The sequence below is a fragment of the Pinus tabuliformis genome, chromosome 2_2 (assembly GCF_031772625.1).
Source record: "Pinus tabuliformis cultivar Carrire ecotype Pingquan chromosome 2_2, CPIR1, whole genome shotgun sequence".
Taxonomy (NCBI): domain Eukaryota; kingdom Viridiplantae; phylum Streptophyta; class Pinopsida; order Pinales; family Pinaceae; genus Pinus; species Pinus tabuliformis.
The window spans coordinates 1,046,201,488-1,046,489,845 of record NC_142300.1 but is presented as its reverse complement, the minus strand read 5'-3'; the positions used below and the strand labels follow the sequence as shown (position 1 = coordinate 1,046,489,845).

The 288,358-nt window shown below is 37.6% G+C and overlaps 1 protein-coding gene across 1 annotated transcript; it reads right to left on the bottom strand.

Annotated features, from left to right (window-relative positions):
• Positions 1-168,501: 168,501 nt before the first annotated feature.
• Positions 168,502-171,517, bottom strand: LOC149196950 (uncharacterized). The gene is made up of 2 exons (XM_089403808.1): positions 171,124-171,517; positions 168,502-168,676 (listed from the first exon to the last, which is right to left on the bottom strand). The coding sequence occupies exons 1-2, from the start codon at positions 171,424-171,426 to the stop codon at positions 168,515-168,517; spliced, it is 465 nt and encodes a 154-aa protein (XP_089259934.1). The 5' UTR covers positions 171,427-171,517; the 3' UTR covers positions 168,502-168,514.
• Between the last annotated feature and the right edge of the window lie 116,841 nt (positions 171,518-288,358).

Below are 288,358 nucleotides of genomic sequence, written 5' to 3'. Positions count from 1 at the left end.
AAGCTCTTTATTAGTGTAGAAGGAATAGTATCACCCAACACAGTTCAATCCTATGCCACTCCTCAAGCTTTAGTCCAACCCTCACCACATCAAAATCACACAACTCCAACAGCATAGCATTGCTTAACATAAACGCAATCCTCAAACCAATAGAATTTTCTTAAAAACTTCATATTTTAGCCCCTTGATCACTATGATGAGTGCTCAATTTATAGGAAATTGAGGTGGTTTTTTCATAAATGAGGGTATTGAATGGCCTTCCAAACATGGAGTTAGTTTCCATGGAGCAAGGAATGAAAGGATAGGATGTTAATGGATCCTTAGCCTATTCAATTTCGAGCTCATAGGAGGAGATAAGAGATGGGAACCTTTTAGAATCATCTACAATCATCTACAATCAAGGAATATTACCAAAAACCTATGCAAATTTTTCTCAATCTTGCCCAACACAAGCTAAAGAGGGCCTAAGTGCACTGTAGTGCAAGCCACAGTGGGCCTGCCTGCTCTGTAGCGCACTGTCTCAAGGCTTGGGTTGCGCTGGTGTCCCTAAGAGGCATTTCAGGAAGGCTTCATGCCAAGAAAATTTCATAGAAGTAGGCATTCAATAAGTTGACTTGTTTAGGGCATCTAACAGCTGAATTAGGGTTTTAAGAGCCCTAAAAGTACTGATCTGAATGTTGGGAATGATGTTTATGCACTAGTGAACTCGAATGTCATGAGACAGACAGATGATCGCATCCCAAAGTTCACCAATGGGTGGTACGAATTTCCAATCGAGTTGGACGATCAACATGGATGTCTTGTTACATTGGGCATTGATATTTTTGGCAATGGAGTGCAGCATGACGTTGGGTGCCACACCAAAATCAACCAAACATTGTGAACACTATAGTTAAAGGTTTCAAATGAAAGTAGGAATGGAGGGAAAACAAATTTTACTTCTTCCATCCAGAGTGTGTTTAACACAGTTGAGAGTGATCCAGGAGGTGTGCTTGCTCCCTTGCGAGTAGAGGTTTCGCTTTCTGTAGATGTTCACTCAAGTGCCCGCAGCAGGATGTCTCGGTGACTTTGAATCTTAGCCAACTCGAACAAATTGATGTTGCATGAGTTTTCTTCATGTCTTCCATAATGTTGTAATCTAGAGTGGGCAGAATCACCGAGATGTCTGGGCTCAGACTGGTGTTCATGTTTTCCAGCATAGTGTTCTGTAGTTTGTTGGTAATGGACGTACTTTTGTCTGTCGCTATCTTCCCAGGTTTGCTTTGTGTTTTCTTCTTTTGGAAGGCTGGTGGATCAAACTTCCTCAACAGTTCAAGCCTTTGTTGAATCTCCCCAAGTGTAGGGAAGCCCCTTGACTTCTGAGATTGTAGTGAACATTTTCCTTTCGGGGCTACTTCTCAGTGTTTTTCTTCTCCACTGCTTACAAGCATTGATACATTTTGACCACCTGTCGAGTGCTTGAGGTCTCATAAGGTGCAACATCTTAGTCACCATCTGTGTCTCCCAGCTGTCCCTGTGAACTGGTCATCATGTTTGGCATGTGATCAGATATTGACCCTACAACTTGTTTCCAGTCTGAACAAGACCCTTCTGGGTGCTCATCTTCTTGAAATGAGGAAAATTCGTTGTTCATGCACTGTTCAACCCGGAACAATGAGTTGGAGCTCTTCAGAGTTTTAGTTGGGAAAGGATTGTTGCCTGATGGCATGCTTCCTTGTATTTGTCTAGGCGGTCAGTTGCTCGCAGATGTGTCCATTGTTCGTTGTTTGAGCTTAGACACTTTTGTTGTCAAGTTCTTGAAAAGATGAGTAAGGGTTTCAATATCACTTGCTTCCTTGTCTTTACCCTTGATTGTCGCAACCAGGGGCTTCCTGCTCGTGTCTCTAGAGTCCTTCATTGGTTCATCATCCTTAATGAATCCAATTGCACGCAGGTCTTTCTCAACAATGATTTCTCTTTGCAGTTTTATAACAATGTTGGTTTCGCAGCTCGCTTGACAGACTGCATAATCCTGATTTGTAGTGCATACATGTAGTAATCCACAGTGATGGAGTCATGAGGTTTTGTGTTCGCTGCAAACTTATTCAATATGTGCAAAAAAATCTTATTGAAATCTTTTACCTTTTCTTTCCCCTTCATCTTGAGGTTTCCAAATTATTTAATCAACATGGCTAGGGTCTTGTCATTAGCAAACTTTTCTAGAAACATGTGTTTGAACATACCCTAGTTATGGATGGAATTGACAGGGAGGTTGTGATACCATACTGTTGCGCTACCATCCAAGGTACATGGGAACAATCTACATGCAACATCGTCGCATTGTACCTCGAGTGTTTGCAGCTGTAGGTAGAAGTTGTCCAAGTGATCTTCTGCCTTCACTGTGCTGTCAGGTTCATACTTTGTGAGCATTCTATCCAACTGCTTTGGCATCCTGTGTAAAGCACTCGGGAGAGCCAATGGTCCCTGAGTCATCCATTCCAAGTTTTTGTCAGCTATGTCTTATTATTCTTCGTCCTCCTCCTCTTCTTTAGAATCTGACAGTTCTGACTCTATGTTTGTTGGTTCATCTCCTCCCTGGCCTCCTCTGCTACCTTCCCCTTGTGGGAGTGGTTTTGGGCTTTATTGATGCATATGGAAGTTGTTGTATTCATGGGATCAATTTGACTACTTTTGCAAATTGATAGGTGATGGGATGGATGAGGAAAAGTTGATTATACAAAATTTCATGTTCACATATGGCAAGTGAGGAGTAACCAACTTCAAAGTCGTGCGTAGATGATAGGGAGTGTGAGTTTCTGCCTTGATTAGATGATTGATTTGTTGGGGTGAGAGGACATTCAACCATAAGCAATTGGAAGCCCTCCATCTAGCACCAAAAATGTGGATGGTGTTGGACCCGCCAACATTCAGGGGATCTCCCCAGTATGAAATCCCAACTAGAACTCACACAGTTTGGTGTAGGAGACCCATCTGGTATGATGGCCCGATTTCTATTGTCTTAAAGGTTTTCCTTAGTTATTTCTTTTTAGCACATCAGAGTGGTATGCTTTGTCTTCGAACAACAAGGTTTGCATGCCTGGTGTGTGCTAGTATTACCTGTGTCAAGGTTCTTTCACCGCAGAGAGATAGGGCAGAAGTGAGTCTCAAGTCGAAAGGGAAGAGTCCCAATTCTGTTAGAGACACAAAACACAACAAGACATGCCCAGTTTCCAGAGGATTAGTCCACACAGATGTGACATTCACAAATACACAAGAAGGGATAGCATGTACAACACTCAATGGAGTAGTCTGTGTGAGTGCGACTTTCATTATAACAAGTTTATGGGAAAGGTTTTGTTTGATGTCCGCTGAGGTAGCCCACGCGGGCAGGACATTGTTAACAACGTATATAGCACATTTTCATAAAAATATGTATTAGATCAACTAAAATAGTTAAAATGTTTTAACATAGGTTAAAGCAACATGCATTGCAAGTGTTCCAAGATTAGTCTTACAAACAATTACAATACATGTGTGAAAACCTGTTGGCATGTTATCAGGCTTCTAAAGTAAGCAAAAGTTCCAAGACACATTGGTACACCATACATCACTAACCCTGTAAGAGGGGCGTTGGTGCCACTTCTCTCTCCTCAAATAAAAGACTATAGACTCTCAAGGCCATGTGGGAGGAGCCAAGGTGAAAAGTCCTTTTCATGTACAAATGAGGGGTATTTATAGCCAAGGGTAAAACTAGGCCTTGTGGTCGTTTGAATTCCCTCATGACTATTTGACTTATTTGACTCTTCAACTTTACATGAATCTTCATCTTACATGTGGGACTCTTGGACTTCCACGTTACATTACATTGGTTTGCAACAGTATGGCCCACAATAGTGATGTGGCCGAGATGAATCATGACACAACTTGACACGACAGTGCTTGTATCTTCATGTTGCTAGTGGTGTCCATGTCAAGCTGCAGTATTTTTGAGCGATGGATGTGCTCTTAGTGTATCATAGCTTCACCTCTGCATGGAAAGGTGTGCAGATTCCTCGATAGAATCATAATAGCAACAAAAATACCAAGGAAATCATAGCCATATGACCCACATATAAACTAGTATAATACTCATAGAAATACAAGTAGAAAAAAACCTCATATTGATGATGTAAAATCCAAACCCTGGATGGGACTACCTCGTTCCATCCAACCATAGAATGGTTGAGCCAAATCTCTCTTCAGTCATTCATCCCCATGCCATATTTCAAGCATGAATGTGGGACTCAAACCAAAATAAACAACCAGGGCATCCCGAGGCTAAACCACCTCACCCTCATCAATAGAAACCAACCTTTATCGTAATCCATCCCAGATCACTAGGCCAACATAATGAACATGTACTAACAGGCTTTATCATGATCTCCACCTCATCACTAGGCAAAACAAGCATGGATTCCACTGAGTGCCTTGAGAAGTTGCACTCTGTTTCCAAAATTGAGCATAAGTGTTGTTTTTCAATATCTCATCCCTAATTTTAATCTCCCTGAAGGTATCAAAGAATATCTCCTCCTTTTTTGCAGTGAAATTTGTAGATGAGGAAACTTGAAGAGACTACTGCCTTTCTGAAATTGGAGTGGCAGGAAAAGATTTCCCTCTAGTTGGGAATGAGTCTAGAATATCAATGAGATTGATGATTATTTGCTGCGGTGATTCCTTGCCCATGTCCATGTGCTTTTTGGGATTTTTCCTGTATTTCAGTTTGAATTCCTTCATAGAAGTATCAGTCACCAGTATCAGTCCCTCATCGCTGATCTTCTCTAGGTCTTTTCCTTGTTATTCCTTGTACTTGTTCTTTTCCCTTTTCTGTTTTGTCTTTAGTAGTCTGCTTTTCCTTCTTCTTGGGGTCTATGCACTGGAAGAAGAAATCGCTTGTTCCTCATCCTCTTGTAATGTGTCAGGCATCCACTCAATCTAGTTCATGTATTTTTCAATTTCAGGGCTTTGAGTGTGAATATAGGTTGTTGACTTGTTCTCCACCCTTTTCCTAGAGATGATGTCCCATGGTTCATAGGACCATGTAAAAATATGAGTGAATTTCATTTCCTCCAAACTCTTATCTGCCTCCTCCCTTATTGCTCCGTTGTTACAAATGAAAGGACCAATCTGGGATTTGGTCCTAAATTTTGACTTTTTCTTGGCTGCTAGAAAATGCACTTCATTTGCATTGATCCTTTGTTTGATGTATTCAAGTGCAAATATCCTAATAGAGAGGAACTTTGGCAGCTTATAAGGAGCCAAATAACAACCATATAATCTTAGTTCAGTGTAATTCCGGTACAAGTACCAATCACCTATTCTTGCTTGATCAAACAACTACATGATCCTCTTAATTTCTTCACTGATTCTGGGTTTTCTAGTCCCACAGAGGGGGCTCATTGCTGGGTGAAGAAACATTTCTACAAATGTCTTGTAGCTGAAATCTAGTTGATCTTTCATCTCTAATGTTGTGCAAAAAATAACTGATTGGGGTTCACCTTCTTCATTCATGTTTCTCATTGTAAACTAGAATTTGTCTACCTGAAAGTAAACAAACATATATACCAAAACTGAAGAGTATTGGAAGACTTCCTCTCTGAAGAAATTGACAAGCTGCTCATGGATGCCATATGTTAGAAATTGACTGAAATTGAAAAGGACAGAGGGCTTGGATTCTGTTCATAAAATAGATATAAAACCTATGATAGCTTCATCAAGCCACTAATCTGAATAATAGCCAAGTAAATAAGAAAGAATAGTGAAAATGTGTTTGGTTCTGTCAGGGAAAGCAGAGGTATTTGCTCAATCATGAAGATTTTTAAGGTTTTAGCTGTCTTAGAAAAATCTTGTTTCTGATACATTTCAGTGAGAATCTCACGGGGAAAGGGATTAGTTCCTTCAATAACAAGAGCCTGCATCATTTGCATGATAGACTTGACATCAATGGTAAACAATATATGTCTTGTTAGGGCCATCACTACACTTTGTTATGGATTGTAGCATGAGTGGCATTTCCTGATCAATTCTAGGCAACTGTGGTTTTACAGACGATATAGACAGGTAAATTAGTGTCCCAGAGGCCTATGTCATCTACTCCATTCACAAATTTATCCTCCCACCAGTTTTATATGTCAAATAAATCAAACTCTAAGAGTGTTTCATGTATCTTAAAATAACTATCTACCAATGGTATGCAATCCAAATGCAATGGTGGATGGACCATTGTGTTAAATACCTCTTGTTATTTCTTCTTGGATGCCATGGTTGCCTTCTGTAAAAACCTTTGAAAACGGAACTGTGTTGAATTTGAAGTAGACCTGCAATAGAAAGGGGATGAGAAGAAATGGGAATTCAGTGAGGGAGAAAGAAAAGGGATGAATTGGAAGTGGGATTCGAGAAGGGGAATGCTCTGTAATTGCAGAAAAATGGAGCTTTCTGTGATTGTAATGTTGTTTCAGTATGTTTACTGCGTTCTCTATGTATGCATGAATGGAATTGAATTGTACCTGTAAACACTGAGATCACATAAGAATTTGTAAATGGATATGAGATGGTCCATTTGTACATTTTTGAGGTGTTTTTCGTTGGCTTGGCTTGACTTGGCACAGGTTCGTTGGCTAATGATCCAGCCAATTGAATGCACAACAGAGGGAATGGAGGTGATAGGCGGATGGGATGGGATGGCATTGTGAGGTGGCGGGAGTGAGAAAGGGTCACAATGGGAGAGTGGTTTAGTTAGAGGCATAAACCATTTTTTTGGGGGCCCTGGGAGTGGTAAGTGGTATGAGAGGCTGGGTGTGTGAAATCCTGAGAGCGTGACACATCAGTGGCTTGAAACCACTGATTTCAAACGCCCCACCCACCCCCCCCCCCCCCCCCCCCCCAAATTAACTTTTGGAGGGTGAGGGGGGGTCGAAAACACATATTGACTGTCAGATCGTATGGAGTGAGCGGAGATTAGGTGAGAGATGGGGGCGGGTAAGGTTGGATGTGATGGGTAAGTGATTGGTGGGGTAGGGAAATATATAGGGGGCAGACTATAGGATTTAGGGGTATAGAATAAGGTTAGGAAAAATAACAAAAACCCCTTCCCCTTTTAATTTCTTTTCCCGACCTTAGGAAAAAAAATTGAAATGTGTCACCACACTTTAAAAGAATTTTTCAGGTCTTTTTACCTTTGCAATTTTCTCAACCTACCTACCCTTTATTCTTCTAATCTAATATTTTTCTTTTTTGCATTTGCATGGTGCATTTGGACTTGTAGACCCTTTCATTTTTTCTTTCATTTCTAACCTACTCTATCACTTATTTCTCCCATTGGTCCAGATTAAATAGTTGAACCAATTTTATTTCTACCTAGCTATTGATTTGCCAAGATTAAACTGTTTGGAAGATCTTTATTTTCTACCCTATCAATAGAAATTGAAATTTGTTCAATCATGCTTAGACTGTATGATTTGAACAACATTTGGGTTTTTTTTTTCTTCTTATTTTTTCTCTTTTGTTCTTTTTTCTCTTTTTTATATATACCCTCTTTTCATTTTTTTTAATGAAATCAATTGAATATTGCAATCTATGAAAAATTTGAAATCTGCAAACTATGAAATATTCAATCACCTTGAGATCATATAAATTGTAGGACCATAACACATGGGAAGTTTCAAATGCATTGGTTGGGACCCTATGTAGTCAAGGAAATTATAGACGGTGGCACAGTTCATCTCGCAAAGCTAAATGGGGAATTATTTCTGAGTAAAGTTAATGTAAGTTGCTTGAAGTTCTACAAAGGGGATCTCGCTACTACGCAATGACTACATGATGGTGGGATAGTCTTAATACTCCAGGCAGCTACAAGGAAGTATGGCACTATAAACTCCACTACCCAAGAAGTGGAAAAAGGAAGTAAGAGGGTTGCGCGATGGAAGCAAGAATCATGCCAAGAGGATCTGCACCAAGAGGGTTGCACCATGGAGGTTGGGTTCTTGCAACAAGGTCGCAAAATAGCCATTGGATGCACTATATATGATTGGATGGAGAAATTTTTGTTAGAAGAAGCTGGTAGACTACATTTATGGCATAAATCTTTAGAAATGTACCACCAAAGATGAATTTATGATCGAAATTTGGAGGGAATGGTCGGATTTGAATTTGAAATTTCCTATAAATATGGCATGCTACCCTACATTAAAACACTTTTCTATTTGAAAATTGCTTGTGAAATTTCGTGCCTTAAATCTATGAACCGGTCCGATTGGGAAGATATTTTCTTAAATCTAGTGCTAGTTAATGTGTTGGAAGAATTATGCGAGGCTTTCTTGGAGAGAATGATGACCACTAACCCTGCAGAAGCTACCAATTCTAAATTCGTTGTCTCTGAAGTCGCACAAGCAATGGAAGCAACACCCTTTGTACCTATGGTGCCAAATTCTCCTAGGCCTAAGCCATATTATGTTGAGAAGAAACAAAAGAAAATGCTGCAATTTATGGTGTGCCAATCACCGAGGAAAAACCCCCAACAGATCCGCTAAAAGGGGAAAATGGATAAGTTCAAGAAACTGCATGAACCCCTGGATATTGATGAAGAAGAGCTTCGCAGAGGAATTGAGGAGATGGAAGCTGAAGAGGGCGAGCCTATGACATGGCTCCGGAAGTATATCCCATTATGACAAGGCAAAGCGAAGGTTCCAAAAGATCCAGAAACCAGAATGTTTATGGTTTCTACACCACTACTATCGAAGAAGGTAGTATATGAAGGCATGCTCTTAAGGCACATTCCTATGCTTAAAATAGAAGATTAGGATCTAGTAGATCATGAGAAAGTCCCCTAGCTAGCACCGAGTAAGTATTTGGTGAAGATATATTATGAGGAGACAGCAGTAACACACCTAGAGCCAATGAAATGGGTCACAGGAGTTGAAAAAGAAGGATTGTTGAATATGTTGTACGTGTCGCATTTTAGAAGGACAACCATCAACAAGGTCTATGTGCAAAAATTGCTCATGTTGGTTCATGATGGGTGTCTCTAGTTGGGAGAACCCATCCCCATTATGGATATGCTAATCCACCGCATCACAATGTTTCCATAATAAGAGGTGGATCCAACCGAGGAGTTTGGAGGAAAGACTAAGGAAAATTAAATCGCAAACAAAATGAAGAGCGAGTTCAGCTTAGTAAAAATTCGCATGGATATTCCATTTTCTCTATCACTGACAAGGCGGTGCAGCAATATTGCCTTGTAAGGTCATGAGGAAGTGTCACGTGGACAAAGTTTCGATGCTAATAATTTCGCTTGCGGCCCAATGTGCTAAGGGAGTGTAGTATAATTGAGTGTAATACCTTTGTAAAGAATTTCTTCTCAATTCTCGCGAATTGCAAGATGATAGAAAAGGCATTCCATTATGCCTGGATACTATTGTTGATTTCCCTAGTCATGTGGAGGCTGCGAAAAGATAGTAAAACTCCTCCATAGGATGCTGACTTACCAGAAGCTGTGAAGTTTGCTTCGTTATGGGCGACAAAGGACCCTGTAAGGGCCATGGAGACAAAGATGTTCTGGGTATTAGTCGAGATGGATCTTCACATGGTAATTAGCCAAGGGCCAAGGCTGTCACTGACCCTCTTTGAGAAGTTGGAATCTTATGCACAATTTAAGGCAGATTTTCACAATGTGTCTATCCTTGCAAGGAAGGATCTGAAGAAGATGTGTTACAAGTCATTGTACCTGGTGACTGAGGCATATGCACAAGAGATTGTGGGGAAATGGCTAGGAGAGTGGTTGAAGCCATCAAATCTCGGCGTGGGTATGAGAAAGGCCAGAGAAAGTTCCTCCGCACAGGCCACAGCAAAGCAGAAGTAGAAGGAGGCTAAGCAAACCGTAGCTCAAGAGAAAGATGCACGATAGAAGAAGGAAGTTTTTGCTAAGGCAACTCTTGAGAAAGATCGGGTGGCTAAGGAGACCACTATCAATGTTGAGGAGTCTTCTTCTCTGCAGTATGAGGAAAAAGGGGACACTGATGTTGAAGGAGGCAGGGGCAAGGAGCTATGCACTCCATTTAAACTGGAGAAGAAAACCAAGGAGACAACTTCCAGGCCTAGAAAGAAGTAGAAATCTAACAAGAACTCACACATTGATGCAATAGTCCTCACTAAGGGAACTTGGATGAAATTAGAGACAAGGACCATGACACCACAATGAAATTGTGGACGCAGTTCGAACAACAGTACTTGCAGGCACTAGGAAATGTGAAGAAGGATCTACATGACCTGTAGATTCAGACAGGATGACTACAAGCGAGCATTGTTTAGGCGAACAGGATTCAAACGAGCTTGCAACAAGCAAGCACGACTGTGTTGGGTACTGATCAGACTCTGGACCTCAAAGTCATTCCACTTCCAAAAGGATCCCTATGTGCGTAGTTAGAGGAAGGAAGCACTCAGTTGGCATAGATCAAGGATGTGGGTGTTAACCTCGTGACATTGCCTATCAAGACCCTCCATAAATTACATCAACGAGTATTTGATGAGCTCAGGGTAAGGAGCAACGTGGGATGCTATTAATCAGCGAAGTGAAGACCAACAAGGAACAAATATTTGTAGAAAAGGCATAGGCACTGAAAGAAAAGGAAGATTTGGCCATGCGTAATCAAACCTTGTAGGTAGCCATTACATAGGCATGTAATGCGCTACCAAAACTCAACATTCCCAAAGATGTAGCCTCAATAGCCAAGATTTGGATGTTGGCTGCATTAGTCTGGGAATTAAAGGAGGAAATCAGCGGAGTCCAATTTGAGTTACAGATATAGATCTCCAAATTATAGTTAAAGTTGTATCTAACCACTCTGCTAGAAGTCCAGGAGTAGTGCAGAGCAACCATCAAAGAGGGAATGGCCACTTTAGATGTAGAATTCAAGGACTGCATAGATCTCTTTGAGCAGGAAATGGAACTATGGATGTCTCTGCAGGAGGACCCAACTCTACAAAAAATTGGTACATATATCAGGGAGAAGCAACAAAAATTTGATGAACTCAGGGCGACTGCACACACTTTGGCGCCAGTCCATCACTTCACTCAATTGAAGAAAGGAAAATAGTTGCAAAAACAGATTGAGGGGTTGCAAAGAAAATAGGTCATCTTGGAGGCCAAGAAACAGCCATGGATAGAGGAAGATAACCAACTCACTCTCTCTGTTCAGGAAAAATTGAAGACCATCCAGTAGGCACAAAGGATGATGGACCTCGTGGTGGAAGGCCCTACTACAGAGAAGATGGCCGAAGAAGTACAATAGGTCAAGGTGTAGGGTACTACTGATTTGTAGGTACTAAAGGTGGAGTTCGACAAATTCCAGGTGAAGATTTCTACACCAGTCAAGTGACTCAAGGGAGAATCACCCAATTTGTGTTGGGGGCCTATTGGGATAGGGTCCCTGGGGTTATTTTGGTCAAGTTTTGGTAAATTTTGCAATAGATTTCTGTAACGAATGTAAATTCTCCGTGAAATGTGGAAGCAGAGTGCGAAGCTAGTATGAGAAATAGGGGATTTATTCCCTTAGGTGGATAAGTTATAGAGTGGTTTTGAAACTCACACATGGTCCGCAAACCATAGCATTGTAAATAAAATGTTATATATAGATGAGTCATAGTGAGTCTAAAAAAGGAAACTTTTTAGGAAGAATCATTATGAGGGCAAGGTGCTAAGGAAGGAAAGGTATGATTCCTATACTTAGGTGAAAGGGGAAGGCTCCTACAGCTAAGTGCGTGGAGACCTTGGTAAGTTCACAGGCTGAGTGCACAGGGCCCCTGTCGCTGAGTGCGTGGGGAAAATAAGTTTGTACTGAATTGAATATACTTAATAAAGCTAGTTTTGAGCCAATTCTGATGCATCTATGCCTTATTTATTACTTCTACAAGTTTATGTATCTTCGCTCTGTATTATGATTTACATGAATTAATGCTTATTTGTCGCGTGAAACTAGTATATATGTAGTATTTATTCATGTTAAGTATAATTAGGAACCTTCGTGAAGATCTGGAAGGTGTATAAATGGTTCTATAGTTATTACGCGTTCGAAAGGGTTAAAGGTGCATGAAGTTTGATCTGAGCCATAAGGACTGCAAGAACCCATAAAATAGGCCTCTGAACCAAAAAAACCTGGTTCTATCATCCCCAAATATTGCTTTGGTTGAGACTACAACCTGCACTACACAGGCTATTGCCGAAAGGGCCAGCAGTTAGGGGACTTTTGGTTGGTGTAGCTAAATTTGAACCTGGGTCATGGCCCATCAAGCCAACACTGACTATGTGTGATAACACCCCAACATTGTTTCCAGGAGGCAGTTGCTGAACATGAGCTCTACAAAGGCAAATAGTTTGTTCTTTCCATTGATGGGAGTGACATTGTGCCTCATCTATCTCTTGGATAACACCCAGATTTGATTACTTTTGCCCTTGTATGGAAGCCACAAGTGTGACCAGTATCTAGAAAATTATTCTTCTAGCTTGCTAGACCAGTCACTACTAAGTAGTAAGCCATACACTTCTGGTATGTCCACAATAACAATGTGTATGCACTGGTGAACTCGAATGTCATGAGACTGCCAGATGATCACATTCCAAAGTTCACCAATGGCTGGTACAGATGTCCAATTGAGTTGGACGATCTGCGTGGATGTCTTGCTCCATTGCGCATTGATATTTTTGGCAATGGAGAGCGGCATGATGTTGGGTGCCATGCTAAAATCAACCAAACAGTTTCGATGATTACAGTTAAAGATTTCAAATGAAAGTAGGAATGGAGGGAAAACAGAGTTTGCTTCTTCCATCTAGAGTGTGTTTAGCATAGTTGAGAGTGATCTGGGAGGTGTGCTTACTCCCTTGCTGTTAGAGGTTGTGCTTTCTGTAGATGTTTGCCCCAGTGCCCGCAGTAGGATGTCTCGGTGACTCTAAATCTTAGCCAACTCGAACAAATTTATTTCTACGCGAGTTTTCTTCATGTCTTCCACAATGTCGTAATCCATAGCAGGCAGACTCACTGAGATGTCCGGGGTGAGACTGGTGTTCGTGTTTTCCGGCAGAGTGTTATGTAGTTTGCTGGTCATGGATGTACTTTTGTCTACCACTGTCTTCCCGAGTTTGTTTTGTGTTTTCTACTTTTTGATGGTTTGTGGATCAAACTTCCTCATCAGTTCAATCATTTTTTCCATCTCCCCAAGTGTAGGGGGGCCACTTGAATTTTGAGATTGTAGCGACCATTTTCCTTTTGGGGCTACTTCTCGGTGGTTGTCTTCTACATTGCTTGCGAGCACTGATACAGGTTGACCACTTGCTGAATTCTTGAGGTCTCATAAGGTGCAACATCTTAGTCACCATCTGTGTCTCCCAGTTGTCCCTATGCACTGGTCATCATTTTTGGCATGTGATCACATATTGAGCCTGAAACTCATTTCCAGTCCGAACAGGACCCTTCTGGGTGCTCATCTTCATGAAATGAGCGATTTTTTTTTTTTGCGCACTGTTCGACCTGGAACACTGAGTTCGAGCTCTTTGTAGTTTTAGCTAGGAAGGGATTGCTGCCTGATGACATGCTTTCTTGTATTTGTCTAGGCAGTTGGTTACTCGTAGATGTGTCAACTGTTCATTGTTTGAGCTTAAACACTTTTTTTGTCAAGTTCTTAAAAATATGAGTAAGGGTTTCAATATCACTTGCTTCCTTGTCTTTACCCTTGCTCACCACACCCTGGGGCTTCCTGCTTGCATCTCTGGAGTCTGTTGTTGAATCATCATTCTTGATGAATCCAGTCGCGCGCATGTCTTTCTCAACAGCGATTACCTCTTCGCAGTTTTCTAACAATGTTGGTGTTATATGGAATTTCCATCTATGGATAAACACATTTTCGCTAGGTGGGTGACTACACCTAGGACAACAGAAAGAAAGTAGTTTAACCTTTTCTTATAGAAGATAGATGAGATGGAGGAACTTACTTGTAGCCTTTTGCTTCCTAAATCTCGTTTTAATCGCTCTCGTCGTTCCCACTTGAACTAAACCCGCTAAAAAGGTACTTGCATCAAGAGAAACAAAAACAAGAAATGATCAAAGCATACATGATCTATCTATTATAAAACAATGGAATTGAAGACATTGAAACATATAATCATCACAGATATGAACAATCATATGAGAAACAGAATAGGCTTTTTATTAGTGCAGAAGGAAGAGTATCACCCAATATAGTTTGATCCTGTGCCACTCCTCCAGCTTTAGTCCAACACTCACCACATCAAAATAACATAATTCAAGCAGCATAACATTGCTTAACATAAACTCAATCCTCAAACCAGCAAAATTTCCTTACTAACTTCAGATTCTAGCCCCTTGATCACTATGATGAGTGCTCAATTTATAGGAAATGGAGGTGGTTTTGACATAAATGAGGGTATTGAATGACCTTCCAAAATTGGAGTTAGTTACCATGGAGAAAGGGATGAGAGGATAGGAGGTTAATGGATCCTTAGCCTATGCAATTTCTAGCTCATAGGAGGAGATAAGAGATGGGAACCTTCTAGAATCATCTAGAATCAAGGAATGTTTCCAGAACCCTATGCAAATTTCGCTCAATCTCGCCCAGCGCAGGCTAAAGAGGGCTTAAGTGCACTACAGTGTAGGCCACAGTGGGCTTGCCTGCTCTTCAGCACACTATCTCAAGGCTTGGGCTGTGCTGGTGTTCCTAGGAGGCATTTCATGAAGGCTTCAGGCTAGGAAACTTTCATAGAAGGAGGAATTCAATAAGTTGTCTCTAGCATGTAACACCTGAATTAGGGTTTGCTACACCCTAAAAGTACTGATCTGAATGTCGGGAGTGATCTGCCCAAATAGACCTGTAACAATTCCCCACTAAAGCATGAAGTTGAAAATGATAATATCGAGTGATATGCTTTACGATGAGACAGAGAGGAACTGAAGCCAACGATGACCTGCATCGATTACAATACATTACATCATGATATTTTGAATTTTTTTATGAATTGCTGAGGGAAGGCATACCCATGCTCAACATATAAACCTTTCATTACATGTACATAAATATTCATCTACAGATATACACCCGTGATGGGAAGGCCATCAGGGTAAAACCATCGTACAGATGATTTAGTACTTTCCTGAAATCGCAGCCCGGATGGATGAAACTAGATCTGGGGTCTTCTATCTCATTCAATCATTCACTCAAGTATGAGACTAATCATGTGAATATATGATCTGAAGTTGAACATGGGAAGACACCATCTTATTACCAGCCAATGATGTAATCCATTAATAGACGCAAGAGAGATCACCAATAATGATAATGATTCTCAAGGTATTGCAGTACATTCTAAATGGTGTGAATAAATTTTTTGATGTCAAACACCATACAAAGTCTTTTGGTCGAAGGCAAGTGATATCAACCTGTCACCCGAAGTGAGAAACTTGTCATTGATGTATGTAAGCCTCAAGGTACTGGAAGGGTGTTTCTAAGTCATCTTCTTGGATAATGTGTTGATGTCGACAAGAACTGACTCATCGCAGGAGGGCCTTGATGTATCCCACATCAATGACATGAAAAGATTGTAATGATTTTGGAGACGGAATGTTATTGACGACACAAGGTTTAGGAATGGCAGTCATGAAAATGAAGGTTTATGAGTATTGTGAAGGATGAAGTTTTACTGTGTGACTTCTCTTGAACATGTTGGCGACACTGAATGAATTGGCAGCATTGACCCAAAACCAAAGTGATGGATGGTGTGATATACCATAGGTATGATAATTCTTAAGCAAATAACCCAACCCAAATAGCCACAAAGATGAAGTGAAAGTGTCATGTTCAAGAGCGACTTGCTACTGTAAAGTGATTTATCCCATTTTCCATTTTCCCTAGTCATTGCTGACTAGTACCTCTTTATTTTTTAACAAGCTTGAGGAGGATAACATATGCTTGTAGTATAATTCCACCCTTTGGGTGAATCCATCGCTATGTGATGTTTTAACAAGCCTACCAAAGGTGAAACTCGCTCTTGTCGTGAGGGACAAGTTTGTCGCTATTTGATGTTTTAACAAGTTTAATGATAATGAGGACTCGGTCCTTTTCATGTTTAGAGAGTTTCAAAAGGGACAAAAAGAAAACTCCACAAGTTCTTTTTCATAAATTTGTCGCTCAAGTCTGAAAAAGTGTAAAATAATACAAGAGAGAACCTATTGACCATGTTCGAACAACGTATTCCTTTTTCATAAGTAATCTATCTCAGTCTAGAAAAGGGTTAAACTTATACTGAGTAGATGTCGTTTCCAATCTGTTAACGAGCTGAAAAGGACAAGTGCTTGGCAATATTTTCATATTTCGAGAGTCTAGAAAGAGCTTAAATAGGACTCCACTTAGAGGAACGAGTGGTGTCTAAGATAGAAACTAGTTCTGGAGATGTTGGAACTTCTCAAAACATGTTGACTTATGTGAAGAGGCTAGCTAATGAGACCACTCATTGCAATTGTTCCTCAAAAAGGGTAAAACAACAAAGTGAAAGCATATGATCGACCAAGCAGATAGTGACAATGGAAGGAAAAAAACCAAGGCTAATCTGACAGAAGAGGCTAATAGAATGGAAATCACGAGGGTTAAAATGGAGATGGGTTCATTTTTACACAAGCTTGAACCATAGGGAACTATGCTTGGATTCAGTTTCATGTTTACACAAGCTTGAAATGAAAAACTATGCTTGGATTCAGTTTCATGTTTACACAAGCTTGAAATGAAAAACTATGCTTGGATTCAGTTTCATTTTTACACAAGATTGAAATGAAAAACTATGCTTGAGATTGGTTTACATGCCCCCAGCATGATGAATCAATTCTAGGTGCATGCCCCCCAAGCTTCATTGCATTCACCTAAGTAGACTACTCATGGCTATCAGGTGGATGGAATGAAGGTTCATATATGAGATCAAGTGAAAGACTTGACTGGGATTTTACGAGATCTAATCAAAGACTCAAATTGGAGCTTTTCTCCAAGGGACCTTGTTTCATTTTTTAATGAGCTTGGTAGAAGACAAGGAACTCTGCTCAGACTCCTTGTTTCATTTTTTATGAGCTTGACACAAGACAAGGAACTATGCTCATATTCCTTGTTTCATTTTTTAACGAGGTTGACACAAGACCAAGAACTATCCTTGTACCCTTTGTTTCATTTTTTAACGAGGTTGACACAAGACAAGGAACTATCCTCGTACCCTTTGTTCCATTTTTTAATGAGGTTGACACAAGACAAGGAAATATCCTTGTAACTTTTGTTTCATTTTTTAACGAGGTTGATACAAGACAAGGAACTATCCTCGTATTCCTTGTTCACGACCCATAAGAGGTCATGACTTTCAAGAGGTTCTCAATGCTCTGGAAGGGATCCATAGTAAGGAATCCATTAGAGAGATCTGGTTCCAATGCCCCCATTACATAATGCACAACATCAAGGAATTGATCGTCAGTTGATGTAGGCATGGAACGGTTTTCCACATAATTGACCCGTGGCGAGGAAGATACATTGGGACAAAAGGACCATTTAGGGAATATGGTTGACTGGAAGCCATAGTTGGACCAAGAAATGAAATTTGGTCAACGGTGACAATTCTACCTTCATGCGAGAAACACATCACTAGAAAGAGTGTTGAAACAATAGCTTCCATGTCATAAACATAGTCACTCCCAAGAAGTAAATTGTAATCTAAAGGGCCTGGGACTACCATCACATTGAGATAAACAACTTTTCCTCCCAAAGTAATAGGGAACTGAGGAAGGATCCCTAATGGTTGACTAGTTCCTCTGTTAAAAGCCAACAGATTCTAGGTAATAGGCACAAGTAATGGCGAACCAAGCGTTTTCCAAGAAGTGGAAGAAAGGATACTCAGAGATGCACCTTCATCTATAATAGTGCCAGATACAATCATATTATAAAACTGTACTATGATTTGGAAAGGAACATAAGAAGGAAGAAGTCATCTTTCCAGTCGATTCCAATCAAAGGAACTGACCAGACTACTTGGAGGAGGTACCATAAGGACGAGAGGATTACCCCCTTGAGTTTCAAGAATGGGAGTATTTTCCTCCTGTCTTCATGGAACATGAGGGTCGCCTCCAATCTCATTGGAATATGAAGAAATGAAAAGAACCTGAGTGGTATCATACTCACTCTCTAAGGGAAAGTTACAATTAACTGAAGGTGAAATCGGGTCAACTGTTTCCTAGACCTGTGATTGTCTAAGTATAGACTCATCGGATTCACGTTCAGAGAGAGTGGGTTTGATTGACGGTTGATTAGGGTCAGTCAATTCATCAACTAGTGAAGGATTAAGGGAGAGTCTCCTGTAACTAGATGGAAGTTGTAGTAGAGAAGCAGGATGGTTATCCAACACTTTTTTTCCTTCATCGACATAGGGACAAAGGTGAATTTGGTTATTCCCTTCACATAACTTACAGGGAAACTTATATTTATCCTTCTTTCCATGAACGTTACTACCATTAGTTGATGGTGTGTCACCAGCATGATCTCTAGAAGTTTATGACACAAGATAATGTGAATGAGAAGACCATTCTTCTAAGATCTGAGTAATACCAGAATAATTTCAAAGAAGATGGTCTCTCGTACAAGGTTTGCAAGGATATTGAAGTTTGTGAGGCTTAACGGATGGTTTCTCATCAGAAGTTGCATTTGAAGCAATGGTTGTTTGGTTGTCCCCTTGTTGAATTTTATTCTTCTTCTTCTTCTTCTTCTTCTTCTTCTTCTTCCCTTTCTTGTTCTTCTTAACCACTTGGTTACTAGTGCCAATACTTTCACCAAGCGAAGAGGAAGAAGGGGAGGAAGAAACAACTAACCAAGAAGGCAAAGGCTCAAGTTTAGGATCAACTGGAGGTTAATTCTGTCCAGTTGTAGGAATATTCAGTTGCGGGGCCAAGGAGGTTGAGAACAACCATACTGACAATCCAATGGTAAGTCCCAGAAGGGACAATGTACCCATATAAGGAGCACCAATATTTTTGAAAGGAAGAAAAGGACTAGGATTCCCATCAAAAGGAATTCCTTGACCGGTGGACCCCGGAGTTGTTGCCATATGTTTCAACCTAACATTAACTAAGGAGTGACGTGGAGGATGTTATCCGAGATAAATTAATTTATTTTAATCAAAATAACATAACATAACAAAAGAAGGATACTATATGCAAAAGGATTACCAAGTAACTATGAACTGCAATATACTACCTCAGTAAACCAAGGACTTAACATACATGCAAGAAATCTCCCTGAATATTGTGTTTAGTGTATCACAATGTACAAGGTGGCCGAATCGGTTACCTAAGGATGGATAGCTACCTAATGTAGTCCTCCCATATATACCCGAAATTACGTGGAGGCATCTGTGTTAGCGTTGTCTAATGCGAAACTGCACAGTGAGAGAATTCCTTTATAATTTTCGTACTATAACACTGCCCTATATACCCGAAGGTACGTGGATAAGCTACAATATACTTACATACATGGAATGAGGTATCACACTCAGAATGTATCGCAGACAATTAGCGACAACTGCTATGTTTTCGAACGTCCGAACATGTCTCTAGCCTAGACATCTAGATGTTTTACGTTAAATGACAATGCTCCATTAGGTTAATTGAGATAACTTTTAAGTTGATCTTCTTAAGAATTTTCCTTTCAAGGTTCACCATGTGACGTATGTTTGTAATTCCTAGAATGCAACTAACATTAGAAACATTCTTGCATTCAATTAACAATGAAAATCGTAGCTAGTAAGGAATAGAGAAATCATATCTTTGACAAAGAGTAAAGAGCACACCTAATGCAATTTCCCTAGATATTCCTATCAAGCATTCACAAACTGCAATATGCACAATGCAAGTTTTTCTTTTTTGTCCCTTTAATGTTTAGATGAACAAAAAGGAACTAGATGCACAAACAATCAATTAATACTTTTCATAAGAAATGAAGACTTTACGACAGTTTATTTTTCAAAGAAATGAAGACTTTACGACACTTCCTTTTCAGAAAAGACTAATCGATATAAAATAACTTTGACAATGAATTGATAATGATAAATAAATCACTTAAGAAACACTAAACAATCAAGGTCAAAGTAGGGCTAGAAGAGGAAATTCAAATTGATTTCAAAACCATAACAATCATTGATCTTTCAGCAAACAACTTCAGAAGCAAATTTGGAAAAATCCAAGTCAAAAGTGGGTATTTTAGCCTAAGAGGAATCAGCATAGGCTAGAGAGGGAGACCGTGCACTGTAATTCACTGTCTCTAAGGTAGGGGCTGCTCTGCAGTGCACTGTGTCAAGACCAACAATGCGTTGGTGCCAGAGAGTCAATTCAAGAGACATTCAAGCACAAGTTTTTACTAAAAACACTTCAGAAAGACTGAAATAAGATCAATAAAGTCAAGAAAAGTCTACTAGGGTGTAATACGATGAGGGTAAGCCACCAAAATTGATAGTCATTCCCCAGTATGGTCGCCAATTTGTTATATCGAATTTGCATCTATGGATAAACATGTTTTCCCTACGTGTGCGACTACACCTAGAACAACAGAAAAAAAGTGGTTTAACCTTTTCTTATAGAAGATAGATGAGATGGAGGAACTTACGTGTACCCTTTCACTTCCTAAATCTCTTTTGAATCCCTCTCATTGCTCCCACTTGAACTAAACCCGCTCAAAAGGTACCTACATCAAGAGGAACAAAAACAAGAAATGATCAAAGCATACATGATCTATCTACTATAAAACAATGGAATCGAAGACATTGAAAAACATAATCATCATAGATATCAAGAATCATATGAGAAAAGGAATAAGCTCTTTATTAGTGTAGAAGGAAGAGTATCACCCAATACAGTTCAATCCTGTGCCACTCCTCCAGCTTTAGTCCAACCCTCACCACATCAAAATCACACAACTCCAGCAGCATAACATTGCTTAACATAAACTCAATCCTCAAACCAATAGAATTTACTTACAAACTTCATATTTTAGCCCCTTGATCACTATGATGAGTGCTCAATTTATAGGAAATGGAGGTAGTTTTTTCATAAATGAGGTTATTGAATGGCCTTCCAAACTTGGAGTTAGTTTCCATGGAGCAAGGAATGAAAGGATAGGAGGTTAATGGATTCTTAGCCTATTCAATTTCTAGCTCATAGGAGGAGATAAGAGATGGGAACCTTTTAGAATAATCTAGAATCATCTAGAATCAAGGAATATTACCAGAGACCTATGCAAATTTTGCTCAATCTTGCCAAGCACAGGCTAAAGAGGGCTTAAGTGCACTGTAGTGCAGGCCACAGTGGGCCTGCCTACTCTGTAGCGCACTGTCTCAAGGCTTGGGTTGTGCTGGTGTCCCTAGGAGGCATTTCTGGAAGGCTTCAGGCCAGGAAAATTTCATAGAAGGAGGCATTCAATAAGTTGACTTGTTTAGGGCATCTAACAATTGAATTAGGGTTTTATGAACCCTAAAAGTATTGACCTAAATGTTGGGAATGATGTTTATGCACTAGTGAACTCAAATGTCATGAGACAGTCAGATGATCGCATCCCAAAGTTCACCAGTGGGTGGTATGGATTTCCAATCGAGTTGGACAATCTGCATGTATGCCTTGCTCCATTGCGCATTGATATTTTTGGCAATGGAGTGCAGCATGACGTTGGGTGCCACGTCAAAATCAACCAAACAATTGTGAACACTAAAGTTAAAGGTTTCAAATGAAAGTAGGAATGGGAAAACAGAGTTTACTTCTTCCATCCAGAGTGTGTTTAACACAGTTGAGAGTGATTCAGGAGGTGTGCTTGCTTCCTTGCTAGTAGAGGTTTCGCATTCCATAGATGTTCACTCCAGTGCCCACAACAGGATGTCACGGTGACTTTGAATCTTAGACAACTTGAACAAATTGATGTTTGCGTGAGTTTTCTTCATGTCTTCCATAATGTTGTAATCTAGAGGGAGCAGTATCACTGAGATGTCCAGGGTGAGACTGGTGTTCGTGTTTTCCGGCATAATGTTCTGTAGTTTGCTAGTAATGGACGTACGTTTGTCTATCGTTGTCTTCCTAGTTTGTTTTGTGTTTTCTTCTTTTGGAAGGTTGGTGGATCAAACTTCCTCAGTAGTTTGAGCCTTTGTTGAATCTCCCCAAGTGTAGGGAAGCCCCTTGACTTCTGAGATTGTAGCGAACATTTTCCTTTTGGGGCTACTTCTCGGTGTTTTTCTTCTCCACTGCTTGCGAGCACTGATACATTTTGACCACATGTTGAGTGCTTGAGGTCTCATAAGGTGCAACATCTTAGTCACCATCCGTGTGTCCCAACTGTCCCTATGAACTAGTCATCATGTTTGGCATGTGATCAGATATTGACCCTGCAACTTGTTTCCACTCCGAACAAGACCCTTCTGGGTGCTCATCTTCATGAAAGGAGGAAAATTCGTTGTTCGTGCACTGTTCGACCTGGAACACTAAGTTGGAGCTCCTTGGAGTTTTAGTTGGGAAAGGATTGCTGCCTGATGACATGCTTCCTTGTATTTGTCTAGGTGGTCGGCTGCTCATACATGTGTTAATTGTTCGTTGTTTGAGCTCAGACACTTTTGTTGTCAAGTTCTTGAAAAGGCGAGTAAGGGTTTCAATATCGCTTTCTTCCTTGTCTTTACCCTTGATTGTCGCAACCTGGGGCTTCCTGCTCATGTCTTTGGAGTCCTTCATTGGTTCATCATCCTTGATGAATCCAATTGCGCGTAGGTCTTTCTCAACAACGATTACCTCTTCGCAGTTTTCTAACAATGTTGGTTTCGCAGCTCGCTTGACGAACTGCATAATCCTGATTTACAGTGCATACGTGTAGTAATCCACAGTGATGGAGTCATGAGGCTTTGTGTTCGCTACAAACTTATTCAATATGTGCAGAAAAATCTGATTGAAATCTTTTACCTTTTCTTTCCCCTCCATCTTGAGGCTTCCCAATTATTTAAGCAACATGGCTAGGGTCTTGTCATTAGCAAACCTTTCTAGAAATATGCATTTGAACATACCCTAGTTATGGATGGAATTGACAAGGAGGTTGTGATACCATACTATTGTGCGACCATCCAAGGTACATGGGAAGACTCTACATGCAAAATCATCGCACCGTACCTCGAGTGTCTGTAGCTGTAGGTAGAAGTTGTCCAAGTGATCTTCTGCCTTCACTATGTTGTCAGGTTCATACTTTGTGAGCATTCTCTCCAACCACTTTGGCATCTTGTGCAAAGCACCTACGAGAGCCAATGTTCCCTGAGTCATCCATTCCATGTTTTGGTCAGCTATGTCCTCTTCTTCTTCGTCCTCCTCCTCTTCCTTAGAATCTGACAGTTCTGACTCTAAGTCTGTTGGTTCATCTCCTCCCTAGCCTCCTCCACTGCCTTCCCCTTTGCCTCCTGTACTGGAGTCTTAGCCCAAGGTCACAAGGGTGTCTCATTCTTCCTGTTGCAATACTGGAGGTTCCTCTCTGTTCTCAATAGCTTCTGTAAGACCTTCAAGTGTGGCAAGCATTGCTTCTTCCACTGATGATACAACAACCCTTGTGGGAGTGGTTTTGGGCTTTATTGATGCATATGGAAGATGTTGTATTCATGGGATTAGCCTGATTGATTTTGCAAACTGATAGGTGATGGGATGGACAAAGAAAGTTGATTATACAAAATTTCATGTTCACGTATGGCAGGTGAGGAGTAACCAACTTTAGATTCATGCGTAGATGAGAGGGAGTGCGAGTTACTGCTTTAATCAAATGATTGATTTGTTGGGGTGAGAGGACATTCAACCATAAGCAACTGGAAGCCCTCCAGAAATGTGGACAGTGTTGGACCTGCCAACATTCAGGGGATCTCCAGGGTATGAAATCGCAACTAGAACTCACACCATTTGGTGTAGGAGACACATCTGGTATGGTGGCCTATTTCCATTGTCTTAAAGGTTTTCCTTGGTTCTTTCTTATCAGCACATGAGAGTGGTATGCTTTTTCTTCGAACAATGAGTTTTGCATGCCTGGTGTGTGCTAGTATTACCTGTGTCAAGGTTCTTTCACCGCAGAGAGATAGGGTAGAAGTGAGTCTCAAGTTGAAAGGGAAGAGTCCCAACTCTGTTAGAGACACACAACACAACAAGACATGTGTAGTTTCCAAAGGTGTAGTCCACATAGATGTGACATTCACAAACACACAAGAAGGGATAGCATGTACAACACTCAATTGAGTAGTCTGTGTGAGTGAGACGGTCGTTATAACAAGTTTATGGGAAAGGTTTTGTCTGATGTCCTGTGAGGTAGCCCATGCGGGCAGGACAATGTTAACAACGTATATAACACATTTTCATAAAAATATGTATTAGAGCAACTGAAATAGTTAAAATGTTTTAACATAGGTTAAAGCAACATGCATTGCAAGTGTTCCAAGATTAGTCTTACAAACAATTACAATACATGTGTGAAAACGTGTTGGCATGTTATTAGGCTTCTAAAGTAAGAAAAAGTTCCAAGACACATCGGTACACCATACATCACTAACCCTGTAAGAGGGGCGTTGGTGCCACTTCTCTCTCCTCAAATAAAAGACTATAGACTCTCAAGGCCATGTGGGAGGAGCCAAGGTGAAAAGTCCTTTTCATGTACAAATGAGGGGTATTTATAGTCAAGGGTAAAACTAGCCCTTGTGGCCATTTGAATTCCCTCGTGACTATTTGACTTATTTGACACTTCAGCTTTACATGAATATTCATATTACATGTTGGACTCTTGGACTTCCACGTTACATTACATTGGTTTACAATAGTATGGCCCATAGTAGTGATGTGGCCGAGATGAATCATGACACAACTTGACACGACAGTGCTTGTATCTTCGTGTTGCTAGTGGTGTCCATGTCAAGCTACAGTGTTTTTGAGCGATGGATGTGCTCTTAGTGTATCATAGCTTCACCTATGCATGGAAAGGTGTGCGGATTCCTCGATGGTCTTGATGTTAGCTTGATGTCGCATGTGCACATCTCTCCTTCGCTTGTACTTTTGCATGCTACGTATGTTTGTCCATTCATGAACAAATCTCCTTGCATGCATTCTTCGTTCGTTCGTTCATAAACAAATCTCCTTGCATGCACTCGCATTGTTCATCCCGTTCTTCGTCACGTCATGTCTTATCCATGTTCATATATCTATAGTCACTCATGACGAGATGACATTAAATGCATAAATCACCTAGTCTACCATGATGCATTGTCGTTCACTTTTGGATGAAGGTGACTGGGACAGAGGACAAGGCTATGAAACTATGAAAGATAGATTTCAAGCTGGGATGTGGGCTCCGGACATTGTTGGTGAAACTTGTGCAGAAGTAACTGGGAGACTGAGATGGACAATCTAGATCAATGGTGATTGTACCCAAGATCTAGCTTGACCGGAGGTAATATCTGTGCAATTTCTTGAGGGACTCAGTGCAGGAAGTAGAGGGGGGTTGGCAGCAAAAACTACTCAATTCCTCCAGGCAGCTGGTGGTAGGTTGTAGAAGGCTTGCCGAGAAAAAATGTGCATTTTTTTTAGAGAGCTGGCAATGGGCTACGGGAATATTGGTGACAAAAACTGTGCAATTTCTGGGAGGTTGGCCTACTAAACATCTTTGCGTAGTTTTTGAGTTGAGTGGGCTGTTGGGGAATCGAGGGACTGCTCGTGAAATCTGTGTAGTTTTCCAGGTGAGCAGCAGACGAGCTGACTGCGTGACTGGCTGGAAGAACTGTGCAATTTCTTGAGGGAGACACTGACAGACTCCGGGTGTCTGTCCGGCATGTCTGTGTAGTTTCTTCAGTTAGCGAAGTGGGTATACTTGGCGAATTTTACATAATTTTTTAGGGTAGTGAGTCCCGGGGTCATTGCATGATCAAACTCTCTGGTTGATGAACTCGATTCTTGATTGATGTGCTTGTGCGTAGCACAGATTGAAATGGCTTGTTAGGACCTTTCTGCATTGTTCTAGGTGAAACTCAGTCGAGTCGATTCTAGGGTGGAGGTCCAGCTATTGGAGGGTGATCTAGTCGTCGGAACTTAAGCAAAATGACTAAGTGTGTGAGTGAGTGAACTTGTGCATCGTGACCTTGTGAACACACACTCAACACAACTCAGCGACAAGATGCCCTAAACCATCAAGACAACATATACTCAGTGTGACTGACTGACGGTGTGAACGACAACTGCGACACTTGTGGTAGATCGTTGAATGCCTATGATGATGATTGCACGACAATTCATGCAACTTCGTGTGTGATTGTGACGTATGTTTACATAGTGAATACAATTTGTGCACACGAAGCAATACCTTGTGTGTGGGCAGAACATGGCTACAATCATAACATTGTGACCAACATGCAAAAGAGATGTTTGTTGAACGGTCAAGTGAGAAGGGTGCAAAGACTCACTATGAGCTCACGTGATGAGCCTAAGTTCTTGCACACATGAAGGAAAAAACCAAGGAAGGCTCTGAAATTGGATGCAAGCCAAAATTTTGGAGGGTGTTGCAGCCGCTACAACAAGGTCATAGATACATTATTCATTCATTTACAAGTAAAAACATGATGAGAGCCATAGATAGCCACTGTCATAAAATATATACATAACCATCATAATAGCAACAAAAATACCAAGGAAATCATAGCCATATGACCCACATATAAACCAGTATAATACTCCTAGAAATACAAGTAGAAAAAACCTCATATTGATGATGTAAAATCCAAACCCGGGATGGGACTACCTCATTCCATCCAACCATAGAATGGTTGAGCCAAATCTCTCTTCAGTCATTCACCCCCATGCCATATTTCAAGCATGAATGTGGGACTCAAAATAAAATAAACAACCAGGGCATCCCGAGGCTAAGCCACCTCACCCTCATCAATAGAAACCAACCTTTACCGTAATCCATCCCAAATCACTAGGCCAACACAATGAACATGTAATAACAGGCTTTATCGTGATCTCCACCTCATCACTAGGCCAAACAAGCATGGATTCCACTGGATATCTCCACCTACACTGTGAGGAATTTTCTTGTCTTCTAGTCTCTCACGCTTTAACATAATCCACAGTGGATCACTAGGCCCTAAACCGAGACCCACTCTGGAGGCTTTATCGCATATCCCAACCTGAGATTACTAGGCCCAAGAAAGAGAAATCCACCTCTTGGCTTTACCATATATCCTGTCATTCACTAGCAACGATTCCTAGGCCCATCGAGGAAACACAATCTTGCCTTTACCGAAACCCATAGTCTGGCTGATGGGTTACTAGGATAGTGGCCTTACCGTGATCCATAGTTAGGATGAGGGACCACTAGGCCATGTTTTCTATCATTCAGAGATCCACCTCACTTAGCTTCGAAGCCATCTAGTAATCCAGATCAACCAAAACATGAGAACCCCATCACACCATCATGGAAAATTTTAGGGGCTAATATTTTCCCAGTGGGCTAATTTTCCATGATTTTTCCACAAAAAAGATTCGCAAATTTCCAATTTTTATAAAAGACGATTTGACCAAATTTTAGAATATAAAATTATTTTACCTTAAAAATCACCAACATTATATAGAGACTATATATAAAATCATTATAAATGTGAATAATTGTACAAATATGTCAATAAACATTGTATAGTTTGCATATTAGGGATTAGTGAGATTCGCCATGTAGGAATTTACAGGGTAAGTTCCTCAGAAAGAACACCAAAAGGACACCGCTCACAACCAGATCTCAAATCAATACACCAGTATTTTTGACGTGGTTAAAACCCTCAAAGTGCAAGGAGGGAAACAGTCCATGGCCTATCCCAACGTGGGTACTACAGGCAATTTATTAATCAAAGAATGAAAATTTACATAAGCTTCTCTCATGCACGGATTACCCGAACAATGACCCTCCATGCGCTTTAAATAGAACTCATGGACCAATCGGGTGTCAAGCCACGGATCAAGTGTCGGTAATACCGAGGTGAGAGTGAACCGTCGGATCACTACATATCGTGACCGTCGGATTGTAAGTTACAAAATGTACAACGGTAAAGAAACACACTTTACCTAACTCTAACCTAACTCTATACTAGACCAAGTTGAACTTAACTATATCCTATGTGTCGGAATATCCTAACATCCCCCCTTAAGAACAACTTGGGATAGGATTGAAGGATTTACAAATATGACACAATAGGAGAAGGAAGGAGGCACTAGAGCCTATCCCCCCTTAGTGACAACTTCCTGAACTCCAAGCATATATCGAAGTTTAGTGAACTTCGCCTCTGTGAGAGCCTTTGTGAAGATGTCTGCAACCTGATCATCTGTTGGACAATATTGCACTTCAAGAACATGGTCATGAATGAGCTTTATGATGAAGTGCATGTGTAGTTCAATGTGTTTGCTGCGCTGATGCTGGACTGGATCTTTGCATAGCTGAATGGCACTTTGATTATCACACCAAAGTGTGGTTGGATGCTGCTGCTCAAAGCCAAACTCTGATAGGATCTGACGAAGCCACAAGGCTTCCTTACTAGCTTCCACGGCACCACGATACTCTGCTTCTGCTGACGAAAGAGAAATGGCAGCCTGTTTCTTACAAGCCCATGTAATAGGTCCTGAACCAAGAGTGAAGACATAACCGGCAGTAGACTTCCGATCATCAGGGTCACCAGCCCAATCAGAATCAGTGAAACCAACTAACAGAGGAGCTGCTTTGGCACTGTAATGAATCCCAAACTGTACTGTACCTCGAACATAACGAAGTATTCTTTTAGCTGCTTTCCAATGACTTTCACGGGGGTTTTGCATAAAACGAGCAACAAGGCCAACAGCAAAGGAAAGATCAGGACGAGTATGGGTTAAATACAAGAGTTTTCCGACAAGTTGACGGTATAAGGTAGCATCAACTTCAGGAGAAGTACAAGAGACTGAAAGTTTGACTCCAGACTGAAAGGGAGAAGGGGCTGGCTTACAGTCTTCCATGTGAAAATGACGAAGAATATCACAAGCATACTTGGACTGGGAAAGGAAAATACCCTCCTGGGATTGCAAGACTTGAAGACCGAGAAAATAGTGTAAGTGTCCTAAGTCTGTCATTTCAAATTTCTTTTTAAGGCTGGACTTCACATGGTTTATAAGGTTGGGATCACTACCAGTAAGAATAAGATCATCAACATAAAGAACAAGGATGATAAGAGAGTTGCCCACTTTCTTGGTGTAGACAGTATTGTCAGAATGACACCTAGAAAAGCCAGATTCTAAAAGAAAGCTATCCATTTTGGCATACCAAGCCCGAGGAGCTTGCTTGAGGCCATAAAGGGATTTCTTAAGTCGACAAACAAGGCTGGAGTCTGTTTGTATGAAGCCAATGGGTTGTTCCATATAGATTTCTTCCTGCAAGTCCCCATGCAAGAAGGCAGATTTAACATCCATCTGATGGACTTCCCATTTTAAAGAGGCAGCAAGGGAAAGAACAAGGCGGATAGAGTTCATTTTGGCAACAGGGGAGAAGGTTTCAGTGTAGTCAATGCCTTCAACCTGTGAAAAGCCCTTAGCAACGAGACGAGCTTTATGTTTATCAACTTTCCCATCTGGTCCATACTTGGTTCTGTAAACCCATTTACATCTAACAAGTTTGCGTCCCTTTGGTAGAGGAACAAGATCCCATGTATCATTTGTCATCAATGAATGATATTCTTCATTCATAGCTGCTTCCCAATGTGGATGGCCTGAAGCTTCTGCAAAAGTGTCAGGATCATGATTTACTGGAGCTTGAGCCAGTAAAGAAGAGGCTCTTTCAAACTGAGAACGTGTACGTCGCTGATCTGTAGGATCACCGGCAAGATCACCTGCTGCATCCCGAGTAGCACGGACCCATCTTGGAAGTTGAGGATCCTGAGAAGGTGGGGGAGGATTATCATCCTCGCTTTCATCATCTGAAGAAGAAATGTTTTCAAAAGTAGAAGAGATAGGAAGAGGTGGCACATCCGCCGGACTAGGCTCGCAGGCCGATTTATTTTCATCAAACTTTACATCTCTTCTAATGATAACATTTTTGGACTTAAATGGAATAAGTCTATAACCTTTTACATCTTCAGAATATCCAACAAAAGTACATTTCTCACTCTTAGGTTCTAAAGCTTTATGCTTTTCATCTGGAATATGGGCCCATGCTTCACTTCCAAACACACGAAAGTGACTTACATCTGGTTTAATGGAACTCCAAGCTTCTTCTGGAGTGATATTCTCTAGAACCTTAGTAGGAGTGCGATTGATTATATAATTTGCACAATTAATTGCTTCGGCCCAAAAACTAAGACTGAGTCCTTTAGATTGCAGCATACAATTAGCCATTTCCTTTAAGGTGCGATTTTTCCTTTCAGCTACACCATTTTGTTGTGGAGTGTATGGAACAGTATGTTGCATTTGAATTCCATTTTCGGTGCAAAAGTTGATGAATGTGTTTTTAACATATTCTCCACCATTATCAGTTCTTAGCTTAAGAATTTGATGTCCAGATTGTTTTTCAACAAAGGCTTTGAAGGCCAAAAAGGTGTTAAATACTTCGCTCTTGAGTTTTAAGAAGTATACCCAAGTGCGTCTGGAGAAATCATCAATGAAAGTTAAGAAGTACTTGCAGCCAGAGAATGAAGCAACAGGAAGAGGACCACATAAATCACTGTGCACAAGCTGTAAAGGGGCTGAGGCGTGCCAAGAGGCACGTTTGTCAAAACTGTCCCGATGATGTTTTCCGAGTACACATCCGGAACAAACACCATCTCTGCAAGATACCATAGGAAGACCTGTCACCATATTTTCTTTACATAGATGCTGAAGGGAGCGATAGTTTAAGTGACCAAATCGCTCATGCCAAAGTTTGCTCACTTCATCATTATGAGCAACAAATACTGAGGGAAGATTTGATGACCCAAAGTTGTGAAACTTATACAACCTTTTGGAATCATCAGCAAGACCAGTAGCTAGAATCTGTTTAGGATCTTTTAGATCCTTGATTACAACATCATGAGGTGAAAATTCAACAATTTTACCTTCACCTGAATGAGTTATCTGATAGACAGATAGAAGGTTGCAGGATAAGGTTGGAACACATAATACATCATTAAACTGACCATTGTCTAGATGAACAGTTCCAGTCCCTACAACATTAAGAGATCTATCATCACCAACATATATATTTTTGGTGTTACAATCATTTAAAGAAGAAAACATGGCTTGGTTTTTGGCCATGTGACAAGAGGCTCCAGAATCAATGAGCCACTCATGAGAATGAGAAGAAGAAGAAGATACATTTAATGCATAACCAGACTGAGATGATTGAAAATGACATGCAGAAAGTGCCATTCCGGAAGTTGAAGTTGAAGTAGGCTCCACATGGATGTTATGTTTCTTCATTGCGGCTTCCAAGGCTTCCATCTTTTTAAAGCATTTAGATTCTAAGTGGCCATCTCGATTACAAAAGTTACAATGTCTATCAGTCTTCTTCCATTTGTTTTTATTGGTCTTATCATTTTGCTGAAATGATCTTTCATTTTGAGGCTGAGATGGTTTAGGACCATTCTTTTGAGGATATGACTTCTTAGGATTCTTTGAATTTGGTTGCTGCTGGGCGGCTAACGCTTTCGTGGAAGAGTTTCCAAGATTAAGAAGACCAAGGTGTAAGAGTTTTTCTTGTTCTCTTATTAAGGAATCACAAAAGGAGTCAAAGGAAGGGGCCTTGTAGTCTTTTCCTTGACAAATGAAAGCTTCCCTTGTAGAATGGAAAGTGGAAACAAATACAGAGTAGGCTGGTCCCAACTTAGTAAGGATGGAATAAATAAGGTTACCATCTTCTTTCTTAACTTTAACACCTTCCAAGAGATATCTAAGGGTCTTGAATTTGGACAAGAAATCTTCAATGCAAGAAAAATTATTAGGATCCAAAGTAAGCAGCTCATTTTCAAGTTGATGGGCTCTAATTTCATTTTTAATCCCAAAAACTTTAGCGAGTTTTTCTAATGCTTCATGAGGAGTCTCAAGTTCTGCAATGTGGAATCTAAGATCAGGAGAAATAGACATCCCTATCAAACCACGTGCTTGATCTTGTCTATTTTCCCATTTTGCAGCCTTGTCTTCATCTTTTGGTTTCTTCTCTTGGTCTGTGGCTATTCTGAAGAGACCTTTACTTCTAAGTAAATCTTCCATGTAGGCTACCCATTGGAAGTAGTTAGTGCTGTCAAGAATGACTTGGCATGGACTTTCCATTTAAAAAAAAAACTGAAGCTGAAGATGCTGAAAGTAAGTGTTCCAATGGATAGATCTCGAAAAAATAGGCGGTTTTAAAAAAAACGGCTCTGAAAAAGGCTTCCGGATGAAGAAGTTATGGCTTTTTGAAAAACAATTGTTGACGTTGCCGGCAAAGTGCGCGAATGTGCGGGAATGAAAAAAAATCCGCCCCCACAAAATGGAGACTTGAACCCAAGACCTCTACTCTCTTAAAATAGCTTTGAACCAATTGATCTATACCAAAAATTTGAGAGAGAGAGAGAGAGAGAGAGAGAGAGAGAGAGGGGGGGGGGGGGGGGGGCCTTGGTTTGCGTGCTTGCCTTGAGAAAGCTCTTTTTCCCTACAAAACACAAAACACAAAACCCAACACGAATATGCAAAGAAAAACGAACCTTGCGGCTCGAAGTTAGCTTTAGCCAAAAAACTAGAATTTTTTTTAAAAAAATCTCAAAGTTAGCTTTAGCCGAAAAACTAAATATTTTTCTCAATGTTTCTGATTTTCCGAGATCACACTAAGGTGCAGGGAAAAGAGCATACGCATGAGAAAAATCCTTCCTTTCTGTTTCTAATTTTCCCAGATCGCACAGAGTCGCAGGGCAAAGAGCATACGCAGAAATGAAAGGTATAGATCCGGTTAAAAAAAGGCTAAATAAACTGAGACCGAAATAAGCAGAGAGAAAATAACAGTAAACTGCAAAAAAAAACACTGTATACCTCCCGATCTGAAAAATGACGCAGCTAGGGCTACCGGAAACCTTTTCGCGTGAAACGAAATGGGTTCCTCACTGGAACAGATGCTCCGAATGCAACAGAGCAGTCCTCTCGGCCCGAAAGCAGTCAGAAACAGCAGATCTAGTAAACGACAACCGCATACAGTTCTACCGGCTTCAGATTTGGATCACCAACGGACGCGGCCCTCAAATAGCTCTAATACCATGTAGGAATTTACAGGGTAAGTTCCTCAGAAAGAACACCAAAAGGACACCGCTCACAACCAGATCTCAAATCAATACACCAGTATTTTTGACATGGTTAAAACCCTCAAAGTGCAAGGAGGGAAATAGTCCACGGCCTGTCCCAACGTGGGTACTACAGGCAATTTATTAATCAAAGAATGAAAATTTACATAAGCTTCTCTCATGCACGGATTACCCGAACAATGACCCTCCATGCGCTTTAAATAGAACTCATAGACCAATCGGGTGTCAAGCCACGGATCAAGTGTCGGTAATACCGAGGTGAGAGTGAACTGTCAGATCACTACATATCGTGACCGTCGGATTGTAAGTTACAAAATGTACAACGGTAAAGAAACACACTTTACCTAACTCTAACCTAACTCTATACTAGACCAAGTTGAACTTAACTATATCCTATGTGTCGGAATATCCTAACACGCCAATGTTTTTAAACTTCAAGAAAATTTTCCATCCTTAAAATTTTCCTTGTGTGACACCATGTCTATCTGGAAATGGCAAGGTTGGGCTGAAAATATTGTCACACCATGCAAAACCCATGCAATAACAACAAAAGAACCACATGTAATACCATGCATGCCAAATATAGCATGTAAAATACACATGCAAATCGATACCTGCAAAGTATATTGTTGTAGTTGGTTTATCCTTCTCTTCCTTTCTTGCTCCTTCCTTCATCTTTCCTTCTTTTCCTTTCTTGTTCCAATGCCAAATTGCTCCAAGAAAATCTAAGTTCCCAAGAGTGAGAGAGAGAGATAGAGAATAATGAGACAACTCCAAAATTGAACTAACAAAAGGTTACAAATTGATCCTCAGAAGCCTTTTTATCAATTAGGCCTCTATTTTCTTCATTTTCAAGTATTTTCCTTCATTTTCCTCCTCACATGGAACTTGTGACCTTTCACCTTCCTTTTCTCCTAATTTCCATGATTTTCATAAATAAATGTGCCAAAAATGTCATTTTTCCTTTTCAAGTCCTTAGCCATTACCTTTTCCAATTTCCTTAATCATAATAAACCAATGAACACCCGCACCAGGATGTTTTGTCCAACATTCAACTTGGACTAAGTGTCCCATCAACCGTGGTTATTATTTTTTCCTTTATTAGTTTTTATTACATGGAATTATCACCAAGGCTATTTGTTACAGATCCATTTGGGTACATCAACCCCAACTTACAGATCAGTACTATTAGGGCCCATCAAACCCTAATTCAGTTGTTACATGCCCTAAAGAAGTCAACCATCAGAATGCCTAGATTCCCAAGAAGTTTCATGACCAAAATCATCCAGAAACTGCCTCTAAGAAGATCAGCACAGGTAGGCCTTCATTAGGGTGTGCTGCAATGCAAACCATACACTGATAGGGTGCTATGCAGCACACTTGGTCCCTCTTTGGCCTGCGCTGGGTGAATTTGAGCGAATTTCCATGAGGGTTTGAAAGATTCCTTATCCATTGGATGCCTCTAGAAGTTTATCAAGGCTATCTACTCCTTTGAGCTTGTATTTGGATGAGGAAAGGAGTTAAGGAACATCAATCCCTTATCCCTTCCTCCATGGAACTAAATTCTAAGTTTGGGAGGGAAATCATTATCACCATTTATGGCATAACTTCATTCATTCACCTATAAAAGGACCACTCATCTAAGTGATCAAGGGTTGGCTTGGCTGGAAATTATTGAATTATAGAGAGATGCTGTTAGTATGAGACTTGAGTTGATTTCAAGTATTGTAATGATGTCAAAATGTATTGCTTTTTATGAGGAGAGGATGGGATTGAACTGGAAGAGTGATGCTGAATTGAGAAAATTTGGTTGTAACTCTTCCTTTTACTAATAAAGTGTTCAAAGCTTTTTGCATATTCTTGTGTTATTCATTTATGCTTTCATATGTGTATCATGTACTTGATTCCATGCTATGTTTAATCAGTAGAACATTATCATATACTTTGATTGGTTTTTGTCTTCTGTCTGTGTGCAGGGACACTTCAAGAGGATTAAGTACAGAGAGGAGCGACAAAATTGATCAAGGGAGATAAGGAGTAAGCGAAAGCTATAGGTAGGCTTCTTTACATCTTATTTGATCTATTGGTCATAGAAAAAGTAGAGAAGTCTTTGCACTGTTGTTCTAGACTTAGCTACTAGTCTAGGGGTTTAAGCATTTATCCGTAGACACTAAAACTTCCCAAAAAAAATTGGCGACTCCACTGGGGAAGATCACCTTTCCTAGTAGCTTATCCACCTCCTTAGACACCTTGACATACTTTACTTGTTGTAATTCAGCCTTTTGCATTGAATTTTGGTCAAAATTTGAGGTTAGATGACTCTTGAGTGGCCTCACAGGAATCAGCGCAGGCTAGCCTTAGAGACAGTGCTCTGCAGCGCAGTTAGGCCTTCTTTGACCTGTGTTGATTAACTTTGAAATATTTCAATCAGCGCAGTTGGGCCCTCTTTGACCTGCATTGATCAATCTTTAAATCATTGAAACCAGCGCAGGCGTTAGTGAGAGATTATGCTCTACAGCACAGTTAGCCCCTCTTTGATCTGCGCTGCTCAACCTTAGGTAAAATTCCCACCTTTGGATTGAGATTTTGCCAAACTTCTTCTGATTTCTTGTTTACTGAATGTCAATGATGTCATGTCTCAGAAAATAGGTTTTCTTCTCCTTAGCCAACCTTACTTTGATTGGATTGATTAATGTTTCTTTAATGTTTTCTTTTTCATTATCAGTCTATAGTCAAAGTTAGTTTTTGGTCAATTTATCTTTGTCGAAAGAAAGTGTCGTAAAGTCGTCTTTTCCTTCAAAAATTGTTGTTGTAAATTCTTCATTCATAAAAGATTGATTGACTGATGTGTGCATATGATTAATCTTTGTTCGAAAGAAAGTGTTGTAAAGTCGTCTTTTCCTTCGAAAACTAAATTGTCGTAAAGTCTTCATTCATAAAAGATCGATTGATTTATATGTGCATATGCTTTGTCTTTTCGTTGAAAGTGTCGTAGTTCCTTATTTCTTTGAAATCAGAAGTGTCATAAATCATTCCTTTCCTTGAAAAGAAATTGTTGCAAAATCGTCATTTTTATGAAAAGAGATTTTTTATCGATTTTGCATATTTCCTTTTTGTTCATCATAACATTAAGGGATTTGAAAAGAAAAACTTGCATCGTTCATATTGTAGTTTTTGAATGCTTGAAGGGAATAGCTAGGGAAATTGCATTAGTTGTGCTCTTTGCTCTTTGGCAAAGACCTGATTGCTCTATCCCAACTAGCTAAGGATTTTCTTCGTTAAATTGAATGGAAAGAATGCCTATCATATTAGATGCATTCTTTGAATTGCAAACATACATCACGTGGTGAACCTTGAAAGGAAAATTCTAAAGAATGTCGACTTAAAATTTATCTGAATTTACCTAATGGAGCATTGACACCTAATGAAAAACATTTAGAGGTCTAGGCTAGTGATGTGTTTCGGCGTCGTAAAACAAAGCAGTTGTCGCTAACTTGTCTGCAATACATCCCAAGTGTGATACCTCATTCCACATACTTGAGTATATCGTACCTCATCCACGTATCTTCGAGTATATAGGGTAGTGTTACAGTACGTAAAGTATATGGGAATGCTCTCACTGTGCGGTTTTTCATTAGACAACACTTATACGGACTGGACCTCCACGTACCTTTGGGTATATATGGGAGGACAACTCTAGGTTGCTATCCATCCTTAGGTAACCACGTCGAACACCTTGTACACTATGATACACCACACACAACATTATGGGATATTACCTACTCGTACTTCTTGGTTTGCCAGGGGGTGTTCTGTAGTTCACAGTTGCTTGGTAAACATTTTTGCCTAGATAATCCCTCTTTTGTTTTGTTATGTTACTTTGATTAAAATAAAATTAATTGACCGCGGATAACATCCTCCTCGCTCGCTCCTTAGTTGATCTTAGGTTGAAACATATGGCGACAAATCTGGAGTCCACCCATCAAGGAATTCCTTTTGATGGGAATCCTAGTCCTTTTCCTCCTTTTGGAAATATTGGTACTCCTTATATGGCTACATTATCCCTTCCGGGATTTACCATTGGCTTGCCAGTATGGTTGTTTTCAACCTCCTTGGTTCAAAATGTCATGATTTCTTCACAATCGAGTACACCTCCAGTTGCAAAAAGTCACCCTCCACTTGATCCTAAGGTTGACCCTTTGCCTTCTTCCTTGGTTGTTTCTTCCTCCCTTTCTTCCTCTTTTCCTAGTGAAAGTATTGGAACTAGTAACCAGGTGGCTAAGAAGAAGAAGAAAGGGAAGAAGAAGAAGAAGAAGCAAATTCAAAAAATGGGCAACCAAGCAAACATTGCTTTGAATACAATATCTGATGAGAAATTGTCCATCAAGCCTCACAAAGTTTGATATCGATGCAAACTTTGTACGGGAGACCATCTTCTTCAAAATTGTCCTAATATTCCTCATATCCTAGAAGAATGGTCTTCCCATTCACATCATCCTGTATCATCAACTTCTGGAGATCATGCCGGTGACACACCACCAATTAGTGATAGTAAAGTTCATAGAAAGAAGGATAATTTTAAGTTTCCCTGTAGGTTATGTGAAGGGAATCACCCCATTCACCTTTTTCCCTATCTGGATGAAGCCAAAAAAGTGTTGGATAATCGTCCTGCTTCACTGCAGCGATTTCCATCTGGTTACAAGAGACTATCCCTTAATCCTTCACTAGTTGATGAATTGACTGACTCAAATCAATCGTCGGTCAAACCCACTCTCTCTGAAAGTGAATCTTATGAGTCTATACCTGACCCAAATCAACAGGTCGAGGTAAAAGTTGACCCGATTTCACCTTCAGTAAATCATACCCTTCCCGAAGAGAGTGAACATGATACCACTCAGGTTATTTTTGTTTCTTCAAATTCTAATGAGCTTGGGGGCAGTCCTCTTGTTCCATCAAGATAGGAGGACAATCCTCCTGCTCTCATACCTCAAGGGGTTAATCCTCACGTTTCTACGGTACCCCCTCCAAGTAGTCCAGTGACTTCCTTTGATTGGAATCGACTGGCAGGATTTCGTCTTCCTTCTTATGTGCCTTTCCATATCATAGTACAAGTTTGTAATATGATCATATCTAGCACTATTATAGATGAAGGTGCATCAGTGAGTATCCTTTCCTCAACTGCTTAGCAAGCGCTCGGTTCTCCACCGCTTGTGCCTATTACCTAGAATATGTTGGCTTTTAATAGAGGAACCACTCAACCATTAGGGATCCTTCCTCAGTTGCCTATTAATTTGGCAGGAAAAATAATTTATCTAAACGTGATGGTAGTCCCAAGCCCTTTAGATTACAATTTACTTCTAGGCCATGACTATGTTTATAACATGGGAGCTATTGTTTCAACACTCTTTCAAGTGATTTGTTTCCCACATGAAGGCAGAGTTGTCACCATTGACCAGCTTTCATTTCTCGGTCCAAATATGGCTCCTAGTCAACCATCTTCCCTAAATGGTCCTTTTGTACCAATGGTATCATCCCTGCCACGGGTTAATTATGTGGCAACTTGTTCCATACCTACATCAACTGATGATCAATTCAATGATGTCGTACATTATGTACTGGGGGCATTGGAACCAAATCTCTCCTTCATGACCACTTATGAGTTGTGATCGAAAGAAGTGGAGGATAGTTCTTTCACTATGTCAACCTTGTTAAAAAAAGAAATAGGTCCACGAGGATAGTTCATTGTCTTGTGTCAACCTCATTAAAAAAAAACCAAGTAATTAAGGACAGTTCCTAGTCTTGTGACAACCTCATTAAAAAATGAAACAGGGAATTTGAGCATAGTTCCTTGTCTTGTGTCAAGCTCATTAAAAAATGAAACAAGGTCCCCTGGAGCAAAGTTCCAAGTCAAGTCTTTGATTAGATCTTGTAAAATCCCAGTCGATTCTTTCACTTGATCTCATAAATGAACCTCCATTCTATCCACTTGATAGTGACTAGTCTACTTAGGTGAATGTAATGAAGCTTGGGGGGCATGCACCTAGTGGTAAAGTTAAGTTTCCCTATAGGTTATGTGAAGGGAATCACCCCATTCACCTTTGTCCCTATCTAGACGAAGCCAAAAAGGTATTGGATCACCGTCCTAGTGACTTCCATCTGGTTATAGGAGACTCTCCCTTTCATAATGCTGGGAGCATGTAAACTAAACTCAAGCATAGTTTTTCATTTCAAGCTTGTGTAAACATGAAACTGAATTCAAACATAGTTTTTCGTTTCAAGCTTGTGTAAACATGAAACGGAATCCAAGCATAGTTCCCTATGGTTCAAGCTTGTGTAAAAATGAACCCATTTCCATTTTAACCCTTGTTATTTCCATTCTATAAGCCTTTTCATCAAATGAGCATTGGTTGTTTCATTCCATCACCACCATCTCTTTGGCCAATCATACATTTTCACTTGGTTGTTTTACCCTTTTTGAGGAACAGTTGCAATGAGTGGTCTTATTAGCCAACCTCATCACATAAATCAACATGTTTTGAGAAGTTCCAACATCACCAGAACTAGTTGCTACCCTAGACACCACTCGTTCCTCAAAATGGAGTCCACTTTAAGCTCTTTTCAGACTCTCTAAATATGAAAATATTTCCGAGTGCTTTTCCTTTCCAGCTCGTTAAAGGATTGGAAACGATATCTCTCTTGTATTATTTTACACTTTTTTGAACTTGAGATATTAACTTACGAAAAAAGAGCTTTTGGAGTTTCCTTTTCGTCCCTTTTCAAACTCCCTAAACATGAAAAGGACCGAGTTATCTTTGTCGTTAAACTCATTAAAAACATCAAATAGCGACAAACTTGTCCATCTAGACAAGACCGAGTTTCACCTTCGATAGACTCGTTAAAGCATCAAAGAGTGATGGATTTGCCAAAAGGGTGAAATTATACAACAAACGTATGTAATCCTCCTCAAGCTTGATAAAAAATAAAGAAGTACTGGTCAGAAATGACTGGGGAAAATGGAAAAATCCGAGAAAACTTTATGGTAGCAAGTCGCTCTTGAACATGACACTTTCACCTCATCACCGTGACTATGTGGGTTGGGTCATTCAGCTTGCTAGTTATCACATTTTTGGTCTATCATACCATCCATTACTTTTTTTTGGGTCAATGCTACCAATTCATATTAGTGTCACCGAAATGTTCAAGAGAAGTCATTCAGTTCAAACTTCATCCTTTGCAATACCATAAACCTTCATTTTCCTAACCGCCATTCCTGAACCTTGTGTCCTCAGTCGATTTTTCATCTCCAAAATCATTTACCTCATTTCTAGTCATTGATGTGGGATACATCAAGGCCCTCCTACAATGATTCGCTTCTTGTCGACATCAGCACATCATCCAAGAAGTTGACTTAGAAACACCCCTTCAGTACCTTGAGGCTTGCATACATCAATGGCAGGTTTCTCACTTCCGGTGATAGGTTGACATCACTGGCCTTCGATCAAAAGACTTTGTATGGTGTTCAACATCAAATAACTTATTCACACCATGCGAAATTTACTGTAGTACCTTGAGGGTCATCATCATTATCGGTGATTCCTCTTGCGTCTGTTAATGGCTTACATCATTGGCTGGTAATCAGACGATGTCTTCCCATGTTCGACTTCAGAACATCTATTCACATGGTTAGACTTGTACTTGAGCGAAATATTGAATGAGATTGAAGACCTCGAATCTAGTTTGATCCATCTGGGCTGCGATATTTTCAGTAGTAATAAATCAAATGTACAATGGCCTTACATTCATGGTCAACAATTCATGGGTCTATATCTGTAGACAACTATATTTGTACATGTAATGAAAGTTTATAAGCTGGGAATGGGTATGCCTTCCCTCAGCGAGTTCATGAGAAAATCAAATTATCATGATATATGTATTGTAATTGATGCAGGTCACCTTCCGCTTTGAAACCTCCTCTCCACATGATAAAGCATTTCACTCGACATACATATTTACAACTTCATGCTTTAGGGGGCAACTGTTACAGATCCATTTGGGCACATCAACCCCAACTTATAGATCAGTATTATTAGGGCCCATCAAACCCTAATTCAATTATTATATGCCTTAAAGAAGTTAACCATTAGAATGCCTAGCTTCCTAAGAAGTTTCATGACCAAAATCATCTAGAAACTGCCTCTAAGAAGATCAGCTTAGGTAGGCCTTCATTAGGGTGCGCTGCAATACAAACCATACACTGATAGGGTGCTATGCAGCACACTTGGTCCCTCTTTGGCTTGCGTTGGGCGAATTTGAGCGATTTTCCATGAGGATTTGAAAGATTCCTTATCCATTGGATGCCTCTAGAAATTTCTCAAGGCTATCTACTCCTTTTATCTCGTATTTGGATGAGGAAGAGAGTGAAGGAACATCAATCCCTTATCCCTTCCTCCATCGAACTAAATTCTAAGTTTGGGAGGGCATTCATTATCACCATTTATGGCATAACTTCCTTCATTCACCTATAAAAAGACCACTCATATAAGTGATTAGGGGCTCTCTTGGCTGTAAATTATTGAATTATAGGGAGATGATGTTAGTATGGGACTTGAGTTGATTTCAAGTATTGTAATGATTTCAAAATGTCTTGCTTGTTATGAGGAGAGGATGGGATTGAACTAGAATAGTGATGCTGAATCAAGCAAATTCGGTTGTAACTCTTCCTTTTATTAATAAAGTTTTCAAAGCTTTTTCCATATGCATGTGTTATTAATTTATGCTTTCATATGTGAATCATCTACTTGATTCCATGCTATGTTTAATCAATAGATCATTATAATATGCTTTGATCAGTTTTTGTCTTCTGTCTGTGTGCAGGTACTCTTCAAGCAGATTAAGTACAAAGAGGAGTGACAAAATTGATCAAGGGAGATAAGGAGTAAGTGAAAGGTATAGGTAGACTTATTTACCTCTTATTTAATCTGTTGATCATAGAAAAAATAGAGAATGCTTTGCACTGTTGTTCTAGACTTAGCTACTAGTCTAGGGGCTTAAGCATTTATCTGTAGACACTAAAGCTTCCCAAAACTCTATTAAACACATATTCTATCTGCAAGGGAGTGACACCCAGAGCTCTATACCATAATGTAAAATGCAACCATACACACACAAAACTATTTTCTATATCAATCTTAAACATAATACATTGTATTTGAAAATTTTCAAACGTCACCCTACACTATATAGAAGGTTAAATGTTCCTTAGGATTTGACCTGGATTATAACACATTCCAATTCTACACAAGTCAATTTTATTATAACCAAGTGAATTACTAATCGAATCTAAAGTAATGGTTAGTATTTTTCTAGTAACACTTAGTTCTTTAAATTTATGAAGAATATTTGGATCTATAATTTTGTGGGAATATTTTTATTTTATTTTGGTATAATATCTCCTCTCACTATGTTTTGATATCTTCTTCACCTTATTATCATCCATGAAGGTGGAGTTATGAGAGTAGGGATAAGAGAGATATTATGCAAAACATAGGGGTGGTGAATATACTATGCAAAAAATAATATGTTTAAGGGTGATGAATATATTATGAAAAAAGTAAGATGTGTAGGGGTGATGAAGGTGGGATTCAATAACATATAATGAAAAACATATAATTTTTTGAAAAATATCACTCCTCACCATAACCCTCATATTACAAGCTCTGAGAGGGATCAATTTTTTTCACTGTAAGAGAGGTTTGCATATCAAGAGATTTCATTCCTCACAATGCTTGGTAGATACAGAGTTAAGATGGATCTAGGCCAATTTAATTCCCCCCTTTAAATAAGTTACATTCCACATGAATATCATGGGTAAATATTGGTGGGCTCCAGTATTGTAGCAATAATTCTGCAACTCTTGGGACTCCCTTCTTTACTTTTATCAACCCGGTAGTTCGTAACAAACTTGGAAGCGATGGTGCTGTATGCACAAGTACTAGCTCTTACTGCAGGCTGTCACTTGATCAGTTGGCACAAGTTCACTAGGAGATTAAGCCAACTTCTATGAGTTCTTAGACGAATATTTTAACTCTGGAGGATGAAAGCTAACTCAAAAGAGGCTAGTCTACTTGCAAAAAGAAGATGAAAGCTGAAAGGAAATGCAAACCCTAGCAAACCCTAGTTTTACCGACTAACACTACTTGTGCAAGAAAAGAGATGAAAGCTGCTGAAATGGATGCGATTGAATCTTGAAAAGGTAAGATGCATGTGGTTAAGCTACTTCTGAAGGAAAATATGGAAAAATAATCTTTTTGTATCTTTGCTTAATTTTATGCAGAATTATTATGCATGTGTTTTAACTATTTTTGATTGTTCAAAGGTTTATTGGTGAAAGGAAATGGAGTGAGCATTTGCAAGTGGTTGGGAAGGTGAGAAGAGGACCTAAGGTGTCCCAAGCACCCTTCTAGAGAGTTCCACAGTGATCAGATCTCGAAAAATTGCTCGCGTGAACTTCTACAGGAAGTCTATAGGGGATCTACAGGAAGTTCTACAGGCACCGGCCGAAAGTGGTTTTTAGAGGGTTGATGGTTGAAAAACGGTGGGAAAGTGGAAATGAAGGATGGATAAGGATATTAAGGGGTCTAGAATCTGGTAGATGAAGCTTAGGAGTGAAGAAGATGGTTGGATTGGTTCAAAGGATAAGAAAGCGATTTTGCACAGAAACGTAGAAATTAGGGCTGTTTGGGAAAATGTTGTGAATAAGTGGAGAAAACCTTGAGAAATGGACTGGAGCAGGTTGGGGGATGAGAGGATGATAAGCTGGGATGGTATTTGAGTGAGTTTCACACCTGCTTCTACAAACTTATTCAAGGAGAATTAGAAAAACAAAGTTTTACCTACTTTAACCTAATTCTGCCCTAAAAAATAGAAAAGTGTTGAACAGAATGTTATGGACAGGAAATGATGCAAGAAAGCTATGAAAACTAAACAAGGAAAAATCCAAGCATGTAAATACAACTGATATCGACTTCTCCAACTCGAATTCACACACTAGCAATTGCATTGGAAAGAAAAAACAGTGCTTTGGTGGCAGCAAGAGTGCTTTGGTCTCAATTCATGGTCCCAAGGAGGGAGAAAGAAGCTCAAAGCCTACTTGGTAGCCTTTTTGTGGATCTTTTCTATTATTGCAACAAACTAGCTAATCAACCTAAAGCAAGAACAACTATTCTAATCATCAAAAACAACCTAAGCAGCAAAGCAAGATTTAATCTAAACAACAGAAATTATTTCATGAATGCAAGAAAAATACACATATAAATACAAGAAGGAGGTACTGGGCACTTGGGTTGGGCCCAACCCCAAGAGCTAAAGCCCCCTTAGAAAGATCAGTTCTGGTTCAAGGCTGAATTCATCTTCATTGATCAAAAATTGCTATTCATGTCACAAAATTGTTTACAGAAAGAGCTCGAAAATGAGCTGAATGCAAAGCTGCACTAAAGTGAAAAAATAGATTGTTCAATAGCTAAAATCTAACTAAAATATAACTAAACTACTGAGCACCTAAGCCCTCCTATTTATACAACTGGGGACTCCCAACAGTCCTCCTAAAATTAAGGAACTCGACTTCCTAGAACTGAAGATAACAGCAGTCCTACTTGACTTGCTCGGTTGCCCGTTGGAATTTCTGATGGAGAATTCAAGGTAAGGGTTCATAAATGAAGGGGACACCCTCCTACAAATCCTCTCCCTTGTTATTCCACAGATTTGGCTGCCAAATGCTCATTAAACCTTTGATTTTGTCTCAAAATTGACCAAAAATCTACATAAAGCACACATTAAACTTTTTGGCATAATGGCTAACCCAATTCACTCTATTAGCATAAATATAAAGTTTCTATCATTCTTCCATTCTACCACACATAGTTTTGGTAAATTTCTGTTGTCCTGCCGCAGATAGCTCTGTTGTTCTGCCGCAGAAGATTTGTCGTTCTAGGGGTTACAAAAGCTGCAAACCTTCCATCGAGGGTTGCAAAAGCTCCATTTAACCGGCAATCTGGACATACATCTTTCAGCGGTGATACATATATCAGGGTTTTTAAATTAGCTCCATTTAACCTGCGGTCTGGTGATACGATCTGCGGATCTGGGTTTGTTGGGATTTAAATTAGGTTTGATCCACTGAATTGACGAGGATTCACACAGTCCGATTTCATGGAGGCGGATCTGATCAGATGAATTGACTGGCATTATATTGATGAATTTGCTCTGAAATCATCTCAGCGGAAATCCGATTGGATCTATTTATAGCAGCAGACATTGAATCTCCAAGCGTGCGACCTCCTGTGGAGGGTTACAAAAGCTGCAGACCTTCCGTTGAGGGTTGCAAAAGCTGCGGGGATTCTTCCTCCTGAGATTAATTCCATCGCCAAGCTCCATTTACCCTACAGCCTGGCGATACAATCTGGATATCGATCTGGTGATATGATCTGCGGCCTCTAATTATTTATATCTCTGCAATCTGGACATTGACCTACAAGTTATATGGTAATATTTTGGTGATACGATCTGCGGCCTCTCTGCGATCTAGACATACATCTTTCAGCGGCGATACGATCTTTCAAATTGCATGTAATTTCAAGCGGCAATACGATCTTTCAAATTGCATGTAATTTCAAGCGGCTAGATCTAGATCTAGATCTAATCTTCTGCCTTATTCTCTGCGGCTGGGTTCTAGATCTAATTTTCTGCGGCTAGATCTGGATCTAATCTTCTACCTTATTTCTTTGCGATTGGGTTCTACAGGAAAATATGGCTCCCAGCTTCACGAAAATAGTTGCTGGCTCAGTTCCGTCCGCTAATAGAGGGCAAGCTCCTGCCCATATCATCACTGAAGCGCCAGCTCCCATTGTCCAGGTGATCCAGGCCTCACTCGATGAGGCTTTGAAGTTTTCCAAAAGTGCCCTAATCTGTCGGTTCAATGGTTTTTGGCCGCGACTGACAGCTCTCCACAATTGGATCTCTGAGGTATGGAAGCCTGTCATTTCTGATGAAAATAATATCTACCCTTATGCTAGGGGTTTCTTTATAGTAGATTTTGAAAATCTTGAAAGCAGACAATGTATGATAGATTTCAGCCCTTGGTTTTGGGAAAACTCAGGCCTATTCATGAAGCCATGGAACCCATCATTCGACCCCTCAATAGTAGTCATAACCTCAGCACCAGTTTGGGTGAGATTTCCAAGCCTACCCTTGCTTCTCTGGAATCTATCCTCACTAAAAGCCATTGGAAATGCAATTGGGAAATTTTATTGCAAGTGCCCAGAAACAGAAGAATATGCCAGAACCACCTATGCATGCATCTGTGTGGAAATGGACTTCAGCGTCGAATTCCCAGCTGAAATAAACCTAACAAGCAAAGACTATGTGTGGAATGAGAAACTCGATTATGAAAGTGTCCTCTTCACATGCCAATCTTGATTTGAGACAGACCATCTAGCCAAAAATTGCTCAAAAGCCTCCCATAAAAATTCTGCTAGAAAAAACCACCATAGATCTACATGGTGGGAAGGAGCACAAAAAGAACACTACACTGTCATCAAAGAAGAATACTTTAGAGAAAACTCTGAATCACAAGAAATCAAGCAAGAAAGAAACAACTCTCAAGGCAAGCATGGAGAAATCCCCGTCCCCTCAAGCATCAATAGTTATGAGGATTCAAATATCACACAAAATAAATCTTCATTTAACAGCAAAGCAGTTCTCCTAGACCAAACTTCTTCTCCGACTGTCTTCAAAAGGAAGAACACAATAGATTGCGAAGCTAAGACACCAATGTCGCAAGAATAAGAAGAGATGAAGGAGATGCAATATAAAGGAAGTTGGAAGACCGTAGAGAAAAAAAAAGAAAGCTACAACATCCATCTCGCCAAGAAAGACCAGGAGCCAGACAATTAAAAACTAAGAAAATTATAGGTCCGATAGACCAATTTGGTCTCAGTGGACTTTAACCACTATCATCATCATCATCGTCATCATCATAATCAAAAAAATGCAATAAACTAATGGGAATGGTGGATTAAGTCGAATTAAGAGGTAAAATGAGCCCATATAATTACTCATTTATGGGGCTCATCATCACCCCCCTACTAAAGGTGTTGCTCATCCTCTAAGAAATTAATCTATCTCTTCATCTTTGATGGCCCTGGTGGCCTCCCTATCACCCCAAGCTTCTGATGTGGTCTACTCATGTGTGCCATAAAATTCTGCCTTCTCTGCTTTAGTCTTTTTCTTCTCTGTTTCAATTTCTTCTTTCTCATCTTCTATTTTGATTTCCTCCTCTATTTCAAAATCATCTTTCTCTATTTTGGTCTTTTCCTCTTTTTCTGTTTCCTCCTCATCTTCCCCTGCCATGATGTTCAGAGTCTTCTGGAATATCTCAGGTGAAGAGGGAGACAACAATTTTCAAAAACCAGGAAACAGAGAAACAACTGAGGTTTTTTCTGGAACCAGAGAGAGTTTTTTGGGTTTCTTCTTTTCAAAAATAGATTTTAATTTCCCTGCCCTTCAAACTCTGTTCTCAACCTTCCTTTACTTCTCGGGCTGTTGGAGGAAATCAATATTTATTTATTTATTATTATTATTTTTTTAACAACACAGAGAGCAAGACAATGTTTTTTCTCACAAAATAAACAGACTTCCCAATGCAAATTCACTTTTTTCAGGCTTGATTTTCTATGGTTGCATCCCCTTTTTTTTTACAGCAGAATGTGAGGAAGAAAGAGGAATATTTTGAATGCAGAGAAGAAAACATAGAGACTGTGCAGAACTCAAAAAAACACAGGCAGACTTTTGAATTTCTCTTTCCTTGCTTTTTCAACCCAATACTGTACTTTTTAATCCACCACCTTATATAAACATATCATATGCAGAGCGATTTCTCTAGCCTACCTCTTTTCAAGCTCGAATTTGACAAAAATCTCGAATTTTCCTTCTGCAGAGCTGCTCTCTGGCCTTCCTATAGAACTATTACAACTTCCTGTAGAATGCTGATAGCATAAAAATGATAGAGAACGATGGTTTCGAGGCTATGGAGTTGGTATAGAGCTTGTTGTAGTTGCAAGGATGATGATAAAATGGAAACAAAGGTGGTGAATGAGTTTGAGGCAGAGTACTTATGTTTTCTGTGAAATATTTCCGCTAATGGTGAGCTGGCAAAAATGTGCGTTGGCATTATTTGGACTGTTGGTCCCTACTGCAGTGCCATCATGAGACTTTACACTTTCTGCCTGTAATCACTTCCCATTATCTGTGCTGGAGTTCAAAACATCTGCCACTACTTGTTTTTTAGATATCCCGTGAGTTGACCAGACCTGTGTGCTATATGACTTCCAGCTGAGCGCTGTACAACTGGACGAGGTGTTGTCTAAACTAGACGAGAGTGGCCAGTTAGCTGGCCACCGATCTCATTTAATCACAACCATCTCACTGTCCATGTGTTATAGACATATTTGGGCACTGCAACCCCAATCTCATATGTCCATAATCCAAGGGCTTCTAAGCCCCTAAAAGTGTTGTTTCATACCCTAAAGGAACAAGGTCAGCTGATTACATCATCTCCCAGAAGTTCTCCCTCAAAACTACTCAGAACTGGTCAAAACTGGACCATACAAACTGTTCAGTGCTAAGGATGCAATGCATCTCACCTGCTACATGCAAAAAGTACGATGCATACTGAAAAACCCCTTTATAGGGTGCAATGAGCGAGAGCAGACAATTGGCAAAGGCAGTTGGCTAAGTGGAAACCCAGAGAATCTTCTAGAAACTGCCCATTTGACACTTTCCTCTCTGAATTCGCCCGAGAATGAGTAAGAGATCATGAAATCTCCAAGTGGAACCAAGAACTATCAGATAAATGACACTAATCAAAATCCCAGAAGATGATTCACCCACCTGAAAATATCTATATATGCATCCCTCATCCTAGAGATCCAGAGGCTGGAATTTTGTATTTTGTAAGGAAGTGCTATTGGTTTCTCTTTGAAACATCATAGTGTTGGGTGATCTAGCTTTTCATGAGGTGAAGAGGGCTTTCATGCTAGGAGGATGGCACTGGGTCAGACCAATGGGTTTTAATCCTCTTTTCCACTACTTCTATCAATAAAGCTATTTGAGTTTTCCTCCATATTCTTGTATATTTCTGAATCTTGTATTGATATATGCATTTGTATGGTTAATATACATCTAATCCTATATTTTTTAGGGTTATAGATCTCTATGCTTTGATGGTATTATTTTGCTTTGACTCTACAGGTGTTCTTTGAAGCAAGACAAGTAAGGAAGGAGTGGCGAAGCTCTGTCAAAGGAGGGAGGAAACAAGCAAGGAGCCAAGTGAAAGACTGAGGTTGGTACTCTCTACTTCTCTCTCATCTATCTCTCATAAAGGAAAACATAAGTAACTTTAGTTTGTTTGTTTCTAAGATAGCTACCCATCTTAGTGGGACTAGCAGATCTGAGTGGACACTAGTTTTCCTGATAAAAAAATTGTGACTCCGCTGGGGAGTGAATAGTTTGTTTGCTTGTTTCTATTTGTTTTCTTTATAAACTACAGACGGAGCCTAAAGTTAAGACAACTAGCTTTCGAACTGCTTTTTCTATGCAACTGCAAAGTAGATCAATGCTGCTTTAGTCAATCTCTGGATTAGTTTATGAACTGAACATATGACTTGCAAACATCCTAAGTGCTCTGGTGGTAGATCAAATAACCTCATTAGATCAGCCCCTATACTTTGCGTTTATTGTCTATCATTAGCTCAGCCTAAATCCCTTAACTAAGCTGCAAACTATGAGAAAAAAACAAGCTCAGTCTCATCCCTAGACCATCACATTGTCTCTCATTGGCAGTCTGGATGCATCGAACCTCCCGTGTGTTGCAGGTGAGATGCATCCCTGTTTCCCTATGTTACAGGTGCGATGATTGAGTGAGACTGTTTCTTCCTCCAAATTTTGGTTTTCTCTTCATTGCCTTTAGCTTTATTCAGTAGTTTTGTTGTCTATGATCAGTATATCACTATTGAAACTCTCTTCCTTTGCATTGTTAAGCCTCCATTGATTAAGAATTGTGAATTTTTTTATGTATTTTTCATCATTTACAGTTCTCCTTTGCAAATAGTAGCTTGATCGAACTGTCGTCTTTTGATTTGAAAGTGTCGCAAGTGTCATTTTTAGTCAAAGAAAGGAGTATCGTAAAGTATTCCTCTTTTAGATAGTCGATTACACTTTTGCCATTGTATTTGATTTGAATCATCAATTCTTTGAATTTTTGAAAACAGTTTTAAAGTCGAAATTGAAAGTGTCTTCATAGTTTTCCTTTTGTTTTTGAAAAGAAATTGCTAAAGTGTTGCTTTGAGGAAAGATAGTTCAGATCTGTACTTAGTTTTCTTTTTGTCCTTCTCACATTAAGGAAACTGAAAAAACAAATACATGCATGTGAATTTGCATTTAGACCGCATGCGGAAATTGATTTAGGATAGTGCATCTTAGTGTGTGCTCTCTGCTCTATGTTGAAAGAATTTTACTTCTCTTTCCTTAGTAGCTAGGATTTTCATTGCAAAAAGAAAGTAAACGAATGTTTATCATCTTAGATTGCATATTTAGGAATTGTATATCTACATCACACAATGATCCTTAAAGGAAAACTTCTTAAGAAAGATCAACTGTAAAATAAACCTTAATGAACCTAAAAACGCTTTGGAACCTAACGCACAACATCTAGAAGTATAGTCTAGAGACGTATTCCAGCGTCATAAAGCCTGGTAACTATCGTTTTCATCATAGAGTGGGTGATTTCTCCTTTTTGATACGGCAAGTGCTAGTACGGGCTTGTGCTCCCACGTATCGTCGAGTATATATTGGGAGACCACAATAGGCTATATCCTTTATCCTTAGGAAGTCGTGTCTGCTGCCCTATCGATCGCAATGCACTGAACACAACATTCGAGAAGATTGACTACTGTACCTTAAAAAGTATTTTGCAGTTTTGCAATTGGTTTGGTAATCCCTGTCTAGATTTCCAGAGTAGTCACTTTTGTTCCTTTTCAGACTCCTTAAAAGAAAAGGTCCATCTGAGCACTTGTCACTTTAGGCTCATCAAAAATTGAAGGTGACTAGAGTCATCTTTAGCTTTTTTCTCGACTCTTAAAAATTGAAAAAGCAAGTTGTGTCAAAGCGTCATAAAATTTATTTTAATCGGAATAACATCATTGTTCCCTCGTTGGTCTTAGGCTGAGAAAATGGAGTCCACCAATCAAGGATTTCTCCTTGGGGGGAATCCTAGTCCCTTGTCCTCTTGGGGAGATGTTGGTGCACCTCATATGACTACATTGTCCCTTCCAGGACTTATAATTGGCCTGCCAGTATGGATTTTCTCGACCTATGTCGTTCAAAACACTGTGATTCCTGAGCAATCAAATTAGCAACCAAATGATACTATAGTTACCCCCCAACCTTATACTTCGTTTTTTTCTCCCTCTCCTTCTTCCGCTTCGCTTGGTGAAGCTAGTAAAACTAAAAACTAGGTAACTGAGAAGAAGAAGAAAGGGAAGGAGAAGAAGACGAAGAAGCCAACGGAAAAAGGGGGCAACCATGCAGCGTCTGGTGAAAATCCACACACTACACCATCCAAACCTAAATCTCCATGTGTCATTTGCAAAGGAGACCACTAACATCGATATTGTCCTTGCATCCCACGGATCTTAAGGGACTGGTCTCCCCGCTTGCACAATCCGGTGTCCTCAACCTCTGACAATCATGTTGAAAGTACACCGTCCACTAGTGAAAACAAAGTCAATGGACAAAAAGGAAGATATAAATTTCCTTGTAGACTGTGTGAATATGATCATGCCCTCCACCGTTGTCTCTTCTTGGATGAAGCTAAAAGAGTCTTGGATAACCGTCCTGCTTCACCGCTACGGCTTCCTCCTGGATACAAGAAACTCTTGCCGAGTCCATCACTAGTTGAAAATTCGACTGACACACCTTTGTTGTCGGTCGAAGCATCTATCATTGAAGATAAACCCTTTGATTCCACACAGGACCAAAGTCAATAGGTCAAGATGATAGTCGGCCCAGTCTTGTCTTCAGAAGGTCTACCTTCAGATGATACAGTCACCAAAGAGAATGAGAACGACACCGTTCAAATTCTTTTTGTTAACACAGAATCCGATGAACCTGGGGGAAATCTACCTGTTCCTTTACCACAGGAAGGAAGTTCGTTAGAGATTCATCTGGCCGTCTATCCGGTCTCTCCTCAAAGCAATCTAGTCGTTTCCTTCGATTGGAATCTACTAGGGAGACCCCACCTACCATCTAATGTACCAATCTGAATCATAGTACAAGCTTATAGAATGATCATGGTTGGTACTATCATAGATGAAGGGGCTTCCGTGAGTATCCTTTCCTCCACTTCTTGGAAAGCGCTTGGTTCGCCATCGATTCTGCTTGAGATTTGAAATCTGTTAGGGTTCAACAAAGGAACCAGTCGACCCTTAGGGATCCTTCCAAATTTGGCTATAACTTTGAGAAGGAAAACCATTTATCTGAACGTGATGGTAGTCCAAGGGCCATTAGATTACAATCTACTCCTTGGGCGTGACTAAATTTATAGCATGGGAGCTATTGTTTCCTCACTCTTTTGAGTGATGTGTTTCCCGCATGAAGGTAGAGTGGTCCAGCTCGTAGACCAGCTTTCATTCCCCTATTCAGACACAACTACTAGTCAAGTGCCATCCCTAACTGGTCTTTTTGCACAAGGAATGTCTCATAAATCTCCAGTCCATCCACCTGATGAGCGCGAGTGATTCGGTGAATGTGACTAAACCCAAGGGGCATGCGCCCTGGTCTGCTCCAGCAGGAAAACCCCAGATATAAGGTAGGTTTCCGCGTAGGGTATATGACGAGTCTGACACACCCGTCCATTTAGGAAAATGGGATTAGGCTAGAATAGGATTCCCTTGTCAAAGGTTATGTGATTGGAAGTGGATTCAGCCCTTTCACCTTTGTCTATTTCGATGGGCAGAGCCAATGAAGTGTTTTGTCGAAAAATGAAGACAAAACAATCTTGCAAATGCAAGAACTTCCATATGGTAACCTGGAAACTCTACTTTATACCTGGGGGCATGCAAACCTTTTACATGCAAGTGAAAAACAACCTTTTATTTTCGTAGTTTGTAGGCTTGTTTTCTTAGTTTGTAGGCTCTCAACCCTTTAACCTCATAGGTAGGTCATTCCTAGCTTGCATAAAAAAGGCTTAGGAGAAAAGTTGCGAATGGGGCAAGCTCCCTAAAAAATGAACCTACTGATGAGAGATATCCTTATTATATGACTGGCACGAGCAATGTTTCCACAAAGTTCAAGTTCATTAAAAAATAAACCTAGCTATGAGTATATGTTCCCCCAGAGTTTAAGCTCATTAAAAAATGAACCCACTTTTTGAAAATAACCTTTGTGATCGCATTAATATCAGCTTTTGAGCCTTGGTCGTGTTCTTACCATCACCTCCACTTTTTAGCCAATCATCCGCCTCCACTTGATTGTTTACCCTTTTGAGGAACAACTGCGAAGAGTGATTTTGTTAGCCACTTTCTTTACACTGCCGTGATTGAAAAGTTCCAAACCTTACCTGGAACCAGCTGCTACCCGAAAATATCATTCATTCCTCAAATACGAGTCTCTTTTAAGCTCTTTTTAGACTTGTAAAATATAAAAAGATTTCCAAGCAATTGGCCTCTCCAGCTCGTTAAAGTCATTAGAAGTGCCATCCCTCCTCTAGATTTTAATCTTTTTGGACCTAAGCGATCATTACACAAAAAGATCGAGCACTTGTCTTTTTCGGCTCGTTAAAGTGATCAGAAAAGTCATCCCTTTCGTATCATTTTATACTTTTTCGGACTTAAGGGATTATACTACGAAAAAGGATTACTGGAGTTTCCTTTCCATCTCTTTTCAGACTCTCTAAAATTGAAAAGGACTGAGTTATCTTGGTTGTTAAACTCGTTAAAAAAATAGCGACAAACTTGTCCATTACAGACGAGAGTTAGTTTCACTATCGCTAGGCTCGCTAAAACATAACGACAGGTTTGCCCGAAGGGAAAATTATAGAACAAGCATATGTTATCCTCCTCAAGATTGACAAAAATAAATAGGTACTGGTCAGAAATGACTGGGGAAAATTTGGGAAGAAAAATTGAAGAACCTCATTATAGGTCGCTCTTGAACATGACACTTCCACTCCATCACCATGATTGAGTCGGGTTGGGTTATTCTATTCACCACATCACCATTGGTCTTCCATACCATCCATTGCTGGGGTTTACGCTACCAATCCATTTTAGTGTCGCTGATATGTTTAAGAGAAGTCACTCAGAGAATTCACCAACCCATCCAACACCTCATCTGTTGCAATACCTTCATGCCTCATTATTTCATGACCCCCACCCTGAACCTTGTATCATCAGATCGTTTTCACCTCAACAAAATCATTTTCTCTGTTTCATGTCGTAGATGTGGGATTCATTAAGGCCCTCCTACGATGGGTCACTTCTTGTCGACATCATCCCATTATCCAAGAAGTTGACTTAGGAACAACCCTTTCAGTACTTTGAAGCTTGCATGCCTCAATGGCAAGTTTCTCACTTCCGGCGACATGTTTACATCAATGGCCTTCGATTGGAAGATTTTGCATGGTGTTCGACATCGACTCATGTATTCGCACCACGTGAATTGTACTGCAGTACCTTAAGGGTCATTATCATTATCAGTGATTCCTCTCGCGCCTGTTAACAACTTACATCATTGGTTGGTAATCAGGCGATGTATTTCCATGTTCGACATCAGAACATCTTTTCATATGGATCGACTTGTACATGAGGCGAAGATTGGACGAGTTTGAAGACCCCGGATCTAGTTTTCATCCATCCGGGCTGTGATATATTCAGGAAAATAAAGACATCAAATGTACATCATAGTTGCACAGATAATCATCCAAGCCAAAGGATGATGGCTCTACCAGAATCATCAGTTTGTCACACAGACAGTTGTCTGTCATATGTACATGAAAATGAATTTATAAAGCTGAGCATGGGAATGCCCGCCTCACATAGATCATGAAAATATTATGAAGATAATGTATTTTATTGTATCTTATTACAGGTCACCTTCCACTTCGAAAAACCTCGGATCCTCATGATAAAGAATTTCACCCGACATCAAAATATTTATGACCTCATGCTTTAGGGGGCAACTGTTATAGACATATTTGGGCACTACAACCCCAATCTCATATGACAATAAACCAAGGGCTTCTAAGCCCCTAAAAGTGTCGTTTCATACCCTAAAGGAACAAGGTCAACTGATTACATCATCTCCCAGAAGTTCTCCCTGAAAAACTACTCAGAACTGGTAAAACCTGGACCATACAAACTGCTCAGTGCTAAGTGTGCGATGCATCTCACCTGCTACATGCAAAAAGTGCGATGCATATTGAAAATCCCTTCTGTAGGGTGCGATGAGTGAGAGCAAACAAATGGTAGAGGCAGTTAGCTAGGTGGAAACCCAGAAAATCTTCTAGAAACTGCCCATTTGACACTTGCCTCTCTGAATTCGCCCAGGGATGAGTAAGAGATCATGAAATCTCCAAGTGGAACCAAGAACTATCATAGAAATGACACTAATAAAAATCCAAGAAGCTGACTCACCCACCTACAAATATCTATATATGGATCCCTCATCCTAGAGATCCAAAGGCTGGAATTTTGTATTTTGTAACGAAGTGTTGTTGGTTTCTCTTTGAAACATCATAGTGTTGGGTGATCTAGCTTTTCATGAGGTAAAGAGGGCTTTCATGCTGGGAGGATGGCGCTGGGTTAGACCAATGGGTTGTAATCCTCTCTTCCAATACTCTATCAATAAAAATATTTGAGTTTTCCTCCATATTCTTGTATATTTCTGAATCATGTATTGATATATGCATTTGTATGGTTAATATACATCTGATCCTATATTGTTTATGGTTATAGATCTCTATGCTTTGATGGTATTATTCTTCTTTGACTCTACAGGTGTTCTTTGAAGCGGGACAAGTAAGGAAGGAGTGGCGAAGCTCTATCAAAGGAGGGAGGAAACAAGCAAGGAGCCAAGCGAAAGACTGAGGTTGGTACTCTCTGCTTCTCTCTCATCTATCTCTCATAAAGGAAAACACAAGTAACTTTAGTTTGTTTGTTTCTAAGATAGCTACCCATCTTAGTGGGACTAGCAGCTCTGAGTGGACACTAGCTTTCCCGATAACAAAATAGCAACCCCACTGGGAAGAAAATAGTTTGTTTTCTTGTTTCTATTTGTTTGCTTTATAAACTATAGGCGGAGCATAAAGTTAAGCCAGCTAGCCTTCGAACTGCTTTTTCTATGCAACTGCAAAGTAGACCAATGCTGCTTCAATCAATCTGTAGGTTATTTTATGAACTGAACATCTGACTTGCAAACATCCTAAGTGCCCTGGTGGTAGCTCAAATAACCTCATTAGATCAGCCCCTATACTTTGTGTTTACTGCCTATCATTAGCTCAGCCTTAATCCCTAAACTAAGCTACAAACTGTGAGAAAAAACCAAGCTCAGTCTCATCCCTGGACCATCGCACTATCTCTCATTGGCAATCTGTATGCATCGCACCTCCCGTGTGCTACAGGTGAGATGCATCCCTGTTTCCCTATGTTACAGGTGCAATGATTGAGTGAGACTATTTCTGCCTCCATATTTTGGTTTTCTCTTCATTGTCTTCAGCTTTATTCAGTAGTTTTGTTGTCTATGATCAGTATATTACTGTTAAAACTCTCTTCCTTTGCATTTTTCAGCCTCCATTGGAACAGGTTTTTAAATGGATGCACAGATATGGAGAAAATGAAAAAATGGCTGAAGGTGATGGAGGTTGATTTTTTTGAAACCGTGCACTAGAATTGGCTGAAATTGCTTGGGCATGTTGCCATCATCCCTATACAACTCCCCATGAAATAGTTTTTTAAATGGATGCACGGTTTTCAAGTTAGGGAAAAAACAAATTTCTGCTCTATGTATTTTTGTATCAGAGCATTCTGCAGTTTTTGCACAGTAAGAAAAAATGAGCTTGGGCTGTAATGCAGACTTGGAATTGATGGGAGAGAGGTTTGAAGATTGCAGGGGGATTTATAAACCCTTTATGAAGCTTCCCTATTCCCCAAACTGCTTTTGAAGTCCATTTCTAGCTCTCTGTAATTTCTACAGGAGCCTCCTATAGAAAACACAGTTTTCAGAAAAGAAGCATAGTGAGGTGGAAAGAATGTCAAGAATGATGGAGAAGGGTGAGGGAAGGTAGGATAGGTGTTGTTACTGATTTCAAAGATTTCTTGGCACACGCTGCTTCTTCCTGAAGTTCTCTTGTGGACCTACAATATAACTAGAAATTCATTTTTCTTTTTTCTTTTTCTATTTTCTTTTTTTTTTTGAAAACAACTAGGGCGCCTCAAGGAGGTTTTCACCCTAATTGCCTGCCTTGGGCGCCTCGAAGGGAGGTTTTCACCCAGGGATCTTATTCCCTTTTTGTTTTCTCTTCTTTCTAACCCATTGACCGCCTCATGGAGGTTTTCAACCAATGCGCCAATTTGAGGCGCCTCCGAGGAGGTTTTCACCTTAGATTTTTATTTTTTCCCTCTTATTTTTCATATTTTCCTTTTTCTTTTTTATTTTTTCTACCCTACCCTACTTGAAAAACAAAATCATTTTCAAGTATAAGAATACTTCCAATGGAGCCATGTGCACATCGAGATGAGAGACAAGATGATGTGGAGTCTTGAAATGCATGCTTTGACAAGTACCCGGATTTCAAAGACCAAATGATTTGACTTTGAATGGATCAAGCATAGTTGAGGAAGAGAGTACTGCTGCAACTTAGTGACTCTCTGGAACCATATCTCAATATAGTTGTGGTGTCCTTGGTCCTTTTGTTGATCTGGATCATTCTTCATGTCTTCTTCTATCATGACCTTCACGTCTTCCTCTTTTTTCTGATTTTTCTCTTGAATACATGGAGGATTTGATGGTAACCATGAGGGAGCTCTCTCGATCTCTGATTCTCTTGTCTTTTCTTCATCAAGTGCAGCCCATGGTCCTTTGATCTCCTCTTTTGAATCTTCTTTTTCTGGATGTGGTCCTTCAATGCTATCAATATAATCTCTTTTTTGTAATACTCTTCCTGAGCTATGGTGAATATCATTGAGCTCAAGAGGAGTTGTTTGGAAGTGTTGTACTTCAGCTTTGAAATTGGGTTGAGCTACTCCAATGTGTGGGTTTGGAAATGGTGGTTCCCGACGATATTCTTGTTGGACCTATCTGATATTCAGGCTCGAGTTCGGTTGAGCAGGTAATTGGGGTTGCCTTGGTGGAGTAGCAGGTAATGGTTACAGTTGAGTAGGTGGTGGAGGCAAAGGAGCGAGAGGAGTGTTGTATTAGGGCCTCCACCCTTGATAAGGTGCATTCCATTGAGGCTGTGGCTGAGCGTAGGGGTGAAATGTATGAGTAGCTAGTTGGGCATAATATGGAGGTGTGAAGGACCAAGGAGGAGGTGTGGACCAGGAAGGATGAGCAGGGAGACCCCAAGAAGGCATGAAAGTGGCTTGATAGGGATTGTAATAGGTCTGAGATGTCCCTTGCATTCCCTGCTAATAAGGTGTGGGTCCATGTGGCCTCCTTTGGTTCATGAAATAGAGTGGTTCAGTGGCTCCTTTGGCCCTTTGATATGCAGCTTTGACTCCAGGTAAGGAAGGGCACTGATTCGTAGAATGGTCTTCTTCACAGACAAAACACACTTCTATGGAGTGTAATGGACATTCGTTCCTAGGATGCTTTCTAGTGCACCTAGGACAAAAGATGGCCAAAGCCCTCTCTTCTTCCTGTTGTATTCTTTTGATATGCATGGCAATAGTCTGTCTCATCTCGCTTTTGAAATCTTCCATCTGATTTGCAAATTCACCTCTAAGGGATGAGTTGGAAGAAAAGGTACTGCTCCCAACATTTTTGTTTTCAGCCATGGGCTCCAGAGGAATGTTTTCTTCTTCTTCTTCCCCTATAGGTTCTTCAAATATGTCTAGCTGTTACCTAAGGGTGTTTCTTGATTGCAGCCACCGAAGAAGAGAGAAGGTTGGCTGTGTGAAGCAGTGGGGGTGTTGTGCAAACATTTTTCTGAATTCTCTCTACTCTTACGAGGCATGAAAGGAAATATTTTTGGTTGATTTTTGTTTTTTTTTTTGCTTGTACCTACAAAACTGAAATTTATTGAACAACAATTTGCAACTAACTAAAATAAACCTTGCTGAAATGAAAATTGTAGAATTGAAATGAAAGCAAGAGATGACTAATCTATTTTGCTGAAATGAAAGAAGGAGATATCTAATCTACTTTTGCTGAAATGAAATTGCAGAATTGAAAGGAAAGCAGGAAATGACTAATTTACGCTTGTTGAAATGAAATTGTAGAATTGAAATGAAAGCAGGAAATGTCTAATCTACGCTTGCTGAAATGAAATTGCAAAATTGAAATGAAAGCAAGAAATGTCTAATCTACGCTTGCTGAAATGAAATGAAAGCAGGAAATGTCTAATCTACTTTTGCAGAAATGAAATTACAGAATGGAAATGAAACAACTACTCTACTCTTGTTGAAATAAACTACTTAGCCGAATGTTGCAGTAGAAAATAGAAGAAAAGCAGTATTCACAAATACTCTGATGCCTCCCCAGCAACGGCGTCAAAAAGATGGTGGGCTCCAGTATTGCAGCAATGATGTTGCAACTCTTCGGACTCCCTTCTTTAATTTTATCAACCCGATCATTGATCCAGGTGGATGTTGGTGGCCACCCACCTATCCCATTTGGACCCCCACAACTATCTCTTTCAGTCTTTTCAGATTCCTAAATTGTAGCACAGTTTACTATTTTTAGCAGTTTTTCAGCTCCTGAACTTCTGGAGCCGTTTTGAGGCCCTAAACGACGTTTTTTGGGAAATATGGGGGTAACATGTGTCCATGGACCGATGTTGCCCTACCCAAAGTTGTAGTGCTCAGATAGATCTTTCTAATGAGCTATTGTACGTGTCAAACGGAGATCGTATGCCAAAGTTACGACCCCGGAAAATTGATTTACCAATTTACCCAAACGGGACCCACAATTTGGTGTTTCATCTTCTAGGGTTAGATTTTGGGATGTGAAGGGTTTTCCATTGTTTCTCAACAATAAATAGGCCTTCGAGCCTCATTGTAACATAGTTCAGAGGCATGTAGCCACCACATCTCTTCTCAGAGATGAGCTACCATCGCTCTAGCTGGTTTATTTCCATTTCTGTTTGTAAGCATATTTCAGTATTTTACAATAATGAAATGAAGTATTATTTCCACTGCATATCTGTCTTTATGGTTATCTCTATATTTTATTGCGTTCCTATTTAAATTCGGATCAGTGGTATCAGAGCGGTCTGCTTTTTCTCTGTTTTTCTTTGCATGTCCCCAACGAGGTCGGGATATAAGGAGTTAGGGCTTGAACTGGTCGAACCTTTGCAAGACTAGCCTCGAAAATCCCGACAGCCTCTCATGGCGGATGAGAAGAAAGATGAGGGGGCAGGAGATCCTATCAAAATCTTGCTCAAAGAATCCCTTGAGCGACAACGGAACGTGATGATGGACAACTTTGCCTAGATCCTTCAACGGCTACCCAGAGGCGACGCATCAGCTTCCAACAGCTACTCTCGAAATGCCACACCATTTAAGGTACAAATTAGTTTTGAAATCCCCATCTTCGAGGGTCAAATAGACGAAGATGCCGTAGATAAATGGTTAAATCTGCTAGATGGGCATTTTTCTGTACATGAATTTTCAAGTCGGGAAAAGATTGTTTTCGCTCTTCTCAAAGCAGCCCCCCACGTCAAGGACTGGTGGAAAACCTACTGCGAGCAGAAGGATGAAAGTATAGGCTCACTATTTTCAGCCGCACCCACTTGGAATGACTTCCGAGATGCCATCAAGGAGTAGTACTACCCTGTGAAAAGCTATGAGGACAAATACATCAAATGGACCACACTGCGGCAGGGATGGGACCAAGATGTGCTAGAGTTCACAAACATTTTTCATACCCTTCGCACACAGTTGGGTATCAAAGATTCTAAGCTGCATCTGGTACTCAAATACCGTGGTTGCCTACACAAACACATCCAAGAAGAGATGGAGTTCCTGAACATCTCCTCGCTCGGCACGACGTACCGATATGCTGTCAAAATTGAGCAAAAGTTCAAACAAAAGAAGCGAGACTTTGGATCTGCGAATCCGAAGCCCAAAGGACAAAGCCAAGGTGGGGTGATCCAAGACAACCCATTGAAGCCGCAAGAAAAGAACAACACCACAAAGCCGAAGAAGGACACAGGAAAGTGGTGTGAGTTCCACAAGAATCCCACTCATAACACAAGTGAGTGTCGGACCAAGCAGTCACTGGTGGCCGAGTTGAAGGCTTCCGAATTAGATGCATGTTCCGACCCTGAGCCAGAACCCGACAAGGGGAATGGTAAAGGGAAGCAGATCATCGATGCGGATCCCAGTGCCACTGTTGCCACTGCCAAGATCCAGAAAAATGAGCCCGAAAATACAGAGGAAGGGGAGCGTCTTTTCCACTCACAGATGTGGGTGAAGGTTTAACCGCTGCACTTCATTGTTGATAGTGGGAGCCAGAAGAACCTCATTTCAGTAGAGGTTGTGAAGCGGTTGGGCCTACCGATAACACCACACCCGCAGCCATACAGTATCGGGTGGCTTCATGAAGGACGAGATCTCAAAGTTCACCAGCAGTGTCGCCTTCCCTATAGCATCAAGCCCTTCACAGATGAGGTATTGTGTGGTGTTACACCTCTGGATGTTTGTGATGTACTATTAGGCTAGCCATACTTGTGGAGGCGACATGCTGTGTATGAGTCAAGGCCTCGTGCTGTCATTATTTCTTTGGATAATTCATTATACAGGATACCGGAGGTAGCCCCACCTACTGCCACCTCCTTGATCACTGCCAAGAAAGGCAACAAGCTCATCTCACAGACTAGGAAATTTATTTTCTGTCTGGTTCGCTCCCAAAGTAAGGGGAAGATCGTTGCTACATCCATGACCCCCACCAAGGGTTCCTCTATGTAGCAGTAACAACAGAGGGATACAGTCATGATAGAACACAGGAACAACTTCTCCTCACCCACAGGGGTACCACACAAGTTTTAGGTGGGCGACAAAGTTTGGTTACATCTGCAAAGAGAACGCCTTACCACAACCCATCAGAAACTTAGACCACTCCGACATGGTCCTTACACTAGTATCAAGGCTACGGGCAACAATGCTTTGAAGCACAACATTCCTCCATTCCTTCACTTGTACCGAGTGTTCAATGTGGACCATCGTCGACCATGCTTCCCACCATTTATGGACACATCAAAGATTGCAGAACAGCTCACCAGAGACCCAGCTCAGCAGAAGCTTCCTCATCTCAAGGAGGAACGCAATGCAATGGGGACCATTGCTTCCTAACGGGGGAGGAATGATCCAGGTGGATGTTGGTGGCCACCCACCTATCCCATTTGGACCCCCATAGCTGTCTCTTTTACTATTTTCAGTTTCCTAAATTGTAGCACAGTTTACTATTTTTAGCAGTTTTTTAGGTCCTGAACTTCCGGAGCCGTTTTGAGGTCCTAAATGACGTTTTTTGGGAAATCTTGGGGCAACATGGGTCCATGGAATGATGTTTCCCTACCCAAAGTTGTAGTGCTCCGATAGATATTTCTAACGAGATATTGTACGCGTCAAACGAAGATCATATGCCAAAGTTACGACCCCGGGAAATTGATGTACCAATTTACCCAAACGGGGCCCACAATTTGGTGTTTCATCTTCTAGGGTTAGGTTTCAGGATGTGAAGGGTTTTCCATTGTTTCTCAACAATAAATAGGCCTTCGAGCCTCATTGTAACACAGTTCAGAGGCATGTAGCCGCCACATCTCTTCTCAGAGATAAGCTACCATCGCCCTAGCTAGTTTATTTCCATTTCTGTTTGTAAGCATATTTCAGTATTTTACAGCAATGAAATGAAGTATTATTTCTGCTGCATATCTGTCTTTATGGTTATCTCTGTATTTTATTGTGTTCCTGTTTAAATTTGGATCAGTAGTTCATAACAAACTTGGAAGCGACGGTGCTGTATGCACAAGTACTAGCTCTTACTGCAGGCTGTCACTTGATCAGCTGGCACAAGTTTGCTAGGAGCTTAAGCCAGCTTCTATGAGTTCTTAGAAGAAGCTTTTAACTGTGATGGATGAAAGCTAACTCAAAAGAGGCTAGTCTACCTGCCGAAAGAAGATGAAAGATGAAAGGAAATGCAAACCCTAGCAAACCCTAGTTTTACCGACTAACCCTACTTGTGCAAGAAAAGAGATGAAAGCTGCTAAAATGGATGCCATTGACTCTTGGAAAGGTAAGATGCATGTGTTTAAGCTACTTCTGAAGGAAAATATGGAAAATTATCTTTTTGTATCTTTGATTAATTTTATGCAGAATTATTATGCATGTGTTTTAACTATGTTTGACTATGCAGAGGTTTATTGGTGAAAGGAAATGGAGTGGGAATTTGCAGGAGGTTGGGAAGATGAGAAGAGGACCTAAGGAGCCCCTAGCACCCTTCTGGAGAATTCTGCAACGATCAAATCTCGAAAAAATGCTCACATGAACTTCTACAGGAACTCTGTAGGGGATCTACAGGAAGTTCTACAAGCACAGGTCGAAAGTGGTTTTTAGAGGGTTAATGATGGAAAAACGGTGGGAAAGTGGAAATGAAGGATGGATAAGGATATTAAGGGGTCTAGAATTTGGTAGATGAAGCTCAGGAGTGAAGAAGATGGTTGGATTGGTTCAAAGGATAAGAAAGCGATTTTTCACAAAAAGATAGAAATTAGGGCTGTTTGGGAAAATGTGGCGAATGAGTGGAGAAAACCTTGAGAAATGGACTAGACTAGGTTAGGGGATGAGAGGATGATAAGTTGGGATGGTATTTGAGTGAGTTTCACACCTGCTTCTACAAACTGATTCAAGGAGAATTAGAAAAACAGAGTTTTACCTACTTTAACCTAATTCTGCCCTAAAAAATAGAAAAATGCTTAACAGAATGTTATGGACAGGAAATGATGCAAGAAAGCTATGAAAACTGAGCAAGGAAAAATCCAAGCATGTAAATACAACTGATATCAACTTCTCCAACTCGAATTCACACACTAGAAATTGCATTGGAAAGCAAAAACAGTGTTTTGGTGGCAGCAAGAGTGCTTTGGTCTCAATTCATCGTCCCAAGGAGGGAGAAAGAAGCTCAAAACCTACTTAGTAGCCTTTTTGTGGATCTTTTCTATTATTGTAGCAAACTAACTAATCAACCTGAAGCAAGAACAACTATTCTAATCATCAAAAACAACCTAAGCAACAAAGCAAGATTTAATCTAAACAACAAAAATTATTTCATGAATGCAAGAAAAATACACATATAAATACAAGAAGGAGGTACTAGGAACTTGGGTTGGGCCCAACCCCAAGAGCTACAACCCCTTTAGAAAGATCAGTTCTAGTTCAAGGCTGAATTCATCTTCATTGATCAAAAAAGACTAGTCATGTCACAACACTGTTTACAGAAAGAGCTCGAAAATGAGCTGAATGCAGAGCTGCACTACAGTGTGAAAATAGACTATTCAATAGCTAAAATCTAACTAAAATATGACTAACTATTGAGCACCTAAGCCCTCCTATTTATACAACTTGGGACTCCCAACAGTCCTCTTAAAATTAAGGAACTTGACTTCCTAGAACTGAAGATAACAGCAGTCCTACTTGACTTGCTCGGCTGCCCCTTGGAATTTCTGATGGAGAATTTGAGGTAAGGGTTCATAAATGAAGGGGACACCCTCCTACAAATCCTCTCCCTTGTTCTTCCACGAATTTGGCTGCCAAATGCTCATTAAACCTTTGATTTTGTCTCAAAATTGACCAAAAATCTACGTAAAGCATACATTAGACATTTTGGCATAATGACTAACCCAATTCACTCTATTAGCATAAATATAATAAAAAACATGCAATAAACTAATGAGAATGGTGGATTAAGTCGAATTAAGAGGTAAAATGATCCTATATAATTACCCATTTCTCGGGCTCATCAAATATCACAGGCTATTTACATTACATTACTCCTTTTTTTAATGTTTAAAATTTTACTTTTATGTAATTTGACTTAGTCAAAATGTTAAACATTAGATTACAGCATCTCTACCATACTGGGCTAGAGAGAATCTCTCAACACATTGATTATGTTTTATCTTTACCCTCACTCTCTCTTATATGGGAGTGAAGGTCAAAGTGAGATAAAATATTAAGATTAAAAAAAAACAACTATGTAAATATGTATACAATAAGTTTTAAGTAAATAAATAAATTTGTTAATATATATCTTACTTATGGATTTATGAAACACTGAAAGGAAAGATGAGGGGAAATATTGGATAAAACATTAAAAAAATAAAAATAAAAAATACCTATATAAATATTTATATGATATTACTTAAAAATGGTGAGAATGAAGGTAGAGAGAAATATTGTATGAATTTATTAAATATTAAAAGGAATTGAAGTGTATTTTGTTTTTGTGGTGATCTATTTCATAATGGGTTTTCAAAAGAAAATCATTAAATATAAAATTTATGTGGATAAATGAGATTTGATAAAGAGGGTATATTCTTCATGGTATTCACACATAATGGATCGTATTAAACTCTAACCCTAATCTTGGTAGTTCATAAATTTTCCCTCTATTATTTTATTTCAATTATTTCAACAATAATGCATATTCCTTCATACCCATTGTTATAAACTTAATTTAAATCAAAGAAATCAGAATAAACAAATAAGATTAAAAAAGTAAGATTAGAATGAAGAGGAACCATTGTTGTAAAAAGGTAAGATTAAAAAAATTCATTTAAATTTAAGTATTGTGTTTACCTAGGTCAATTAGTTATTTAACTTATATATTGAGTTAGTTAGTTGATTTTAAATAGTCAATTCATCACATAGAATGAAATGATTAAAAAATTACACTAAGGAATTTAACCCATTTGAACACTTAATAGATCTAGGTTTTGTCGGCAGGCCAACCACCTCCTGTCTCATTTTCCACCAGATAATATGGGACACTCTTGATTTTTTCTTTTTCTTGTTTGATTTGATCTGGTTTGGATACATAACATACAATTTATTATACTTGTCTGAAGGGTTATATGATATAGCTTTGACTACTTCTCAAAGTTCTACATTTTTATGTTCTTAGTGATCAATAAATTCACTTTCACTAGACTTTCACAAAGAGAAAATAACCATGGTTTTGGTCTCATAAAAAAAATAGTTATGAAAGTCCTATGACTTTATTTTGCATTTTAATATTTTAAAAATAAGGCCACTACAATATTTGCATTCTATAGCAACCTCAACCTATATTAGGGATTTTATATTTTAAAGTCTTTTTAAATGTTAATCCCTTGATATCAAATGCATGAACTTATATTTATGATTAGTCTTTGGTACCTTGGTTACACAATGTATTCATGATTATAAAATTTCTTATGAAATGTTGAATTCCTGGCGCCTAATGCGTATATCAACCTTGGTTTATATGTTTTTAACATTATGTTGTAAATCATTAAACAGGGTTTAATATCAAATGGAAAAATATGCTCATGACTAAGCCCTGGAGATATTTCTTGCCGAAGTTTCTCGATTTTCTACCTCAATGATTTCGAGATTATGGTAACTTTGATTTATCATTTATGGTAATCTGTGTCAAGGAATGAACATCCTGATTCATTCCACCTATGTTAATCAAATGATTATATGCGCCCACGCTTTTCATCAGCATATTATTTTATACTATGTCTTTCATTATCCACTTTTGAATTCATTGTTAGGGTTTTGGGATTGAATTGACCTTTGGCCATGTCATTATATTCTCCTTATTCCTCTTTGTCAATGTCACAAGTTAGGGTTTCAAGGATTTTTCCCAACTACATGAATATTTTTTGGGTTTTTCTTACTAGCCTTACTATAAAGCTTTTGAGAGTATAGCAATGGCTTGAGTTATCAGAATCAAGGCCATTGGTATTGAAATGCTTCAAGTATATGAAGAATGTGTTGATATTTTTTGTAATGTTGTATGCTTCAAGTTTCTGCAACTCTTTCAAGGGTATATTCAATGTGTGGTTGAAGCTTGTGCTTCTTCATTCAATGGAAATAAGTTCAAAGTGGGAAACATACAAATTGTCGTAGATGTTTATTTTATAGTGGAAGCAACTGACCTCCCTATTAACATTGAAAAGTGTTCAAAGGACCGTAGAGTTTGTGTAATTCCCTGGAGATGGTTGTTGGTAAAGAATGATTATGTTTATAACATAAAAGGTATGCCCATTACCTATCTCAAACCAAAGTGGAAAAATATGGTTTTATTTTCTCCATTATATAACATGTGAGGGATGTTATAGTTTGGTCTTCCTTTATCACATAAGGTTGTTGATGGTGTTTTTAGGTTATAAGTTAAATTTTCCTTTCTTTCTGTATAAGAGTCTAGCCAAAATTTCCTTTAGTTACCAAAGAAGTGAAAAAATTATAAGGATTCTCTCATTCATCATATTTTTATAGCTATCCTAGTTAAACATCAACTGGCTAAGATTGGAAACAATTGGGAGTCATTTCTATCTTGAAACCATTTCGATAACACGCTGTCTTCTGAGGACATTGACTGTCAAATATTTGCAGAACCTACATTTGTTCCTGAAAACCATCTGCACTCTTCTTTGCATGATTACGTGCACTTTGTTAACCAAGAGTATTGTCAAGAGAATATTCCTTATGTCTTAGAAGAAGATAGGGCCTTGAAGCCTAGAACAGTTTGTATTTGTCGAAGTAGAAAAGTTACCCAAAATATTCTTGTTGGTCACGACATGGTAAAACAAAAAAGCAGAGGCAACAGTAGATCAAATTATTTTGAAATTAAGCTCAAGTATGAGCTTTCTTCCTTGGAATTTGCATGTCAACATACAAAGAGTCAGCAAAAATGAAATTTTGACTTTCATATTAAAGACAAACCAATAATGGGAAAGATTTATAGGCTACGATAGAACAAACAAAGGGTTTCTCCTAATGAGAATTATGTTGGTCTTGAAACCAATATAAATCCCAAGTCTAAAAAGACAAGGCTAGAATCTCCAATGAATTGCAACATCCTCGATAATGTGAATGACACACTAGAAGTGGATAATGATGTTGATAAAATTTCTTGTCTTGTTAGATCTCTACTGGCACCAACAATGTTAATTCACTCTACCACAACTAAAATTCCAACTTGGTCAGTTCATCAGGGAAAATGAGCAACTTAGAGCCTCCTATAGACTTAAGGAAACACTCACGGAACAAATTTATACTAGTTCATTCAATAAGTCACAGGTCTCTGATACTCATATCATAGTCAAATCTTCTAAGGTTAAAGTCATAATATCTCTAGATCATGATGATGCTAAATAAAGGTCATATTGTTAATATCTCCCAGTTTTTGGAAAAGATAAGGTATCCTCTTATTTTGGTTTTCATTTTCTAAAATTGTAAGGGTGTTACATAATCTAAAATTCTATAATGACCCTCTTTGCATTGTTTATATTGTTAAAACTCAAATTGTTAGGATATTCCGACACATAGGAAATAGTTAAGTTCAACTTGGTCTAGTATAGAGTTAGGTATAGAGTTAGGTAAAGTGTGTTTCTTTACTGTTGTACATTTTGTAACTTACAATCCGACGGTCACGATATGTAGTGATCCGACGGTTCACTCTCTCCTCGGTATTACCGACACTTGATCCATGGCTTGACACCCGATTGGTCCATGAGTTCTATTTAAAGCGCATGGAGGGTCATTGTTCGGGTAATCCGTCTATGAGAGAAAGCCTATGTAAATTTTCATTCTTTGATTAATAAATTGCCTGAAGTGGCCACGTTCGCTCAGGCCGTGGACTGTTTCCCTCTTTGAGGGTTTTAACCACGTCAAAAATACTGGTGTATTGATTTGAGATCTGGTTGTGAGCGGTGTCCTTTTGGTGTTCTTTCTGAGGAACTTACCCTGTAAATTCCTACATGGTATCAAAGCTATTTGAGGGCCGCGTCCGTTGGTGATCCAAATCTAAAGCCGGTAGAACTGCATGCGGCTGTCGTTTCCTAGATCTACTGTTTCTGACTGCTTTCGGGCCGAGAGGACTGCTCTGTTGTGTTCGGAGCATCTGTTCCAGTGAGGAACCCCTTTCATTTCACGCGAAAAGGTTTCTGGTAGCCCTATCTGCGTCATTTTTAAGATCTGGAGGTATACAGTGTTTATCTGCAGTTTACTGTTATTTTCTCTCTAGTTATTTCGGTTTTCGTTTATTTAGCTTTTTTTTATTACCGGATCTATACCTTTCATTTCTGCGTATGCTCTTTGCCCTGTGACTCTGTGCGATCTGGGCAAATCAGAAACAGAAAGGAAGTTCTTTTTTCTCATGCGTATGCTTTTTTCCCTGCACCTTAGTGTGATCTTAGAAAATCAGAAACATTGAGAAAAATATTTAGTTTCCGGCTAAAGCTAACTTTGAGCCGTAAGGTTCGTTTTTCTTTGCATATTCGTGTTGGGTTTTGTGTTTTTGTTTTGTAGGAAAAAAGAGCTTTCTCAAGGCAAGCACGCAACCCAAGGCCCCCCCCCCCTCTCTCTCTCTCTCTCTCAATTTTTTTGTATAGCTCAATTGGTTCAAAGCTATTTTAAGAGAGTAGAGGTCTTGGGTTCAAATCTCCATTTTGTGGGGGCGTTTTTTTTTCATTCCCGCACATTCGCACACTTTGCCGGCAACTTCAACAATTGTTTTTCAAAAAGCCATAACTTCTTCATCCGGAAGCCTTTTTCAGAGCCGTTTTTTTTAAAACAGCCTAATTTTTCGAGATCTATCCATTGGAACACTTACTTTCAGCATCTTCAGCTTCAGTTTTTTTTAAAAAAAATGGAAAGTCCATGCCAAGTCATTCTTGACAGCACTAACTACTTCCAATGGATAGCCTACATGGAAGATTTACTTAGAAGTAAAGGTCTCTACCGAATAGCCACAGGCCAAGAAAAGAAACCGAAAGATGAAGACAAGGCTGCTAAATGGGAAAATAGACAAGATCAAGCACGTGGTTTGATAGGGATGTCTATTTCTCCAGATCTTAGATTCCATATTGCAGAACTTGAAACTCCTCATGAAGCATTGGAACAAATCACTAAAGTTTTTGGGATTAAAAATGAAATTAGAGCCCATCAACTTGAAAATGAGTTGCTTACATTGGATCCTAATAATTTTTCTTGCATTGAAGATTTCTTGTCCAAATTCAAGACCCTTAGATATCTCTTGGAAGGTGTTAAGGTTAAGAAAGAAGATAGTAACCTTATTTATTCCATCCTTACTAAGTGGACCAGCCTACTCTGTATTTGTTTCCACCTTCCATTCTACAAGGGAAGCTTTCATTTGTCAAGGAAAAGACTACAAGGCCCCTTCCTTTGACTCTTTTTGTGATTCTTTAATAAGAGAACAAGAAAAACTCTTACACCTTGGTCTTCTTAATCTTGGAAACTCTTCCAAGAAAGCGTTAGCCGCCCAGCAGCAACCAAATTCAAAGAATACTAAGAAGTCATATCCTAAAAAGAATGGTCCTAAACCAAAAAAGGGTCCTAAGCAAACTCAGCCTCAAAATGAAAGATCATTTCAGCAAAATGATAGGACCAATAAAAACAAATGGAAGAAGACTGATAGACATTGTAACTTTTGTAATCGAGATGGCCACTTAGAATATAAATTCTTTAAGAAGATGGAAGCCTTGGAAGCCGCAATGAAGAAACATAACATCCATGTGGAGCATTCTTCAACTTCAACTTCAACTTCATCTTCAGGAATGGCACTTTCTTCATGTCGTTGTCAATCATCTCAGTCTGGTTATGCATTAAATGTATCTTCTTCTTCTCATCATAATGAGTGGCTCATTAATTCTGGAGCCTCTTATCACATGGCCAAAAACAAAGCCATGTTTTCTTCTTTAAATGATTGTAACACCAAAAATATATATGTTGGTGATGATAGATCTCTTAATGTTGTAGGGACTGGAACTGTTCATCTAGACAATGGTCAGTTTAATGATGTATTATGTGTTCCAACCTTATCCTGCAACCTTCTATCTATATATCAGATAACGCATTTAGGTGAAGGTAAAATTGTTGAATTTTCACCTCATGATGTTGTAATCAAGGATCTAAGAGATCCTAAACAGATTCTAGCTACTGGTATTGCTGATGATTCCACAAGGTTGTATAAGTTTCACAACTTTGGGTCATCAAATCTTCCCTCCGTATTTGTTGCTCATAATGATGAAGTGAGCAAACTTTGGCATGAGCGATTTGGTCACTTAAACTATCGCTCCCTTCAGCATCTATGTAAAGAAAATATGGTGACAGGTCTTCCTATGGTATCTTGCAGAGATGGTGTTTGTTCCGGATGTGTACTCGGAAAACATCATCCGGACAGTTTTGAAAAACGTGCCTCTTGGCACACCTCAGCCCCTTTACAGCTTGTGCACAGTGATTTATGTGGTCCACTTCCTGTTGCTTCATTCTCTGGCTGCAAGTATTTCTTAACTTTCATTGATGATTTCTCCAGATGCACTTGGGTATACTTATTAAAACTCAAGAGCGAAGTATTTAACACATTTTTGGCCTTCAAAGCCTTTGTTGAAAAACAATCTGGACATCAAATTCTTAAGCTAAGAACTGATAATGGTGGAGAATATTTTAAAAGCACATTCACCAAATTTTGCACCGAAAATGGAATTCAAATGCAACATACTATTCCATACACTCCACAACAAAATGGTGTAGCTGAAAGGAAAAATCGCACCTTAAAGGAAATGGATAATTGTATGCTGCAATCTAAAGGACTTAGTCTTAGTTTTTGGGCCGAAGCAATTAATTGTGCAAATTATATAATCAATCGCACTCCTACTAAGGTTCTAAAGAGTATCACTCCAGAAGAAGCTTGGAGTTCCATTAAACCAGATGTAAGTCACTTTCGTGTTTTTGGAAGTGAAGCATGGGCCCATATTCCAGATGAAAAGCATAAAGCTTTAGAACCTAAGAGTGAGAAATGTACTTTTGTTGGATATCCTGAAGATGTAAAAGGTTATAGACTTATTCCATTTAAGTCCAAAAATGTTATCATTAGAAGAGATGTAAAATTTGATGAAAATAAATAGGCCTGCGAGCCTAGTCCGGTGGATGTGCCACCTCTTCCTATCTCTTCTACTTTTGAAAACATTTCTTCTTCAGATGATGAAAGTGAGGATGACAATCCTCCCCCACCTTCTCAGGATCCTCAACTTCCAAGATGGGTCCGTGCTACTCGGGATGCAGCAGGTGATCTTGCCGGTGATCCTACAGATCAACGACGTACACGTTCTCAGTTTGAAAGAGCCTCTTCTTTACTGGCTCAAGCTCCAGTAAATCATGATCCTGACACTTTTGCAGAAGCTTCAGGCCATCCACATTGGGAAGCAGCTATGAATGAAGAATATCATTCATTGTTGGCAAATGATACATGGGATCTTGTTCCTCTACCAAAGGGACGCAAACTTGTTAGATGTAAATGGGTTTACAGAACCAAGTATGGACCAAATGGGAAAGTAGATAAACATAAAGCTCATCTTGTTGCTAAGGGCTTTTCACAGGTTGAAGGCATTGACTACACTGAAACCTTCTACCTGTTACCAAAATGAACTCTATCCGCCTTGTTCTTTCCCTTGCTACCTCTTTAAAATGGGAAGTCCATCAGATGGATGTTAAATCTGCCTTCTTGCATGGGGACTTGCATGAAGAAATCTATATGGAACAACCCATTGGCTTCATCCAAATAGACTCCAGCCTTGTATGTCGACTTAAGAAATCCCTTTATGGTCTCAAGCAAGCTCCTCGGGCTTGGTATGCCAAAATGGATAGCTTTCTTTTAGAATCTGGCTTTTCTAGGTGTTATTCTGACAATACTGTCTACACCAAGAAAGTGGGCAACTCTCTTATCATCCTTGTTCTTTATGTTGATGATCTTATTCTTACTGGTAGTGATCCCAACCTTATAAACCATGTGAAGTCTAGCCTTAAAAAGAAATTTGAAATGATAGACTTAGGACACTTACACTATTTTCTCGGTCTTCAAGTCTTGCAATCGAAGGAGGGTATTTCCCTTTCCCAGTCCAAGTATGCTTGTGATATTCTTCGTCATTTTCACATGGAAGACTGTAAGCCAGCCCCTTCTCCCTTTCAGTCTGGAGTCAAACTTTCAGTCTCTTGTACTTCTCCTGAAGTTGATGCTACCTTATACCGTCAACTTGTAGGAAAACTCTTGTATTTAACCCATACTCGTCCTGACCTTTCCTTTGTTGTTGGCCTTGTTGCTCGTTTTATGCAAAACCCCCGTGAAAGTAATTGGAAAGCAGCTAAAAGAATACTTCGTTATGTTCGAGGTACAGTACAGCTTGGGATTCATTACAGTGCCAAAGCAGCTCCTCTATTAGTTGGTTTCACTGATTCTGATTGGGCTGGTGACCCTGATGATCGGAAGTCTACTGTCGGTTATGTCTTCACTCTTGGTTCAGGACCTATTACATGGGCTTGTAAGAAACAGGCTGCCATTTCTCTTTCGTCAGCAGAAGCAGAGTATCGTGGTGCCGTGGAAGCTAGTAAGGAAGCCTTGTGGCTTCGTCAGATCCTATCAGAGTTTGGCTTTGAGCAGCAGCATCCAACCACACTTTGGTGTGATAATCAAAGTGCCATTCAGCTATGCAAAGATCCAGTCCAGCATCAGCGCAGCAAACACATTGAACTACACATGCACTTCATCAAAAAGCTCATTCATGACCATGTTCTTGAAGAGCAATATTGTTCAACAGATGATCAGGTTGCAGACATCTTCACAAAGGCTCTCACAGAGGCGAAGTTCACTAAACTTCGATATATGCTTGGAGTTCAGGAAGTTGTCACTAAGGGGGGATAGGCTCTAGTGCCTCCTTCCTTCTCCTATTGTGTCATATTTGTAAATCCTTCAATCCTATCCCAAGTTGTTCTTAAGGGGGGATGTTAGGATATTCCGACACATAGGAAATAGTTAAGTTCAACTTGGTCTAGTATAGAGTTAGGTATAGAGTTAGGTAAAGTGTGTTTCTTTACCGTTGTACATTTTGTAACTTAAAATCTGACGGTCACGATATGTAGTGATCCGACGGTTCACTCTCTCCTCGGTATTACCGACACTTGATCCGTGGCTTGACACCTGATTGGTCCATGAGTTCTATTTAAAGCGCATGGAGGGTCATTGTTCGGGTAATCCGTCTATGAGAGAAAGCCTATGTAAATTTTCATTCTTTGATTAATAAATTGCCTGAAGTGGCCACATTGGCTCAGGCCGTGGACTGTTTCCCTCTTTGAGGGTTTTAACCACGTCAAAAATACTGGTGTATTGATTTGAGATCTGGTTGTGAGCGGTGTCCTTTTGGTGTTCTTTCTGAGGAACTTACCCTGTAAATTCCTACACAAATTTCTTTAATTTTTCATAGGTAATTGCATTGCATAGATTTCCGCTCTCGTCTTTCATGGAGTGAGTACCTATGAATCACCTCCAACTCCTAAGGATGTTAGTGAAGGATTTTGTGTTAGTTATTCTAATGATTCTCTATTATTTCTTGAGATGGCCAATCGGCCTAAACAAATAGTTATGATTATATTTGTAAAAAAAATTTGGTTTTATATTCTTGATTTGTTATAAACACATTAGATAGGACAATAGTTATATAAACGCCTCATTTTGTGACTGTGGGGGAGATATCTAGTACGAGAGAGGAGTTTTTTTTGGAAAAAAATAATGTTGTTAAATTGTGACTATGGGATGAAAATTAATGCAAGTACATAGATTTTGTTTTATTCAACTTGTTTTGTAACCAACCCTCCCAACTTAGGAGGATGAAAGCCATCCTAGGTTGTCAATCCCTCAGTTGGAACCTTGTTTCACTAGGGAAACTCCCCAACCACACCCGTAATACTGCATCCATGTGGTTATGAGTCTCTAGCCACACTCATAATCTTTCTTGCATGTAGTTATGACCTAAATTTCCTAGTTCAATGCTAGCAGTTGGGAGATCTTAGCCACTTTTCCAGGTTGGTCACTAGACTACTACCGAGAACTGTCAGTAACTTTCTAGAATCATGATTAAGGTAATAAAATTTCCAAACATTTAAACTTGAAGAAAGAACTTGACCTAGACTGCCTAGCACACATTGGCTATTTGTCAAACATATGTTAAACATATGAGTTACAGGACATGAATGCATGTTTGATCTTAAATCTCTGAAATTGATCTGAGAATCACCAAGAAGGTCTAATTCCCTCTCAAGTAGCTACAAAAACACTTGTTAGCCCATGAATTCATCAACCATTCAAATACTTAACAAATTATGAACGAGAGCATTAACTAGAGCACATTATAACACCATTCTTATAACCATAATATAACCATAATATTAACCATGAAAAATCAACCATCAAATAAACACAATAACAATTAGAAGAGTTCATGGATCACAATAGGAAAATCTCTTATTAACTTATTCAAAAGCCAACCAAGTTAGGGATATCCACTTATCACCCAACCATAAATTGGGCTAAACCAAATATTTCTTTCATCCAATCAGCCTCGAGCCATATTCCAATGAACGTGGGATCCCATGGGATAAACCAAGACATAACCAACTAGGGAATCTATAGGTTAAACCACCGCCACCCTCAAGCTACTTTGATCTCACCTAAACCATCCCCGAGATCACAAAAACAAATAAATCTTGGATGCCTCAAAATTGATTCACCATACCTTGAGGAATTTACCTGTCTCCACCCACACGTTGAGGGTTTCTTGGACAAAACCATATCCAACCCCAACCCTTTGGAATTTTCCTAAGACCACCTCACCCAGTTCCCTTCCAGCGATGCAAAGCTCAACCAAGAATCAATCCCATCACACCATGGCTATCCATAAAATGGCAAGGCAAGTTTGAAACCACTATCAAACCAGGAAAAACCCATGTCAATGTTAGCAAATGAACGAAATAAACAAATTCATATACCATGCATTCACACCTGAGATAGGAAATCACACATCCAACTTGTTACCTGAAAAATTCTCTTTCTGGTGTTGTTGATTCTACCTTCTCCTTGTTCTTCCTTGCTTTCCTTTTCTTTCCTTTGATTTCATTTCCTCAAATCTAAGTGAATGAAAAAAATGGTCCAAGAATAATCTAAGTGTGCAAGAGTGTATGAGGGAGAGAATGAAAGGAGAGAGTTAAACTAAACTGACAAAATCTTTTAACTGATCCTCTGATGCCTTTTTATTATTGATGTCTCCATATTTACATTTACCTTCATTTTCCTTATAATTTCCTTAGCATGTAAATCTATGTCTCTTCGCCTTCCTTTTCTCCTATTATCCTTTATTTCTTATAATTAAATTCCAATTATTGCATATTTTCCTTTGTCAATGCCCTTGCCAATTTCCATAGCCATAACTAAACAAATATTTATGCCCACTATAGTATTTTGCCAACATTCATATTAGAATATGTGTCCCATGACCTTGGTCTTATTTTTCCTTTATTATCGTTTATTACATGAAACTTTAACCTGGGGCTATTACAAACCACTCCCCCTTAGGGTAACATCGTCCTCAGTGTTCTATGACACATATTCAACCAACATACCCCTCAAAACAAAACATACTGCCTATGGAGCTTTATAAAATAGCTCGATGCAATATTAACAATGGCATCCTGCTAAAAACAAAACAAAAACACCTCTTATTGGAGCTTTATAACAAAACACATTGTGATATTTACAACTCTCTCTCTCTCTCTCTCTCTCTCTCTCTCTCTCTTTGTATGTGTGTGTGTGTGTGTGTGTGTATATACATATATATATATATATATATATATATATATATATATATATATATATATATATATATATATATATAGATATTCTTCAACCAACAAATAATGAAGGATACAAAGCTCGCATGTGATCAACCATCTCACATGTAGCTTGATCGGGCCTAAAGTGCTTCCACCTCACTTTAACTTGCTCTATTGATCGGTTCCAGAGCATGAGTTGTTTCTGTCGCAATATGCACTGAGGTTCTTGCTAGAATTCTCCCTCAAGTTCCACCTACAATACAAACCAATAAATCACCTTATCAACATCTTGCACATATCTCTTAAGCAATGAAATATGGAAAACATCATGGAATTTGACAGTTGGAAATAATGCAAGTTGGTAGGCCAATGGTTTAATCCTCTCAAGGATCTCAAAAGGACCACAATACTAAGGTTCCATCTTCGTACATGATACAAACCTCAAGGATCTCCTCTTGGGCTTGATTGGCAGGTACACATGCTCCCCAACCTGAAACTCCTTGAATGCTCTGTGTTGATCTACATAACTCTTCTAACTATCATATGCTATCTTAAAATTTATTTTAATAACCTCCATCTCTTTCTCCATCTCAACCAACATATCTTTTCCAATCAACAACATATTCACTAGATCACTCCACCTGATAGAGTATTATAACTCCGCCTGTAAAGAGCCTTACATGGATTCATCCTCAAGGATTCCTAATACCAATTATTATCAACAAATTCTACCAGTGGAAGAAACTCCTCCCACTTCCTTTGTTCATGCAGTACATACATCCTCAACATTTCCTCAAGAATACGCATCCAAGGTGTTGTTGGTGTTAGACATCTCCACATACATTAGAGATCTACACCAGAAATGTCATAAATGAGAAATGAGCGAAAAAATAAAATAATTCTCCCAAAAATTTATGGTTTAACCTACTAGATTTGTCAGAGTTCTTTAATATTTAGTTTATCATATCTTAGATCACACAAGGTTTTAATAGATTCGTCTATTTTGGTGTCATGTTGTGGGGATTCACATCCTTCATTGTAGTTGAAGCCATTATCCCATAAAATGGTGAAATTCTAGTTACATGGAATTTTCTTGACAATATTGTTATATCACTTTGTTTTTTCCTATGAAAAACATGTAATCAAGGAATATGTATTTTTATTTTTGACCCAAATATTACTTATAACCATGAGGTGCCATCCGAACTCCTTATGTCTCAAATTTTCCATAACATTTTCTTGATATTTTCTTTGCTAGTTTATGAATCTGAAATGAGTAAATTGGTGCATTTAAGGTATGCTTGAAAACAATATATGACATATTTCCTCCCACAAATAAAGTACATTTGGCCATGTTGGTATCTATGGAGCATTTGATATTTGACCATCTTGAGCACTTAGAATCCAATTTGAAAGGTTTATTTTTCCCATGAGCTTCCAACCCAAAGAAAAATTGAGATCGATAACTTCCTCACTCAATAGTTATGGCACAAAAAAATAAAAGTATCATTGAAGGAAGCAAGGAGATGGCTTGGGCTTGCAAATCTCAAGCTGCAACATCTCCTAGGATTGGATGCAGACACCCTCTACTACTCACTTGTATTACAAATAGTTACTTTTTATTAAGGATATTATAATGTTATTGAGGGCTTAAAATATGAAAATTCCCATGAGTGCATGAAATATAATGGAAAACATGGCACACTTTCCAAAACACATGTCCACATGCTAACTTGATTGAGATTGGTGTCCCAATGTCTTCACACACAACACAGTGAGAAGGAGAGGTAACACATTTTTTATTTGTCTTGGGAAAATAAAAGTTACCCAACTAGAAGGCAGGGAATTGATAGACACTATTTCCATGTAGATACCTCTTACTTGTTTCACTCAAATGCAGGCCATACCTATATATTGTTAGTCAACCTTTACATTTATGCATACAATACAAACAATCTTAGTATCATATAATAATTATAGGTACCATATTGAAATGTCATATTTTAATATACCAAATATAGTTGGGTGTATGGGAAATCATGTTTCTTGAATTCCTTCCAAATTTCCTCTAATTTGATGAAAGTCATAGCATTGCACGACTACGTCGTGGAATTTGATGGACCAATAAAACACGCAAATTTGATGCTAGAAAACCATGTGGCCATGCAATAGTTCATTAGCGAAGGTATATGTTTTTCCAATTGCTAGCATTCATCCCACATTGATAGAAAGAAAATTACCATTAGAAATTCATTATTTACACTACCTCTCATCTGAATAAGTTATTAGTTATGGTGTGGACATATATTATTGGTGCTTGTTATTAAAGATATATATTAAAGTTTTTCAATGGAAATTTTCCTTTATGAATCTTTATAAAGAAGGGAGATGCAAAAAAGAATTTCCTTTTGAAATCCTTACAAAGAAGCAAGCACAAGAGAAAAATTGTTTAAATTTTTTTAAAAGTTATATTGATAATGTTTTTAAAGGGGCTATGTTCATCAGCATAAGCATTTATTTAAAAGGAGGTTTTCTATATTTTTTAAGAATTTTTTTGGCTTTAAACCTACTCATTATTATTCTAAGAAAAATCTCAATTTTGTTTTACTGGTTGTCTTAGACCACCATGAAATTGAATAAGGGGGTTTAAGGAGACATGTTTCCTATGCGATTGTATGATTTTGTATGTATGATATATCATCTCTAGTTTTTGTACGAGCTACAATTTTTCACATTGTTTTAAGAGTAAAAAGGTGTTTAAGAAAAAAAGGAGGAATTTCAAGTAAAACCTTCTTGAAAGTGAATTGAGGGGTCAACTATGTCATCAATTCAAGAGATTAAAGCATTGTAAAAATTACACTCTAGGGTGCATGATATGTAGTACCCAACACTCTAAGTGCCATCAATGAATCAAGTGTGATCAAGAGAACAAGTGCAACTGAGTAAGTAAAAGTGAGTAAGCGAGTTGTCAAGAAAAAATGGGTAAGCAAGGAAAGCATCTTCTAAATGCCTCTAAGGAAATATATTTTGAAAGCGAAATAGATATGAAGACCCAATTGCTTGATGCACTTCAAACTAAATTAAGAGAAAAGAAGGATCTCATTGATGATATAATTAAAGTAACATCTACATATAATGTTGATGCAATTTTTGATACAAGAGATCTAATACAAAAAGGCTAATGCATATTGTGGTACACATGAATTCATCCAGACAAATGATGAAATTTGTGGCACAAAGGAACTAATAATGAAAAGTGAAGAAACATGTGATACAAAGGACCTTATTCAAAAGTTTGATGCAAGTTTAATAGGGGTGGGTTGGGTTCAAAACCATTCATACCCCAAATATGGTTTGGACCTATTTTTAAACAATCGAATTTTGTTTACATTTTAAAATTTGCTTTGAAATTGGGGCTGCCCATTGGCGGGATGGCCTACCTAGACTGGGCGGGTTCGAACTCCTCCAACCTCCATCCACATGTCTTCATTATATTTATTGATGATTTGGGCCGGTCGGCTAGCGGGTGGCCCACCCACCATATTATGTTTAAACGTATGTTGTTTTGGGGTAGCGGGGGTGGCAGCCCACCACCCCATTTTTTATGTTTATTTTTTTATTTTTTTGTTATATAAAACATATTATACAAAAATTTTCCGCCAAGTTTTGAGTGTCACCAAAAAAATTAAAAAGGTGAAAAATTCTCCCATTCTGGTGGTCGAATTGCGTGCATAAATACTCTTCCAAATTGTTTCCTCATTAGTAGCTCCCACTAGGCCTAGTTTGAACCGAACTTTGACCGTGAATATATTGAGCATATGAACTCGGTATAGAGTCTTATTCACACCATTGGAATCAATATGATGAGCACTACGATCTGGTCCTAGTTCCACTTCAATCCAATGACTTTCATTTTTTATCTATTTATGGATTTCGAGCATTTCTAGAGCCACCTGGATCATTACTCCCCACTAATAAGCTTTTGGGCCACCAAAATCTTTATCAGTCAATTCACATGTGAGGGAATTTCTCCCTCACTTTTTCCTTCTCAATCCATTGGGACTTACTTGGATGCAATCCCTTGAAACTAATACGAAGGTACTCCACGTCTCCCTGTTGTGAAATCCTAGTCTTCTTGTCAAGAATTATATCCTTCGGTATCTTATCCAAGTATTCAGGTGTAAATTTGTCCACTGTAGGAAATTTTCCAACCTCTTCAGTGTCCATGATCAAATGAGGCTCATAAAGCTTCAAGTTTTCAACGTTCACCATTGAGTATATCTGCATGTATGCTAGCAAATTGGAGCGAAAAGCATTGTCTCCAATATTTTCTAATATGGTGAATGGGCCATATTAGATTGGTCTCAAATTCTTTCCTTCGATTTTTATTCTGTATTTGCTAATGTGGAGCCACACTTTGTCTCCAACCTATAATTGGTGATCGACTCAGTGCTTTTCGTGTCAAACTTTGTATTGAGCTTGAATTTTCTCTAACTGCTCCTGCATTGCATGGTGACTCATCTAAATCCATTGAATGAGCTTTCGTTCTTTATCCCTGTCATCTTGCCCACTGGAACCTTCATATCTCCCAAAGACAATGTCTAAGGGATACTTTGGAAAATATCCAAAGCATGTCTCAAATGGTGAGATATGAGTGGATGAATGAAATTCACAATTATATGCATGTGGTACATAGGGAAGCTTCTTGTCGTGCAACTTGGGATGCTTGCCACAATATCCTCAGAGTAAATTTATCACTGTGCAGTTGAAAACCTCTGTTTGTTCGTTGGTTTGTGGATGAAATTTCATTCTCCTCTTTAGCTTGGTGTCCATCATTCTCCACAAACTCATCCAAAACACTCCAATAAAGTGAGAGTCTCAATTAGACACAATGGATGTGGGTAGCCCAAAGTGGAGACATACAAATTGGAAAAAGAGATGAGAAATCTTCTCTGTAGTGACCTTCTTTTTATAAGGCATTAAGACATACACTTTTCTAAATCGATCCACAACGACATATAAACAGTCATGACCTCTCCTAGACAAACATAAACCACCAACAAAATCCATTATCACACTTTCCCATGGATGACTCAAAATAGGGAGTGGTGTGTAGAGCCCCAATTTTCTATTAGTGGGCTTGCTAACTAAATGCAACACACATCCCTTTACATATTGAGTCACAATATTTTTCATGTGAGGCCAATAACACAACCTCTACAAATGACCAATTTTTTCCCTACACCAAAGTGACCTAACACAAGAGATGTATGTGCCTCTCTGGTTACATGTATTCTCTCATTGGTGGGGATACAAATTTTGCCAAGGTGGTACAACAATTTACTTTGCAAATGGTACTTATTCACCTACAATCCATGATTCATATTTGCATAAATCTCCTTAAAATCATTGTCATCAACATACTGTTCAACATAACTTTCAAACTATAAAGAAGCATTTTGCAAAACTATAGATGAAAAAATAGGATTGCGAGAAAGCATATCTGCCACTTTGTTGTTGGTGCCCCTCTTGTATTTTATTACCAAGTGAAACTACTGGAGGAATCCCATCCATCTAAAATGATGTGCTTGTTAAAGCTTGGTTTACGACTGGAGGTACTACAAGGGCTGGTGATCTGTGTGAATGATGGTTTCCTTGAAAATCAAATAGTGCTTCCACTTCTTCACGCTTTGAACTATAGTATACAACTCCTTGTCATATGTGGGATAGTTCACAACAAATTGCGAGAATGTGGCTCAATGGTAACATATAGGTTTCCTCTACTTCATCAACATTTTTCCCATGGCATATCCACTGGCATCTGTCTTGATCTTAAAAGGCTCTTGGAGGATAGGTAAGGCCAAAACTAGTGCAGTATTGATCTTCTCTTTCAGTGTATCAAAGGATTTATGCTGCTTTCCTCCCCACTGAAAGGTTTTCTTCACACTTGTCAATTCATGTAAGGGGGATGCAAGGATGGAGGAGTTGGCAATGAACCTTCTACATTGTAATGCACCCAAAAAGCTACAAAACTCTATAACATTGGTGGGTTTAGGCCACATTAAAGTCACATTAATTTTAGAAGGATCTATCTTTAATTGTCCACCTTCGGTAATGTGACCCAAGTAAACCAAAGGGGTCTTACCAAATTCACACTTAGACATTTTTACATAGAATTTTTCTTTTTCAAAAACATTAAGCACCTTTTTAACATGAATCACATGATCTTCCCATGTCCTACTGAAAAACAATGTCATCAAGATACATATATACAAAATCATTAAGAAAAGGTCTAAAAATATCATTCATCATTGTCATGAATTTTTTCAGGGCATTGCATAGTCCGAATGATATCACCATCCATTCAAACAACACCTATTCTGTCTTGAATGTAGTCTTCCATACATCTTGTTCTGCAATTCTGACTTGATGATAGCCACTGCGCAAGTCTAGTTTTATGAAATAGACAACATTATTCAATTGATATAATAACTCATCAATGCAAGGGAGAGGATATTGATTCTTCACCATTATTTTGTTGATTTCTTTGTATTCCACACACATCCTCCATGTTCCATCCTTATTTTGCACCAACACAATGGGTGAGCCACATGGAGAAGAACTTGGCCGTATGACACTTTGGTTCAGCATTTCCTGCACTTGCGTCTTTATCTCCTCCATCTCAATGGCTCACAACATGTACATACCAATGTTGTGTAAAGGAGAATCTTGCTGCAAGTGAATCTCATATTGGATATCACGCTTTTGAGGAAACCCACTTTCTTCCTGAAAAATCCCATTATAGTTAGAAACAATTTCATACAATTAATTTTTATGAGAGGGATCACAACCTTGTAAAGATTCATATGTCTATGTATATTTTGCTCTCGCTACCATGAACATGCACCCTTTTATGGAATTAATCAATCTCTTCATCTGATATGCACTTACAAGAGTGACATTGATTTTGGCTCGATGAGCTCAAATAATTTATTCCACCTCATCTTTCGTGAGATGATACTTGTTTTAATGGGGAAATAAAATTGCTTTCCTATCATACAAATATGGACTCCTCAATACAATACCACAAATATCCAAGGGTACAACATCAAGATCAACCTCATCTACTAGTTTGTATGTAATAAAAAATATAGCTCTACACTACTTGGTTACATGTAATTTGGATTTATCACACACCCAACTAAGAGGATAGGGTTTTAGATGAGGCTTCGTTTCTAACCAAGGATTCTGAAATCAAATTTGTTTGTGAACCCGGATCAAACAAGGTTTCCACTTTAGTATGTTTCATTACAACTCTAATGTGGAATAATTTAGTCCTCTTTCATTCATTAACAAGAGACTCATTTGAAGAACTTGTACTTGTATGAAATTCAGAATTTTCATTAGCATGAAGATAAAATGTACCTTGTATGCCCATTGTTGTGATTTGTGTCTTGTCACCAGAATTGGTTCCAAGGTCTTAATAAATGGTTTCCACCGTCTTTTTCTTGTTCTTCACACAAAATCTCTTTTGTTTCAACTTTGGATGCAACTTCCAACAATGTTCATCATCATGCCTTCCTTCTTGCAATGTGCGTAAGATGGCTTTACTCCTTCCTTCTTCTTGGTTGTAGCTTCCTTCTTGTCCTTTCCCTTTCTTTTTCCTTTGAACTTGCCATTATGAGGTTTGAAAGATGATTTATTCGGTTTCTCTTCTTTGTCATTCTTGCCCCTGCTTTCAAGGTGAATGGCCTTCACACTGGCTACATCAATAGTAGTAGGCTCAAATAACAACAAAGAATGTCTGATGTGACTATGTAAAGCACCAATATACTTTGTTACAATTTTCATTTAATCAAGTGAAATACCTAAATTCAAAGCTTGTTTTCTAAAGTCTTTTGTGAAACTTTGTACATTTTTACCTTTTCCTTGTATCAAATATTGTCATTCCATTAAAGACTTTTATTGATAATCTAAAGGATAAAACTGATCTTTTAATGTAGAAACAAAATTGGACCAAGAAGAAAGGAGATTACCCAAGTTTTTGCTGCATGTCTGCAACTTTCTCTCCCACTAGACGAGAGAAATGCAACTCAGCCGAAGAGATGCTAATTGGATATTGACCTCATCCTCCTTGATCTTTTGAATCCATAAATAAACCTTGAACTGTCTAATCCAATTGTTTAACTTCTCTGCATTACATTCTCCATTATATGTGGGAAAATCAAATTTTACATCTAGTTAAAAAATGGCTTCTTAGATGTATTCCTATGATTCCTGTCAGAGTGATGAGAAGAAGAAGAAGAAGAGTTTTCAGTAGAGGATGGAGAGGGTGGTTTAGAAGGCTCTCCTCTTCCACCTTCATGATTTACCGATGCGTGACCATATGGTTCTTTCTTCTTAGGCTTGATTGTCTTCTCATATTCTATAAACAACTTGTCATCTTTCTCTACCATAGTGAAGAATATCTTGCAATAATTTCACTCTTCCTCCATTCGAGCTTTCTCATTCACCATGCCATGTCTTCATGCTACACACCCCACTTCGGGATCAAAGGATTTGAGTTTTCCTTCTCCTCTTTGGAGCTTGTTTATGGTTAGCATTCACTCATGCAACTTGCACCAAGGAGAAATGCACATTCCTGCCCAGCACCGGCCTCCAGGACTATTTTGCGCATTTCTAGAGGACAGTGGCTACTTGGCCCAAGAAATTGCTCAAATATGTCCCTGGGCCAGCAGTCCTTCCCAACTGGAATTGTGTATTGTGCAATCCCAGCAGCCAGCTGCCTGACTCAATTGCACATTTCGTAGATCCAACAGCTAGTCATGCCTCCCAAATAGCCTAGACTGCCTTTTGCATAGTTCTGGAAGCCAGTCACCCAGCCTCCTAGTAAAATTTGTGCAATATTTCTCATAAGTTTCTAAGGTATGTGTTGTGTCCTTTCCTAGATTTTCTTTCTTTCCACTGACACATTTCTTTCCATGCATGCTACTTATTTCCAGATATTTCAGGTGTTCATCTATCTCAATGGCTTCCAAGAGAACATGATCATAGGACACTGATGGAGTTGCAGCTGGAGCAACAATTGAGCAGGTGTCCTCTAGTCTCTCGATCTATGAAGATACAAAGTTGTATCTAGACAAGGACATCAAACTGAAGTGGCAAGAGGTTAATGAAACATTCGCAGGAATTTTTGGGGAAGACCTTGAAGATTAGATTGATTGATACAATGCAAGATATTCGATATCAAACAAATCCAATACTTGCTTCCAAACTTGAAGGACATGACATAAAAGAGTGATTTATTTTAGAGAAAGTTAGCAAGTGTGTAGTAATACTCAAGTACTAGGAGCATGTAACCTTTAAGTTGTGGATCAAGACTCAAATCCACAACATTAGATAAGGAAATATGACCAGCCAAAACCTATATAATATATCCCACTCTTCTATTTGGTACCACTAACCATATTCATCTCTACCCCATACTCGATTATAGTGTTCTATGGAGGCTCACCCTCATAACCTAGCTCATTGGTCATACAAGGTATGAAAAATTAGATTCTCTTATATTTCAGTGACGAACTTGAGTGAACACTATATATAGGAAATATAATTTTTCTTCTTCACATGCATGAAAAATGAGGATTTCTATGCCATCACTCATCAGTAATATTAGCAATTGCAAGCTGATAGCATCAACAATCTCCATTAAAATGTCCTTTGGTACTTGAACCTTATTTAATTAAATATTGTATCAATCAAATAATAACAAGTGCATCATTGAGCTATTTCTCAAAAAAAATTGTACTAAGGGCAGAAACCCAACCCAATCCTGTGTTATTATTTTCCAAGGAAGTGACCCAATCAATGGATCTTCCACTCCACATACCTATTTTGTATCATGCTTATTATAGAGCAACATTTATGGACATGAGTTTCAGTAATGTCTGGGATGGGGCATAGGCAGTGCCTTCGTAAGATAGCCAGAGGAAAAAACAGGGTAAGTATTAGCCAAAGTTTTAATTATCCAAACTAGTAGCAAATTTATTAGGGGCAGGTTGGGTTAAAAACCAGTCACAACCCAAATATGGTATAGACCTGTTTTTAAACAATGGAATTTTGTTTACGTTTTGAAATTTTCTTCGAAATTGGGGCTTCCCATTGGTGGGCTGGCCTACCTGGGGTGGGCACGTTTGAACTCCTCCGACCTTCATCCATGTGTCTTCATTGTATTGATTGATGGGTTGGGAGGGTCGACTGGTGGGTGGCCCACCCACCATATTATGTTTAAACGTATGTCATTGGGGGCTAGCAGGGGTGGTAGCCCACCACCCCATTTTTTATGTATATTTTTTTATTTTTATTTTATATAAAACATATTATACAAAAAAAAATTGCCAAGTTTTGAGTGTCATCAACAAAATTAACAAGGTGACAAATTTTCCCATTCTGGTGGTCGAATTGTGTGCGTCGATACTTTTCCAAATTTTTGCCTCGTTAGTAGCTACCACCGGGCCTAATTTGACCTGAACTTTGACCGTGAATATATTGAGCATATGAACTCAGTTTTGAGTCTCATTCACGCCATTGGAATCAAGTCGATGAGCACTGCAATTAGGTCCTAGTTCCACTTCAATCCAATGACTTTCATTTTTTATATATTTATGGATTCTAAGCATTTCTAGAGCCACCTGGATCATTACTCCCCACTAATGAGCTTTTGGGCCACCAAAATCTTTATTAGTCAATTCACAAGTGGGGGAGTTTCTCCCTCACTTTTTCTTTTCAATCCATTGGGACTTACTTGGATGCAATCCCTTGAAACTAATATGAAGGTACTCCACGTCTGCCCGTCGTGAAGTCCTAGTCCTCCTGTCAAGAATTATATCCTCCGGTATCTTATCCAAGTATTCAGGTGTAAAGTTGTCCACTGTAGGAAATTTTCCAACCTCTTCAGTGAAAGCTTCAAGTTTTCAACATTCACCATTGAGTACATCTACATGCATGCTGACAAATTGGGGTGAAAAGCATTGTCTCCAATATTTTATAATATGGTTAATGGGCCATATTTCATTGGTCTCAAATTCTTTCATTCTGTATTTACTAATGTGGAGCCACACTTTGTCTCCAACCTGTAATTGGTGATCAACTCAATGCTTTTTGTGTCGAGCTTTGTATTGAGCTTGAATTTTCTCTAACTGCTCCTGCATTGTGTGGTGAATCATCCGAATCCATTGAATGAGATTTCGTTCTTTATCCCTGTCATCTTGCCCACTGGAACCTTCATCTCTCCCAAAGACAATGTCTAAGGGATACTTTGGAAAATATCCAAAGCATGTCTCAAACGATGAGCTATGAGTGGATGAATGCAATTCACGATTGTATGTATGTGGTACATAGGGAAGCTACTTGTCATGCAACTTGGGATGCTTGCCACAATATCCTCAGAGTAAATGTATCACTGTGTGGTTGACAAACTTTGTTTGTTCGTCGGTCTATGGATGAAATTCCATTCTCCTATTTAGCTTGGTGTCCATCATTCTCCACAAACTCATCATAAACACTCCAATAAAGTGAGAATCTCAATCAGACACAATGGATGTGGGTAGCCCAAAGTGGACACATAAAAATTGGAAAAAGAGATGATAAATCTTCTATGTAGTGACCTTCTTTTTATAAGGAATTAAGACATACACTTTTCTAAATCGATACACAATGACATATAAATAGTCATGACCTCTCCTAGATAAATGTAAACCACCAACAAAATCCATTATCACACTTTCCCATGGATGACTCAAAACAAAGAGTGGTGTGTAGAGCCCCAATTTTCTATTAGTGGGCTTGCTAACTGAACTCAACACACATCCCTTTACATATTGAGTCAAAATATTTTTCATGTGACGCCAATAACACAACCTCTACAAATGACACAAATGTTTCCCTACAACAAAGTGACCTAACACAAGAGATATATGTGCCTCTCTCATTACATGTATTCTCTCATTAGTGGGGACACAAAGTTTGCCAAGGTGGTACAACAATTTACCTTGCAAATGGTAATTATTCACCTGCAATCCATCAGTCATATTTACATAAATCTCCTTAAAATAATTGTCATCAACATACTATTAAACATAAATTTCAAACTATAAAGAAGCATTTTGCAAAACTATAGATGAAAAAATAGGATTGTGAAAAAGCATATCTGCCACTTTGTTGTTGGTGCCCCTCTTGTATTTTATTACCAAATGAAACTACTGGAGGAATCCCATCCATCTAAACTGGCGTGCTTGTTAAAGCTTGGTTTGCGACTGGAGGTACTACAAGGGTTGGTGATCTGTGTGAATGATGGTTTCCTTGCAAATCAAATAGTTCTTCCACTTCTTCACGCTTTGAACTAAAGTATACAACTCCTTGTCATATGTGGGATAGTTCACAACAACTTGAGAGAATGTGGCTCAATGGTAACATATAGGTTTCCTCTGATGCATCAACATTTTTCCCATGGCATATCCACTGGCATCTGTCTCGATCTTAAAAGGCTCTTCGAGGATAGGTAAGGCCAAAACTAGTGTGGTATTGATCTTCTCTTTCAGTGTATCAAAGGCTTTATGTTGACTTCCTCCCCACTGAAAGGTTTTCTTCACACTTGCCTATGCATGTAAGGGGGATGCAAGGATGGAGAAGTTGGCAATGAACCTTCTCCAGTATTGTACTACACCCAAAAAGCTACAAAACTTTATAACATTGGTGGGTTTAGGCCACATTATAGTCACATTAATTTTAGAAGGATCTATCTTTAATTGTCCACCTCTGGTAATGTAACCGAAGTAAACCAAAGGCATCTTACCAAATTCACACTTAGACATTTTGACATATAATTTTTCTTTTTGAAAAACATTAAGCACCTTTTTAACATGAATCACATGATCTTCCCATGTCCCACTGAAAAACAATGTCATCAAGATACACACATACAAAATCATTAAGAAAAGGTTTGAAAATATCATTCATCATCGTCATGAACATGGTCATTGAATTGCATAGTCTGAATGACATCACCATCCATTCAAACAACCCCTATTTTGTCTTGAATGTAGTCTTCCATACATCTTGTTCTGCAATTCTGACTTGATGATAGCCAGCACAAGTCTAGTTTTGTGAAATAGACAACATTATTCAATTGATATAATAAATCATCAATGCAAGGGAGAGGGTACTGGTTCTTCACCATTATTTTGTTGATTTCTTTGTATTCCACACACATCCTCCATGTGCCATCCTTATTTTGCACCAACACGATGGGTGAGCCACATGGAGAAGAACTTGGCCTTATGACACTTTGGTTCAGAATTTCCTTCACTTGCATCTTTATCTCCTCCATCTCAATTGCTCACAACATGTACATATCAATGTTGGGTAAAGGAGAATCTTGCTGCAAGTGAATCTCATGTTGGATATTACGGTTTGGAGGAAACCCACATGGTTCCTGAAAAATCCGATTATAGTTAGAAACAATTTCATACAATTATTTTTTATGCGAGGGATCACAACCTTGGAAAGATTCATATGTCTGTGCATCTTTTTCTCTTACTACCAGGAGCATGCACCCTTTATAGAATTGATCAATCTCTTCATCTGATCTGCACTTACAAGACTGCCATTGATTTTGGCACGATGAGCTCAAATAATTTATTCCACCTCATCTTTCGTGAGATGATACTTGTTTTAATGGCGAAAGAAAACAACTTTCCTATCATACAAATATGGACTCCTCAATACAATACCACAAATATCCAAGGGTACAATATCAAGATCAACCTCATCTACTAGTTTGGATGTAATAAAAAACATAGCTCTACACTATTTGGTTACATGTAATTTGGATTTATCACACACCCAACTAAGAGGATAGGGTTTTAGATGAGGCTTTGTCTCTAGCCATAACTTCTTAACCAAGGATTCTGAAATCAATTTTTTTTTTGAGCCCAGATCAAACAAGGTTTCCACTTTAGTATGTTTCATTAAAACTCTAATGTGGAATAATTCAATCCTCTTTTGTTCGTTAACAAGAGACTCATTTGAAGAACTTATACTTGCATGGAATTCAGAATTTTCATTAGCATGAAGAGAAAGAGTACCTTGTATGCCCATTGTTGTGATTTGTGTCTCATCACCAGAATCGGATCCAAGGTCTTAATGAATGGATTATACCATCTTTTGCTTGTTCTTCACACCAAATCTCTTTCGTTCAACTCTGGATGCAACTTCCAACAATGTTCATCATCATGGCCTTCCTTCTTGCAAACTATGTAAGATGGCTTTGCTCCTTCCTCCTTCTTGGTTGTAGCTTCCTTCATGTCCTTTCCCTATCCTTTTCCTTTGAACTTTCCATTATGAGGTTTGAAAGATGATTTCTTCAGTTTCTCCTCTTTGTCATTCTTGCCCCTGATTTCAAGGTGAATAGCCTTCTCACTCGCGACATCAATAGTAGTAGGCTCAAATAACAACAAAGAATGTCTGATGTGACTATGTAAAGCACCAATATACTTTGTTACAATTTTCATTAAATCAAGTGAAATACCTAAATTCAAAGCTTGTTTTCTAAAGTCTTCTGTAAACCTTTGTGCATTTTGACCCTTTCCTTGTCTCAAATATTATCATTCCATTAAAGCCTTTTGTCGATAACCCAAAGGATAAAGCTAATCTTTTAATGTAGAAACAAAATTGGACCAAGAAGAAAGGAGATTACCCAAGTTTTTGTTGCATGTCTGCAACTTGCTCTCCCACCAGACGAGAGAAATGCAACTCCGCCGAAGAGATGATAATTGGATATTGACCCCATCCTCCTTGATCTTCTAAATCCAGAAATAAACCTTGATCTGTCTAATCCAATTGTTTAATTTCTCTGCATTACATTCTCCATTATATGTGGGCAAATCAAATTTTACATCTAGCTTAAAAAATGGCTTCTTAGATGTATTCCTATGATTCCTGTTAGAGTGATGAGAAGAAGAAGAAGAAGAGTTTTCACTAGAGGATGGAGAGGGTGGTTCAGAAGGCTCTCCTCTTCCACCTTCATGATTTACCGACGCATGATCATCTGGTTCTTTCTTCTTAGGCTTGATTTTCGTATCATATTCTATAAACAACTTGTTAACTTTCTCTACCATGGTGAAGAATATCTTGCAATAATTTCACTCTTCCTCTATTCGAGCTTCCTCATCTGCCATGCCATGTCTTCGTGCTGCAACCCCACTTCAAGATCAAAGGATTTGATTTTTCCTTCTCCTCTTTGGAGCTTGTTTATGGTTAGCATTCACTCATGCAACGTGCATCAAGGAGACCTACTCTGATACCAAACTTAATCCATATCTTTTACTTCATGGATGCATACAGAATTGCATATTAAAGAGAATGTAACCAACTAAGTTAAACACATGAAAAGAATGTAACCAGTGTGGGCTACGTCTCTGGGCCTTGCTCAACGTGGAGAGCCCTCTTTCATTAAATGGTATTAAAAATAAATTACAATCAAATTTACATAAATGACCCTTATACCTCCATTTTCCGGCATGGTCTGAAAATACAAAGCTCAGCTATAGAACTGAACTTCACCACTAAATTCAAGGCATGAAATTGTGTCAAACGACTATAAACTTGACCATGTACTAAGCAAGTGACCTTTAGAACTCTAAGGAATATTTTGATTCCCTTGAGATTCCTTGCAAAAGGATTCTGCCAAGATTACCTAGGAATATTTCTCAAAATTTATGCCCACCTGGGCACAGTTCTGGCCTGAGGCACTACTGGTTTCACCTACAATTTGTCCTCCATACTCTGCCTACTCAATTCTGCCTCCTCGGCCTCGGTCAAATGGGGAATGAGATTTATGTAATAAAGTGTGGGCAAAGTTTACAAAAATGTCGTTTGGTTGGTTGGTGGTGGTAATGAGTTTATTGGGTCGGTCTGGGTTCAAAACCAACATGCCCTAAATATGCTTTAGACCTATTTTTAAACAATGAATTTTTTTTTTACGGTTTCAGTGTTTGCTTCAAAATTGAGGTCGCCCATTGGCGGACCAGCCCACTTGGGTCAGGCGGGTTCGAACCCTGACGACCTCCATTCACGCATATTCATTGTATTAATTGGTGGGTTGGGCGGGTCCACTGGTTAGTGGCCTGCCCACTATATTATCTCTAAATGTATGTTGTTGGGGGGTGGCGGCTTGCCACCACATTTGAGATATATATATATATATATATATATATATTGTTATATAAGCCACACTATACAAAAAAATTCAATTGAGTTTTGAGGGCCACTGGAAAAATGAAAGAGGTGACAAATTCACCCATTCTGGCAGCCAGATTCTGAGCACTGATCCTTTTCCAAATTGTTGACTCGTTAGAAGCTGCCACTGGGCCTAGTTTGACCAAAACATTGACCATGAATATCTTGAGCATATGAACTCGAATGTGAGTGGCATTCACATTGTTGGAATTAGGACAAAAAGCACTATGATATGGTCCTAGTTCCACTTCAATCCAGTGACTTTTATTTTTGAGCTATTTCTAGATTCTAAGCATTTCTAGAGCCACTTAGATCACCTAAAGGTGGGAATCGGGATGATAAAACAAACACTCCTACACCTTCAAGGGGGGAGTAAATTTATGAATTCAACTGGATTAATGTACACTCAAAAACCACCACCTTATTTAAAGAAGATTGGTTAGTGGTAATCCAGAAACTACCATAGAATTCAAAGAAAATAGGTAAGTGGTAAATCTTAAAACACTAGTTTCCATGGAATATGGCTCGTGGTCAACCAAAGAAACCACCACCTAAATAGTCTAAAGCCCATATTGGATCCTTCCAAGAATCAACTATTGAAAGTCAAATCAATCAACATTCAGTCAGCAATCCAGCATTCTAGCATAAAAATTGGTGTCTTCAACAATCATTTGAACATAAATGTTGATACCTAGTATCTTATCACTTCCAGGCATTCAAATATTGGTATTTTTTTCAAGATTATCTTCATTGAAATTCGGTTCATTAGTTTCACATTAAAGATGAAAAAAATTATCGGTACATGTTTTGTTCAATTATTCAAACATGTGATTAGACAAGGTGGGGGGGGAGCAAGATTGTTAGACTGTGAGGCCCTATAAACCACAAAAGAATACAATTGTGATGACTTGTAATTCTTATCTTGATGAGTTTTTGTGATGATCCATCAGTGAGTTGTCAGTGTTATCTAGATCTAGATCTAGAAGATCTAGAAGGTCCATTTATGTATTATAAATTCACACTCTAAGATCAATACTATATATCATAAGGGCTTGAGGCCTTTTCCACTAGTTTTCTTGTTTTGTCTCATTCATGTTAATTTTTAACTACAAAAATGGTCATGAAGTATTACCATCCTCTTTTTCATGTATTTCCACTTCATGTAATCGGATCTTATACATAGGAATAATAATGTATGCTTGTGATTGCAAATTATACCTAATCTCTTTTCCCTCTACTTTGATATAACTTCTAGTTTTTTTAAAGAAATATTTATCCTTATAGAATATTTAATTATATTCGATCTCTATATGTTATGTAAAATTTCACAGTCAAGCTTAGACTACTCAAAGTTAGTAAACATGGCCATAAAAATGTGACTCCATTTTTCTAAATAAACTTATAACTTTTTTGTCCATGGAAAAAAAAATATTAAATATCAAATAGTTTTTCAATTTGATATTAAATCATTAAAATAAATAACTTAAATTAGTTCTCTTAAGCATTTTTAATTATGTCTTAACTATTATAAATGATTTAAAAAATTATAAATATTCATCCATATAAATATATCTATTTTTAAAGAGCCATCATAGTCTTATTTAGAGAAATTTTACATTAATTTATTTCTATTATATTATATAAACTAAAACTAAAACGAATAAAAAAAAAATCTTAAACTTTTTTAAATATCACTACATACTTATATTTTATTAATAATTTAGAAAATAACAAATATTTCACCCTATAATCCATAATTCTCATTAAAATATACCACAAACAAATATGAATCTAACATACTTCAACTAATTGAATTTTTGAAGGATTCCAAATAAGTAAACTATAAAGTAACTTGCATCGACAAAAATAGTACAAGGCATTAGGGTTTGAATATTCTACCCTTTTTAGACTAAATTTAATACTTATAAAATGTTACTTCTACTCAAAAAGTTTTAGTTTTTTTAAATAAATTATAAAAAAAGTTTTAGATTTTTTTAATAAATTATATAAAATGGGATAGAATATAAAAATAAATTCAAAATTTAAATAAATTAAAATATAAAATACTATTATGAAATTAGGTAAAAGAAATTTAAGACCATGAACAAAGCCACGTGATCATTAGTTTTTAGAGAATTTACATCTAGCCCTCTTCATAATTCAAGGGGTGTCTGGAAAATAAACCATTATTCTAGATAATATCAGTCGAAAAGTTATATTTTGTAAAAAAATTGTAAAAAGCGAAAAGTATATGAAAAAAAAGTATATGAAAATAAGTGAATGTAACATATAAAATTGATAGAAATCAGCGATTCTTGTTAGATTATTAGGATTAGTTAATAAAAATATATTTTTTTAAATATTAGTAATTTCTTTCCAATTATATTAAATATGTGAAAATCAAGTTAAAATTGTTTTTTAACTTTAAATTTAAATAAAAATTGAAGTGTGACAAAAAAATTAAAGAATAAAATAAAACGGAGATTTTTTTTTCAGAGAGAAAACGTTGTATGATTTATATTAAGGAGATATAAATATCAGAGATATAAATATCAGAGATACATATGTGCTCAGAATCACATCCAAAAAGCAGCAACATTTTTGAAAGGAAAATGACCGATTCGTCCAAGATGGATCAGAATAAAGAGCAGACCAAAAAGATGCGAAAAATAACAGTTGTATGGAGGCTCATTGATCAGAGCACCTAGATTTTACATATTGGAGCGAAAAGCTAGAGTTGAGCTTAAAGAGAGCCCGCCTAGTCCAGAGAAGGCATGGACGTCGATATTGTAGTCAAGATAGAATTGAGAGGCAGAGAGCAGCCTTGGAAGATACATCCATTCCGCCATTTCCATAGATGCCAGCATGTGAGAATGAGAAGAGCATGCCAGGAGGGACATTGGGCGCTCCACCATACAAAAGCATCCTGTACAGAAGCAAAGGATCGGTGAGGAAAACCGTAAGTAAGAGAGAGTTCATACCAGATTGTTGTGGAGGCGGAACAGTCGAAGAACATATGATAATTTGATTCTGCCGCAGCTGAGCAAAACTGACAGACGCTAGGTCCCTGCCATCCTTTTTTTTGGAGGACCTCCCAGGTGAGGTTCTTATTAGAAAAGAGAAGCCATGAGAAAAGAATGGATTTGAGAGGGCAGTGGGCTTTCCAGAGCTTGGCAGGGAAGGTAGGGGAGGGGAGCGGAGCAAGGGGAGATAGAGCAGAGTAGAGGCTATTGACGAAGATGGGGCGAATAGCATTCCCAATAGACCAAGTCAATGCATCCTTCGTCCCGATTTGAGAGAAAGCACTGAGAGTGAAACGATTGGTGAAAGAGAGCCAAAGGGGTCGAAGGCGGGGAGGTAAGGCCAGTTGAAGGTCGGATTTCCAGATGGGCTCCTGAGAGGACCCTCCAAGAATAAGCTTGTCCCAGGTTATAAGACCCCGTGCATGGAAAAAGGAAAGCAGAGACGGGGGGATCATGGATTCTAGGTTGAGGAGGGTGCGGTCAATACCAACGAAGACATTTGAACCAGAAAAGATAGTCCATTTTAGATGCATCATAAAAAAAGGTTGTAATTTTCTGAAGCAAAGCCATATGGGGGAGCCCGATCGGATGCCGAGAGAGGACCTTCTGTACCAGAAAGCGATGTTTTTGCCTTTGAGATATTTCTGATTGATGAGAACACTCCATGGACTGGTTCCAAAGATGGCTCTGTGCAGAGATTTGCAAATGAGCGCATTTCCGAAATATTTCATATTAAGAAGGCCCCATCCGCCTGCCTTTTTTGGCCTAGAGATAGAGTCCATGGAAGCAAGGTGAAATTTTGTTTGGAATGATCGGCCGCCCCACAAAAAGTTTGCAGCAATAGATTTCATTTTCTTAGTGACGGAGGCCGGAAGAAGAAAGAGATGTCCCCAATATACCGCGAGCTGGGAGAGTACTGCCTGCACCAAAATGAATCTGCCTGCAAGTGAAAGAAGACGCATTTCCCAACCTGCGATTTTGTTGTAGAAGCGATCTAACAGCCATTGCCAATCATGGCTGCGGTATCCTCTTGCTTTCAAACGAAACCCCAAATATGTAAACCCATCCTTTATCAATGCGAGATTAATACCAAAGCGATCAGCAATCCACTGAGCCAAAGCAGGGTTTGAAGCGTTATGATATAGCACTGATTTTCCCTTGTTGATATTGAGACCCGTGGCAGAATGAAACTTTTGGAGGATCACAAAGAGAGAGACCCATGTAGACTTGCATAACATTGCAAAAATTAGAATATCGTCCACGAAAAGATTGTGTGAAAGAGAGATGTTCCGACACATCTTTACCGGTCTGCATCTTCCATCACCAACAACAAGATTAATGTGGGTGCTTAGTGTATTCATTACCAGAATAAAGAGGATAGGGGAGAGGGGGCAGCCCTGGCGGAGCCCCCTCTCGGCACGAAAGAAAGAAGACGGAATGCCATTGATGATAACAGAGAAGGATACACTTTCGACACACGCCATAATCCAGCTTATAGCCCGGGGCCTTAATCCAATTTTTGCAAGAAGGATTCTGAGGAAGCTCCAATCTACACAGTCGAATGCCTTTTTAAGATCGATCTTGAGAGCAGCAGCATCAATGTTTTTAGAGGAGATAGAGAAGAGGCATTCCTGGGCCATGGCTACTGCATCCAGGATGAGCCTATCCTTTAGGAAAGCATGTTGATCTTTTGTAATAAAGGAGCGAAGGACTTTCTTCAATCTCTCAGCAATTATTTTAGAAATGATCTTGTAGAGAGAATTGCATAAAGCGATCGGCCTGTAATCCCCCAAGGATAAAGACTTATCTTTTTTGGGGATGAGCGCAATGAAGGTGGCCGATAAGGCACTGTTTATGTTCCCAGAGACACGGGAGGAATCCGCCATGTCCAGCAAACCATTTTTGAAGAGATCATAAAAATGAGAGAAGAATTCAACCGGCCATCCATCTGGCCCAGGACTTTTGTCCTTCTTGAAACTCTTAATTGTATCTGAAAGCTCCCCCTCCGAAATGGGCCTGAAGAAATCATCGTTTGCAGCGTCATCAAACATCACTGGAAGCCGATCCACAGCCCATAACATGTCATTGAGATCACTGTTTTGCCTTTTATATTGCTCTTTGAAAAACCTTGTAGCTTCGGCAGAAATGTCCTGTTGGGAGGAAAGGAGGGCTCCATCACCATTTTCGATTTGCCAGATAGAGTTCTTTGTTCTGCGGGCATTTGCATAATTGTGGAAGAATCGTGTGTTGCGGTCCCCCTCCCTGAGCCAAGTGGCGCGGCTTTTTAACTGCCATGTTGCTTCCTCTTTTTGCAGAAGATCATTTTTTTTCCTTTCCAAAGATCTGAGAAGGGATTTTTTGTCCAGCGACAAGCCACAGTAGGGAATTGAGGAGGAGAGCCGACAAATTTCTTGATCAATATCGAAAAGATCCTGCTTATCCTTCCTCTTTTGATTAATCTGCCACGACTTTGCATGATCCTTCAACCGATGAATTTTGTCTCTAAAAGTATATAGGAAGGCCCCCTCGGATTGGAGAATGTCTGACCAGCTCGATCTTATGAAGTCGTTGAAAGCTTGATCTTGTAGGTGGATTCTATTGAACTTGAAAGAGTAGCCCATCGTACAAGCCGGAAGCGCCCATGACAGAAAGATGGGCATGTGGTCGGAGGAGAGGGCGACTCCGGTTTTTGCTGTCGGCATGCCCCACATTTCGATGATACTGGATTTTAAGAGAAATCGGTCGATTCTCTTTGCTATATAGGCAGAGCCCATTCTGCCATTGTTCCACGTTGGGGCCATTCTGTCTGGAATGATGTCGACCATATCCCTCCTTAGAAGTTCCCTTCTCATTTTGTGGGCCAGGCCGTCCACAGCATTGCCTTGACCCCAACATTCTTCTGGACTAAGAGTCATATTAAGATCACCTGCAATTAACAAAGATTTTATGTCTAGAATGTCAGAGTTAAACAAAGAATTCCAGAAAGGGATTCTGTTCCTATAGGGAGCATAGATGTTCAAGAGATTTAGAATCTGAGATCTGCCTCTTATCGATGCAGAAATGAGAATTCCGGCACAACACTTGAATGCCTTTGCTTTGACCTTTTGCGGATCCCACATGGCCACCAGACCTCCAGACAGGCCATCAGCATTAGTAGCGACAATGTGCCATGAAGGAAACATTCTTCTGAAATAAAGCAGAGAGACCGAGCTGGAGTGCATTGTCTCCTGGATGAATATGATGAGGGGGCGAGCTGAAACAAGAGAATCCTTGAGTGCCAGGAATTTAGGGGCGGCACCCAGGCCCCTGATGTTGTATGAGACCAGGAAGGTCATTTTGAAGATTGTCCAGCCATGCTTGCTCTAAGGGGCTGAGGATCAGCTGATTCCAGAATAGGAACGTCGACCAGAGGAAGATTTAAGACACCCAGATCGGAGGCAATCGTCCTGCCACGGAAATGTCGGCTCCCGCCTCTTTGTTTTTTCCTAACAGTGATGTTTTTGGCAGAGTTGGGGCTGATGGATGGGAAGGACGGCCGGTGGATGGTCAGCGGCTCAAGAATCGGTGGGTGGCACTGAAGGAGGCGATCGATGTCACTATCATAGTTGTTGATCGGAGAGTCTGAAGGAGAGTTGCAGGGGGTCGGAGTCGGCTGTGGCTCTTTTTCTTTTTGCACAGAGGGCGATTGGATTGGAGAGGGCGTGGAAGATGAAATGAGGATGGGGTGCGAGCCCACAACAAAGTCCGCCCTGTTCATCACCGGAGGGGAGGGGACGGCAGGCTCCTCAATCTGAAGAGGGACAGGCGGGCTAGTGAATTCTGCAACATCCTTAAGCCCTGTTGAAAAGGGGGGGCTCTTGAAGTCCGCAAAATTTGGGGACTGAGGCCTGTTCTGAGAAGCCTCCTGCGTGCTTAGAAGCTCTGAAGATTTAAAAGAGAAATGAGTTCCTGATAGACTGACATCCTCAGATTGAGATTCGGAGCCCGGGTGCCTCGGCTTTTGAGAAGGGAAAGTGAAAGGCTTGCGGCGGCGGAATTTGCAGTCTCTGATGAGGTGTCCCGTTCGATGGCAAGAGGAGCACCGGAACGGGATTCCCCAAAAATCAAGCCGCTGATTTATCTTTGAACCGTCCCAAGAGATTTCAATCTGGTCAGGGTAGCCTCCCTTGTAAGGCTTTTCAATAAGAATCCACGCGATTCTTTTGTCCCTCTCTCCCCTGACCCAGGGATCCACGTATATAAACTTCCCGATTGCATTTCCTATTAAGGCCATGATCTCCGGCGTCCAGAGCTCCAGCGGGAGATTGGGGAGCTTTACCCAAATCATACTGTGGGAGGGAGTGTTTTTGAGAGGATCAAAACCGAGAAACCACCTTGACAGAGACAAGAAACTTCTACCAGAGACCCAGGGTCTGCTGAGAACCAGGTCTAGATCAGACTCCTTTTGGAAGTGGAACGAGAACCAGTCCTTCATAAGGCGGGAGATGATAGGGGTGTACCCAATAATTGGGGACCAAGATTTTGTGATCCACTTCCTCATAAGCTCCTCATTCATTTCCGGGAAGTACCATTTTCCCACCAAGGCATTTTTCTGTAGACTGTGGATGCGCTCAGAGAGGGATGAACCAGAAACCGACACCGCCTTTGGGGGAGGAGCCGTTTTCACCGGGGCTTTATGCTGGTGACGAATGCGACCCTGACCTTGGACATCCTTTGTATGAAGTGGGCCCTTCAAATGATGATGGGAGGCAAGATTCCCGAGGAGAGGAGGGTCCCGGAGCCCAGCTGGAAGCATATCTGACAGCGAGGCATGCCAACTGGGATTCCGGCTGGCAGAGGCTCGTGCTGATTCAGATTCAATGGCGGCAGCAAACAAAGCTTTCGTGGCAGGGGAGTCACTGTCTTCTGCCATCCCAGACAGTGGAGAAATCCCGAAAAGGAGATCCCCCGTACCACACGATCCAAAAGAGGATCCCAAGAAGAGAAGCCCGCGGAGAATGTAACCTGGATAAAAAGACTTCTGCAGGGAAAAGCTGTAGGGAGGACAGGATTAGATCATTCTCCAGCGAAGCTGACAGGCATGAAGGACGTTCACTTGTGATGAAACATGCCAAAGAGGAGAATGAAGACTCTAGAAGTGTACTGCAGTTGATCCGATGACGATGGCCAGCCTCCAAAAGACCATAAACAAGAATATTGGAAGGAGGGGCATTAATTAGGCTGGATGAAAAGTCTGATGATCAACAGAGACTCATTAAGAGTCACCGGAAAAAGGATTTGAAATCAAAAAAGCGGGGAGGTTACCGGAGGACCTGAGAGCGACGGTGGGATTCGAAGGGTGGTCGGAGAGGAGAACGATGCTATTGCATTTCAGACCATTTGTTACAGTCGAAGCAGCAACAGAAGACCTGTAAAACGCACCACCACTTCCCGACACGAAAACGGATATCTTGACAAGGACTATATATGTAAAAGGAAGATTTTAACCTGATTAGGAAAGCTTTTAACATCCCTATATCAAAAAACGGACAGGGGATCTTCTGATTTAAGAAAGCCGTAAGAGACAGACCCTTTGACTCTCCAAGAACAGCAAAAAACACTGATTACTTGAGAGACCGTTATTCTTTCGAAACAGTCAGGAATAAAAAAGAGTGGCTATAACGAATACTATATTCCGTTGACTGTATCCGATAGAATCGAATTAATTTTTTTTTCCTTATAGCAGTAAAAAGCAAGATAGATACTGAAAACCGGAAATTCCAGAACGTAAATAAAGCTTTAAACTATCTTATTCAATCCTGAAAGACATGCGAGGGGATAAAAAACCCACTGACCTATGGAAAGGAGCCGCGCAGAACGCCAACGATGGAGAGCCGGGAGCCAGACGAGACCGGTGCCAGAAAGACAGAAGGAGAGAGGCCGCCAGCCCTGCGGGCTGGAGGAGGAAAATCGTAAAGACAGTTGAGTGGAGGCTTATATAACAGAGCGGGAGGAGAAGCTAAGCAGCGTGTGTCCAGAGACATGCAGGTCGGAAGAGATAGAGAGAGCCACGTTCCAAAAACTCGAGCGTTCCAGTGCAACGTGGGGGTGTAACGTTCTCCCGTTCATGCGACTGATGGCGATGTAGGATTCCGGCTGATGGCGAAATAGTATTCCACCAGCTTGGACAGCTCCGGTTGGCTGGAGGATTGGTCGCCGGCCTTGGAGGATTCAGTGGATGGCGCCGGTTGGCGGGCAGGCATCTGGTAACAGTGGATTATAGGTCGCAGACAGTCATGGCATCCCTGATTGGCCTCTCCGTCTTGACGCGCGCTCCGTCAAGAAACCTACTATTATCTATTTTAAAATAATAAAACGAAGATATGATAAGAATGTGATAGGTTTTAATTTCTAAAAACAATTTTATCTCTTTTGATTCAATTAAAGTAACAATAAAATTTCATGACCTCCATTATTCAAAGAGTAAGATATTTTCTAAAATTCGTGAGCGAAAAGAATTTGTTATTTTTGGAACAAGATTGAAATTTACAAATTTTAATTAAATCATAATTTCAAATCTTTATTATAGTATTTATCTTTTCTATTCTTTTAACATTGTTATTACAATATTCATCTTTTCTATCCTTTTAACATTATTATTTAGTAATATTTATGTTAAATTTTAAAACAAATAAAAAAAAATTTAAAACAAATTAAATAATGCTTTAATCTTTTATAAAATAGTCAAAATGAAAATTAACCATAATCATTAGTTTTTCCATTAAAAATATGAAAAATCACACAATTAATCACAAAATTTAAACCAATAATTTTAATTCAAAAAAATTACAATTTAAACATTACCAATCACATTTTGGGTAGTTGAAAACTTTTACTATTTTAAATTTGTAAAGATATTTTAATGAAAAATCGCTCAATTCGCTTGTAAGACTTTAGATTGATAGTGAATAGGTGCACTGTTAAAACACTCTTTACAATAAGTCACTAGTTCAAATTCCTATAGGCCCTTACCTACCAAAAAAAATACACTCAATTAATTACAAAATTTAAACCAATAAAATAAAAAAAAAGTTCAAACAAGGACTGCATTCATGTGCATCTGATTTCGAAATATTTCAGAAATATATCAATGCAATTCATGTGCATCTGATTTCGAAATATTTCAGAAATATATCAATGCAATTGTGAAAAATTAAGGAATATTTCGTAAGACATGAAATGGTCAAACAAATTGACTTCAGTCATGTGCAGATGATTTCTAAATATTCCAAAAATAAATCCATGCAATTTTCCCCATAAATAGCCGAAAAAAATCCCAAAAAAATCACACAAGATTTAAACTAATGACCCTGTATTAAATAAAAACTAAATGTGAATAGTAAACCCTCTATTAAATAAAAACTAAATGTGAATACTAAACCCCAGATACCAGTGGATTTGACCTGGTCGACCGGTTCATCTTCTCCCAGAGAGTCACTACACAGAGCTTTACGCGCTGACGCTCCATTCCACTTCTGCCAGGAAGTCACTAGACACAGCTTCACGGGCTGGCACTGAAGGAAAGAGATTAGTGAAATATTATCTTAAAAAATAAGAGTTGTTTTAGTGCGAGTTTTTGGATTTTTTGATGCTTGAAAATTTTGAGATTAAATTTTGATTTGTGTTATTTAAATTGGTTTTTTGATTATATATAGAGATTTAGCACACTGAAATTTCAATTATGCAGAGATTATCTATCAATTTGTGATTTTAATAAATTCTTACTAAATTTAAAAAAAAATAAACCAAAAAACTTACCAAAAAATCTTCTAACCTCATTAAAAACAAACTATAAAAAATAATGAATTCAACCTCCAACCTCCTGCATCGATTCGACCCAATACATTAGAGAGGCTGCAAATCCAATAATGGCGAGCCAATATATGAGAGAGGCTGCAAATCCGGCTGCCAAAAGACGATCTGATTCATCATTTGCCAATGACTTTTATCATAACCTAATTCAATATGAAAATGTATCTTTTAAGTCATTACTAAGATAGGTACATAATATAAAACTATATTTCCCATATGTAAAATGACTTTTACCACAACTTGATTCAACATACTTTTGTATATTAAATTCAAAAAGCTATTGAGGTAGGGTTTTATTTAGTCCCAAAGGGAAAATTGTAGCGCAATAGGTATGAGCGTCATTAACAATATAGTTCAGTATCTAGTTTTATAAGAAGATATGGAAATAATTATTGAAAAGAAAATTACTAGTCAAATAATTTTTTTGGAGATTTAATGTTTGTTATTAGTCAAATGACCAATGTTAAGAAGGTGATATTTTTAATTTTTTTTTTGAATCATATGATCTTTACTTTTACTTTTCATTTTGAATAATTGGATTTCTTTCACAGGTAGAGACATTGGAATTTGATTTCAGATGTTTTGGCCAAAAAATGTTCCAGCTTGGGTATGGCAGATTCGAAATGGACAATAGACTTAGCAATTTACCAATCCCTTAGCTACTTTTGGTTTTCTATGATGCTTTACCAATCCCTTAGTTATATTTGGTTTTCTAAGATGCAGTCAAGTCAAATTGCAGGTGGACCTTATCATTTTCCCTACTCCTTAACCATGAGTGGAAACCCTAGGAGCAATCATTCCTCAATTAATTCGATCATCATAGAAATTTCTTTTCGAATTGAGATGTGGTTGGCCTCCCCTAGCCTTTCCAGTTCCTTGGATCATCTCCAAAAGTGGAAGGGCCTCAGGGTATAACATCCTTTCCATTTTCAGCCACGGATCCTCAAGCCTCCTTCCTGGTGTATTAATGTGATTTACAAGTGGCATGTAATGTTAATGTCTCCAGTTTTAGGTGTCTTTCCTATTTAATTGGCTTCTAGTGGAATATGTTGTGGATATCCTTGGTTGTAGAGTCCAGTTTCTTAAGCAGAGGAATATAATTAATTCAGTGGTCATGTGATATCCCTAAGACATCGATTCACTATCTTATTGAGGCCTTGGTGATGGATTTGGACATTTTGTTACAGTGTGGCTCATGGCAAGGCCTAAGTTTTGTCTATATATTGAATCTCTTGGCCTCCTAGCTTATTCAAGTGCCTTCACTCCATGCTGGTCTAGAAGCAAGGAGAAATATTGATAGAGTGTTAATTCATTGGGTATTGGGTCTTTGTTTATTTTAGCATGTAATTCATCTTCCTAGAAGAATTTTAACACCAGCATGGTACTCGATATTCTTATGGACATTGCTTAAGCAATCTTGGTATCTATTCTGAAATTGGAGGATATGGTTGAAAGGAAGAGTTGTTCTTTCCAACTCTTTCTAGAAGCAAAATTGTTAAGTCATCATGCAGATATGGAGAAATCACAGGAAGGTTTGTGTGAGAATATTCATTCTCTTTGTGATCGGGTGTCTATGCTGAAGGTCTCTAAGAGTGGAAACATGCAACAAGATTTGGGAGGAGTTGGTACTAGTGCCATTGCGGAAAGGAAAAAAATCATCGCTCGAGGGGGTTTGATGCTACTAGTAATGATTGTTGCCAATGTTTGAGGTTTGATTTGTTGGGTGGAGTCTAATATAGTTTGGTCCCCTCATTTCCTATGTTATCCTGTAACTTTTGTTATATACTTGGGTCCTTTCGTAGAGTTTAGAGTGGATATATATTTAGTATAAGAAGGATTTGTAATCTTAGAGCTGGCAAGCATTTTGAGTGGATTGATGATCTCAAATTTTTTGTATAAAACTTGTGTAACAGTTGTGGCCCCAAATCCATATTTTATTCGTATAAAACCCCTTACCCATTCATTTAAAAAAAAAAAAAAAAAAGCTATTATATATATATATATATATATATATATATATATATATATATATATATATATATATATATATATATATATATATATATATATATATATAAAGTTTGGCAAAGGTGAGGCTACATCATGCTCATGTCCAAGAATAATACCTGAATAGGGGAGAATTGAACTAGTGACTTACTTAACATCTAGGAGTGCCTTAATAGCATAAGAAAGATGTATAATTCTTATGTTTTTAAATAAATTCAATATACAACTTAGATAAACTATTTGAATTTATATACACACTCAGCATAGTACTCACCATAGTAAAATATTTTAATGTCTAAAGATAAAAAATAATTGAAAATAAAATAAGTCAGTTAGTTCTTAATAAAATGAGAATATGTAATTCCTTCAACTCTTAATATAAATATGGCATATGATATTTAAAATATATTTTTCACAAGAAAGAAAAAATCAATATGTCCAATTAAGCAATATTGTATTTAAAAATATACTAATAAATAATGTATTCTATAAATAAAATATTTCAATATCAACTATGTATATATTATATAAATCAATTGAAAAAAAAAGATTTTTATTGTTAGAACTTATTCTTATTATTCTACATTTTGACTCCTTTGCATATATATTTTTCTATAAATTTTATTTGAAGCATAATATAGATGTATTGGAATAGCAAGTTTAAGGTGACTAGTCTACATAAGCCAAGTGTCTAAGATGATAACCCATTTATCCATTAAGAAATGAAATATTTGTGTCTACTAACCATAGATATATCAAGATAACCAATATAGATCTATATTAACTAAAGATGTACCAAGTTTAGAGAGGGATCAAATCATCAAATAACTTGACGTGTAATTTTTTTTTTTAAGTTTTACACTCTAACAAAATTTTACAACTCAATAGATCTTATCTCTCTACAAACATACTAAATCTATAGTTAAGACGCCTTAATAGATTCTACCCCTCTTAAGATTTTCTAAATCTATAGTAAGATTGATCTATACCAATATTTAAATATCATATTTATAATATATCAATGTATATATATATATATATATATATATATATATATATATATATATATATATATATATATATATATATATATATAATTATGTATTATATTTTATTTTATTAATAAAAGAATATTCTAATATGATTAAAATTATTTAATTTAAATAGCAAATAAAGTATAAAACATTATAAATTTAATAATAATAATTAAATTTCTCCGATGGAGGTGATGGACATAGTGCATGAGGCATCTCATTGCCCATGATGACCAATAGTTGGCACCCCGGTCAAGGGTTGTCCCCCTGCCCTCTCACTTCACTTGGTGTACGGAGAAGAGTAATGGCATGTGTATAGAATTTAGTAGCGCCTCGACCAATGTGGGAGTCATCATTCTAAGATTGAGGGTGGTCGAAGAGGACTTCATTAATGTTTCGTTTCAGCTTCATCCTCTTGCTTGGTTCTTTGCTCGTCAGAAAAGGAAGTGATACTGCTTTCGTTGGGCAGGGTGGCACCCTCGGAAAGGCAGTTCACCCCTAGGCTATTGGCTTTGTAAATTGGTAACTTTAATGCTGCAAGGGTGTTTTTTGAGTGGTTTCCGAATGCGGTTCCTGGTGGAATTGACCTTCTGGAGCTTCTAGCCGATTTATGTATTGGTGTTCCACATTTACGGATCTTTCGTTGGTTGGAGTGGACCGCATAGGAACCATTTTTCCTGGGAGGGGTGGCATTTTTGTAGATGGATTTCATCTTTTGGCTTCTCAACCTGTAATTGGGTTGTTTGGATTCTCCACGTGAGTTTTTTTGTGTCTTACGTGGTGAAGGGAGCAAGAATCTTAGAAGTAGAAGTGATCTATTTTTGTGGGTGTGGTTGGGCGGAAGGTCCTCAAAGTGTGGTGGGAACTTATGGGATTCTTCTAGCCCTCTTGCATTCAAATTATTCAAATTTTAATACCTCTTTGTGTTTGAGTCCGGGGTGGTGCAACTGGTGGGGTGGCGAATCTCCTGAGCCTATGCAGTGTTGTGTGGTTTTGGTTGGTGCGAATCTGCAACCCTGTCTGGGAGGCTCCTGGTTTCTACACTAGGTGCGGCGGGCCTAGTGGGTGCGGGATGGGCGTGCCTAGAGGATCTTCTGCATTGTAGGTGAACTTGTTGGTCTAGCGTTGATGTGTCCAGCCCTGAGAAGAGGGTGGTTCTCTCTCCCTCCAAAGCCCTGCTCGACAGGATGCGAGGGCCAACCTTCTCAATTGCAGAACAAAGAGCAGGGGATGGAGGTGTCTATGGCTCGTCACGGTCGCAAGTTGGCGTGAAGCTCCTAGAGGATGATGGCTGGTGTACGGAGTGGTCGAGGGTGTGGCAGCATGGCGAAAGGTGCGGGGGTCGATCATCGAAAACACCGTCGAGGGGCAGGGCTTGGTGATGTAGTGGCTCGGGACAACGAGGGGGTGCAGAATCTTTGATTCCCGGTTCATGGGTCATTCAACATTGTTGCCTACAAAATTGTAGAGACTTGATTCAATCCCTGTTGCAGCGATTGGAAATTTCTGAAAGAATCCGATGGGAGGAACATGCGGAATTGGGATCTACCTTGGATAAATTGCACTACTTTTAGTGCCACATCTGGGAGCCTATTATGGTGGTTTTGCAAGGACAACTGCAGACAGCCTAGCCTCCATCACGTCAGATGACTAGCATAACTACAAGTGTTTTCTACATTTTACTTGTCTTCTGGTACCTTTGGCCTTCTCGGTTTTGGACGGTGTCCTTAGTTTCTCTTTTGTACTTATGTCATATATTTTATGCGATCATCAACAAATCTGGTTGAAATAAGATCACCTATTTTTTATTACTATTCACGATATACATAAATAAATAAAATTCTAACCTATAAAAAAAAAAAAAAAAAATCTTCATTATATTATTCTTTTCATTTTAACTACATAAATTAATTATGCATTATAATTCCAAAGTATTATATTTTTTTAAAGCAAAAGGAAAATTGAAAAGTTTCATTATACGTTTGTTTATAAACTTTCACACTAACTTTTAACATTGTTTACATGGTTGATTTTTTTTATTTGTCATTTTGATTATTAAAATTTTTAAACTTTATCACCTTATATAATGAAATCCTAAAAATTCTAATTGTACTAGATATATGTATGGCCTATTATTAAGTAAATCTAAACATTAAACATGGCGTGGGTTTTTTTGTTGTTCCCTTTTGAAATGGCTACTTCAATGGTTAGTTTTTTATTTTTCTCTCATTCTATTAATGAGATGAGAATTGACTTTGGCCTGGGTTTTTTTGTTGTTCCCTTTTGAAATGGCTACTTCAATGGTTAGTTTTTTACTTTTCTCTCATTCTATTAATGAGATGAGAATTGACTTTGGCCTGCAATAAAACGAAAAACTCTAACTTTAGTGGTATTTCTTAAATTTGATTTTCTTATGACACACTTATTAATCAAGAAATCATTTAATATATTTTTTTATATGTAACCATACCTTCGACCACTCTTTCAAAAAGCCCCATAACTTCACACTTTAATGATTTCCATAAAATTCTCACAAAAATTTAACCTCATCTTCAACTGAAAAACTCTCACTTTTGACATTCAAAAATAATAATAAAAAAACACTTCCTCTCACTCCTTCAAATTCTTAAGAAAATAAAATAATAACAATCTTCTTATTCATCTAATAAAGGAAAAGCTTGAGTGTCTAAATAAAGATGGGGATCAAAGGATAATCGAATTGATGTAGATAAAAAAAGAGTGGTTATTATTGTGATTTTTTGGATTTTTAGGTGTTGGAATCTGTTAAAAATTTTGAGATGAAATTTTGATTTTTATCATTTATACTGGTTGATTCAACAGACATTTGGATTACGAATATTTTACCATCAAATTTGTGTGATTTCAATAAATTCGTATCAAATTTTAGAAATATTAAATGAATAAAACCCACCAAAAAAATTTCCAAATATTCACATTAAAAACAACTCAGATAAAAAATATATTTTAATAATATATACACAGAATCTTTTTTGTTGCAATACCAGACAGAATAGCCATTGCTTTCGGTAACATAATCTTTTAAAATGCCTTGATTGACCAGCGGAAAAACTTGTGGGTTTGGTTTTGAACATCCCCATTCCCACCAGCAGTCATCGATAGGCGAGTTAATTATCTCCCCGCTAGTCCGTTGATGCTGCGACAATATAAGATTCTGCATCTGCTGAATGAAACATCAAAAGTAAAACAGCGAACCGATGTGACTGTGGTGGGCCAAAAAGGCAGACCAGTGCGACTGGCGTGGGCAATCCCGTCCATGAACCAGAACGCATTCCCAGTAAATTCATTAGAAAACTTCGTGTATTCATTTTCCCTGACAGGTTTGTTTTGGAACCTATCAGATTTGTTTGGGAACCTATCCTATGATGTAGTTGTGTATGCGATTTTTTTTTGGAAGTTTTTATCATGGGTTTTTTAATCAAATTTTTTTAAAATTTGGTAGAAATTTATTGAAATCACAAGTTTGATGGGTAATCTGTGTATGGAAGACACCATAAAATTTAAAAAAACTCCATATATAATACATAAAAAGTTGAAAATAAATAATTTGTTATAGTGCATTAAATGGGTGGAACTGTATATACCCACAATTTAATTTTGGTTTTAGTAAAATTGAAAATTGGACATATATAATCATAGTTCATTTAGTGTCTTATAACATACTGTATATTTGTTACCTATAAAAAGCAAGTTTTTCTGTAAATATTTATTTACTCCATTTTGTCAGAATTCATGCATGTTTTATTTTTATTTTTTATATCATTAAACCATAGTCTAATTAAACATTTTCTCAAAAAAAAATCAAACATCTCATGCAACTAAAAATAATTTAAATAAAATTTAATTAAAAAAATTGAAAATCAAATTATAATTATTAAATTTCAAAATCTTAGATAATGCTAAATCTATTTCCATTAAAAACTCATTCAAACAATCATACTATCAGACTTTTATATATTTATATTTACATATATACACGCTATCGCACTTTATATATATATAGATAAATTAAAAAAAATAAAAACCAAATTATAATTATTAAATTTCAAGATCTTAAATAATGCTAAATCTATTTCCATTAAAAACCCATTCAAACAATCATACTATCAGACTTTTATATATATACATATATATATACACTATCGCACTTTTATATATATATGAAAATGCAGTATATACTTCGAGTCTTGAAGGTGTAATAATAAGAAATTAATATATACGTATAATACCGTCGGATATATTACTACATTATGAAATTAATATATATTTAAAGATATATACTCTCGGATATATTACTACAATTATGTCACTGTTATAGATTTTTTTATTATACATCTAGCTGGTATACAATTTGTAATATAACTAATTGTATACAATTTACGAGGGTTAACGAATACGATAAGCGTGTAGTGTTTTCAAACACTCATGCTATCACACTTTTTAATATATATATAAATCTGGTATATATACTTCGAGTCTTAAAGGTGTAATAATAAGAAATTAATATATATGTATAGACATATACCGTCGGATATATTACTACATTTTGAAATTAATATATATTTAAAAATACATACTCCCGGATATATTACTACAATTATGTCGCTATTATAGATTTTTTTATTATACATCTAGGTGGTATACAATTTGTAATATAACTAATTGTATACCATTTACGAGGCTTACCGAATATGATAAGTGTGTAGTGTTTTATATATAATTATAAAAGTTAAAAAAATATAATATAATATTTTTAGTGTGAAAAATATTTTTATATTTTATATAAGAAATATGTTAGTATAAATTTTTGAGGTGTTATTCATTTTTAATTGTAAAAGTTTTAACCATTGATGGTATTAATCACTATATAGAAGAGCTTTATTATATAATAATAGAGAAGATGTAGTGTCAGTTAAACATAATTATAATGAATAGGCTAATACAAATCCCTACATGAGCTTACAACTCTATGTAGCTAGCTAATTTGAAAAACGAATATGGGAAAAGACAAACTCTAAGACCCTTAGCAAAAGTAATAATTAAACATAAAAAAATCATAGGAAAAAAAACTCTCTAAAATAATAATAAAAAAAAAAAAAAAAAAAAAAATTCTTAAACATGAGCTTACAACTTTATGTAGCTAGCTAATTTGAAAAATGAATATGGGAAAAGACAAACTCTAAGACCTTTAGCAAAAGTAATAATTAAACATAAAAAATCATAGGAAAAAAAACTCTCTAAAATAAAAAAAAAATAAGAAATCTTAAAGAAAAAGGATGTCAGTGCTCATATAAACATGTAGTCCAAATTATATATCCCAAAATGATCCACTAAATGCTAAGAAGAGAGGCCAATTCCAATTAAAAAATACAAAAGGCTAATGTACTAAAACTGTGAAGTTGAGAGTCATAAAACTCAATGAGCTACTATGAAGATGGGAGCCATAAAACTCAATGAGGTCAGTTGATCTCTAAAGTAGAAATTGTTACAAAGCTACAAGGGTGGTAATCTGGTAACCACTATCAATTTCCCCATAAATGCTTTAGTAAAAATAGATGGTAAAGAATTAGGACATTAAATGCAAATAGAAGCAACCCCATCAACCAACAGAAAAGCAATGAGGATTTAAGTATGTCAAACTCAGCTCAAAAAAGGTACAAGAACACTCATGAAGATGTCTTAATAGCATCATCATCACACTAATCAAAGACAATCAACAACAATAAGACATTGGCAACTCATGTAACTTATCTCCTGAAACACAACTAAGGGAGAAACAAGAATCAACAACTAACAAAAAAATTATAATGATTGCACAACCAATAAGACATAATAGTATAATGTCTACAAACATCTATTCAAATAGTTCCACCATCATTCATCAATCCAACCACAATCAATCTTATGGTTGGCATGGGTGCACAGTTCATTGTGCAATGGTGCCTACAATGTGATGAAGAATGTTGACGACTAAGTGCTTTCTTCTGATCCTTATGAAAATGTTAATATTGTGTTGTTTAAATATGGTTGCAGTAACATTGTCATATGCAATGACATTAGTCAATGTTTATAAGAATCAGTAGATGATTTTAATCACAATTACAAAATTACATAAAATATATCTATTATATAAAAATAAAATGAATATTAATTAAAGATAATTATGAAAAGTGTACAAATCTATACATAAACTTACAATTCACTCTAATTAATTCAAACTATAAAAAAACTAACTCAAACATCAAACATTAATAACAAGACTCTAAAAAAGACTCACTCAAACTTCAAACATTAATAACAAGACTCTCATCGACCAAAAATAAACTCAATTAATAATACAACAAAAATATATTGAATTTCAAAATTCCAAAATACTTTTAAATAACATAATCTAATATTGTACTTATTACATTACTTTATATTAGTAAGAATATATCATAAAGAATATACCGTTGGATAAAAATATCCGGTGATGTTTACTATATCTAAAATTTCGAGAATATATATCGCTGAATACGTGTTAGTTGTTTCACTATTACAAAGTGAACATAGTTTACCTCTTTTGGAAACTTACACGGCAAAGCTCCTGCATTCCACACTGTTGCCTACTATTTGCTTATTATCTTTCGACTGCAATCGCAATATGGCTTCCACTCCTTTCCAGGCAAATTTGAAATCTATGCACTATAAAATTTATGCCCTATAAATAATAAAATGAAATGAGCGAATCTATGCAATATAAAATCTACGCCCTCTAAATAATAAAATGAAATGAGCGAACAGTTGGACTGCAATCAGAACGTGACATTCATTCCCTGCCAGCCAAATTTAAAATTTGTACAATGTAAACAATAAAGTGAAATGAACGAACACTTGGACTGCAATCAGAACGCGACAGTCATTCCCTGCCAGCCAAATTTAAAATCGGTACAATATAAACAATAAACAATAAAAATGAAATTTGTCTGCTTAAAGCCCAGCTACGCCACCTTCTGTAATTTGACTTCTGAGCTCTGTATTGACACAGCTCACGCTTTTCCTTTGTTTTTTGCTTCGAGCCCAGTTCCGCCACCTTCTGTAACTAGCCTTTAGTGTTTGAGCTCTGCTTCGCCACCCTTTCTGTAAACGACTCAAAACTTCTGTAATATCCCTGTTAACTTTTTTATAGCCTTTGCGCCGCTGGCTGGATGGCTGTTGTATGTTTCATTTGGTGCGCACGTTTGGGGTGTTTCGGCTCTGGCTCCAGGTTAGTGAAAGTTTGTCCAGAGCAAAGCTCTGTGTTTTATATTTATATTTTTATACATTTCTGCCTGTAATGGTTTAAGAATTCAAGGATGTATGATTCTCTGTTCTAGCCTTATGTAGTTCTATTGCTGTTAAGCTTTGGATTATGGCTCGAGTGTTAGTGGTGCAGTATTAGTGGTTATAGTCCATATTTCTCGGGGGTTAGATGTAGAAAGCTCAGGATGATTAAATCAATTTTTCTCAGAGTCAGGAATTTAATTGTCATATACAAACCTTGCACTGATGTAAGGTTTAAGATAGGCTATTGGTGGTGTATCGTTAAGGTCTACTGCTGCTGTCTGCTCTGTGATGAGCCTTCATCATAGCTCTTAGGGTCTTTCCTCAGAGGTCCTGGAATCGAATTCCGGCATCTCAGGTCGTGCCGCTACCTGGATTTTCCTTTTCCGATAGCCGATCAGAATAACGTCATTCCTTGGCTGTTCAAATTGGTCAAGGCATTATGGTAGAAGTTAAGTCAGCATAAAATCCCTGTACGTATCCTTACAACTAAATCCTGGAATATATCCGTTTAGGGATTATGGGTGGCATGGACGTTGCCTTCTGAACACCGCAGCAAAAGGTTCTGTCATGATTTGTACTTGATATCTCTCTTCCTGTGTCCTCTTTCTATCCTCATCTGCTTTGGACATTTATTTCCCTTTGGGTGAGTCAGATTGGGTGGTAGGTTCCAATAGATATTCGGTCCTTTTCTGAGAATTGGATCTTTCTGGATTGTCCTCACTTTTCGAGGATTCCTTTTTGGCGGTGCATGGAGGGGGTCTATGACTCCATCGCCTCGGAAGACCTTGTCAATGCTGCCATGGACGCTGGACATGCCTGGTCTGCTGCCACTCTGGCAACTTTAGATGACTGGGTGATCAAACCTGCCAAAACCTCCCCTCCTCCCCAGGCGATAAGAATCGAGATTGGTCAGCTCGATGAAAGAATAGACAGCCTGCAGAACAAGGCACTCATAGGGAAATGGCATTTCCCAGAAATGTCTGACATCGACATGAGGAAATGGCTGGCCAGCTTCTGGAAACCAATCATTGGCTATGTTCCAGTAATTTCAAGCCTAATGAGGGAGTGGTATTGTTTCCATTTCTTAAATGCTGCAGACGTTGAAGCCATCCAGAGTCGGCCATGGGTTTTCAAAAGGAGTTTTCTTGCACTGTATAGATGGTACATCGGCTTTAACCCTTTGAAAAACACTCCAGTGAATAATCTTATTTGGGTAAAATGCCCAAACCTTCCTTTGGAACTCTGGTCGAATGAAACCTTGGAGGTGATTGGAAATGCTATAGTTCGTTTTGTCTACGTCGATCCTTGGTGCCTAGGCGAAAAGGACAAACGAATTGCCTGGATTCTTATTCAAAAACCGTTTAGAGGCGGCTATCCAGACCATATTGAGATTAGCTGGAAGAATCAGATCATTAATCAAACGCTGGATTTTTGGGGTATACCTTTCAGGTGTGCTGCTTGCAGGAAAATGGGCCATTTAGCTAAAAACTGTCCTAGTGCCAAATTATATGCATACAGACGGTTCAGGAAAAAGTCATTTTTCAATGGTAGTCCATCCTCTCCCGTCTCCCCGTCTTTTCCGCGCCACAGTCCAAGAAGTCCCGAGCCACAACGTGATCATCGTGATCAATCGGTTGGCCCTTCTATGCGCCCTCAATCCGCCCCTGGTCGTCCATCATCTGCCAATAGCCCTATTAAAACAGGGCTCCATAGTTCACCCTTTACAGAGCCAAGAGATGATTGCCTTGTTCCATCGTCGACTCCCATGCTACAGAAGGATTTCATCCCAGACTCTCATCTTGGGCTTTCGAAAGGGGTAGATTTTTCTGTGGGTTCTATTCCCATTCCTATTTCATCCTCGTCGCCGAATCCTGAACGTGCTGGTCCGCACATAAGCAAAGGGAAAAATCAATGTGTTGGGCCTACTCCTTTAAATTCCCCGACATCGTCTCCTGTTAATCTTCTTGACAGTGATCTGGATCATTTGCTTAATAGGGAATCTCTCGAACTGGAGCCTCTCACGATTCATAAGCCTGGTCCAAGTGTAATGCCTGTTATAAGCCCAGATTCGGCAAGAAACATCACGATCCGGAAGAAATGTAGAGGTGGTAGTAGACACTTTAGAGGGAGAACTATAGTTTCGAATGAAGGTATTAGAAATTTGTCTTTGGTTGAGGTGCCTATTCTTGATGTCTCTGAATCACAGCCCCTTAGAGCGAGTATGGTTGTCGAATCATCCAAATGATTCCCATTATATCCTTGAATATTCGGGGTCTTGGCGTTGATCCTAAATACATAACGCTAAAAAATTTCTTTTTCCATTCCAGGGCTGCAATTATCCTCATACAGGAAACAATGCACAAGAAGGAGGATACTTTTACTTATTTCAGGAAAATGCTTCCCACTTGGTTCATGGTTGCTACAGAGGCTAATGGTTTATCTGGGGGTATGGCTACTTTGTGGGATCCTTCTCGGGTAAAAGCAAAGGCGTATAAATGCTGCGCAGGGATTATAATCGCGGCTTCCATCAGAGGATGTGATTTTCCCATTAATATTCTCAATCTATATGCGCCATATAAATCCCGCATTTCATTTTGGAATAGGTTCTTTGCTTCAAACCTGTTTGATATTGACAATCTCCTTATAGCTGGCGATTTGAATGCGGCTCTGAAATCGAATGAGGTATGGGGACAGGGGAAGTTTAATAATGTTATTGCTGATCTCATTAATTCTGAGATGCTCAATAGGAATATGGTGGATATTGATCCTGCTATCATGAAACCGTCCTCGTCAAATGGCAGAGTGGGCAAGGCCTATATAGCAAAAAGACTTGATCAGTTTCTTCTTCATATTAGCCTCATCGATAAAATGGGTATGCCAAGGCTATCTATGGAAAATGTTATGGTTTTGGATCACAGTCCTATCCTTCTAACCTAGCCTCCAAATCTTTTTAGAAAGGGATATTCATTTAAGTTTGATAGAGGTCTCCTTCAAGATTCAGCGTTCAATGAATATATTCAAAATGCATGGAAATCGATAAAGGACAGGGATAAACAATTTATTTTCTCTACCTTCAGAGAAAAATTGGCTGAGATAAGGCGATTGGTGAAAAAATGGCAGATACAAAAACTACAGAAGGATAAAATGGACCTACAGAGGATTCAACAAGAGTTGGATTTGGTGTTGGCATCAATGGATTATTCCACATGCTCTATTGAGATGAAGTGTCGTATTAGGATTCTGGAGAAGGAGAAACTCAGTCTGCTGCAACAGGAGGAAGCTAGATGCAGGCTCAAAAGCAGAGCTTTGTGGATACAGGAAGGTGATAAAAACACCAAGTTTTTCCATAAATATTCAAATGCAAGGAGAGCTAGGAATTTCATATGGAAAATAAAGGACGACAAGGGTGGGTTTGCTGTCTCCCAAGAGGACAATACAAAGCAGGCTATCTGTTTCTTCAAGAAACAATATTGTAGAAGTGAAGACATTGTTTTCAGCGACATTAGATGGAGCATTGACTTGATGCCAGAAATGTTTGACCAAGAAAAGAATGAAGCTCTGTTTAGACCAGTTTCTGAAAATGAACTTCTTGAAGTTATGAAATCCTTTAAGAGGGACAAATCCCCTGGTCCTGACGGATGGACAATAGATTTTCTGATCCATTTCTTCGACCTCTTCAAAATGGATCTGCTCAGCATGGTGGAAGCATCCAGACTATCGGGCAATATCCACAGCCATACCACTTCCACTCTCATTGCTCTTATTCCTAAGAAGGGAGAGCCCGAATCTTTTCTGGACTTCAGGCCGATTTCCCTATGCAACATAACATTCAAGATCATTACAAAGATTATAGCAGAAAGAATTAAAGGGACTTTGGCATCCTGTCTCTCTCCTAATCAACATGCTTTTTTAAAAGGTCGTAATATTCTAGATGCCGTCGCCAGTACACAAGAGTGCTTACATTCTATTTCTGTGCATAAAACTGATGCTGCTATCATGAAAATCGACCTTCATAAAGCATATGATGTACTGGACTGGGCATATATGCAAAGTCTCCTGGCAAAAATCGGTCTGAATCCTGGCCCTATTCGATGGATTATGGCTTGTATCAAAAATGTTAACTATGTTGTTTTAGTAAATAGCATTCCCTCTCCATTCTTTCGGGCAGAAAGGGGCCTTCGACTGGGCTGTCCACTGTCGCCTCTCCTATTCATATTGGCCATTAATGCATTGAGCTTGCACATCAACTGTGCAGTGGAGGAAAAAGCTTATGCTCCGGTCAAGATCTGCAAACAAATATATATCTCTCATAATATGTTTGTAGACGATGTATTGTTATTTGCTATGCTATCTAAAGCATCCTGGATGTGTGTTAAGACTATTCTTGACCGCTTTCAGAGGGCCTCTGGGCTTGCTATCAACAAGGCCAAATTGATCCTCTATCATAATCAAACAGACGAGATCACGACATCATGGATATCCCAGCTCTTTGGAATCGACTCTAGACCTTTGTCTGAAGGTATCAAGTATCTGGGTTTTCACCTAAAAGCAAAGGCTTATTTAAAAGATGATTGGAGATGGCTTGTTGAAAGATTTTTTAGTAAGATATCGCTATGGGAATACAGATCTTTATCTTTGGGTGGCAGAGTCGTCCTTACTCAAACAGTCTTGATGCAGATGTCGGTCTACTGGGCACACCTTTATCTGCTCCCAGCCAGTATTATCCAGGCTATGAATAGGATTTCCGCCAATTTTATTTGGGGGGCAAAGGCTGAAAGAGGTAAAATCCATCTATCAAAATTGAATCACTTAACTATGCCAAAAAAATTTGGGGTCTGGGGTCTGATGGATGTAAGGATATTTGGAAAAGCTCTCGTCTGCAAATCCTTATGGAGAGGCATCTTTGATTCAAATCCCTGGAGTGCTATTATTCGCCAAAAGTATCAAAAAGGAAGAAGCTTGGAGTTCTGGTTCAGGTTTGGCTCCATTGGAATCAAACAGGGGTCTGCTATCTGGCTAAGTTTCAGGAGAATTGAGAAATACTTCCTTAACAATCTTAAATGGAGGATTTTCTCTGGAAGGAAAATCTTCATCGGCTTCGACTCTTTTGCTGGTTTCAGGGGTAATCTACAGGTTCCAGCTCCTCTTCTTTTTTTCCTTCACAGATCGGGGATTTTTACTTGGAACAGGGTTATTGAGGAGTGGAGGGGGCTCTCTCCTACGCTCAAGACTGCAGCTGATATTGGCCTCCCTCAGGCCTTGTCTCTTCTTTGGGATAACTTTAAGATCGCACTTGTTCAAGGAGGCATGAAACGGGCTGAGACTGATGATCATGTGGTGTGGTCTTTATCTCACTCTCATTCTAGAGCGACTGTAAATGATATCTACTCTGATCTCATATCCAAAAAAATTATGCCTGCTAGACAGATTTTTCCGGTGTTCTGGTGGAAACTTGGCTGCCCCCTCAAAGTGATTATCTTCTCTTGGTTAGTCTTTTACAATAAGAATTTAACTTGGGAAAACTTGAGGAAGCGGTCTTGGCACGGTCCCAGCAGATGCGTGTTATGCAAAGTGGAGGAGGAAACAAACTATCATTTGTTCTTCAAATGCACGGTCTCCCAACAAATCTGGTATGAATTAGCTTCTTATTTTTCTTTTCCTCACCTCAATTTCATTTCTGTTAATGCAGCTTTTGCCTGGTGGGGAAGACAAGAAGCTTCCAAGCGCCCAATCCTTCCCATCACAATATGGTGTCTTTGGAAGTGGAGGAATTCAAAAATCTTTGAAGATTCAAACAGTTCCTTCAAATATGTTCTGTTTACTTTCTCAGCACTCTATCTTTCCATCCGAAGATAGGTCGAAGGCTGCAGTATGACTGGCGCTCAAGTTTCTTTTCTGTGCCATGGATAGATCTCTGCCTGCTTTTGGGGGCTTGCATCCGGATGCTATGGGATCCCCTTTTTGTACTTGTGGTTTCTTTTTGTCTTTTGCCATATCTGTAGCACATTATGGCAATGTTGGTGCTAATGGTTTTCATCTTTTGATCCTATGTGGTGCTCCATGTTTTTATTTTGTATGCCTCTCAGCTATTTGTCTTCTTATATCTGTTCTCAGATGTGGTCTCTTTTCATGAGATCCATTCCTCTTTCTGTTCTCACAGAACATGTTGTATATATTGCCTCAATATAATATATTGCTTTTCTTTCTAAAAAAAAAAAAAAAAAAAAAAAAAACCAATAAAATGAAATTAACGAATAGTCGGACTGCAATCAGAACGTGGCATTCATTCCCTACTGGCCAAAATTAAAATATGTACAATATAAACAATATAATGAACTGTTGGAGCCCAATCACAAATATGTACATGGAAGATTTCTATTATATAATAATGAAAGAGGCTTAGTGTCAGTTAAATATAACTATAATGAGTAGGCTAATATAAATCTTTATATGAGCTTACCACTTTCTGTACACGGGAAAAGACCAACTCTAAGATTTTTTTGAGCAAAAGTAGTAATTAAACATAAAAAACAAATCATATGGAAAAAAAAAAATCTAAAAGCGAGAAAAAAAAAAAAAAAACCTCTAAAAGCAAAAAGATGTGCTCATATAAGCATGGAGTTCAAATTATATATCTCAAAATGATCCACTAAATGCTAAGAAGATAGGTCAATTCGAATTAAAAAATACAAAAGGCTAAAGTGCCAAAACTGTGAAGATGAGAGCCATAAAACTCAATGAGGTGGATTGATCTCTAAAATAGAAAATGTTACAGAGCTACAAGAGTGGTAACCACTATCAATTTCCCCATAAATGCTTTAGAGAAAATAGATGTTGGTAAAGAACTAGGACATAAGCTTCAAACAGAAGCAATGCCATCAAAAAATAAAAAAGCAATGATGATTTAAGTATGTCAAACTCAACTCAAAAAACAACAATCGGGAAAATGTCTTAATAGCATCATCATCACACTAATCAAAGACAATCAACAACAACAAAAAAACAACTCATGTAACTTCTCCCTTGAAACACAACTAAGCGAGCAAGAATCAAGACTCCTCTGCTGATATAGAAAAACAAGGAAAATTTCGACTTCCATACCTCTGGCATAAATGGAAGGACTCTTTCAGCATATCACATCCATTCAAGGATATTAGTTTCAAATTCTGCAACTTGTGGTGGAGGATTACAAGTTATTGGTGATGTTGCTGCTATGAATAAATCAATGTCTGGGACCGCATCTCCTTCGCTTGGGTGGTGTCGGGTCCTTGCTAAGTGGTGTTCGGGTTACCACTTATGACTAGTTTTTTTTTCTCATTCTCCTTTTTCTGGCTATTTTCGTGTGACATTTACTTTTCTCGAGGGTGGTTAACATTCTCTTTGATCCATGTCTGGGGTGGATTGATGGTCTTGGAGTTTTTGTGGCCTCCCATTACCTATTATGGTGGCGTATCTTTCCTTTTTTTCTTCCCTATATTTAATCCTTTCCTGTCTCAGTACACATTGTGACCTAGCATCCACTAGCCATGGGATTTCTTATTCTCCTGTTTCCCTATTACGAGTATGCACTTCCCTCTAACATCCTCGGGTGTTCCTTCCCTCGCACGGGGATGGTAATATTCTTTCCTCAGCATTTGCAGTTTTAGACTTTTTCTATTATGGGACTTTGTGGTACACATCATCTGGGGCGATCCTTTTCTCTTCCCCAGATTGTGGTAGGTTGGGTTGGTTTTTGACGTGGTGACACATTCTAGTTTGACATGCTCCGGGAGCGGATGGAAGATTAGTTGGCATCATTGGATGTGGGCATTTCTATTGAAGAGACCTTTCTACAAGCTATGTTGGAGATGGAGCAGTCCTAGGCTCCCAATATTGGCCATTCATGAGCTGAGTTGGACGATGCATGTGTGGTTGATGTTGATCCTATGCATGCACCCTCGCGATCTTTGCATGTGTATGCAAATTATTTGTTGTCACAAGATGGGGGCTTCAGTAATAGAATTATGTGTCGAAGGAGGAGACATAAGTATTCGCAGTGTCGTTGAACCCAAAATTCACTGCCTTATTCACTATGATATCCCTAAGACATCAATTCATTGTCTTATAGAGGCCTTGGTGATGGATTTGGAAATTTTGTTACAGTGTGGCTCATGGCAAGGCCTAAGTTTTGTCTATATTTTGAATCTCTTGGCCTCCTAGCTTATTCAAGTGCCTTCACTCCACGCTGGTCTAGAAGCAGGGAGAAATATTAATAGAGTGTTAATTCATTATGTATTGGGTCTTTGTTTAGTTTGGCATGTAATTCATCTTCCTAGAAGAATTTTAACACCAGCATGGTACTTGATAGTCTTATGGACATTTCTTAAGCACTCTTGGTATCTATTCTGAAATTGGAGGATATGGTTGAAAGGAAGAGGTGTTCTTTCCAACTCTTTCTAGAAGAAAAATTGTTAAGTCATCATGCAGATATGAAGAAATCACAGGAAGGTTTGTGTGAGAAGGTTCATTCTCTTTGTGATCAGGTGTCTATGCTGAAGGTCTCCAAGAGTGGAAACATGCAACAAGATTTGGGAGGAGTTGGTACTAGTGCCATTGTGGAAAGAAAAAAAAATCATCGCTCGAGGGGGTTTGATGCTACTAGTAATGATTGTTGCCAATGTTTGAGGTTTGAGTTGTTGGGTGGAGTCTGATGTAGTTTGGTCCCCTCATTTCCTATTTTATCCTGTAACTTTTTTTATATACTTGGGTCCTTTCGTAGAGTTTAGAGTGGATATATATTTAGTATAAGAAGGATTTGTAGTGTTGGAGCTGGCAAGCATTTTGAGTGGATTGATGATCTCAAAATTTTTGTATAAAACGTGTGTAACAGTTGTGGCCCCAAATCCATCTTTTATTCATATAAAACCCCTTACCCATTCATTTAAAAAAAAAAAATCAAAAGCTATTATATATATATATATATATATATATATATATATATATATATATATATATATATATATATATATATATATATATAAAGTTTGGCAAAGGTGAGGCTACATCGTGCTCATGTCCAAGAATAATACCTGAATAGGGGAGAATTGAACTAGTGACTTACTTAACATCTAGGAGTGCCTTACTAGCATAAGAAAGATGTATGATTCTTATGTTTTTTAAATAAATTCAATATACAACTTAGATAAACTATTTGAATTTATATACACACTCACCATAGTAAAATATTTTAATGTCTAAAGATAAAATATAATGGAAAATAAAATAAGTCAGTTAGTTCTTAATAAAATGAGAATATGTAATTCATTCAACTCTTAATATAAAGATGGCATATGATATTTAAAATATATTTTTCACAAGAAAGAAAAAAACAATATATCGAATTAAGAAATATTGTATTTAAAAATATACTAATAAATAATGTATTCTATAAGTAAAATATTTCAATATCAACTATGTATATATTATATAAAACAATTGAAAAAAAAAAGATTTTTATTGTTAGAACTTATTCCTATTATTCTACATTTTGACTCTTTTGCATATATATTTTTCTATAAGTTTTATTTTAAACATGATATAGATGTATTGGAATAGCAAGTCTAAGGTGACTAGTCTACATAAGCCAAGTGTCTAGGATGATAACCCATTTATCCATTAAGAAATGAAATATTGGTGTCTACTAAACCATAGATATATCAAGATAACCAGTATAGATATATATTAACTAAAGATGTAGCAAGTTTAGAGAGCGATCAAATCATCAAATCACTTAGATGTGCAAATATTTTTTAAGTTTTACACTCTAACAAAATTTTACAGCTCAATAGATCTTATCTCTCTACAAACATACTAAATCTATAGTTAAGACCCCTCAATAGATTCTACCTCTCTACAAATTTTCTAAATCTATAGTTAAGATTGATCTATACCAATATTTAAATATTATATTTATAATATATCAATGTATTAATTTTCTATTTTAAATTTTATATATATACCAAATATTAAAAAAAAGTTATGTATTATATTTTATTTTATTAATAAAAAAAATTCTAATATGATTAAAATTATTTAATTTAAATAGCAAATAAAGTATAAAACTTTATAAATTTAATAATAATAATTAAATTTCTCCGATGGAGGTGATGGACATAGTGCATGAGGCATCTCGTTGCCCATGATGACCAATAGTTGGCACCCCGGTCAAGGGTCGTCCCCCTGCCCTCTCACTTCACTTGGTGTACGAGGAAGAGTAATGTTATGCGTATGGAATTTAGTAGCGCCTCGACCAATGTGGGAGTTATCGTTCTAAGATTGAGGGTGGTTGAAGAGGACTTCATTAATGTTTCATTTCGACTTCATCCTCTTGCCTAGTTCTTTGCTCGTTGGAGAAGGAAATGATACTGCTTTCGTTGGGTAGGGTGGCACCCCTGGAAAAGCAGTTTGCCCCTAGGCCGTTGGCTTTGTAAATTGGTAACTTTCATGCTACAAGGGTGTTTTTTGACTGTTTTTTGAATGTGATTCCCAGTGGAATTGACCTTCTGGAGCTTCTAGCCGATTTATGTATTGGTGTTCTTCATTTACAAATCTTTCTGTGGTTGGAGTGGACCACATAGGCACCATTTTTCCTGGGAGGGGTGGCATTTCTATAGATGGATTTCATCTTTTGGCTTCTTAGCCTATAATTGGGTTGTTTGGATTCTCCACATGAGGTTTTTTGTGTCTTTCGTGGGGAAGGGAGCAAGAATCTTAGCAGTAGAAGTGATCTATTTTTGTGGTTATGGTTGGGGGGAAGGTCCTCAGAGTGTGGTGGGAACTTATGTGCTTCTTCTAGCCCTCTTGCGTTCAAATTATTCAAATTTCAATACCTCCCTGTGTTCGAGTCCAGGGTGGTGCAACTGGTGGGGTGGCGAATCTCCTGAGCCTATGTGGTGTTGTGTGGTTTTGGTTGGTGTGAATTTGCAACCCTGTCTAGGAGGCTCCTGGTTTCTACACTAGGTGCGACGGGCCTAGTGGGTGTGCGACGGGCATGCCTGGAGGATCTTCTGCATTGTAGGTGAACTTGTTGGTCCAACATTGATGTGTCGAGCCCCCAGAAGAGGGCGGTCCTCTCTCCCTCCAAAGCCCTGCTCGACGGGACGTGGGGACCAACCTTCTCAATTGCAGAACACAGAGCAAGGGATGGAGGTGTCAATGCCTCATCAAGGTCATAAGTTGGTGTGAAGCTCCTAGAGGATGGTGGCTAGTGTATGGAGTGGTTGAGGGTGGGGCAGCATGGCGAAAGGCCGCTGGGGTCAATCATCGTGAACACCATCGAGGGGCAGGGCTTGGTGATGTAGTGGCTGGGGACAACGAGGGGGTGAAGAATCTTTGATTCCTGGTTCAAGGGTCATTCAACATTGTTGCCTACAAAATTGTAGAGACTTGATTCAATCCTTGTTGGAGTGATTGGAAATTTCTGAAAGGATCCGATGGAAGGAACATGCGGAACTGGGATCTACCTTGGATAAATTGCACTACTTTTAGTGCCACATCAGAGAGCCTATTGGGGTGGTTTGGCGAGGACAACTGCAGAAAACCTAGCCTCCATCACATCATATGACTAGCATAACTACAAGTGTTTTCTACATTTTACTTGTCTTCTGGTGCCTTTGGCCTTCTCGGTTTTGGACAGTGTCCTTAGTTTCTCTTTTGTACTTTTGTCATATATTTTATGTGGTCATCAACAAATCTGGTTAAGATGAGACCACCTATTTTTTGCTACTATTCACGATATACATAAATAAATAAAATTCTGACTTACAAAAAGATTTAAATTCTTCATCATATTATTCTTTTCATTTAAATTCTTCATCATATTATTCTTTTCATTTTAACTACATAAATTAATTATGCATTATAATTCCAAAGTATTATATTTAAAAAAAAAAAAAGAAAATTGAAACGTTTTTCATTATACGTTTGTTTATAAACTTTCATACTAACTTTTAACATGGTTGATTTTTTTGATATGTCATTTTGATTATTAAAAATTTTAAACTTTATCACCTTATATAATGAAATCCTAAAAAATCTAATTGTACTAGATATATGTATGGCTTATTATTAAGTAAATCTAAACATTAAACATGGCGTGGGTTTTTTTGGTGTCCCTTTTGAAATGGCTACTTCCATGGTTAGTTTTTTATTTTTCTCTCCTTCTATTAATGAGAATTGACTTTGGCCATGCAATAAAACGAAAAACTCTAACTTCAGTGGTATTTCTTAAATTTGATTTTCTTATGACACACTTATTTGTATATGAATCAAGAAATTATTTAATATATTTTTTTATATATAACCATACTTTCAACCACTCCTTCAAAAAGCCCCATAACTTCACACTTTAGTGATTTCGGTAAAATTCTCACAAAAATTTAACCTTATCTTCAACTGAAAAACCCTCACTTTTGACATTCAAAAATAATAATAGGAAAACACTTCCTCTCACTTCTTCAAATTCTTAAGAAAATAAAATAATAATAATTCATCAGGGGAACTGCAATCTACCTATTCATCTAATAAAGGAAAAGCTTGAGTGTCTAAATAAAGATTGGGATCAAAGGATAACCGAATTGATGTAGATAAAAAAAGAGTTGTTATTAGTGTGATCTTTTGGAATCTGTTAAAAATTTTGAGGTAAAATTTTGATTTTTGTCATTTATATTAGTTGATTCAACAGATATTTGGATTGTGAATATTTTACCATCAAACTTGTGATTTCAATAAATTCGTGTCAGATTTTAGAAATATTAAATCAATAAAACTCACCAAAAAAAATTCCAAATATTCACACTAAAAACAACTCAGATAAAACATATATTTTAATAATATATATAGACAGAATCTTTTTCGTTGCAATACCAGACAGAATAGCCATTGCTTTCGGTAACCATCATCCATACTGAATTGCTTTTTAGGAAGAAGTGTTTGTTTGCCTCAAATAAACATAATCTTTTAAAATGCCTTGATTGACCAGAGGAAAAACTTGTGGGTTTGGTTTTGAACATCCCCATTCCCACCAGCAGTCATCGATAGGCGAGTTAATTATCTCCCCGCTAGTCCGTTGATGCTGCGACAATATAAGATTCTGTGCATCTGCTGAATGAAACATCAAAAGTAAAACAGCGAACCGATGTAACTGTGGTGGGCCAAAAAGGCAGACCAGTGCGACTGGCGTGGGCAATCCCGTCCATGAACCAGAACGCATTCCCAGTAAATTCATTAGAAAACTTCGTGTATTCATTTTCGCTGACAGGTTTGTTTTGGAACCTATCAGGTTTGTTCTGGAACCTATCATATGATGTAGTTGTAGTGCGATTTTTTTGAAGTTTTTATTATGGGTTTTTTTATCAAATTTCTTTAAAATCTAGTAGGAATTTATTGAAATCACAAGTTTGATGGGTAATCCTGTGCAATGAAAATCACTAGAAAGTCCAAAAAATCGCACTAAAGACAACTCCATATATAATACATAAAAAAAGTTGAAAATAAGTAGCTTGTTACTATAGTGCATTAAATATGAGTAGAGCTGTATATGCGCACATTTTAATTTTGGTTTTAGTAAAATTGAAAATTGGATATATATAACCATAGTTCATTTACTGCTTTATAACATACTGTATTTTTGTTACCTATAAAAAACAAGTTCTTCTGTAAATATTTATTTACTCCATTTTGTCAGAATTCATACATGTTTTTTTTTTTTAAAACCATATTCTAATTAAACATTTTCTGAAAAAAAAAATCAACAACTAAAAATAAGTAAATTCTAATTTAAATAAAATTTAATAAAAAAAATTAAAAACCAAATTATAATTATTAAATTTCTAACATCTTAGATAATGCTAAATCTATTTCCCCAATCAAAAACCTATTCAAACAATCATACTATCAGACTTTTATATATATATATACTATCGCACTTTTATATATATATGAAAATATATACTTCGAGTCTTAAAGGTGTAATAATAAGAAATTAATATATACGTATAGATATATATCGTCGGATATATTACTACATTATGAAATTAAATATATTTAAAGATATATACTCTCGGATATATTACTACAATTATGTCACTGTTATAGATTTTTCTATTATACATCTAGCTGGTATACAATTTGCAATATAACTAATTGTATACAATTTACGAGGGTTAATGAATACGATAAGTGTGTAGTGTTTTCAAACACTCATGCTATCATACTTTTTAATATATATATATACTTCGAGTCTTAAAGGTGTAATAATAAGAAATTAATATATATGTATAGATATATACCGTCGGATATATTACTACATTATGAATTAATATATATTTAAAGATATATACTCCCGGATATATTACTACAGTTATGTCGCTATTATAGATTTTTTTATTATACATCTAGGTGGTATACAATTTGTAATATAACTAATTGCATACAATTTACGAGGCTTACCGAATGGTTAGTGTGTAGTGTTTTATATATAGTTATAAAAGTTAAAAGAATATAATATAATATTTTTAGTGGTTTATGGTATTAATCACTATATAGAAGAGTTTTATTATATAATAATGGAAGAGATTTAGTGTCGGTTAAACATAATTATAATGAGTAGGCTAATACAAATTCTTATATGAGATTACAACTCTCTGTAGCTGGCTAATTTGAAAAATGAATATGGGAAAAGACAAACTCTAGGACCCATTGAGAAAAAGTAATAATTAAACATAAAAAAAGCATAGGAAAAAAACTCTCTAAAAACAAAAAAATAAGAAAATCTTTGAAAGAAAAAAGATGGCAGTGCTCATATAAGCATGGAGTCCAAACTATATATCCCAAAATGATCCACTAAATGATAAGAAGAGAGGTCAATTCCAATTAAAAAATACAAAAGGCTAACATGCCAAAACTGTGAAGATGAGAGCCATAAAACTCAATGAGGTCAGTGGATCTCTAAAGTAGAAAATGTTACAAAGCTACAAGGGTGGTAACCTAGAAACCACTATCAATTTCCTCATAAATGCTTTAGTAAAAATAGACGTTGGTAAAGAATTAGAACATCAAATTCAAATAGAAGAAACTCTATCAACCAACAAAAAAGCAATGAGGATTTAAGTATGTCAAACTCAGCTCAAAAAAGGTACAAGAATACTCATGAAGATGTCTTAATAGCATCATCATCGCACTAATCAAAGACAATCAACAACAATAAGACATTGGCAACTCATGTAACTTATCCCTTCAAACACAACTAAGGGAGAAACAAGAATCAAAAACTAACAAAGAAAAAAAACTATAATGATTGCAGAACCAATAAGACACAATGATATAATGTCTGCAAACATCTATTCAAATAATTCCACCATCATTCATCAATCCAGCCACAATCGATCATATGGTTGGCATGGGTGCACAATTCATTGTGCAATGGTGACTACAATGTGATGAAGAATGTTGATGACTCGGTACTTTCCTCTGATCCTAATATTGCATAGTTTAAATATGGTTGCAGTAACATTGTCATATGCAATGACATTAGTCAATGCTTATAAGAATCAATAAATATCTTAATCACAATTGCAAAATTACATAAAATATTTCTATTATATAAAAATAGAATAAATATTAATTAAAGATAATTATAAAAGGTGACCAAATACAAATCTATACCTAACCTTAAAATTCAAATTACAAGCTTTACCTAACCTTAAAATTCACTATAATTAATTCAAGCTGTAGAAAAAACTAACTCAAACATTAATAACAAAAATCTAAATAAATACATGCTTTAGAAAAAAACCAACTCAAACTTCAAACATTAATAACAAGACTCTAAATAAATACATACACTTTTGAAAAAACACCACTGCTTTTTCCATGGACTACAAATAAACTCAATTAATAATACAACAAAATTATATCGAATTTCAAAATTCAAAAAAACTTTTAAATAACATAATCCAATATTGTACTTATTACATTACTTTATATAAGAATATATCATAAAGAATATAACGTTAGATATAAATATCCAGGGATATTTACTATATATATAATTTCGACAATATATATGGCTGAATACGTGTTAGTTGTTTCACTGTTACAAAGTGAACATTGTTTACCTCTTTTGGAAACTTACACGGCAAAGCTCCTGCATTCCACACTGTTGCCTACTATTTGCCTATTATCTTTCGGCTGCAATCGCAATATGGCTTCCACTCCTTTCCGGGCAAAGTTGAAATCTATGCACTATAAAATTTATGCCCTATAAATAATAAAGTGAAATGAGCGAATCTTTACACTATAAAATCTACGCCCTATAAATAATAAAATGAAATGAGCGAACAGTTGGACTGCAATCAGAACGTGACATTCATTCCCTGCCAGCCAAATTTAAAATTTGTACAATGTAAAAAATAAAGTCAAATGAACGAACAGTTGGACTGCAATCAGAACGCGACATTCGTTCCCTGCCAGCCAAATTTAAAATGGGTACAATATAACCAATAAACAATAAAATGAAATGAACGAATAGTCGGACTGCAATCAGAACGTGATATTCATTCCCTACCAGCCAAAATTAAAATATGTACAATATAAACAATATAATGAACGGTTGGAACGCAATCACAAATATGTACATAGAAGACTACTATTATATAATAATCATAAGAATTTTTATATGAACTTATTATTCTCCGTACACGGTAAAAGACTGATTTTAAGATTTTTTTAAGTAAAAGTAGAAATTAAACATTAAAAAATAAACCAAAAAAATTTTAAAGGAAAAAAAAAAAGAAAATCTTTAAAAGTGAAAAGATGTCAGTGCTCATATAAGCATGGAGTGGAAACTATATATCCCCAAATGATCCCCTAAATGCTAAGCAGAGAGCTCAATTTCAATTAAAAAATACAAAAGGCTAAAGTACCAAAATTGTGAAAATGAGAGCCCTAAAACTCAATGGGGTGGATTGATTTCTAAAATAGAAAATGTTACAGAGCTACAAGAGTGGTAAACACTATCAATTTCCCCATAAATTCTTTAGAGAAAATGAATGTTGGTAAATAACTAGGACATAAGCTTCAAACATAAGCAACGCCATCAAACAATAAAAAAGCAATGATGATTTAAGTATGTCAAACTCAGCTCAAAAATGGTACAACAACACTAATGAAGATGTCTTAATAACATCATCATCACACTAATAAAAAACAATCAACAAAAACAAAACAATGACAACTCATGTTATTTCTCCCCTGAAACACAACTAAAGGAACAACAAAAATCAACAACTAGCAACAAAAAAAACTATTTATGATTGCACAACTAATAAGACACAACGGTATAATGTCTACAAATATCGATTCAAATAATTTCACAATCATTCATCAATCCAACCACAATCTATCCTTGGCATGGATGCACAGTTCATTGTTTCACATTTGCAACGGTGCCTACGCTGTGATGAAGAATGTTGATGACTTGGTGCTTTCCTTCGATCCTTCTGACGATGTTAATATTCGGTAGTTTAAATATGGGTGCAGTAACATTGTCAATGCAATAACATCAGTGAATTTGTTTATCACAATCAATGAGAATATGTTTATTTAAATATTAATTATTCATGATATTAATCAAAATTGCAAAATTACATAAAATATTTCTAAGAAGAAGTATTAATTAAAAATAATTATGAAAAGTAAGCAAATACAAATTTATATATAAACTTATAATTCACTATAATTAATTCAAATTTAGAAAAAAACCAACTCAAACATCAAACATTAATAACAAAACAAAACTCTAAATCAGTACATGCACTCTAAAGTACATACACTTAGATTTAAAAGACATCGCTACTTTTTCCACCCACCAAAAGTAAACTCAATTAACAATACAACAAAAATACACTCAATTTCAAAATTCAAAAATATATACATCACAATATATACTTTTAAACACCATAGCATAATCTAATGTTGTAGATATTACATTACTAAGAAGATATCCTAAAGAATATACCGTTAGATATAAATCAGTGTTATGAAAATCGCGATAAATTGAAATTATCGCTATTTTTTCGATATGCCGATTTTATCGCGATTATTATATGAAATTATTGTCGGAATTTTTTTTAGCCGATTTTTATGAAATTATCACGATAAATTCGAATTTATCGCAATAACAATCGAAATTATTATGGGGTCTCTAGGAGCAAGGTTTTATAATGCTTTTTTGGTTTTTTAAGGGATGCTAAATGTTTGAATGCAATTTTTTTTTGGAAGAAATAAATAATTTTTGAGTGAGGCAGCTTAATGATCAAGTCTAAGCCCTAGTATTGATATGCTATTCATGATGATGTTAAATTCTTAAACTATCTTTATTTTCATCTTTTTACTTAAATTTTTAACATTACCATGAAATGACTCAGGATGTTTGAGAGTGGTTCCGTCCTCATTGGATTTCATATGGAGAAAGTAGAATTTTAGATTTCATTCAAAATATAGTAGACTTATCAGTATTTCAGGATTTCAGGATTGAGAGATTGTAATGTTTCCAGGTGACACCACCTGCCCAGGCTACCCACCAGTAGAGGACGTGGTCTACCTCCTATATCTCCTACTTCTAGTTCTTCAGCTTCTAGAGCATAGCAGACTCAACTGCCAACTCCACCAGCACCAGCATCTACATCTAGAGGGAAAGGGAAAGCTGTGGCATTTTCTCGCAAGGGGATAGAGGAAATCAATAGGACTAGACTTTAGTTATTTTCTTCATATTATTGTATATGAAATTATGACATGATGACATATATTATTATATTTTTTGTTGATATTTTGAGGCTGAGTTGGGACTCAGGATTCCGGACTTACTATTCAAGACATGATTAAATGTTATGTGTGATTTTAGCACTAACATCTTATATATTAGTTCTTTTATCATGGTTATGTGTCAATGTATTTATTTTATGTTGTAGATGGCTTAGATATTAAAAAAATTGAAATTTAAAAAAAAAATGAATATTTTTGTACCAAACGATTTTTTCCCAATTATTTCTGATTATTTCCCAATAATTACAATTTTTTCAATTTTTTCCTCGCGTCAATATTATCCCGATAACGATTAATGCAACATTGATATAAATATCCATGGATATTTACTATATCTAAAATTTCGACAATATATTTGGCTGAATACGTGTTAGTTGTTTCACTATTACAAAGTGAACGTTGTTTACCTCTTTTGGAAACTTACACAGCAAAGCTCCTGCATTCCACACTATTATCTACGATTTGCTTATTATCTTTGGACTGCAATCACAATATGGCTTCCACTCCTTTCCAGTCAAATTTGAAATCTATGCCCTATAAATCATAAAATGAAATGAGCGAACAGTTTCATTACATTCATCCTCTGCCAGCCAAATTTAAAATCTGTACAATGCAAACAATAAAATGAAATGAACGCATAGTTGGACTGCAATTAGAATGTGACATTCATTCCCTGGAAGCCAAATTTAAAATCTGTAAAATATAAACAATAAAATGAAACGAACGAACAGTTGGACTACAATCAGAACGTGACATTCATTCCTCGCCGACCAAATTTAAAATTTGTACAATATAAACAATAGAATGAACTGTTGGAGCGCAATCACAAATATGTGTAATATAAAAAATAAAATGAAATGAACAAGGAATATGGAAGGAAGAATCATCCCATGCGTGAGATGCCTTTCTAATTAAATTAAATTACAAATGTAGTAAATAAACAGTAAACGAAATTGACCAAAATTGAAGGGAAAAAAATGTTGGAAAAGAAGATTTGTTTCTCAATGTTATGAATGGTTGAAGATAATGGAGAATATCCCAAAATAAGTAGAGTTGGTTCACGTAACCTCAGGATAGAAATTAGTTTATATTTCTTAGGATGTTGTTCTAACTTCCCTAAAACCATGTTTTTTATTTAATGTGTAATGTGCATGACCAATGTAGGGCATTCCGCAGAGCCACACTCTCTTGGTTCAGACTCTCTTTCGTAGAGCTAACTAGTGGGTTTTATTTCTTTTAATATAAACATTGCCATTTTTATCATGGTATCAGAGCGTGAGGGCTGAAGAACTAATACACTGTTTGGTGGGTGCAACTAAACTAAAATCGTTGCAGGTTCTGAGTGGATAGGCGCGACAATAGCGCTATTACACTCCTCGCGATTTTTATTTTTCGACTGTCACAGGTTTTCAGTGTACATCTATTACAGTCTTAGATATTAGGTGTATATCTGCGACAGTCTTGGATATTAGGCATACATCTGCGACGACGTCTCGGATATTAGGTGTACATCTGCGATAGTCTCAGAAAATTGATGTACATCTGCGACGATCGTGTAAACAACAAAAAGGCTCTGAGAGAAGGTTGCATCTTGGAGAAGGCTACAGAAGTTTAAAACAGAAGGTTGTCTAGAGGCTGTGAAGGAAGCACGGTGATCTGCGAGTGTGCTGCGAGATCAAACAACATTGAAGATCAATGATCTGTCTCTGTCACAGATCTGGGGTAAATCTAACATCTTTGTTTTACTTGTCGAATTTTTTTCTTCTAAATCGCCAAGATGAATAACAATATGTTTGAAGTATGCTTCAATGAGAATAACAAGCTCGATGGTTCCAATTATTCAAATTGGAAATTCAAGATGCAAACTCTGCTAGACGTGCAGAGTGCTTGGACGATTACGAATGGGGATGAGCCGAGGCTCGTGGCTAGATCAGCATCGATCCCAGATTGGGAGAAGTGAGAAGGTAAAGCAAGGACGTTGTTGAAGATGTTAGTGAAAGACTGCATCATACCACACATCAGAGAGTGTAAGACAACTAACGAGATCTGGGGAATTCTGAAGGAGATGTATGAGATCAGGAATTCAAATCATCTTTTGTTTCATAAGAGTAAGATCATATCCCTGAAGATGGAGGAGAATGAAACAATTACTTCATTCGTAGCAAGGATCAAAACCCTAAAAAAGAAATTGGAAGACATTGGTCATACAGTTGATGATACAGATCTTGTAGCCATTACAATGAATGGTGTCACTGATGATTACCAAATTTTCATCATTGGGATAAATGTCAGAGAGAAAATCCCAAAATTTGAAGTGCTAATAGGTATATTGATGCAAGAAGAAGAAAGAAGATCGACTCCGAAGCCCTAGAGTGCTGATTTTGCATTGATGGCGAAGAAAAACTTCTTCAAAAGGAAAGGAAGTCCACAACAGCAAAACAAAGCAAACTCACACAAAATACCGAATCAGACCCAAGGTATGCATCCGAATAGAAAATACTTTGAAACTAAATGCTTTTATTGTGGAAAATTGGGTCATATTACTAGGGAGTGCAGGAAGAAGAAATATCATGAAGAACAGCAGAAGTAGAAAAGACATGCAGGTCATCTCGCAAATGACAATCATGTGCAGAATTTCAGATTGTTCATGGTAGATCATGATGAGAATGTTGATGCAGACATCTGGTATATAGATTCAGAAGCGTCAACACACATGATAGGGAACAAGCATTGGTTCGAACATTTTAAAGAAATCAACGAAGGTGCATAGATTTACACAGGTGATGATAGAAGTCATCAAATAAAAGGGTGTGGGAAAGTTTCTGTCATTCTACCTAATGGTAATATCAAACAAATTCATAATGTTATGTATGTGCCTGATGTAACAAAGAACTTGATTTCTATATCCATGATTACAGATTAAGATCTAAAAGTTGAATTCTTTAAATCTAACTGTTATATTAAAGATCTACTAGATGGCATGAAGACAATTGCTACAGGAATCCGAACAAGAGGATTGTACAAGTTGGATGTAAGACCTGCACCAGTTCGAGCACTGACAACAATGAGCTTGACTACAGAAGAGCTATGGCATTAGAGATTCGGCCACATCAACTACAATGATTCGTTGTTACTACAAAAGAAGGAAATGGTAAGAGTTCTTCCTATGCTAAAGCAAGTATATAATGATTGTGATGCCTGTACATTAGGAAAAATGCATAGAGAATAATTCCTTGTTCGAGTAGAAAAGAAACAGAGGGATATACTTGAATTAGTGCACACAGACCTTTGTGGACCCATGCAGACAAAATCATTAGACTGTGCACTGTATTTTTTATTGTTTAATGATGACTGCACAAAGGTTTTTTGGGTGTATGTCTTAAGTAAGAAGAGTTATACATTCGAATCTTTAAGCATTTTAAAAATATGATTGAAAGACAAACAGGAAAACAAATAAAAATTCTTCGTTCTGATCAAGGGGGAGAATACAGGAAGGGTGAGCTTATCAGGTATTGTAAAGATCATCGAAGTTTGCAGCAATTCATAGTACCCCATACTCCACAGCAGAATGGAGTAACAGAAAGAAAGAACATAACGCTGGTGGAATGTGCTAGATGTATGCTGAAAGGTAAGAATCTTTCGAATGGTTTTTGGGTTGAAGCAATGAACACTGCAGTTTATTTGAAAAATAGGAGTCCTACAAAGAGTCTTGAGTCGAAAACTCCTTATGAAGCATTATATGGATTTAAGCCTGTAGTAAAACACTTAAGAATATTTGGATCTAAAGCATTTTCCCACATTCGAAAGGAAGATAGAAGAAAATTAGATTCAAAAGCCATCAGATGTACCTTAATAGGGTATTGTTCACAGTGTAAAGCTTACAGATTATTTAATCCCTCTACTCACAAGATTTTTGTTAGTAGAGATGTAAAATTCCATGAGAAAGATCATGAAGAATCTGATGAGCACAATGAGAAATGGGACATTCTATACTTGGTGGAAGAAGAAGTAGAGAACAATCAGGGTCAATAGCAGACAAAGGTAGAGGATGAACAACAACATCAAAAACAACAACAACAACAATAACAGCAACAATAGCAATAGCAACAACAACAGCAGCAGCAGCGGTAACAACAGCAGGAAGAAAAAGAAAATGATGGTCAAATAAGGTTTGAATCCACCCCACGACTCAGGAGATCAAGTAGGAAAGCTCAAGTGCCTGCAAGATATAGGGAAAATGCTTTTATAACTAGTATGATGAATGTGGTTGAACCATCTAGTTACAAAGAGGAAAATGAATGTAGTGAATGAAAAATAGCCATGGAACGGGAATATGATTCAATAATCAGAAATAACACTTGGCAATTAGTTGAATTTCCTAGAGGAAAACAAACCATAGGTTGTAAATGGTTATATAAGCCAAAGATTAATGCAGATGGAACCATAGAAAAACTAAAAGCTAGGTTGGTTAAAAAGGGGTACTCACAAAAAGAAGGGATAGACTATGAAGAAACCTTCGCCCATGTAGCTAAACTGAATACTATAAAAATGTTAATTGCTTTAGCCACTAAGAAACATTGGATGATGCACCAACTAGATGTAAAGTCTGCATTTTTTAATGGACAACATAAAAAAGAGGTTTATCTAGAGAAAACGGAAGGGTTTGTCCATAATGTTGAAAATGCAACAAGATGATGAAGTTTAGTGGAAAGGAGTCGTCTTCACTAAGTGGGCCCGCAGGCTATTTTTGGCGCAAAGTCTATTTTTAGACTGTCTATTTTTAGACTATGTCTATTTTTAGACATATGGATCATGGTCTATGAGTTGCAGGATGCTATTTGTGGATGATTGGTCATGTTGGTAAAAATAGATGGACTTCTATTTTTGGACATATGGGTGGAGTCTATTTTTAGACTGCCAGGCTAAAAATAGAACAGTCGAATATTATTAGCTCTTAAAAATATTTGGACTATAAACATTATCTTATCCTCTTGGAGCACTTCAGTTCGAGCTACAGATGTGGCACATGCAACTGCCAGAAGGAAATACGCTTTTCTTATGGGTCAGTTGAGCTATTGCATGATGGACTTCAGTTAGAACTCAAGTGATTGAGTTTGGTGGAGTTGATTGAGGAGTTGATGGAGTTGTGTTCAGTTTGACTTGGTTGAACTAGTTGTATTTAGTCTAACTGCAGAATACACTATTGATGAGTGATGTGAATTAATTATTAATTAACTCATTAATTATTAAATCATAAAGCAACTAAAGAATACATCAATTAACTCAGTCCATGGATAGTTCAGTGGAGACAGGTGTTAGAGGTGGAGACTACTATCAGTTGTGACTATAACTGTGCATGAGATTTTCACAATCAATGATGGAGATTGCCAATGAGGATTGCGCAATACAAGCGAAGGAAAATGAGCTTGGATCATTCCTATTCTTGCTTTGGATTGCGCAGTAGAGGCAAGCAGACAGCGGAGGAGATTTGAACGTGTGACTTTATTCAGATCTGAGCTAGTTTGTGTGTAGCAGGTGGAGATAGTACTGAGTAATTGTGAGGAGTATTGTACTATGTATTGTTACATGTTCTCTATCATTATAATATACAGATAGTTGGGGTATTTCAGTTGTATGCTTTCCCCAGTTACATATTGTGTTAATGTGCACATGCCATTGATGTTTCATTGTTTTTAATTTCGCAAAATTGATGATCAACGTAGAGGAGGTTATGTATTATGCATGCATTCCGCAATAGTGTATAATTCGGATAATCTCTGTGAATAAGTGTTATATTATTCAAAATCTCTACATGGTATCAGAGCAGAGTTGATCATCAGATCTATTATTCAGAAAGTGATTACATTTTATTTCTTCAGGCAGAGTGTGTAATCGGGCCACGTAGCCTCTGGATTCATCCTTCTTTTGGAGGGTGAGATATCTGGTAAAAGCCCATACAGTCAATCTTTGTATGAGAGATACTTTGTTCTCACGAATTTTAGATCAAAAGCGATTGAGTTTTGAGCTGGTGGAATTCGAATTTGCAGCGGTGTTTTCTTGGTGTCAAAGTTGAAATGTCTTTCAACGAATTGCGATTGGAGTATGCTCTTGAAGGCAGCTCGAATTATACTGCATGGAAAGACAGGGTGGAGGCGGTGTTAGATGAAAATGGGCTAAAGGAGTTCATAGAGGCTGAGGTCCCAAAGCCTACTGGTGTTTCTCACGTTGAGGTTTGGCAAAAGAAGACAACAAAGTGTCGAAGGATTCTGTTGGAGGGCGTGAAGGATCACATTGTGTCCAGCCTGCATGGAAAGGCTTCTCCATATTTGATGTGGAAAGAGTTGACAGATTTATTTCGAAGCAAGAGCGACCAGAGGAAGTTGGTGCTCAAGGATAAACTCAGAAACATCAAGTGTGAGAAAGGAGACAGTATGCCCAAGTATCCCACGAAGTTCACTCGATGCCGAGATGAGCTGGGAAGTGTGGGGGTGACTATCGATGATGAGGACTTGGTGAGCTTAGCTCTACTTGGTCTTCCAAAGAGTTGGCATTCCTATTAGGACTGTGTCAATGGTCGGGAGAAATTGCCAGGATGGGAGAGACTTTGGTCAGATCTTGTGCAGGAGGAGATCAGGTGAAATACCAGGGACGAATCTTCATCAAAGGCACCTGATGAAGAAAATTGCACTTTGGCTGCCAAAGCAAAGAAGGGGAAGAACAAGAAAGCTTCTTATTCCAGTGCAAAAGGTAAGAAGTAGGACATGTCCTGGATCTGCAGCGGGAGAGGCCTTAGCCTCGCAGTTTGAGCTGGATTTTTCGCTGATCGCATGCTTGGTATCAAGTGTGATGGGATCAGTATGGTTCTTGGACAATGGTGCATATTTTCACATGACAGGAGATCGAGATTTGTTTTCTAATCTAGATGAGAAAGATCTTAGAGTGCACATCGAGATGGGCGATGATGGTAGATACAGTGCGACCAGTATCGGTACCATTTCCTTTGAGAGGGAGTCTGGTAAACCCTTCGTATTGAAGGAAGTGATGCATGTTCCAGGTTTGAAGAAGAATCTTATCTCTGTGGCGATGTTAGAAGACAAGGGATATGATGTTGTTTTCAGCGAGGGAAAGGCTTACCTGCGCAATAAGACAACTAGAGAAACCCGCAAGATAGGGGTTCGAGTCAGGAACCTTTATCAGTTGCATGTAGATGGCTACGCAACAATGGCATGCAAGGCAGAAGGATTGGTGAGCCGAGATGATGACGAGCTGTGGCACAGGAGATTGGGCCACCTTCACCATGGAGCCTTGAAGATACTACAATAAATTACTACTAGGCTTCCTAAAGGCACTCTTGCGCAGTCAGATCAGTGCAAGGGGTGTACTTTGGGAAAATTTGTGAAAGCCACCTTTCACGAGAAGGATAGTCATGCCACAACGATCCTTGAGAGAATTCACACAAACGTGTGTGGACCTTTCTCAGTAGCTTCGACAGCAAAACACAGGTACTATGTGATCTTTGTTGATGATTTCTCTCGAAAGTGTTGGATCTTCTTCATGCAGAACAAGAGCGAGACATACTCAAAGTTCTGTGAGTTCAAAGCACTGGTTGAGAAGGAATCGAGGAAGAAGGTGAAGGCTCTTAGGAGTGACAATGGTGGTGACTTCATCTCTGGCAAGTTCAAGGACTTCTGCAGCACAAAATGGATTCGAAGAGAGCTCATAGCTCCCCATAACCCACGGTAGAATGGGGTTGCTGAGCGGAAGAACAGAACGATCGTGGGTGCTGCACGGGCGATGTTGCATGATCAGGGCCTACCCCTTCACTTGTGGGCGTAGGCATGCAATACTGCAGTATATGTGCAAAACCGTTGTCCTCACAGGATACTTGGCATGAGTACACCCGAGGAGGCTTATTCTGGTAAGAGGGCTGATATTTCTCATTTGAGGATTTTTGGTTCTAACATTTATGTGCATGTGACAAAGGATGCCAGGAAGAAGCTAGAGTCGACCATAGAGGTTGGGATATTTGTGGGGTACACTGATACGCCCCACAACTATCGTGTGTATTTGCGAGACAGTCGCAAGATTGTTGTGCGACGGGATATCAAATTTCAGGAGGAGAAAGCCATGAAGTGTTCGCTTGAGAGGGAGCCACACTTGCATGTAGATGATGAGCTATTAGTTCCTAAGGATGAGCTTCAGGACATGGATCAGCCACAAGATGAAGTTCATGGAGTGGAAGAGACCACTCATGCAGCGCCAACCATCAGAGGGCGCAAGCGCACTAGAGAAGCTGAGCGACTAGCTCAAAAAGCAGAGAAGGTTGTAGGACCACCTACAAGACAACGCAGACAGAGACAGTCACCTGATCGGTACACTGGATACATAGCTCTTGTGAGCAAATTTGTCGTGACTGAGCCATCCTCTTTCGAGGACACTCTGGAGGATCCCGCATGGGTAGATGCCATGGTGTAAGAGTATGATTCGGTTGTTAGAAACAGTGCATGGGAGATTGTCCCAAGACCGGAGGGAAAATAAGTGGTGGGTTCGAGATCGATCTACAAAGTGAAGCAGGTAGCTGACGGGAGTGTGGGGAAGTACAAGGCAAGATTTGTTGCCTGAGGCTTCTCACAGATAGAGGGGATCGATTATGAGGAGACCTTTGCACCTATCGCAAGGTATTCTTCCATACGGACAATTCTTGCTCTCTCAACGTAGATGGGGTGGCACATTCATCAGATGGATGTGAAGACTACGTTCCTCAATGGAGTCATTGAGGAGGAGGTGTACATAGAGCAGCCCGAAGGTTTCGAGATCTTCAACAGCGAGTCGCATGTGTGTAGGCTCAAGAGAGCGTTGTATGGGTTGAAACAAGCACCACGTGCTTGATACACATGGATAGACAGTTATTTCATCGGACTTGGATTCTCCAAGAGTGAGGCAGATCGTAACCTATACTAGATTGTGGTGGAGGGTAAGTTGCTTATCATTCTACTTTATGTAGATGATTTGATTTTGACAGGTGATGAGGTGTTGATACTTTCATGCAAGGAGGATCTTGCAAAGGAGTTTGAAATGAAGGACTTGGGCCTCCTTCATTATTTCCTGGGATTGAAAATTTGGCAGCGTAGTGATGGACTATTTGCTTCTCAGGGTAAGTATGCTCGGGAGATACTGGAGAAGTTCAACATGCATGGATGCAAGCCTGTTGATACTCCTCTTCCATGAGGTTGGAGGAAGGAGGATGCTACTTCAGCGGAGGTAGTGGATGCCACTGTTTATCAACAGTTGGTGGGGTCGCTTATGTATCTGGTCAATACACGACTCGATATAAGCTATGGTTAAGCCAACCAAGCTCTTCTGGAAGGCAGGCAAGCATGTATTGCATTATCTCATAGGCACATCGGGATATCGATTGTGGTATAGACAGGAGGATGAGGTGAAGCTATGTGGCTTCACAGATGCAGATTGGGTAGGGAGCCCAACGGATAGAAAGAGAACATCTAGAGGGATTTTCAGTATCGGGTCGACAACAATTTCTTGGTACAGCAGGAAGCAAAGATCCGTGGCACTCAGTTCAGCAGAGGCTGAGTATATGGCAGCAAGTTTGGCTGCATGCGAGGCTATATGGATGAGGAAGATCCTGGTCGGGTTGTTCGGGTCACACTTGGAGCCTACAATGATTTATTGTGATAACCAGAGTTGCATTAAACTCTCAGCTAATCCAGTATTTCATGATAGATCCAAGCACATTGACATCAGGTACCATCATATCAGAGATTGTGTGCAACGGAGAATCATGTTACTTTCATACATTCCAACGGAGGATCACGATGCTGATATCTTGATGAAGGCGCTCACCAGGAGCAAATTCGAATACCACCAAGGTAGGATAGGGGTTGCTAATAATCCATATCTTGTTGAGAGGGAATGTTGAAAATGCAACAAGATGATGGAGCTTAGTGGAAAGGATTCGCCTTCACTAAGTGGGCCCACAGGCTATTTTTGCCGCAAAGTCTATTTTTAGAATATGTCTATTTTTAGACATATAGATCATGGTCTATGAGTTGCAGGATGCTATTTATGGATGATTGGTCATGTCGGTAAAAATAGATGGACTTCTATTTTTAGACATATGGGCAGAGTCTATTTTTAGACTGCCAAGCTAAAAATAGAACAGTCGAATATTATTACCTCTTAAAAATATTTGGACTATAAACATTATCTTATCCTCTTGGAGCACTTCAGTTCAAGCTACGGATGTGGCACATGCAACTCCCAAAAGGAAATACGCTTTTCTTATGGGTCAGTTGAGCTATTGCATGATGGACTTCAGTTAGAACTCAAGTGATTGAGTTTGGTGGAGTTGATTGAGTAGTTGATGGAGTTGTGTTCAGTTTGACTTGGTTGAACTAGTTGTATTTAGTCTAACTGCAGAATACACTAGCGATGAGTGATGTGAATTAATTATTAATTAATTCACTAATTATTAACTCATAGAGCAACTAAAGAATACATCAGTTAACTCAGTGCATGGACAGTTCAATAGAGACAGGTGTTAGAGGTGGAGACTACTATCAGTTGTGACTATAGTTGTGCATGAGATTTGCACAATCAATGATGGAGATTGCCAATGAGGATTGCGCAGTACAAGCCAATGAAAACGAGCTTGGATCATTCCTATTCTTGCTTTGGATTGCGCAGTAGAGGCAGGCAGACATCGGAGGAGATTTGAACCTGTGACTTGATTCAGATCTGAGCTAGTTTGTGTGTAGTAGGTGGAGATAGTACTTAGTACTTGTGAGGAGTATTGTACTATGTATTGTTACATGTTTTCTATCATTTATAATATACAGATAGTTGGGGGTTTTCAGCTATATGCTTTCCCCGGTTACATACTGTGTTAATGTGCGCATGCAATTGATGTTTCATTGTTTTTAATTCCGAAAAATTGATGATCAACGTAGAGGAGGTTATGTATTATGCATGCAGTCCGCAATAGTGTATAATCATGATAATATTTGTGAATAAGTGTTATAATAATCAAAATTTCTACAGATAAAAGAAAAGAACATTTAGTCTGTAGATTGAAGAAAGCACTTTATGGACTAAAACAAGATCCCAAGCCTTGGTATGAAAAGATTGATTCATTTTTTCTGCAAGTTGGCTAGAATAGAAGTAAAAATGACCCTAATCTTTACACCATGAAAGATGAAAAAGGGTTCGAGTATTGATTTCGTTGTATGTAGATGATTTAATCATTACAGGTGATGCTACACATCTAATCGATGAAATCAAGCAACAAATATCACAAGTGTTTGAAATGAAACATCTCGGTGAACTCAGATACTATTTAGCTCTTGAGATTTTGAGAGATTCGGGTCAAACATTTATGTCACAAGAAAAGTATGTCAAAGGCCTATTAGAAAATTTTAGGATGGATCAGTGTAAGTCTGCAGCAGTATCATTACAACAGAACATCAAATTGCAATATGAGGATGGCTCAAAAGCGGCGCATGTAGCACTTTATAGATAGCTGGTTGGGAGTCTAATCTACCTAACCACCACCAGACCTTATTTGGCTTATGTAGCCAGTGTGCTAAGTCAATTTATGTCTAAGCCACTTGAAAGCTATTAGAATGCAGCGAAAAGTGTTTTGAGGTATCTACAAGGTACTGTAGATTACGATATTATTTACACTGACTCCTCTGATGTTAGATTGGTAGGATTTGTAAATTCATATTGGGCTGGAAATGTAGATGATCACATATCTATAATAGGTTATGCATTCAGCATTGGATCTGAGGTGATCACATGGAGCAGCAAGAAGCAGAACATAGTCTCCTTGTCCTCAGTGGAAGCAGAGTATCAAGCCATGTGTGTAGCAACGTGCAAGGCAGTTTGGTTGCGAGACTTCTCCAGGATGTTGGGGAAGAACAGATAGATGCAACAACAATCAGATGCGACAATCAGAGTTCAATCAAACTTGCCAATAATCTGGTGTTTCACAAAAACACTAAACATATTGATACACAATTCCACTTTGTCAGGGAAAAAGTGCAATCCAAATAAATCCATTTGGAATATTGTAATACATGTGATAATTTTGCAGACATTTTCACTAAGCCTCTTGGAAAAGTTAAGTTTCAAATGTTTAGTGAGATGTTAGGCATATTTGTCAACCCATTCTCCATTAAGGGGGAGTGTTGAAGATAATGGAGAGTATCCTAGAATAGGTAAAGTTGGTTCATGTAACCTTAGGATAGGAATTAGTTTCTATTTCTTAGGATGTTGTTCTAACTTCCCTAAAACCATGTTTTCTATTTAATGTGTAATGTGCATGAACAATGTAGAGCGTTATGAAGAGCCAGAGTCTCCTAGTTCAGACTCTCTTTCGTAGAACTGACCAGTGGGATTTATTTCTTTTAATACAAACATTTCCATTTTTATCATGAATAAGTTAAATAATATTACATTGAAAATATCACTAATAAATGATTGGAGTTAAGTTCGACTAACTCAAATTGAACTGAGACATTTGGAGGGATGGATTTGACACCTAACAGGTGGTTGGGATTAGATTCTCAACACTCTTTCTTAATTACAGCTACATAAAAAATTCAATTAAGATACCTGCTAGTTTATATCTCAGCCAGGTTTACAATTTAAAAATTGACTTCAACTTTTCTTATTCCCTTATACAATAGCCTCTAAATTGTTTCAACTTTTTTCTCTTTGTTGCATCCTTCACATCTTAGTTTCTTCATTTGTTGGTGCAGGTCTTCCATTCTTCCAAGTTGTCTAAGCATATCCCAAACTTCTTCAAAAAACTTGTGTATGGGGTGCTGCCACATATTATCTTTTGTAATGCTCTTTTCATCATCAATTTACTGCAATATAAAATTATAACAAAATAATATTTCTTTAGGAATTCAATACCTAAAAATTTCATTAATTTATATCAAAACATGATATTGCAAATCATACTTCAAAAAAAAATTAACTCTTTGACATGATTTGGTTTGATATTCCAACATGGTCAAAGGTTTGAATGGTCTTATATAAAATTTACAAAATTTAGATGTTACGTTTTAATGAAAAGCAAACTAAAAAGCGACTTATTATATTTAAAAAGGCCCATGTAATATTTCATTGCATTAACTTTTATGACATTCGGATGGGATTTGTGAGACGTAATCTCTTAAAAAGGGCTTCGTATTATGTAATGTGGGTTTCAATTGTATTTAAAAGGTTCATATGATTTTTACTGGCTTTAATGAAAAGTCTAGGTATGTAATTTTTAAAAGGTATTAGTGTTTATATATATTTTAAAAAGTTAAGAAGGTCGATGTTTGAAATATTTTTAGATTTGGAAGTGAAAAAGTTTGTCTTTTATGGTTGTATAAAAAAAATAAGCTAGTTTGCATAAGACTTTTTCAGAGAGTAGCAATCTAAGTGGAGAGAGAAACAGAAAGAATAGGTGAGCCTACATAAGACTTTTTGACAGAACAATGAAAGTTTGAAGAAACATAAATGAGCATAAGACTTTTTGAGAGAGCAGCACAGATAGTGTTTAAGGCTCTTTGAGAGAGCAGCAAAAGTTTGAAAAAACATGCGAAGAAATAACAAGAAAACGAAGAAGCGACCTACCACTAACCCAGAGAAAGAGATTGAAAAAACAGTTCAGCTCAAAGTCAAAAAAGAAAAAACCAAATTTTCTATGTGAGTGGCATCTGTATTAACGCACCCTACACCTTTGAAGATAGTGTGTTAGAAATTCATAAACTTAAACAGCGATTCTGCATGCGGAAAGAACTGAAAAGAATCACTGAAACTTAATGCCCAGGGATACGAATTACCTCCAGCCATTGGTGAAACTGTTGACGCAATTTCCTTCTGAAACACCACGCTCCAGCTGCACAAGCAAAAGGGAAAGAAGACAAATGATCTGAAGGCACTTCCAAGCTCTGCTATCTCAGCTAGATGGTGTAGAACTGAAGGGGATTGAGATATGAGCTTGGGGACCAAACAGATGAACATATAGCTAAGCTTCCATCAAGCTTCTAAAAGCTATGTGTTAGAAAAACCACAAATCAAGGTAGAGATCAGATCAAAGTGATGGACCACTTTAGTAGCTCCCAATTATAAATTTAGTAATTGCAGTTGATTTTCTTAACTTAAGGAAACTACTGCAGTTGGTTTCCATAAGTTAAGAAACGCTGCAATTCCATAAATCAAGGTAGCTTTTGTGTAAAATCAATGGAGCTTAACATTCTCCCACTTGGTCCATACTTCCAAACTTAATGTCTCAAAAACAATTGACAATCTGTATTAAGTAATAGATACATGAATCATGGCGATAAGTCCTCTTATGACGAGTATTATCTTCCATGTATTACTATGCATTTATTCTTATTATAATTTATGTGGCAACAATATCTTAATGAATAAACCTTATGTTTATTCTTGGTCCTTCTTAAATGAATTTTCTCAAATCAACTTAAGGTGCACATAACTATGAGAAAAAACATCACAATAATTAAGAATTTCATTAACATTGTCCATACAATGAAAACCTACATAATGGAACCAAGTCCCATATTCAATACATGATCCTTGAATTTAAACGGTGGCATGCCCTTAGTCAAAGGATCAACAATCATTAACTCAGTGCTGACGTGCTCAATGACCACTTTCTTTTCTTTAACACGTTCCCTTATAGCTAAATACTTAATGTCGATGTGTTTATTTCGACTCCCACTTTTTTAGCCATAAAACCAGCCGCTGAATTATCACAATATATTCTCAATGGCTTAGAGATAGAATCCATAATTCTAAGCCCAGAAATGAAATTCTTAAGCCATACACCATGTAAAGCAGCCTCAAAACAGGATATACATAAGCATGTAGTCTTTGGTCCCTTGAAGGTACCTCATTACTTTCTTTGCAGCTCTCCAGTGGTCTAAACCTGGATCACTCTGATATCGTCCCAACATTCCCACAACAAATGCAATGTCAGGTCTTGTGCAGAGTTGAGCATACATTTGGAATTGCTGATCTCTTAGGTCTAGTAGATCTTCTTAATGTTGTACCATCATCTTCCTGAGAAGTATGTGGTTCAACTTGTTGTTCAAAAGTTCTTGGCAACTCTTGAACTCCTTGATCTACTGGAATATCGTCAGCAGCTTGTGGAACTTCAACAATTGGTTGTTCAACCCCAGTTTGTACTTGAGGGGTGCTATGAATAATAACCAATATTTCACTTGAAGTGGAAGGTTGAGATTCTGAATGATCTTTCTCAGAAACTATGTTTCTGGTTTGATCGCTCCCACTGATCAAGTCATTTTCAAGAAACTTTGCATTTCTTGATTCCACAATCCTAGTGCTGTGAGATGGACAATAAAATCTGTAAGTATGTATGATTTCTAATATGTCTGAACTCCTATTGGCACCTTTCTTTGACTTGTTGGTCTGCTTTCCCTTTATGCAGTCCACACAAGTCTCAAGATCAATAAAATCTAGAGTATTAAGTATTCCTTCATTTACCAATCTTTTAATTCTATCTATGGAGATATGACCTAGTCTCCGGTGCCATAATTTAGAGGAAACTTCATTAATAACACATCTTTTAGTGCCAGTGTGAACATGCATTGAATCATATGTGACATTGTTTTGTAAATTAATGCAGTAAAGACCATTAGACAAAATACCATTCCCAACATAATCAGATTTATATAATAGACTGAAAGATTTTTCTGAAAAGTTTAAGGAATATCCAAAAGGTACAAGCCTTGAAACTGAAATCAAGTTTCTAGAAAAACTTGGAACGTAAAAGGTCTTTTCTAACTCCAAAACAAAGCCACTACTTAAAGTTAAATAACATGTTCTTATAGCTTCCACATGCGAGCCCATCTTGTTTCCTGATAAGATGCTTTGCTCACTTCCCACTGGCTTCCTTAGGTTTTGCAAACCTTGCAAGGAATTCGAAATGTGAGTTGTTGATCCAGAATCAATCCACCAGAATCAATCCACCATGTGTTAATATTAACATTAACCATATCAGATTCATAACAAACAAACGAGATTACTTCCTCAAGTTCGGGAATGTCAGAACGAATTTCAGAGAAATTTGCAGGTTGTACTACTGCATCAAAATAAAAAATCACATGCTTATGTTGAGGCTTAATAAACTTTCATGTTTTACCAATGTAAAACATGCTAAAAAAAATTGAATCAAATGACATGAAAATTGCCTGTGGGCTAAATTTTCAATTCAAACAGATTCAATAAAACTTTATGAACTTTCATGTTTTACCAATGTAAAACATGCTAAAAAGAATTGAATCAAATGACATAAAAATTGCCTGTGGGCTAAATTTTTAATTCAAACAGATTCAATAAAACTTTATGAACTTTCATGTTTTATCAATGTAAAACATGCTAAAAAGAATTGAATCAAATGACATGAAAATTGCTTGTGGGCTAAATTTTCAATTCAAATAGATTCAATAAAACTTTATGAACTTTCATGTTTTACCAATGTAAAACATGCTAAAAAGAATTGAATCAAATGACATGAAAATTGCCTGTGGGCTAAATTTTCAATTCAAACAGATTCAATAAAACTTTATGATAAAACTTATTAATTCATAACTCCTGTGGGTAGGTTATGAAATTTTATCCTAATTAATCACATAAATATAATAAAAATTCCTGTGGGATAAAATTTATTATATTCAATGTAATTAATTACAATTTAATGTCTAAATAATCTTTATGTGATCTTGCCAATCAATATATAATTTTATTTAATTAAAGATGTTGTGGCTATTCTCTAATTAATTAAAATCATATGGATCACTAGACATTATTTTGTTGCATAAACAAAACTTAACCCGGAGATTAACTGAAGCAGCGTTTGATCTACTTTGCACTTGCATAGAAAATGCAGTTCGAAGGCTCGCTGGCTTGACTTCAGGCTCCGTCCTTAAGTTCAGCGTAAATTTTACAATGAATATGTAATCAATTATAAAATTTATAGAGTGCCATTATTCGATAATGATGGGATCAAGAGACGCGGCTAACGAATTCAAGAACCATCATATAAACATATATTGAATAGCATGACACGCTAACACACAAATTGTGCAAGTCTTTAAGGCTGCTAACTGCACCACTAGATGTGTCAACCAGAAGCCTTGCTACATAAAGACATCCATTTGAAAATATGTCCAAGTTTACTCTTCCATAAAAATAATTATTAAATAATAAAAATGCTGGATTACCTTAAAAAGTTAAGGGGCACTGGCTCTTACCACATGATCAAAAAAAACTTTGTTCTTCAAAAAGTGATATAATTAAAAAACTTCATATAACACTTTTAAAGATCTCGTGTTTATTTTTATCAAAAGGAAACCTCTTAGGCTATAATCCCAATAAGAGTTGGACGCTTGCTCTTAAAACATGATCAGAACTACTTTGCACATCAAAACGATTTACAATTGAAAAAATCCATTTGAGCTTACCATTAAATAAATAAAGAATGGACTCCATGTCATAGATCTCATGCCGGACCTGGGGCTTCAGGGCAGGAGACCATCATATCATTGGGTTCTAAAAGCCTCCAAACAGTTCCAATTATAAATTATAAAACTGCAAATTTGAAATATTCAAAGACTAAACTATTTCAAATATTCAAATAGTGAAATTGAACAGCAGAGATTATTATGTTTGAAACTAAACCCTTAAGCAAACGCTTTGCCAAATTTGATAGAATTATATCAAAAGATTTATATCTGGTAATTTCTGCCGAATAAAATGATCATAATTAAAATCAGGCAGTGTTAAATTTCAAGAACAGTGCGCCAGATCATTTATGATGTGCCGAATAAACATAAAATAACTCTCAAGCTGCAGATAGTTGCCAAGCCCATTGACAGTTACGAGTTCTATTCCACATTAAATAATCGTAGAAGTAGGTCTCCGGAAAAATCAACCACGGTTTTAGAACTACTGATTTTTAAAGTAATGCAGTTGCACTCAAAATGTGCTATAATGGTCGTTCTGTAGGAACAAGCCATTAGTTAAAGATATATCCTAATCCTAATCGCCATTCCGTACCTAGACTTTTAAAATCCCTCATTAAATTCAAAAACTAACAAGCATTTTCATGATAGGAAGGAAAAGAATTGTAGAATTTACAAAAGCGTATTATTAAAACTCACCTTAAAGTTATAAAATGAAACTGTCCAGCCGAGCCCTAAACCCCGAGGTAACTGCAACGATGTTTAGGGCCTGGCATTCGCCACTGAAAGGTTGTGAGCTTCGAAATGCATAGGAGAGATACCTGTGTCAAACTCTGAGCTAGCAAGCAAAGTTTCTCGAGGCTTCTACAATTCTGTAAAATCCTAGTAAGAGCAGAATCGTTTAAAGGAAAAGCAGAATTAAAATATAGAAATTCTTTCAGACCCCTGTTTGCAGCAGCAATGCTTGCCAACGAATCAGGAGGACAAGCTTCTTGCATACTATTTACAGTAATACGCAACGTAAGCAGATTTGATAACCTCGATAACTCTCTCAGGTCCCCATTTCCGAAGTTCAAAGACAATTCCTGCAGATGGAGACAATGTGTAGCCAGAGACCTAAGGACCAAGGTAATGTCGATGGAATCATCAAAGACGAATGAGACCTTCCTAAGTGTTGGACAATTCTCGCCTATTCTTGACAAACCAGACTGAGTGAATCTGAAAGGGCCATTTAAACTCAATTCTTGGATATTCTTGCAATTTCTCAGTGAATCGAGGGCAATATCAGACAAATTCATGCAATACCCGAGGCTGAGATATTTAAGCATCTTACAAATCCTGGCGATGGCCTCGATGCCAGAATCCAGCAAATTGGGTATACCACACTCCTTCCATCTCTCCTTTCCGGTTTCAAATATGTTAGGCACTTGAATTTCACTCCATGTTGTGACCGTCAGGACTCACATCTCCAATTGACCTCCGTAAGGAGTGTGGTTGACCTGATGGTGAGCTTGTGTCAAGCCCATGTGAGCACATCGTTCCACTGTTTGCAAACCATGGACGCTGAGAGGAGATCTTGCGTCTCCGACAGACGTGTCAGGATGCGGGATAACACTCCGCTGTCTGCCATGGCCACCTCCGCGCTGCTCTCCATTGCTGTAATTGAACCCTCTGCAACTTCTTTCATCATTTTTATTAACTACATACCTCAGTGAAAGAAAAATGTTGCGATACGAGGGAACCGTCATTTTTATTAACAAACATACACCACGAAGCAGAGAAAGGGATTTGTCTGAAATGTGTGAACATTATGTGTCGGTTTGGAAAAGTACAAATACAAAGTATTCGAATCGCACACCAAGGCAGAGGTAAACTCCGCTCTGATACCAAATGTTAGAAATTCATAAACTTAAACAGCGATTTTGCATGCGGAAAGAACTGAAAAGAATCACTTAAACTTAATGCCCAGGGATACGAATTACCTCCAGCTATTGGTGAAACTGTTCACGCAATTTCCTTCTGAAACACCACGCTCCAGCTGCACAAGCAAAAGGGAAAGAAGACAAATGATCTGAAGGCACTTCCAAGCTCTGCTATCTCAGCTAGATGGTGTAGAACTGAAGGGGATTGAGATATGAGCTTGGGGACCAAACAGATGAACATATAGCTAAGCTTCCATCAAGCTTCTAAAAGCTATGTGTTAGAAAAACCACAAATCAAGGTAGAGATCAGATCAAAGTGATGGACCACTTTAGTAGCTCCCAATTATAAATTTAGTAATTGCAGTTGATTTTCTTAACTTAAGGAAACTACTGTAGTTGGTTTCCATAAGTTAAGAAAAGCTGCAATTCCATAAATCAAGGTAGATTTTGTGTAAAATCAATGGAGCTTAACACAGTGTAGTACCAGAGTCGCTTCGGCGTTACTAATGCTCAACAACATTGGAAAAGCACGCGTTAGTTTCATTTACTTGCACCGTTTCTACTCAAACGTGGCCTCGTTCACCACGTAGAACGTTACCCTTCATGTTATAAAAGAAAAAAAAGGAACCAAACACAAACAGAGCACGGAATCTTATTGGAGCATGGGTCACTAGGAACCAACAAAGTTTGATGCTTCCTTGATGGGAAGCAGGGTTGGAATTTCAAATCTTTTTTGGTCGTCAAACAAAAATTTCATGACTTTTTTACATTTTCGCTGCTTTTTATTTTGCATTCTAAATAAATTTATAAATGTCAACTTCCCTAATTAGATAACCACTTTCCAAACTGTTTCATAGAGTGTAAGACGCCAACTAAAAACTGCAACCTATAACAACAAAAAAGTACAACCTTTGCTCAGTTAAGAGAAATACTTCGTTTTCATAGATGTTGAGTGCATTGAATATCCTCCCTGCACACACATTGGAGAAATTAAATAAATGAATACAAAGGAGTTATAAATTTCTATTGCTTTGAAACTCCAATATAAGTCTATTCGAGTTTTAGGGTAAGGAAAGCCTTCTTCCAAAACCGTTGGAACTTAACCGAATGACTACATAATTATCAATTGCCAGATGTTTATTTCAATTTTGAAGTATCATCAATCTAAAGCTTTACAAGTCCAAAATAAAAGCTAATACCTTTGACTTTTTACAAGTCCAAAATAAAAGCTAATACCTTTGACTTTTAACCGGTCAACAGTAGACAGTTATGCCCAAAATTTTCTCTCCAGTCCAACGTGAGAGAACAATAAATCATATCAACCTAAAGCTTTACAAATCTAGAATAAAAGCTAATGCCTTTCTTTAACCAATCAACATGGACAATTATGTCCAAAATTTTCTCTCCAAGTGAAAGAATAATGAATCATTTATGCGAAACTGTGAAAGGATAATCAAAAATATATCTAACAATAATCAAACATGTATCTAATTGCATATTCATGTTATATCCGAAATAATGGCGGAGATTTTCCAAGAGTAGATCGCTTTACAGTTATCCCTAAAACGCTCTCATTGCTTTATGTAAATAGAGAGTGAGAAATAATAATGAGAGAAATCAAAAATTCAGTCGAGGGAAATACACATTAATAGTCTAGGGAATAAAAGGGAAGTCAAACATTCCAAAGAATTGCAGAATAGAAATCTAATAGTTAGGGAAAATACTCATCAAACACACATGGGATTGGTGAATTCTTATAACTTCCCTGTTGAGGAGAAAATTAGAAGTCCCACTTTAGCATTGCAAGCACCGAGAGCCCATAAGCTTTCTTAAGCAGCCCATTCCTACGCAAGGAGGTAAGGATGCATAGAAGGATGGAACTCTGAACTTACTATTTCTGTGCACATTCCAAATCTAATAGAAACCCAATATTTGTTGATGATAACTAAACAAGCTCGTGAATCTTAAAAATTCAAAATGAGAATCTGATAACAAAAAGGGAAAAATAATACTAATGACAGACGTATACCAACCATCTTCCGTTCATAGAAGTTTGGTATCCTAATAAATAGGAGCATAAATACATTGTTAAAATTCTCCCCTGTTAATTTGTACATATAATTGAATGACGTATTATAATATTCATAATATTCTACTGTAAGTTATCTTTACTTGCGCTTAATGTATTAGAGGTTTTGAAGATTTAACTTTAAAATTAAAAGTCATTTTGAAAGATTACTTATTATAACACCAGTCAAATTTCACGGTGAAAAATTTTCAACCACTATCAAATAAGTTATGAAATCCAAACCCAAATACGTCGTGTGAGACGTCAGATTCCAGGGCTGATTGGAAGCACAGTCAAAGGTAAACCAAAATACGTCGTATGAGACGTCAAATTCCAGGCCTGATTGGAAGCACAGTCAAAGGTAATTTTGTTCCATTACGTTGAAAGCACGAGGATATTATTGGGGTTCCTCATTTATTAAAACATCAATCTCGTCTCTTCAAAAAGGGCTTATTAAAAATGGTTTTTATTTTGAAATTTTTTTAAAGACCTACGAGTTATTCATTATATTAAAAGAAAGTCGAGCTCCACTTTCGTCAAGTTTTTAAGAGGTGGTAAGCAAGTAAAGATACTTTTGCATAAATTTAATTTTTTTTGGGGTAAGGGCGGGTAATTTTTTAAAAGAAATAAGGTGAAGTATTTAAGTGAAAGTAAAAAAAATTGTTTGGTAAAATTGAAAATTATTGTTCAAAGAAGGATTGTTTTAAGAGAAGTAAAAGGTGGAAATGATAACGGAGTAAAGAGAGTTGGACTTGTCATGTTCAATCTATGTGTGAAGACCGAGTTGGACTTGTCATGTTCAATCTATGTCTGAAGACCGTGAACAACTGGGAAAAGCCAAGAAGCTTCTCTTGATTTTAGATTCTAAAGCAGCCAAGAAGGCATGGGATATCCTTGAAAAGTGTTTTGGTGTATGGGGGAGTACTGAAGTTGAAGATGAAGTTGGATCAATAGCAACAAATCTATATCAAGATGAAAATTTTGTTCAATCCCACTATGCATAGTTGCAAGTGGATGAAGAGGTATGTCTAGCAACATAGCTTGCTAACAAAAACTTGTGATTCCAACAACAAATCTTGATGATGAAAATATGATGATTCCAGCAATAGAGCTTGTTGATGAAGATTTGGTAAATCTAGCAACAGACCTTGCTAATGGAATTTTGGTGAATCCAATGACAGAGCTTGCTGATGAAATTTTGGTGAATCCAGCAATAGAACTTTCTAATGATAGTAAAGATACCATTAGAGTAGTCAACGCTATGGTGAGTCCAACAAATAATATTGTTGATGTAAAATTCGATGAAGAATTGTTGGGTAATGATGAATGGTTGCAGGTGATGCAATAAAAACATTATATAGGCATGATGATATTCAGCAAGAATATCCTTCTTGAGTCAATGGAAGACAACATGTTTGCAGAAGCATGGGCTAGTAAAGAAGTGGAAGAGACAAAAAAGGAGGCAAAGAAAGAAGCGGAATAGGAGGAAGCTCTCATTACAGAGAAGAAGGAACAAAACCAATGTGGTTATGTTCCTTCTGCTCTGATACCATGACAAAAATTGAAGAGAACAAAATGTTGGAGTAGAGGACTTTCTCTTCTTAGTGTTACGAATCAATTAAATAAGATCACATTGGAAACATTAGTAATAAATGACTAAAGTTAAACTCAACTAACTCAAATTGAACTGGGACACTTGGAGGGACAGATTTGACACCTGATAGGTGGTTGGGTTTAGGTTCTACAACAAAGTTTTTTGAAATAAAATAACAATAACTAGGAACCTGGTGGGAGCAGAGGGAGCAGTGTAGTGGAGGATATGGTGGCTTATCAACATTTATGTCAGTAACTTCTATCGATGGACATGTTTCAAAATATCTGGTGCACTCTCCATACAGCCTCGCGGCATGAATACTGGTGCTTTGTTTCTCTTATGCTCATTTTATTTTTGTATGTGGTTGTTGTTACACATTTCCTTTTGTTGGTCTCGAATACCACGGGTGTCTTGACATCCCTGCACTTTATATCTAGTGGGTATCTCTTCATTCTATTTATTTGCCTCGCTATCTTATATGCATGTTTCTTTGGGGTCTACTAGTAACTTTTCTGTGACTGTTTTGCGCTGTTGTTTTTCATTTGATGGTTTCTGGGAGGTTTCTTCATTTGTCATTATTGTTGGATGTATTTTCCAGTCTACATTCTTTGGTTTTTAGTGGTTTTTCATGTTAACTTGGCAGATATTTTCATAGTTCGGGTGGTGTTCCCTACTGATTGGGTAGGATTGAGACCCAGGTGGTACCATTTGTTGCCAGTATTTAACATATTCAGTGATCATCCTGGGGCTGACATATCTTGACCTCCGCCTATTGGAATGTTTACTTCACATTTCATGTGGGTGTTGCACATATTTATGTTATTCATATGTGCCACTTTCATCCTGACACACATCTGGCTTGAACACTTATTCTCCCTACCTCTACATACTAAATCAAGTCTGGCTCGTCACCCATAGGGACTCCATTTTGGTATTCTTTTCCTTGCACTCCCCACTTCTATATGCAGATGCAAGACTGGAGTGACACTCTCGAAAGTTTACTCGGTGCAGACTCCTCTGTTGATATAGAAAAACAAGGAAAATTTCGACTTCCATACCTCTAGCATAAATGGAAGGACTCTTTCAGCATATCATGTCCATTCAAGGATATTAGTTTCAGATTCTGCAACTTATGGTGGAGGATTACGAGTTATTGGTGATGTTGCTGCTATGAATAAATCAATGTTTGGGACCATGTCTCCTTCGCTTGGGTGGTGTCGGGTCCTTGCTAGGTGGCGTTGGGGTTACCACTTATGACTAGTTTTTTTCCCATTCTCCTTTTTCTGGCTATTTTCTTGTGACATTTACTTTTCTGGGGGGTGGTTGACATTCTCTTTGATCTACGTCTGGGATGGATAAGTGGTCTTGGAATTTTTGTGCGCTCCCATTACCTATTATGGTGGCGTATCTTTCCTTTTCTTCTTCCCTATATTTAATCCTTTCCTCTCTCAGTACACATTATGACCGGGCATCCACTAGCTGTGGGGTTTTTTATTCTCCCATTTCCATATTACGTGTATGCACTTCCCTCTAACATCCTCGGGTGTTTCTTCCCTCGCACGGGGATGGTAATATTCTTTCCTCAGCATTTGCAGTTTTAGACTTTTTCTATTATGGGCCTTTGTGGTATATATCATCTGGGGTGATCTTCTTCTCTTCCCCAGATTGTGGTAGGTCGGGTTGGTTTTTGACGTGGTGACGCATTCTGGTTTGACATGCTCTAGGGGCAGATGGAAGATTAGTTGGCATCATTGGATGCGGACATTTCTACTGAAGAAACCCTTCTACGAGCCACATTGGAGATGGAGCAGTCCTAGGCTCCCAATATTGGCCATTCATGATCCGAGTTGGATGGTACATGTGTGGTTGATGTCGATCCTACACATGCACCCCCATGATCTTTGCATGTGCATGCAAATGATTTGTTGTCGCAAGATGGGGGCTTCAATAATAGACTGATGCGTCGAAGGAGGAGACATAAATATTCACAGTGTCGCTGAACCCAAAATGCTCAGTTTCAGACATGATGTCCTTTGGAATCGAGTTCAAAGCCTCCAAAACAAGGAATTATTTGGTCGATGGTATTTTAGTAGCTGTCAGAATCTGGATATGTAGACTGGAAATATAATTTTCTTCTTCACATGCATGAAAAATGAGGATTTATATGCCATCACTCATCAGTAATATCAACAATTGCAAGATGATAGCATCAACAATGTCCATTAAAATGTCCTTTGGTACTTGAACCTTATTTAATTAAATATTGTATCAATCAAATAATAACAAGTGCATCATTGAGCTATTTCTCAAAAAAAATTGTACTAGGGGCAGAAACCTAACCCAATCATGTGTTCTTATTTTCCAAGGAAGTGACCCAATCAATGGATCTTCCACTCCACATACCTATTTTGTATCATGCTTATTATAGAGCAACATTTATGGACATGAGTTTCAGTAATGTTTGGGATGGGGCATAGGCAGTACTTTCGTAAGGTAGCCAAAGGAAAAAACAGGGTAAGTATTAGCCAAAGTTTTAATTATCCAAACTAGTAGCAAATTTATTAGGGGCAGGTTGGGTTCAAAACCAATCGCAACCCAAATATGGTTTAGACCTGTTTTAAACAATGGAATTTTGTTTATGTTTTGAATTTTTCTTCAAAATTGGGGCTGACCATTGGCGGGCTGGCCTACCTGGGGTGGGCACGTTCGAACTCCTCTGACCTTCATCCATGTGTCTTCATTGTATTGATTGATGGGTTGGGAGGGTCGGCTGGTGGGTGGCCCACCCACCATATTATGTTTAAACGTATGTCGTTGGGGGCTAGCAGGGGTGGTAGCCCACCACCCCATTTTTTATGTATATTTTTTTATTTTTATTTTATATAAAACATATTATACAAAAAATTTCTACCAAGTTTTGAGTGTCATCAACAAAATTAAGAAGGTGACAAATTTTCCCATTCTGGTGGTCGAATTGCATGCGTCGATACTTTTCCAAAATTTTGCCTCATTAGCAGCTACAACTAGGCCTAATTTCACCTGAACTTTGACCATGAATATATTGAGCATATGAACTCAGTTTTGAGTCTCATTCACGCCATTGGAATCAAGTCGATGAGCACTGCGATTGGGTCCTAGTTCCACTCCAATCCAATGACTTTCATTTTTTATCTATTTATGGATTCTGAGCATTTCCAGAGCCACCCGGATCATTACTCCCCACTAATGAGCTTTTGGGCCACCAAAATCTTTATCATTCAATTCACAAGTGGGGAAATTTCTCCCTCACTTTTTCTTTTCAATCCATTGGGACTTACTTGGATGCAATCCCTTGAAACTAATATGAAGGTACTCCACGTCTCCCCGTCGTGAAGTCCTAGTCCTCCTGTCAAGAATTATATCCTCCGGTATCTTATCCAAGTATTCAGGTGCAAAGTTGTCCACTGTAGGAAATTTTCCAACCTCTTCAGTGAAAGCTTCAAGTTTTCAACATTCACCATTGAGTACATCTACATGCATGCTGGAAAATTGTGGTGAAAAGCATTGTCTCCAATATTTTATAATATGGTTAATGGGCCATATTTCATTGGTCTCAACTTCTTTCATTCACCTTTCATTCTGTATTTGCTGATGTGGAGCCACACTTTGTCTCCAACCTGTAATTTGTGATCAACTCAGTGCTTTTTGTGTCGAGCTTTGTATTGAGCTTGAATTTTCTCTAACTGCTCCTGCATTGTGTGGTGAATCATCTGAATCCACTGAATGAGCTTTCGTTCTTTATCCCTATCATCTTGCCCACTGGAACCTTCATCTCTCCCAAAGACAATGTCTAAGGGATACTTTGGAAAATATCCAAAGCATGTCTCAAACGGTGAGCTATGAGTGGATGAATGCAATTCACGATTGTATGCATGTGGTACATAGGGAAGCTTCTTGTCATGCAACTTGGGATGCTTGCCACAATATCCTCAGAGTAAATGTATCACTGTGTGGTTGACAAACTTTGTTTGTTTGTCTGTCTATGGATGAAATTCCATTCTCCTATTTAGCTTGGTGTCCATCATTCTCCACAAACTCATCATAAACACTCCAATAAAGTGAGAATCTCAATCAGACACAATGGATGTGGGTAGCCCAAAGTGGACACATACAAATTGGAAAAAGAGATGAGAAATCTTCTCTGTAGTGACCTTCTTTTTATAAGGCATTAAGACATACACTTTTCTAAATCGATCCAAAACGACATATAAATAGTCATGACCTCTCCTAGACAAACGTAAACCACTAACAAAATCCATTATCACACTTTCCCCTGGATGACTCAAAACAAGGAGTGGTGTGTAGAGCCCCAATTTTCTATTAGTGGGCTTGCTAACTGAACTCAACACACATCCCTTTACATATTAATTCAAAATATTTTTCATGTCAGGCCAATAACACAACCTCTACAAATGACCCAAATTTTTCCCTACAACAAAGTGACCTAACACAAGAGATGTATGTGCCTCTCTGATTACATGTATTCTCTCATTGGTGGGGACACAAAGTTTGCCAAGGTGGTACAACAATTTACCTTGCAAATGGTAATTATTCACCTACAATCCATCAGTCATCTTTACATAAATCTCCTTAAAATAATTGTCATCAACATACTATTCAACATAACTTTCAAACTATAAAGAAGCATTTTGCAAAACTATAGATGAAAAAATAGGATTGTGAAAAAGCATATCTGCCACTTTGTTGTTGGTGCCCCTCTTGTATTTTATTACAAAGTGAAACTACTGGAGGAATCCCATCCATCTAAAATGACATGCTTGTTAAAGATTGGTTTGCGACTGGAGATACTAAAGGGCTAGTGATCTGTGTGAATGATGGTTTCCTTGCAAATCAAATAGTGCTTCCACTTCTTCACGCTTTGAACTAAAGTATACAACTCCTTGTCATATGTGGGATAGTTCACAACAACTTGAGAGAATGTGGCTCAATGGTAACATATAGATTTCCTCTGATGCATCAACATTTGTCCCATGGCATATCCACTGGCATCTGTCTCGATCTTAAAAGGCTCTTGGAGGATAGGTAAGGCCAAAACTGGTGCGGTATTGATCTACTCTTTCAGTGTATCAAAGGCTTTAGGTTGACTTCCTCCCCACTGAAAGGTTTTCTTCACACTTTCCTATGCATGTAAGGGGGATGCAAGGATGTAGAAGTTGGCAATGAACCTTCTCCAGTATTGTACTACACCCAAAAAGCTACAAAAATTTATAACATTGGTGGGTTTAGGCCACATTATAGTCACATTAATTTTAGAAGGATCTATCTTTAATTGTCCACCTCCGGTAATGTGACCCAACTAAACCAAAGTCATCTTACCAAATTCACACTTAGACATTTTGACATATAAATTTTCTTTTTGAAAAACACTAAGCACCTTTTTAACACACTACAACAAAACCAGCGATTTGCGCCAGATTTAGCGCCAGATTTTAGTGCATTTTTTTGTAATTGTGATGAGCAACCTGGCGCTAAATCTGGCTCTATTGTACAATTTTTAAAGCGTCCTTTTTTGCACCTGATTTTGCATCCTTTTTCACGCTAGATTTTGCATCATTTTTTACACCAAACTATGCATCATTTTTTGCGTCAAATTTTGAACCAAGATTTGCATCTTATTTTATAACAGGTTTTGCTTCTAGTTTTGTGTCATTTTTTGCATCTATTTTTCATTCTCTTTTGCTTCCTATTTTGTGTCATTCTTTGCTTCCATTTTTGCACCATCATTTGCATCAAGTTTACACTGTATTTTGAATCCAATTTAACGTCTTTTTATGCATCCATTTTGTGTCAGTTTTTGCATCTAGTCTTACGCCAGGTTTTGTATCTAGTCTTACACTAGTTTTTGCTTCTATTTTTGCACCAGCTTTGGTGCCTATCTTTGCACCATGTGTTGAATTTGATTTAGCACCAAATTTTGCATGCATTTTTGTGCCCATTTTTGCATCTTTTTTTGGACCATTTTTTACATCCACATTTACGTTTGATTTGTCTCTATTTTTCCCATCTCATTTTGCACCATATTTTGCGTCATTTGTTTCATCCAATTTTGCATCATTTTTAACACCATCTCTTGCATCTAATGTTACATCATTTTGAGCATCCAAATTTGCATTTATATTTGCATCTTATGTTGAGTCATGTGTTGTGTCCACCTTTTCATCTTATTTTGTGTCTAATGATACATTCAATTTAGAGCCATTTTTTACGTCTACTTTTGTATTTGTTTTTGCACCAAGTTTTGCATCCAATTTTAAGCTATTTTATGCCCCTTTTTGCACCATTTTTTGTGTCTACTTGTGTCCAATGTTGCACCATTATTTACACCGACTTTTTCATCCAATTTTGCATTTTTTTGGTGTCTAGTTTTACATCGTTTTCACCATCCAAATTTGCATCTTTTTTTGCCTCATTTTGTGTCCACATTTGCATATAATTTTGTGTCTGAGTTCGAGCCTAAATTTGCATGTGATTAGGAATCATTTTTTACATCCAATATGGCATCCTTGGTTTCACCTTTTTTCAGCCCCATTTTGCATCTTGTTTTATGTCTTTCTTACATCTTTTTTTTTTCCTTTTTTGCACCCAAGTTTGCATCCCAAATTTACACCATTATTTGCATCATCATTTGGCATATTAATTTGTAACGTTTTTTGCTTCTTTTTAACGCTCAACTTTGCATCTTATTTTACATCTAGTTGTTGTCTTTTTTGCATCTAATTTGGTGCCCATTTATGTGTCCTTGTTATTGCCCAATTTGATATCCTTTTGTATGCCATGTTTTGTTCCCTTCTTTGTGTCAACTATTGCACAATTTTTCACTTCTAATTTAAAACACTTTTTATGTCAATTGTTTGCATTTTGTATTAATTCCTAGTTTAACATCCAATTTTACTTTCAATTTTGCATCCATGGTTACATCCGCATTTGACTTCTTATATAGAGTATATTTTTCTTTACATATATGACCCCCTTTATAGATTCATAGTGAAATATATGATAGTTTCTAAATATCATTAAAGCAGATATCACAATTCAAAATCATTTGTAAAGAAATTTAAGAGAAATTGACAACATCCATCCAAAAAAATAACAATGTGTCATTAAAAATTTTCAAAACATGTATAAAATAGCAACATAATACTAATAAAATCAGTATTATTTTTAATCAAAACAAGTAAAATTTAAATATGATTAACAAATCAAAATATTTCATGAATATCGTTATATTAACAACATACATAAATCAAACTCATCGTATGATTACAAAATCAAAATGTCTCATTGATATAGGGTAAATTCACAACACCCATCTAAACATAACAATGTCATTCTACACAATAATTTCTTCATAAAAAACAATGCATGTGCATGCCTAGCTACCACCACCAAGATCATCCTCATGATCATCTTGACCATCCTCATTACTCTGATCCACATCATCACCAACACCGCAACTATCATCATCATCTCCTCCTTCACCACCATCATCCTCATCCTCATCCTCATCATCTCCTGATATATGTTAAACATAATTTGGATCATCGTCTTGGCAATCATTACCTATAGCATTCTGACAAAAAAAATCAATATTACATGTTAGTATTAATTACATAACACAACGCATGTTTTTGTTATACAATGTTAACCATAAAATGAGGTAAGATATACTAGCATTTGCACCAGATGTTGCAAAGGAAACGCCGTAAGGCATAAATTGAAAAATACAAATACAACAAAAGAATACTTTGATAAAGAATAAAAATATATTGAATGCTCAAATCAATGCCCCATTAACTGGAAGCATTTAGTAGACATATCTAATACAGAGACAAGCAAAAATATATAATTCTTCAAATTCTAGATGGATGCAATCACTTAGTAATGCCATGTTGAGAACCTTCCTCTACTTGTAATATCCTCTATCAGGGGCAACCTTCACGCCTCTACCTTATATCAACACTGACGAAGTTAGCAATCCCATTGGCCCATCCTATTTATCTGTCAAGTTTGAAGCATAAGGCAAGTGACTGGACACTGGTATTATACAATAAGCTGAAACCTAAACTGAACTTCCCCCATGGGCATGACGGACAAGAGATGGGGATTTTCTTAAATAGAAGAGATAGGGCAATCTTTACATCCCTACCTCATCAACACTGATGAAGTTAGCAATCCCATTGGCCTATCCTATTTACCTGTCAAGTTTGAAACATACGGCAAGAGACTGGACACTGGCCAATCCTATCAGATATCCCTCTATCAAAGCAACATTCTAATGGCCCCTGCTACAATTATACAATATCTAGAGAGCATCATTAGAAACATCCTTTGGAGAGATAAAAATGAAAACAAGTGGCCTCTACTCCATTGGAAATGGGTGGCATTTCTTAAATAAGGTATGAGGGACAGAATGCAAGATCTTTTTAGCAAGGTCCCCTATACGAAAATCTATTGATACTATTGATGGAAACACACTTTGGAATAAATAAATTAGAAGTATCTGGTGTGAGGCAAAAAATAGAAGAGATAATCAAGAAAATATGTATGCCTAAAGGTTGTATAATCTACAACGATGTGCTTCAAAGTAAAATTTTATCTAAGGTAGACACAGAAGTTTCAATTCATACAAAATTAACTATCAAATTGTTTTGTTTAGACTCTTAGAGCTAACTTTAAGTTTTAACAGCAGAAGATCAGACAGACCAGTAGTTTAGGAACTCTGCACTCCTCACCATTTTTGTATACTTATGGAGAAATTATAGATTTGTCAGATGGATGAAGATGTTTCTGAAAGCATCATTTTGCAAACATGCAAATTCTCCTCTGCGTAAACAAATAAAAGCTGAAAAAAGAGAAGAAACCAAAAAAGGGGTAGAAGTATAGGCCAACCCAATGTGAAATTTCAATATAACCTTCTCTAACCTTGTCTGATTTCTAAACAACACATTTAACTAGTCATTGATGTCATGTTTCCTCTTTGATGCTTTACATCAAATTAACTTCATCTAACCCCAGCAAGGTAGATGTGCCCACCACACCACTTCATGAGAATGTGTACACAGTTGTACGTCCCTTCATTATCTCAGATGATGCTTTTACTCTCCACCAAACTCCTCGCATGAGAAAAGCAATCTTTGCAAGGTCTCAGTTCAGATTTGGGAAGCTTTGCAAAGGCACATTGTGTTGTTTCATGATGGTAAAAGTTATTCATGAATGGCAATTTCTATCTGATTATGCTGAATCCAGGGCATCCTCTGTTATTCCTTGCTGCTTTATGGTTTTTCTGGTTTTGTTTATGGTGGTGTGAGGCTTTGTCGAGGTGTGGTGTGAGAGAGGGACCAGACCATCTTGGGCTACCCTCCTCTTGGGATCAGCTCCTACTCAGGTCTCTTTATTTTCTTCCTCTCGTCAAGTCCTTACTCCTCAGTTGGCCAGGGCACGCACTTCTGAGGTGGATTCTATCTGCAGCAGGGCCTCCTCAGGGCATACATAACCCCGAAAGCTCATCAATTGCCGTGTGAGTTGGAACTAGCATTTGAGGGTGGGAAAATGGCAATGGAAATTTGAGAGGTATCACTGCTTCACTGCTGAAAGGTCATCTATCAAGAGTAGATGTACCAGTCCCATTACAACTAGACAGCTGCAGGGAAGGGTACTCCTTTCCAAAAATGACACTAAAAACAAAATTATGATGATGATGAACATGATGCAGTTGGAATTTAAAGCCATGGACAAGCATTTGACAAGGATAAAAGTAGTCTTACTGCATGGCAAAGGCCCAACTCATCTAGACAGTCCAGGTGATCAAGCACCCATAGATGTGGAGGTTTCCACCTCCTAGTCTCCTCATGAAAATTTATGTTTTCTATCTTTACTATTATAGTAGGATTATGTGTTATATTTTGTGGCTGTTAAGCCAAGGCACTGTAGGTTTTTTTAGAACTCAGTATATTTTTTTAAAATGTATATTTTTGGACAACAGACCTCCTGTATTGCCAATGGTCCGGTTTCCCTAGTGGCAGACCAGAGGCATACAGAAGGTTGGATCATATGTGATCATCAACAGTTAATAAAAGGCCTTTAAATTACCTCCCCACCCCCTCCCAAAAATAAAAAATAAAAATCATCTATAAAGTTTAGAAACTCAATTATTGAGAAGATTTTTCGGCATAAATCACATCATAAATCATTTGTCGACGCGTTCCAAACCAACAAGTGTGGTTCATCGTCAGGACAAGTTGAAGATCCAGACCATGGCAGATTATTTTCCAACTAGCAAAATTAAATCACAACTAGGTTATTATCCAGCTAAGATTAATCAGAAATCAATTTTTTAAAAGTATGTTCTTATCAAGCCCAAATTTAATCAAACTTCAAAAGTATGTTCTTATCAAGCCCAAATTTAATCAAACTTCAATTATACCCTGAAGATGAGCTCTGCAGTGTGGTCAAAAAATTGAGGAATAATCTACTCCAACACAGCTCTCCTCTTGAATAAAATAATGTCCAGCTACCTGAGCTTTAAAGTATTTCTAACCTTTTGTATGGAAGATTTATAGAATTCATTTCCATTTTAGTTATAGAAAATCCCAATAAAGATAGTGATTGATTTCATGTTTGTACATATGTAATGAACACTTAGCACAATAGTATAGCTCAGTTTTCCCAACCCTTTCTACAGAAGGCATAATACCCAGGGAGGTTACAGGATCTATTCCCAAGTAGTTTTGTCCAGTTACCAGCTGGTATTTCAACTAGAAGTCAATTCCATTCCTCACCCAGAAAAAAAAATACAGGGAAAGGAGGGAGAAAGGGGGATTCCATCACTCTGACAATGTACCAACTTCCTCACTTGGAACAGTTAATATGTGGGCAAGTTAAGGGAACATCTTTCTCTGGGAAAATTAATATAAACAATTACTGATGCAGTTACCTCCTTATAATGGCATAAACAAAAATTTTGTTGAATTAATGTTTGTAAGGAATTATCTTTGTAAGGTTCCAATTTTGATGTACGGGCAGAATAAATTATAAACCTATCCATCAACCAAATGAGTCTTGCAAAAAGAAAGAGATAAAGAGAAACTATTCACAAAACTTACCTTTAGCATTTGATGGCCTCCACTATCACTGGTGCTGAAAAGTTGCAACATCGGTGTTTCTTTTTGTGAAGGAGAGTGAGTAATTTCACTGCCTTTCTCAAAATTTGATAAATCACCCTCCCAGCCCTGTAGTAGTCACAAAGAAACATCTTAATATAATGAGGCATTTTCCAAACAAAACCTTTTTAAAAATGGTGCATTGGATAAGGTAGCCTACGTCAGAACACTGTATAGGTCATAGAGGGAAGACCTGTAGCTGCTCTCGGATGGCAGGCACAACCTTATGCAAACTGTCAAAACAGCATGGCGCACTTCCCGACTTCACATCATTGTATGTCGAATCTATGCTTCGAATAAGACACAGTAGCTCTTTTGAAGATACCAAAACACTTAATACCTACAGATGAAAACAAAATATTACATTAGAATACAACAGACTTTAACAAATTATAAAACCGGTTTTCTGGAAAAGCAAAGAATAGAGGTAACACTGCAAAGGACACGTTCAGAAAAAGATGTTATTTCCATTACATATCTCAGTTCTAATGATACAATGAAATACGCATGGAAATTCAACTGTGAATAACCACAGTCCACCCTTTTGAATCCCATTTGATATACTTGTCAGAAAATACATTAACAAACAAAATTATACATGTACTATGAACTCCAGTATAAACTGACATAAATCTCAGCCAAATACCAAACCTGTTGAAAATTAAAGTGATCATGAATATACAACGAAAATGCACGAATGTAAATTGGATTTCAAGTATTGTTTCTATCTGGATAAAAGAAACAAATTAGAAATAATAACCACCAAATGCTACCGTTATCAAAGAAGTGAACTTGTTAGAAGATCAAGCTAAAACAGTGAAATATTGAAATCCAGGAACATTTTCAATAAGACATTAAAAAACAATCATCAAACTTGGCAGGAAACGCAAGGTTTCAGGCAAGACCACTGCCCACCCAACCATGATCCACCTAAGTAACATTGAGTTGCACTCACTTCTTATGTGACTTGAGAATGGATTACGAATGCCGACTATTGGCATATCAACATTATCCAGACAGTTATAGGGAAAGATTTGAGAAACTTAGGACTTCAATTTTCTTTGAAAGCAATAGACTTACTACACACATTCAGGACTTTTTTTGGTCAAAAAATCATTATGATTTACCAGCATGGATCCATCTTAAGCACGGATTCACATAAGTTGATATTCACATAAGTTATTGATATAGATCTTCAAGTCTTACTACACACATTCAGGACATTTTTTGGTCAGAAAAGCATTATGATTTACCAGCATGGATCCATCTTAAGCACGGATTCACATAAGTTGATATTCACACAAGTTATTAATATAGATCTTCAAGTAATTTATTTATATAAAGTGTTAACTTATTTTTTGAAAAGTATAAGGTTTAAACATCTTACTCGCATAATTTTTTTTACTTCTAATTACTTTACATGAAATTATATTATAGGTCAAATGGATAACTAATTAAACATGTATAGCATATTCTTTTTTTCTTTTTTATTATAGCCAACATTACTTTTCTATTTAGAGAATATTTTATTTTTATTTTAAGAGGGACACATGTCAACTCTAGAGTCCAAGTTGAGCACGGACATACTTACACATCACGTTCACACTGGGCTGTAAAATGAGCCTCCTAGCCCAATTATACTATAAAGACAGCAAACATGATCACTCCCAATTTGTGTTGAGAACCCTTGACAGTGCGTAAGAATATACTAAAAAACATTTTCTTCAAAATTGCATAGTCAAACCAGGTTTGGGTTGGGATCACAAGTTTGTCCATATCCATTCAATATCTATGCCCATTATACAAAGTTAGCGAAGTACCTATCAGATGTAAAATGCAAAACTCAATCCTTCTTTGTAGAACTCGTCCAAAACATGAAGCATATAAATTGCTCGCTGAATTATCAAATAGAAGTAACTTCAGTGCAATGACATCAGGCTGAATTTACCCATTGTTTCTCGAGCAATAGACATGATAATTTATGGAAATGACCCTCCACAAAAGACTGTAAATAGATGGTGTGCTTAGCTATTTGATTGGAAATCTTGTCTACAACTATTTAAACTACAATGAATTTGTCAACATAAAATAATAAGTTGGATAGGTATTTTTCAGACACAAAGCATTTGAGATCCAAAAAATAGACGCTAATCTAAATGTCTCTAATTTAAACCACAGACAATTATTTGTTTGTTGAATTAACAACCAAATTAAGTTTCAATAACACGACGTAATTTTCACATACAAAGCATTTGAGTGCAAAATAAGAAAGATAGTTTAAACGCCTATAAAATAAACCAAGGACATTTTTTGTCTGTTAAACTAATAAACAATTATATCAAATTCAAGCCTACATTTACATGCATGAAGACTGCTCATAACTTAATCTATCAGGAATGGATCATTTGTTGTTAATGTTGAATTTTTCTGTTAATATAGCACTGACAGCAAGGCAAATTCAATATTTAAAAGGCAGCAATCTACATTCGGATCTGGACAACACTTTTTCTCCTTTCCTGCTATGTGATTATTCCCATGCAAGAGGAAGTTCCAACTAATTGATTTTCACACTTCCAAAAGTAAATTCCTCATGTCTGAATTTTCTAGATACAAAACCTAGGTATAATAATCCTAATTGTTGATCCTACCTTGAAATAAGTACCTTTAATCCACCATTGGATCTTGCTTTAAATAAACATGGGGTCTTGCTTGAAGTGTCAAAGTTTATTCATCTATTCCTTGCTATTATCAATAAGACATAATAGAATAAAGGAAAGAGCAATGCACCTTGTGAGTCATCTGAAGAACTGCCTTGGTATTGATGTGCACGAACTTGTGGGCAAATACAAGAAACTGAACAACAAGAGAGCTATAAAAAGGATAATTAGCCAGAACATAGTTTTGCCAATGATCATTATATCCATAACAACTTTCTTTCGTGCTTCTTTTTACTAATGATCCCACAGAATCAGTACCAGTCTTTTGCTTTTGAAGCAAGCTACCTGAAAGTGGAGACAATCGTTGATCCCTATCCCTAAGCATCTTATTCTCTGCCTCCAAATAATGATCCTCTTCGAGAGCGGGCATCATTTCGCCTTCTTCACCAATATTCCAAGGCTGTAAATAATCCAACCATAGATCAATAATGTGTGTAGCCTTCTTCAGACAAGCACCTACTGGCCAATAACTAAAAGCTCGTAATATAAACATGTACAAAGGCCTCTGTAACAGAAGGGACCATGTAGCAGGCACAACCAAACTACTCCGTGGCAAGGAAAATGACCTCAATCTCAAGGTATCCATTTGTGATGCAGCTCTCCATCCAGAATTCAACTCTTCTTGAGGACAACACAAAGTACTGCTTACATAATTGACCAGTATTTTCACAGCCTCTGTGATTTCTACACTGGGGAGACCATACCTATGATATCGATTATTAACAGGTAACAAAATACCAAAAGACTGGCAAACCCGTGAAGGTAAGGGCGAAAAATCGTCATTCACTAACCAAAACTGTACAAAGGTATGAACAACAAACTCGGCGCGAGAAAATATCGATGGATTCTCCTCGAAAAAATGATGTACAGACACACTGGGAGCACAAAAATCAGATATAGGAACAAATTTGTGTAGATACAAATTCAGAAGATGCAAATAAGGGCTAGAATTGAACTTCACAGGCCTTCCATTGTCATGGCTACCGTGCAAACTATGCAGAGAAGACGCCCATTTCTCGAAACGAGACCGGGAAGCCTTCTTAAACCCCAATTTCATTTCATCCGAATCCGAACGATGCATAATATCATTATCTTTGCATACAGCGTAATAAGCAAACCAAAACATAAAATACTCAAATGCATTCAACTGCACCTGAATCCTCCTCCATGGCCGTCCTCCTTCAATCGGTCTTTAAATAAAGCAGGGCAGACTTCAGATAAGATATACAAACCCCTCTCCGACTGAAGCATGTGACGAATCCACGCCGGAAGGCGCTCGGATGGAAACACATAGCGAACCACATTTTCCTCGTCTGCGGCAAAGATTGACGAAAACAAAGCTCCAGACAGTGAGAGAAGATTTACGACCGCATTCGCGGAATGCTCAGAGGTCTGCGCGATCCATCCGCCAATGCCGGACGGCTGTAAGACCTCCTCGAAGCCGAAGATCTTGCGGAGCAGAACGGGGAAGCATGTTATGTAAAAATGCCTGGTCTGATCCCAGCTGTGCCTATCGATGAAGGATTCCACGACCCGGCATGAATTCAAAATATCAGACGATGATGAGGAAGCATTCAATAACAGCGAACTTAATTCTTGGGCTTCGAAAGAGAAATCTGTCGAAGGTGAAGAAGACACAGCCATTGCACCTCAATTTTACAGTCTCTCTACTGATCCGGTCGGAGGCTTAAATCCCGAGATAAACCCCTTGAATCTTCCTGAACCCTCATGCAGAACCACTAAACCCTACACTACATCGGATCGCAGCACTCACTGATCTAGTATTATAGGCATTCGAAGGTGGGGATACTCTTCTCTTTATTTCAAAATATTTGCACCGCCTTAAGTAGCTTTTCAACTTTTGCCATTTCCCTTGAAAGACGTTAGTGTGGGGTGGGGAAATTATGTTGTTTTTGAGGAGTTTTTTGGTTTGTGGGGACAGGGCCACTCTTTATGTGACCATCCGGGCAAGCGAGGCGGTAATCTTAAGTTCTTGCAGGGATATCTTATCTCTTATGGATTAATATGATTATTGATACTCTCTTATGAATTACTTACATTAGTGATAAGGATAGGGGATTAAAAATTTAAATATAATAATAAATTATATAAAAATAAATAAAAATTTGATGGGGTGTTGAGATGTGTGTTAGGTTACTGAGCGGATTTGTTATTCCGTTGTCACCCCAAACATTAAAGAGAGGGATAGTGTCGCCCACATTTAATGATAATGCACTGTTTTAATTTGGAAATCTTTGAAACTTCCTCAATTTCCTACAATTGTTGGGGTCAAATTGATGATATTTGGTGTCAATGTCGTGTTGTCGGGTTATCTATGGGATATTTCCTCTGCGGCTTCTATAGTAGTTCCTTAAGCAACGTGGAAGGTCCAAGTTGTTCTTCCATGTTGGTTTGGCCTTCCATCCTTCACTCCATTTCATGAGCTAGACTATCTACATTTTCCAAGTATTGGCAAGGTTGCATGTGGCCCGCATACCCACTGGTGGGAGTACCTGCACTTAAACTCTTCTAGGTTTATGGGAGCTCAACTCCAACAAGTATACTAGTATTGTCTTTGCTCTTAATTTTTTCCACTGGGTCAGCTACATTTATATTACTTTGGTTTGCTTGGTTTAGGATTCTTTGGGGAAGGTTCAACGTGTTATCTAGGGGTGAGGTAGCCTTGTCCTCCTCCTGCCTACGACAATCTTCCTCACATTGTGTCTTGGTTTTACCATTCCTTTGCAACTCCTTTAGCCTTTGGTTTACCTTCCACCTTTATCCCTAAAATCCTTCATTTTGTACATTGTCCATTGGCCTCACTTTGGTTTTCAATCCCCTAAAATCCTTTTGTCTTTCGAGACTTCACCAATTAGGTTCACTCGCCTCATTATCACCGTGCCTCAACAATGGATGTGGTCGAGACGTGGCTCTGATGGTTAAGGCCCTTTTGGCAAACCCTGTGCTCAGTTGCAAGCCCTAATTGTTGTTTACCTCTTCAATGCAACTACCCCCCCCCCCCGCCTTCCCACGAGAAGTCCAGGATGAAATTGTTAGAAAATCGATAATGGCAGCTTATTGTACTTATTTTCCTTTAACTTGATATTTGCTTGTGAATCTTATTTATCTTCTTTGTGTTCTTTAGTTAGATCTATTCATCAAACAATGTCAAGAACAATAATAACAACAATAGACACATATATTGGCTTTCTTCTTAAAATATGCTTCAAATGATATACAAAGACCCAAACCCTAGACCAATCCTTCTCCTAGTACCAAGTCATCCCTTCCTTAAATCCTTCCTTGATTCTACACCAAAATGTTAGACACTGCAACTTTGACCTGCCAGCTTCAATACTGCTACCCAACCTGCAACTTCGACCCTGCAATTTCGACCTTAAAGCTTCCAAGGAAACCCTAGAGCAGCCTCCTCTTGGGACCTTCCTAATAGCAAGACAACTCCTTATGAGTTCTAGATCAAGTATCCTTCCTTCTAGTTACAAGATGTTGCACTTCATCTTCCTACAACTCAGACCTGTAACTTCACTTCTTCCTGCAGCCCAGAAACCCTAGAATTTCGCACGTGTGAGAGAGATAGAGCCCAAAACAAAATATTTATGTCCTTCTTGTGCTTTCTTGGCCTTCACTCTTCTTTTCCTGCTCTTCCCAGCTATAGATCGAACTCTTTCTTGTAGATTGAACTTGTTGAGTGAGTTTTTCCAAATGAGGTTGAATTGCTTCCTTTTATATCCTTCTCAAGGGGTTGAATTCTCTCCTTTAGGCCGACTTGATTTTCCCAGGGTCGACTTGTACTTTAGGAGCTTCCAGGATTTTCTAAACTCAAAAATAATTATTTTTACAAATATATTTTTGCCCATAAGGGTCTTATAAACATGATGTTGACTCCTTTGACTCGAGACAGTAAATCCTAAGACCTAACAAACCCTATAAGCATGAAGAACATGCTTTACCTAAAACACAATCAATAATGAGCATGAAACCCATGCTTTAATAATAATATATTTTCTTTTCTTTTCTTGTTTGTTACATAGGATACATATTGAAATGAGTACAACAATTATGAAGACCGAAACTAGTTACATTTTCAATAATCCCTCTTAACTAGGGAGGTATTCATAATTGTACACTCAGTACAACATCATATCTCAAATTGAAGAGTTATCACAAAAAGAGTCGGATTGATAAGCCATATTGTAAGCATCATCATCATGACCAGCATTGTCTCTTAGGCCTAACTAGACAATCTCTTCTTTAATCAAGAGCATTATGTTGGGAGGCTTTATGTGTGATACCGCACTACCTCTACAAGGCACATACCCCATCTGGATGTCTATAAGATATGTCCTATTAGGACTATTCTTATCTTGGATCTCGAATCTTGAGTCCTCAAAGAATATCAGTCCTCTTCGACCACTCTTCACTTGGATACTTATCACATCCTCAAACAGTGTTGGTCCCTTTCCTTTCTTGAATGTAATATCATCAAGGAAACCGCAAATTCTTATCCAATTCTCTGCCATTCTCTCTTCATCACTTGAAGAGGATAATGTACAAGTGATGTCCCACATCACTCCCTCTCAACCAAAGACAACATCCCTATTCTCCTTTAATCTTGAGAATAACCCCCTCTAAAAAATAGAGGAGATCTAGACTTCCCTTTTATTTGAGAAGTCATCATCACAAGCCTTACAATTTGCCTTCATAAGAGTATTAGCTACCAGTTCTTCATAGTTTTCTGGCTCCCTCTTTCCTCTACATCATCGAGCTTTCTTTCTTTCAAGATATCATGGAGCCACCTTCTCTCTTCAATCTTGTGACAAGTTTCAGGGTACCTTTCTTGCTTATCACTTTCATATTCAACATGAAGGCATTGCATTGAGCTTTCCCAAACTTGAAGCTTGATCATGGCTTCCTTATAAATGTGATATTCTTTAACCTTCAGGTTATCTTATCATACTTCTACCATCCCTTTCCAAATTAACATTTCTTGAACTTACAGCTTTCCAGTACCAAATATTGAGCTTCCCTCAATATTCTTCATCCATACAATTGCACTTGCCTCAACTGCCATCATATATTCCTGCGACATTCTTCCAGGTAGAAAAATAATATGTTAACCAAATAACCAACAATAATGAAAATTAGACTTGCCTCGTTATGATGACCTTCTCATTCCATCAACATCCTCATGATCCATCTCCATATGAATCTTCCTTCATGCATCAAAGTGCCGAAGGATCGAACTTTATTACCAAGTTACAATTTTTCTTCTAGGGACTAGACTAGATGTTAATCATCGTTATACATATATTTTAGAGAAAGTCTTAAATTATTTACACATCCTTAAGTAAGCCAAATCATATTCCTTTCAAGCATCATATATCCATATACATAAGCATATTTTATGACCAACTTTCTTTCACAAGATTCTATACACAAGAATCTTATCTAGAGTTTTAGATCCAACATGCATTCCTATGCTTTCATCCAATCATTTAGATATTCATATATCTCGCAAAGAGCCTACATCCTGACCATTGCATTCTTTCATCCCTTTACTAGTATTGGTTCCACATTACATGGAATGTCTACTTAACCTTGCCATGATGATTTTTCCAAAGACCTTCAAAAAAAGATGGTCTTTCCTGAATCATGATGATTCAACTAAGCAGGATGATATCTTCTAATATAATGTTAGATAATGCTTGGATGGTCAATATGCAAAATGGTTTATCTATCCATCTATCTAGATGATCTCTACAAAGAAACTTAATCATGTAAATTCTATACATGCTACTATCATATGCTTCTTTCTAAGATGTTAAACAAAACATATTATCCTAAAATAAATATTAAACTTCACAGAGAGCCGGACAGTCAGTGAACCTTCTTTAGTAGTAAAGATCCTTCACTTCTTCCTTCTTTGCCTTCTTCTCAGGTTCTCCCATTGCTTCGGCCACATGAGCTTCATTCCTTTCCTTTATCTTATTGTTATGCTAGTTTGGAAAGTCCCTCCTAGAGTGTCCAAATTCGTTACATCCAAAACATTGCGCTTTGGATATGTCTTTCTTCTTGGCCTTGCCAAACTTTCCCTTCTTCAACTTCTTAACTCGGGCTAGAAAGGCTTGAGATTGCCCATCTGATCCAATATCATCCTTGACCTTGATCCTTGATTCTTCCAATATGCATTGCACCCACAACTTATCAAAGGGAGTTGAATCCTTCTTGGAGTAGATGCTTGTTGCAAAGTTGCTCCATTATGGTGGCAATGCATTTAGTATACAGATGGCTACTTCAGAATCAATGATTGGTTCCCCAAGTCCTTACAGATGGCCTCTTAGTTGAGAGATTGTCATGAGGAAGGATGCCACATCCTAATCCTTTGATTTCCTCATTATGTACAACTTGTTCCTTAACAACATATTTTGACCTGTTGTACTGATGTCATCGACGGCCATATGGTAAACCTCTACTCTAGAGGTTCTATTATTGTAAAATTTCACAACTATGGAAGTTGTGGCAAGGTCTCAAAGGAGGGACTTTCTTTTTGGGGCAAAACTAACCTTTTTTCAAAAGATAGTTTCTATAATTGAATCCATCTTCAATATCCATTTCTTCAACCCCACTCTGTCGGATTTGAATATTGAATCCCCCCTACTTATTTTGGGATGAGATGATCTTTCAAAATCCAACATAAATATATTGGGGACTTACAACAATATACAAACTAAGCAAGGAAGGGTATACACACGTGTTAGAATTTGAATTGAAGTTGACTTGAGCAAAGGTATAACAATGCATATTTAATTAAATATTGGTGATTTTAACAACCACGTCCATTAGATTAAAATAATGATACTTTATGTGTATCTATATGCAAAGACAAAATACTTGAAAGGCACCTTCCCAACAACAAAGGTCATTATAAGAAAAATGGAAAAATAACAAGTTGATGGGTGGTATGATTGAATGAAGAATCAAAGGGCAAGAAAGAAGAGACATCCAAGTTTAGTCCTAATAAAAGATTTTATGGCCCCTTCCAAGGAGTGCGTTATTAAGAGGGACACAAACATGATCATGGAGTCTGTGCTAAAGTCTTATGGGAGAAATAGGAAGCATGTGAATGAGATATTATGGATTTCAAAAGAGAAATCATGTTATTCAATCCAATAGAAGCAAGTGGATTGGTGCTACTTGAGACTCCATAAGCTCTAAATCAATTGGTGAAAGCAAGAAGTCTAAAAGATAAATGCAAAGAAAGGAATATCCATCTATGTACAAATCTACAATAAATAAATTCAAAACTATACAGTGTTTCCATATAGACAATGTTAGGTCCCTATAACACTAGTGATTCCCCCATTACTAGTGTCATTGTGGCCCTTACTGTTATTGTTGTGCCCTTATTGTCCCCATATTGTTATTATTGTGCCCCATAGAAGCCCACTATTGTTATTTTTGTGCCCTTATATTATTATTGTTATGTTGACTTTGATTATATTGTGACCCCTTAGACTCCTATATATAGAAATGAGGCTTTGTCATTTGTATCATCCAATAATTGTTCTTTTGTGTAATGTAAAGGAGGTTGCCCCCTCGAAGAGGCCGATTTCTAAGTTGTTGATCTATATTTTCTATCTTTTTGTGAGTTGGTTTCATAACAGACAACCTAGGTTCGAACCCTAAAAAGTGTAGGGTCTTTGTGAGTGTTTGTGAGGGAATGTGTTTGACATCACATAATTGGATTCCCTTCATCATCAAAGAGACATGTGTCCCAAAAGTCAATTTGGTTTAAGTGGATGTTAATATGATACATTGTATATTTTCTTAGGGTAGTAGCACAATTGGAAAAAAGCATGTTGGCAAGCCCTTGTGTATCCAAGTGATCGAAAGTTCAATCCCCCAGACATATCTCACCAATTGAACTTAAAAAAAATATGATACATTGTATATTGCAAAGCCATTAAGTTAAGTAATGACCTTGGCTAACCCAAATATTTAATTAGAATTTAAGCTCAAACACAACATTAGAAATGAAACCTTCACTCTAGATCTAAGGATATAGGGGTCAACATTGGATATTGGATACAAGACAAGGTGATCAAATGTATCTCTTGGACTAGCATTTTTTACAAAGGAATACAAATTTTAATGCTTATATTAACATGTATGTATAATATAATAATGAAATAGTCACTCTTTAGTTCATGGATAAAAGTGTTGGTGTGGAAGGAAATCTCGAGGGATGTGTCACTATAGTCATAAAAATTGCATTTATTGTGGCAGAACTTATTAATTGGGTGTAGCTTTAAAAATGCATAGGAGTGTTATCCTCCCCACCTAACTGCAATTCCTACAAATGACATATTTAGTGATTAATGAGTATATTGTTGTAATAATTTTGAACCCTGTGTTAAGAAATTGCCCACTTTTTCTAAGAGATCTAGATGGGTAAAGTGAATGGGAAAACTGGGAATCTTACCCATATTAGAGTAGTCATCGGCAACATAGTGAGAGGATTGAAGTTGGGAAACCATGGCTTCACTAGAAGACCAACTCATCCCCAAAACCATGGACCTTGGTCAAGGATTTTTTTCTTATCCTCAAGACATTTGAAGATCACCACAAAAAAACATGGGTCTACATCCACCCAAACCGGCGTTCATCCAATCCTATAATAATCGAACAGAAAAACGCTACTTTTTCAATAGAAAATGGGGAATAAAAGTATCATCCAAGGATAATGACCATCGCATCAAGCGCTCAATCATAAGGGAGGAGCAATAATTTGACAATCGCACGTCCTTGATTTCTGTTGATTTAACTCTGAACACTCACGTAATATTCTCTTGCTTGGCGAATTAAACACCACTGCATGGAATGGACAAGGATTGAACTGAACCCTGGATGAAGCCCACTTCATTCTCATCTAAACACAAAACTGTATATATGTCAAAGCTATTACAATAGATTCTGATTGTCAACACCTTGAGGTTCTGTTTATATGTGGCTACCTTTTATGGTTACTATTGAATGTGTGATTGGCAATAGTAATGGCAACTTAGGGCTGCCAAATTTCCTTCGATTCCCTCACTACATCCTAACGCAAATAGTTGTTCAATGCCTTGGCTGTCTTTCAAAACTGGTAGGCAACGTCTTCTTTGATATTTCTCGATGGTTTTAATTCCACTACAATCACAACTTTCATTTACATAAACTTCGTGTTTTCGCACGAGCGACGATTGTTCCAAGGTGAAATGTCACTTGTATGGTTTCAATGTTGTTGACCCATCATAACTAACTAACGGATATGCCCATTACAATTTTATACCACCCCATTATCAATATCAATTATGCATGGGAACCAATTAAAGCAATTTTTCACATTAATTTTATATGAGCATGAGAACATGTGTTAACAAGCAGCCCATAAAGCCTCATTTTGAATGCCATAGTCACTTAGAAGGAATTCCTCTTGTAGTAGCATCCTCCCTACTAAACTTTGCTAGTGCTAACATTAGAACCACCATTACAACAAGATATCTTTCTAGTGTTGACAACACCATTATAGTAAGATACCTCAAGAGAGATAGAAAATTTAAAAAGTATGATAGTAATACTTATCCAGAAGATGGTATTGAAACTAGTAATTGTTCACGAATCCATAAGATTGTAAGGTCATTCTCATTATCATAATCATTGTCATCATCATCACCATCATCCTTGTCATTGTTATTGCCATCATTACATTATCATCACAATCACCATTCATGCCATCATCATCATCATTATGGACATTGTTTGCAATTGTTCATAATTGTAGATGTTGTAAGAAATATCATCAACCCAAAAAATGTGATCAGTGCAAGAAAAGGGTTGTTTAGGACACATTGATATATGTAAGAGAAATAACAACTCTATTTTTGACAGATGATCGATGATCATCATCACCACCACCATATCATCTTCATTGTCATTTTTATCATCCCCATCATCATCATTAATGTAATTTCTATCGACATTGTTGTAATCATGCATCATCATCATTCATGCCATTATTGTTTTTTATGATGACCTAGATGAAAATGATGATCTTGACACCAAAGATAATGCTTATGATTATGACAATGACAACATCTAAAATTGGGAAGATTCGCCAACGTCATTAGTATCGTCATCATCATAATCATTGCCATCATCATCATTGTCATTGTAACCACTATCGTCTTTATCATCATAATCACAATTCATGTCATCGCCATCATCTTCATTTTCATCATTGTCAATATTATTGACATTGTCATCAATTGTTCATAATTGTCAATGCCATAAGGAATATCATCAATGCAGAAAATATGATGAGTGTTGGAAAAGGGATGCAAAAGCGAACATAGAAATGGGGGCAACAATAGAAGTAAAATTGGATGAAAAGTGGATACAACATAAGTAGATGCACAACAACATGAAAAACCTGACACAAAAGTGGATGCAAAAGTAGATGCAGTTGTCAATGCAAACTTGGATGCAAACATGAAGGAAAAAGTGGAAGCAAACATGGGTCCAATGGTAGGTGTAAAACTTGGCACAAATTGTGGTGAAACAAATGTGGATGCAACAACGGAAACAAAAGTATATGCAAAAATGGATGAAACAAAAGTGGATGCAATAGGGGATGCAAACGTGGAAGCAAATGTGGTTGCAATGGTAGGTGCAAGATATGGTGCAACAAAAGTGGATGTAACAATAGACAAAAAATATGCAAAATAAGATGCAAAAATGGATGTAAAAGTGGAAGCAAACATTGATGCAACAGGCAAAAAAAAATTGGATGCAAAAAATGGATATAATGTAAGTAGATGCAAAAGTAGATACAAAACGAGATGCAAAACCCAATGCATAAACCTGACATAAAAGTGGATGCAAAAATAGATGCAATATTTGATGCAAAAGAGGATGTGAACATGGATGCAAAATTGGAAGCAAACGTGGATACAACAGTGAGTGCAAAACATGGTGCAAATTGTGGCATAACAAAAGTGGATGTAATGATAGATGCAAAAAAAGAATCAAAGTATGATGCAAATGAAGATGTAAAAAGGGATGCAAAAAGTGAAATTTAAAATGGGTGCTATAGTGGATGCAAAATTGTGTGCAAAAGTGGATGCAATAGAAGTCGATGCAAAAGTAGATGCAAAACGAGACACAAAACCCGATGCAAATCCCGATCCAAAATTGGATACAAAAAGGGATGCAAAAATAGATGTAGTAGTTGATGAAAACCTAGACGCAAATGAGGATGCAAACATGGATGCAAAATTATAATCAAAAGTGGGTGCAAAAGGAGGTGCCAAACTAGGTGCTAATTGTGGCACAAAAATATTAGATGCAATAGTGGGTACAATAATAGATGCAAAAGAGGATGTAAATATGGATGCCAAACAAGAGGGAAAAGTGGATGCAACAAAAGTAGATGCAAAAGTTTATGCAAAACTAGACACAAAACACGATGTAAAACTTGGCACAAAAGGGATGCACAAATGGATGAAAAAATGGATGCAAAAAAGGATGCAAAAGTCGATGCAAAAGTTGATGCAAGTGTAGGTGCAAAAAGTGGATGCAAATGAGGATGCAAAAGTATGTCAAACAAAATCAGGTGCCAAACTTGATGCAAAACCTGGAACAAAACCTTGTGTAAAGGATGACACAAAACTTGGCATAAAATTTGGTGCAAAACCTATTGCAATACATGGTGCTAAACTTGGTGTAAGATTTGGTGCAAAACTTGATGCAAATTTTGTGTCAAGTTTTGCACCATATTTGATAAATGGATGCAAATAGCACCAAAAATGGGCTCTAGATGCAAAAAAAAAAGTAAAAAGGGACGCTAATCGCTAGTTTTGTTGTAGTGACATGAATCACATGATCTTCCCATGTCCCACTGAAAAACAATGTCATCAAGATACACCCATACAAAATCATTAAGAAAAGGTTTGAAAATATCATTCATCATCGTCATGAACATGGTCATTGCATTGCATAGTCTGAATGACATCACCATCCATTCAAACAACCCCTATTTTGTCTTGAATGTAGTCTTCCATACATCTTGTTCTGCAATCCTGACTTGATGATAGCCATTGCACAAGTCTAGTTTTGTGAAATAGACAACATTATTCAATTGATATAATAAATCATCAATGCAAGGGAGAGGGTACTGGTTCTTCACCATTATTTTGTTGAGTTTTTGTATTCCACAGACATCCTCCATGTGCCATCCTTATTTTTCACCAACACGATGGGTGAGCCACATGGAGAAGAACTTGGCCTTATGACACTTTGGTTCAGCATTTCCTTCACTTGCATCTTTATCTCCTCCATCTCAATTGCTCACAAAATGTACATATCAATGTTGGGTAAAGGAGAATCTTGCTGCAAGTGAATCTCATGTTGGATATTACGGTTTGGAGGAAACCCACTTGGTTCCTAAAAAAGCCGATTATAGTTAGAAACAATTTCATACAATTATTTTTTATGAGAGGGATCACAACCTTGGAAAGATTCATATGTCTGTGCATCTTTTTCTCTTACTACCATGAGCATGCACCCTTTATGGAATTGATCAATCTCTTCGTCTGATCTGCACTTACAAGACGGCCATTGATTTTGGCACGATAAGCTCAAATAATTTATTCCACCTCATCTTTCATGAGATGATACTTGTTTTAATGGCGAAAAAAAACAACTTTCCTATCATACAAATATGGACTCCTCAATACAATACCACAAATATCCAAGGGTACAACATCAAGATCAACCTCATCTACTAGTTTGGATGTAATAAAAAATATAGCTCTACACTATTTGGTTACATGTAATTTGGATTTATCACACACCCAACTAAGAGGATAGGGTTTTAGATGAGGCTTTGTCTCTAGCCATAACTTCTTAACCAAGGATTCTGAAATCAAATTTTTTTGTGAGCCCGGATCAAACAAGGTTTCCACTTTAGTATGTTTCATTATAACTCTAATGTGGAATAATTCAGTCCTCTTTCGTTCGTTAACAAGAGACTCATTTGAAGAACTTGTACTTGCATGGAATTCATAATTTTCATTAGCATGAAGAGAAAGAGTACCTTGTATGCCCATTGTTGTGATTTGTGTCTCATCACCAAAATCGGATCCAAGGTCTTGATAAATGGCTTATACCATCTTTTGCTTGTTCTTCACACCAAATCTCTTTCATTCAACTCTGGATGCAACTTCCAACAATTTTCATCATCATGGCCTTCCTTCTTGCAAAGTGTGTAAGATGGCTTTGCTCCTTCCTCCATCTTGGTTGTAGCTTCCTTCATGTCCTTTCCCTTTCCTTTTCCTTTGAACTTTCCATTATGAGGTTTGAAATATGATTTCTTCGGTTTCTCCTCTTTGTCATTCTTGCCCCTGATTTCAAGGTGAATAGCCTTCTCACTTGCTACATCAATAGTAGTAGGCTCAAATAACAACAAAGAATGTCTGATGTGACTATGTAAAGCACCAATATACTTTGTTACAATTTTCATTGAATCAAGTGAAATACCTAAATTCAAAGCTTGTTTTCTAAAGTCTTCTGTAAACCTTTGTGCATTCTGACCCTTTCCTTGTCTCAAATATTATCATTCCATTAAAGCCTTTTGTCGATAACCCAAAGGATAAAACTGATCTTTTAATGTAGAAGCAAAATTGGACCAAGAAGAAAGGAGATTACCCAAGTTTTTGTTGCATGTCTACAACTTGCTCTCCCACCAGACAAGAGAAATGCAACTCAGCCGAAGAGATGCTAATTAGATATTGACCTCATCCTCCTTGATCTTCTGAATCTAGAAATAAACCTTGATCTGTCTAATCCAATTGTTTAATTTCTTTGCATTACATTCTCCATTATATGTGGGCAAATCAAATTTTACATCTAGCTTAAAAAATGGCTTCTTAGATGTATTCCTATGATTCCTGTTAGAGTGATGAGAAGAATAAGAAGAAGAGTTTTCACTAGAGGATGGAGAGGGTGGTTCAGAAGGCTCTCCTATTCCACCTTCATGATTTACCGATGCATGATCATCTAGTTCTTTCTTCTTAGGCTTGATTTTCGTATCATATTCTATAAACAACTTGTTAACTTTCTCTACCATGGTGAAGAATATCTTGCAATAATTTCACTCTTCCTCTATTCGAGCTTCCTCGTTTGCCATACCATGTCTTCGTGCTGCAACCCCACTTCAAGATCAAAGGATTTGAGTTTTCATTCTCCTCTTTGGAGCTTGTTTATGGTTAGCATTCACTCATGCAACTTGCATCAAGGAGACCTGCTCTGATACCAAACTTAATCCATATCTTTTACTTCATGGATGCATACAGAATTGCATATTAAAGAGAATGTAACCAACTAAGTTAAACACATGAAAAGAATGTAACCAGTGTGGGTTGCGTCTCTGGGCCTTGGTCAACGTGGAGATCCCTCTTTCATTAAATGGTAATAGAAATAAATTACAATCAAATTTACATAAATGACCCTTATACCTCCATTTTCCGGCATGGTCTGAAAATACAAAGCTCAGCTATAGAAATGAACTTCACCACTAGATTCATGGCATGAAATTGTGTCAAACGACTATAAACTTGCCCCTATTCTGAGCAAGTGACCTCTAGAACTCTAAGGAATATTTCGATTCCCTTGAGATTCCTTGCAAAAGGATTCTGCCAAGATTACCTGGGAATATTTCTCAAAATTTATGCCCACCTGGGCACAGTTCTGGCCTGAGGCGCTACTGGTTTCACCTACAATTTGTCCTCCATATGTTGCCTACTCAATTCTGCCTCCTCGGCCTCGGTCAAATGGGTAATGAGGTTTATGTAATAAAGTGTGGGAAAAGTTTACAAAAATGTCGTTTGGTTGGTTGGTGGTGGTAATGAGTTTATTGGGTCGGTTTGGGTTCAAAACCAATGCGCCCTAAATATGCTTTAGACCTATTTTTAAACAATGAATTTTTTTTTACGGTTTCGGTGTTTGCTTCAAAATTGAGGTCGCCCATTGGCGGACCAGCCCACTTGGGTCAAGTGGGTTCAAAGATGACCTCCATTCACGCATATTCATTGTATTAATTGGTGGGTTTGGTGGGTCCACTGGTTAGTGACCTGTCCACTATATTATGGAAATTACAAAAAATTTCCATTGAGTTTTGAGGGCCACTAGAAAAATGAAAGAGGTGACCAATTCACCCATTATGGCAGCCAGATTCTGAGCACTGATCCTTTTCCAAATTGTTGACTCGTTAGAGGTTGCCACTGGGCCTAGTTTGACCAAAACATTGACCACGAATATCTTGAGCATATGAACTCGAATGTGAGTGGCATTCACGTTGTTGGAATCAGGACAAAAAGCACTATGATATGCTCCTAGTTCCACTTCAATCCAATGACTTTTATTTTTGAGCTATTTCTAGATTCTGAGCATTTCTGGAGCCACTTGGATCACTTAAAGGTGGGAATCGAAATGATAAAACAAATACTCCTACACCTTCAAGGGGGGAGTAAATTTATGAATTCAACTGGATTAATGGACACTCAAAAACCACCACCTTATTTAAAGAAGATTGGTTAGCGGTAATCCAGAAACTACCATAGAATTCAAAGAAAATAGGTAAGTGGTAAATCTTAAAACACTAGTTTCCATGGAATATGGCTAGTGGTCAACCAGAGAAACCACCACCTAAATAGTCTAAAGCCCATATTGGATCCTTCCAAGAATCAACTATTGAAATTCAAATCAATCAACATTCAGTCAGCAATCTAGCATTCTAGCATAGAAATTGGTCTCTTCAACAATCATTTGAACATAAATGTTGATACATAGTAGCTTATCACTTCCAGGCATTCAAATATTGGTATTTTTTTCAAGATTATCTTCACTGAAATTTGGTTCATTAGTTTCACATTAAAGCTGAAAAAAATTATTGGTATATGTTTCGTTCAATTATTCAAACATGTGATTAGACGAGGTGGGGGCGGAGCAAGATTGTTAGACTGTGAGGCCCTATAAAACCACAAAAGAATACAATTGTGATGACTTGTAATTCTTATCTTGATGAGTTTTTGCAATGATCCATCAGTGAGTTGTCAATGTTATCTAGATCTAGATCTAGAAGATCTAGAAGGTCCATTTATGTATTATAAATTCACACTCTAAGATCAATACTATATATCATAAGGGCTTGAGGCCTTCTCCACTAGTTTTCTTGTTTTGTCTCATTCATGTTAATTTTTAACTACAAAAATGGTCATGAAGTATTACCATCCTCTTTTTCATGTATTTCCACTTCATGTAATTGGATCTTATACATAGGAATAATAATGTATGCTTGTGATTGCAAATTATACCTAATCTCTTTTCCCTCTACTTTGATATAACTTCTAGTTTTTTTAAAGAAATATTTATCCTTGTAGAATATTTAATTATATTCGATCTCTATATGTTATGTAAAATTTCATAGTCAAGCTTAGGCTGCTCAAAGTTAGTCAACATGGCCCAAAAAATGTGACTCCATTTTTCTAAATAAACTTATAACTTTTTTGTCCATGAAAAAAATATTAAATATTAAATAGCTTTTCAATTTGATATTAAATCATCAAAATAAATAACTTAAATTAGTTCTCTTAATCATTTTTAATTATGTCTTAATTACTATAGATGATTTAAAAAATTATAAATATTCACCCATATAAATATATATATTTTTAAAGAGCCATCATAGTCTTATTTAGAGACATTTTACATTAATTTATTTCTATTATATTATATAAACGAATAACAAAAAAAAATTCTTAATTTTTTTTAAACATCACTACATACTTATATTTTATTAATAATTTAGAAAATAACAAATATTTCACCCTATAATCCATAATTCTCATTAAAATATACCACAAACAAATATGAATCTAACATACTTCAACTAATTGAATTTTTGAAGGATTCCAAATAAGTAAACTATAAAGTAACTTGCATCGACAAAAATAGTACAAGGCATTGGGGTTTGAATATTCTACCTTTTTTAGAGTAAATTTAATACTTATAAAATGTTACTTCTATTCAAAAAGCTTTAGTTTTTTTAAATAAATTATAGAAAAAGTTTTAGATTTTTTTAATAAATTATATAAAATGGGATAGAATATAAAAATAAATTCAAAATTTAAATAAATTAAAATATAAAATATTATTATGAAATTAGGTAAAATAAATTTAAGACCATGAACAAAGCAACGTGATCATTAGTTTTTAGAGAATTTACATCTAGCCCTCTTCATAATTCAAGGGGTGTCTGGAAAATAAACCATTATTCTAGATAATATCAGTCGAAAAGTTATATTTTGTAAAAAGATTGTAAAAAGTATATGAAAATAAGTGAATGTAACATATAAAATTGATAGAAATCAGTAAATTTTTAGGATTAATAAATAAAAATATAATTTTTTAAATATTAGTAATTTCTTTCCAATTATATTAAATATGTGAAAATCAAGTTAAAATTGTTTTTTAGCTTTAAATTTAAATAAAAATTGAAGTGGACAAAAAAATTAAAGAATAAAATAAAACGAAGATATGATAAGAATGTGATAGGTTTTAATTTCTAAAAACAATTTTATCTCTTTTGATTCACTTAAAGTAACAGATAAAATTTCATGACCTCCATTATTCAAAGGGTAAGATATTTTCTAAAATTTGTGAGTGAAAAGAATTTGTTATTTATTTGTTAGTTTTGGAACAAGATTGAAATTTATAAAATTTTATTAAATCATAATTTCAAATATTTATTATAGTATTTATTTTTTCTATTCTTTTAACATTGTTATTACAATATTCATATTTTCTATCCTTTTAACATTATTATTTAGTAATATTTATGTTAAATTTTTAAAACAAATAATTTTTTTTTTAAAACAAATTAAATAATTTTTTATTTTTTATAAAATAGTCAAAATGAAAATTAACCATAATCATTATCTTTTCCATTAAAAAAATGAGAAATCACACAATTAATTACAAAATTTAAACCAATAACTCTATAATTCAAAGAAATTACAATTTAAACATTACCCATCGTATTTTGGGTAGTTGAAAATTTTTACTATTTTAAATCTGTAAAGATATTTTAATGAAAAATCGCTCAATTCACTTGCAGGGCTTTAGATTGACAGTGAATGGGTGCACTGTTAAAACACTCCTTACAATAGGTCACTAGTTCAAATCCCCGTAGGTCCTTACCTACCAAAAAAAATACACTCAATTAGTTACAAAATTTAAACTAATAACCCTATAATTGGAAAAAGTTCAAACAAATTCACTGCATTCATGTGCATCTGATTTCGAAATATTTCAGAAATATATCAATGCAATTGTGAAAAATTAAGAAATATTTTGTAAGACATGAGATGGTCAAACAAATTGACTTCAGTCATGTACAGATGATTTCTAAATATTCCAAAAATAAATCCATGCAATTCCCCCAATAAATAGCCGAGAAAAATCCAAAAAAATCACACAAGATTTAAACTAATGACCCTGTATTAAATAAAAACTAAATGTGAATAGTAAACCCTCTATTAAATAAAAACTAAATGTGAATACTAAACCCCAGATACCAGTGGATTTGACCTGGTCGACCGGTTCATCTTGTTGGAAGAAACTAAATAATTCCAACTACCCGCCACAAATATTCAACAACGATTTAATACTGGATCTAGAAATTAGCAGCTGTATTTAATAAAGTTCTAGAAGTCGGCGGATAGGTTGACAATGGGGGAAGCTTCTCCAGGAAGCCACCGACTGAACCCATCTCCAGAAACCTCTCCAGCTTGTATATATACCTGTTGAATCTGTGAATGAAACAAGTGTTCAGAAGTTCTTGTGTTCAGTCATTGTGTGTTGTGTTAAAGTGCTGTGTGCACCTCTATTCTATTATGGTATCGGAGCCAGAGTTTTGAGAGTTGAGGGCCGTAAGGCATTGGCCTGAGGAGCATTGGTGTGCTGCCTGCAAAAGTCAGTTTTTGCAAGAGAGCGTAGAGCAGCGTGATGCCTGTGGAGATCTGAGTGAAGTGCGAGACTGTGGGGAGATATGAGTATGGTAGAACCAGTGTGTGCATGCTAAAGCCTGTGCATGTGTGTATGAGCCTGTTCAATGTGAAGAAATAAGCTTATTTGTGTGTGAGTTCTATGTGTAGAATGCATTGATTCAAGAGCCGAAAAAGTGTAGAGACAGAAACACATTTTGAAGGTGAACTTGTTGCTGGAAAGCGCGGAGGTGGGAGCCTTGGACCGTTGGGCAGGCCGAGCCTGGCGAAGTGTGGACGAGTCTGCTACGAATTCTGAGATCGATTGCTGTTGGAAGAGGCGTGGAGGAGCAGAGTAGCTGTGAAGCTATGTATTGCTGCGTGGACGAGAGCTGTGTGAGCCCTGAGCGAGGGCGACTGAGCCGTGAGTGCCAAGAGGAGGCACTAAAAGGAGCGTGTGAGAGCCCACTGTGGGTGTGGCTGCGTGTGGTGGAGCTGTGTGCTCATCGAGTTGGGTGCTGTGGAGTTGTGAGCCGTTGTGAGGCTGCCAAGGGCGTCCCTCGGGTAGCTGTGGAGAGCCCACTGTAAAAGTTGTGGGTAGCGGTGAAAGTTTCTTGCTGTGTTGAGCAAACTGGTGTTTTGCAGAGAAAGATGTATATGATCCTTGACTTCTGCGGTTATGCAAAAAAATGGCAGTGAATGTGTATTCATGATACAAAGCGTCATTTTCCCAGGTATGGTATTTGTGCCTTCAGCCAATTTGTGAATTTGGATTTGACAGTAGCAAGATTGGTGGATGCTGCAAGGCTCACTTAGATTTAATGAGCTGGGAATTATCTTGTTGATCATTTTGATCCATTTTTGTTGGGAAGAAAGGATTAATACGCAGAAAATATTCTTTCTACTGCACGAGTTGTGGTGATCTGGATCCTTTAGGTGAGGTCAGCAGCCCAAGCGAAATTGATTTATCTTGTCGTAAAATTTGTTCAGTAGAATTGCTACTTTTATGGGGTTCTGCTTTGATATAAAGTTCATATTATGTATGCATTATGATTTTCGCTTTGATGTAATGAGCCTGGAAATATAAGAATGGTCTCCTTGATGTCTGAATTTACTGCAAATTATTTTTGAATTTGACTCTATGATTAGAGTGATGGGTAAGCAAAAGAGACTCAAACAATCACGGAGAAAACTGAAATACTTGAAGAAAAAGAATGAAATGGTAGAAGTTGCAGAAAAATTAGAAATGTTTCTAGAATTTAAGCTTAATGAAAATTTGAATCAGAGAGAAGAATTTGAAGATACTGATGCAATACTGAAACGATTAATGCCAGTTCTGCCAATTTTCTCAGGTAAGCATTTTAAGCTTTGGGCAATTAAAATGGAAGGATTTCTTGGTTCAGTAGATTTATGGAAATTTGTCCAAGAAACTTCTATGAATTTGGATGAGAAGTGTAGAAGAGCAATAGCATTGTTTCTCATCATATCAGCTTTAGATGAAAATATTTTGTCCAATATTTTGTATGAATTTGGTGAAATACGTGATGCAAAAATATTTTGGAATATTCTTGAAATGAAATACAGTATGGAAGGTAGTGAGAAAGCTGAAGTTGATGAAGGAGTTGTTGCTAAAGGTGATTGTGTTGAAAGCATCATAGCTGGGATTAAGGGTGAAAGTATGTCTTTAACTGATAATAGCGTAGTATGTGATATTAAGGAAACTCCCTGTGATGAAGTCAAATTTGATGACAATTATGTATCCCATGATGAGTGGTTAAACATGATGCATGAAAAGCATCTTATTGATGAGTTGTTGTTTGGTGAGAAGAATCAAATGCAGGACAACATGTTTGCAGCAAAAGAATTGACGAAAGAGGTTGAAGACATGAATCAACCAACTATGTTAGCAAAGAAAGATGAAGGAAGCAAAGGTCTTTCCAAAGTGCATAATGACAAAAATCAATATGGTTTTGTTTATGAATCTAACATTGTTTTTGAGTGTGCAGATATTGACAATAAGGAAGAAGCATCAAAACTCGAAGAAATTGCAAGAATTAAGGACAAGTATGGGTCCCAAGAACGTAAAGCAATGTTGAAGAATGTTAACCTGCAATCAAGAAAGGAGAAGCTCCATCACTATTTTATGGCAAGAAAAGTGAAGATGAAGTTGCATCAACAAATGAACAAGCATGGACCCTTTCACAAGAAGACAAAAATGAAATGTTAAACGAAATGTTTTGTAAGCCTAGCTGAGACTTAGACCAGCAGGCACGACAATTAAGAGTATAATGTCTTGTTTATTGTATGTAGTTGGAATTAAGGGGGAGTGTTGGAAGAAACTAAATAATTCCAACTACCCGCCACAAATATTCAACAGCTGTATTTAATAAAGTTCTAGAAGTCGGCGGATAGGTTGACAATGGGGGAAGCTTCTCCAGGAAGCCACCGACTGAACCCATCTCCAGAAACCTCTCCAGCTTGTATATATACCTATTGAATATGTGAATGAAACAAGTGTTCAGAAGTTCTTGTGTTCAGTCATTGTGTGTTGTGTTAAAGTGCTGTGTGCACCTCTGTTCTATTACATCTTCTCCCAGAGAGTCACTACACAGAGCTTTACGCGCTGACGCTCCATTCCACTTCTGCCAGGAAGTCACTAGACACAGCTTCACGGGATGGCACTGGAGGAAAGAGATTATATCTTAAAAAATAAAAGTTGTTTTAGTGTGAGTTTTAGGATTTTTTTGGTGTTTAAAAATTTTGAGGTTAAATTTTGATTTGTGTTATTTAAATTGGTTTTTGACTATATATATAAATTTAGCACACTGAAATTTCAATTGTCCAGAGATTATCCATCAAATTAGTGATTTTAATAAATTCTTACCAAATTTTAAAAAAATAAACCAAAAAAAATTACCAAAAAATATTCTAACCTCATTAAAATCAACCTATAAAAAATAATGAATTCAACCTCCAACCTCCTGCATCGATTCGACCCAATACATTAGAGAGGCTGCAAATCCAATAATGGCGAGCCAATAGATTAGAGAGGCTGCAAATCCGGCTGCCAACAGATGATCTAATTCATCATTTGCCAATGACTTTTCTCATAACCTAATTCAATATGAAAATGTATCTTTTAAGTCATTACTAAGATAGGTACATAATATAAAAATATATTTCCCATATGTAAAATGACTTTTATCACAACTTAGATTCAACATACTTTTGTATATTAAATTCAAAAAGATATTGAGGTAGGGTTTTATTTAGTCCCAAAGGGAAAACTGTAGCGCAATAGGTATGAGGGTCATTAACAATATAGTTCAGTATCTAGTTTTATAAGAAGATATGGAAATAATTATTGAAAAGAAAATTACTAGTCAAATAAGTTTTTGGAGATTTAATGTTTGTTATTAGTCAAATGACAAATGTTAAGAAGGTGATATCTTTAAAAAAAAAATTGAATCATATGATCTTTACTTTTACTTTTCATTTTGAACAATTGGATTTCTTTCACGGGTAGAGACATTGGAACTTGATTTCAGATGTTTTGGCTAAAAAAAGTTCCACCTTGGGTATGGCAGATTCGAAATGGACAATAGACTTAGAAATTTACTAATCCCTTAGCTATGTTTGGTTTTCTATGATGCTTTACCAATCCTTTAGTTATATTTGGTTTTCTAAGATGCAGTCAAGTCAAATTGCAGGTGGACCTTATCATTTTCCCTACTCCTTAACCATGATTGGAAACCCTAGGAGCAATCATTCCTCAATTAATTCGATCATCATAGAAATTTCTTTTTGAATTGAGATGTGGTTTGCCTCCCCTAGCCTTTCCAGTTCCTTGGCTCATCTCCAAAAGTGGAAGGGCCTCAGGGTATAACATCCTTTCCATTTTCAACCACGGATCCTCAAGCCTTCTTCCTGGTGTATTAATGTGATTTACAAGTGGCATGTAATGTTAATGTCTCCAGTTTTAGGTGTCTTTTCTATTTAATTGGCTTCTAGTGGAATATGTTGTGGATATCCTTGGTTGTAGAGTCCAGTTTCTTAAGCAGTGGAATATAATTAATTCAGTGGTCATGTGATATCCCTAGGACATCGATTCACTATCTTATTGAGGCCTTGGTGATGGATTTGGACATTTTGTTACAGTGTGGCTCATGGCAAGGCCTAAGTTTTGTCTATATATTGAATCTCTTGGCCTCTTAGCTTATTCAAGTGCCTTCACTCCATGCTGGTCTAGAAGTAAGGAGAAATATTAATAGAGTGTTAATTCATTGGGTATTGGGTTTTTGTTTAGTTTAGCATGTAATTCATCTTCCTAGAAGAATTTTAACACTAGCATGGTACTCGATATTCTTATGGACATTGCTTAAGCAATCTTGGTATCTATTCTGAAATTGGAGGATATGGTTGAAAGGAAGAGTTGTTCTTTCCAACTCTTTCTAGAAGCAAAATTGTTAAGTCATCATGTAGATATGGAGAAATCACAGGAAGGTTTGTGTGAGAAGGTTCATTCTCTTTGTGATCAGGTATCTATGCTGAAGGTCTCAAAGAGTGGAAACATGTAACAAGATTTGGGAGGAGTTGGTACTAGTGCCATTGCGGAAAGGAAAAAAATCATCGCTCGAGGGGGTTTGATGCTACTAGTAATGATTGTTTCCAATGTTTGAGGTTTGAGTTGTTGGGTGGAGTCTAATGTAGTTTGGTCCCCTCATTTCCTATGTTATCCTGTCACTTTTGTTATATACTTGGGTCCTTTCGTAGAGTTTAGAGTGGATATATATTTAGTATAAGAAGGATTTGTAATCTTGGAGCTGGCAAGCATTTTGAGTGGATTGATGATCTCAAAATTTTTGTATAAAACTTGTGTAATAGTTGTGGCCCCAAATCCATATTTTATTCGTATAAAACCCCTTACCCATTCATTTTTAAAAAAAAATCAAAAGCTATATATATATATATATAAAGTTTGGCAAAGGTGAGGCTACATCATGCTCATGTCCAAGAATAATATCTGAATAGGGGAGAATTGAACTAGTGACTTACTTAACATCTAGGAGTGCCTTAATAGCATAAGAAAGATGTATATTTCTTATGTTTTTTAAATAAATTCAATATACAACTTAGATAAACTATTTGAATTTATATACACACTCACCATAGTACTCACCATAGTAAAATATTTTAATGTCTAAAGATAAAAAATAATTGAAAATAAAATAAGTCAGTTAGTTCTTAATAAAATGAGAATATGTAATTCCTTCAACTCTTAATATAAAGATGGCATATGATATTTAAAATATATTTTTCACAATAAAGAAAAAATCAATATGTCGAATTAAGCAATATTGTATTTAAAAATATACTAATAAATAATGTATTCTATAAATAAAATATTTCAATATCTTTAACTATGTATATATTATATAAATCAATTGAAAAAAAAAAGATTTTTATTGTTAGAACTTATTCTTATTATTCTACATTTTGACTCTTTTGCACATATATTTTTCTATAAATTTTATTTGAAACATAATATAGATGTATTGGAATAGCAAGTTTAAGGTGACTAGTCTACATAAGCCAAGTGTCTATGATGATAACCCATTTATCCATTAAGAAATGAAATATTTGTGTCTACTAACCATAGATATATCAAGATAACCAATATAGATCTATATTAACTAAAGATGTAGCAAGTTTAGAGAGGGATCAAATCATCAAATAACTTGACGTGCAATTTTTTTTGAAGTTTTACACTCTAACAAAATTTTACAACTCAATAGATCTTATCTCTCTACAAACATACTAAATCTATAGTTAAGACGCCTGAATAGATTCTACCCCTCTACAGATTTTCTAAATCTATAGTAAGATTGATGTATACCAATATTTAAATATTATATATATATAAATTTATGTATTATATTTTATTTTATTAATAAAAAAATATTCTAATATGATTAAAATTATTTAATTTAAATAGAAAATAAAGTATAAAACATCATAAATTTAATAATAATAATTAAATTTCTTCGATGGAGGTGATGGACATAGTGCATGAGGCATCCCGTTGCCCATGATGACCAATAGTTGGCACCCCGGTCAAGGGTTGTCCCCCTGCCCTCTCACTTCACTTGGTGTACGGAGAAGAGTAATGCCATGCGTATGGAATTTAGCAGCACCTCGACCAATGTGGGAGTCATCGTTCTAAGATTGAGGGTGGTCGAAGAGGACTTCATTAATGTTTTGTTTCAGCTTCATCCTCTTGCTTGGTTCTTTGCTCGTCAGAGAAGGAAGTGATACTGCTTTCGTTGGGCAGGGTGGCACCCCCAGAAAGGCAGTTCGCCCCTAGGCTATTGGCTTTGTAAATTGGTAACTTTAATGCTGCAAGGGTGTTTTTTGAGTGGTTTCCGAATGTGGTTCCCTGTGGAATTCACCTTCTGGAGCTTCTAGCCGATTTATATATTGGTGTTTTGCATTTACGGATCTTTTGGTGGTTGGAGTGGACCGCATAGGAACCATTTTTCTTGGGAGGGGTGGCATTTTTATAGATGGCTTTCATCTTTTGGCTTCTCAGCCTGTAATTGGGTTGTTTGGATTCTCCACGTGAGGTTTTTTGTGTCTTACGTGGTGAAGGGAGCAAGAATCTTGGCAGTAGAAGTGATCTATTTTTGTGGGTGTGGTTGGGCAGAAGGTCCTCAGAGTGTGGTGGGAACTTATGGGATTCTTCTAGCCCTCCTGCATTCAAATTACTCAAATTTTAATACATCTTTGTGTTCGAGTCTGGGATGGCGCAACTGGTGGGGTGGCGAATCTCTTGAGCCTATGCAGTGTTGTGTGGTTTTGGTTGGTGTGAATCTGCAACCCTGTCTGGGAGGCTCCTGGTTTCTACACTAGGTGCGGCGGGCCTAGTGGGTGTGGGATGGGCATGCCAAGAGGATCTTCTGCATTGTAGGTGAACTTGTTGGTCTAGCGTTGATGTGTCCAGCCCCGAGAAGAGGGTGGTCCTCTCTCCCTCCAAAGCCCTGCTCGACAGGATGCGAGGACCAACCTTCTCAATTGCAGAACACAGAGCAGGGGATGGAGGTGTCTATTTCTCGTCACGGTCGCAAGTTGGTGTGAAGCTCCTAGAGGATGGTGGCTGGTGTACGGAGTGGTCGAGGGTGTGGCAGCATGGCGAAAGGTGCGGGGGTCGATCATCGCAAACACCGTCGAGGGGCAGGGCTTGGTGATGTAGTGGCTCGGGACAACGAGGGGGTGCAGAATCTTTGATTCCCGGTTCAAGGGTCATTCAACATTATTGCCTACAAAATTGTAGAGACTTGATTGAATCCCTGTTGCAGCGATTGGAAATTTCTGAAAGAATCCGATGGGAGGAACATGCGGAATTAGGATCTACCTTGGATAAATTGCACTACTTTTAGTGCCACATCTGGAAGCCTATTGTGGTGGTTTGGCAAGGAAAACTGTAGACAACCTAGCCTCCATCACGTTAGATGACTAGCATAACTACAAGTGTTTTCTACATTTTACTTGTCTTCTGGTGCCTTTGGCCTTCTCGGTTTTGGACGATGTCCTTAGTTTCTCTTTTGTACTTTTGTCATATATTGTATGCGGTCATCAACAAATCTGGTCGAGATAAGATCACCTATTTTTTATTACTATTCACGATATACATAAATAAATAAAATTCTAACTTAAAAAAAGAAAATTCTTCATTATATTATTCTTTTCATTTTAACTACATAAATTAATTATGCATTATAATTCCAAGGTATTATATTTTTTTAAAGCAAAAGGAAAATTGAAAAGTTTCATTATACGTTTGTTTATAAACTTTCACACTAACTTTTAACATTGTTTACATTGTTGATTTTTTTTATTTGTCATTTTGATTATTAAAATTTTTAAACTTTATCACCTTATATAATGAAATCCTAAAAATTCTAATTGTTCTAGATATATGTATGGCCTATTATTAAGTAAATCTAAACATTAAACATGACCTGGGTTTTTTTGGTGTTCCCTTTTGAAATGGCTACTTCAATGAGAATTGGCTTTGGCCATGCAATAAAACGAAAAACTCTAACTTTAGTGGTATTTATTAAATTTGATTTTCTTATTTTCTTATGACACACTTATTTGTGTATGAATCAAGAAATCATTTAATATATTTTTTATATGTAACCATACCTTCAAAAAAATCATTTAATATATTTTTTATATGTAACCATACCTTCGACCACTCTTTCAAAACGCCCCATAAACTTCACACTCTAATGATTTCCGTAAAATTCTCACAAAAATTTAACCTCATCCTCAACTGAAAAACTCTCACTTTTGACATTCAAAAATAATAATAATAAAACACTTCCTCTCACTCCTTCAAATTCTTAAGAAAATAAAATAATAATAATTGATCAGGGGAACTGCAATCTTCCTATTCATCTAATAAAAGAAAAGCTTGAGTGTCTCAATAAAGATGGGATCAAAGGATAACGGAATTGATGTAGAGAAAAAAAGAGTTGTTATTAGTGTGATTTTTTGGATTTTGAGGTGTTTTTGTCATTTATATTGGTTGATTTAATAGACATTTGGATTGTGAATATTTTACCATCAAACTTGTGATTTCAATAAATTAGTGCCAGATTTTAAAAATATTAAATCAATAAAACCCACTAAAAAATTCTAAATATTCACACTAAAAACAACTCAAATAAAAAATATATTTTAATAATATATACACACAATCTTTTTCGTTGCAATACCAGACAGAATAGCCATTGCTTTCGGTAACCATCATCCACACTGAATTGCTTTTCAGGAAGAAGTGTTTGTTTGCCTCAATAAACATAATCTTTTAAAATGCCTTAATTGACCAGAGGAAAAACTGTGCGTTTGGTTTTGAACATCCCCATTCCCACCAGCAGTCATCGATAGGCGAGTTAATTATCTCCCCGCTAGTCCTTTGATGCTGCGACAATATAAGATTCTGCATCTGCTGAATGAAACATCAAAAGTAAAACAGCGAACCGATGTGACTGTGGTGGGCCAAAAAGGCAGACCAGTGCGACTGGCGTGGGCAATCCCGTCCATGGACCAGAACGCATTCCCAGTAATTCATTAGAAAACTTCCTGTATTCATTTTCCCTGACAGGTTTGTTTTGGAACCTATCAGATGTGTTTGGAAACCTATCCTATGATGTAGTTGTAGTGCCATTTTTTAGAAGTTTTTATCATGAGTTTTTTTATTAAATTTTTTTAAATTTCAGTAGGAATTTATTAAAATCACAAGTTTGAGGGATAATCCTATACAATGGAAGGCACCATAAAATCCAAAAAAACTTCATATATAATACATAAAAAAGTTGAAAATAAATAACTTGTTATAGTGCATTAAATAAATAAATAAATAAATAACTTGTTATAGTGCATTAAATAAATAAGGCTGTATATGCGCACAATTTAATTTTAGTTTTAGTAAAATTGAAAATTGAACATATAACAGTAGTTCATTTAATCTCTTATAACATACTGTATATTTGTTACCTGTAAAAAGCAAGTTCTTCTGTAAATATTTATTTACTCCATTTTGTCAGAATTCATGCATGTTTTTTTTTCCTGTCATTAACCATTGAAAACAATAATCTAACATCTCATGCAACTAAAAATATTTAAAGTGTTATTTATTTTCAATTGTAAAAGTTTTAATGGTTTATGGTATTACTCACTATATAGAAGAGTTTTATTATATAATAATGGAGAAGATTTAGTGTCAGTTAAACATAATTATAATGAGTAGGCTAATACAAATTCTTACATGAGATTACAACTCTCTGTAGCTGGCTAATTTGGAAAATGAATATGGGAAAAGACAAACTCTAAGACCCATTGAGCAAAAATAATAATTAAACATAAAAAAGTATAGGAAAAAAAACTCTCTAAAAATAAAAAAATAAGAAAATCTTTGAAAGAAAAAAGATGGCAGTGCTCATATAAGCATGGAGTCCAAACTATATATCCCAAAATGATCCACTAAATGCTAAGAAGAGAGGTCAATTCCAATTAAAAAATACAAAAGGCTAACATACCAAAATTGTGAAGATGAGAGCCATAAAACTCAATGAGGTCAGTGGATCTCTAAAGTAGAAAATGTTACAAAGCTACAATTTCCTCATAAATGCTTTAGTAAAAATAGACGTTGGTAAAGAATTAGGACATAAAATTCAAATAGAAACAACTCTATCAACCAACAAAAAAGCAATGAGGATTTATGTCAAACTCAGCTCAAAAAAGGTACAAGAACACTCATGAAGATGTTTTAATAGCATCATCATCGCACTAATCAAAGACAATCAACAACAATAAGACATTGGCAACTCATGTAACTTATCCCTTCAAACACAACTAAGGGAGAAACAAGAATCAAAAACTAACAAAGAAAAACTATAATGATTGCAGAACCAATAAGACACAATAGTATAATCTCTGCAAACATCTATTCAAATAATTCCACCATCATTCATCAATCCAACCACAATCGATCTTATGGTTGGCATGGGTGCACAATTCATTGTGCAATGGTGCTTACAATGTGATGAAGAATGTTGATGACTCGATGATGAAGAATGTTGATGACTAGGTGCTTTCCTCTGATCCTTATGAGAAAGTTAATATTGCATAGTTTAAATATGGTTGCAGTAACATTGTCATATGCAATGACATTAGTCAATGCTTATAAGAATCAATAAATATCTTAATCACAATTGTAAAATTACATAAAATATTTCTATTATATAAAAATAGAATGAATATTAGTTAAAGATAATTATAAAAGGTGAGCAAATACAAATCTATACTTAACCTTAAAATTCACTATAATTAATTCAAGCTTTACCTAACCTTAAAATTCACTATAATTAATTCAAGCTTTAGAAAAAACTAACTCAAACATCAAAAATTGATAACAAGAATCTAAATAAATACATGCTTTAGGAAAAAACCAACTCAAACTTCAAACATTAATAACAAGACTCTAAATAAATACATACACTTTCAAAAAACACACCACTGCTTTTTCCATCGACTAAAAATTTCAATTAATAATAGAACAAAATTATATTGAATTTCAAAATTCAAAAATACTTTTAAATAACATAATCTAATATTGTACTTATTTCATTACTTTATATAAGAATATATCATAAAGAATATAATGTTAGATATAAATATCCAGGGATATTTACTATATATATAATTTCGACAATATATATGGCTGAATACGTGTTAGTTGTTTTACTGTTACAAAGTGAACATTGTTTACCTCTTTTGGAAACTTACACGGCAAAGCTCCTGCATTCCACACTGTTGCCAACTATTTGCTTATGATCTTTCGGCTGCAATCGCAATATGGCTTCCACTCATTTCCCGGCAAAGTTGAAATCTATGCACTATAAAATTTATGCCCTATAAATAATAAAGTGAAATGAGCGAATCTTTACACTATAAAATCTACGCCCTATAAATAATAAAATGAAATGAGCGAACAGTTGGACTGCAATCAGAACGTGACATTCATTCCCTGCCAGCCAAATTTAAAATTTGTACAATGTAAACAATAAAGTCAAATGAACGAACAGTTGGACTGCAATCAGAACGCGACATTCATTTCCCTGCCAGCCAAATTTAAAATGGGTACAATATAAACAATAAACAATAAAAATGAAATGAACGAATAGTCGGACTGCAATCAGAACGTGATATTCATTCGCTGCCAGCCAAAATTAAAATATGTACAATATAAACAATATAATGAACGGTTGGAACGCAATCACAAATATGTACATAGAAGACTACTATTATATAATAATCATAAGAATTTTTATATGAACTTATTATTCTCTGTACACGGTAAAAGACTAATTTTAAGAATTTTTTTAAAGTAAAAGTAGTAATTAAACATAAAAAAATAAACAAAAAAATTCTAAAGGAAAAAAAAATAAGAAAATCTCTAAAAGCGAAAAGATGTCAGTGCTCATATAAGCATGGAGTGGAAATTATATATCCCCAAATGATCCCCTAATTGCTAAGAAGAGAGGTTAATTTCAATTAAAAAATACAAAAGGTTAAAGTACCAAAATTGTGAAAATGAGAGCCATAAAACTCAATGGGGTGGATTGATCTCTAAAATAGAAAATGTTACAGAGCTACAAGAGTGGTAAACACTATCAATTTCCCCATAAATTTTTTAGAGAAAATGGATGTTGGTAAATAACTAGGACATAAGCTTCAAACATAAACAACGCCATCAAACAATAAAAAAGCAATAACGATTTAAGTATGTCAAACTTAGCTCAAAAATGGTAAAACAACACTAATGAAGATGTCTTAATAACGTCATCATCACACTAATTATAGACAATCAACAACAACAAAACAATGGCAACTCATATTATTTCTCCCCTGAAACACAACTAAGGGAGCAACAAAAATCAACGACTAACAACAACAACAAAAAAACTATTTATGATTGCATAACTAATAAGACACAATGATATAATGTCTACAAATATCGATTCAAATAATTTCACAATCATTCGTCAATCCAACCACAATCTATCCTTGGCATGGATGCACAGTTCATTGTTTCACATTTGCAACGGTGCCTAGGGTGTGATGAAGAATGTTGATGACTTGGTGCTTTCCTTCGATCCTTCTGACGATGTTAATATTCGGTAGTTTAAATATGGGTGCAGTAACATTGTCAATGCAATAACATCAGTGAATTTGTTTATCACAATCAATGAGAATAGGTTTGTATTTAAATATTAATTATTCATGATATTAATCACAATTACAAAATTACATAAAATATTTCTAATATATAAAAATAAAAAAAGTATTAATTAAAAATAATTATGAAAAATGAGCAAATACAAATTTATACATAAACTTATAATTCACTATAATTAATTCAAATTCAGGAAAAAACCAACTCAAACATCAAACATTAATAACAAAACTCTAAATCAGTACATGCACTCTAAAGTACATACACTTAGATTAAAAAGACATCACTACTTTTTCCATCCACCAAAAGTAAACTCAATTAACAATACAACAAAAATACACTGAATTTCAAACTTCAAAAATATATACATCACAATATATACTTTTAAAGAGCATAGCATAATCTAATGTTGTAGATATTACATTACTGTATATAAGTAAGAAGATATCCTAAAGAATATACCGTTAGATATAAATCAGTGTTATGAAAATCGCGATAAATTGAAATTATCCCTATTTTTTCGATATGCCGATTTTCTCGGGATTATTATAGGAAATTATTGCCGGAATTTTTTTTGCCGATTTTTATGAAATTATCGCGATAAATTCGAATTTATCGCGATAACAATCAAAATTATTGTGGGGGTCTCCGGGAGCAAGGTTTTATAATGCTTTTTTGGTTTTTTAAGGGATGCTAAATGTTTGAATGCAAATTTTTTTTAAAGAAACAAATAATTTTTGAGTGAGGCAGCTTAATGATGGTCTAAGCCCTAGTATTGATATGCTATTCATGATGATGTTAAATTCTTAAACTATCTTATTTTCATCCTTTTACTTAAATTTTTAACATTACCATGAAATGACTCAGGATGTTTGAGAGTGGTTCCGTCCTCATTGGATTTCATATGGAGAAAGTAGAATTTTAGATTTCATTCAAAATATAGCAAACTTATCAGTTTTTTAGGATTTCAAGATTGAGAGATTGTAATGTTTCCAGGTGACACCACCTACCCAGGCTACCCACCAGTAGAGGACGTGGTCTACCTCCTATATCTCCTACTTCTAGTTCTTCAACTTCTATAGCAGACTCAACTGCCAACTCCACTAGCACCAGCGTCTACATCTAGAGGGAAAGGGAAAGTTGTGGCATTTTCTCGCAAGGGGATAGAGGAAATCAATAGGACTAGACTTTAGTTATTTTCTTCATTTTATTGTATATGAAATTATGACATGATGAGATATATTATTATATTTTTTGTTGATATTTTGAGGCTGAGTTGGGACTCAGGAGTCAGGACTCACTTACTATTCAGGACATGATTAAATGTTATGTGTGATTTTAGCGCTAGAAATGATATTAAACATCTTATATATTAGTTCTTTTATCATAGTTATGTGTCAATGTATTTATTTTATGTTGTAGATGGATTAGATATTAAAAAAATTGAAAAAAAATAAAATTAAAAATGAATATTTTTGTACCAAACCATTTTTTCCCAATTATTTCTGATTATTTCCCAATAATTACGGTTTTTCGATTTTTTCCTCACGTTGATATTATCCCGATAACGATTAATGCAACATTGATATAAATATCCAAAGATATTTACTATATCTGAAATTTCGACAATATATTTGGCTGAATACGTGTTAGTTGTTTCACTATTACAAAGTGAACGTTGTTTACCTCTTTTGGAAACTTACACGGCAAAGCTCCTGCATTCCACATTGTTATCTACGATTTCCTTATTATCTTTGGACTGCAATCGCAATATGGCTTCCACTCCTTTCCAGTCAAATTTGAAATCTATGCCCTATAAATAATAAAATGAAAGGAGCGAACAATTTCATTGCAATCACAATGTGACATTCATTCTCTGCTAGCCAAATTTAAAATCTGTACAATGCAATCAATAAAATGAAATGAACGCATAGTTGGACTGCAATTAGAATGTGACGTTCATTCCCTGGCAGCCAAATTTAAAATCTGTAAAATATAAACAATAAAATGAAACGAACGAACAATTGGACTACAATCAGAACGTGACATTCATTCCTCGCCGACCAAATTTAAAATTTGTACAATATAAACAATAGAATGAACTGTTGGAGCGCAATCACAAATATGTGTAATATAAAAAATAAAATGAAATGAACAAGGAATATGGAAGGAAGAATCATCCCATGCGTGAGATGCCTTTCTAATTAAATTAAATTACAAACGCAGTAAATAAACATTAAACGAAATTGACCAAAATTGAAGGGAAAAAAATGTTGGAAAAGAAGATTTGTTTCTTAATGTTATGAATGGTTGAAGATAATGGAGAATGTCCCAAAATAAGTAGATTTGGTTCACGTAGCCTCAGAATAGAAATTAGTTTATATTTCTTAGGATGTTGTTCTAACTTCCCCAAAACCATGTTTTTTATTTAATGTGTAATGTGCATGACCAATGTAGGGCATTCTGCAGAGCCACACTCTCTTGGTTCAGACTCTCTTTCGTAGCGCTGACTAGTGGGTTTTATTTCTTTTAATATAAACATTGCCATTTTTATCATGGTATCAGAGCGTGAGGGCTGAAGAACCGATACACTGTTTGGTGGGTGCAACTAAACTAAAATCGTTGCAGGTTCTGAGTGGATAGGCGCGACAATAGCGCTATTACACTCCTCGCGATTTTTATTTTTCGATTGTCGCAGGTTTTCAGTGTACATCTATTACAATCTCAGATATTAGGTGTATATCTGCGACAGTCTCGGATATTACACATACATCTGCGACGACGTCTCTGATATTAGGTGTACATCTGCGATAGTCTCAGAAAATTGATGTACATCTGCGACGATCGTGTAAACAACAAAAAGGCTCTGAGAGAAGGTTGCATCTTGGAGAAGGCTACAAAAGTTTAAAACAGAAGGTTGTCTGGAGGCTGTGAAGGAAGCACGGTGATCTGCGAGTGTGTTGCGAGATCAAACAACATTGAAGATCAATGATCTGTCTCTGTCACAGATTTGGGGTAAATCTAATATCTTTGTTTTACTTGTCGAATTTTTTTCTTCTAAATCGCCAAGATGAATAACAATATGTTTGAAGTATGCTTGAATGAGCATAACAAGCTCGATGGTTCCAATTATTCAAATTGGAAATTCAAGATGCAAACTCTGCTAGACGTGGAGAGTGTTTGGACGATTACAAATGGGGATGAGCCGAGGCTCGTGGCTGGATCAGCATCGATCCCAGATTGGGAGAAGTGAGAAGGTAAAGCAAGGACATTGTTGAAGATGTTAGTGAAAGACTGCATCATACCACACATCAGAGAGTGTAAGACAACTAACGAGATCTGGGGAATTCTGAAGGAGATGTATGAGATCAGGGATTCAAATCATCTTTTGTTCCTTAAGAGTAAGATCATATCCCTGAAGATGGAGGAGAATGAAACAATTACTTCATTCGTAGCAAGGATCAAAGCCCTAAAAGACAAATTGGAAGAAATTGGTTATACAGTTGATGATACAGATCTTGTAGCCATTACAATGAATGGTGTCACTGATGATTACCAAATTTTCATCATTGGGATAAATGTCAGAGAGAAAATCCCAAAATTTGAAGTGCTAATAGGTATACTGATGCAAGAAGAAGAAAGAAGATCGACTCTAAAGCCCTAGAGTGCTGATTTTGCATTGATGGCGAAGAAAAACTTCTTCAAAAGGAAAGGAAGTCCACAACAGCAAAACAAAGCAAACTCACACAAAATACCGAATCAGACCCAAGGTATGCATCCGAATAGAAAATACTTTGAAACTAAATGTTTTTATTGTGGAAAATTGGGTCATATTACCAGGGAGTGCAGGAAGAAGAAATATCATGAAGAACAACAGAAGCAGAAAAGACATGCAGGTCATCTCGCAAATGACAATCATGTGCAAAATTTCAGATTGTTCATGGTAGATCATGATGAGAATGTTGATGCAGACATCTGGTATATAGATTCAGAAGCGTCAACACACATGATAGGGAACAAGCATTGGTTCGAATATTTTAAAGAAATCAACGAAGGTGCACATATTTACACAGGTGATGATAGAAGTCATCAAATAAAAGGGTGTGGGAAAGTTTTTGTCATTCTACCTAATGGTAATATCAAACAAATTCATAATGTTATGTATGTGCCTAGTGTAACAAAGAACTTGATTTTTGTATCCATGATTACAGATCAAGATCTAAAAGTTGAATTATTTAAATCTAACTGTTATATTAAAGATCTGCTAGATGGCATGAAGACAATTGCTACAGGAATCCGAACAAGAGGATTGTACAAGTTGGATGTAAGACTTGCACCAGTTCGAGCATTGACAGTAATGAGCCTGACTACAAAAGAGCTATGGCATTAGAGATTCGGCCACATCAACTACAATGATTCGTTGTTACTACAAAAGAAGGAAATGGTAAGAGTTCCTCCTATGCTAAAGCAAGTATATAATGATGTTAAATAGAGAATCCATACAGGTGAGAATGGTTTTAGATGGAGGAGGAATGACCTGTTGTAGAGTTTTGTGAACCCAACGTTTCGGACTACAAAGTGAGTCCATCATCAGAGGAAGCGACAATAGATAATCTTTTAAAATTAATGATGTATCCCAGAGCTATGAACATTAATATATATAAGAGGGTTATCAAGGAATGATGAGAGAAATTAGGTCGGCTTATTTTATTTAAAATTTATTTATTTATTATTCATTTTTATTATTATTTTATATATATATATATATATTTTTGTTATTATTATTATTTTTATTATTTATTTATTTGTTATTATTATTATAATTATTATTAATTTTTTTTTTTTTATTAATTTTTTTATTTGTTATTATTATTAATATTATTATTTAATTATTTTGTTATTATTTATTAACTTTATTTATTTATTTATTTTTATAATAATATCATTTATTATTATTATTATTAGAATATTATTTATTTATTTTAATATTATTATTATTATTATTATTGTTAGTTAATTATTTTTGATAAAAATATTTTTTACTATTTTATTAATGTGTTTAAATTAATTATTGAATTATTAGTTTATTTACTTGTTTAATTTGTTATTATGTATTTATTCATTATTATCATAAAATTATTATTTATTTATTTAATATTATTATTATTATTATTATTATTATTTTTCTTTTAATAATTTAATTATATATTTATTAGATGAATTTGGTATATATAATTACTTTGATTAATTTAATAAATAATAATAATATTTTATTATTTTCATTTTTATTTTTATTTATTTATTTGTATTATTTAATTATTAGTTTATATATTATTATTATTATTATTATTATTATTTAATTTGTGTATTCAAATTATTAATTTCAATTAATTAATTAGACTTATAGGATAGGTGAGATCTTATTATAGTATTATCTATAGTCCTAGAGGTGATTTTTATTGATTTAATGTTAACTATATTAACTAACAATAATAATAATTAACTAACAATAATAATATTATTATTATTATTAAAATAAATAAATAATATTCTAATAATAATAATAAATGATATTATTATAAAAATAAATAAATAAATAAAGTTAATAAATAATAACAAAATAATTAAATAATAATATTAATAATAATAACAAATAAATAAATTAATAAAAAAAAAAAAAAAATTAATAATAATTATAATAATAATAACAAATAAATAAATAATAAAAATAATAATAATAACAAATATATATATATATATATATAAAATAATAATAAAAATGAATAATAAATAAATAAATTTTAAATAAAATAAGCCGACCTAATTTCTCTCATCATTCTTTGATAACCCTCTTATATATATTAATGTTCATAGCTCTGGGATACATCATTAATTTTAAAAGATTATCTATTGTCGCTTCCCCTGATGATGGACTCACTTTGTAGTCCGAAACGTTGGGTTCACAAAACTCTACAACAGGTCATTCCTCCTCCATCTAAAAGTATATAATGATTGTGATGCCTGTACATTAGGAAAAATGCATAGAGAATAATTCCTTGTTCGAGTAGAAAAGAAATAGAGGGATATACTTGAATTAGTGCACACAGACCTTTGTGGACCCATGCAGACAAAATCATTAGACTGTGCACTATATTTTTTATTGTTTATTGATGACTGCACAAAGTTTTTTTGGGTCTATGTCTCAAGTAAGAAGAGTTATACATTCGAATACTTTAAGCAGTTTAAAAATATGATTGAAAGACAAACAGGGAAACAAATAAAAATTCTTCATTTTGATCAAGGGGGAGAATACAGGAAGGATGAGCTTATCAGATATTGTAAAGATCATGGAAGTTTGCAGCAATTCACAGTACCCCATACTCCACAGCAGAATGGAGTAACAGAAAGAAAGAACATAACACTGGTGGAATGTGCTAGATGTATGCTGAAAGGTAAGAATCTTTCGAATGGTTTTTGGGTTGAAGCAGTGAACATTGCAGTTTATTTGAAAAATAGGAGTCCTACAAAGAGTCTTGAGTCGAAAACTCCTTATGAAGCATTATATGGATTTAAGCCTGAAGTAAAACACTTAAGAATATCTGGATCTAAAGCATTTTCCCACATTCCAAAGGAAGATAGAAGAAAATTAGACTCAAAAGCCATCAGATGTACCTTAATAGGGTATTGTTCACAGTGTAAAGCTTACAGATTATTTAATCCCTCTACTCACAAGATTTTTGTTAGTAGAGATGTAGAATTCCATGAGAAAGATCATGAAGAAGCTGATGAGCACAATGAGAAATGGGACATTCTATACTTGGTGGAAGAAGAAGTAGAGAACAATCAGCGTCAATAGCAGACAAAGGTAGAGGATGAACAACAACATCAACAACAAAAACAACAACAATAACAACAACAATAGCAATAGCAACAACAACAGCAGCAGCAACAGCAACAACAAACATGAAGAAAAAGAAAATGATGGTCAAATAAGGTTTGAATCCACCCCACCACTCAGGGGATCAAGTAGGAAAGCTCAAGTGCCTGCAAGATATAGGGAAAATGCTTTTATAACTAGTATGATGAATGTGGTTGAACCATCTAGTTACAAAGAAGAAAATGAATGTAGTGAATGAAAAATAGCCATGGAACGGGAATATGATTCAATAATCAGAAATAACACTTGGCAATTAGTTGAATTTCCTAGAGGAAAATAAACCACAGATTGTAAATGGTTATATAAACCGAAGATTAATGCAGATGGAACCATAGAAAAACTAAAAGCTAGGTTGGTTGAAAAGGGGTACTCACAAAAAGAAGGGATAGACTATGAAGAAACCTTCGCCCATGTAGCTAAACTGAATACTATAAAAATGTTAATTGCTTTAGCCACTAAGAAACATTGGATGATGCACCAACTAGATGTAAAGTCTGCATTTTTTAATGGACAACTTAAAAAAGAGGTTTATCTAGAGAAAACGGAAGGGTTTGTCCATAATGTTGAAAATGCAACAAGATGATGAAGTTTAGTGGAAAGGAGTCGCCTTCACTAAGTGGGCCCACAGGCTATTTTTGGCGCAAAGTCTATTTTTAGACTATGTCTATTTTTAGACATATGGATCATGGTCTATGAGTTGCAGGATACTATTTGTGGATGATTGGTCATGTTGGTAAAAATAGATGGACTTCTATTTTTGGACATATGGGTGGAGTCTATTTTTAGACTGCCAGGCTAAAAATAGAACAGTCGAATATTATTAGCTCTTAAAAATATTTGGACTATAAGCATTATGTTATCCTCTTGGAGCACTTCAATTCGAGCTACAGATGTGGCACATGCAACTGCCAGAAGGAAATACGCTTTTCTTATGGGTCAGTTGAGCTATTGCATGATGGACTTCAGTTATAACTCAAGTGATTGAGTTCGGTGGAGTTGATTGAGGAGTTGATAGAGTTGTGTTCAGTTTGACTTGGTTGAACTAGTTGTATTTAGTCTAACTGCAGAATACACTAGTGATGAGTGATGTGAATTAATTATTAATTAATTCACTAATTATTAACTCATAAAGCAACTAAAGAATACATCAGTTAACTCAGTCCATGGATAGTTCAGTGGAGACAGGTGTTAGAGGTGGAGACTACTATCAGTTGTGACTATAGCTGTGCATGAGATTTTCACAATCAATGATGGAGATTGCCAATGAGGATTGCGCAATACAAGCCAAGGAAAACGAGCTTGGATCATTCCTATTCTTGCTTTGGATTGCACAGTAGAGGCAAGCAGACAGCGGAGGAGATTTGAACGTGTGACTTTATTCAGATCTGAGCTAGTTTGTGTGTAGCAGGTGGAGATAGTACTGAGTACTTGTGAGGAGTATTGTACTATGTATTGTTACACGTTCTCTATCATTATAATATATAGATAGTTGGGGGTTTTCAGCTGTATGCTTTCCCCGGTTACATACTGTGTTAATGTGCACATGCCATTGATGTTTCATTGTTTTTAATTTCGCAAAATTGATGATCAATGTAGAGGAGGTTATGTATTATGCATGCATTCCGCAATAGTGTATAATCAGGATAATCTCTGTGAATAAGTGTTATATTATTCAAAATCTCTACATGGTATCAGAGCAGAGTTGATCATCAGATCTATTATTCAAAAAGTGATTACATTTTATTTCTTCAGGCAGAGTCTGTAATCGGGCTAGGCAGCCTCTGGATTCATCCTTCTTTTGGAGGCTGAGATATCCGGTAAAAGCCCATACAGTCAATCTCTGTATGAGAGATACTTTGTTCTCACGAATTTTAGATCAGAAGCGATTGAGTTTGAGCTGGTGGAATTCGAATTTGCAGCGGTGTTTTCTTGGTGTCAAAGTTGAAATGTCTTGCAATGGATTGTGATTGGAGTATGCTCTTGAAGGCAGCTCGAACTATATTGCATGGAAAGATAGGGTGGAGGCAGTGTTAGATGACAATGGGCTAAAGGAGTTCATAGAGGCTGAGGTCCCAAAGCCTACTGGTCCTGCTCACGTTGAGGTTTGTCAAAAGAAGACAACAAAGTGTCGAAGGATTCTATTGGAGGGCGTGAAGGATCACATTGTGTCCAGCCTGCATGGAAAGGCTTCTCCATATTTGATGTGGAAAGCGTTGACAGATTTATTTCGAAGCAAGAGCGACCAAAGGAAGTTGGTGCTCAAGGATAAACTCAGAAACATCAAGTGTGAGAAAGGAGACAGTATGCCCAAGTATCCCACGAAGTTCACTCGATGTCGGGATGAGCTGGGAAGTGTGGGGGTGACTGTCGATGATGAGGACTTGGTGAGCTTAGCTCTACTTGGTCTTCCAAAGAGTTGGCATTCCTATTAGGACTCTGTCAATGGTCGGGAGAAATTGCCAGGATGGGAGAGACTTTGGTCAGATCTTGTGCAGGAGGAGATCATGCGAAATACCAGCGACGGATCTTCATCAAAGGCACCTGATGAAGAAAATTGCACTTTGGCTGCCAAAGCAAAGAAGGGGAAGAACAAGAAAGCTTCTCATTCTGGTGCAAAAGGCAAGAAGCAGGACATGTCCTGGATCTGCAGCGGGAGAGGCCTTAGCCTCGTAGTTTGAGTTGGATTTTTCATTGATCGCATGCTTGGTATCAAGTGTTATGGGATCGGTATGGTTCTTGGACAATGGTGCATCTTTTCACATGACAGGAGATCGAGATTTGTTTTCTGATCTGGATGAGAAATATCTTAGAGTGCACATCGAGATGGGCGATGATGGTAGATACAGTGCGACCAGTATCGGTACCATTTCCTTTGAGAGGGAGTCTGGTAAACCCTTTGTATTGAAAGAAGTGATGCATGTTCCAGGATTGAAGAAGAATCTTATCTTTGTGGCGATGTTAGAAGACAAGGGATATGATGTTGTTTTCAGCAAGGGAAAGGCTTTCCTGCGCGATAAGATAATTGGAGAAACCCGCAAGATAGGGGTTCGAGTCAGGAACCTTTATCAGTTGCATGTAGATGGCTACGCAACAATGGCATGCAAGGTAGAAGGATTGGTGAGCCGGGATGATGACGAGCTGTGGCACAGGAGATTGGGCCACCTTCACCATGGATCCTTGAAGATACTACAATAGATTACTACTGGGCTTCCTAAAGGCACTCTTGCGCAGTCAGATCAGTGCAAGGGGTGTACTTTGGGAAAATTTGTGAAAGCCACCTTTCACAAGAAGGATAGCCGCGCCACGACGATCCTTGAGAGAATTCACACAGACGTGTGTGGACCTTTCTCAGTAGCTTCGACAGCAAAACACAGGTACTATGTGATCTTTGTTGATGATTTCTCTCGAAAGTGTTGGATCTTCTTCATGCAGAACAAGAGCGAGACATACTCAAAGCTCTGTGAGTTCAAAGCACTGGTCGAGAAGGAATCGAGGAAGAAGGTGAAGGCTCTTAGGAGTGACAATGGTGGTGACTTCATCTCTGGCAAGTTCAAGGACTTCTGTAGCACAAAAGGGATTCGAAGAGAGCTCATAGCTCCCCATAACCCACAGCAGAATGGGGTTGCTGAGCAGAAGAACAGAACGATCATGGGTGTTGCATGGGCGATGTTGCATGATCAGGGCCTACCCCTTCACTTGTGGGCGGAGGCATGTAATACTACAGTATATGTGAAAAACCGTTGTCCTCATAGGATACTTGGCATGAGTACACCCGAGGAGGCTTATTCTGGTAAGAGGCTTGATATTTCTCATTTGAGGATTCTTGGTTCTAACGTTTACGTGCATGTGACAAAGGATGCCAGGAAGAAGCTAGAGCCGACAGTAGAGGTTGGGATATTTGTGGGGTATGCTGATACGCCCCACAACTATCGTGTGTATTTTCCAGACAATCGCAAGACTGTTGTGCGACGGGATATCAAATTTCAGGAGGAGAAAGCCATGAAGTGTTCGTTTGAGAGGGAGCCACACTTGCATGCAGATGATGAGCTATTAGTTCCTAAGGATGAGCTTCAGGACGTGGATCAGCCACAAGATGAAGTTCATGGAGTGGAAGAGACCACTCATGCAGCGCCAACCATCAGAGGGCGAAAGCGCACTACAGAAGTTGAGCGACTGGCTCAAAATGCAGAGAAGGTTGTAGGACCACCTACAAGACAACACAGACAGAGACAGTCACCTAATCGGTACACTGGATACATAGCTCTTGTGAGCAAATTTGTCGTGACTGAGCCATCCTCTTTCGAGGACACTGTGGAGGATCCCGCATGGGTAGATGCCATGGTGTAAGAGTATGATTCGATTGTCAGAAACAGTGCATGGGAGATTGTCCCAAGACCGGAGGGAAAATCAGTGGTGGGTTCGAGATGGATCTACAAAGTGAAGCAGGTAGCTGACAGGAGTGTGGGGAAGTACAAGGCAAGATTTGTTGCCCGAGGCTTCTCACAGATAGAAGGGATCGATTATGAGGAGACCTTTGCACATGTCGCAAGGTATTCTTCCATATGGACAATTCTTGCTCTCTCAGTGCAGATGGGGTGGCACATTCATCAGATGGATGTGAAGACTGCGTTCCTCAATGGAGTCATTGAGGAGGAGGTGTACATAGAGCAACCCGAAGGTTTCGAGATCTTCAACAGCGAGTTGCATGTGTGTAGGCTCAAGAGAGCGTTGTATGGGTTGAAACAAGCACCACGTGCTTTGTACACACGGATAGACAGTTATTTCACGGGACTTGGATTCTCCAAGAGTGAGGTAGATCCTAACCTATACTAGATTGTGGTGGAGGGTAAGTTGCTTATCATTGTACTTTATGTAGATGATTTGATTTTGACAGGTGATGAGATGTTGATACTTTCATGCAAGGAGGATCTTGCAAGGGAGTTTGAAATGAAGGACTTGGGCCTCCTTCATTATTTCCTGGGATTGAAAATTTGGCAGCGTAGTGATGGACTATTTGTTTCTCAGGGTAAGTATGCTCGGGAGATACTAGAGAAGTTCAACATGCATGGCTGCAAGCCTGTTGATACTCCTCTTCCTGGAGGTTGGAGGAAGGAGGATGCTACTTCAACGGAGGTAGTGGATGCCACTGTTTATCAACAGTTGGTGGGGTCACTTATGTATCTGGTCAATACACGACTCGATATAAGCTATGGTTAAGCCAACCAAGCTCTTCTAGAAGGCAGGCAAGCATGTATTGCATTATCTCAGAGGCACATCGGGATATCGATTGTGGTATAGACAGGAGGATGAGGTGAAGCTATGTGGCTTCATGAATGCAGATTGGGTAGGGAGCCCAACGAATAGAAAGAGAACATCTAGAGGGATTTTCAGTATCGGGTCGACAGCAATTTCTTGGTACAGCAGGAAGCAGAGATCCGTGGCACTCAGTTCAGCAGAGGCTGAGTATATGGCAGCAAGTTTGGCTACATGCGAGGCTATATGGATATGGAAGACCCTGGTCGGGTTGTTCGAGTCACACTTGGAGCCTACAATGATCTATTGTGATAACCAGAGTTGCATTAAACTCTCAGCTAATCCAGTATTTCATGATAGATCCAAGCACATTGACATCAGGTACCATCATATCAGAGATTGTGTGCAACGGAGAATCATGTTACTTTCATACATTCCAACGGAGGATCAGGATGCTGATATCTTGACGAAGGTGCTCACCAGGAGCAAATTCGAATACCACCAAGGCAGGATAGGGGTTGCTAATAATCCATATCTTGTTCAGAGGGAGTGTTGAAAATGCAACAAGATGATGGAGCTTAGTGGAAAGGAGTCGCCTTCACTAAGTGGGCCCACAGGCTATTTTTGCCGCAAAGTCTATTTTTAGAATATGTCTATTTTTAGACATATGGATCATGGTCTATGAGTTGCAGGATGCTATTTATGGATGATTGGTCATGTTGGTAAAAATAGATGGACTTCTATTTTTAGACATATGGGCAGAGTCTATTTTTAGACTACCAAGCTAAAAATAGAACAGTCGAATATTATTAGCTCTTAAAAATATTTGGACTATAAACATTATCTTATCCTCTTGGAGCACTTCAGTTCGAGCTACGGATGTGGCACATGCAACTCCCAAAAGAAAATACGCTTTTCTTATGGGTCAGTTGAGCTATTGCATGATGGACTTCAGTTAGAACTCAAGTGATTGAGTTTGGTGGAGTTGATTGAGTAGTTGATGGAGTTGTGTTCAGTTTGACTTGGTTGAACTAGTTGTATTTAGTCTAACTGTAGAATACACTAGTGATGAGCGATGTGAATTAATTATTAATTAATTCACTAATTATTAACTCATAAAGAAACTAAAGAATACATTAGTTAACTCAGTGCATGGACAGTTCAGTAGAGACAGGTGTTAGAGGTGGAGACTACTATCAGTTGTGACTATAGCTGTGCATGAGATTTGCACAATCAATGATGGAGATTGCCAATGAGGATTGTGCAGTACAAGCCAACGAAAGCGAGCTTGGATCATTCCTATTCTTGCTTTGGATTGCGCAGTAGAGGCAGGCAGACAGCGGAGGAGATTTGAACCTGTGACTTGATTTAGATCTGAGCTAGTTTGTGTATAGTAGGTGGAGATAGTACTGAGTACTTGTGAGGAGTATTGTACTATGTATTGTTATATGTTCTCTATTGTTATAATATACAGATAGTTGGGGGTTTTCAGCTATATGCTTTCCCCGGTTACATACTGTGTTAATGTGCGCATGCAATTGATGTTTCATTGATTTTAATTCTAAAAAATTGATGAAAAACGTAGAGGAGGTTATGTATTATGCATGCAGTCTACAATAGTGTATAATCATGATAATCTCTGTGAATAAGTGTTATATTAATCAAAATTTCTACACATAAAAGAAAAGAACATTTAGTCTGTAGATTGAAGAAAGAACTTTATGGACTAAAACAAGATCCCAAGCCTTGGTATGAAAAGATTGATTCATTTTTTCTGCAAGTTGGCTATAATAGAAGTAAAAATGACCCTAATCTTTACACCATGAAAGATGAACAAGGGTGCGAGTATTGATTTCGTTTTATGTAGATGATTTAATCATTACAGGTGATGCTACACATCTAATCGATGAAATCAAGCAAAAAATATCACAGGTGTTTGAAATGAAACATCTCGGTGAACTCAGATACTGTTTAGGTCTTGAGATTTTGAGAGATTCGGGTCAAACATTTATGTCCCAAGAAAAGTATGTCAAAGGCCTGCTAGAAAATTTTAGGATGGATCAGTGTAAGTCTGCAGCAGTGTCATTATAGCAGAACATCAAATTGCAATGTGAGGATGGCTCAAAAGCGGCGGATGTAGCACTTTATAGATAGCTGGTTGGGAGTCTAATCTACCTAACCACCACCAAACCTGATTTGGCTTATGCAGCCAGTGTGCTAAGTCAATCTATGTCTAAGCCACTTGAAAGCCATTGGAATGCAGCGAAAAGCGTTTTGAGGTATCTACAAGGTACTGTAGATTACGATATTATTTACACTGACTCCTTTGATGTTAGATTGGTAGGATTTGCAAATTCATATTGGGCTGGAAATGTAGATGATCACAGATCTATAATAGGTTATGCATTCAGCATTGGATCTGAGGTGATCACATGGAGCAGCAAGAAGTAGAACATAGTCTCCTTGTCCTCAGTGGAAGCAGAGTATCGAGCCATGTGTGTAGCAACGTGTGAGGCAGTTTGGTTGCGAGACTTCTCCAAGATGTTGGGGAAGAACAGATAGACGCAACAACAATCAGATGCGACAATCAAAGTTCAATCAAACTTGCCAATAATCTGGTGTTTCACAAAAACACTAAACATATTGATACACAATTCCACTTTGTCAGGGAAAAAGTGCTATCCAAAGAAATCCATTCGGAATATTGTAATACATGTGATAATGTTGCAGACATTTTCACTAAGCCTCTTGGAAAAGTTACATTTCAAATGTTTAGTGAGATGTTAGGCATATTTGTCAACCAATTCTCCATTAAGGGGGAGTGTTGAAGATAATGGAGAGTATCCTAGAATAGGTAAAGTTGGTTCATGTAACCTCAGGATAGGAATTAGTTTCTATTTCTTAGGATGTTGTTCTAACTTCCCTAAAACCATGTTTTCTATTTAATGTGTAATGTGCATGAACAATGTAGAGCGTTATGAAGAGCCAGAGTCTCCTAGTTCATACTCTCTTTCGTAGAACTGACCAGTGGGCTTTATTTCTTTTAATACAAACATTTCCATTTTTGTCATGAATAAGTTAAATAATATTACATTGAAAATATCACTAATAAATGATTGGAGTTAAATTCGACTAACTCAAATTGAACTGAGACATTTGGAGGGATGGATTTGACACCTAACATGTGGTTGGGATTAGATTCTCAACACTCTTTCTTAATTACAGCTACATAAAAAATTCAATTAAGATACATGTTAGTTTATATCTCAGCCAGGTTTACAATTTAAAAATTGACTTCAACTTTTCTTATTCTCTTATACAATAGCCTCTAAATTTTTCAACTTTTTTCTCTTTGTTGCATCCTTCACGTCTTAGTTTCTTCATTTGTTGGTGCAGGTCTTCCATTCTTCCAAGTTGTCTAAGCATATCCCAAACTTCTTCAAAAAACTTGTGTGTGGGGTGCTGCCACATATTATCTTTTATAATGCTCTTTTCATCATCAATCTACTGCAATATAAAATTATAACAAAATAATATTTCTTTAAGAATTCAATACCTAAAAATTTCATTATTTTATATCAAAACATGATATTGCAAATCATACTTCAAAAAAAATTTAACTCTTTGACACGATTTGGTTTGATATTCCAACATGGTCAAAGGTTTGAATGGTCTTATATAAAATTTACAAAATTTACATGTTACGTTTTAATGAAAAGCAAACTGAAAAACGACTTATTATATTTAAAAAGGCCCATGTAATATTTCATTGCATTAACTTTTATGACATTCGGATGGGATTTGTGAGACGTAATCTCTTAAAAAGGGCTTCGTATTATGTAATGTGGGTTTCAATTGTATTTAAAAGGTTCATATGATTTTAATGGCTTTAATGAAAAGTCTAGGTATGTAATTTTTAAAAGGTATTAGTGTTTATATATATTTTAAAAAGTTAAGAAGGTCAAAGTCATAACAGGGATGTTTGAAATATCTTTAGATTTGGAAGTGAAAAAGCTTGTCTTTCATGGTTGTATAAGAAAAATAAGCTAGTTTGCATAAGACTCTTTTGAGAAAGTAGCAACCTGAGTGGAGAGAGAGAAACAGAAAGAATAGGTGAGCCTACATAAGACTTTTTGACAGAACAATGAAAGTTTGAAGAAACCTACTGAGAAGAAAGAAAGAGAGCATAAGACTTTTTGAGAGAGCAGCAGAGAGAGTTTAAGGCTCTTTGAGAGAGCAGCAAAAGTTTGAAAAAACATGCGAAGAAATAGTCGGGGAACGAAGAAGTCACCTACCACTAACCCAGAGAAAGGGATTGAAAAAACAGTTCAGCTCAAAGTCAAAAAAGAAAAAACCAAATTTTCTATGTGAGTGGCATCTGTATTAACGCACCCTACACCTTTGAAGACAATGTAGTACCAGAGTCGCTTTGGCGTTACTAATGCTCAACAACATTGGAAAATCACGCATTAGTTTCATTTACTTGCACCGTTTCTACTCAAACACGGCCTCGTTCACCACGTAGAACGTTACCCTTCATGTTATAAAAGAAAAAAAAAGGAACCAAACACAAATAGAGCACGGAATCTTATTGGAGCATGGGTCACTAAGAACCAACAAAGTTTGATGGGAAGCAGGGTTGGAATTTCAAATTTTTTTTGGTCGTCAAACAAAAATTTCATGACGTTTTTACATTTTCGATGCCTTTTATTTTGCATTCTAAATAAATTTATAAATGTCAACTTCCCTAATTAGACAACCACTTTCCAAACTGTTTCATAGAGAGTAGGACGCCAACTAAAAACTGCAACCTATAACAAAAAAAAAGTACAACCTCTGCTCAGTTAAGAGAAATACTTCGTTTTCATAGATGTTGAGTGCATTGAATATACTCCCTGCACACACATTGGAGAAATTAAATAAATGGATACAAAGGAGTTATAAATTTCTATTGCTTTGAAACTCCAACATAAGTCTATTCGAGTTTTAGGGTAAGGAAAGCCTTCTTCAAAAACCGTTGGAACTTAACCGAATGACTACATAATTATCAATTGCCAGATGTTTATTTCAATTTTGAAGTATCATCAATCTAAAGCTTTACAAGTCCAAAATAAAAGCTAATACCTTTGACTTTTAACCGGTCAACAGTAGACAGTTATGCCCAAAATTTTCTCTCCAGTCCAATGTGAGAGAACAATAAATCATATCCACCTAAAGCTTTACAAATATAGAATAAAAGCTAATGCCTTTCTTTAACCAATCAACATGGACAATTATGTCCAAAATTTTCTCTCCAAGTGAAAGAATAATGAATCGTTTATGCGGAACTGTGAAATGATAATCAAAAATATATCTAACGATAATCAAACATGTATCTAATTGCATATTCATGTTATATCCGAAATAATGGTGGAGATTTTCCAAGAGTAGATCGCTTTACAGTTACCTTTCACAAAGATAAATTAACACTGCAAGCTTGCAGAAATATGAACTCGTGGAATTTTATTATCAGGATGCAGACTTTACATAAAGATGTTTTCTTTACAGAGATCGACTATCAATGCATTTACCGGACTTTCTACCATCCGCAACGAACAAGTATTACCGGAAGCTACCTGGCAATAGACAGACTCTGCCTCAGAAATTTCACAGACTCACAGATCTATAGACTTTTCCTTATTGGTTCAGCCACTTTAGATTCTCACCAGTGCCGAGCACACTGATGCGCAGGCTTCCAAACCAAACCTACAAGACCTGAGTGAATATTTTTGTGATGCAAGCAGATCAGACACTATGGTCCACAGATGCAGAGCAGGAAAATCCCTTGACTCCAAAAACTCTAAACACAAGATTCAAGACTCAAGACTCTCTCCAAACATGAATGAATCTTACTTCGCAGCTAGCTCTTATTTATAAGCTGGAAGGGAACAAGCATCCATGAATGGACTATGTACAGACTGATGACTCAAAAGAAAAAACGGATAGGTCAGGACTTGTCTGCTGAAGGCAAGATTCGGGCATAGGACAATATCGTCCTATGTTATCTCGTCCCTACTCTTTTTACAGAGAGCCGTAGGCATGTGGGGACCGAATCTTTGTACATACGTTATTTACACAGAGGATATTTTCAAACGAAAACCCTCGAAAAACTGGAATGACTAAAGGACGAGATATGCAAATCTCGGTTTGTACAAAGTGGAGATTCCAGGACGAGGGAATCCACGAAAGCTCGTCCGGCGCCATAGTCGGCCAGAAAGACAACACTTAATCCATTGTGTAATATTCTATCTGTGGATGTGTGTAATGCTGATATCTGAACCTTTCAATCAGCGAATTATTAAAGTACTGCACTCTTATTTCTTTCTCTGATTCCCACATTTGCGAACTGTTCCTATTAGGTGGTTCCATAAAGTTGATGGGTTGGAAAGGATTTGATGAGATATCAACCTGATGGTGGAAATCTTCATAATTGGTACTGGAAGATATCGTCCTTGCCTTGTATTGATTTGTGACAAACCATCTAATGTGACCGCAGCGTCGGATTGCTTGCAAGAAAGAAAAATCATTTATGTCAGCAATGTCTTCGACAGTCTTGTATGCTATACCATTCATGTGGGATCTTGGTTCACTAAAACCAGGAATTTTAAGCATGTGTAGTGTATACGGCTTTATGACCAAGGCTGAGAGTCCATATATTTGCCACCACTCAATGAACCAATCTGGCGTGGGGTCTTCTCGTTCTAAGGCTTCTGCTGTCATACCTTCAAATATGAATGAGGACTGTATAGAATAAAATAGGTTGGCTGAGCAATTTTGGAGGTTCATAGCTGTAAAGAAGGATTCCTTTTGCCTGTCGGGGTCATAATTTTCCCGATGAAGATGGTTATCAAACCTTCGAAGTGTGATGTGGAAACTTGTCATTCGATCATCATCCTCATCATCTCTTTCAAGAGTATAGTGTATGCTATCGATGTGTTCCAGATACTCTAAAGCTTCCACTGATTCTTGATTCATTTCATCTTGCATTGTTTCTGTCCATAGATAAGGAATATCTTCTCGGTGCCTAATCTCTTTGATCGGATACCAATCTACATGATGGATAAGTACTGGAATTTCAAGCATATAACTTACCCAACCATTTGGTGTTTCTATTTCAATAGTGCTTTCTCTTCTCTTGATATAATTGCAATGCAGACTTAGGACTGAATGTTCGGACAGAAATTCTCTACTCAACATGTCTGCAAAATTGTTCTTATCACCCTTAACAAATTCAACATCAAAATTATACTGGCTAAGATGCATAATCCATCTGACCATGGCAGCGTCTTCAAAATCACATTTGTGAATGGAAAATTTTAATGCCTGGAAGTCTGTTTTAACAGTGAATTTGGTGTAGATAACAAAGTCCCTGAATTTTTCTATTCCCAAACAAACTACTCTAAGTTCTTTCTTCAGACTTGACCAATTCAATTGATTTTTGGCCCATAATCTAGATGCATATTGACAGATTTCAATTTCACTTTTGTTGCTGGGGTTCTTCTAGCACAAAACTGCTCCCCATCCTTCATAACTCGCATCTGTCATAATGATTTTCTCCCATTCTTCTCAGATAGGGGAGAGAGGCTGAATATTTCTGACTTTCTCTTTTATTGCTCTGACTGCCTACGTGCAGTCATGATTCCATGGAATTGGATCCTTCTGAAACCTTTTATTTAATATCTTTCTTTCTTGTGCACAATGCTTCAAAAACTTAGAAATATAATTCAAACTTCCCAAAAATATTTGCAACTGTGTTTTATCCTTAATTTCATCAGGGAAGTGATCAACAAAATTCAAACTTCTTTGGATTACAGTATAGGATCCATACTGTATATTGTAACCCAAGAAATCTATCATTGGCCGTAACAACTTCATTTTGGATTCTGATAATACTATTCCCATTTCTTTGATCCTGCGGAGAAATATTTTCAAATGTTTAACATGGTCAGCAATATTATCAGAATGAATCAGTAAATCATCAATATACTTTTTAAGGAATTCCTCCATTCCTTCAAAAGTTTCATCCATTATTCTCTGGAAGGCTGAAGGAGCGTTGATTAGGCCGAATGGCATGATATTCCATTCATAATGCCCTTCAGGTACAGAGAATGTTGTCTTCCATTTGTCTTCCTCTTTGATTCCTACTTGCCAAAAACCAGATTTGAGATCAAATTTGGAGAATATTTTTGATTTTGATATCTGGGCAAGTATGGAGGATGGCTTGGGCAAAGGGTATGCATCATAATCCAAAATACTATTCAGAGGTTTATAATTCACAACTAACCTTGGCTTACCTCTAGCAATCTCAGCATGCTTATTAACATAAAATGCAAAACATGCTATGGGGCTCTTACTTTTCCTGATAAGCCCTTTCTTTAAGAGATCCTTTATTTCTTCTCTGCAAAGCTTCATCTGTTCTTCATTCATTGCCACTGCTTTGGATCTCCTTAATTTTCCGCTGAAATCTTTTTTGAGAGGAAGCTCTACTTCTTGTTTCTTAATATGCCAGAAAGCATTTGGGTCGTCTGAACAACACTCTTTGAATTTAGCAGTGAGATTTGCTATTTCAGAGGCATATTTTCCATTATCCAAATGTTCTTCTGTTTTTAATATTTCTCTTTTTACTTCCATTTTTGCCAGAAGATTTTCCATTCTCTCTAGTCTTTTAATCCTAATTGGAGAAGTAGAATTAATAAATGGAAAAAAGACTTCCTTATTCTCAAGGCTGATAAAATATCCATACCTCTGGATTTTAGTATCAAATTTTGCTCCATGCATGCTAAAATTCTAAAAACATGGGGTCCAAAGGTACATTGCACAATCTAGTCCTCGGACAACGGGACAAACCAAATGAACTCCGATCTTTTCTGTAAGCAGAACATCTATTTCTGCTTCATACTTAGTGGGGATATCACCACTTTCAATAATCACTCTCGGACATGTTGTTGGCCTCCTATGATGCATACCGACTACAGTATCACTTACAATATTTAATCTGGAACCAGTATCCATAAGAACTTTCCATAACTCATACTGGTTTCCAATTTTTACCTTCAATTTGACACAATACATGACATCTCTATTCATGCTATTGCATCCAAAATCTGTTCTTGCCTTTTCCTCTTCTTCTCCTTCTTCCCGGCTGTACTGCTGCTGAACTTGTCCTGAATGATAAGTCCAGTTTTCTGTTTTTCCTGAAACAGGGCCTTGTGATGAAGAGGCAAGAGATGCTTGTGCATTCAATATCCTTAGACTTAGTTCATTGTGTTTTTCAACACACAATCTCTTGTTCTCCTTGATTGTTTTTCTTAATTCTTTAATTGCCTGATGAACTGCACGCAAAGTCTGTGGCAGATCTTCTCCAAAATATTTATTTCTAAACTGTTTGGTTAAGGCCTCTAGTGAGAAAAGAGTAGCAGGAGGTACATACCCTTTATTTGGAGAATTCTTCAGACTAGAAGGTGTTTTCTTCAAATGTTCTGTTAGCAAAGATTTGTACATATCTTTCATCTGTGGATCAGTAGCAGCCATCATCTGTGCAAAAATATTTTTGCTGGTCTCATCATAATCAGTCTTCATCATTCTGACTGCATTACATGTACAAACATCAGGATCATCACAGTCACAATATTTACATTCTGTACAGTGTGGGTCATTACAAAATTCTTCATCAGATGACTCTTTTGAGTCAACAAAGTTAAAATCATTTTCAGACCCAGAATCAGAAGATACAAGCTCATCACAGCTGCTAGGAAGATCAAAAGAATTTATCTTTCCTTTCTTACTTCTATATTGAACTTTCTTCTTAGGTGAATCCTTCTTTTTGTTTGGACAGTTTGGAGCTGTGTGGCCTTTTTTGTTACAATTGTAACAAATTATTTCTCTGTCTTTGGAAAACATTTTTGTATGCTTATAAGGTTTTGCTTTGTGATGTTTTCCTTTTGGTTTTTCTTGGGAAATCTGATAATTCTTTTTGAAATGTCTTTTCTTTCTTCTCTAATGCCCCTCAGAATTGCCAGCTTTACCAAGGTGCCATTGCTTACAGAGCTGCTGGTAACCATGAGGCTTTTTAGGATTAGTAGCTGCTCTAGCAATCTTCATTTGTGAACATAATTCAACAATGATAACTTTTACAGCTTGTCTGATTATACCAAATTTATAATCACCAACCTTCCCTGGTAATTTATTGACAATAGCAGAAGAAACCCATTGGGGAAGGGATGCAACAAAAATTTCCTTCCATTTTGGCTCGAGAATGAGATCTGGAGTCAATGTGTGCAATCTGTGAAGGAATTCATTGAAGTATTCATCAAAGTGCTACATATTATGCAATTTCATGGCCAGCAGAGTAATGGTCGTAATATCATTGGTTATCTGGGGGAAACCAATGAAATTGACAGTAATGGCATAGAGGAGTTTTCCTATCATATTGCTAACAGGCATATGAGTGACAGGGTCTATGTGAGTAGTGCCATCCTCATTTAAGACAACAGCTTGTTCCCAATCAGCAAGGAGACTTGGCTCTTTTAATGTCTCAGCTTTTAGCCAAGAATCTAATGTACCCTCAAATCCTCCAATTATCCTTCTCGTGGCATTAGTAGGACCTATATCATCTGCAAGATAAGTCCTATAGCAAACAAGCATGGAGTGTAAAACAGACATGATTTCAGCTTCAGTGCAATTGTCAATATTCCATGAGTAGGTAGAATTTGCAGACCAATCCTTATGGTATTCTGATTTCATAAGGTCTCTGCGGTCAGGAGAAGGATTCCATGTAGTCTCCCATCTTGATCTGGAAGATGTGGCATTAACCTGATCTTTATCATCGTCAAATTGTTCTTGGTCTGTCACAGAGAAGTTATTGATACAGATTTCAAGATCTTCAATTTGCGGTTCTGCTTATATCTTATGAAGACTCATATCAAACAATGATGCTTCTATGTTATGAATACTTGTATCAAAACTTTCTTCTTCATCTTTGGTGGATGAATCTTCAAACATAAAATTAGAGGATTCAGGCTTGCTTGATTCTTAAGTTTCTTTGGATTGTTTTATGGTAGGATGAGGGCTAAAGAAACTAGGATTTGCAAACAAAGAATATGGATGAGAGGAGGTAGGAGGTGGAAAGGTTATATAACTGGGTGTCCTGATGAGGCTTTCCACAGAAGGAGTAATATAATAAGGAACAGAAGTCTTGGGTTCTGAAAATATAGTTGCAGATTTATAAGCTTCAACCCTAGGCTTCTTTTTCAAAGATTCAATTCCTTGAGATACTTCCCAGACTTGTTTTTTGACAATGTCTAGGGAATTACTGATCTTCACTATTTCTTTTCCATGAGCAGAGGTGGCTTCATGGGTCTTCTTTTCTATCTTCCCTATCTATAAAGACAACCTGTCAAGGCTCTTAGCAAGAGCTTTGTCATTTTCTGCTAGAGTAGTTACACTGTTATTCAAGCAAACTGTGTTATAATCTTGTTTCCTTAGAATACTTTCAAGCATACTCTTCATTTCAGAATTAGCAGTTTCAATACTCTCAAATTTAGAACTGACAAATTTCTCAAGACTAGACAGAGCTAGATTAGTCCAATTGGTAGCAGCAACTGAGTCTCTTGCTGCTAATGAAGGGTCATCAGCATGAGATCGAAGAAGTTTGTACAACTTTCCATCTTGACTCCTTATCACAAAATTTTTCCAAGGGGGAAATTCTGTATCTGTTTCCAAAAGGTTTCCATAAAGAAGTTCCCACTTATGTTTATTTGGTGTTCCAGTTCGTATCATATTTACATGGAGCTGGGAACAAATTTTTCTTAGTAATTTTTCTCCTTCAATTTGAACAGTAATCAGAGATCTAGGAATATTTGGCTTATTCATCATGCTCTGAATTTTTGGCTGAAAAATATGGGCTTTCAAAGGAGGAGGAATCACTACTGGATTTTCTTTCAATTTTTCTGGATCCTTGATTCTTTTTTGCTTGGCCTGATTTCTGAATTGTTTTATCAAGGATTGCTCTATTATATTTGCAGAAGGATAATACCATTCATAGAATGATATCCATTGGTTTTCTGCCTTCATCCATTCTTTCCATTTCTCTACATTTTGTCTGTTGAAGGCAGGGCGATCATCTCTTGGAAGAAGCATTACTTTTTCGAAGTACAAATGTTATTTTTCATGTGTAAACAAGAAATTCCGGTAAATGCATTGACAGTCGATCTCTGTAAAGAAAACATCTTTATGTAAAGTTTGCATCCTGATAATAAAATTCCACGAGTTCATATTTCCGCAAGCTTGCAGTGTTAATTTATCTTTGTGAAAGGTCTAGTGTTAAATGGTATCAGAGCTAGTAGTATTGTTTAAGTGAATCTTTGCTGTGAGATATTGTTTGAGTAGATCGCGAATTCGCTTGAGTCCTGAATAGCGTTTGAGCCCGTTGTTTCCGGTCTTGGCATTGGAGGGTGTTGAAGACGTTGGATGAGAATTCGTACTTCGGTACGCGAGGAAGCCGCAATTTCTCCTTCAGAAGAAAGCCGCAATTCTGCTCTCATCATTTTCTGCAAGTCTTTGAACGGATATTTATCTTTCTTAAATCTCCAATGGATGCATCTAGAAATTCATCTGCTGAATCCTCTGAGTCTATGGGAATATTTGGAACAAAGCATTTTAAATCTATAAAGAATGAAGATGAACTAAGATCTGGTTTAGAAGGTTTATGTCGATCTGAATCTACTTCTGGTAATTCTGCAATAATTGAGCAAGAAGAAAAAGACCCTACTGTAAACTGGAAACTTCCACCAGTCTCTCTTCAGGATGTTTATCGAGGACTTTCTTCTTTTAATTTCTCTGCCCTCAGCCAGATAAAAATAAAAGAAAAATCCATTAAAGCTGACTTAACATTGAATGCAATGTTGACCATCTCTCTCTTAGAGGCCAAACATATCAAAGCAGCCCTCAAAGCTGGTTATCAGTATGCCCATCTGGGGATGGTGAGGATAGGACTGAATGCGTTGCATAGAAAATGTCAAAAAGCCTATGTATTCTTAGCCCTATTTGATAAGCGATGGACTACATTTACACAAGCCATGATAAGGGGCATTGAGACAAGCCTTGCTGAAGGACCTGTACAGTATGATGTTTTTCCAGACTTTTCTGTTGCATTAGATGAACCAAATGTGCTGCGATGCCTAACATTAGGTATTCAGACTACAGGATATGAAAATTTCAAAACAAAATCAAAAAATTTGGCCATTTTCTATATTACTTGTGTCCAATTTATAATACCACAATACCTGCTGTGTTACAAACCCCTGCGCCTCCGCAATTTGTAATTGACCAAGCAGTGTATGATTCCATCAGAAGATTATTTTCACAGCCAGGCCCATCGCAGCCATTCAGCTCAGTCTGTGATCATCCACACTGCTCAAAAACATTTTGCCAATTCTCCTCAGAGCCACCTACACCACATGGTGAGTCATCAGACCGTCACAGGATCAATATGATCAGATTCACTCCTCCGTCTGACTCCTCCGAAGAAAGTTACAAAAAAGTGGTATTCTTTTACCCACAAGAAGAACTACTTGTACATACAGTTTCTAGTTCTTCCACTCATGGTTTGGGTTATGTCGATTCCTCACCTATTCCTAAATACAGAAGAAATCCTATTGATAGGATTCCAAAGCATGTAGAAATTCCTTCTGATTCAGAGATAGTTTCCTTTTTAAAGATTTTTAAAGGTATCAGTCCATATGATCCAGATGATCAATGGAAAAAGATAATGTTCAATTGGGATATGTTTACACATGAAAAAGAACATTTATACTTCGAAAAAGTAATGCTTCTTCCAAGAGATGATCGCCCTGCCTTCAACAGACCGAATGTAGAGAAATGGAAAGAATGGATGAAGGCAGAAAACCAATGGATATCATTCTATGAATGGTATTATCCTTCTGCAAATATAATAGAGCAATCCTTGATAAAACAATTCAGAAATCAGGCCAAGAAAAAAAGAATCAAGGATCCAGAAAAATTTGTAGAAGAAAAATTGAAAGAAAATCTAGTAGTGATTCCTCCTCCTTTGAAAGCCCATATTTTTCAGCCAAAAATTCAGAGCATGATGAATAAGCCAAATATTCCTAGATCTCTGATTACTGTTCAAATTGAAGGAGAAAAATTACTAAGAAAAATTTGTTCCCAGCTCCATGTAAATATGATACGAACTGGAACACCAAATAAACATAAGTGGGAACTTCTTGATGGAAACCTTTTGGAAACAGATACAGAATTTCCCCCTTGGAAAATTTTTGTGATAAGGAGTCAAGATGGAAAGTTGTACAAACTTCTTCCATCTCATGCTGATGACCCTTCATTAGCAGCAAGAGACTCAGTTGCTGCTACCAATTGGACTAATATAGCTCTGTCTAGTCTTGAGAAATTTGTCAGTTCTAAATTTGAGAGTATTGAAACTGCTAATTCTGAAATGAAGAGTATGCTTGAAAGTATTCTAAGGAAACAGGATTATAACACAGTTTGCTTGAATAGCAGTGTAACTACTCTAGCAGAAAATGACAAAGCTCTTGCTAAGAGCCTTGACAGGTTGTCTTTACAGACAGGGCAGATAGAAAAGAAGACCCATGAAGCCACCTCTGCTCATGGAAAAGAAATAGTGAAGATCAGTAATTCCCTAGACATTGTCAAAAAACAAGTCTGGGAAGTATCTCAAGGAATTGAATCTTTGAAAAAGAAGCCTAGGTTTGAAGCTTATAAATCTGCAACTATATTTTCAGAACCCAAGACTTCTGTTCCTTATTCTCTTACTCTTTCTGTGGAAAGCCTCATCAGGACACCCAGTTCTATAACCTTTCCACCTCCTACCTCCTCTCATCCATATTCTTTGTTTGCAAATCCCAGTTTCTTTAGCCCTCATCCTACCATAAAACAATCCAAAGAAACTGAAGAATCAAGAAAGCCTGAATCCTTTAATTTTATGTTTGAAGATTCATCCACCAAAGATGAAGAAGAAAGTTTTGATACAAGTATTCATAAGATAGAAGCATCATTGTTTGATATGAGTCTTCATAAGATAGAAGCAGAACCGCAAATTGAAGATCTTGAAATCTGTATCAATAACTTCTCTGTGACAGACCAAGAACAATCTGATGATGATAAAGATCAGGTTAATGCCACATCTTCCAGATCAAGATGGGAGACTACATGGAATCCTGCTCCTGACCGCAGAGACCTTATGAAATCAGAATACTATAAGGATTGGTCTGCAAATTCTACCTACTCATGGAATATTGACAATTGCACTAAAGGTGAAATCATGTCTGTTTTACACTCCATGCTTGTTTGCTATAGGACTTATCTTGCAGATGATATAGGTCCTACTAATGCCACGAGAAGGATAATTGGAGGATTTGAGGGTACATTAGATTCTTGGCTAAAAGCTGAGACATTAAAAGAGCCAAGTCTCCTTGCTGATTGGGAATAAGCTGTTGTCTTAAATGAGGATGGCACTACTCACATAGACCCTGTCACTCATATGCCTGTTAGCAATATGATAGGAAAACTCCTCTATGCCATTACTGTCAATTTCATTGGTTTCCCCCAGATAACCAATGATATTATGACCATTACTCTGCTGGCCATGAAATTGCATAATATGCAACACTTTGATGAATACTTCAATGAATTCCTTCACAAATTGCACACATTGACTCCAGATCTCATTCTCGAGCCAAAATGGAAGGAAATTTTTGTTGCATCCCTTCCCCAATGGGTTTCTTCTGCTATTGTCAATAAATTACCAGGGAAGGTTGGTGATTATAAATTTGGTATAATCAGACAAGCTGTAAAAGCTATCATTGTTGAATTATGTTCACAAATGAAGATTGCTAGAGCAGCTACTAATCCTAAAAAGCCTCATGGTTACCAGCAGCTCTGTAAGCAATGGCACCTTGGTAAAGCTGGCAATTCTGAGGGGCATAAGAGAAGAAAGAAAAGACATTTCAAAAAGAATTACCAGATTTCCCAAGAAAAACCAAAAGGAAAACATCACAAAGCAAAACCTTATAAGCATACAAAAATGTTTTCCAAAGACAGAGAAATAATTTGTTACAATTGTAACAAAAAAGGCCACACAGCTCCAAACTGTCCAAACAAAAAGAAGGATTCACCTAAGAAGAAAGTTCAGTATAGAAGTAAGAAAGGAAAGATAAATTCTTTTGATCTTCCTAGCAACTATGATGAGCTTGTATCTTCTGATTCTAGGTCTGAAAATGATTTTAACTTTGTTGACTCAGAAGAGTCATCTGATGAAGAATTTTGTAATGACCCACACTGTACAAAATGTAAATATTGTGACTATGATGATCCTGATGTTTGTACATGTAATGCAGTCAGAATGATGAAGACTGATTATGATGAGACCAGCAAAAATATTTTTGCACAGATGATGGTTGCTACTGATCCACAGATGAAAGATATGTACAGATCTTTGCTAACAGAACATTTGAAGAAAACACCTTCTAGTCTGAAGAATTCTCCAAATAAAGGGTATGTACCTCCTGCTACTCTTTTCTCAGTAGAGGCCTTAACCAAACAGTTTAGAAATGAAGATTTTGGAGAAGATCTGCCACAGACTTTGCCTGCAGTTCATCAGGCAATTAAAGAATTGAGAAAAACAATCAAGGAGAATAGGAGATTGTGTGTTGAAAAACACAATGAACTAAGTCTAAGGATATTGAATGCACAAGCATCTCCTGCCTCTTCATCACAAGGCCCTGTTTCAGGAAAAACAAAAAACTGGACTTATCATTCAGGACAAGTTCAGCAGCAGTACAGCTGGGAAGAAGGAGAAGAAGAGGAAAAGGCAAGAACAGATTTTGGATGCAATAGCATGAATAAAGATGTCATGTATTGTGTCAAAATGAAGATAAAAATTGGAAACCAGTATGAGTTCTGGAAAGTTCTTATGGATACTGGTTCCAGATTAAATATTGTAAGTGATACTGTAGTCGGTATGCATCATAGGAGGCCAACAACATGTCCAAGAGTGATTACTGCAAGTGGTGATATCCCCACTAAGTATGAAGCAGAAATAGATGTTCTGCTTACAGAAAAGATCGGAGTTCATCTGGTTTGTCCCGTTATCCTAGGACTAGATTGTGCAATGTACCTTGGGACCCCATTTTTTCATAATTTTAGCATGCATGGAGCAAAATTTGATACTAAAACCCAGAGGTATGGATATTTTATCAGCCTTGAGAATAAGGAAGTATTTTTTCCATTTATTAATTCTAATTCTCCAATTAGGATTAAAAGACTAGAGAGAATGGAAAATCTTCTGGCAAAAATGGAAGTAAAAAGAGAAGTATTAAAAACAGAAGAACATTTGGATAATGGAAAATATGCCTCTGAAATAGCAAATCTCACTGCTAAATTCAAAGAGTGTTGTTCAGACGACCCAAATTCTTTCTGGCATATTAAGAAACAAGAAGTAGAGCTTCCTCTCAAAAAAGATTTCAGCGGAAAATTAAGGAGATCCAAAGCAGTGGCAATGAATGAAGAACAGATGAAGCTTTGCAGAGAAGAAATAAAGGATCTCTTAAAGAAAGGGCTTATCAGTAAAAGTAAGAGCCCCATAGCATGTTTTGCATTTTATGTTAATAAGCATGCTGAGATTGCTAGAGGTAAGCGAAGGTTAGTTGTGAATTATAAACCTCTGAGTAGTATTTTGGATTATGATGCATACCCTTTGCCCAAGCCATCCTCCATACTTGCCCAGATATCAAAATCAAAAATATTCTCCAAATTTGATCTCAAATCTGGTTTTTGGCAAGTAGGAATCAAAGAGGAAGACAAATGGAAGACAACATTCTCCATACCTGAAGGGCATTATGAATGGAATATCATGCCATTCGGCCTAATCAACGCTCCTTCAGCCTTCCAAAGAATAATGGATGAAACTTTTGAAGGAATGGAGGAATTCCTGAAAAAGTATATTGATGATTTATTGATTCATTCTGATAATATTGATGACCATGTTAAACATTTGAAAATCTTTCTCCGCAAGATCAAAGAAATGGGAATAGTATTATCAGAATCCAAAATGAAGTTGTTACGGCCAATGATAGATTTGTTGGGTTACAATATACAGTATGGATCCTATACTGTAATCCAAAGAAGTTTGAATTTTGTTGATCACTTCCCTGATGAAATTAAGGATAAAACACAGTTGCAAAGATTTTTGGGAAGTTTGAATTATATTTCTAAGTTTTTGAAGCATTGTGCACAAGAAAGAAAGATATTAAATAAAAGGCTTCAGAAGGATTCAATTCCATGGAATCATGACTGCACGCAGGCAGTTAGAGCAATAAAAGAGAAAGTCAGAAATATTCAGCCTCTCTCCACTATCAAAGAAGAATGGGAGAAAATCATTATGACAGATGCCAGTTATGAAGGATGGGGAGCAGTTTTGTGCCAGAAGAACCCCAGCAGCAAAAGTGAAATTGAAATCTGTCAATATGCATCTGGATTATGGGCCAAAAATCAATTGAATTGGTCAAGTTTGAAGAAAGAACTTAGAGCAGTTTGTTTGGGAATAGAAAAATTCAGGGACTTTGTTATCTACATCAAATTCACTGTTAAAACAGACTGCCAGGCATTAAAATTTTCCATTCACAAATGTGATTTTGAAGACGCTGCTATGGTCAAATGGATTGTGTAGCTTAGCCAGTATAATTTTGATGTTGAATTTGTTAAGGGTGATAAGAACAATTTTGCAGACATGTTGAGTAGAGAATTTCTGTCCGAACATTCAATCCTAAGTCTGCATTGCAATTATATCAGGAGAAGAGAAAGCACTGTTGAAATAGAAACACCGGATGGTTGGGTAAGTTATATGCTTGAAATTCTAGTACTTATCCATGATGTAGATTGGTATCCGATCAAAGATATTAGGCACCGAGAATATATTCCTTATCTATGGACAGAAACAATGAAAGATGAAATGAATCAAGAATCAGTGGAAGCTTTAGAGTATCTGGAACACATCGAAAGAATACACTATACTCTTGAAAGAGATGATGAGGATGATGATCGAATGACAAGTTGCCACATCACACTTCGAAGGTTTGATAACCATCTTCATCGGGAAAATTATGACCCCGACAGGCAAAAGGAATCCTTCTTTAGAGCTATGAACCTCCAAAATTGCTCAGCCAACCTATTTTATTCTATACAGTCCTCATTCATATTTGAAGGTATGATAGCAGAAGCCTTAGAACAAGAAGACCCCATGTCAGATTGGTTCATTGAGTGGTGGCAAATATATGGACTCTCGGCCTTGGTCATAAAGCCGTATACACTACACATGCTTAAAATCCCTAGTTTTAGTGAACCAAGATCCCACATGAATGGTATAGCATACAAGACTGTCGAAGACATTGCTGACATAAATGATTTTTATTTCTTGCAAGCAATCCGATGCTGCAGTCACATTAGATGGTTTGTCACAAATCAATACAAGGCAAGGACGATATCTTCCAGTACTAATTATGAAGATTTCCACCATCAGATTGATATCTCATCAAATCCTTTCCAACCCATCAACTTTATGGAACCACCTAATAGGAACAGTTCGCAAATGTGGGAATCAGAGAATGAAATAAGAGTGCAGTACTTTAATAATTTGCTGATTGAAAGGTTCAGATATCAGCATTACACACATCCAAATATAGAATATTACACAATGGATTAAGTGTTGTCTTTCTGGCCGACTATGGCGCCGGATGAGCTTTCGTGGATTCCCTCATCCTGGAATCTCCACTTTGTACAAACCAAGATTTGCATATCTCGTCCTTTAGTCATTCCAGTTTTTCGAGGGTTTTCATTTGAAAATATCCTTTGTGTAAATAACGTATGTACAAAGATTCTGTCCCCACATGCCTACGGCTCTCTGTAAAAAGGGTAGGGACGAGATAACATAGGACGATATTGTCCTATGCCCGAATCTTGCCTTCAGCAGACAAGTACCGACCTGTTCGTTTTTTCTTTTGAGTCATCAGTCTGTACATAGTCCATTCATGGATGCTTGTTCCCTTCCAGCTTATAAATAAGAGCTAGCTGCGAAGTAAGATTCATTCGTGTTTGGAGAGAGTCTTGAGTCTTGAATCTTGTGTTTAGAGTTTTTGGAGTCGAGGGATTTTCCTGCTCTGCATCTGCGGACCATAGTGTCTGATATGCTTGCATCACAAAAATATTCACTCAGGTCTTGTAGGTCTGGTTTGGAAGCCTGCGCATTAGTGTGCTCAGCACTGGTGAGAACCTAAAGTGGCTGAACCAATAAGGAAAAGTCTATAGATCTGTGAGTCTGTGAAATTTCTGAGGCAGAGTCTGTCTATTGCCAGGTAGCTTCCGGTAATACTTGTTCCTTGCGGACGGTAGAAAGTCTGGTAAATGCATTGACAATCGATCTCTATAAAGAAAACATCTTTATGTAAAGTCTGCATCCTGATAATAAAATTCCACGAGTTCATATTTCCGCAAGCTTGCAGTGTTAATTTATCTTTGTGAAAGGTCCAGTGTTAAATTGTATCAGAGCTAGTAGTATTGTTTGAGTGAATCTTTGCTGTGAGATATTGTTTGAGTAGATCGCGAATTCGCTTGAGTCCTGAATAGCGTTTGAGCCTGTTGTTGTCGGTCTTGGCGTTGGAGGGTATTGAAGACGTTGGACGAGAATTCATACTTCGGTACGCGAGGAAGCCGCAATTTCTCCTTCAGAAGAAAGCTGCAATTCTGCTCTCATCATTTTCTGCAAGTCTTTGAACGGGTATTTATCTTTCTTAAATCTACAATGGATGCATCTAGAAATTCATCTGCTGAATCCTCTGAGTCTATGGGAATATTTGGAACAAAGCATTTTAAATCTATAAAGACTGAAGATGAACTAAGATCTGGTTTAGAAGGTTTATGTCGATCTGAATCTACTTCTGGTAATTCTGCAATAATTGAGCAAGAAGAAACAGACCCTACTGTAAACTGGAAACTTCCACCAGTCTCTCCTCAGGATGTTTATCGAGGACTTTCTTCTTTTAATTTCCGTGCCCTCAGCCAGATAAAAATAAAAGAAAAATCCATTAAAGCTGACTTAACATTGAATGCAATGTTGACCATCTCTCTCTTAGAGGCCAAACATATCAAAGCAGCCCTCAAAGCTGGTTATTAGTACGCCCATCTGGGGATGGTGAGGATACAACTGAATTCGTTGCATAGAAAAGGTCAAAAAGCCTATGTATTCTCAGCCCTATTTGATAATCGATGGACTACATTTACACAAGCCATGATAGGTGGCATTGAGACAAGCCTTGCTGAAGGACCTGTACAGTATGATGTTTTTCCAGACTTTTTTGTTGCATTAGATGACCCAAATGTGCTGCAATGCCTAACATTAGGTATTCAGACTGCAGGATATGAAAATTTCAAAACAAAATCAAAAAATTTGGCCATTTTTTATATTACTTGTGTCCGATTTTATAATACCACAATACCTGTTGTGTTACATACCCCTGACAAAAATGAAGTCCGAGTCACTCTCATCCAGTATGACTCATCCTATAATCCTGTAGCACCAGTCTATGTTTCCCACAATGATTTGTGTCCTCCTGATGACTGGGTAACTAATTGGGGAAAACCCATAAAGAAACCTGTTGCTGCAGCACAGTCAATCATCACAGAGATTGACGATAAAGTTACCACACGATTTCCCAGAATTAACACAGTCCGGCATGGTGGACCCTCTGTTTCTGTCTCTGCAGTTCCAACCACAATTAGCCAATTACATCCTACTCAAACCCCTGCGCCTCCGCAATTTGTAATTGACCAAGCAGTGTATGATTCCATCAGAAGATTATTTTCACAGCCAGGCCCATCGCAGCCATTCAGCTCAGTCTGTGATCATCCACACTGCTCAAAAACATTTTACCAATTCTCCTCAGAGCCGCCTACACCACATGGTGAGTCATCAGACCGTCACAGGATCAATATGATCAGATTCACTCCTCCGTCTGACTCCTCCGAAGAAAGTTACAAAAAAGTGGTATTCTTTAACCCACAAGAAGAACTCCTTGTACATACAGTTTCTAGTTCTTCCACTCATGGTTTGGGTTATGTTGATTTTCACCTATTTGAATACAGAAGAAATCCTATTGATAGGATTCCAAAGCATGTAGAAATTCCTTCTGATTCAGAGATAGTTTCCTTTTTAAATATTTTTAAAGGTATCAGTCCATATGATCCAGATGATCAATGGAAAAAGAAAATGTTCAATTGGTATATGTTTACACATGAAAAAGAACATTTGTACTTCGAAAAAGTAATGCTTCTTCCAAGAGATGATCGCCCTGCCTTCAACAGACAGAATGTAAATAGAGAGTGAGAAATAATAATGAGAGAAATCTCATTACTTTATGTAAATAGAGAGTGAGAAATAATAATGAGAGAAATCAAAAATTCAGTCGAGGGAAATACACATTAATAGTCTAGGGAATAAAAGGGAAGTCAAACATTCCAAAGAATTGCAGAATAGAAATCTAATAGTTAGGGAAAATACTCATCAAACACACATGGGATTGGTGAATTCTTATAACTTCCCTGTTGAGGAGAAAATTAGAAGTCCCACTTTAGCATTGCAAGCACCGAGAGCCCATAAGCTTTCTTAAGCAGCCCATTCCTACGCAAGGAGGTAAGGATGCATAAAAGGATGGAACTGTGAACTTACTATTTCTGTGCACATTCCAAATCTAATGGAAACCCAATATTTCTTGATGATAACTAAACAAGCTCGTGAATCTTAAAAATTCAAAATGAGAATCTGATAACAAAAAGGGAAAAATAATACTAATGACAGATGTATACCAACCACTTCCGTTCATAGAGGTTTGGTATCCTAATAAATAGGAGCATAAATACATTGTTAAAATTCTCACCTGTTAATTTGTACATATAATTGAATGATGTATTATAATATTCATAATATTCTACTGTAGGTTATCTTTACTTGCGCTTAATGTATTAGAGGTTTTGAAGCTTAATGTATTAGAGGTTTTGAATATTTAACTTTAAAATTAGAAGTCACTTTGAAAGATTACTTATTATAACACCAGTCAAATTTCACGGTGAAAAATTTTCAACCACTATCAAATAGGTTATGAAATCCAAACCCAAATACGTCGTGTGAGACGTTAGATTCCAGGCCTGATTGGAAGCACAGTCAAAGGTAAACCAAAATACGTCATGTGAGACGTCAAATTCCAGGCCTGATTGGAAGCACAGTCAAAGGTAATTTTGTTCCCATTACATTGAAAGCACGAGGATATTATTGGGGTTCCTCATTTATTAAAACATCAATCTCGTCTCTTCAAAAAGGGCTTATTAAAAATGGTTTTTATTTTGAAATTTTTTTAAAGACCTACGAGTTATTCATAATATTAAAAGAAAGTCGAGCTCCACATTCGTCAAGTTTTTAAGAGGTGTTATGTGGTAAGCAAGTAAAGATACTTTGCATAAATTTAATTTTTTTTGGGTAAGGGCATGTAATTTTTTAAAAGAAATAAGGTGAAGTATTTAAGTGAAAGTAAAAAAAATTGTTTGGTAAAATTGAAAAGTTATTGTTCAAAGAAGGATTGTTTTAAGAGAAGTAAAAGGTGGAAGTGATAACGGAGTAAAGAGAGTTGGACTTGTCATGTTTAATCTATGTGTGAAGACCGTGAACAACTGGGAAAAGCCAAGAAGCTTCTCTTGATTTTAGATTCCAAAGCAACCAAGAAGGCATGGGATATCCTTGAAAAGTGTTTTGGTGTATGGGGGAGTACTGAAGTTGAAGATGAAGTTGGATCAATAGCAACAAATCTATATCAAGATGAAAATTTTGTTCAATCCCACTATGCACAGTTGCAAGCGGATGAAGATTTGGTATATCTAGCAACATAGCTTGCTAACGAAAACTTGTGATTCCAACAAAAAATCTTGATGATGAAAATATGATGATTCCAGCAACAAAGCTTGTTGATGAAGATTTGGTAAATCTAGCAACAGACCTTGCTGATGGAATTTTGGTGAATCCAATGACAGAGCTTGCTGATGAAATTTTGGTGAATCCAGCAATAGAACTTTCTGATGATAGTAAAGACACCATTAGAGTAGTCAATGCTATGGTGAGTCCAACAAATAATATTGTTGATGTAAAATTGAATGAAGAATTGTTGGGTAATGATGAATGGTTGCAGGTGATGCAACAAAAACATCATATAGACATGATTATATTCAGCAAGAATATCCTTCTTGAGTCAGTGGAAGACAACATGTTTGTAGAAGCATGGGCTAGTAAAGAAGTGGAAGAGACAAAAAAAGAGGCAAAGAAAGAAGCGGAATAGGAGGAAGCTCCCATTACATAGAAGAAGGAACAGAACCAATGTGGTTATGTTCCTTCTGCTCTGATACCATGACAAAAATTGAAGAGAACAAAATGTTGGAGTAGAGAACTTGCTCTTCTTAGTGTTACGAATCAATTAAATAAGATCACATTGGAAACATTAGTAATAAATGACTAAAGTTAAACTCAACTAACTCAAATTGAACTGGGACACTTGGAGGGACAGATTTGACACCTGATAGGTGGTTGGGTTTAGATTCTACAACAAAGATTTTTGAAATAAAATAACAATAACTAGGAACCTGGTGGGAGCGGAGGGAGAAGTGTAGTGGAGGATATGGTGGCTTATCAACATTTATGTCAGTAACTTCTATCGGTGGACATGTTTCAAAATATCTGGTGCACTCTCCATACAGCCTGGCATTAATATTGGTGCTTTGTTTCTCTTATGCTTGCTTTATTTTTGTATGTGGTTGTTGTTACACATTTCCTTTTGTTGGTCTTGAATACCACGGGTGTCTTGACATCCCTGCACTTTATATCTAGTGGATATCTCTTCGTTCTATTTATTTGCCTCTGCTATCCTTATATGCATGTTTCTTTGGGGTCTACTAGTAACTTTTCTGTGACTGTTTTGCGCTGTTGTTTTTCATTTGATGGTTTCTGGGAGGTTTCTTCATTTGTCATTATTTTTAGATGTATTTTCCAGTCTACATTCTTTGGTTTTTAGTGGTTTTTCATGTTAACTTGGCAGATATTTTCATAGTTTGGGTGGTGTTCCATACTGATTGGGTAGGATTGAGACCCAGGTGGTACCATTTGTTGCCAGTATTTAACATATTCAGTGATCATCCTGGGGCTGACATATCTTGACCTCTGCCTATTGGAATGTTTACTTCACATTTCATGTGGGTGTTGCACATATTTATGTTATTCATATGTGCCATTTTCATCCTGACACACATCTGGCTTGAACACTTATTCTCCCTACCTCTACATACTAAATCAAGTCTGGCTCGTCACCCATAGGGACTCCATTTTGGTATTATTTTCCTTGCACTCCCCACTTCTATATGCAGATGCAAGACTGGAGTGACACTCTCGAAAGTTTACTCGGTGCAGACTCCTCTGCTGATATAGAAAAACAAGGAAAATTTCGACTTCCATACCTCTAGCATAAATGGAAGGACTCTTTCAACATATCATGTCCATTCAAGGATATTAGTTTCAGATTCTGCAACTTATGGTGGAGGATTACGAGTTATTGGTGATGTTGCTGCTATGAATAAATCAATGTTTGGGACCATGTCTCCTTCGCTTGGGTGGTGTCGGGTCCTTGCTAGGTGGCGTTGGGGTTACCACTTATGACTAGTTTTTTTCCCATTCTCCTTTTTCTGGCTATTTTCTTGTGACATTTACTTTTCGGGGGGGTGGTTGACATTCTCTTTGATCTGTGTCTGGGGTGGATCAGTGGTCTTGGAATTTTTGTGCGCTCCCATTACCTATTATGGTGGCATATCTTTCCTTTTCTTCTTCCCTATATTTAATCCTTTCCTCTCTCAGTACACATTATGACCGGGCATCCACTGGCTGTGGGGTTTTTTATTCTCCCGTTTCCATATTACGTGTATGCACTTCCCTCTAACATCCTCGGGTGTTTCTTCCCTCGCACGGGGATGGTAATATTCTTTCCTCAGCATTTGCAGTTTTATACTTTTTCTATTATGGGCCTTTGTGGTATATATCATCTGGGGTGATCTTTTTCTCTTCCCCAGATTGTGGTAGGTCGGGTTGGTTTTTGACGTGGTGACGCATTTTGGTTTGACATGCTCTAGGGGCAGATGGAAGATTAGTTGGCATCATTGGATGCAGACATTTCTACTGAAGAAACCCTTCTACGAGCCACATTGGAGATGGAGCAGTCCTAGGCTCCCAATATTGGCCATTCATAATCCGAGTTGGATTGTACATGTGTGGTTGATGTCGATCCTACGCATGCACCCCCATGATCTTTGCATGTGCATGCAAATGTTTTTTTGTTGCAAGATGGGGGCTTCAATAATAGACTGATGCGTCGAAGGAGGAGACATAAATATTCACAGTGTCGCTGAACCCAAAATGCTCAGTTTCAGACATGATGTCCTTTGGAATCGAGTTCAAAGCCTCCAAAATAGGGAATTATTTGGTAAATGGTATTTTAGTAGCTGTCAGAATCTGGTTATGGAGGGCTAGGTTTTGGCTCAGTGGAAACCATTATTAGGTTATACCTCAAAAGTCAATAATTTAATGAATCCGTGGTACAACTTCAATTTCTTTTATTAGATAGATGTCCATAAAATTTTAAAGACTCCATGGGTGCACGACCAGATTTTTCTACAACTCTTAAAATGGTGTGTGGGCTTCAGCCTGCTCACCAACACTCCTCTTAATAGATACACCTGGGTTAAACTTCCTCGCATTCTATTGAAATTTTGGACTTGGAAGGCTTTGGAGGAGATCGACGATTCAGTGGGTAAGTTTGTTTATATGGATCCTAAGGTGGTGGGGGCTCACAATAAGATGATGGCTTTGATCCTCGTCAAGGTATTATGTGGATGTCTTGCTCAAATAAATTATTTTGGAATGGGGTACCCTACACATTGTTCATTGTATTATTGGGGTGTCTCATTTAGATGCTTGGTGTGCCACCAAACTGGTTACCTCCTTGACTAATGCCCACGATGCCAACTTACTTTTGGTTCTTCTTGGCGGGATTGGCACAATGACGGATAAGACTGTGGTGCTTCTATGCCAGGGTCGGCTTCGGATCCAGGTACATTCATTGTTTTGAATGGCCCATCTCATTGTGTACATAATTATTTATTTGTTCCCTCTCAATCTCCTCGCTGATCTCATGGTGCTAATATCAATCTGGAACCCCATCCTTGCCTTCCTATTATGACTCTCCGGGATCTCTCCATCAACATGACTCGCCTACCCCATGACCCACCTTTGCCTCCTCCTTCGGGTGATAATGTGGATACGCCTGGTCAGCCTCATACCACTATGCGTGAACCTTTTTCTTGTCCCATTGATTCAGAGCCTTCGACTTCTTCCCTCCCGCATGATGTCTCTTCCTCCCCTCCTATTCTAATTTCTTCCCCTCTCACCGCAGTTCTGTGGACAATGATATGGAATTTCTCCTTCTTAACCAAAACATGGATCTCTTTGCTCTTACCACCCACAAAGTAATTAGTGGGGCCTCTTTTCCTATCATCAACCCTTCCTTTGCTAAGAATATCACCACCCGATGTAAGGTTGACAAGGGTGGCCGACATTCTCATCGGAAATCCCAGGGTTTGCACATAAATTTGGATTTTGGGGATCTGTGTGATATTTTGATTCTTGATTCATCTTGTTCTGGGGCCCTCAAAGATCGTATGACCCCTACTACTGGCCCATCATGACCATCCTCTACCTCAATTTTCATAGCTTGGGGTATGCTGCTAAAAGGCTCTCGTTATGCCACCTCCTCTTTTACTTCCCGCCTTTTATTATTCTCATCCAAGAAACCATGGTCCATTCGGCCAAATCTCTGGCATACTTCCGTCTGATTTCTTCACACTAGTATATGGTGGTTGTTGACTCATGTGGTTTATATAGTGGTATAGTTGCTTTATGGGATCCTTCTTGGGTACATTTCAAGGCCTATAGATTCTTTACCGACATTTTTCTCTCTTGACATCTTAGGGGATCTCGCAAGAAGCTTCACACATGGAACATCTATGCTCTTTTTTCCAATAAACACTCTTTTTGGGATTAGGTTAGGAATATCCCCTCATTGAACATTGCAAGGGATTACAACTTGACGTTGTCTAGAGATGAATGTTGGGGGTCCACGAGACCATGGGACCCCTTTTCAGAATAGTTGGCTAGACATTTTAAGCACAAGAATTTGGTTTATGTATGCCCTTGTCCCCCCTAGCCTACTTGGAACAATGGTATAAGTGGGGAGGGCTATATCAGCAAGAGATTGGATCACTTCTTATTACACCAAAGCCTTATGGGAATCTTGGGTAATGTCTGATCAATGGTGATGAAATTGTTCATTTTTTATAATTGTCCCATTCTACTTAAGTGGACGATGGAATGAGTTCAGAAGGGAATTCCTTTCAAAGTCAATCATACCTGTATTGAGGACAAGGAATTCAATATATTGGTTATAGAGGTGTGGAGTGTTTTTCCACGTTTTCTCGGACAAACTGCCATGGACTATATCACTTCTCGTTTGGATTCCCTTAAGAGTTGTATTTAGACTTGGGAATGAATGAAGAAAGCATGTCTTTATGCTAAATTTAGAACATTAACAGAGGAGATTCAAGCCTTTAGTGGTTGTCTCATGCAGGGTCGACCCTCTGAGATGGAACATGAATCCATGAAAGTTATGGAATATAGGCGGAAACAAATCTTGAAATTTCACGAACACACTTGGCAGCTAAAGAGTCAAGTCGCATGGATATAGGTGGGTGATCGAAAAACTAAATTTTCACAGATTTACAAATTAAAGGAGGAAATCTAACGTTATATGTAATATCAAGGGCATGGATCGATCCTCAAATGCTCTAATGTAGATATTCAAAGGGAAGTTGTAAATTGTTTTGGCGCACTCTTTAAGGAGGGTGATGATGTGAATATGGAAGATCTTCTGTGGGATGTGGAGGAGTACCATGTGATGTTCAATCAGGAAGTGAATGAAACTATAAATTGCCCTATTTCTTTGGAGGAAATTCACTCAGTATGCATATCCTTTGCCTAGGAGAAATTCCCTTGTCCCGATGGATGGATTGTTGAACTATTCCTACACTTTTTTTATTTGATGGGAGGGACTCTCCAGGATATGGTTGATGAATCACGAATCAAGAGAAGCATCTCTAGCTCCATCAAGGCTACTTTCATTACCTTGATCCCCAATTTTTCCTCACCTGTTTCATTTTTGGAATTCATGCCTATTTCTTGGTGAAATAGTGTGTACAAGCTCATTTCCAGGGTCATCATTAAGAGGATTAAACAAATTCTTTCGTTCCACATCTCAAATGAACAATTTAGATTCTTATAGGTAAATCCATACATGATGCCATAACCATCATGCAAGAATGTGTTCACTCCATTCATACCAAGAAGAAGGAGGTAGTTGTCATGAAAATTGATTTGCAGAGGGATTAGACCAGAGACTTCTCTGACTCATACTCGTTAAGATTGGTTTGGAATATAGTAATGTCGAGCGTATCATGATGTGTGTGACCAATATTTGGCTTTCCATCCTGATTAAAGGTTACCCCACAATTTTTTTCAGAGCTCATAGAGGACTGTGGAAGAGGTGTTCATTACCCCCCTTACTCTTTTTATTGGTCATGGACGGTTTTAGCAGAACAATCAATGTTGCATAGAGTTTGGACAAATTTCAGGGTCTACGAATGGCTCCATAGGTAAGAATTACACAACTCTTCTTCGTGGATGATATTTTATCATTTGGTGTTATCAAGAGGGAGAAATTGGGGACTTTGTGTCACATTTTCTAGAGGATGGGGGCTTCTTCTGACCTGTTTATAAATGATCCCAAATCCTTCCTATACTTTTCCTATGGTAGTGACTCCAACATCAGATACATTGAAAAACATTTTGGCATGAATATGACCTCTTTACAAGAAGGTTTTATCTACCTAGGATTTAGACTTAAGTCATCTTGCTACAGATTTTATGATTGGGCTTGACTCATTTCAAAGTTTGACAAGAAACTAAAAAGATGGTCGTTTCAATGTCTCTCTCTTGGTGATCGTTTCACTTTGATACAATCAGTTCTCCAGCATATGGTGTCATATTGGTAACATTTATTTTCCCTCCCGTCTCACATCTGTAACTTGATTCAATCTCACTTTGATCATTTCTTATGGTTAGCCACGATATCTACACATAAATTTCATCTGTTAGCCTGGGAGTCCATTACTAGGCTGAAATCTGTTGATGGATGGGGGATTTTGGATACCCAGGTTTTTGGAGTTTCATTAATTTTGAAGTCTTTATGGCATGCACTTTTTGGTGGTGGTATTTGGGGACAAATCATCGCTAATAAATACCTTAGGAAACAACACATTACTTACTGGTTTGTGATGTTGGAGATTGGTATCAAACAAGGATCTTACATCTGGTCTAGCTTTCAGAAGATAAGTCTTAGTTCTTCCAAAGGGTGAAATGAACGTTTGGCAGGGGAAACTTAATGTTAATAATCCAGGATAGGATTTTTCAAGTTAGTGAAAAAAATCTCCTATCACTAGACACCATCAACCTACTTCGTACAACGATCTTTTCTATTTCGACTAGGTAATCAGAGGCTGGAAACATTGTGTGCCAATTTTGATGGAGGCATCACAGGTTGGTCTACAAAGTCATATGGCTATTGTATAGAACCTCTACATTCAAATTCTCAGAGATGTAGGTTTATGTATGAATCATTTAGGTGAAAAAATCACCTAGGGTGGCATTATCCATAAGGGCTTTGTGGTAGTGGCTGATACATATCATTACATATTACAACAGACATTGGGATCTCTAACAAAAAACTGGTTTCTTTCTATCTAGAGACTGAAGATCCCCCTCAAAATTATATGTTTTGTCTTGCTGACCTATAAGAATAATATCCTCACCTAGGACAACTTGTGCAAGAGAGGTTTCTTGGGTCCAAGTATATGTCCACTATGTGGTTCTGATCAAGAATCTATTGAAAAGTTGTTGTTTACTTATAATTTTTCTATGCAGGTTTGGTACTACACCTTCTCCTCTCTCGGTATTGTTGTTACTCACTTTACTTCTATTGAACTTTTCCATAAGTGGGGAGTGTAGAGTGGCCTTTACAAGTATTCGTTCCACCATTTGTCCTCTATGAAATATGCAAAACTTGTCGATGAGGGTCATCAATAGGTGTATCACAAGGGTCATAATGCCATCCTATAACTTTATAATTATCTCTTTCTCGCATTTATTTATAATTTTTTTGATATTATTCATAGTGAGTAGGATAAAAGATGTGTTGCTATGTCATATGGCCTAACATGGTTTAAATGCAAGAATTGGGACAATTTTGAGATAATTTTAATGCATGAGATTGGAGTAGATAGTAGGGAGAGATTCTAAGAGGTATTCTACCCCATTAACCCCTTCAATCAGCCAATATCGCCACTTTGTCTCTCATAAACTCGGAGTCATTGTCAGCCAAGCAAAACGGGGTCATTGGTAGCCAAGCCATTGCAGTTCAAGAAAGATCTAGATCTACATTTCTCGAGTTTTTGGAGACAAACACCTATATTTTCTACGGAGTTGTTAGTAGATACCCTTCTGTATAAATAAACATGCCAAATAACTCATTAGGATTCATATTTTGGTTGTAGCTAAGAATCTATTAAGCTCAAGAACTTGTGACTGTTATTTTGGACTTATTATGTGATGCATTTGACATTTATTCAATGATAATGAGAAGTTTCTTATTGATCCATCATTGAGTTAGTTCATAGGGCTAAGGCTCTTAGGTTTGTTCCCAACCCTAGTAGCTTAGGTACCTCTTGTGTATTGATACTCTTCTTTATCTTAGAATGTTTATTAGTTGTTGCAGTTTAGTAGAATATAATTCATCAAAAATCATGTGATTGTGCCTCTATCTCATCTCTTTCATGGGAGCCTAACTAGAGGAATCCACACTCACAGCCCAAAAACATTATGTGATGATTCCATGTTTATGATTTCTTGGAAAAATATCTACATTATTTATTTTGTTTCCCATATTAGTGGTGTATCTTAGAAGTGAATCCATTGCATAGATTAGATTTTTTAGCATCAGTTAGATAGTTTTCAAATTCAACTCATATTTTCCACCATTGGTTATAATATTTTGCAAACAAAAAGAAGAACAAGTGCATGTGATGTTGCAGGACTATTGGGCCTGCATGCAAGGGACCTTTTTATCACCTCCATCTAGGGCTTCTCCACTCTCTTTTGATGACTCCCAACCATTGTCTTGATCTTTGTTTTTTGGTCATCATGAGAAGCCCTCTTAGCCAAAAGTTGGCTTTACTGAAGTGCTAAGATTGGCTATGGGTGTTGGTCATCCATCCTCCACAACCTTCATCTATCTTTACATCACTTTATCCTGTCATCCTTACCCTGCAAACCCTCTCAAAAAACTTCCTGTAGTATTTCAAGACTTCCTGTAGCAATAGAGGAATCATGTAGAAGCTTCCTATAGCACGCCTATAGTAGCTTGTTTTTCCCTTGTTTTGACCTATAATGCTAGTGTAGCTTAGTTTAGGAGTAGGTTGACCCCCCAGCTTAGACTCCGTGATTAGAGGTACCACCTAGGACATTCCCTCCATTCAGTTTCCTTCACTGCAAAAGAAAATAGCACTAGCTTCTTCATCACAAATTTGGCAATCAGGCCATTACTTAATCTACAAGTGTGAATAGATGAATGATGTGTGAATTATTTAGTTGTGACTTGGTAGAATAATATTTTATTTTCAAGTGACTTTGATAACTAGATGATTGATTGTAATTAGCATAGTTTCCTTTCTACAAGTATCATAACTCTTGTATTTTTTTTATGAATCGATTCAGTAGCATGTACAAGTGGGTAGCTTTTACAAGTTGGATTTGAGGAGCATTTACTTTTTCTACACTAGGGCTAGCTTTTAAATTTCACTTTCAGAAGTTAAGTCCTCTTAATTCAGTAGAATAATGGTCTTGGAACCTAATGATCAAACGATCTAGCTGAGGGTGCCATGAATAGAATTCCATCTACTATGTATACAACATTGTCACCTCGAAGTTTGTACAAACCCTGGGTTGATAAATAGATTTCAGGAGCCTCTAGGAGTTGTAACACTCTTGGTGCAATACCAGGGCTCACCACGGTTTGGTGTCTTTGTCAAGGAGGTTTCTAGGTAGATTTTATTTCTTCTTAAGCATTTAGTTCTGTTTTGCTTTCGGTTTTGAAAAAATTACATAAAATAAAAAATTGTCTTTCATGCCTTGTAGGAGTAGAGGTATGCAAGGAATATTCTTACCAAACAACCCCACACCATCAAACAATGAATATTCACTCTTCTTTGATGACTGTCAACCTCCCTCTCTAACTACAGGGGAGTTAGAAGACTCCTTAGGTGAACAACCTGATATTTTTGAAGAACCCATTTCACCTACCAAGACCATGGCTGAAAACAGGAATAAGGAGGTTTTCCCTATTATAGAAACTAATGGAGAGGCTAGAACAAAGAATATAATCCCTACTGCCCTTCCTCACTTCCATGGCTTAACCTCTGAGGACCCTGATACTTTTATGTTTGAGTTTTTTGTTGTCTGTAGGACCTATGATTATACCTATGATGACCAGAAGTTGAATGTATTCCCATCTACCCTTAAGGATGCAACCTTGTGTTGGTTTATGGGTCTACTTGGGGATAACATCACTATATGGGCTCAAATGCAATAAGCCTTTAACAACAATTACAGGACTATTGTAGGTTCAAAGAAAACAAAGAAGAAATATTTAGAATGACTCTTGGAGTTGATGAACCCTTAAAGGACTATGAGGAAAGGTTACAACTCAGTTGTAGGAGGGTCAGATTCACTCTCAATCTTGAATCACTCAAGTTAGTTATTCTCTGAGGGATCAAGGAGGACATGCTGTAAACCCTCAACATGGTGTCTGGGGGAGACATCTATCAGTTATCCTATCAGGACATCAAAACAATGTTCAAAAACCATTATAGGGCTACTAGGAAGAAGGGTAGTGCTAGTCAAGTTTTGGTCAGCTCCTCTCACTCAACAACATCCATCAAGAATGAAATGGGAAACATGTTGGAGGACTTTAAAATTGAAATTCTACATACCTTTTATTTGCAAATGGATACCATGCACATCAAGAGGAGAGAAGAGGAAGAAGGGAGGGCCTTAGCCATTTTTTTCCCTTAAATAAACTACAAGCCACCTCAAAAGTGAATGTCCATTAAATGTCATAGAGGTTTGCTCAGTCTATGAGGAAAACCTTGCCACAGATAAGTGCCCTTCTTTTCTTGGATTGAAAGTTGTATACCAAGGGGTAGAAGGTGGGGTTGAGAAACTCTTCTTTATCAATCAAAGGAGGCCTTAAGGACCTCATCCATACTAGCAGGGCTCACAAGGTGAATCATATTCTTATTACCATCCTAACTATAATGCACCCTTTCCACCTTGTTAATCTTCCACTCATCCATCACGGCCCACACCTCCTTCTTGTCCTTATGCACCTCAATATCCTCCCCAACTTTTCAATCAACCATTTCAGTCATATACTTCTCCACATCCTCAGTGGATAACTCATCACAAGGGTTGAGGCCTAAACTCAACCAACCTCCTTATTTACTGCCTCCACCTTGATCCCAACCACATCTCACTCATCTTTCTCCACCCAAGCAACCTCAAATTCATGCTCAACCCAATCCAAACCTGAATAACAAGAAGATACAACAATTCAACAGTGGAGAGACATCCTACCCTTCCTATACTATGGAGATTCAAGAAATCAACCTCAGGTCTGGAAGAGTACTCCCAGAGGACCAACCTCCATCTCCACCTAAGGAGCTTGAAGAGGAAAAGGAAGAGAGTAGCCCTAAAGTAAATCCACCTCCTTTTCCTGAGAGATTGATCCATTCTAACCAGCACACCCCATAAGAAATTGAACTTCTAGGAGAATTGAATAATCTCTGTGTTAAAATACCCCTCCTCCAAGATATTAAGGATGTTACCATCTGCAATAAGCTTATGAAAGAGAAATGTTTCAAACACCCTAGAAGGAGAAAAAGGGATACCCCCACCATCATTTTTATTGGACAATTATCTGATTTGATGTTTGGGAGAGTGATTTGTCCAAAATATCTTGAGCCTAGAAGCCCTATAGTTGATGTGCACATCGATGGAATCATTGTCCCTCACACCTTGATTGGTCTTGGGGATACCATCAATGTGATGACTAAAGAAACCATGCTGAAACTAAACCTCCAAGGATCCTTGAGAAAAACCACTATAATGTTGAAACTTGCAAATAGATCTACAATAGCTCCTAAGGGGGTTGTTGAGGATGTAATGGTCTCTATTGACTCATGGGAGTATCTTACTAAATTTTTGGTTCTCCAAACCAAAACAAAATTCAATGGTTATCCTCTCATCTTGGGAATACCATGGCTAGCCACTGTTGATTCTTACAGAAGTTGCACGTCTGTGAATATGACCATTAAGAATGGGGATTTGTCCAAATAGTTTGTATTGTACCCCCTGCTCAGTCATCCATTGAGCATGAATTACCCCTATTGTTAGAAGAGGAGGAGGAGGAAGATGAAGTGTATAATAGAACATCCCAAAAAATCAGTACCCTAGATGTTATTATTGGAAGGGGCAAACTGATGAAGGTGACCTCATTGACCAAATCCTCTAGAACCAACCCCCCAATACCATATCCCTTGTTCAGCTTATGAAGGAATTTGAGGGCAATCCCTGGACTGAGTTATTCCTAGTTGAACAAAGTCCTACACATGTCAAAGTTGTAGAATTGGTTCCCAATCAAGAAGATAAGTTGTGAAAATTGCTGAGAGAACACTTAGATTGCTTTTTCCTAGAGATATAAAGAAATGAAAGGGGTGCATCCTTTGATTTGTACTCATCACATCTACATCAAGGAGGGATGAAAAACTATATGCCAACCTTAGAGGAGAATGAACCAAGCCCTCAAGGACATAGTAAAGGAAGAGTTGCAGAAGATGCTGGATGTAGGATTCATATACCCCATCCCAGATAGTGAGTGGGTGTCCCCTCTAGTGTTGGTCCCAAAGAAGAATGGGAAGTGGAGGATCTGTGTGGATTACAGAGAGTTGAAACAAAGTACAAAGAAATACCATTTCCCTTTACCTTTCATTGATCAATTTTTAGATGGTATTGCAAGGAAGAATCTTTTCTCTTTCCTAGATGGATTCAGTGGTTACAATCAGATCCAGATCATCCCTAAGGATCAAGACAAAGCTACATTCACCTACCCTTGGGGTATCTTTTCTTATAGGGTTCTCCTCTTTGGTTTATATAATTCCCCTACCAGTTTTCAAAGGGAAGTTTTGAGCTTCTTTCCTAATATTGCACTCCCTATGTGTGTGAATTCATGGAGGATCTCTATAGTATGGGGAATGTCCTAAAAAAGTGCATTGAAATGAATGTCTCTCTTAGTCTTATGAAGTGTGAATTCTTAATGAATGCAAGGACTGTACCTAGCCATTCAATATCTCAAGAAGGAATATAAGTGGGCCCAAACAAAATTTCCATCATAAAAAGGGTCCCTAGTCCTCAAAAGCATAGGGAAATGTTGTAGCAGCTACAACCACCCACCAAAATTTTGCCTTACCTTCGTTTTGGAGCCTCCCTACCAACCATCCTTAGCAGCATGTCTTGCAAAGTCAAGTACATAGGATTCATTGGTTTTTCACCAGCTTGCTAGCCTATGCGTGTTATTTTGCTTCACTCCCCTCACAAGTTGCCACTCCAAACTTGGGTCAGTTGCTGGCTGAGTAGCTCCCTTAGAAAATTGTGCAATTCTGGAGGGGAACCGACCTTCCCTCTAGAAATTGCGTAAATTTATTTGGCAGCCTGCTGGGCCCAGAAATTGCACAATACAATAAAACAACCTTCCTCAGGAAAATTATGTAATTTTTCCCAGTAGTGCAACTCAACCCAGAAGTTGCACAATTATGGGCAGCAGTTAGCTGCTCCTCCAGAAAATTGTGCAATCCCTCTGGATAGCCAGCCCAGCTCCTCCCAAAAATTGCACAAAAATCCCTCTCATTCAAGCAGGTTGTTGCTTGTGCCTTCAGGTTGACCAGTTCCAACTAGGACCCAGCAACTTGACATGCATGCATGGGCTTATTTTTCCTGAAATAGAAAACAGCTACATGCAGAAAGAAACTGTAGATTTTAGGGATATATTTTTAGCAGCTGGAGATTAGATCCAAAGATCATTTTAGAAACTTTCCTCCAAGTGTTGCTTTTTCCTAGATTTGTGGCATGCACATCATGAGCCTCAAACTTATTTATTCAACACTTCAGATCTCATTCTTCACATCGATCTTGGAGCTCTGACATCCCACAACACATCCAAGCATCTTCAGCACATTCAACTCAGCTATTTCTGAGTAAGTCTGCTTTACTTGTCTTTTGCAGCATTTTTGTCGCTTTTTGTGTTTTGGCTTGTGTGAGTGTTGTCTTCTTGATTTCTGTGAATGCTTGTTGTCATTTTCATGCATGTTAGCCTGTACAAGAACCATTTTAGTTTTCATTTGCATCTCACTATTGTCGCATGCATGACACTGTTTTGCATGAACAATCACCGATTCGGTGACTCGCTTCACACACATGCATGTTGTTCCATTTTCTAAATCTAACATTCGATGTTTGCATGCATGATTATCCACTCCTTCTTACACTCAGTATCACCATGCATTCACATATGCTTTTAGTTGCCCATTGGTGAGTCTGGGAAACCTTGGCGTGAACTCCGCCTTGCCCGGAAAAAATTATGTAATTATGACAGGGAAGGCCTTGACTTCCTCCCAAAAAGTGCACAAATATGGCCAGACAGTTCCCTCCAATATTTCTTTGTGAAATTATGAGAGGTAGTATCTGTTGGCCCAGAAAAGTGCGCAATGCAATCCCTAGGCCTGCATTAGTTTCGAGCTAAAATTGCACATTGCATAAGCTCAGCACCTAGCAGGCTAGTTTGTATTGCACATTGCACAATTCCAATAGTCAACCAGCCTCCCGACAATCCGAAATACCTTTTGCACAGTTATGGGAGTTAGTCTCCCAACCTCCTAGTGAAAATTGTGCCTTTTGCACAGTCATGGGAGTTAGTCTCCCAACCTCCCAGTGAAAATTGTGCAATCCTTGCCAACAATTCCCATGGTATGTTGCATGTCATTCCTCAAGTTTTCTTTGGTTTTAACTAACATATTTCTTTCCATGCATGTCTCCATGTCTCCAAATATAGAAGGTGTTCATCCATCTCTCAATAGTCCAGGATTAATGGCCTCCAAGAGAGAAGGGTCAAAGGACATTGACGGAATCACAACTAGAGATGTAGTTGAGCAAGTGTCTACGGGTTTGCCGATTTATGAAGAGACCAAGTTGATCATAGACAAAGACATCAATCTAAAATGGTAGGAGTTCAATGATGCATTCTCAAGCACATTTGGGGATGATCTCAAAGACCGAAAAATCTATGTGAACATTCACAAGTCTGGCTTGTACCGGATTACATGAAGGTATCTCGCATTCCCATACACGGACATGATACATTGGCTCATCTTACACACTGATCCCGAGATGATGGTGCTAAGAAGTGTCAGCGGGACAGAGATTTCTACTTTCAGGGCACAGGACTATTAACAGATGTACCACTTGCTGAAGCCAGTGATAACGATGGTGACACCCTTCAGCATACCCAACAGCAATGCCAACTCCAGGGATATATTGAATAACTGGGTGAAGGAGCTAGCCAAATTCAAGATAACACCCAACCAGATTTACAAGACGAAGATACTGTAGAAGGTGTATCAGTACTTGGTCATCTTTGCATGTCACTTGTATGGCCAAGAGAGCACGGAGACCTTCTCGCAAAGTTGGGTGATCGCATGGGACTAACTGGCTAGTGAAGGCAAAGCATGCAACTAGTCTGACATGTTGGCTCACAAGCTGAAGGAACGGATAGCAAGAGCTTGACAGCTGCCCAAAGGTCAGTAACTAGAAATCCACATGTCCTCTTACATCTTGGATGAAATCTGTGCTCGATAGCAGTTCCAGGGATTGAAGTGGGAATGGATACCATCGAAAACCCGTGTGAACACTTATTGTAAACTGTTTTCCAAATGCAGCTTCTGAGGGGTCATCACACAGTTGTCAGACCATTTTGTCACCTCGATGTACAAGATGATATTTGAGCAGGATCCATCTTGCATGTTGAAGGCAGCAATGGAGGCACTACTGATTGACATATCATATTAGTATGCCTCATTGTTTGGCATCTTCATATAGATGTACAACATAGAGAAGCCTTCACATTTTTTGTCGAAGTTTTCCATGGACAAGCTCGTCATGCAAGAAGTGTCATACCACATCTTGGAAGGACTATCAAGTAGGCTGCACCAGAAGAAGAAGGCACCTTGTCCCACTCTTCCGTTGTAGATTAGGTTATACAAGATATAGAATCTCAAGCATGCAAATGTCGAGATAGAAGAGTTCAAGAAATTTACTTTCGGCACCCGAAGCTTCAATCTGTATGACTCGCATTATTTTGTGAAGGATCACTGCATGAGAGTGAAATTATCGTGGATCCACTAGGTGTGTCATTAGGTTGAGGAAGACACATGGAGATATTATGATAGCTTCTCCAGGCCCAATGAATCGATTGGCATCGTTGTCAAATGGTTACCAAAGTAGCAAGAAGCAGTAGCTAGGAGAGCACCAATAGAAAAGGTAAACATACCGGTGCGCGATAAAGGCAAGAGAAATATTGTCGATAGCTCAGAGGCAGAACAATCCTGCAAGATCAGAGCAGACCCACTCGTGAGAAAGCAGCTTTGGTAATAGAGATGAAGAGGCAATAGTGCAACAAGAGGACCATGCAAAGGCAGAGAGAAAAACAGAGGATGTAGGAAATAGTGAAGGAGTTGCATGAGTTGAAGGAGAAACTCCATAAGGAAAAAGAGTTGCGTAGATAGGAGAAGGAAGCATAGGAAGGACAGATACAATAGGTGGTGCAACAGGCACAAATTGAATAAAATACACCCATACAAGTGGTAGAATCATCCGAGCAGCTGGCACAAAGTAGACAGGGTGAGCAGTCACAGGAGCAGGACTTTGGTCAAGAGATTGAATGAGTACTTGAGTAGATGGATACAGAGATGGAACATCCAAAGTTAGAGCAAGACATCAACCTTATGCCTTACCACCAAGAGTTCGACCCACTGGCTTCATCGATCTGGAATCAGAGTAGGTCCCAAGAGACCAAGAAGATATTTAGATCCTTGGAGACCACCCAGAAGAAGAGATGCACAAAATATCATTTGATGAGTCGTAGCATAGAGTTATGCAATCAAGCAGAGTGTATACTCTAGATGACCACACTTCTCCTGCACAGTTTGAAGAATGAGTGATTTTATATGACATGCACAACCATCCAGATGCATTGGCCAATGCTACCAGAGCATATGTCAAAGTCACTAGATCGAGTGTTTGCTTCTTGATAGCAGAGAATGAGAAAATGGCTAAGGACTTACAGATGGCCAAGCAGGGAGGCAAACTGGTTACAACATCCTCCTAAGCAGAGTTGAAGAAGGTGATACTAGATGAAGTATCATCCCTTGAGATTGTCATGCAGGCATTGTATTCTAGATTAGGTACCATGCATAAGGCAGTTTACCATCTCAATAGTTGGAAACAATGTTGTGTTAGGAGAGAACGTATCTTATAAAACTTGCATGTTGTTTCGATTACATGAAAACATGGGAAATGAGATACAAGGGAGCCCCATTAGACTTGCCCAAGATGATGAAGCCCAAAGTGGTTGAGTTGAAGGAATGCATATGGAGTCAGATCTAAAACTATAAAGAACTCCCGCAACTCATCACTAGTTTGCAGGTATCCCATCCATGGGTATTCATAAGCATGCATGTTTTTGTGCATGCACATGTGATCCAATCTATTGGGACACTCACCAAGGCAAAGACAAAGGCACAAGTTCAACTAGAGCTAGACTTGTACTTTGACGAGTTGATGTGCATAGCCAGCAGTGCAGACTTGGCGATCAGTGTAGATACTATGCATCAATATGTCACTGCTCTGGCTGCACTCAAGGTAATGATTTGCATGTTATCAGATGATTTTGACACAGGAGCTAAAGTAGTGTACACAGATGCAAAAAAGGCAAGAGTTCATTTTGAGAAAGATGTCACCATAGAGTACATAGACACCATTGTGGACTACCGACCTTGGCATTAATTTGCCACCATTGAGCATCATGAGGATGTCGAAGAGTTGGTCTTCCCATAGTTGTCCGAGTCATAGTGATATCTTGCATGGAATTCTCAGACCTATTTTGTCTTACATGGGTGCATGTGTAGATTGTATGTAATGTCTTGTCAAGTGGAAGTTCAAGTGTCAATAGTTGAATGTGACAGTCATAGAGTAGTTGAAGAGTCATGAGGGTAGATGAATAGTCACAAAGGGGAATGTCAAGGGTCACCCCACCCTTTCCTATATATAGTACCTCATAACTCAATGTATAGGATTTTCATTAGACAAGCTTCCGATAAGAGTATCTTAGAGAAATATTGGAGAGTATTGTAATGAGACGTGGCTTCTCCACAGTGCAGAGCTAGTACATCTCTTCGGAGGAGCAAGCGACAATGACTGTAATGTTCTGCTATCGAGACTAGTGGTTGGTCATGGTTGTACTATATGATTGGAACTTTCACTTCTTAATATAGAGCCAGCATGTTTCATGCATATGGTGTTATTGTATTTCAGATATCCTGGTTACTCTAATGATATATGTATTGTTTTCTTACGCATGCATGTATGGACTCTTTCTGTATAAGTATGTATGAATCTTACTGAGATTCTTTGTGGGTTTAACCATCACTTTGGATTGTTAGCTTACTTGCTTTCCAATTTGTGATGCATCTTCACTCATATGTTCCCTTCCAAGCCGCGTGCTTTCACAGGTTTCAAGGAGTGCACTCAACCCACTTTCCATGTGTTAGAACCGTTCATGCACCTTCCTTGGCTTACTATGCATGTCACACCCTTGCTACCAACATGGACATCTTACTTGCATCTGCGTGCAACCGTGGTTAAGGCAATAACGTATGACGCATTTTTGGGACTCCTACACCAAACAGTCTAAGGTCTAGTTGAGACTTCTTACCTGAGAGATCCCCTAACATGTTGGCGGGTGCAGCACCTTCAACATTTCTGGCACTAGAAGGAGGACCAGATGACAAGATCTATCCTCTCATCCTGTTTTGAATATTTTCACATCTATCATGGATACTTTCATACTCACCCCTCCACGATGTTTTTCGCATAACGAACCTCTCGACATCACACGGGAGTTTTTTTATCTCTTGTCCGAATTCATGTATGATGGTGAAGGCGAAGTGGCATGGCCTATGTTCTTACAAGACTTCTTTGTCATGCTTTACAAGGCAAATGAATGTTCTGATGAAGAGGCCACTCTGTTGCATTCATACACACTTCATGTATCCCCACTATGGTGGTGTTGGAGTCTTCCTCCCGGTAGCGTGCACTCACTCTAGCAGTTATGTGATCTCATTGAATCTACTTTCCATCATTTTGATCCAAAACCTCTTGACCAAAAACAATTACAACAAGGAAGGCCCTGCATGAATCACCTATGGAATTTTGGGACCACTTTCGTGTGTTGTAGTTTCAAGCTCTGAAAATTCAGATGAAATTCCAATATATCATGTACAGATTTGAGTATTGTCTTACCAAATATGTTAATCCTAAAAGAAATTTTAAGGCCAAGCCCCACTTTGCATAGTTTGGTGATGGAGATATGCAATCACAGATGGACATGGTTGCTATCAAAAGTGACTGTCCATCGTCCCCTCATCAAATAGATCCACCACTACAAAGTGGTGTGGGAGAACAAGTACACATATCCGTTCAAATGTCACATCCTCCCAACATCACTTCTCTCATTTTTCATGCAGATTTGGTTGCAAAGCCCATGGGTTGTCAGAGGTATGTCTTACCTCAAGCTCTTTCTTCGTGTTCTGTTGATCCTCCGGATTGCACTATCTTGTGTTCTTCAATTTTGGATGCTACACTTGTTATGAAAGTGGATCAAGCTATCGATAGAGTTGGTGTTGCATAACCAACCTGTGCTTTCATTCATGAGTATGATTGGGAGCTTGAGCATCAAACATCAGCGAAGGATGACTCCCTTCTGTTCAAGCCTCCTTCGTTATTTCCTGATATCTTTGGTGATTCTTCCATCCTTGATTTTGCAAGTGTATCTCCGTCTATGGATGCAACCATTGTTGATCATTCGCAGAACACACTAGATGTTAGTCCATCATCCAACAATAGAGAGGAAAAATCATTCATTCAAAAACCACTTGATTTTTCATCTACCTTGTCTGAAACATAGAGGGTGAATTTTCCCGCTTCTCATCTACCCCTTTGTTTGATTCATTAGATCACGAGGATGTCGATGAAATCATTTATTATACAATTATAGTTGTTGTGATCTATTCACTCCCATATTTGATCACGATGATGATTCTATCATAGTTGATTTTTCCAAGTCACCTGTCTATGATGATCTATCTGTCGACAAAGTCGAGACCCTGCAGACTGTCGAGGCACTTCAACCCGAGCTGATGATTATGTTAGGTACTCATTATCCTGAGGTTGGTTTCACTTCCGATCAGGAAATTGTTTGATCTGGATTTAAACAAGAATGGAAAAATTTACAAATATAACCATAATATAGAGATGCAGTAGAAATAATACTTCATTTCATTACTGTAAAACACTGAAATATGCTTACAAACAGAAATGTAAATAAACTAGCTAGGGCATTGGTAGCTTATCTTTGAGAAGAGATGTGGCGGCTACATGCCTCTGAACTGTGATACAATGAGGTTCAAATGCCTATTTATTGTTGAGAAACAATGGAAAACCCTAAATATCCAAAAACCTAACCCTAGAAGATGAAATGCCAAACTGTGGGCCCCATTTGGGTAAAGTGGTACATCAACTTCCCGAGGTCGTAACTTTGGTATACGATGTCCGTTTGATGCGCACAATATCTCGTTAGAAATATCTATCCAAGAAATACAACTTTGGGAAGAGAATCATTCGTCCATCAACCCATGTTTCTCCTAGTTTTCCCAAAAAATTGTCGTTTAGGGCCTCAAAACGGCTCCAGAAGTTCAAGACCTGAAAAACTGTTAAAAATAGTAAACTGTGCTACAATTAAGGAAACTGAAAAGCTGAAAGAAACAATGGCGGGGGTCCAAGTGGGCTTGGTGGGTGGCCACCAATATCCACCTAGATCATTCCTCCCCCCTTAGGAAGAAATGGTGCCCATTGCATTGAGTTCCTCCATGAGATGAGGAAACTTCTACTAAACTTGGTCCTTGGTGAGCCACTTTCCCTGGTGAAGGAGTTGGCCTGCTTTGAAAACTCAATACAATTGGATATTCTATTGGGAAGTGTGCTTTATCTATGTGTCCATGATCCGATCAGTTGCATCTTGTTCCATGAAATCTTGATTTAACTCTGTGAGTGTGAGATGTTCTGCAATGTCAGATGTGTCTAGTAATGGTGGAAAGTATGGTTGAAGGCGGTCCACATTGAACAATGGATGCGGGCCAAGGAATGGGGGAATGATGAGCTTGAATTCATTGTCTCCCACAACCTTGGTAATGGTGTAAGGACCATATCGAAGTGGTCTGAGTTTCCGATAGGCTCCGATAAGGCGTTCCTTTTTCAAATGCAACCAGACTTTGTCGCCCACTTGAAACTTGTGTGGCACCTAATGTTGATCATGTCAATGTTTGTACTTGGAATTTGATTCTAAAACCTTTAGCTTGGCCACCAATGGCTACTTGGCCCGACACTCACTTGTGCTATGAGTAGAGCTCTTATGGAACTCACACCACTTTCTCGTGTCCTTTTTCGGCTTCGCGGTGCTGTTCTTTGCTTGTAGCTTTGGCGGGTTGTCTTTGGCCACCCGATCTTGGCTTTTTCCTCTTTCCTACAGTTTGGGGGCACCCTTCCCTTGCTTTGGATTCACAGATCCAAAGTCTCGTTTCTTCTATTTAAACTTTTTCTTGATCTTGACAGCATATCGATATGCCATGCTGAGTGAGGAGATGTTCAGGAATTCTACTTCTTCGTGGAAGTACCTATGCAGGAAGCCACGGTATTTGAGTACCAAATGCTACTCTGAATCCTTGATACCCAACTTTGTGTGAAGGGTATGGAAAATATTGGTAAACTCTGGCACGTCTTGGTCCCTTCCCTATCATAGCGTGGTCCACTTTATGTATTGATCCTCATAGCTTCTGACATGGTAGTACTGCTCCTTGATGGCAGTGTGGAATGAATTCCAAGTGGGTGCAGCTGAAAATAGTGAGACCGTACTTTCATCCTTCTACTTGTAGTAGGCTTCCCACTAGTCCTTGATGTGGGGAGCGACTTTCAGAAGAGTGAAAGCAATCTTTTCCCGACCAGAAAAATCATGAACATAAAAATACCCTTCTAGCATATTTAACCATTTATCTATGGCGTCTACATCTATCTGACCTTCAAATATGGGAATGTCAAAGTTAAATTGTACCTTAAAGGGTGTGGCGCTTCCAGAGTAGCTGCTTGAAGTAGATGTGTCGCCCCTGGGTAGCCACTGAAGGATCATAGAAAAGTTGTCCATCATTGCGTTCTTTTGTCGCTCGAGAGCCTCTTCGAGCAAGATTTTGATAGGATCTCCTGCCCCCTTGCCTTTCTTTTCATCCACCATGGGAGGCCGTCAGGATTTGTGAGGCTGGTCTTGCAAACATTCAACTAATTCAAACCCTAACTCCTTATATCTCGACCTCGTTGGGGACATGCAAAGAAAGACAGAGAAAGAGTAGACCGCTCTGATACCATTGATCCATATTTAAATAGGAAGACAACAAATTATAGATGTAACCATACATATAGAGATTCATTTCATTACTGTAAAATACTGAAATATGCTTACAAACAGAAATGGAAATAAACTATCTAGGGCGTTCGTAGCTTATCTCTAAGAAGAGATATGGTGGCTACATGCCTCTCAACTGTGTTACAATGAGGCTCGAAGGCCTATTTATTGTTGAGAAACAATGGAAAACCCTAAACATCCAAAAACCTAACCCTAGAAGATGAAACACCAAACTATGGGCGTCGTTTGGGTAAATTGGTACATCAACTTCCCGGGGTCGTAACTTTGGCATACGATCTCCATTTGACGAGCAAAATATCTTGTTCAAAAGATCTATTTGAGAAATACAACTTTCGGAAGAGAAACATCAATCCATGGACCCACTTTTCTCCCAGTTTTCCTAAAAAATGTCGTTTAGGGGCTCAAAATGGATCCAAAAGTTCAGGACCCAAAAAACCGCTAAAAATAGTAAATTGTGCTACAATTAAGGAAACTGAAAAGCTAAAAAAAACAATGGCAGGGGTCCAAGTGGACTTGGCAGGTGGCCACCAATATCCACCTAGATCATTCCTCCCCCCTTAGGAAGCAATGGTCCACATTGCATTGAGTTCCTTCATGAGATGAGGAAACTCCTGCTGAACTTGGTCCTTGGTAAGCCACTTGCCTTGGTGAAGGAGTTGGCCTACTTTGATAACTCGATATAGTTGGATATTCTACTGATGAGTGTGCTTTATCTATGTCCATGATCTGATTAGTTGCAGCTTGTTCCATGCAATCTGGATTTAACTCTATGGGTGTGAGCTATTTTGTAATGTCGGATGTGTCTAGTAATGGTGGAAAGTATGGCCGAAGGCGGTCCACATTGAACACTGGGTGCAGGCCAAGGAATGGGGGAATGCTGAACTCAAATGCATTGTCTCCCACAGCCTTGGTAATGGTGTAAGGACCATATCAGAGTGTTCTGAGTTTCCGATAGGCTTCAATAAGTTGTTCCTTTTACAAATGCAACGAGACTTTGTCGCCCACTTGAAACTTGTGTGGCACCCGATGTTGATCATTTCATTGCTTGTACTTGGCATTTGATTCTAAAAAATTTAGCTCAGCCACCACTGACTTCTTGGCTCGACACTCGTGTTGTGAGTGGAGCTCTTATGGAACTCACACCACTTTCCGTGTCCTTTTTCGGATTCACAACATTGTTCTTTTCTTGCAGCTTTGGCGAGTTGTCTTGGGCCGCCACGCCTTGAATTTGTCCTTTGTTCTACGGTTTTGGGGCACCTTTCCCTTGCTTCAGATTCATAGATCCAAAGTCTCGCTTCTTCTGTTTAAACGTTTTCTCGATCTTGATGGCATATCGATATGTCGTGTCGAGAGAGGAGATGTTCAAGAATTCTATTTCTTCTTGGATGTACCTGTGCAAGTAATTACACTGTTTGAGTACCAAATGCTGCTTTGAATCCTTGATACCCAACTTTGTGCGAAGGGCATGGAAAATATTGGTAAACTCTGGCATGTCTTGGTCTCTTCCTTGTCGTAGCATGGTCCACTTTATGTGTTAATCCTCATAGCTTCCGATAGGGTAGTACTGCCCTTGATGAAAGTCTGGAATGAATTTCAGGTGGTTGCAGATGAAAAAAATGAGGCCATACTTTCATCCTTCTCGTCGCAATAGGTTTCCCACCGGTCCTTGACGTGGGGGATGGATTTGAGAAGAGCAAAAGTAATCTTTTCCTAGCCGGAAAATTCATGAATAGAAAAATACCCTTCTAGTAGATTTAACCATTTATCTATGGCGTCTGCATCTATCTGACCCTCAAATATGGGAATGTCAAAGTGAACTTGTACCTTAAAGGGTGTGGCGCTTCCAGAGTAGCTACTGGAAGTAGATGTGTCGCCCCTAGGTAGTCGCTAAAGGATCTAGGAAAAGTTGTCCATCATCACGTTCCTTGGTCGCTCGAGGGCCTCTTCGAGTAAGATTTTGATAAGATCTCCTACCCTCTTGTCTTTCTTTTCATCCACCATGGGAGGTTGTCAAGATTTGCAAGGGTAGTCTTGCAAAGGATCGACTAGTTCAAGCCCTAACTCCTTATATCCTAACCTCATTGGGGACATGCAAAGAAAGACAGAGAAAGAGCAAATTGCTCTGATACCACTTATCCAAATTTAAACAGGAATGCAGCAAATTACAGATATAACCATACATATAGAGATGTAGCAGAAATAATACTTCATTTCATTACTGTAAAATACTGAAATATGCTTACAAACAGAAATGGAAATAAACTAGTTAGGGCTCTAGTAGTTGATCTCTGAGAAGAGATGTGGTGGATACATTTCTTTGAACTGTGTTACAATGAGGCTCGAAGGCCTATTTATTGTTGAGAAACAATGGAAAACCATAAACATCCAAAAACCTAACTGTAGAAGATGAAACGCCAAACTGTGGGCCCCGTTTGGGTAAATTGGTACATCAACTTCCTGGGGTTGTAACTTTGGCATACGATCTCCATTTGAGGTGCACAATATCTCGTTAGAAAGATCTATCTGAGAACTACAACTCTGGGAAGAGCAACATTTGTCCATGGACCGATGTTGCTCCTATTTTTCCCAAAAAGCATCATTTAGGGCCTCAAAATGGCTCTAGAAGTTCAGGACCTGAAACAGTACTAAAAATAGTAAATTGTGCTACAATTAAGGAAATTGAAAAGCTGAAAGAAACAATGGCAGGGGTCCAAGTGGACTTGGTGGGTGGCCACCAATATCCACCTGGGTCATTGTTGAATCACCTGAGGCTCCTCATCATTCATCTGTATGCATTGAAGATCAATCTCACACACATATTATGCTTCCTCCACTCGAACTACACGATCCCATCGCTCATGCATTGGAGGAATCTTACATAGAAAGAACACGTTTACGATGCAAGTTGTCTTTGTTTCTTTCATTTGCGTGCATGTCACAATCAAGGGTATTCATATGCTTAACATCTGCACGTAGTGTCGCACAGCATCAGGCAAGTCCATGGATTGCATGTCATGCACTTGAGCTCACGTATGTTCTGTGGACACATTTAAACTCGAAGTGTGTTTGTCTTCATTGTTATATATTTCTTGTTTGTTGGTTTGCATACTTGTGTTGATCTCGAACCGTGCCTTCACCAACATGGGTCAACCAATGCGTCGGTGGCTGCATTGGAAGTATCACTTCATGTGAGAAGACCCATGCATCGTTAGCTTAGGAGTACGAATAGTGTTTGCTTTTGGTTTGTAATTGCTTGCATGCTTGTTTTCATTTTACTTTGTTCATTTGTTTTCTTGCTCGCTTGTTTGCTTACTCGCTTTGCTTATGCATTCACTTCTACTTTTGCTTTGTTTTGTTGTTTGTTTACTTGTTTATGTTTGTAGGTTAGTTTGGCATGAAACCACGTGCGACTCTTGAAACAAGTTGGGTAAGGTACAAGAGGACTTCTGCAATTATCAATACTTGGTTATCTATCATCTTGCCTCTGTATGAAGAACTTGTTATCTTCAATCCATGATACGCTAATAGAAAATACAAGTTGTTTGAAGAGAACCTTGGTGAAAACACAACGCTTGTGCACTAACTAGTGTCACCTACTCTAGTCAGTTTTTTTTGGGTTAATCCTTGTCATCTCAATCAAGTAAAGTAAGGTGAGGGGGAAAACTTTACCAAGCACATCAGAGGTATATATAAACTACTTCTCTGAAGTAAAAACCTCTTCTTCTCTCAATAAGTTGGGATGCCTCTTCCACCTTTGAAATGAGTAAGTGTTATGCACAGTTATGAAAATGAAAATATGAAAAAATTTCGAAAAGAATGAAAAATGAATAAGGGAAAAAAAGAGAAAGGCTTCTCACACAGAGAGGTGATGCAAGTAACTCTGCCAGGGTACTGACTAGTCTCACTCATAGCAGAGTGATGCTTGTGTTCCTGTGTGACTCCGTCGAGGTACTGTCTAGGTCTGTTGGTAGCGGAGCAACACCAGAGATGAAACTAAAACTCTGATGACCAAAACGCTTGTGCACTAATATACCCTTCATCTTGATCAAAACAATTGTGTTGGCTTGGCTTGTAATGTGTGTTGATTGACCAAGAGCTTGGCAGATGCTACATCTTATAATCAAGCAAGTGCGGAAACCAAGATGAACAAAGAACTAAACAATACTTTCTGAGGTGTTAGAATTGCTTTTCACGAACAAGGTCCATTTAGAGAGCTAAAGTTCTATTAGTGTGTTGCCAAGTGTTGTAGCCGCTACAACCACCCTCCAAAATTTTTCCTTAGCTTTGTTTTGGAGCCTCCCTACTAACCATCCTTAGCAGCATGTCTTGCACATTCAAGTACATAGGCTTCATTGGTTTTTCAATAGCTTGTCAGCTTATGCATGTTATTTTTCTTCACTCCCTTCACAGGTTGCCACTCTGAACTTGGGCCAGCTACTGGTTGAGCACCTCCCTCATAAAATTGAAAAATTTTGGAGGGGAACCATCCTTCCCTCTAGAAATTGTGCAAATCTATTAGGTATCTTGTTGGGCCCAGAAATTGCGCAACGCAGTCCAACAACCTTCCCAAGGAAAATTGCGCTATTTGGACCAGAAATGCAGCTCAACTCAGAAATTGCACAATTCTGGGCAGCAATCAGCTCCTCCTCCCATAAATTATGCAGTCCCTCTGGACATCCAACCCAGCTCCTCCCAGAAATTACAGAAAAATCCCTTTTGATCAATAACGCTATTGCATGTGCCTTCAGGTTGACCAGTTCCACTTGGGACCCAACAACTTGACTTGCATGCATGGGTTGCTTTTTCCTTAAATATCAAAAAGCTACATGCAAAAAGCATCCCTAGATTTTAGGGATCTATTTTTAGCAACTGGACGTTACATGCAAAGATCGTTTTAGAAACTTTCCTCTAAGTGTCTCTTTTTCCTAAATTTTTGGCATGCACACCATGAGCCTTAAATTATTTATTCAATGCTTCAAATCTCATTCTTCACATTATCTTGGAGCTCTGACATCCCACAACACAACCAGAAGTCTTCGCCACATCCAGCTCAGCTATTTCAGGTAAGTCCGCTTTACTTGTATTTTGCGACATTTCTGTCGCTTCTTTTTTTGGCTTGCATGACTGTTGTATGCTTGATTTCTGTAAACACTTGATGTTGTTTCCATCCATGTTAATCTGTACAAGCACTGTTTCAGTTTTTGATTGCATCTCACTGTTTTCCCATGCATGACACTATTTTGCGTGAACGGTCACTGATTCAACGACTCGCTTCACACACATGCATGTTGTTGCATTTTATGAATTTGTTATTCATTGTTTGCATGCATGATCATTCACTCCTGCTTACAGTCACTATCGACATGCATTCGCATCTTCATATGCTTTCAGTTTCACGTCAGCGAGTCTGGAAAACCTTGGCCCAGACTTTGCCTTGCCCGGATAACATTATGCAATTCTGAGAGGGAAGGCTTTGCCTTCCTCCCAAAAAATGCACAAATATGGCCAGATAGTGCCCTCCAGTCTTTCTTTGGGAAATTCTGAGAGGCAGTGTCTACTGGCCCAGAAAATTGTGTAATGCAGTCCCTAAGCCTGTATCACTTGCCAACTGAAATTGCACATTACACAAGCTTAGCACCCAGCGGGCCAGTCTAGATTGCAAATTACGTAATTCTAGCAATCAACCAACCTCTAGACAATCCGGACCACCTTTTGCATAGTTCTAATAATCAATGTCTTGGCCTCCTAGTGAAAGTTGTGCAATCCTTGCCAGTAGTTCCCCGGGTATGTTAAATGTCAATCCTCAAGTTTTCTTTGGTTTTAACTGACAGATTTCCTGCCATGCATGTCACCATGTCTCCAGATATAGTAGGTGTTTGTCCATCTCTCAATAGTCCAAGATCAATGGCCTCCAAGAGAGTAGGGTCAAAGGACACCAACAGAAGCGCAACTGGAGATGCAATTGAGCGAGTGTTTACGAGTTTGTCGATTTACGAAGACACCAAGCTGGTCATAAACAAAGACAAAAAGATAAAATGGCAGGAGGTCAATGATGCATTCTCAGGCACATTTGGGGAAGATCTCAAAGACCACAAAGTCTATGTGAACATTCACAAGTCTAGCTTGTATCAGATTGCATGCAGGTATCCCGTGTTCCCATGTGCGGACATGATACATTGTATCGTCTCGCACATTGATCCCAAGATGATGGTGCTAAGCAGTGTCAACAGGATAGAGATTACTACCTTCAAGGCACAGGACTATCAGCAGATGTAGCACTTTCTGAAGCCAGTGATCACCATGGAGACACCCTTCAGCATACCCAATAGCAATGCCAACTCTAGGGATATCTTGAAGAATTGGGTGAAGGAGCCAGCCAAATTCAGGATGACACCCAACCATATTTATAAGACAAAGATACTACAAAAGGAATATTAGTACTTGGTCATCTTTGCATGTCGCTCGTATGGCCAAGAGAGCACGGAGACCTTCCCAAAGAGTTGGGTGATCGCATTGGACCAACTAGCCAGTAAAGGCAAAGCATGCAATTGGTCTGACATGTTGGCTCACAGGCTGAAGGAATAGGTAACAGGAGATCGGTAGTCACCCAAAGGTCTGCAAGAAGAAATCCACATGTTCACGTACATCTTAGATGAAATCTATGCCCTATAATAGCTCCCAAGCTTGAGTGGGCATGGACACCAGCGGAAACCTCTGCAAACACTTATTACAAACTCTTTTCCGAATGTAGCTTCTAAGGGGTCATCACACAGTTGTCAGACCATTTTTTCACCTTTGTGTATGAGATGATATTTGAGCAAGATCCACCTTGCATGTCAAAGGCAACAATGGAGGCACTGATCGACATAGCAGATTGGCGTGCCTCACCATTTGGCACCTTCATACAGATGTACAATGCGAATATGTTATGAAACCAACTCAAAAAAATATAGAAAAGAAAGATAAATGCCTTGGAATTCAGCCTCTTCAAGGGGGCAACCTCTTTTACATTACATAAATGAACAATCCTTGGATGATACAAATGACAAGACCTTCTTTCTATATAGGAGTCTAAGGGGTCATAATATAATCAGAGCCGACATAACAATAATAATGTAAGGGCACAATAATAACAATAGTGGGCTTCTATGGGGCACAATAATAACAATATGGGGACTACATGGGAAAAAAAATATAATAAGGGGGTTGTACTAATAATAATAATGGGTTACTCTAGTAGTATAGGGACCTAACATGCCCCTCTCCTTCAAAAAGTGTTGTCCTCAACGCTTGAGTAGTTCTTGATGCTTCTATATAAAATTCTTGTCCCATGTGGAATCTTTAGCGGATAAGTTCTTCCACTTGATGAGATACTCTGAAATTGATTGATTTCGTAGATGTCAGGTTCTTGTTTCTGTGAATACTCCAGGTTCCAATATGATTTTTCCTTCCTTGTCAAGTTCTGGCAATATTGTTTGAACTAGGATCTTCTGCAACTTTTGAATGAGTGGCCAAACTTCTTCATCATTGTTCCATTCATCCTTTGATTGATTTATCCGATCTAGTTGGATAATAGAAATGGCACAAAACAATGCTTCCACATCCTCATCCTTTCTTAAGAGTTCATCTGCAACAACATTTTTCTCCCCTTTTTTGTAGATGATTTCAAAGTCATAACCCAACATCTTTGTGACCCATTTTTGTTGTTCTTATGAAGATAATCTTTGTTCTAAAAAGTATTTAAGACTATCATGATCTGTTTTTACCTTTAAGTGTCTTCTCATTAGGTAAGGTCTGATGTTTGGAGGAACACTTCCTAGAATCAAATGAATAGCATAATCATGATCACGAATAGGTGGGAGGCCTTTGGGAGTCTCAAATACCTTGGAATGATTGTCCAAGTGTTTTTGGAGATCTGGAGAAATAGAAGATTTCGATGTGGGAACCTCTAGCGAACATAATTGTGCAATTTCACCTCTTTTTTCTTTCTTTAGAAGATTGGTCACTCCATTAGAGATGATTACCTTTCTCGGTTTCCCTGTGATACCCCTTAATTCAACTTCCCTTCCTTCTGAAGAAAATTTCATGAAAATTGCTTGAAAATTAAAAGCTATTGTACCCAAGGATTGTAGCCATTGGACTCTTAGTACAACGTCAGAACTAGCCATTGGAATGGAAAACATTGGGCTATTCAATACATATTCTCCCATGGATAGCTTAATATTATGGCACTTTCCAGAGAAATTTTTAGTTCCTCCACTTCCAACCATAACTTGACACTCTAGTGCTAGACATAGGAAGCAATTCAATTCCTTGGCTATCTTACAATGAATAAAACTATGGGTACTACCTGAATCAATCAACACTATTACCCTTTTCTTCTTGATATGTCCTTCTATCTTGAAAGTTTGAGGAGTGGTAATTCGGTCCAATGCATTACAAGATATTGTCAAATTCATTTCTTGATGCTCTAAGTGATCTTTCGCTTCTTGAACCTTTTTCTTCTTGATATGTCCTTCTATCTTGATAGTTTGAGGAGTGGTAATTCCAGCCAATGCATTACAATATATGGTCGGATTCATTTCTTCTTTCTTGGTGTGATCTTTCACTTCTTGAACCTTTTTCTTCTTGATATGTCCTTCTATCTTGAGAGTTTGAGGAGTGGTAATTCTTACCAATGCTTCACAAGATATGGTTGGATTCATTTCTTCTTTCTCTGGGGTTGGTTCTTGGCATATATCCTCTTCTTTTGATGTTTCCTGATCCTTTTCTTCCTCCTCTCCACAATCAATGTAGAATAATTTCTTCTCAGCACACTTATGACCTTTAATGTATTTGTTATCACAATTGTAACAAAGCCCTTTTCCTCTTTTTTCTTCCAATTGTTGTGGTGTCAACCTTGTAGGTTGTGGAAGGCTAGGAGAAACAACACGTCCATCTTTATTGTTGTGAGGAGTAGAATTCCTTGTTGCCATAATTTTTCTTTCCACTTTTCTTGCCAACCTGAATGCCTTCTCCAATGAATCAGGTTCCCAAAGACGAACCTCATATTGAATGTTATCCTTTAAAATCCCTATGGAGACATCAACCCTCTGCCTCTCTGGAATATAATTTTCCCTTATATTCAAGTTTTAAAAGTCCTCAATAGGGTCTACCATTGAACACTTTCTTTTGAGATTTATCAATTGGCTAAAGAAGGTGTTTCTCTTTGTATCCTCGTAATGTGCTATCATTTCCTCCATGAAAATTGACCACGTAACAAGTGGTTTACAAGAACAAAGCCCTTTATACCATAAAAATTTATTCAGCTTTAAATAATTAGATGCAATATGTACCTTTTATAAAAGTGATACACCATGTAGATCAAAATATTTCTCCATCTGGAGTATCCAATTTACCGGATCCTTGTCATCAAACTTCCTCATCTCGCTTTTTCTTGATTTTAGGAGCTCGATCTTGAAACGAATGTAACTCTGTAATTTCATATATTTGTGTTCTAAACTTTTGGCCTGTAATATCCCTCTAAGTCCACTTTCTAACTCCTCAATTTGGATCGCAATTGGATTCCTGAAGAAAGATTTATTCCCAATCTCCTGCCATGACCTAATTATAGACTAGTTCAGTAGAGTGAACTTGTATGACGTGCCATGTGTCACTATTTCAACCTTAGGTTCTGAAAATTATACCCAAAAAAAATATACCCTCTCCTCTTTCTGTAACTTCTTACCAAATTTCAATCTTATCCTCAGAGAGAACATTATGATGATTTTCCCAAGCTCACCTGTTTCGGATGTAATTCAGGAGTCTGCAAAAACCCTAACTTCCTCAAATCATATATATGAAACTGTAGTGAGACAAGATCTAAAATTCAGACCCCAAGTTCAAATTGATTTATTCTCAAATGATTTTTTTCTATAGCTTCTAAAAGTTCGTAGCGAAAAATTTATAGTGAAACTTCCACGATGACCTGTTTTAGTTGATATTCTGGAGCTTTCACAAACCTTAACTTCCTCAGATCATATCTCTGAAAATATAGCGAGAAAAGATCTAAAATTTAGACCCGAGGTTCAGCGTGATTTCATTTCAAATGGGTTTTTGTTTTAGCTTCTGAAACATCACGAAAAAAAAATTATAGTGAAAATTCCACAATGCCCTGTTTGGAGCAACGAAACCAAAACCCTAGAATCCAAAGCTCTGATACCAAATGTTATGAAACTAGCTCACAAAAATATAGAAAAGAAAGATAAACGCCTTAGAATTCAACCTCTTCGAGGGGGAAACCTCCTTTATATTACATAAATGAACAATTCTTGGATTATACAAATGACAAGACCTCATTTCTATAGATAGGAGTTTAAGAGGTCATAATATAATCAGAGCTGACATAAAAATAATAATGTAAGGGCACAATAATAACAATAGTGGGCTTCTATGAGGAAAAATAATAACAATATGGGGACTACATGGGCAAAAAAATAAATAATGGGGTTTCACTAATAATAATAAGGGGTTACACTAGTAGTATAGGGACCTAATAGGATAAGCCTCCACCTGTTTTTCCGAATTTTTCCACAGACAAACTCGTCATGCAAGAAATGTCATACCACATCTCGGCAGGACTATCAGCTAGGCTGCACTAGAAGAAAAAGGCCCCTTGGCCCACTATTCCATTGTGGATTAGTTTGTACGAGATATATTATCTCAAGCATGTGGATGCCAATACGGAAGAGATCAAGAAATATACTTTTAGCACCCGAAGCTTCAATCTGTATGACCTGCATTATTTTGTGAAGGATCATTGCGCAAGAGTGAAATATCTGTCGATCCACGGGGTGTATCATTGGGATGAGGAAGACCAATGGAGATATTTTCACACCTTCTCCAGGCCCAATGAACCGATCGACATCACTGTGGAATGGTTAGCGAAGCAGCGTGAAGCAGTAGCTAGGAGAGAACCAACAACAATAGCAGCATAGGTAAACATACTATCGTGTGACAAATGCAAGAGAAATATTATTGATAGTGCAGAGGCAAAACAATGTTGCAAGTTTAGAGCAGACCCACTCGTGAAAAAAGTAGCTTTGAAATAGAGGAGAAGAGGCAACAACATGAAAAGAGGATCGCACAAAGGCAAAGAGAAAAACAGAGGATGAAGGAAACAGTGAAGGAGTTCCATGAGTTAAAGGAGAAACTATAGAAGGAACAGGAGGTGCGCAGATAGGAGAAAAAAGAACAACAAGGACAGATACAATAGGGGGTGCAACAGGCAAAAATTGAAGAAACTGCACCCATATAGGTGGTAGACTCATTCGAGCAGCTGGCGCAAAGCAGATAGGGTGAGAAGTCACAGGAGCAAGACTTCACTCAAGAGATTGAATGAGAACCTAAGCAGATGGATACAAAAATGGAGCAACTAGAGTTAGACCAAGAAATCAACCTCATGCCTTACCACCAAGAAGTCAACCCATCAGCTTCACTAGATCCAGAATTAGAGCAAGTCCCAAGCGCCTAAGGAGATACTAAGATCCTTAGAGAAAATTCGGAAGAAGATATGCACAACATATCATTCGATGAGTCGTAGCATATATTTTTCCAATCATGAAGTGTGTCTACTCTGGATGACCACACATATCCTGCACAGTTTGAGGAATGAGTGATGGTAGCTAACGTGCACAAGCATCTAGAAGCATTGGTCAATGCTACCAGAGCATATGCCAAATCCAGTAGCTCGAGTGTTCGCTTCTTGATAGCATAGAATGAGCAAATGGCCGAGCTACAAATGGCCAAGCAGGGAGGAGAACTGGTTACAACATCCACTTGAGCATAGTTGAAGAAGTCGATACTAGATGAAGTATCGTCCCTTGAGACAGTCATGCGGGCATTGTATTCTAGATTTGGTACTGTGCATAAGGTAGTTGTCCACCTTAATGGTTGGAAGTAGTGATGTTCTAGAGACCACGTATCTTATCACAGTTGCATGCTGCTATCGATTACATGCAAACATGGATAATGAGACACAAGGGAGCCTCGTTACACTTGCCCAAGATGATGAAGCCTAGAGCGGTTGAGTTGAAGGCACAAATATGGAGTCAAATCTAGAAATATGAAGAATTCCTATAGCTCATCACTAGTTTAAAGGCTTCCCATTCATGGGTATTCAGATGCATGTATGTTTTTGTGTGTGCACATGCGATCCCATCTATTGGGACACTCACCAAGGCAAATCGAAAGGCACAAGTCTGAATAGAGCTAGACTCGTACTTTGACGAGTTAATTCTCATAGCCACCAGCACAGACTTAGCAATCAGTGCAGACGCTATGCATTAGTATGTCGTTGGTCCAATCGCACTCAAGAAAATGATACACATGTTATCAGACCAGTTGGATAAAGGAGCCAAAGCAGTGTACCCAAATGCAATAGAGGAAAGAGTTCGTTTCCATAAAGATATCACCACAGAGTACACGAACACCATCACGGACTACCGAGCTTGGCATTAGTTTGCCACCATCGACCATCATGAGGATGTCAAAGAGTTGGTCTTCCCATAGTTTTCCATCATAGTGATGTCTTTCATGGCTTGCTCAAGCCTAATTTGTCTCACATGGGTACATGCGCATATTGTATGTAATGTTTTGTCAAGTGGAAGTTCAAATGTTGATAGATAAATGTAATAGTCATAGAGTAGTTAAAGAGTCATGAGGGTAGATGAACAATCATAAATGGGAATGTCAAGGGTCACCCCACCCTTTGCTATATATAGTACCTCATAACTCATTGTATAGGATTTTGGTCAACTAAGCTTCCAATAGAAGTATCTTAGAGAATGCTTAGAGAGTACTGTAACGGGCCTTGGCTTCTCCACAGTGCAGAGCTAGTACATATCTTTAAAGGTGCAGGTGGTAGTGACTGTAACATTCTGCTAGCGGGACTAGTGGTTGGTCATGGTTGTACTATATGATTGGAACTTTCACTTCTTAATATAACAGAGCCAACACATTTCATCCATATGTTGTTATTGTATTTTAGTTATCTTAGTTACTCTAATGATATATGTATTCTTTGCTTACGCATGTATGTATGGACTCTTTCTGTATAAGTATGTATGAATCTTACTGAGATGTGTTGTTGGTTTAACCATCACTTTGGATTGTTATATTACTTGTTTTCCAATTTTTGATGCATCTTCGCTCGTGTGTTCCCTTCCAAGATGCATGCTTTCACAGGCTTCCAAAGAGCGCACTCACCCCACTTTCTATGTGTTAGAACCATTCATGCACCTTCTTGGCTTACTATGCATGTCGCACCCTTGCTACCAACAAGGACATCTTAATTTCCTCTACGCACAGTCGTGGTCAAGGCAATACCATACAACCCATTGTTGGGACTCCTACACCAAACGGTCTGGGGTCTAGTTGGGACTTCTTACCAGGGAGATCCCCTGACACGTTGGCGGGTCTAACACCGTAAACAGGATGCTAGGAGTTTCTTCGGCATAGTTGGATACTATAGGAGATTTATCAAGGACTTTAGCAAAGTCGCTTCACCATTGTTTGGGTTGCTAGCTAAGGACTCAGAATTTTGCTCGACAAATAACTGCCAAGAGGCCCTTGAGATCTTGAAAAAGAAATTCCATTACACCCATACTTAGAGGCCCAAATTGGGCTCTACCTTTCCATATACATGCTGATGCATCTGACAAAGCTATGGGGGAAGCTTTAAGATAAATAGATGGTAAGTTACCTTATGCCATTTACTTCATTAGTAAAAGTCTGTCGAAGGTTGAATTGAACTACAAAGTAACCGAGAAAGAACTCCTAGTTTTTGTACACTCTTGGAACAAATTTAGACACTACATCACTAGATACCAAACTTTTGTCCATACTGACCATGCAACTATCAAATACTTGATGAACAAGTCTGATGTAAATGCTAGAATCATTAGATGGTTGGTATTGTTATAGCAATTTGATTTAACTATCAGTTGCAAGTCAGCAAAAGAAAATGTAGTTGCAGATTTTTTTGTCTAGACTTGCTTTGCCTACAGGTGATGAAGGGATGGTCGATGATCATATTCTAGATGAGCACTTATTTTCTATCTTAGTTCTCTCCCGATTGTTTTCTAACACAACAAACTACCTAGTAGTTGCAAGATTTCCTCCAAATTTTTCATCTAGGGAGAAGAACATAATTATAAGGAAGAGTGCCCCTTTCACTTGGATTGGGGGAATTCTCTTCAAGATGGGACCAGATCATATCTTAAGGAGATGTTTCACGGAAGAGGACGTCTTTTAAATCCTCTCATCAAGTCATGATGCGACTTTTGGAGGTCATTTTGCTGCCAAGAGAACAACTTTCAAAGCTCTACAAGTTGGCTATTATTAGCCCACTCTCCGCCAAGATGCAAGAAGGTATACTAGCAGATGTGATCAGTTCTAGAGGATGGGGAAACCCACACCCAAGGATGAAATTCCCCTACAACTCCCGGTATCTTTAGTGGAATTTGAAACTTGGGGCATGGATTTCATTGGGCCAATTGATCCACCATCAGGGAAGAGAAAATACATCATTGTGTGCACTACTTATTTGACAAAGTGGGCTAAGACAACAGATGTTAAGGAAGAAACAAAGGAGAATGTGGCTGAGTTTTTAAGGGAGAATGTGTTCTACAAATTTGTGTACCCTGGAGAGATAGTAAACATTCAGGGAGCTTAATTCACATCACATCTAATCGAGAATGTGTTAATGAAGCATCATATAAAACGCATAAAATCTACTCCCTATCACCCTCAGGAAAATGAAATAGTAAAGGTTACAAATAGAGCATTAGAGGGTATCCTCACCAAGGTTGTGATTAGAAGTAGGAGGGATTGGGGAGACATATTAGTGGAATCCACTTGGGCCTATAACACAACCTGGAAAACAACTACTAGTTTTACTCCATACGATCTAGTTTATGGAAACAAAGCTCCACTATCTATTGAGTTTGAGTATAATAATTTGATAATGGTAGCCCAATTGGATTTAGATGTCACCAAATCATAGTAGGAGCATCATATCTATTTAAATTCTTGAATGAGTTCAAAATGTAGGTCCTTTGACACACTGAAGTTATCCAATTGTAGAGAAAGGTCTGGCATGATAGGCATATCAAGGACAAAGTTTTTCAAGAAGGGCATTGGGCAATACTATATGACTGTCAGTTCAATGATTTCAATGGAAAAATGATGACAAGATGGTTAGGCCCATACCTCATAGAGAAATGTCATGACAATGGAACTGTTCAAATTAGGACCACTGATGAGGAAGGCATTCCCTTGCTTGTCAATGGCTACAGATTAAAGCTATACAAAAATCCTATGTCAAAGGAAGAATTCATCAACACCATTGACATAGAGGTTAATGTGATTAGAATTGTCATAGATTCCAAGCCACAACATTCCTAGATACTATTTTTTTAAAGAAAAAACAATAAAAGGGCTGGATAAAAATGTTTATGACACGTATGAGGCCAAATTTTGGATTGAAACCTCCTTGAGGAAGCTCAGGAGAAAATAAGAGGGAAAAAATCAAGATCCCCAGGTGAAAACCTCTCTTGAGGAACTCAGGGCAGGTATACAGGTTGAAAACCTCTCCTGAGGCAGCTTGTGTGTCTCAAAAACAAAGAGAAGAGAAAACAAAACAAAAAACAAAGAAGAATTAATAGACATGTCTATTAATTATTTTTGTCATTTTATAGGTTTGAGGACAGTGGTGAATTCTAGAGCTACAAAGCCAACATACCCAATATTATCTCACTTCTCCCTCCATCCACTCCATATCCTCCATCCAAACTCATGTTCTCACCACTCTTCGTCATCCCAGTAGCTCAAAAATCAAATTTCAGCCCACTCTAGATTGCTACGAGAAGACAGTAATTGCTACAAGAAGATTCTGTAGCACTACATGATGACCCCGAAAGACTACAAAAAGAGAATATGAATGAAAATACCACCAAGACTGACCTTGTCAAAGGTAAGTAGGTTCTCCCACCTTGATCCACCATCTATCTATCATTCATCCATCCCTGTTCACAAGAGAAATTGATATTTTTCAAAACCAACCTTCCACTTTGTCTCATCCTGAAAATTTTTATTGAAAAGCACAGAGCACATTCTCTCAGTTTTCAAAAACCTAAACTACTCCCTCAGAGCCCCAGCATCATCCTCCAGGCCCTCTACACCCTTCCTCATCACTCCCATATAGTTAAATACTAGAGGAAAAAAGAACTGTTATAGGAAGAAAACCTCCTCCTGTAGCAGCTTGTGCAACCATTACAGAAAAGCCATGATCCTAGTTTTTTTTCCTTTCTCATCAAGAAGAGGGGGGATACCAACTCATGAGACACTATGTAATAAGCCTACCACTAAAATAAGGAGTCTCCAATAGCAAAAACAACACCTGGGACATCAACAAAGAACTTGCACACATAGCAACAAAAACAATCAAATACCATGAGGAGCAGAGAAGATATGCACAGGAATAGAAGAACACAACAAGATCCCTCCCTTGGTGACAGTACAAAGGTCCAATGCTCCAGCATGCACATCCCTGCATCAATCAATCATGTGGTAGGAAGAGGTATGGAAACCTCTTATCTCCTCCCTTTGTGTAAATAATGAAAAATCTATGAATGCCGAGAGAGTGTATTTTTATAAACTAGAGGTGGTCAGTTAACTTGGCCACCCTTGGTCAATAAAAAAAAAGTGATTATGAGCCCTCATGCAATGTGGAGGTGTCGCATAAGTCAAGATAAGATCATAGGGAGTGGGTTTTGATTATGAGGAATGAGGAAATGATTACTGCAGGTGGGGACAATGGTCCAAAAGAGGAAACCTCATGCCTCTACCAAGTCATCACAACACTCCGTGCCCAAGACAAAAATGGAATGTATTGTACTAGGGTTTGAATTCTCTTGCAATTACGCTCATTTCAAAAATAGTTAAGGTGAGGAAAAACTTGGGGATCCATCGAGGAGATTCAAACCTTGCTCTGCCATTTCTACAATATGAAGCTACAGGAAGCTATAGGAAGTCTGAAAAAGCTACAAGAAACCAGAGCAATTGCTACAGAACGCTTGAAAACATGAAATAACACCACCAAGAGTTGAATTGATCTCCAATTTGTCATATTTATCCCAGGACACGTGGTAAAATTAAGTGCATCCTCTTCCTCATCTTTCCATAACTTGTATGCAGGTGCACCCTAGATTCTATAAGAAATATCAGTAAAATTGTGGATTGCAAGAACTTTTTTGGTTATAGATTAGAGGGAATATATAAATATGTCATCAAATAGAAATTCCAACCCAATACTTCCATTGAATTATACCTCAGATCTATTACAGGAAGCATCCCTCCTTCACTCAGTTGAAAATAGAGAAAAGAGATGGGGGGAGGATTCAATAGAAGGGAGCCTTTAGACACTAAAAGAATTCATCTTCACCTTCTTGTATTAGACATTTTTATAAAACATCAGTGGCTAGGATTCTTTGAACTATTGAAGGGATATGATGGTGACATTGCATATCAATTTTCCATGGGCTTAAGCTCTCAAACATAAGTCAGTGCCACCACTATGGTGAGGAGATTTTATGTTAATCAGTCTGTAGCTAATAAGTAGGGTGACAACCCTTCCCCTATAGATCTAATGGAAAAGAGAAGGAAAAATCATTAGTTCCATTGCCAAAAATAACTTCTTCATTGTTGATGAAAAACCTATTGAAGACAAGAATGAAGTTAGGAGGGAGATCCTACCCTATCCCTAGGATGAGGTGGCCTACCATGTCCTAAAATACATCTCCTGTGAAGGAAGGTTGAGTGTAGTCTATGGCTGCTATTTTAGATTACTCCATGAACTAAGGGCATGATTTCCCCTGGCCCAAAGACTCAGTGTACCATATTTCCTCCTACAGTCCATCAGGGACATGAGCCAAAAATTTACAGAGGGAAAACACCAACACCTAGGCCACCATGGCCTCATAAAACTGATAGTGGTAGATGCTTTGAAGAAACTAAGAATCCCTATCCTTTGGTCCAAATTCATTGATATGGATAGAGAGACCTTCATTGACACTTAAACCATCACATGAGGTGAAACCCCAACCTCTATTGTCAGAGAAAGAGAGGGGAAAGAAGAAGAAGAAGAGGTAGAGGCAAAAGAATAAAAAGAAAAGGCAGAGGCAGAGGAAGAAGAGGAAAGAGAGATAGAGGCAAAGAAAACAGAGGAATACCCTGAGGCAAAAGTAGAGAAAGAGCAAGATGAAGAAGAAGAAGAGGAGCAAAAAGAAAAGCCAATTTCTGATAAATTTATTGAATCTAGAGAAGAGGGGGTATCCCCAGAGAAAACAAGTTTTTCTCCAAGACCCAGTGAAAAAGAGGTAGTTGCCACCCTAGCTACCTTAAGCACACCAGTCAAACCCAAAAAGAAAAGGAAAATGAAAACTCCTCTCTACTTTAAAACCAGTAAAAGCACCAAGATTAAACAAGGAAGGCCTCAAACTCCCACAAAGGGCCCTATCACAATTGAAGAGTCCCCAAGTAAAAAAGAAGAGGTAGGGCCCACTGATAGGAAATTTTAGGAGGTCACCTCTAGAGAACATATCAAATACTCCTATAGCATATGTAAGGAGGCCCGCCACTAGATAAACCTCCTCTAAAAAACCCAAGACAAATACCACCCTCCAACAAAAGGAAAAGGGGAAGCTACAAGAAAAATAGAGTGTGCTACAGGAAGAACAAAAAGTTCTACAGGAAGAACAGAAGGTCCTACAGGAAGGGAAGAAGGTAACACAACAACTACAGGAGGGGGAAACTTCCCCAAAAACATTTGAGAATGAATTCCTAGAGCTATAGGAGCCTATTCCACAACCTAATTTGAGCTCCTATTACAAATTAATTGGAGGAATAGTTATTCCCAAAAAATTTGTAATCCCACTTTTCTTTGAACTTGAAGCATAAAGAGGAAGAACCCACAAATGGATGTAGATTGCTAAGTCCAAAAAGGTGGAATATGTGGGCCTGGTGGAAGAAAAGGTCCTTGAAATGAATAAAGAGGTGAGTGAGATAAGAGAAAGAGAGACCACAATGAGGGAACAACTACAGGCAGAGAACATGTGGTTGAGGGCGAGCTGCGGAAGAAGGAAACCCAACTGAACACATTGGCAAGCCTCTCCATGCCAGATGAATTACAGTGTAGACAACCAACCAGGTCTTATGCAATCTCTCTCAAAGAGCAGTGGATGAAATTCCAAATCAAGACCCTAGCACAACCTGGATCCATGCCATCTCAAGACTAAAAACAATCCATTGAATTCTTTGAAATAAGTAGCATATAAGACAGAGAAAAATTATTTGGGTTCTACATGCATAACCTCACCTTGAATGATATGAATCTTTTGGACCCAAATGAAAAGTTGGGGGAGCTACAACTGATGGCACTAACAGCTTGGATGACTCATGAGGAGGCCAAAGAAGAGGAGGTAAATAAAGTAATGGAAAGGGAAGAAAAATAACCACTATATATCAAGGCAGAGCAAACAAGCCTAGTGGCTATTAGTGGTAATCATAGCATCATCTCCAACGATGCTAATCTATCACCAAGATACCTTGCCACCCAAAAGCAAGCCATCTCACATTTCGAAGACACACTTAGGTTGTTAGGAAGAGAAAACCAAAAAGCATGCTAGAGAATATGGAATTCCTTACCCCATATTCTCCAAATCAGGGAGTATCACTCTCCTGAAAGGTTGAGGAATGCATTGGAAAAGACACCTTGTTGATCTAAATCTGGACTAGGGGCAAAAATTTGCTCAAAAATCAAAGTATTCATAATTGATCAAAACCTGAATGATCATGCCTATCATAGTGGTGAGCATCAGTATTGCAGCAATAATGTTGCAACTCCTGGGGCTCCCTACATTACTTTTATCAACCCAGTAGTTCGTAACAAACTTGGAAGTGATGGTGCTGTATGCATAAGTACTAACTCTTATTCCAGGCTGTCACTTGATCAGCTAGCGTAAGTTCACTAGGAGCTTAAGCTAACTTCTATGAATTCTCAGAAGAAACTTTTAACTATGATGAAAGAAAGCTAACTCGAAAGAGGCTATTCTACTTGCAGAAAGAGAAGGAAAACTGAAATGTAACACAAACCCTAGCAAACCCTAATCTGCCCACTAACCCTACTGTTGCAGGAAGAGAGATCAAAACTAATGAAATGAGTGCCATTGACTACTGAAAAGGTAAATTGTATTTATTCAAGTACTTCTGAAAAGAAATGAGAAGGAAACACCTTTTTGTGCTTTTGAGTGCTTTTATGTGAAATTATTATGCTTGTAATTTATCTGGTTGTGATTGTGCAGAGGTGTGGTGGAAAATGAAGATGGACTTGGTTTTTTCAGAGGTGGAGGAAAGTGTGGAGAGGTCCTAAGAAGCCCCTAGTACCCTTCTGAAGGCTTCCATAGTGATCGGACTTCGAAAAATCACTCACAGGAATTTCTACAGGAGGCTGTAGGGGATCTACAGGAGGTTCTACAAGACGATCTATAGGAGGAGGCCGAGAGCTATTTTTGGAGTTTTGAATGTGGAAAAATGATGGGAAAGAGGAATTAAGGGATAGATGAAGGTGTTGAGTTGTCTAGAACTCGTAAAGGAAGATAAAGAACGAACGTGATGGTTTGATTTGTTCAAATGGCAAGAAAACAACTTTATGGAGAAAACGCAAAAATTAGGGTAGATTGGCAAAACGTTGCGAATAAGCTGGGAAATCTATGGGAAGTGAGCTAGTACTAGCTATTGCATGGATGGATGGTGATCTGGAAGGTCCTGCAATAGATCTGCACAAAAACTGATCAAATGAAGAACTACTATACCATGAAAACAGAGCTTTTTCTATCTTGACCTAATTTCTACCCTACAAATAGAAAATGTTGAACAGCAACCTGTGAACAGAAAAGCATGTGGAGATAACTATGAGAAAATAACAATAAATGCTCTAAGCAACTGAATCTGAATTAATCTATCAACCTTTCCAAATCAAGTTATCACACTAGCAGTTGCATGGAAGAGCAAAAACTGTGTTTTTGGTGGCAACAGTAGTGCCTTGACCTCAAATCATAGTCCCAGGAAGGGAGAAAGGAGATCAGGGCCTGTTGTTGACCTTTTTGAATCTTATTCTGTCACTACAGTAACCTACTTAATCAACTGAAACAACAACAACTATACTAATCATCAAAAGCAACCTAATATAACAAAGTAAAGTGAATCTATGAAACATAAATTAACTGATGAACTGAAGAAAAAACATATAAGTACACAGTAGGAGGTGTTGGGAAAATTCGGTTGGGCCCTAACCCAAGAGCTTCAGCCCTATGAAAAAAATCAGTGCTAGCTCATAAACTATTTCATCTTCATTATTATAAGTAGCAGTTACTTTACATAAATTGTTCTCAAAAGGAACTCAAAAATAAGTTGAGCACAATGTTGCACAAAAGTGAGAAAATCAACTAATAACCATCTTAACCTACTAAGGCTCAAAGCCTTATTATTTATACAAATGGGGACTTCCAACAGTCATCCTCAAATCAAGGAACTCGACTTCGTAGAACTGAAGATAAACAACAGTCTTACTTGACTTGCTTGGCTACCCCTTGTAATCATCAATGTGGGCCTTTATGCTCCGAGTTACTGATGAAGGATTCGAGGAAAGGGGTCATAAATGTAGGAGACACCCCCCTACAAATCCTCTTCCTTGTTTCCTCAAGTTTTGGCTACCATTTTCTCATAAATCACTTGACTTTGTCCAAAATTGTCCAAAAAATTTGCATACAACACACATTAGACTACATGGCAAAGTGACTAACCCAATTCACTCTATTAGCATAAATATATTCAAAAACATGCATTAAACTAATGAGAATGGTGGATTAAGTCGAAATAAGAGGCAGAATGAGCCCATATTATTACCCATTTCTAGGGCTCATCATCACCCCCCTGCTAAATGGGTTGCTCATCATCTGAGCAACTAATCTAACTCTTCATCCTTAAGGGCACTAACAGATTCTCGGACATCCCAAGCCTTTGATGTGATTTGTTCTTCCTTATCATGGAAGCCTGCTTTCCTATCCACTTCCTCCCATTGTTTCTGTTCTTCCTCCTCCTTGACTCCTTCCAGTAGTCCTAGTAGTAGTGGAGGACTAAATTTAAGACCAATCCAATTAGCTTTCAAATTTTTCATTGAGTGCTTATACAGGGGAACTCTCCTCATGGCTTCCCTCATCCTATTTGGGGAGTGATACTCCCTTATCCTTAGGTTGTGGGGCAATGTATTCCACCTCCTCATGCAAGCATGGATGTAGTCATCCCCGAACAATCTCTTCATGTCCTCGAAGTGAGCAATAGCCTGGGTTTTCTTGTCAACATAGTCTGGGACAACTTGGGGATTAGCTGCAAGGTGTTGGTGGGCATAGATGAGAGCTAACGGGTATGTTGGTTCTGCTCTAATCATCAGGGGCTCACTTAGCTCTTTTTTCATCATTTTCTGGATTTCCACTGCCCTTTTCTCTTCATGGCTCATCCAAGATTCCATAGCCATCAACTGCAAGTCTCCCGATGCAACATTTGGATCCCACAAATTCATGTTAGTAAGTGCCAAGTTGTGCAAGTAAAATTATGTTAGATTTTCTTTATCCTCAGCTGAACTGTGATCACATAAATGCATAAATTGGCCATAATCTTGAAATGGTATTGTGCCCCTCTGGGCCAGTGTCTTAATCTGGAATTGGAGCCACTGATATTTGAGGTACAGTGCATATGATTTGGCTGGCTACCTGCACTGCAATTCCTCCATTGCTCAGCTGGCCATGCAGGCTAATTAGGCTTCCTTTTCTTGTAGCTGCCTTTTCAAAATCAGCACTTCAGTTTCTGCTTGGGATTCTTTTTCTTGTTGTTGTTTCATCAATGTCTCACTGTTGGTCTGGGGTTATTCTTCTTGCTACTATATTTATGCTTTCTCACCATCTACCTGGGGTCCCTCTTTCTATGGCTGTTCTTTCAAGATTAACAGCTCATTTCCTCCTTGAGGTTCCCTTTCTTGTAGCTGCTTTTTCAACATCTCATTTTCTTCTTCTAATTGAGCTCTTCTGATGCTTTCTCTATGTTTGACCATGCTCAATTCTTTGTCCATCTCTCTCAGCCTGTTTTCCATATGCCCAATGTCTTCTACCCCTTTTGATTTTGCAATCCTCATCCATGTATGGGTCCTGACCCTTTCCTTTTCCAGCTCGAAGAAAAGAGGCACAACAAATTTTTATGGGATGATCTTCCCACCTTCCAGAAGGTTGTAGTAGGAGCCTAAGTTAGGCTGAGGTCCAAGCTCTGATATCTCTTTTGTCTTATCTTCCTCTTGGGACTGTTCTTTTGCCTTCTTTTCCAGTTTCTCAGTTTCTTTGAGCTTTGCCAATGTCTCCTGTAGAGAGGTCTATGCCTGCTGTAGGAATGCCTTAGAGTCCATTAATTTGAGCCTTTCCTTCCAAGTAGAGGTCTTAGGACTACCTCTCTCATAAGTGATGGAGATTTTTAAGGGAGATCCCTCCTTGGTTACAGTAGGTGCATCCTCAATGATGATGGGTTCTTTCGAAGGTGGTTGGGGCTTGCACACCTTGATTCTGGTGCTCCTCTGAGCTTTGAAATACATATATGACTATCTTTTTCTTTTCTCTTTTTGCTTAGTTGGAGTGCTAAGTGTAGCAAGAATAGTTGTTGCTTCTCTCGCTAGTGCCTCGGGAGACACTTCTTCTTGCTGTTTTTCTTCTTCATCCTCTATAGTTTTGCCTGTGTTTATTGTTCTTGATTTTGTTTCTGCTGTCTCTGGTGTTGTCTTCTCCTCTTCTTGCTTAGTTTCTACCTTTCCTATGGCAGTCTTTTTCTAAGCTGTCTTGGGATTCTTCTTTTTTAGTTTTTTTCCTCTTTCTTTTCTCTGCTTTTCATGATGTTTCCTTCTCTGCTTTAGGTTCAATTGTGGTTGTGTCATGTTTCTCCTCTTCTCTCTATTTTTCCTCTTTTTGAATATTTTGTGCTTCCTCATGGATTTCCTTCTCAAGTTCCCCTTTCTACTCCTCCTATTCACTATTAGATGGACTAAGGTCATCAGTGAGAGTTTTTATGTCATCTTCTCTAGTCATGTTCCTGAAAATTTCCCAGGCTATAGGGATTGTGTATGTGTGGAGGGCATCCTCTACCAGTAATTTAATGAGCCCATGGTGGGCCAGTTGGTCTGGAACCCCTACATTCAATTTGGTACCACATTCTATCAAGGATTGGAGGAGGAAATATGGGAGACTGAGTTTCCTAGATGCAGGTAGGTCCATTCCATATCTTAGTTCATGCAATAATCTGAAATGATAACCATAGACTATACTGTATCTTCCTTCACAGGAGATATATTTCATGATCTGGTAGCTGACCTCACCCCATGGATAAGGTATACTTGTCCTTATGATCCCATTCTTATCCTCCACGGGATGTTCATTAGGATGGAAAAAGGTCTTTTTAGCAACTTGTCCTAGTGGTTTTTCTTCTTTGCTCCAGGGGAGCCCAAGTGGAAGACCTGTAATTCTGCTGATGAATTCTAGCGTAAGTTATATGGTTAGACCCCTGAAATTGACTATAGCATGGGTTTTTGAATGGGGTCTTAAAGATATCAAAAATTCCTCTGTAACTTCATCATCAAACCCATGAAATTTCTCAAAGAAAGGCATCCAATTTTCCCTGGTAAAGAGGGCTACCACTTCTAGGTGTTCATACAATTTGGTGGAATTCAGAGCGTCCTTTCTCATAAAACCCTTTGTCATGATGTTCAATGACTGCAAGAAAGTCTCAGGTGAGGTGGAAGGCAGCAAATTTTCAAACCTGAAAACAGAGGAACAACTGAGGTTTTTCTAGAACCAAAGAGAGTTTTTCTTGTTTCTCCTTTTCAAAATAAATTTTATTTTTCTTGCCCTTCAAACTCTGTTCTCAACCTTATTTTACTTCTCCGGCTGTTGGAGGAAATCAATAGTTTTTTTTTTTTTTTTTTAAACAACATAGAGAGCAAGATAGTGTTTTTCTTTGATAGACCACCCAATGCAAATTCAATGCTTTACAGGCTTAATTTCCTATGGTTGTATCACTTCTTTATACAGGAGAATACCATGGAGGAGAAAGAGACAGACTTTCAGTGCAGAGAGTAGGATGGAGAGACTGTATATATTTCAGAAAAACACAGGCAGACTTTTGTTTTCACTTTCCCTTTCTTTTTCAACCCAATACTTTGCTTCAAATCCCACCACCTTTTGTAGACATATAACATGCAGAGTGGTTTTTCCCAAGCCTACCTTCTTTCGAGCTCGAATTTGGCACAAAGTCTCGAATTCCTTTTACAGAGCTGCTCACTGGTCTTCCTATAGAACAACTCCTATATACTATGTTTCGGCTACTATAGAATGCGATAATTCTCCTGTAGAGCTCGATAAGTGGCAGGGTTTTGAAACTAGCCGAGAGCAGCTCTTACGAGGTTTTGAAGGTGGTAGGTAGGTTGCTACAGCCAATAACTCGTTGATGCAAATGAAAAACAAAGGCGGTGGAGGCTTCGATTGCAACGTACTTAAGCTTATGCATGTTCTATGGTGACGAGATGAGGTGGAAGGAAGGGTACGTTATCTCATATGGACCATTGGTCTGTACTCCAGTGCCATAATGATACTTCATGCCACCTGCCCGCAATCACTTCAATCATTCCTGTTATACACCACCACCACTACCTGTTCTGACTTTTTCTTCCCGAGTTGACGGACCACACATGCTGATTGCACCTTCTGAACGCTGTTCGAATTGGACGAGGCTTGTTTGAACTGGACGAGGGTGGCTAGTTAGCTGGCCACCAATTTTGTTTAATCGTGACCATCTCAATGGTTCATGTAGTTTCTAAATCATATTCATGCAACAAAGGAACGGGTTTAGCCACTTACCTGTTAGTCATTGTCGTTCTTTACATGCTCAGACTATGTTCATGGATTGTTGCTGCTGTTGGCGCTCATGGCTTATGAGTTGATGATTCGACTACTTCATGTTGGTGATCATTGATCAGGAACCACTCCTTGCGTGTTGTATACACCTGGGGCTGCACTGACCCTACCTCTGGAGCTTCTTTTTTAAAGGGATCAACTGTTACAGGAATCCTGCAGGATTTCTTGTGGTTGCTTCTCCCTCTGAAATTCCAGGATGATGCTTGAGAAAGGACTAGAGAGATAGCTGAGGAAGGCTCTAGGAAAAGGAAAAACAACTTGGTATGCATTAGGTAAGAAGCAAGTTAAGGATGTTGTTGTTTTACTTTTCATCATTTTTTTTTAAACAAAAGAAACATAATTTTTGTGTTTTCTCTGCAGGAAAGAAAGAAGCTAGTGGAAATACAGGTGTGCAGGGATGGAACGAAGAATTAGGAGGATGAATGGTGGTAGGGAGGTCCACAAGCCTTCTGGACAAATTTCTAGCCCTCTGATTCTTTTCTAAACTTGATTTCGAGCTCTCTGTGGTTTCTACAGGAGCCTCCTGTAGAATGCACAGAGCTTCCTATAGAATGCAGAGAGCTTCCTGTAGGATGCATAATTTCTAGAATGAATGAGACCAGGGCCTGGGAAAAGACAATGGCGATTGAGGAATGATTTATCAGGGGTGTATTCATCCTGGCCATATCCTTTTTATTCTGTGACCCTCCTGCAATCTGCAATTTATTCAAAAGAAGTTAGTTTTGTTTTTTGTTTTTGTTTTGGTTTTTTTTTTTTTTTTTTTTTCTTCCTCTCTTTTTTTTTTGAGATAGTTGGGGCACCTCCAGGAGG

Coding starts and splice junctions, on each gene's coding strand:
- LOC149196950 (XM_089403808.1), bottom strand. CDS start 171,426: ATGATGCCCGCTCTCGAAGAGGATCATTATTTGGAGGCAGAGAATAAG. Junction 168,677..171,123: donor TTCTTCAGATGACTCACAAG/GTGCATTGCTCT, acceptor TTTCATCTGTAG/GTATTAAGTGTTTTGGTATC.